The sequence below is a fragment of the Gavia stellata genome, chromosome 2 (assembly GCF_030936135.1).
Source record: "Gavia stellata isolate bGavSte3 chromosome 2, bGavSte3.hap2, whole genome shotgun sequence".
Classification (NCBI taxonomy): domain Eukaryota; kingdom Metazoa; phylum Chordata; class Aves; order Gaviiformes; family Gaviidae; genus Gavia; species Gavia stellata.
In genome coordinates, this window is record NC_082595.1 from 867,433 (window position 1) to 1,153,430 (window position 285,998).

Here is a 285,998-nt window from a genome sequence, read left to right on the forward strand (position 1 = left end):
GCATATGCATGAGGAGGAGGATGAAGCCAAGCCACTCATCACCTGATATGTTACTCCCACACAATTTCACAGAATCACTAAGGTTGGAAAAGACCTGTAAGATCATCAAGTCCAACCATCAACCCAACACTACCATGCCCATTAAACCATGTCCTGCAGTGCCACGTCCACACGCTTTTTGAATACTTCCAGTGACGGTGGCTCCACCACCTCCCTGGACAGCCTGTTCCAATACTTCACCACTCTCTCAGTAAAGAAGTTTTTCCTAATATCCAATCTAAACCTCCCCTGGCACAACTTGAGGCCATTTCCTCTCATTCTACCGCAGTTACATGGGAGAAGAGACCAACACCCACCTCACCACAACCCCCTTTCAGGTAATTGTAGAGAGCGATAAGGTCTGGCACTCAGACACCATAGTAAGTACAACCCAAAGACCATTGTGAAACAGAAGAGAAGATACCTATTTCTTTATGCAACAGTGACTTTCTTATTTACTCACTGGAGCATCTTTTTTATACTAGTACTAACCATCTAAATGTTCATTCCGGATTCAAGGAACTGACATGAACATAAGCCTTAAAGATTTTAAGTGCTACTGCAGCAAACAGGCAGGGGACAATAAACCCAGCTCTGCAGACCTCCAGAAGGAGCTGGGTCAGTCTTCTACAACAGTGTTTACAAGTGGCAGCAATATGATGTCTGAAAGGAGGGAAGTCTCTTTTGTTTAGTGATTCCAGACCTAAGCACAGCAGGTAGGATGATCTCTCCAAAATTTCCTACCAAATCTAGATTTTCTAAACTACAAGTCAATACCATTTCCTTATATCAGCCACTGTTCATTAAAATAAACTGCAGAAAGTTCCCTATCTGACCAAGTCCATTAAGTGACATTTTCACATTTTGCATAAACCTTCAGGATCCAAGAGCCATATGTGCTTTACTGAAAGACATGCTGTAGGTAGGCAGAGGGACCAATTTATGCTAAAAAAAAGGGCATTGGGCTGCAGGTCTAAACTGGCATCACCCAAGCAGAGGTCAGAGGAACAATCAGAGAAGCAGACTGCAAGTACGTGGCAGGAGGAGACACAGTTTACAAAAGCCGAAGCAGCAGCTTTGCAAATGACTGAAAGGAGGAATACAAGAGAGATCTTGGAATATGAAAAGACTCTGGTCAGGTGAGTACCAGCACTCTCGAAGCACAGCCCGGCTACATATTTTAAAAGGATTCATTACAAGGCCATAAGGCTAATGGACACGGTTTACAGTTGGGGAGCAAGTTTATTTACACGTTGTGTAAATAACTGCAATTGCCTCAGAGCTCAGTATGCCACCATGAAAAGGGATCACTTCAGTAAATCCTGTTTCTACAAAGTAGGTCTCAGCACTAGAGCATTTTAAGCCACAACTGTTTTTAACAGTATGACTAAAATGGACCGGGTCCATTTTGCATGTTGCAACCATGCTGCCATACCTTCACACGTAAACCTGCTCACAGGCAGTTCTTTTTGTCTGGAGGGATTCTCTGCTGAAATCGGGTTTCTTTTACAACATTCCCTGCTTCTGCTTGTCCCCATCAAGCTGGAGCCAGGTTACAGGGAAGGTTCCCCAAGGATCCTGAATTCTGGGGAATACCAGAGGCACTGCACAATAAAGCAGCCATCAGGCTACTGTAATGTATCCAAGAAGACAGTCACATAAGCACAGCCTAGGGACGGTAAAGGTTATCAATAAGCAGTATAGATAGCTTGCTCACTACCTTATCCATGCCAAGCAGCTTACTAACTTTTAAGACTATGGTACTTTCTTCACTGGACCATCTTACACATCCAGCCTCTCCTAAGCACCCTAGACATAGCTGCAAGAAACAACCTGGTACCCCAACTCATACTACAGTGCAGAGAGAGAGACATAGCCTCAATACATGGGGAACAACGTTGACATGGTTATTTGGATTGACATCAACAGAGTAAAACACCTGTTTCAAATGGCCGGAGGAGATCTTTGTCCTGCTGCCATCTTCTCCGATGAAGAGACACTGCTGAGTTCTCCGTCACAGGATCTGACAGGAAGGTAATATTTCTAACAGAATTGTTAAGGGGCAACGTCTGATGTATAAGATTGATGGACTAGCTTAGAAATAACCCCTCTGCATAAGATGTGTGGATGCCAGTGCTGTTCTGCTGTCCCCTCAGAGGACATCCTAACAACTATGCTGAGGTGAGCTGGATTTGAAGGCCTTTTCCGAATTTGCTCTAATAGTTACTTCACTGTAAAAACAAGTTAATGCGGGAGTATTCATGTACAAGCTCAAGAAGCCACCCCATCCCTTTCTGTCTCCACCCCAGGCATGCTGAGTCAAGGCATGTTTATGGCAGGAAGGTGCAATAACAGCATTAGTGATTATGGCAAAATCACGAGCATCAAATGAGTCTCCTCTCAGTCTCATCTGTTTCTTTACCCTCATTCTTTTCACTCGTTGCTCTGTATTTCCTTTCCTTTAGGTTAGTCTTCTTCACTCCTTGCTTTGAAAAGTAGCTCCTATTCCTTCCCTCTTCTCCCCATGCCCTCCGTTCCCCAAGCAACATTGCCTCAACCTGCCAGCTCTGCTTCAGCAGCACTCCCTCGGCACAGCCCACCATGCTTTGACACACAGGAAGAAGTTATCATGTTGAACACTCCTACAAATCATATTCTACACATCTGTAAATGGCACAAATATCCCTTCTCATGCCTGCCAGGCAGGCAGTAACTATACCAATCCCCGTCTTACTGATTCCCGTCAGGTGTAAACTGGTATAGCTCAACTGACTGCAGTGTTGCTACCCCACTACCAGCAAGTGGAGGTAATTATTCAAAGCCTGCAAGAGGGAAGCAGGTTGGCTTCCACGTGGCCACCCATAAAGATGGGATTTGAGTGACAGCATTTTGTTCCCCGAGTCCCATGCACACGTCCCTCAATAACCTCACCCGGCTTTGTTTTATGTCAGCTGGGACGCCATCTCCAAGGTTTGCTTTTGTGCTGGATAACAGTCATAAGAATCCACTTGACTTTCATTATGTGGTATTTCATACGTCCAGCACGCTGAGGCCATACGTACTTGCGAGTGTTTACAGTCTTCTCAAAAAGACCCACTTCTGCACACGGTATCTTTGGGCCTCTGATTTTGTGCTGCACAGCAGCAGCTCCCCGCTTTCCCAGCTCTTCAGCACGCCACTGTTTTGCTTCCACTGCCTGTGGGATATTAATGCTAGCTGCCAGCTTGCTGGCGCAGACCGGAGTGGTTCGAGTTCAGCTCGACAGCTGTTGACTCAATACGTGAAGTATCAATCCCAGGTCTAGAAAAGCAAAATGCTCTCGTGAAAGGGCTTTTCATAAGAACAGAGAACGCCACTTCAAGGAGCTGCACCAGACCCCTGACAGCAGCCTTATGGCCCCGTTGGGTTGCACATCATCAGATCTAAGGACACTAATTGTTTCTCCAAACTTAGAAACTGTGTTATAAGAGGTGCTTAGGTCAGGCAGTTGTAGTCCCTGAGTTATATCACAGCTAATGCTAGTCTACAATATGCCAACAGTTTCATTCAGTGATAGTATGAACAAGTTCCACTTGAAACTCTAGATCAGCCCCAAGACATAAACTGAAGTCTTACAACCTCTCTGTCAGCTTCAGCATAGAGGGGTTAAGTAACTAATGGAGCATCACAAAACACATCAGAAACACATCCAGAAATTAAACCTAAAGGTGAAGACACCCTATCTTGTTATCAGCCACTAACTCACGCCAGCCCACCGTGTATCAGAACTGGTGTCTCATGCCAAGCGGCAACACATGGAGTACCCGCATCAGCTCCTTGCTGGCCACAACAACGTGCTGTGCTGTCTGCACTAGCGTGGGGCTGATTTCAAGGAGACTGTCATGATCTGACAGCTCATAGAATCACAGAATCACAGAATCATAAACATGTCTCCTTCTGCCTACGCACTACCAAACAAATTGCTCTTATTTGGATTTTGCCTTTGTCTTCTATGGTTTCACATACTCTCAGAAAACATCACTTTGGCTGAAACTACCTATCCCAAGAGGGCAAATGCACCAGCAATTGTTATCCACCCATGTCCCACATGGCCATGCTTAGTCCACCCTAACACATAAAAGAGTTTGTTCCCATTGGCTGTCAATAAAGGTGCCATCTGGACGGTGAGTTTTGTGTCACGGCCTCTGGCAGCCTGACAGCTAAACTGTTGCAAGGCAATGTGAGCAACACACTGCAGGACTCCAACTTCCCAGTTCTGTCCTGGAGCAAAGCGTCTGCTCTTCTCTGCTAGCGCACACGGGACTGAAGATGGCCTTAGCTTTTCTTGCAACATTCTTCTGGCGTACCCATAAGCTGAGTCCCTCTCACCGCCCCCTAAAGCCGTGAGCAGTAAATCAGACAGACCTCTGGCCCACGTTCGGCAGGATTTTAACCAACAACCTATAGCTATTTCATTACCAAATGCAGACTTTCAGGTCCCAAAAGACATTGCACTTTACAGGGAGATGATATGGCTGAGAAAATCATCCATGGTTTTCCACTCGCTCATTAAGGGAGCAATAAAACATCTGTATTCATTTACTTGAACTGTTAAACCAGTGAGACGGGAGGAAGCGACTTATACCCATATTTAGAAACATGCAGTCTGCTCAACAGATCAATTAGGGAGACGAATTTACGGGAGACAATATCATACAACAGTGGTTATGTAGCTCCTATTAACAACTGAGAAGAGCTGTTGCATCAAAGCGCAAGGCAGAGCTTTCTTTCCAACTTCTCCCCTGACATGCTAATTCAGCAAACCAGTTCAACTCTTTGCGAACTCCTCCAGCTGTTTGACACAAGCATGATCCCCCTCACTAGGGGTGACTCTGCCAAGTTATACTGCAGTAGGAATCAGGCTTTTGGAATTGCCCTTCCCTCTTGCGGGGAAACGAGGAAGTCTTTGGGCAAAAGCAAACCGGTTAGCCGTATGCTTAAACCGGTGGTAAATAGCTTCCATTAAACACAAGATTTCAAAAGAGAGAGGCATTATAATAAAAAGGCCTATGCCAGAAAATGTCAAAGATCAGAAATCTTTCCACAGTGCTTTATTGATTACTTAGAACTAGTCTGATATATTTAACTAAAAATCAATGGGAAAAATAAAGAACTGCCTATTTGACTCAGAGGAAGAATTTCATTCATGGGATAAAAGAGCCTAATGAAGCAATTCATTATGCAAAGAGAGCTATTAGCAATGAAGGAATGAAGCAGTTTTGTAACAAAATGATGAGCACTGAGTGCAGATGGAGGAAATGGTGTTTTGTAAATTCAGAATCCGGGGTGTGGGTTTTTTTTAAATCTTTAAATACTTCATTGATATGCTCTCTGCAATATTTAACATGATTTAGGGTCTCATTTGTGGCCATTTTTTCCCAGATGGGGCACCTGCAAAAATACGCTTGAAGCTAGTGGAAGCACTTGCACACAATTAGAGATCACTTATTCATATGGGCATGCCCAGAACATCCTCTCATAAAAGCCAACTTTTTTGAGACTTTAGTGCTTCCCCCAACAAAATAAACAACTAAAAGAGGCCATGGATTGACACAGCTATTATTTGTAGCTCCATCTGGACAGAGACTGATTTCAAGAAATGCTGCACGATGGTCATGTTTTTAGCCTGAGAGTGTGGATCGGGATAGGGACTGAGCAAGGCAGAAGTCTGTCCTTCCAGCAAGCCCAGACAGGTGAGGAGGGGATGACATGAGGATGGGCATTTCACATGGCTCTACTCAGTAACCTCAACCCAGCACCAGGCAAAGATCCTTTAGACATTCTCCTCTTGGTTCTCAGAAATACCTGTTGGTGTTCAGGCAGCATCAAATTGTTTGGGTGAAAAAACATTACAGGTATTCCCTGAACACCCACATCATTGTCACTTCGTTGGTTTTTTTAAATGCATCAACTTGCTCTGCTAGAAAACTGACCTGATCCATTAACAGCGACTCATTACCTGTTTGCTGAATAAGTGTTCAGGCAATAAATAACAAACCGATCCTCTAAGCAGAGATGCTTACAACTACAACATAGCTCAGCAAACAGTGGGGATATGCACTGAAAAAACACAAAGCCTTTCATAAAAAATTATTGGCTGGCCTTTTGGGGGTCCTAAACCTGAGAAGATCTGCCTGTAAATGTGCTAAATAGCAAAGTGGTCCTTGCACCAAGAACCTGGCGCAACCAAGCTACTTAAACAATAAAGCCGTTTTGTGGCTATCACACCAGGAACCATCCTCTTCAGCAAAATCAGCGTAAAAAGCTCCTCCTGTCCCCGCTCAGCCCTCAACACCAGGCTGCTCCTCCCCGCCACCACTGCACTTCGCTCCCCCACGCTGCTGTGACGCGCCTCTCTGGGGGTGACGCTGTCACCTGCGTTACTGAAGTGGTGGGGTTAAGAAGGGTCCCCCACCAGCATGAAAGAAACCGGTTGCTAGACCAGGTAGAGAAGAGAGGGTGTAGCTGGGGGACAGGCTGCTGGAAGAGAAGGAAAGCAATGGGGAAATACCCGCCCTGTGCAATACAAGAGGCAGCATGATTTTTGCTTCTCAGTGGGGATTTAAGTTTTAGGATCAGACTTCAGCATTTCCCTTTTCTGATCCTGAGAGATCAGAAGCAGAGAGATAGTTTTGTGAAATTTAAAAACCAACAAGACCCACAAAACAAACCCCACGCACTTTTCTACTTTACGGCTGGGTATTGGTGCCCCTTTACAGACGACTGGCAGTTCACTCTGTGGCCCAGTGGATGCCTTGTCTGGACCACTGGATGACATATTACATTCTGGGATAAGCATATACAGGCTGTGTGGATTTAAATTATTCTGTCGGGCAGACATTGATTACAACTGCTATGCGACTGCATTTATTGTTTGGGCATAGCTTGGCTCTGCTTGGAGTTTTTTGATCTGCAGAAATTTTACTTCTGGTGATGATTTACTTTGATTTTTCTCCTTTTAATCATATCTATGCAAACGTTGCATGGCTATGGAGTAAGGAAGAAGTCCTTTCAAGGAAAAATAACTGGTTAAAAGACAAAAAACAAAGGGTAAGCTTTCATAGTGGAGAGAGATCATCAGCTGATTTCCTCAGGGAACTGTGCTGATATTCAATATGCTTAAATAACTGGCAAGAGGTGAGAAAGTCTGCTGCTGATAAAAAATTATTCAAGACAGTAAGAATGAGGGCAGACTAGGAAGAATTGCTAAGAGGCCATACAAGATTTGGTGACTGAGCAATGGAATGGCAGATGAATGACAATTTAGGTAACAATGTACATGGAGAAAAAAAAAAATTGTAACTTCACATAGGAAATGATGGACTCAAACTTGACAATTTACAGCCAGGAACGACATTTTGGCATTAGGATATTTCCATAAAAACGCCAACTCAGTAGGAGTCAAAACAGCAAAATTAAAATAGAATAAAATAAAAGAATGCATATTATCAAGAAGAAATGAACAACACATAAAACCTAATTATGTGACTGTAGGAACCTATCTATGGCTCTTCCTCATCTTCAACACAGTGTGCGGTTCTTGTTCCCTCAACTGAAAAAGGCTGTATCAGAATGAAAAGCGTTCAGAGAAAGGCAACTACAATGACCAAAGCTACAGAACAACTTCCATACAAGAAACAATTTCCATACGGTCCTTTCAGTATGGAAAGGGGTCATTTTAGTGTAGGTATGATACTGATCTATAAGTCAAGAGTGGCCAGGACCAGATAGGCAGGCATTAATTTTGCATTGTGTCTTCCAACACAAAAATTAAAGCCATAAAGCGAAGCTAGAAGGAGCCAACCTCAAGGTAAAGGAGATGGTTCTTCATGCAACAGGTAGTCAGCCTGTGGAGTGTCTTGCCAAAGGATGTTATTGATACAAACAGTTTAGAGGGGTACACGACAAGATCAGACACTTACTTGGAAGACAGATCTACTAAGGAGAAAAAGAATCTGAAGAAAAAAAGTTGGTGGAAAGTCTCGCATATACCTATCCTCCAAGTATCTGCCAGTGTCTGCCATTGGCGGAGGATTCTGGGGCAGGTGACCTTCGTTCTGAACCAGTGCTGCTGTGCTCCCTTGTATCTCCGCCCTTTTGTCCTGTACTTTTGCTGGGTGACACAGTGTACTCTGGCTGTTTGCTTTTGGATGGATCAAATGTCCTATTTTTATACATGCTAATGAATAAAAATTGAAATTATTTCAAAAGCTCATCTTCCCCACTGTGAGGACCGCAGCACAGGCCCAGGAGGGACTTGACTTCATGCTTGGAACGTCTGGCAAACCATTTTGTACAGAGCTGATGATAATGAACTCAGCAGTTCATTTTCCTGAGAAACAGGAGCTTGCCATTCCTTTGTCCGGTAGGAAATTCACAGATAAAATGTTCAGCCTTGCAAGAGAAAGTGAGAGGATCGAACTTTGAAATGAAAGGATTCCTACTTAGATATAAAAGCCATCTGAGTCGATAAGCATGAAGTCTTTTAACTCTTCCACTGTGTGTACCTACGAAGAGGCTTTAGCTAACCCTCAAGAAGAACTTTCTTGGTGCAGGAATCACCATGTTGCTTTCTCATGAATATGATTAAAGTCTTTACCTGCTGAGGTAACTGGACATACACAGATATGCCGCACAGATACTCAAGGGTAAATAACGTGAATATGATGGATAGAGCAGCATCAATGCCAGTTTTCCAACTTTACCTCTGAGGGTGAAAGGGCTGCTATTGGAAAGAAATTAATGACTGAACAGCAGCAGACAACTGCCGGCAGGGTTCTGCAATGCAAAACTAAAGTGAAAATGTTGGCAGAACTTCACTTGGATAGCACCATATCAGGATATATCAAAGAAAAGATGCCTTACCTTCCCCTTCAAGCTCTGACTGTGCCTGACCTGACAGGGAATTAGTGAGACATTTCTATCTGCTGACTTATTTATTACTGAAACACTCTTGTTATAGTCTTTGAAATGTTGTTCACAGTTTTAGCCATTTTCTGACTTAAATTCAGTGACAGTCCTGCAAAAACATTCAGAACCAAATGGCCATAATATGTTCTGCAGACAGACGAAATGCCCTGAGGAAGGAGTTAATGGGAATGAACATAATAAGGTTTTTTGAGGAGAGTGAGATGTGGTATATATTTTATTTTAGCAGATTTTAACTAAATCCCTGAAGGTTCTTTATGTGGGAAAAGTTTTTTCTGTTTAAGTTCAATTCTAGTTGAATTTGAAAGGACATTCTAATTTTGTTATCTTCCTCCAAGAAGAGTGTTGATGGATTTGTTCTATGCTATTTTGGTTTGGGGGTTTTGGATTTTTTTTTTATTTGATAGGGGTTCTCTAAACACTAGATAATCTTCAGTAGCGGAGACTAACGCAGAAAAGAGGGACCAGAGTATTTAGATTTCGAGCAAAGATTAAGACGGCCTTCCTTTCACGTCTCTGTTTCTGTTTCCACAACTTCTCTCACTTGTATAGTTAGGCATCGCTGAGGACCTGACACAACTCCCAGTGAAACGAGTGGAAGGTATCTCCAAATCAAGGATCTTGGGAAAGGCAGAAATGCCGAAAGGCAGTATCGCATCTACCCACAATATGAGTCCAACCCAGTCTTCCCTTCCAACCCAAGGGAGACGCTAGGAACACACAATACCATTTCGTAAAGACCAAGACCACCCTTTTCAGGGGCAGTACGTTCTCCGACTACCTTAGATCAGTGCTGAAACAACACCTTCTTTCCAAAGCTTAGCAAGTCTTTAACTCTACCACTGAAATCCTCTGAGACATTAAAAACGCAGCCTCACAACACTCCTCTTTTCTCCCTTTTTATAGGGGACAATAGCATGTCCACAGGTGCGAGAATGCCACAGGGATCCAAAGCACCAAGGGTAAGTTAACGTGGCCACACAGGAGTCATACTGTGCAGAGTCACTGGGTAGTTTTGCTTAAGACAACTTGGATGTCTCTTTTCAAGCTCGTTTCTATCATGTACCACAGACAGCTTCACTATCTATCTTGTATTTTTGATCAATTGTTTCACAGATGTACCAACAGCCTGATTTACAAATTAAAGCAGGAGAAATGCAGGACTCTCAGGGGTGTTGCCAGTGTGTTCTGCCTACTCCTCCATTTGCAGTGCATCATATGAGCTCTACTGTTCACGGCCATCATCAGTCAAGTGGCAAGTTAAGGTAGCTACGCTGTTTTAGGGTGCGTGGTTTTAGGTTCATGCCTCAAATACTTTTTGAACCACCACACTTTGGGAAATGCTGACAAGAAACAAGAAGCTGCAAGTTTCAGTTCTGAACGTGTGATCTGCCCAGTGGATTTCACCGGCTTTTTTTCAGGCATTTAACTTACACGTTAAAAAAGTATAGATTTTTTTAGTTCAGCCAATGGTTTCAACTTCCTGACCCCTGGTGGTTTCAAGAGTGAAAATACTGAGGTTCTAAAAATAAGTATCTGGCTTAGAAACGCACTCCCCGGTTCTGAGCAGGCGGCAAGGTGAACACTCGGTGCTGCCTACACACCCATCGTCCTGCGTCAGCATCTCCTGCATGCACTATAAAACAAGACCTGCTTCACCTTGGGCTGACTGGCCTCTTTTCCACTAGCTGCACCTCTCTAGTTAGGGACCTGAAGAAAGTAACCTCTGCATGTTAACATGCCGATTCCAAATGCCTTTGTCTAGGTAGGTATCACTCATCTCTGAGGTGAGACCATGATTACAAAGCACCAAGACTGCCCCCGTGCACAAACGTAATGAGTGCCAGTAAGACCAGTACATCTCATCACTGCGAGAATGGCAAGAGGAGCTTACCTCTAAGAACCACAGGGCAATGCTTCTCTAAGAACCAGGACACCCCCAGGGTTTCCCAGGTCTTCAAGGGGTGTATAATGTAGCACCCAGCTGCCAGTTTCTTAGCCTGTATCTAAACACCTTCCTCTACAATTCCCCACCATTTCCATCATGCCTGCTGTTTCCATTGAGGCTGCGTTGAGTCTCAGCGTGAAGGGGGCAAAGCTCACAGGACAAGAAAGGAGACTGACCTTCTTGAAGACCGGAGTGAAAACAGTGAGGAAATCCATTCTCTGAACTGGCCTACGTACTCTGGGGTCTGACCGAACCCAAGCAAATCCCTCCTTTGACCAGTGGATCGCTTTGACATTATGAGAGAGGTGATATTACATTCCAAGTCTTATATTCCATAGGGCAGCCTCCTTTCTACTCTCTATGTACATGTTTCACAATGTAAGGCAATCCCTGCTGTTAAATAAACCTCAACACGCAAAGCTTACCAACTGTACCGAGATCTATTCTCAGCATGTTCTTGTCCCTGCCAAACTAGCTGGCACGCAGAAACTTACAGATACAAAAAGGGTGGGAGGACGGAAGAAATTTTTATAGTATTCTTTCCAGTTATATACTAAAGAGAATACATGCAAGCTTTAGTTTTGTGCAATAACTACATCTTAGCAGGAGTAGCACCCTGAGCCCTGCAGCAAGTGTGTTTCATCCAGCTCCAATTAAAATGGTGGGAGTTTATCACCCACTGAACTCACAGTGCTTCAGGCAAAACCTCTCACGAGGCTGCAAAATAAATCCAACACCTGAATGATATATTGCAAAACTCCTTTATGGATCTTCTTACTGTCACAGCTACTCATGCCTTGCCACCGTGAAAAGCTTCTGCGTTTCTTCTGTGAGCAGCTGTCAGTCAGGTGGATGAAAGATGAAACTTCATCAGGACCAACATTTTAATATATGTTATTTCTCAAATTTTGCAGAGGGTTGTGAAGAAATTGAACCTACTCACACATCTATTCTGGACCACTTGAAAAACTGGATGATGGGATGACTTCTCCTCCTCCTCCTGTGACTGCAGGAGTACAACAGGATTGCTTTGTTCCAAATTCCTCTGTAACAGCACAACACTGCAGTGCTTGTTCTTTTAGTTTAGCCCACAACACTGGACAAAGGGTCAAAACCAAAGCTGCAGCACGCCCAAAACCATGGGCCCTCTTTGGAAACTTGCACATGGATTTCAAGCAGATGCCCTGTTGTTATAACTACAAATACATTCTTGTAATTGTAAGCCTGCTCTTGGAGATGTGTACCCTTCAAAAAATCACGCTGCAATGCAAACGTCTTTTTCTTACACTCAGTCGTAACTTTGAGTATGAAGCACACAGCCATTCTTGGAGATTTCACAAGATGTTTTCAGGAGGTCTTCCACTGCCTCTGACTAAATCCTCTGCCCTGTTGTGGCATGAACTATTGAGGTTCTAACAGGAAAATCCGACCCCTTAAAAGACCAAGTGCTACATTTCCTACCTTTTGTGTTCCAGGCCTCTCAGACAGTTTCACTGCTCAATGTGATAGACAGATTAAGAGCTCATTTTTTGGAAATCATTTATAAAGGTCATTTTTATATTAGGAGTAAACCCTCAGAATTTAATGTTAGATTTATAGTTTCAACTGGTAACTTTTTATAGCACTTCCCAGTAATTTTGGTATTTTCCATACAATTTTTATCATTTCCAGAGCATAATTATTACACCTCATAATCATAAACTGATGATTAATTGTACAGAGGGCCAAACACCATCAGCTGTCAGTAGCTAAGCACAGGGAAGGGAAGAAAGCTCTTACTTGATGCCTAGCAGTAAGCATATACTTATCTTTACTCTATCTGAAAATTGAGCTCTAATGCCAACGACATTCCCCAATTAATCCCATTCCTGAAACTGCACTGTGACTCTAGGAGCTACATGTCTCAGATAATACCACCTCAGGAACTTGCTAGTAAGAGAAACTGGACCATATTAAAAAAACACCGCAAGATACGTTTCCTTAACTTAGGTTTTACAACAAGTGTTGAACGTGTTTCTAGCTCTGTCCTTCTGCAGTATGGCACAGGTGGGATTCACCTGGTTCAAACAGTGCCCTTTTGCACAGGGACTTTCCCTTTCAGCCCAGGCTAAGGGCTGCACACCTGCAAGTCCCAGCAAGTGCAGTGTAATCAAGGAAAGTGGGCAACCACCGGAAAGTTTGTTCATCCTTTCTTACTAGTTAAAGGAGGATACCGAAGTGACAGATGCAGTGCTACAGAATTTAGAAAAAAAACCCATCAGCACTGAAGATGACAAAGTTAATATGAATGAAGCAAATTATCCTTCCTCAGACATGCTATTTCCTTCACTGACCACAAGCTTTTAGCTTAAAAGCCCTTCTTCAGTTGTCTGATAACAAAACACTAGACCTCAGGTACTGCAGCTTGACTTGCTATGATTAAGCTGGAGGTCTTGACAAGCAGTTTGGTGTGTTAAAAGAAGAGCCCAACTCCACCTGCGGAAACAACGCAACTGCCTGGCCATGCACTGCAGCTGCAAGCAGAGAATTTACACCAACGGTTCAGCTCATGAGTAAGTTAGAAGCAGTGCTTGCTCCTGTTGTTGTTTTATGGCCACTTTGACCAATTAATTTAACGGTCATATAGACGGCTCCTCTGTCAGCCTCTCAACCCTATCTATTTCACTCTTCCCGACCAAGTATTTTACTATTTTGGCAGCTGTTGAAAACTACAAGGTGCTGACTGAGAGATGCCAGACCCACACTAACTACGCCATCTGCTTCCTGCAAGCAAGGCAAATGAGAAGCACCTACTACATTTTCAGGCATGGAATATTTATCACTTGATCAGCGCTATCGCAAAGGCAGCCTGAAAGCTTTCCTGCATTTCAAGGTGCAGTATAATCATCCCCAGAGTACAGAGGCAGGTGTTGAATGCCAAAGAAGGGCAAGACTGGGCCCCACACTTGCATCTCAAGGTATCTGCTACCTTCATAAAGTGCAGACAAAGCTCTTCAGGCTTCATTTTGCACTGATAGATCGGCATTTCTCCCTTCTTATTGTAAGGATTCGCAAGAGTTGAGTTTCTCCTCACATGGGCTGGGGTGCTATGAAGGGAGGAATTACACTGGTTCTTTTAATAAAGTCCATAAAAAAAAGGCAAGTCAAATTCTGAGTCCTTGATGAACAGATTAAACTGTGCTCTAAATCTTGCATAGCTGTTTGCGAACCCAAATCTGTCATTCACACCCACAAAGACCTCCCTGACTTTCCACTTCATTTGAACAGCTGACATGGGAGCTCTGGTCTTAGAGAAGAAGGGGAAGGCAAGCTTTGGAATATAAAATTAAAGGACTTACTGGTTTCCCAAACAGCTTAGTCAAGCTCTTTACTGCACATTCACAGTTCCAAATGAAGGCCTGTACAAAAGCAAATGATGAACGTTTTTGAGAAGCTGGCCATCCGATTAGTTAGTAAACTCTGTACAGAATAAAGAAGGATTCCACTGCAAAATTCAACTCTATGTCCATGTGCGGTCTTTTCTAGAGTTCAGCAATACCCAGTTTCTGGACCAGGCAGTTGCTGTCTCTCCCCACCAAAAGAGTTATCAGTCCCATCCTTTAAATTACAAACGGAGTCTGGAACCCAAGTGTAAGGATTCTCAGATCTGGTGTTTTGATTTGGGCATAACTGTAGCTCTGAGGAAAAACAACAGCATTTTTCCCTTAGCAAAACTATTCCAGATCTGTTTTAAAGAGAGGAAAGAAAGAAATTATTTTAGTTAATATCTAATGACTTCTGCAGGATACAGGGACTGCTAAAGTAATTGCATTTTATTTTATTGCAGAGGCAAAGGAGGAGTAATGCAAGTAGGAAGGGTCTGTAAATATCCATCTTTAGCAAACATGTTCGGCATATGCAAGTGCTGCGTTAGATTGCATTAATGAGAGTGTAATATGTGAATCAATTGAGATCATTCTGTGGTGTTTGGGCCTCGTTTGCAGTGTTAGATCTATTTTAGAAGGACACCACATTTCATTTTGACAGCAAAAAAGTAACCTCGAGAGAAACAAAACATCGTGGAAGGGTGGTTTCATTATGGCTTATACGTTGCCTGCCACATTAGGAACTCCCTGGCCAAACACTTTATGTACACCCAAACACACGGGACACCTTACCCTTTTCAGGGCAGATATCTTCAGGATTGCTCTGCAAGAAGGGGAAAAATAACTAGGGAATAATACAACAAAGGAACGAGACACAGAAGGTAGATGCCATGAGCGGCCTGAGAGCCTTTAAGGGAGGCAGGACCACCTAAATCGTTGGAGAGTATCCATCTGTAGGCTGGGGATTCTGGCACTGCCCTAATATCAGGACCAAGCTGCCCTGTTCAGAGCAAAGTCCCTTCCCATGGTGCAGGCAGTCAACCAAGAGTAAAACTGAAGAGAAACATGGGAGTGCCCTGCAGATGTGGGTGGCAGTGTTCAAAGGGAAGCCCAATATTCTTATTAGACAAGAAGGACACTGTGAGAATGAAGGGATCTGCTGTTGTTTAATATTGGTGCTTTACAGCAAGTTTCCCACGGCCAACAGTTTCAGTTACAGACCAGACCGGCAGCTAAAAATCTATCAAAAAATTACCTGTAAAAATAATCTGGCAAGTAGACTAAGCTGTCACCAGAGATAACTATTTTCTTTGGACTTTCTGCCCCTTTAGGAAGGGACTAACCTATGTACAAGAAACAGTCTCCATTCATGTATCACACCTGACAGTGCATGTTGCAAGTTGCTGTCTTGTACCGGTATCATGGAATTTGAGCCCCTTGCAGATGATAATGAATTCAAATGCAATACCAAAACCCTCTCACAGAATAAGGGATCATTAAGATCTCCACTTTGAAGATGAGACAAATGAGAAAAACAAAGGTGAAGTCACTTATCCACACGCGTACAAGGAGACTGCAGCTGAAACGGGAACCGAGTTCACATGTCACGAGCGCCAGGCCCATTGTTACCCCAAAGCCCTCCTTTTTCCCTCCAAACAGGAATATAGTAAAGCTGTTATACCTAATTCAGTACCCTATAAAATTTTTCAGTGAACAGTTTCGCCACAAGCCATGAAAATTATCAGAACAGGGGAAATTTCACAGTGGCCCTGTAAATTTCTGCAGAGATCACAAGTTTGACACTTGGGTCCAAAACGCTTCTGAAGAACGAGCTCACAGGTAGCAGTGCACTGAGCACTTGCACAAGGCACAAAAGATTCATCTCTATTCATTTCCCAGAGCACAGAAGGCGGAATCAGAAATTACCCCAGAATATTTTTCAGGCAACCTTATTTGAAAAGGAGTAGTCAAGTATTATGCAAGTTGTGCTAAACACAAAGCCACTCTAATACACTCTCCATTGCTTTTATTTTACTGAAGTCTCACAGAATTTAGCAATAATCAAATTATTTAAAATTGATCAGTGAGCAAAGTTTCCAAACCATTTTAATTACAAAACACTCGCCTGCAATTTGTCAAGGAGACTTGACGAAAATGGCAACTAAAAGCAGCATTACTGTGGATCCCATAATTCTGCAATTGTCCCATCCATCAAGCCATAAAATAAGACACAGAGCAGGAGAGAGGGACACTTACATACATCCATTCACAGCACAGTCCAAAGCATGAGAGAAGAATGTCAGCACTTGTCGAGTTAGATACAACAGAGATGAGAAACTGGCCACAGCTAAAAAGAGAAGTGGACAACTGAATTAATATTAACACGGGAAAAGTGTCCAGTGCCTTTAACCTTGCTGTTCTTCATGATGGTATAAAAACAGAAGGAAAGCTTACACTGGAAACTGGCATGGCTCTGACAGCCGGCTATGGGTACATTTGTTTTAGACCAGGACAAAGGCCAAGCGAGCTGGAGAGTGCCTTCAGGTCTGTGCGACCTCCAGCGCACAGCGGACGCAGGGCGCAATCCCAGTAGCAGGAGGATACTTCCCATCCCCTTCGAGGGGCTCAGGGCTCGCACTCTAGAACATCTGGCACAGGCATAAAGATACCAAATGCAACAGAAATGGTTGTTTTCCTTCTGATTTAGTGAAGTAGTCCAGGAAACTTGTCTGTACAGCTTCCCCTCTTCTTTAGCAAGTTTCTTTTTGTTAATGATTTAACCTTTAGATGACAGTCAAAAGCTTCATACGCTCACATTAGGCAGGCAGCCAGTCCTTCTCCACCCATCAAATGCTAGAGACTGATACAGTCGTGGTTCTCTCTCTGTCATGAGTCTGAGCGATTGTCATTAGTAAGATCCAACAAACCTCCTGAAATCTGTGAAGCACACAACCTCCAACTCCACGGTTTCAGTCTGTCCAGAGCTGTCATATACTGATAGCTTATATTTTTAGGCTTGTAACGGAAACCTGGAGATCAGGTGCCTTGCATTCATGCTCTGTTACACCAGTGCAAATCAGAATAAATCAAATCAAGCCCCAGCTGCACAAGTAGCAACACTGCTTCCTCCCTACCCCACCTAATGAAGTTGGTTACCACCTGTGAAGCATTAAACATGCACATGTTTATCAGGTTGCTCTAGTAAGGAAGAGGAGGAAGATAGAAGAATCAGTATCTGGATTTTCTGTGATTTATCTGGATCTCTTTCAAAGTCTCCCCGCCTCCTTTTTAGGTTTTCACAGTGCTAATTCCTGATGTCCCAGCCTGTTTTCTAGCTTAACATGCCAGATGACAGGATGTCAATTTTGCCTTGGTTACCCTTTGAAAATCATATTACACCTCTGTTTCCCATACTGCATTGATTGCTTATAACCTAGCGTTTGGCACAGAGGCTGGTATCAGCAGCGGGATGCTTTCCTGACTGAAGCAAGGATTTTGTCCATAACGTGGGAAGGAATAAAAACAGTTCTTGTAGGGAACAGCAGGAACCCTTTGTTCATCCACAGAAATGCTTGTAAGAAGATACTCAGCACTGAATAAAGAAATGAAAATAAAAGATAATATGTGGGGTTTGGTGGTTGTTTTTTAAAATCAATATATCGATATCTGAATTACAAAATGTGTTAAGGGAGTGTAAATAGGATCCAGAGACACAGATGCTAATCCATACACCATACAGGATACATAGTGAAGTCTTCTGCATTTCTAGGTGGGAAATTTAGGTGTTTAATAGCAGATGCCAGTCAAGAAATGACGTCTGCAAGTTCATTTTAGGTGAAGAATTTTGCCAGAGACTGCTCTCACATGAAGGCAGCAAGCAGGCACTATGTGCTTGGCCTCTGAATTCAAAGTGATAAGACAGTTAAACGAGTTCCTTCATCTTTATGAAATGGCTCGAATTAATTAGTGTTTCAACTTGCTTCTAATGCATGATAAGATGCATGCAGTGAGGAGTGAATTAAATGAGAAAAATGCGAAGGACTAATTATGTTTACAACGCTGCGCTGAAGAATGGCAAGAGAAGAGATTATCTAAGCACCAGAATCATCTAAGAGACCTATATTTTATGAGAGACATTTTTTCTCTCTTATTAACAGAAAACCCAAACAGTGTGATTTGTCAAGTGGTATGAACCAGCTACACAATTCTTCTCAGGTAGCCTCTTGGCCATTAAAAATGGATAGTCGAAACCTAAGAGAATTCAAGTTTGTCGGGAAAGAACTTACTTATCGCTAGTACAGCATATCCTAAATACTAATGTTTAACCTGCTCCAGAAAAAGCTGAAGTGATGTTGGTATTCCCGTAAGCAAGATAGGGCACACACACCAAAAAAAAGCACTTGGCTCAGCAAATCGTTTATCACAGCTAGTAAACCCAAAGTCCTGCACCTCCAAGTCCGGCACTCCTTTGCAAGGGAGCTTAATTGCTTTCCATTCATTACTAAATTAAGAAAAAAAAGAAAAAAAAGGTGGTGGGGGGAAGAAAACATATACAAAAAAAAGGAAAAATAAAAAAAAAACGAAGAGTTTTTTGTTGTTAGAAAGATACAGCGTCTATACTTGCAGCTTCCTTGAGTTTCTCTGCTGGAAACACCCCCCAGCAGCTCCCACCACTTGCGCTGTGCTGAAACAGCTCATAGAAGTCACTCACCCCCTGTCTCAAAGCTCACGACTAGCAGCTCATTTTCACCTTCCTGGAGCTGCCCACCTCCCAACACACTGCTAGCCACACTCCTCCCCTTGAAATCTTATTTTCTCTTGGTTTCCATGACTGTTTTCTCTGGATTTACCTGTTATACCCTTAAACACCTCCCTAGGCACCTCTGATGCAGCCATCAGCTCCATCACACTCCTATTGCTTTCCACAGGATCGGGCCCTTTGCCCTGAAAGCTGAAAAACGTGTGTGAAGCATGACCAGACTGCTGAGCTGTTCAGATTTCTTTGCAATTTTTGGCAACTGTCTGCACTCCCCAGTGTATCGGACAAGAAAGCTACATGTTCTGCCTGTTTCTCCCCTCTACGGCTATCATGACATCAGTTCCCTTTAATCCATTAGAAGCTTGTCAACAGTGTGGTGCAGGTGCAATTAGACAGTTATAGCCAATGTACCAGTATGAAACAGAAATTAAAATTTATCAGCCTTTCCACTAGCAGCACCTCACTAAGAAATAAAATTTTACAATGCCAGTTGTAAGAGCATCACTAAAAGCACCTCTTCCGTGACCTTGAGGTTTTATCGCAAGAGAGCAAAACAAATCTTTGAGAAAATCTCCTGGGAAAAAGTTATGAATAAATAACATGTATTTCTGGGGAGGGGGTCTACATGAATAACACACATAAAACACAGATACCCCCCCTCCACTAATACCAGCTTAATCTTTAATGAATTCTTTGGTTGCAGCAGAACCCCTTTTTATTATTAATAAAGGTTTATTTTTATTGCAACATATTCTTCAGCCTGCAGACCCCATCCAGGACACTATAAGAACACATAAGAGTACCCTTGACAAACATGCTCTGAGACGGTCCCTGTCTGCCCTGAGGCATGACTAAGCTAAATAGGTAGTGTGGAAGGACAGCATTACTTTCACATCCACTCTGAGCAATGAGGGTCTGGATTCTCCTACTTATTTCTATGGAAATTATATATGAAATTATTCATTCGTTGTCACGTAGAAATCCAGTAACAGAAGCGGAAATAGAACCCAGAATTAATTCCCAGCTTGTTTTTCTAATCTCCCCTCCCTTCACACTTATCTTTTAAGATTCAAATTATATCTGTCAAAAACATGTGACAAGAACATGCCAAAATAATATGCATCTTTCCCTTCATTAAAGGGAAGGGAAACGAGACACTGAACAGATTCAGCAACTTGCAAAACTTCACAAATGCAAGATTTCCTTAGCTCTTCCCAACAGACTTCCCTGGAGCCCTGTGGATGCTCTCCACAGAGGTCTCTGTGGGAGGTGGTCTGTGGAGCACTGCTGGTTCTCCATCCTGTATGGTGGCCACCGTACTTGGTCACACCTCACCAGCCCACGGTCACTGTTTATCAGTGCTGCTAGGGCTACACAGCACCGGAAGATATCCTGGTGCTTAGTGCTACCTTGCCTGGGGCGTTCTCCTGGCATTTGAAACAGAACAGTATCATTTCCCACACCTCTCACACTGCTGCCCACAGTTTGGATATTTTTCTGCCTACCCTTTGTGCTGTTTTCATCTTGAATGACAAGATCAGGACCCCGCCATTCCCACTTGCCTCCTAGATTAGTTTCACTCACACTTGAACATTTGGTATTGTGTATGTGGTTGTTTTAGCCTTTCTTGGGGTACTCCAGCCACCTTGCTCTCTAGAGAGACTTCCTTAGGGTTGCCTTTTTCTCTCCTTAACACCACTCTAGTATACCAAAATTGCAAACCCATCATTGGCAGTCCCAGAGCTCGCAGCTCTCTGGGGAAGTTAGCTGTCCCCTTCATCCGGTAAGTCAAAAACGCAGAAACCCTACCTTAAATGCACACGGTCTTGTTTTGTTCAGGGTCATAAAAATCATAAACTTTCAACAGCCACTCCACTGTCCAGGCATTGATCCCACACAGGATTACCTCTCAACCACCTTCTCAGGAAGAGAGTAAGAAAGACTTCATGTTGAGTTCTTCATCTTGGTTTGTATGGCCAGCTCAGGACACAGACCCAGCCATTGCTTCCTCTGCCACCTTGCTTAGGCAAAGGTCTCTGTCAGGAGCTACATCTCTACCAGCATCATGGAGGTGTTGGTTTTCTGCAGCAGGTGACAGCGTGGAGACACCTTCCACGGCACAGTGCTCCCAGCCTGACACAGGCTGTCTCCAGGTCTGCTGGCATCCACTGCTTGTTTCAGAAAGCTACCTGTCCTATCGACGTATTTCCTAGTGAACAACAGCCTGTAAAGCTCTTCAATTTTGAAACTAAATTTCTGCACAGGACCCTCTTGGTGCTGCTTCCACCCTCTGATTTCTAGTGTGTGGCTCTCCTCCCTCTGGGTTCTTATAGGTTGCAATATGAATAGCACCATTTAAATAAATGCACCCTAAAACTGTAAGAACCATGTTTCAGTCTTAAATAATGCACTTGTCTAAGCAATAAAGCATATAATATATGCTGACAATTCTCAATGCAAACTATGGGCCTAGCTCCACCAAGACATCTTCTTCCCTTTATATGCTTTAGAGCGTAAAAATACTTTCTCTTAATATCATCTTATGGCACTAATCCCAAACTGGTCATGAGAAGAAAAATCATCAAGTAGCTGACCATTTTTATTATTTTGCTGAGTAAAACACACAAACAACTCACCAAAATCAAAATGAGGAGAGTTCAAGCCATCAAGTCTTGCTGAATATTTGCATGAGTAAAGCAATTTGAAATCTGCAATGACTAGCTAAACCTCTGGCAGTAAAGATAAAAATAATTTTCTCCAATTCTAAGTGCATTGGGTCACATCTGGAAAAACTGAGACTGGAATGTCCTTGAAGCAAAATGTCACAGACTCGTCATTCCAATTCCAAAAGCAGTTCCTATTTCAGAGGAAAATCACAGAGTTACCTCCTAAATATAGATAATTATTCTCAGGAATAACTGAAAAAGTGCACCATATGGACTGCAAGTCAAAACAAGGAATACTATTTCAAATTTAAGGGAGACAAGCTCATAAGACTCATTAAGAGTTTATATAGTGTTAGCTTCATGATTCTGATTCAAAGATTTTTGTTGTTTGAGACAATAAACTCTAACAGTTATAGTCCATATAGTAACAACATTATGAAATGCAACAGCATTTCGTATGGTGTTCTTTACCATTTTGCATGGCAGAGACTCATAGGTACCAAGAACAGAAGAAAGGGATGGTCTTGATCTCAGGACTTCTTAAAACCTGTTCCCAGCATACAACCGAGCATCCCTATAGTTTGTTTTCCTATCTCCTCAGAGCAGACTTCCTCTTAGCTCTTAAGCTGAAACAGGTTTTGCCTATCAGCCCCTTACCATCCCAATGAGTGACACACTGCACTTCACTGACACATGGCTTAAGAAAATGCACCATATTGCCCACGATGAGCAGTACGGTGTATTTTTCTATCTGTGCATTTTCTATATTATCTTGAAATACAGGAAACATCTAGATTTGGAAAAGATAGCAACCTAATTCAGCTACTGCCCAAGAAAAACATCATACATTACCCATCATCTTTTACTTTCAGTAGCCTCAAAATGCTCCCTGACCACAATTCTCAAAGGATACCGCTATAGATAAATTTCCAGAATGCACACTGGAGACAAGAAAAGCACACTGTGAAAACACATGTGTTATTTTTATTACCAAAATTAACAAAATCTCACTGCTAGTTTTATAATAGCCTGTTAAAGCCATAAAAACCAGAATGATGGGGGACAGCTGTGTGTCAGTGCTTTGGTGTCAAGTTCACAGTATGGAATATACAAGTGAGCGTGCTACTACTCTGGTCTCAAAGCTCACTGCAGAATAACATCCTACAGAGTTATCTGTCAAGCTGCAAATACTTCTTTTACAGCTACCCTGAAGAAACACTTTTTCTCATTCCAGTATATCGAACTTGTTCACGGGCTTGCCCAGAATAACATTGGCTAATGGCTTCTTCTAGCACCTTCTTTTAAGCAAATGCTAGTAAGTTTGGGCAAACAGACTCTTTACCAGGCACAACATTGTCTTTGTAAAGACATGTGAGTCTGCTCCTCAATTTTCAATGTGCTTCATAGATTAAGGACAGAAAATGCCATCTGCTAATCTGCTTCTGCCGCACACAAAGAGCCGCTGCATATTGCTGTTTCTTATGGTTTAAGGTTATGGCCTTTCTCCGCTGCTCGGGAAAAATATGCAATGCATGTCATAAAGTCAGTTATATTGGGTTCTTTGTAGTTTATCCCACAGTGCCACTGTCTGCCAGGGGGTTTCCTGCTCACCGACAGCCAGCGAAATGGTTCTCCAGTTACATATGGCATGGTAACCTAACCAGCTGTAATGTTTTCACCAGACACTGGTATTTAGCAACGCCTGCCAACTGCACGGCTACCTGCTGTGCTGCCAGAAGCAAGTGCTTATCCAGTTCACCTTCTTCTGGGCTTCAGCTCGTCCTTTCGGTCTGGAACGCGAACGGGTGAGAAGGTACAAAGCCTCAGCACTGGCAATGCTGTCCGTGGACAGTCACCTATTGGTGAGAAAGCACTCAGACATACACCCTGTACGGGAAGAATAACACAAGCCTTGACCAACCTGCACATGGCTTGAGAGGCCCTGATCTTCTGCAGGAGAAGTCACATCAAGTGTACGTAGCAGTGGATGAATACATCTAATAACACAGACAGCACTGCCTTAGGACAGTCAGCCAGACGTGGCGAATAGCAGCAGCAGGGACATGAGAGTGAACTCCATCTCTTTTTTCTATACAAAAAGGTCAAATACTACTCCAGGCCACATTCTGATCTTAGGCCTTTTATTTCTTCACAAGAAATAAATCAAACAACCCATCTTGAGCTTCTGGTCATCATCAAAAGATAGGAGAGGAAGAGAAAATAGAATGCAGATATGAATATTTCAGAAACTTAACTAGAGCAGGTGCATCTGGAAATGGGATGGGAAGAGAGAGAGAGGATTATTATTTTTCTGATAGGCGACTGCCTATCTCCAGTGACCACCTGAAAATCAGGCCTCTCCGAACTGTCTCACGGTGAGCATTGCAAATCACTACTTCGAAAATCTTGACCTAAAAAGCAAATGTGTATTTTTAAATAATTAATAGCATTCTCTAAATGGAATTTTCCAGCCCCAAATGAGATGTACAGCTGAGTTCCCCTGAGAAGAGGTATTTATAATGGAAACACTGACACAACTGAAATGATAATGCTCTGAGTAGCAATAAAGCTTAGCACATGCTTAGTCATTTCATCCTTCTTATCAAATTGGACCTGGTCCCACAAAACCATCATGGCACTTTGCTTGTTTGCTTGATCTCAGTTTAAACACCTCTACAGCTTACAAAAAAACATCGCCAGTTGAAATGCTTTCCAAGTCTAACATTAATAAAAAACACAACTCGATGTGTACACAAAGAGCAAGGCTTGCACCCAGCAAAAAGGGCAGTACTCTGGTTGCCTCTGCTGTAACTTCGGTACAGGTATCTGGGAATTTTTCCTCCAGAGCTATCACGCCCTAATGACTTCAGAAGCAAGGCAAGACCCCGCTCAGCCTGGCCACCGGCTGCTCTGCTTTGTCCCACATACATTGGCTCAAGTGTGCATTTTCAAAAGAAGTAACACCACCCTTTTGTTAAATGACCTTTACATATTTAGTGCCAAAACGTGCCTTTTGCCATATATAGATATACACACACATATATATTTACAGTATCAAAAGCAGCACAAAGCACCTTTCGGAAGACTGTAAGTGGTCAGACCCAAACCTGGACAGCATCATCACATTCTCTCCAGCCCTATAAATGTCTCAGTAGGATCTGTCCTCCCCACTTGTTGGAAGATGGGTAACCTGGACCTTTACTAATTGAGGTTGCTTTTGAAACTGGATCTCCTACCTAAATCTTATGCTATCTGGGTCAAAGCTGGACTAGAAAGTCCCTGCAAAGACACAAGACATGCTATAAAATGTATAAACCTACTTTTATGACTGATCAAATGGGAGACAATGACAAGGAACCAGGGAAAGATCCAGGGACAAGCAAACTACAGGCACTAGTTGACCAAAGCGTGTGATTACTTGGGGTAGGATACAGGGATAGGTACGAGTGAAACATCTGCATCCTTGCAGGCAGCAGGATGTTTTCATTGATTTCCATGAGATCAGGAGCCCATTCTCTGCATTTTGTCATGACTTAGACACACATGAAGAGAAGCCAAGTGGAGATGGTGATAAAATTTGGAGAGCAGGAGAGAGAAAATTTCCACAGAAAATGTCAATTTTTCAGCCAAAGATCAAACTGCTCTAACCCAAACTATTAACAGTATGTATATACTTCCTGCATTCAGGAACCAGAGGAGATTCCACCTTACATTAGCCATACTCCCTTGTTAAAACATGCCTCAACTATCTACCAGATTTATAATCCTCCTCTCAACTATGGGCTAGGCTTTTGGGTCAGACTACCTTTACCATGATGAACCACGGTTTCTTTTAGGTGACGAGAACAAGCACATCCTGAGAAACACATTGATTCATTCGTCACATCTGAGAGAAAATGGTTTCAAAAGAGACATAAATGACATACTTCCCCTCAGAAACGTAATAGTCTTCCATGGACATAAAACTAGGTGGCTGCAAAAGTCTATTTAGTCATCTGTCGTCCTACCCATTCTCCTCCTATTAGGCTATATGCAAAAATTTCGTATTAGCTGAAATGGGAAGAGGAGGAAGGCACTTCAATATCTGAAGTATACTTTTGTTTCTTTCAGGAAACCACTCTCCTTTTGAATGATAGTATTCAGCATTTCAAAGCCTAAAAGCACAGACTGACCCACTCTGATAGAGACCATGAGTGAAGTTATTGACTAAAAAAATATCACAGGATTACAACAACACATTTGTATAATCTAATACATGGTAACAGTAATTCTTTAATGTATATCACACTGGCTGCAAGCAAGAAATTCCTTGAGTGTCAGAGAAACGGTGAAAGATGAGTCAGGAAATGTCTATGTCATCATCTTGAATAATAAAATACATGTTGCAATATTTCCCAGCAGTACTCTGATGGCCAGTCAGTAAGGGGGGGGGAAAAAAACCCCACATTTTTAACTTCATAACAACAGCCTTTAACATAACATTTAAATTATATTAGTGCCGCATGCTACAGATAAATAAATAAATAAACAGATGATTAAAAAAGCACAGCCAGGCAGGTTTTCTCGTGACGTAGGGCCGTCACGATTTATTCATCCGACAAGAAGAGAGAGCAGCTGCAGCTACCCAGGGAGAGCTGTTACAGACACATGGGGAAGGGGAGGACAGGACACAGCCCAGTGAAGCTGTTAAGCAGCAGGGATGCAGGTGGGGGAGTGGAAGGGGAAATAAGATTTTCCCCCTAGGTGTTCAGGTGGCTTCACTGGATATTTATTAATCAGGGCAAGAGCTATTTATCCCAGACAGGATAAGAGACAGCTGCTCTGCCAAATGCAAAATAAGGGACACTCAGGACCGTGCAGGCTGCTGTTTCTGCCCAGTGGCAGGGGTGGGGTGTCCCTAAGTTATGCTGTTACTCAGACCAACGGGGACTGACTGGACAGCACTGGGGCCAGCTGCCTTTCAGCCTTGTTGGAATCTTTGCTTTCTGAGATGCTTCTCCAGTTCCTTGACCGTGGCAGGGTGGAGGGGGATCCAAGCATAGCATTGATGCCTGTGATGGATCCTGACAGTGGCACATCTTCGCTACAATGGTCTCAAAGGCTGTGGACTAAGAGAGCTGGATTTACCCTACCTGCACAAGCTGTACAGCACTCCTCAGAAAACTGCTGCTACAGGGGAGGGCATGCATGCTTTCCCATGCCATTTATTTTTACAGGGCCATTCGCCCTTTCTTTCTCCAGAATACAGAGGTATCTTTCAAATTGAGGGAAATTTGAGACGCGTTTCTCAGGCTTGTAACATCTGCCTGAACAGATGCGAGACCAGCACCCTACAACCAGGCCACTGAAGCAATGAATGGTGTTTGCTACCCCATGAGATGCAGGTTTGTGGGTAACTGCTACCTACATTCCCTACAGGAAAAATACTGTTTAATAAACAGAGCATGCTGCAGTGACAGAAGGCATCATCCCTTCTGTAGAGTAACATCATTTCAGAAAGGACGGGGAGCAAAACTTCTGAGAGGCAGGCCACGCTGCTAAAGCAGTCGTGAACCTTTGGAGATTCAAACATCCCAAGTCATAAGCTGAAAAATGCAGATGATAATGATAAAAAAAAGAAATAAGCAAGAAAATCTTTGCTGTGAAGTACTGGTAATAGAACACAACAAGGAGCTCACTGCTGATTACAGCATCAACTAATCTCCCTTGTGAACCAGAGGCAATAATATCCGTAAGATGCAGAAAAGATAACTCTGCCTCCGTTGACCTTATGTTCCAGCTCACTGATCCTCCATTTTGTGTATGCTAGCCACACACAGGTATAATTGCTTGTGGGGACTTATCAGCACAATTTAAAACAAAAAAGGAAAAGAACTGGCAGGGGGAAAAAAGCAAATGGTCGTGTTGCCTCCAGACATCTCTACAATTCATATTCATGACCTCCCTGTCCGAGCAGCCAAAGAACAAGTTACAACAGTAGAAGGCTATGCAGTTTTACAGGAGTTCGGCAAAAACATGAACTCTACTCCAACTGCCACAGCACCTAAGCCAGACTTCAGGGTTTCCTATGGCACCTCAGAACCAGAGAAGAAAGAAATCACGTCACCTACTTCATCCAGGGCTGGCAGATTCTGGCTTCACGTATGGCCAGCAGGGAAAGGCAGCTTATCCACATGCCCCAGAGGTACCGATGTTGTGTACCCACCTCTCCCCTCTTCCAGGCTGAAAAGACACAGTTCTGAGTCACTCCTTGCACAGAAGTTATTCCATATCTATGGTAACACTTTCATCCTTGCTGCCTTTCTCTGAACCTTTTCCAGCTTTAATATATCCTTTAGAAATGAGGGGAACAGCACATGGTAATCAAGGTGTGTGTGAATCATAGATCTATACAGTGGCATAGTGACATTTTCAATTTTGCTCTCTATTCCTTTCCCAATCATTGCAAACATTTGATTTGCCTCTTCAACTGCTGCTGAGATACAGGTATCCCCAAATGAGTGCTGTGAAAAGTTTTATTCTATGCCACTCTTAATAGAGTTCACCATGGGCAATGCTGCAGAAGAATGTTATTATTTCAAAAAAGGAATGTTTCCAAGCAGATATTCTCCTACCTTTCTTTGGTTTTGAGTATAAAGAGACAATAAACATACTAATGAAAGCATTCAAAATGCAACAAGGAAAAATACCAGATGACCCTCTGCTCTCTAGCCCTGGCATAAGCTAAAACTTTTGAGGACAGAGGGGTGATGTGAAGGGGCAGCTTTAACTTGTATCACTAATGGAAGTCAAAGCAAAAAAATTAAGTTTGGTGGGGCTTCATTCTGTGCACTCCTCTACACTGGTTTGCCCTGTCCTCTGCCCTTCTCCATAGCCACAGGGCCCAGTGCCTTACTCTGGAGAGCAGAGCTGTGACACAGGACGCTCACACCCCAGGCAGGGCAGACCAGAAATGTGGCACAGAGGCAGCGTGGTGACGGAGGCACTCCCCAGCCAGGATAAGCTCGCTCTGACCTGTGACGCTTCAGTTCTGGCATTCAGCTTCTTGCAAGCAAATAATAAAAATGCCCACATTAATATTCCCAAACCCCCTGACCATGCTCTCCTGTATGAAGCACTGCAGAGCATGCTATGATCTATCAGCAGCATCAGAGAGAAGACTCCACACGGGTGCATGGTTGACTATAAAAGTTTTTACACCATTTATATTGCTGTCATTCCCCAAGAGTCATAGTCACCAAGGTATGTGACAATTTCCAGACAACCCAATGCTATACGGATGCATTTCATTTACAACCTTCCTGTCTCAGTACAGTGTGGATTTAGTTCCCTGCAGCTGAGGGATATGATAGAGCAATGATCAGTCAGTGCTAAAATTTGGCAACGTAGAGACAATCTAATAAGGGAGATAAAGAAGCAACTGACAGAAAAAACAGTTATCGGCTGAAGCATTTCCCCTTAGTGCATGTAGGAGCCAAAAGCAAGAGACACAGATACAGAGAAGCAGCACTCTCGGGTGACTAAGTCCAGCAAGTGAGTGCCGAGAGCAGCATCAATAGGACAATTCGAGAAACTCATTTTGTCAGATTTCAGCAAATTAATGAATCTTTTGCAGAAATGGATCTGTTTTGCCAAAGCAGCCATAGCTGACAGGCAATCTTCCTTCAAAAGCCTGGTTTCCTAGCATTACGCCTTCCCGAATTTCTGACAGCCCCTATACTCCCCGCTGCTTGGGAGGGTCAGGCTTCTGGAGCCTGACATTCCCAGAGTAAACAGCCACGCAGACTGTCCCCCGTTCCCGGGACACCAGAGGCTGCAGTACCAGGGCAAGAGGCAGGCAAATGGATTGTCCTGTGGCTTTCCACAACTCTGTCCTCTGGTCGTCCCATCATGAACTCTAGTCAGATTTACTTCCCTTTATAGGGTATTCAGGAGAAAAAAAAAAAAAAAAAATCTGCTTTCTGCCAAAAAACCCCTGCTTTCTGCTCATGCACCTTAGTCCTGAATGGCGTTAAATCTTTTCACTTGGTTCTGGTGACAGGACCCAGGTTCGGCTCCACGCTGCAGGCAAATCACCTATTCCCTCTGTGTGCTGTGTTCCCCATCTGCAAGGCAGGCAAGATGCATCACAGAGAGATTACAAATTTAAGGACTGGTGTTCATAGTAGTGGAAAGACCAATGAGATACTATTAATACTCTTTAGAGATCCTTTGTCCACCTAGCAGCTGAACACGACCAGATTCACAATGACCTCATCTTCATTTATATTGGGGTCCCTCACACAATGCAGAAGTACAGATGGACCATAAAGTAGGAATAGATTCTATTACTTGCAGTTCAGAGTCCCTTTAAACCAGCCTGAGTGGCATAAAGGGGCTTTTCTGTAAAGGAGAATCTGGTCCATCAGTCTTTTTAATGCCCATAAGCAGGTGATAACAACCTGCAGTGCACTTTACAGATGGCTGACAGCACGTAATACAGAGTAACACACTGTAAATAGAGCCGCTACGTTGTGAAGTCATCACATGCTGTAAATTGTCAGAGGAATAATGCTTTTAGCAGTGAACTTTAACATGGGGTTTAGGTTATGTACCAGCTCTGGGCTTTCGCATAGGAAATTGTTCCTAACAAATGCAAGATTGTCACTTGGCCTTAACTGAATAGTCAGATCAGATGGCAAATATAAGGAAAATGTGTTATTTACGCTGCTCTTTTATAATTAAATACAGTAATCATTTTGCTATAGCTAGCCCTTCAGCTTTTAACCTGCTCTGGGCATGAATGCGATCACCATAAAGAAACATTATTCAGCACCAGAGAACCCCAATATTGTTTTCTCTGCCTCTGTATCCCAGCTCTTGGTGGGTTGTGTCTGGGATCTGATCCACATGAGGCCATCAGATCATCCAGTGTCTTCTCCTTTTTCTCATACCTTTCAAGCTAGGATTGCATTCCTGTAAACAGTCAAACTATGCAAAGAGAAGTCTGAACAAAGTACCTGAAGAAAACCTCTGTACATAAAACCCATGCACGCATACAAAGAGGTACCAACAAAGCCCTGATGCTTCAGTGAACAGCTCTCTCCCTTTCATTCAATCCATCCCAACCTGACAGGACAAAGCACTGCGGTTTCAGATTGTCCATGTATTTCACTCAGAATAGTAAAGACAATATATCTACTTGCTCTAGAAATACTTAACTTCTTCAGGTTAACTGGTTATTTCAGGCTTATTTTGAGCAATAGCTCAACTTCAGCAGAAAAAGCCAAGCATAAACATACCCAGAGAGGTAAACCAGTTAGATAAAATGGGGAAGAAGGGCCCATCTTGCATGTTCTCTGAAGGGAATGCTGGTACCTTCAGTAAATCCCAGTACAGCTTCTTTTTGCCTCTGTGTATTCTTTACATTGGTTCAGTGACGATCCTTCCTTTCACAAGGCTTCTCTGTTGCCATAGCAGAAAGTGACCTTCAAAAATCAACCATGACAAGTTTTTACAGTAACAGGACCTCTGTTTTATGAGCTTAAATTAATCAGCTAATCTTATCTACTGTATAGACATGTTCATGCTCCAAAGCTGTTATTGCCTGCAGTGAGGTTTGTTAAAGCTCCAGGATTTGGGTTCAAAGCTCATGAAAAGGGCATCCTCAATTTGAAAAGTTCCTTACTGATTAATCCCACTATAAATAACAAAGGGAGTATTTTATATTTTTTGCTTATTGGAAGCCTTCTTCCCATGAGTTTCCACCATATCATAGAGTCAGCTTCAGTAACACTTGCTCAGCAAATCTTCTCCGTGTGTGTGCACTTAAAAGACCCTCCTCCTATAACCTGTGTGTTTCATTTGGCACTCTCTGGTGCATGAAGACACAAAGAAAGCTCTTCCTTCACAAATAGCCACAAAATCTCAGCCTCAACTGCAACTGGACTTGCATGATGTAATGAGAAGTGGTCTGGCAGCTGGTCCGTAAAGCCATAATGAACATTATGGTTTACATTTGATTACAACAGTAATGATAAAGGTGATTCCTGGGAAGCTTCTGATGGTTGACAGAGGTCCATTGGTCTGAAAAAAAAGGTGATCTGACAAAATACATGGCCAAACTGGGCTTTCTTACTTTGACTAAAATAAGACTTCACTGAAAATAAAAAGCAAATTTTGACTGTATGTTCATATTTCATCCTCATGTGTGAAACCTAGCAACAGATGAGGGCCGGTACAACTAGTTCTCCAAGAAAAGAAAAATTCTGATCTTCTTAGTGTGAAACCAAGTCCACAAATAAGACATAGCTTCCTGAATACATGAAGTACCAATGTATAATTTTCAGAAGGTACTTTGCCATTTGAAATTCTAAATCCTGTTGACTTTCAGTGAGAATTATCATCAAATTTTCATAAGCACTTAGGAGTTTATGTACAATTTTCATGAGTCAAATTATTATGAGCTTAAAATGATGTGCAATGATGTAAGTCCATAAAACTGAGTTCCTTTACCACTGCTGAGAATGGAGCTAAAGGATCCTAAGCCATCCCAATAGCTGTGGAAAAATTTACACAAGAACCTATCATGCTAATTAACTCAACCACTTGAAATATTTTGTTCTCCTAATTGCCCTGTATAAATCTGACCACACTGGCCAGGTCTTCACAAAGAAATTAACTTAGAAATCAGAATGTAGTAAGACAGATGTTCTTAAAAATCCAACCCTCTCTTTTTCCAGCTCCACCTCATCATGCTGATCTATTAGCTCCATACATCATCCTGGCATTGCTCTCCTAGTGATGGCTTACAAAGTATTTGGCAGCAGCAGAAAGAACCCCCAGGGAACCTATTTACTTGTGATATTATTTTTCAATGTTATAAATGAAGTATTTAATTAGAACAGAAGAAAACAGCTTGGAGAACCATGAGAGAAGGACATGTATTAAATCTTGGTCCATACTCTAGGTGGCTCACAGAACTGAGATGCCTCAAGCTGATGATGAAAAATGAAGATAATGAAGTAGTAGGTCACATTATGAAATGTTTTCCCAGATTTCACCATGGACAAAATCTAATATGTGCCAGGTATTTGCAGTTCCCATTTAGGCTACCTGTCCACTCTATAGCCGTTGGGGCAGACCTGAGGTCTACAACTGAACAAACCGTGCAAGTTGTGCACACAACTGAAAGCACCACGGGTAGCAGCATCTCCCTTAGCCACAGCCAAGTGCAAACTGAACTTTTCTGAGACACTGGAGTACATCAGCGCCCAGACTGATTTTCTGGTGATCAGTTTATAAAGTTATAAATATCTTAAGCCATATTTCCCGATTAAACTGTGCTCTTGCCTTACACTAGGCCTTCAGCTGTTCTGATAAGATAGCAAATTGGGTCGAAGCATAAGTACGCAATAATGAAACAGAAGTCGTTGATAATAAGAGTACTTTAGTTTTCAGCCCTAGAAAACTGTGTTTCTAGTTCACATGCTGGAAAAAAATAATTTTGTGAGGCAGGTGCAGCTGTAACATACTTATCTTGTTTAAATCTGGGAATTAAAAGCTTTTTGGTTATCAGTACAGTAAACAGCAGTGCTTCTCAAGCCCTTAATCTTACTGCAGATCTGTTTTCTATCACTACATTTCCCTACATCGTGATTTTGCCCAATCTGATTTGGCAAGGAAACTGATCTTATCATGAGATCAAAACAACACCGTGAAAAGGTGCCCATGCTGAAAAAAAACCATATTTCAGAGCATACTTGGGAGAAAGAACACACGTACTTAAACAGACAGCTCTCCGGGGACAGGGAGGAGAAATACGCTCTGAACCAACTTGCCACATAGATGATAAAATAGGATTTCATTGGATTAGTCATTTCAAGCCTAGCTGGAGTTAAATCCATTTAATCAATAGTACACACATTTTACCACCAAGAAATTAGAAAATGTAGTTAAAACCTGCGTGCATTGCTATTCATTATAGCTCAGTTTTAAGAGATCTAGACTTAAAATCTAGAGCCCTCTTAAAAGCACTGGTCACTCTTGGCTCTACTTGACAGTTTCTGTCCTTCTTTTACCTATTTTCTTGAGCCTTCCTTAACCTCAAGCTCCACTCTTTTTCTTTTTAAAATTAGCCTTTCTCAATTTTCTTAAATTTTGGCTGTTTATTTTCATAAATGTGTGCCCAACTGTAGACTCTCAAATTCCTAGCTAGATGCCTAAACAAGGACAGATTTTTAAAGGGCAAACCACTCAGCAGTTACAATTGCTGTCAACACCACTTTTTAAATCTTAACCTGTGGCTAGATTTCACAGAGGAGCTCATAACATGCCACTAAGCTTGTGATATAACTCAGCTTTAACTAGCCGTCTCCTTGTCACCTCTTAAAGTAATTTGTCTGTAATCCATGTAAATCCATTTAATTACAGAATCAGTCAAATAAATGTAACCACATACTGACAGTGTGAAATTTTAAATAGCTCTATTTCTAATCATAAATCTATACAAACCTCACTAATCAACCTGGAAGACGCAAGTACGGACATGCTATAAATTCCTGCGTGTTTGGAGGACTACAACATGCTGGCCTAAGTGGCAGCAAAAGAGAGAGATTGTAATCACAACATCCTTTATTGTTTGGTCCCAGAATAACAGAAATTGGGGATATAAGAAACCTCACAAGCCACAGATTTGCTACAAAGCCTCAGTCTTTTTTGGACATTTTAGTTACAGCTTGGATTAGTGCCTTCACTAATCTCTCTGTGAAACAGCAATCCATTATGTCCCAAGGACTCAAAAGCATCACTGTAGCCCCTTTTTTAATTTCAATTATCCATCCAAGAGTAGGCTACTGTAATTCTTCATTAATGTAGGATCAACAGGGTCACCACCATTTCAAACAGTGTCAGAGGCTGAGCCTGTTAAAAATATGTTCACACATTTTATCAAGAGCTTTTTTCTTTAAACGAGAGAAGAGTGAGCAGAGAGTCCCTCTATGTTAGCTAATCCTCCAGGCTCTCATTTAAATAACTTCATTAACCTTATCTAGAAATTAGACTGGGTAATACCAAGTCGTAACACTGGCTCCAAACAAACATGAGACACTAAAAAAATATATACATTATCAGTTATTACCTTCCTGAATTGGATTGGATCAGGCACGTATCTAGATAATCTCATCTGATTTATCCAATGCCTCTCCTTGATAAATCATGCATGACAACTTCAAGCTAACCAAGCTAGAGTCTCAAAGTAAAGTAATACATAAAGAAGTTAATAACCCATAAAGAAAAATGCACTATTTCCAGACTAATATTAACTCCTTATTTGAAACAGACTTTAATTATTTGAGGGAGAGTACAGATGATTTATGGACAGAGACTAAGCTACTATCAGCCTTGTAATTAGAAATCTTCTTTCTTAGGCTACCTGATATATCTAACGAAGAAAGTGTCTTGCTGGGCAGAGAACACAAGCATGTCCCTACCTCCTGTAGTTAAAACTGATGTTTTCAGGACCACTCTCTTCCCCATTACCTTTAGTCTCTGGTGCTGAAAGAGCTTGGTCTTGGACTGATTACTTAATCCAGCATGAGCTGTGATACTGTGAACAAACCATCTTAGATGAGGAGTGAGAGAGAACTAGATCTCTGCAAATCAACATGCCTGAGAAGTAGCGGTACGACAGAGGAAGTGTTCTGCATGTGCCAGTATTGTGGAAAGTCAGTGTACTACACACCACCTTAAGTATTACGTGTGCAGTACGCATCTCAAAGACATTTTCTAGTCACAAGATTCAGGAAAGAAGTATTTCCATCCTTCTGGGTATCAGAATAGGAGACATTCGCACCAGAATTCAAACCAGAATGCTTACATTAAAATAACTGCATCTGATGGATGTTCACATTCAGGATCTTGCATAGGGCCAGGTAACAGAACGATCTAAGCATGTGGATCCAAATTTAATGCTCTCCTCCAAACTTTCTTAATGTCCTGGAGTGGGAACTACCTCGTGTTCCCATTCAGGCCTATTTGAAGCAATGGCATTTAAGTGACTGCAGATTTCATGCAAACTACTTTGTTGACTACCTGGACTGTATTTGTATTGCCTTAGCACACAGCAAGGTTTTGACTAAGGATGCTCTCTTAGCGTTCCCTCTCACTTATTCACTCTTTGGTTGCACCCTATCAAAGGAGCCAGCCCTATTCTTTCTTCCCCAACCAGCTTCAAAGGAAGAAAACACTGCACCTATTTGCAGTGTTTATTCAACAAGGTTAATGTGATAACTTAAGGATAATAGATTGAGAGAATAATTTTTACCTGCAGTGCAGAAAGCTTCTGAGGGCAGACAGGGGTGGGCAATGCTTTTTCCCTCCACCTATTACTGTTCACTTTTGCCCCTTTTCTTTCAGATAGCACTAACTTCTTGCTGTTTAGTTGGATGGTAAAGGATAAACACTGATCTCATTCACTGGGAAATTATTTTCCACGTCATCTTTCCAGATAGCTCCAAAAACTCACTCAGTTGGACGAGTTCTTGAGTGGATTTCAGACACTGATTATTTTCATCATTTATCCTCCAAACTATCTTTGCACTCGGGGGCCTCAGATGAGGAAGGCTCCCACTGTGCTCCACCCCAAAATCCTCACCCTGAGACTTAGTCCCTACACTGAGGAGCATAAAGTCAAAATGAAGGATGAAATGCATGAGCAAGTTAGGAAGCCATTTGCCAAAGTTGACACAGCCAGTGTGCAGCAGAGCCAGGACCCAGACCCAGCTCTCCAGAGCTCCAGCCCCAGCTTCTAACCACTTCCTCATTTAAGCCATTCATTTTGGAACAGACCCCACCACATTTTTTTTCACCTCCCAACTTAAATTTCAAATCCTTTGCTGCATTTCATTTGAAATAGTCCAGTTTCGTTATCACTTCCAAGCCGCACTTGAACACGTATGCAATTAGCAGCTCTAGCCTCTCACTGTGATAGCATAGGCTGCATTTTAAATACAAAAGAAGACCCATGACAAGATACAGAAAGATAGGCAGTTCTGCTTCTCACTCGCGGAGACACAGCAGTTCCTGCTCACAGTATGTAATAAAGACAGCTCTGTGTTTCCTGACACTGGGCCATTTGTGTCATACAGACATACAAAACGGCACGGAAAATCATGGGTGCGTACAGGCATAACTGAGAGCAAACTATAAATGACAGTTTGGGGGTTCATAAAATGCAGTGCCTTTTTTTTTTTCCTATCTCCATGTTGCCCTTTCCCCAGCACTTCTGTGCCTCTCGTATCCTGGCCGTAAGTAGCACACCAATAAAGTCAGCGGTACAACTTACGTTGACTTACCACGCCAGAAGCCAATTTCCTGAAAAACTGTAAGAAAAGCTTCTCTTACAGTATATCCTCCTTGACCAGAGAAATACTAATAAGCTACAAAATTTGTTGTAGTGGGAACCAAATACAAAATCTCTCCTTGTCTTCCTGATTTTCATACACTTACATGTATAAGTACTCTGTTTCCATACTATTTTCTCACCATCATCAAAAACGATGTAGTTCCTTAGACTGATGGACTAGTATCGGAAGAAGAGTGGTTTGATTACACGTAAAATGGCTATTTGGCAATATTTTCAGCACTGAGGTAATGTTTGTTCAAAACTTGTGTGATAGTTTTAAAAAAAAAAAACCCAAAAAATTAATTTCTTTCCTTTACACTGCAAAAGGTTTGTTTTCTGTTAGCAAGCCAGTGTGGAATACAAAAGACTAATCCAAGATGATGGCCCCATCTGAAGAAACACGGAGAGTCTTTTTTTTTTTAAGGGGAAATCATTCTCCATTTACCAGAACATCTATTTGAGACACCCACTACCATTTTTCTTCCCCCCAGGGCACAGGACACAGGATATAGAAAAAGCGAGGCAGCATGATGTTACACCATAGAGGAAGAAAAACAGCTTCTGTAGGTTCAACATGTTGTTTTTCTATGGCATTTTTAATCCAAGGTTCTCAGACTATGACAATTATTGAATATACTCAACTTCCAGTTAGTTATAAATATACCACTTCTACTGTTTGTACCCCACTTTTCCAAAAAAGACAAATGCCTTTCCAAGGCACACATAATAACAAGCTACTTGGTAGGGTCCAGCAATACACAGGGCTGGCACTCCCAACTATTTTCTCTCCTACTAGATACAATTCTCTCCACACAGAAACAGAGTACAACATATCATCTGTAAAAAGGTATAGTCACACTGGAATGTGTCATTATAATCAGTTAGAATACTATTTACTTTTGTCAGTGCTTTGCAATTGTTAGCATCTTGCTTACAAGGATCATAAGGAACTATTTGATTAGAATCTAATTTTGATTCCTGTAATTACAATCAAGGTGATATCTATTGCATAACTATAGAACATTTCATATTTTCCAAAATAATACTGAATTTAGGTCTTTTGGGGATCTTCTGTCATTTCAAGCAGAAGATTCTACCTTTCCAGGATCTAGAAATCCGCAGAGGCTTGTTTTGACCTGACGTTTCACATAATGCATGTTGGGCTCTTGCTTTTGTCTTGCTTTGTCACATTGGGCTCTTGCTTTTGGCTTGTTTTGTCACACGCCATGCACAGTGCCCTGCAGAACTTTTGAGCTGACCCTGCAAAGCAGCACCTGGATTTAAGATTCTCATTTTAAAAAAATCAACCATGACTACATCACCGAAGAGACTGGCAGAATCACTTGGCTCTTGCACAGGCCAACTATCAGCAGGAGAAAGTCCCATGCTCTCCTTTTCCTCACCACCCCTTTACTACAATAAGTTCTGCAGGAAGATGGAACACCTCCTACCAGCTTAGGGACAAGCAGGTGCTTCTCCTTTTCAGGTCACTACTGCTTTTTTAACCAGAACAAAGCATGAGAACTGGGTGCTTTTGTGTGCCTATGGTGCCCAGACAGGTGTCTATGGGTCTTTCATAGGACACCTATAGAAAACAAGTTTAGAAACCTATAGAAAACAAGTTTAGAAACCATAAAGGGCAGTCTTACTCATTCTCCATCCCATTCCAATAGCAATACTACCTACTAATTTTTTCTCAGAAATTTGTTTACCCTGTTCTTAAAAAACCCGTGTGCCAGGAGTTTATGTGGCCCTGCTGTTAGAAAGCCTTTCCCACTGCCTAATACAGATTTCCTCCAGTGGAGGAAATCCTACTACTACTTCTTGTGCTATCTTGTGCTCTCTGTACCACACAAGGAGCATACCGCCTTCTCTGAGGCAGCCATTTAATTTTATTTTATTTTATGAACTCTCACAGCTCTGCAGTTACCTTGTCTCTAGATTAAACAGATTAATTCTTCCAGCCTTTCCTCCCTGCCTGTGTTCTCCAGATCTCTGATCTCCACTCACTCCAAGTCTCCGTGTGGGGCCTGGAACAAGACAAAATGCTCCAGCTGCGGTCGCACCAGTGCCAAACACAGCACAATGGCTGTTTCCAGTGTTTAGCATGGTGTGGTCCTGTTTATGCATCCTTGCATCACTACGATAGCCTCAACTAGTGTTCAGTTTGTTATCCACTATAACCCCACATCCTTTCTTGAGAGACTGCCAGCTAGCCGTTCATTCCTCATCTTTTAATCTCGCAAATGATTTATACCTCCTCATAGGACTCTGTACCTGTCCTTGAACTGAATCCCACTTAATTCAAATGAGTTCTTCTAATTGTCGAGATTCTTTTGAACATTAATCCTTTCATCCAAATGCTTGCAGCCTTTCCAGCTGAGCATGGCCTAGAAACGCAATACGCATATTTTCTAGTTCCGCGCACAAATTACTGCTCTAAGTACCGACATGGACTGGACCCACTACACCCTCCCAAGGAATCCTACGCATTGCATCTTCCCCATTTGACAGAAACTCACAAATAGCTACTCTTCAAGACTCTCCCCACTAGACTACTCTCACTTCGTGTCACTCTGTGTGTCTTTATCTTGTTTATGAGAATGTCATTCAAAATAGTATCAAAAGCTCTCCTGCAGTGAAGATACAAGTTGCCTCTTCCTTATTGACACGGTCTGCTATCCTAATGTGGAAGGAAATTTAGATTGTTGTCATGATTTAACACCATTGGCTGTTTATTAATACCTCATCATATTCAAGATGGTTTGTTTTAAACTTTTCGTCCCACTGTTCTTCCAAAAACTGAAGATGTCTGTTTCTCCCCCCACCCTGCTGCCTCCATTTTCAAAGCTGTTTCAAAGTTGCCCCTCTCTGGAACCTCACCCAACCTTCACCAGCTCCGATAAGCAATTCCTGATGGCTCTGAAGTGAGTCAGCCATTCCCCTTTGAACTCTTTAACTCCTCCAACTTGTTATTTCCCTATTTTAACCTGAGCTGTTATTCGTTCTCACCGAGGCTAGCTGTAGCACCTGCCGGATCATTGCTAAGATTTTTCTTAAAATGAAGCCTAGGGAGAAAAAACAAAAACCAAACCATTAAAGGGTTTGCCCTGATACCAGCTTGTTGTTCAGACAGAAGCTTTATTCTTATTCACCAGCCACCTCTAGACAATACAACATCACCTTTCTTCTTTACACTGAAACTTTCTGCTGGCCCAGCTCCCACCACGCTGTAGCTCTGTGAACAACCCCACAGGCTCTCTAATCCACCTCCTCCACCCGTGCGCTGCTTCCTCTTGTAGCATCATTCAGCCACGTGATTTATCTCACTCCATGTGCCGCATCTACACGTTTTTTGAACACCTCCAGTGATGGTGACTCCAGCACCTCCCTGGGCAGCCTGTTCCAGTGCTTCACCACTCTCTCAGGAAAGACATTTCTCCTAATATCCAGCTGAAACCTCCCCTGGCACAACTTGAGGCCATTTCCTCTTGTCCTGTCACTCATCACTTGGGAGAAGAGACCAACACCCACCTCACCACAACCCCCTTTCAGGTAGTTGTAGAGAGCGATGAGGTCTCCCCTCAGCCTCCTCTTCTCCAGACTGAACAACCCCAGCTCCCTCAGCCGCTCCTCATCAGACTTGTGCTCCAGACCCCTCACCAGCTTCGTCGCCCTTTTCAAGTTAAGTGGGTGCTACCTTTGCCCTCCTTTCCCACAATTATTTAATCTCATTTTAAATTAACTCCTTACATGCGTTCACACTTGGGTGTCAGCCTTTAGGAGCACTCACCCAGAAGAGTACACAAGGACTGCCACAGTTCGTTACAAACCCTTGGGTATAAAGCGTTAGTAGGAGGTTCATTTTAAAAGAAAAAGGTGGTCGGGGGGGGGGGGGGGGGTAGCCTTTAGCTCCCATGGTGTCCCATCAACAGGGCAACCAGTGAGGTTGTCACCTCAGAGGAGCCACAGCACACCTCAAGGGACAAAGGTCTCTGTAAACTACCTTTTCAAATGTAGTTTCAAAGGTACCTTCTCAGCATCCTCCCACAGGGCTCAGTGCCACCAACATCCTTGACACAGCACCTCTCCTCTGCTGTACTAAGTGAACTCCCGTGCCTCCTCCCTCAGCAAATTTTACTGCTAATAACAGCGTTAACAGGAAAGAAAACGCAAAAACTGAAACGCTGCTGGACTAAAGCGTAGCAAGGCGAACACCGGAACTGAACGGAGAGCCTGCGTGTCCCTGCAGCCCCTCCTGGGAGAGCACTGCCTGGCGGTCCTTGCCCCGGCGCAGGCAGCTGCAGCGGGGGGCACAAACTGGAGCTGCTGGCAATAAATCCTTGCATTAACTGTGCTGCAGGATCCTAGGAGGTTAGGAGATCCTGGAGCACTCACTAGTGCCTGGCAAGCCTGGACAAATTTTTTTAGCTCCATCTGGTGGGCAAACAAGCTGCTTTTGGGCCACGACCACCCACTCCCTTTTGACAACGATTACTACTTTTATGAGAAGAAGAGATTGTTAGGTGAGACTGTCTTCACTAACAGCAATTTTTGCTTCTCCTGTGAAGAACTCAATTTATAAAGAGTAAAATACATCACGGCTGGTTAGGATTATTTCCTGCACATCTCTTTCTATTTCCATATATTTGAGTTATAGAGCAGTGTTTACCTTCACAGGTCCCAGACGATTAGAAAATACAGTCCTAAGAAACAGTATATATTTACAATCACCACTCTGGGGACTCAAAGTACACTGGTGACAGCAATCCCCAGCAATTCACGAACAAGTCCTACGCAGAAATGGAGCAAACACACAATTCCTACAAGTTGACTGTCTGCTGTTACTACTGTGCATACCCACAGTGGAGTCCCTGGGCTCAGTTTCCTCAGTCATTACCCAGGGATTTGATTCTGCTTGGAAGAGTGGAAGGCATTATAAATTGCACTCCCATTGCGCACATTTCCTCAATAGAGGCCGTACCTAGCTCTTCCCCAGCAAGATGGATGAGAAGTAAATGAACTATAATGGGAGCTCATGACAAAGAATTCAGCAACTCCTTGAATTTGTCCTTGTTCTCACATTTCAAAAATATATAAACATTACACAGGAAAAAGATTCATGGTCCAATGAAAGGCAGGAGGTTATAATACATGGCTCCATCTAAATTCATGATAGATTTCATTTGCTCATCCCACTGACAGGCTTTGGAATAATTTTTCACCCTGTGTTGTCAGATTTTTATACGCAAGAAACAATAGAGGTCTATTAATTGAACTACGGAACAAGATAGTCCCAGCCATTTTGTCTATGCGCCCCAGCTAATGACAGAAGCAAAAAGAAAATGTTTAGTTAAGTATCTTTGTCTGCAAGCTGGATACAAACCAATGGCATTAATAGCTCTCTTTAAGACAAACATATGGACTAAAGCCCAAGATTATATCTCTGTAATTGTGATTACAATAGGTTTCTAGTCACTGAAATATGTGTCCCAGTTTAACAAGGTCCCTACTGTCACTATTTTTTTGCTGAAGTTAGAGCAATAAATAGTTCTGCACTCTCAATTTCTGATTTGAAAAGAAACAATCAGAGTTCCCTTCTGGCTTTATCCTTTTATTAATTTATTACAAGACAAAAATATTTCTCCAACTCACAACCATCCACTTGCAATAGCAATTGTATTTAATTAATTCCAGTATCAACTTATTTCATTCAGGGCTGAGTAAAAATGGTTTCCTATCAAGGAAATCTCCTCCTTCTTAGGCTACATTTAGTCATTATCATGGCCAAAATGCACTTTGATTTTTTTTAATTCCTGAAGATGCAGACTTAGCTCATCTTAGACTTGTCATGGCAAAACATTTTATAAAGGAAGATATTATCCCTATTGTACAGGTGACGGGGTAGCTGAGGCACAAAAAGATGAAGTATTTCACCTCTGGAGGTGAAAACAGGAATTGAACCCAGCTCTGCGGACTTCTGATGCAGTACTATACCCCACGATGTGATGTAGATCCTTAATGTACTATATTGCTAAAGCTGCTTGCTATACCCATGGAAAAGCTTCCCAGTTTGCAAAGGTTTCTACTGGTAGCTCTGAAAAAACAGATTCTGTTTCAATTCTGCTACAATTTCTGCTTCAGCTCACATGGTGGACACCCTCCTAGAAAAAAGGAGGGTGTCCTTTACTTGTGTCTTTTACTTGCTCATTAAATAACATGCATCTGTTTATTATCCATCATATCTATGTTTCTCACAGAGGACAGACTGCCTAAATATGCAGATACGTACTCACATGTGAACAGCACTGATAAGTCACATCATGAAATTTTACTTGTCTAACCTAATTGAAACTATCCCAGACAGTAATAACACTACAGAAAAAAGGGAATTTCACAGCCTCTGTTGCCTTTTCCTTTTTCATAAAAAGCTCAGCTCTGAGCGCAATACACCAGGGCAATATTTGAACGCTACAGTGAACAGATGCAGTCACACAGAAAATTAGAACTGCTCCACATGAAAAAAAAAAAGCTATAGTACATAGCTGCATCAGTACCAGCTCAACAGTGGAAAAGTACTTCATCTGTTTAGCCCCCTTTCTTTCTACTCTGTTGGTGACGTCAGTCAGGCACTAATGAAAGCCCAATTAGCATATCACCTTGTGTGTTTGAATGTACAAGTACAGCAGCTGATGAGTCTCTTCTGGGATTTTAAATAACCACCGAAGCTAAGCCAGAGCTGCTGCTTGGTAGGAAAGATTTAGCTTCATAACGTACTCAGTTCCCTATGCAACACAAACAAATAAACGTGCCAACGGAGGCAAAAAAAACCCCAACCCAGAACAGATGCGTTTCTCTGAGGAAAGCAACATAAATCAGCTTCATTTTTGAACAGCACTCATTTGACCCTTATTCCAGAATAAAGGTTTTAATTCCTAATTGAGTTTGAAAACTACATTGACTATTTGCTCACCAAAATCAGGGTACAGACCTTGGCGTGCTTTAGGAAAGCCAGCACCCTTGCTAATGCCCTGCCAATTTTTCAGGTGACAGTGACTGAAAAGCAAACAGCCATAGGATAGAAAGTGCATCCTTCTGCTGTAAAAGAGCACACTGCTATCACCCAACATAGAAAAGAAAGGGAATCTGCAGACTGTTTAACTTCAGACTGGAGTCTTTAATAGGGACTTAGCTCCGGGATCTATGACCCCCCATAGTCCCCATTTAGCCAGCAGCGTCCACGAGAGGACAGCAGTGTCTGGTTCTCACCCCATCCTTCTTACCTGAAGACCCGCACCCAGCTATTTGTGCCTGAAGCACAGATGTGAGTGCTGCCATCCGGGGAGCCACAAGTCATTTTCAGTATAGCAATGCATCAATAATTGGCACTAGATTTCAGTCCTGATCAAAGTGAATAATGGGGAAGGAGGTGAGATGTGAGGTCAAAGAAGCACCGACTGAGGCAATGTAATATTGACAGAAAAGAGTGAAAAAATGAAAGGCCTAAGTCTGTAGCAAGGAGTTCTCCATTAAACTCCCTGTACACGGACTGAAAGCAGGACTAGAGGCTGCTGCCAGACCTTACCAAAATCCTAAAGGGCACCACTGTTTTGCAGCATTTTGGGGGCTAGAAACAGGAAAATCTGTCTTTGTCAATCCAACAGCAATGACAGGAAAGCGCAAGCATTGTGCAATGCTCTGAGCAAGAACTTCAGCCCTGACCTAGATAACAACTACCTAAAAAAACCCAGGAATTCAAGCCCACCTGGACTTCCTTGGAGTCTCTGTTGAAGTCACAAGGCTACTTACAAGGTCCAACTGGTTTTGTAAAGTGCTAGTGTTGATCGTTCTGCCTAAACGGACCGCCTCTAAGAAAATCAAACTCTGAACAGAGCAAAATACACCAAGGGCAACCCTTCAATTCCCATACACCCCCAAAGAGCTTCTGCCCACTCCCTAGTCCCTTCAGGTACCGAGTCTTCCTATCTGGCTGTGGCAGCCTTAGGACACAAAACAATCTGTAACCATCAGTGAATGCTTCACAAGCAGGCAGAACTACAACAGTTTGAAAAAGGTTATGTTAAATGAGCTCATGTCATTGACTGATTTTCAGCCTCAGTCCACGCTCTTACTCGTAGTCGATCACATCAACAGGTGCCAGGTTTTGCAGAAAAAAGGCAAAATGATAGCAAGTGAAATAGGAAGATGATACTGCATTTAGACCTTTATTAGACACGTCTACAGTGTGCACAGATGTAATTAAAGCTTGGGCTCTGATTCGGCAAGCAGCCTCTATAAATAGTCTTTCTGTTACACTGTTCTTTCTCCTCAGTGCTTCATCAAAAATAAGAGATGTCCTTCAGCTCCTCCCCCACCCTTGGGATGATCAAATGTTTTATAGCTCTGCAAACCCTAAAACAGCCAAACACTACAGCAGTAATATTTAAGTAACTCATTCTGGGAAGAAAGGGAATTATCGTCACTGTGTTCTCCTCTCTCAGCAGTGTCTTCCATGCTCTTGCCTGGGGTGGGGAGACTTACCAGGTAGCCAGAACAGAAAAGCAGGGCCCCATTCCAGAGTGCAGAATAAGAACATAGACTCGGTATTGTGGCTCCTTCCAGGTGGTGACCCATCTTCTAAGTGACCTATGGGAAAAGGAGACAATATTGAAAAACTTTAACACTGGAGCTAGCTAATTCTTGCCAGCTGATATATTTCATCTCATCATTTCTCATAAGAGATATTATTTTGCTAATTATGTCTAATGATTTTTCATGGTAGAAATTTTCCAGAAGACTTTACATTCATTCTCACAGCCCTGAAGAGAACCTGTCATGTTGATCTAAGCCCATACTTAAGCTTTCTAGCAAATATAGAGGGCACAAATAGGTTTTTAAAAAAATCCATAGATCAACAGAAATATGTTTTATTTTCAGTTCTGCAAAAACCAAATCTTTGTTTTCTTTTGAAAACTTCCTTCCACTACACCATAAAGCAAAGCAGACCAGAAATACAAGTTGAGCTGATCCCTTTTAGCACTCAATAAACTCAGTAGACAACAAAAAAAATCAGGAAAAGGAATACCAGCTGCATAAACAACAAAAAGTAAAGTTGATATCTAATGCTATTTATTTTAATACTCAAAATAGCATCCAAGATCAGCATTTTTAAACAATCACTCTGTGAATTAGAATACATAACTGTCTCCTTATAGTATTCTAACACTAGAGAAGATAAAAACCCCATAAATATTCTTTATGAATAGACCAGTTGGCAAATCAGTTCTGGCAAAAAGGTATTTGAATGGAGCAGCAACCCCAACTGGATCTGATCTTTGGAACAGTTTTCTTCCCAAACAGCCTTACAGTCTCAAAATCCCCCAGAAATACCTAGACAAGAGCAAAAGCAACAGCAATAACACAACTGAGAGAAACATCATGAGATCTTCTCCCCAGAGCGATTTAGAGACTTAGGGTAGAAGAGATTTACAAGTGCTCTTGTCCATTTTCAAGTCATTAACACCAGCACAGAGTGGGAGTGAACTGCTACCAAATCCAAAGGCAATGGTTTGTATTGACTTTCCTTATGCATCAGCGGCTCCAACTAAACTTCCAAAATGTCTCAAGTTTGCCTGTTCCTGATATGCCCTGCAAGAACACATAACCAGCTATACCCTCCCTTATTCTAGGGGAAGTAACATTTATTTCCAATACAGTCAGCAGTTTCATCCAAGTAAAATGAAAGGAGAATTGAACTTCTCCTTTCAAAATTGACAATGTGATTTGCAAGCTGTAACGGAGAATTTCTGCTTCCCCTTCCTGGGGGCTGGATAATGCATCTGTGCACAGAGTATCTGGGAACGTAGTAGTACTCACTTCTCAAAGACGACTACTTAAAGTGACTAATCTGAATCAACAATAAGGACACTATTGATTCTTCATTTGCTTCCAGTGGCTGCCCTTGTCAACTAACAGTGTACTACATTTCTAAAAATCATAGGGTTCTTTGCTTCCAGAGAAAGCACTTATTTCAGATAATCTTGCATCCACAAAGTTATTTTTCAATTTTCTTCAGTCACTGCTATGCCTGCAGGAATGTCTGATTATCCATAAAATGCCTTCTGACAGCTCAGATTCATTACTAAATTACCACATTTAAATTTTTCATGTGCACAGGGCAATTACTTTTATGAATGACTGCCAGCAATATTTCACTAAATCTGAATGAATTTTTAAAGGATTCTAATTGCCACTTAGATGCCCCTATGACTCGTTTTAAAGGTTTTAATTTCTTTTAGTCATAGAGTTACCTGCGCTCAACACAAATGTGTTCCCTCTCACGTATTATATCACTGAAAATTATTTACATCAGAAACAAAGAAATATGAAACCAGCAGTGCTACATAAACACTTAGACTGCACAGTAGAAAGGATTCATAGCCAAAGTCTTGAGTATGAATAATTATCTGTAACCCTCATTTGGAGCTTCTGTGTCAAGTTACTTTATTCATTTGGGTTTTGGCAGAGGAAATTAATGAATACCAACTTGACAGACACCTTAAAAAAATTCTAAATTTTCAAGTAGTTGGGCCAAACCAAATCTTTAATATGTCCAATGAATGAAAAAGGGGAGGTGCGCAAGGAATGCTTTTTTTACCACTGAAATTAAAAAAAGCACAGACACAAATGATGTATCTGTACAAATGTTCAGAGAGGACAGGTGAGCTTTTAATTACAGCACTAAGATGGGTTGGCGTTCTGACTTATCTCCCAGTGGAGCGTCATCAGGAAATTTCATTAACACAGTCTATTTTTTATGCCAAGGTTGCTAATGAAAGTGATAAACAAGATCAGAAATAAACTAATCATTGATGAACTGTCCCAATAAACTCCAGCTAGACTGATGTTTCTCTTTGAAGTGCCATATTTTGCATCATGTTCTTCATCCAACTGCTTGCCCACTTCAGAGATTTCTCTATTTCTCTTTCCACTATCCCCATTCCCTATCAGTTTGTAGAGAGGCATCAAATCAAATGTTCCCTTGAAAGCCAGCTGGATTAATGCTCCTTTATTTCTTTTGTCTTGAAAGTCAAGGATCAGGTTAACAGGAAGGAAACAAAAATATACGTCTACAATGAAATATATGTCTTCTGAAAGCTGTCATGAGTTTGGTCTTGAACGCAAACGTACCTACTACATGAACAGCAAATGTGAACTGAGAGCTCCAAGCAGAGCCGGTTAGAGCTGGCAGGTTAGGACACCACTGAGAACGCTTGTTCAGGTCATCTACACTGTGCATGGCAGCCACTTGGGCAGAAAATAGAGGGTATCCCAGGCCAGACACGGGGCATAGACATAGAATTATCAATGACAGAATTACAGCACTGAGATTCAAGCACAGACATAACTGAGCCAGTTGCAGATCCTAAAATGACTCAGAGATAAGCAGTAATTGAAGAAGACATGAGGTCTAAGACAGATGTTTGAAGAAGGCCCCATCAAAAGGGAGATGTTGAAAAATAGCCTATAAAAAACAGCTTCAATTTTTTAAATTATATGTGAAGCAAATGACCCACCACAATCCAAAACTCTTGGATTACCTTGCTGGTTTTGCCACTGGCTGACTGCAGAAATGTGGGCAATCCAGTGAACTTCTCCATCTCCCTGCTTTCATTTTTAGCAGGAAGGGAGCGGGGGAAAACATGTGTCGTACCCACTTCTGTAAAGATTTTGAAATCTGCAGATGAATGTGCTGCAAGTAATTTTTAAGCAATATTAATCTTCTGCAACAGCAAGCTATTTCACTGCGACCTTCAACAAAGGCCAAAACCTCTGAGGGATGGTTGCCAGCAGTAAGTTACACTTCAGTATTCAACCTTGCGCAGGATCCAAGAGGGGTTTTCATCTGCATCTAAACTCTAATTAGCAGCTCTCATAAAGCTGCATTTGATAACATTATTCCAACATTAAATATCAGCCCTTAATACTTCTCCCTGTGTGTTACTGTCCAAAATACACAGCTGTGGGTGAAGAATTGCTTGAAAAAGGTGATTCCAGCAAAACCCACCACCTGTGAGAAACACTCTATTGTAACACAGAGGCAACGACAGGTCAAACTCGGTTGAAGCTAAGCCAAAGGAGAAGCAAACTGCCAACGCTATTCCCTGCATCCCAGTGGTCCCACTGATCTTGTGTACAGTAACTTAATGAATCCTGGTCTTCCAATCAGTTCCACTACAGATCAGCTGGGCTCTGGCTTCAGCCTTACTGGCATGCTTAGATACAGACAAATGGTATGTAAGTGTATTTCCACTCAGCAGGCAGAGTGGGTTGTGTTTTGCACTTTTTATGGATTGATTTAAAAGAATTCAAGGTTGCTATGAAAACTGCATATGTACAGGAAGAGTTAGGCTTTTTTCATGCATTAGGGTATAACCTAGCATTTCCAAAGATCCTCAACATTTTGCAAATCAGAGTCCTACCTAAAAAACTGAAAGAGTTTGAAGAAGCTACCTCAATACATTCTCTTGCTTCCCCTCTTCTCCAGCTTCCCACTTTAAATTCCTCCCACATGAGCAATACTGAATGGCTCTCCAAAAGCTTTGACAGTCCTGTGTCTTGTCTCATTCTGAGAAGAAAGGTCTACATCACAAGGAACACTGCTGGTGCCGGTTAACACCTTGTTAACAGTCCTAACAGAAAGTAAACTCCACAAAGTTTGCTAGGCTTTCACTGAGACATAATTACAGCTATTTGAAAAACCAAGGCTGTTCCCCTTCAGACTGTCAATCATGTTGCCCAGACATTAAAATAAACTGCATTCATTTACTTCTTTAAAACAACGCAATGACAAGAAAAGATGCCACGCCTGAATGGCACCTGTCCTTACTTCTCATTCCGTGAGAGAGGACCACTTCTTTCCCACTACAGATGTAGTGTAGCAGACTGTCTCAGGCAAAACAGAGTAAACCACAACAAGCAGTGAAAGTGGATACTGGGGTTTATTTAAGAACTAAAGAGATTAGAGCTTTTACCCTGCCTGATCATCTCACATCCATTCACTTGCTCTCCTCCAAGCTTTATGCATTGACTAAGTGTTTGCTGCCGCCTCCCCAGAGGAAGATCATTGCTAGCCTGAGAAAGCTAGGCAGAAAGTTCATGTAGTTCTTGCTGTGCAGCTTCTTGCTTCGCAGTCACCAGCCTCAGGCACGACTGGCCAAGGTCCCTGCACATCCCCAAGCATTTCCCTCCATGCAGCTCTCTAATCTCCAGTATCCGCCCCCACTTCCAGGATCTGTACTCCAGTCAGGATCTTCGCCACCTTCTTTCCAGGTCCTCTGCTTTTCAAGACGACAACTTCTTTTTGGGAAGCCACCTTTTTGGCCTTCTCTTCTTTCCAGCACCCCAAGCCTCTGGTTTTCCCAATTTAACCAGAACAACATATGACCAGCCTCCTCATTGTTGGTTCTTTCTCAGGCCTGTTTATTAATTGGAGGATCTGGAACATTAATTGGAGGATTTGGGATGTGCCACTACTTTTTAGTCCACGTTATCCGAAGTTACAACTGGCTTCTACGGATCACAGCTAGCAAGTAGCAGGCTTCTGCTTGAGAGTTCAAAAGTTCAGTTTCAGACATCCACACACACACGACCAATTATCTGCCAGCTGTGTGCGCTCACAGTTTAAGCTATTTTTTCACCTAAGACAGAGACAGATATGTTAGCCATGTTGAGACAAACTGAAATCTGCAGATCATTTCCACATAAGAGCCATCTCTCCCAAGAGACCAACATGGTAACCGGATTAGGTAATGTGTCATCCTCTAGTCTCAGTTAACTCCCCACACGTGCTCTGGAATCAGTTCAAAAGAAAGCAAATTGCCTTCATCCAAAATCCACTGAAGTCTGTGGATAGATTTCTCTATTGAGAACAACTGGATCAGGCCCCAGTCTCAGGCTGTCATACTGCTTGTGCTTTTGTCTAGCCTGCTCGACGTGCAGCCGCAGTGAAGCATTGGCAAGGCAGCACAAAACCAGGAGCCCCGATTCATTTTGATTTTTCATATCTCAGTAGGGAAGAAGCAATTAAAAATATCACAAGACTATTCCTGACTGGATTTTAAAAAGTTTTGAGGCTGGTTAAACATTTTTTTCAAAGCTGACAATGGTTATTCTTAATAGCTCAGGGTAGGAAGATTTAATGGCTTATGTAAGGCCAAATGACATAGTCAGAAAAAACATAAAAGCTTTAGGCCTTCTACAGGATCTATTTTGTTCTAGCTCGATCAGTGGACTTAATAAAACTTTATCTGCCTCGTATCCTTAGGCTATTAAAGCTACAAGAACACTATATTCTTAGTAACTTAGCATCCTACCAACACTGAGAATCCGACTTCATGAACACACTTCCTTTTTAGAAAGGAGACATAAACAGAGAGAACCATGCTCTGGAAGACTTAACATGCCATTTATATTTCAGGAAAGGGGTTTTCTTTCCATGGGAACTCAGAGCTATCCAACAGTATTAGGATTATGAGATAAGCGTAATTTTAAAGTTCCCAAATATTACAATAGATAATATAGCTGGTTTAACTGCTTTTTCCCCAATAGATTGAAAGGGTCAATCTGTTGAGTTTATCAGTGGCAGAAACTTTCACTAACGTACAAATAACTGCATATTATACATACACTCAGTGAAGAGGCCACTTTACCCAGCAGGTTCCATCTGCCAAGCTACAGTACCAGTACCGCAATACCCAAGCAGCTCAGAAATCTCTCTGAATATGACGCAACTCCTTGAGATTTGGGATATACCATCATCCCTAGTTTGCAGGTAAGGCATTTCGGGAGAGAGAGATTGAGAGATGACTGATGAACCTAAAGACACCTGAAGTCTACAGAACTGCTGTAATTTGAACTTCATTCACCTGTGCCCCAAGCTGATGGTCCTCAGTACTGAACAGTCCCTCCTGGGGGATGGTCATTGCCCTCCACGGTTCACTTTGGCAGGCACTGTTACTACATTACTGGCAGAACTATCATCCATCACATTATTTGTCCTCTGTTCAACAGGAACTGAAGAAGCGTCTTCAGAGCTAAAAGATCCCCCAAACATAGCTATATACATCATGAACAGTCATAGCTAATGGCCTTGACACTAGGACAAACAAGACAGTATTAACAACACTGAAAAAAAAAAAAGATTATCCTCAGTCCAGCAATGCACCGCTGTCTCCTCTGTCTTTTTTTAAATAGCACATCTCTGCCTCTTTAATTACAGCAGGCAGGATGTGAACAGATGCTTACTGCACCCAGCAGCCCAATGATTCAAGCAAACTTTTAGCCATTAGCAAATCCTTTAGGTAGCTGACTCAGGCAAACAAGATGTGCAGATTCCCCCCAGCTGATTAACCACTGGGTTTGCACAAGCTTGGTTCATTGACCACAGCTGTTGGAGACACAAATATCCTCAGCTGACAGCCCTGTTCTCAGTTTCATCATCGTTTTGGGTTGAAAACAAAAATGTCAGCATTCACTGACTTCTTGTCTGGAGTTGGGACAAAATACCCCAGATCTGTAGGTGAGGAATTCCTGCATGAAATTAATCACAGGTTGAAGTTATTCAAATCATGAAAAAGAAAAGCAGAGAACAAGATACAGGCTACAGTGATATTCAGCCTGCAGTTCTCTAGATAAATCCTAAGGATTTATGCAGTGTTACAGACATCTCAGTTATGAGGTCTGGCTCTGTATCTACCTCCCAAGGAAACAATATCCACACAGATTTTCAATGATATACAAACAGTGTGTGAATTCAATTTCTTTAATAATCAATCCTAAGTCCCCAGCAGTTCCTGCTGTCGTGTCCATTTCTAGCTTCTACCGGCACTTCATCAGTCTTTACTTCCAGAACTAATGTCACACAACACATCCACTAGTTACTGCTGCTAAAACATCTCCAGTTTCACACCTTGTAGAAAGAAGATCCTCCAAAAGTCCCGTGCTACAACATGCAGGTGCCTCTTGAAAGCCTCTCCAGCACTAAGCAGGCACAGTTCTAGAAAAACAGAACTGATCTTACAATCCTCCATCTCTCATCACATCTGTCTGTGTCTGTTCCTGCCACATCGTTTACCCTGCCTTCTCCCTCTACAGCCTTTCTCTTATCCATAGAAACAACTCTCTCTTTGGTAATTATGAGGCTTTCATAATCCACTTGCTGACAACGAAAAACAGAAATGGAAGTAAGCACACATGCCTTTTTCCTTGTTTACTTCTAGGATGCCACAGAACTTATCTTCAGCTCTGACTGGATGCATCTGAACACTGGAAGGATGTTTCGTGCAGAGATGCTGGAAGAATGAAGTCACATTAACTGTCAAAGCTCAGATTCCCCCGAGTTTTACAGTTCTTTGAAGTATCACAGCTAATTATAGCCGAGTCCCAGACTTTCACTAGACAAACATAAAAATGTATAAAGGATGTCACAATTTAACTATATTGGTTCTTAAAGTTTAACTGACTCTCAACTTCATGGGTTCAAACCATAAGTGTAGATTCCCCACCAACAAGAACCTACCTGCTGTTCATTAGGAGTCTGCAAGGTAGAAAGCACCTCTGCAAACTTCAATCATCTCTGAACAATGAGTAAAAGAGATGCTGAACCCACCTGGCAGGATCAGGCCCTGGGAATGGTAGCACAATGTAGAGTGCCAGACTGAAAGATCATCCAAGACAAGAAGCCTCTTCCGACAGGCAGAGTAAATAGGCTTTAGATCAGATCCGGGGCCAAGGAGTGTAGAAACCCCTTCCCTCAAAATATATACTTGCCATCCAACATTGTTCCTATGAAGCAAAAAGTAACATGGCCTTAAAGGCATCTGTGAGTCACTTAAGCTAAAGACTCCATGTAGTCCATTTGCTTGGAGGACAAACATTTGCTCTTGTTGGTGAAAAAGGAGGAAAGGGCAAGATGGGAAAGTGGGACAATCAGTTCTATGGGACAATCAATCACTCTGGATTAGTGATAGGAGTAAAAGAGAAAACTGCATTGCTAGTCATCCTCTCTCTGGAAAAAAAAAAAAAAAAATCTATATTCTCATCTTGCATATGCAAATGCAGAGCCTGGCAGTGACTTTTCAGATTAGCACATTGTAGCATCACTATACCCACTTATCAATTAGCCTCCAAATGATTTCCCAGGTCACAAAGAACTGGAGCACAGACTTAGCATCAGTGCCCAGCACTAATACAGCATTTCAGCACTCTGAATATTTAACAGGAGAAATGACATAAATAACTATAATAAGAACTCTACAGATTCTTAGCCTTGCTAAAATAAACAGTACTATAGGCTATCCAATTATAATACAAAGACTTTGAATTTCATATTTTATTCTGGTGCCATTTTCCCTCCTTCTGAATGATCGTGAGGTCAGGTTGGAAGGGGGGAAAAGAATCATGTAAGATGCTAAATCTACAGGAGCTGAGGGTGCTTAGCACTCCATGGAGTGCAGACAAATGACAATAAAACAAAATAGACTCAAGGAAGAAACTGAAGTTACTATTCAGTCCTTACCCAGACAATCTTACTGGTATCTATTGGATTTTCACCACAGAAAGGCTGAGCAAAGGCATAAAAGGATTTGCTCCTAAAAAGTCCCAGAATTTACAGTGTAATAACCAAAACTATTCTCTGACAGTTCTACTACCACCGTGCCTACGAACCTCAGTCACAGACAAACCCCACTGTGCTAAGCCCTATACAAGTACAGAACAAATAGCTCCATCTTAAAAAAGAATTAAACTGGACACACCAAATGAATATGAACTAAAGAGAGGAAAGAAAGATCATACTGTCTATATTGGCAGGCTGTCACAAGATACCAGTGGCCTGCCTTGACCACTGTAGACACCAGTGAACAAAGAAAGCTTTAAGGAACATTATGAAGGGAGGCAACAAGTGTTTATGGAGAGCTCCTCCCAAACATTAGAGTTAGCATGAGTCTGAACACCAAGATGGGCACACGGAGATAAGTCCAGCCTAAGTGGACAGCAATCCTGACATCTCAGTAACGAACGAGAGAGGAAAGATGACTGGTAGCAGGCTAGGATGGGCCTTCAAAGTGAAGGTGAGCCATTTAATGTTTAACCAAATGGACCAGGGAGAAACACAAAGAGAGAAGTGACACAGCCAAAGGGACAGACTAGGAAACTTTGCTTGACAGTAAAACTTAAATGGAAAAAATGGGAAAAAATGAGCCAAAGAATGTTGGTAATGGAGAAATAAGGAGCTGTGTGGTTGGGTAACACTGCACTGGAAATTGTACGCAGACAGAACCAAGGCTTAGACACAGACCTCTCTTGTTTGGTGACACCCAGACTGAGCAGAAGTCATTCTGCTTACAAATCTAGCTGACAGATAGAAGGGCAGCATCCTGCACAGGGATCAAACCCAAAGTAGGACACGGGCTGAAGAGCTTGCAGCGGAAGATGAAAAGCTCCAGATAAAAAAGGTTCAGCTTTAGCAAGTGATGACTTGTATCCCTGACAGGGAGACCAAAACTGCAGTTTAGATAGAAGAAGATGAGTGCAGAGGTAGGCCTGTGAAAGCAGAAAACTCACTGTTTATGGAAGATACTACTTTTTGGCAAAGTACAGAAATAAAAGAGAAAGAGGGAGAGAGAACAGACAACTATGGGACTTCCTCGGAAATGCAGAGTGTGTGGGGCTGAAGAATAATCCACTCATACTGTCCTGTAACTAAAGAACAACAAAGATCTTTAGTGAAGATGGAGATGTGTCCAAGAAAGAGCGGTTCTGCAGAACCAAAAAACACTAACCCAGAAGCAAACCGGGTTTGAAACACTTTTGTTTCCTCTATGATTCACCAGTGCACTCCAGACATTATGTGTAACAGTCTGAAGATTACTCTTAAAACTTACTAGCTTTGACCACAGCATCATTCCTGAGAAAGAGATCAGTAGATTAAGAATCTGAACGTAGCCACCTCTTCCCTGGTTAAGTTCCTAGCTAGCAGCAGAGAGAAGATGGTCACACAGAGTCTATCACAAAAGCTCTGCACCATTCGCTGCAGAAGGCAATTCTCTCTACCAGGAAATCCCCGCAGCAGTAGGATGCTTTGTCTGCTGTGCGTCACCCGCATCCTGAGAGTCCAGACTAACCTTTGCACGGTAGAGAAAGTGAAAAGCGTTAAATGAAACAGAGAAATGAAAAATGAAGTTTGAATCGCTCCTATAACCGATGTGAATGCTATTAGAGGGAGTTATGGGTTGGTCTTTGGTATTTATGTGGACTGTTCTATTTGATCATTGTTCTATAAATGGTTTCCATCAGTACGTATGACTCGCTGATTACAGGGTATGCTATTTCACTGTATCATAACACATATAGCTATAAAATGATTTCTTGTTAGATTTAAGAGTTTTTCCCCATTCCCCTTGTTTTACAGAAATGAAGTTTTGAAAGTGTATCATCAACTTGTGACACTCCTAAAGACACACCTACACAGGTATTCTTAAGCTAACTAAGAGTTAAAAAAAAATAAAAATCAGACAGTTATGAGAAAGAGCAGCATTCGCAGTTATCCGAAAGGGCATATGCTAATCACCAGCTGGAATCAACAAAGAGCTTTGTCACACACATATTTTCAACACATTGCAACACCAAGTACCTAGAAAGCTGTTCCTCCAAGGCTGCATGATTCCTCAGCTTCCACTGGAGTAAGTGATAGCTATAACCTTTCACTCAGACATGGTCCTTAGCCACATACGCTCATAATATTTTAGTAATTTAAGTGTAATCAAATATTTTCACCATGTCAAACTCAGTAAGAATTAATTACTTATTCAGCTTCTTACTCAGTATTTCTGAATTTCTTAAGGAGTTTGGAATCCTGAATCAGCAACCGTTCACCAAATGCTCCCAATCATTTCAAAGAATAAACATTTAAGATCTTTTTCCACGTATATGTACATATTACAGACTGTAAAACATACCAAAACCAACCTTGTGCTCAGCAGAAAAGAACTGCTTGTCTAACAATACCAAGGAAAAAAACCTACAATGCACAGGCAAACTGCATATGAAAATAAATTTATTCTAAATGGGTAGATTGACTGCTCTCAGGGTTATACACAAGACCCAGCTTAAAGTGCACAAACAGTATGTTACTCAAAATAACCTTCTCAGCTAACTCTACTCACCACTCAAGCAGTGAATAGTAAGTTTTCTACAAATCTGTCTTTATCTTCTCATCTAATATCCTGCAGGAGAAATGAGCTTTTTCTTTTCTTCAGTGTAAGGCCATAGTGAAGAGATTTCAAGATACATCTCATGAAAGCATCTCATGGAGACATGAGAGCCTTGAAGCCATGTACATTTATGCATCAACACTTTATTTCATTAAATGCCAAGACTTTTCTTTTTTTCTCCATGGCAGATGGGCCCAAAACACCGGAATGCAGGTTCAGATATGGATTCACTGCTTGAATTTAGTCTTCTTATTTAGTTTCTTCTACTGTTCCAAAGAATTGGAAGGATGACGTCTTGACTATTTTTGGTGACAACAGTATGCAATTCTCTCATTTTCCGGTTCTTATACTGTACTCACACATCTAATGTCCAAGTACCATAGAGTACCGCACTGAGTGCTGGCACGATGGTTATTAACGTGCGCTGGTTTTTCCCTCCTTCACTTCCTAGGGGAAATGGCCATGCAGAGTAGAGTGCACTGCTTGGGAGAGCAGTTTTCAAAGTGGAGGAGGGAGACAGCGATGTTTGCAAATCAGCTGATGCAGGCTAATAAGCATTTATTTTATAGCAGGTTCCTACACTAGTAACAGAATCACAAAAAAAATGCAGCTGGGAGCAACCTCAAGAGATCATATAATCCACGTTCTGCCCCAAGGAAGAATCAGCTGTACCTTTGTTCTTTCTGACAAATGTTTGTCTAGTAAGTCTTCATTGTCTTCCAACGGCCCCCACTGCCTCTTCATGCAATATCTCTGATTGCTCCATTTTCTTGGTTATCTAGTACCTGTCCTAAATCTTTCTTATTGCAGATTAAGCCCACTGATTTAGAGAAGAGATTATTCCCTTCTTTTAAGAGTGTGTCGTAGTTTAAGCCCAGCTGGCAACTAAGCACCACACAGCCGCACACTCACTCCCCCCTGCCCCAGTGGGATGGGGGACAGAGTTGGAAAAGTAAAAGTGAGAAAGCTCGTGGATTGAGATAAGAACAGTTTAATAAGTGAAATTAAATAAAATAAATTAATAATGATAATAAAAATTGTAATGAAAAAGAAAATAACAACACAACAAACAACAAGAAAGGCCAGTGATGCAAATGAAAACAATTGCTCACCACCCTCTGACCGATGCCCAGCCCAAGCAGCGGTCCCCCGGCCAGCTTCCCCCCTAATTTATATACTGAGCATGACATCTTATGGTATGGAATATCCCTTTGGTCAGTGGGGGTCAGCTGTCCCGGCTGTGTCCCCTCCCAACTCCTTGTGCCCCCCAGCCTGCTCGCTGGCAGGGTGGGTGAGGAGCAGAAAAGGCCCTGACGCTGTGTAAGCACTGCTCAGCAGTGACTAAAACATCCCTGTGTATCAACAGTGTTTTCAGCACAAATCCAAAACACGGCCCCATACTAGCTACTATGAAGAACATTAACTCTATCGCAGCCAAAACCAGCACAGAGTGTTACTATTTCCTCATTACATGGATGGCTCATACTCTCCTTTCATCCCCTTCTCAACAGATGTCTGCACAACTCTGAATCCCTCAAATTCCCTTACCACCAACCCTGTCCTTCAGAAGATTCTCCTCATTGTTAAAAAAGCAAAACAAAACAAAAAAACAAACCACACAAAACTCCATTTATCTGATCTTCCTGGTGCGGTAAACTGGAGTAGGTCCTCATCACAAAGTTGTCCGTGTTCTTCCCTCTTTCCATACCCATGAGTGTAACTATTCATATTTTGGATTTCAAAGCAAGTATACATACTGTTGTTAAAAGGGGAAAACCCTCCTCTTCTGTCAAATCTCACTTCTCTGAGCAAGTGGTGTTCCCTTTTATCCCAATTCACATATAATTCTCCAAAAGGTCTCAGACAGGCAGGTAAGTCATACTGTTTATGACATATCAAAACTTCCAGTTCCTTTTATTTATTCCCTCACTTCATTATAGCCTTCATCTAAGAGACCATTTGTTCTAGGCATTATTCCTAGCATGTGTCATACTGATAGAAATTTTCCCTTAGGATCTTCAAAATTCCATCTTTTAAAGAGCTTTAATTTTATGTGCCTGGGGTCAGAGAACGACAAAGGTTTAAAAGTTCTGCCTTGGTAAAACACGCTCACCTCCAGTCCATCCTACATAAGCATTAAGTTATAAAAAGCCTAATTTACACACAGCATTTTTGTCTGCCTGTTCAATGTCATTATAACATTAACGCTGCTGTTGAAAGACGGGTGTTGCCAGCAATGGGCTAAGTGGAAACATTAATGTGACAGTTTATTAATCAATTCTGTCTCACAAACCCTAATGTAACAAAGAGAAGCATAAATAAATGCCTGATCTGTTAAAGTAATATATGGCCTTCACACTGAGACATAGGCCCACTTTACATTTCTTGGCAGTTTTAGTTCAGGCTGCTAACACTTTGGAGGATAATATACCAGCTAAATGCCTTAATGGTTTAAGTTTGGTTTCTGTTTGCATTTAATTTTCAGAGACGTTCAGTACTGTTGAAAGGTGCTGGGTCAATACTGCTGGTTTTGAGCGTATTTATCTTAAACTTTCCCCTGTGGTCTTATTGGCTCTCAGAAGTGAAACAGGGTTCAGCTTAGCTGGTACTTAGTTAGCACTTGCTGGTTTCTCAGCTTCTGAGGACCAATCCTAATGATAATGTGGAAGATAATAGGTGTGAGATAGGTGCCTTCCAGAGAGGAATTCAGCCAGCTAAAATCTGCTCGCTCACTCCGTGTTGACTATAGAGAAAGCTCAAAAGCAATCTTCGAGCTCTAAGCTGGCAATATTTACAGCTCTGTGCCCCCCCGCCCCAGCTACCCATCCTCACTCCAGCGCTGCCCCTTCCCCAGTGCTGACAGAAGAGGCTGTGCAGGGAACCAGAGGGAGAACTGGGTTAAAGAACCCTGTCCATCACACCTGCACTGCCGCAAGGCAGGGGGCTGTATGGGCAGGAATGACAGGGAGGGGTCCAGCTGTTTACTTCAGTAGCTGTGCTGGCTTCCTCCCTGGTTAAAGCACTTCTGTCCATTTACTGCCCAAAATCAGACAGGATGAATGCAGATCTCACTCATTTTTTCTCTCTTGTATATACACAGACTGAAACGGAACCGTACTGTTCAGCTTGGACAACATTTCGCACAGGGTGAGAGAGAACTGAATGAGATAAAGCCTGTCACATTCCTTGTCATAATCGTGCACAGATGTTCCATATTAAAAACTAATATTTACTGAAATACTTTCAAAGTTGCATCAGAACTCCTCAGAGTGTGTTAAAAATAAGCACATGCAAAATATTACATTTAGCTGGGAGCCAGATTCCTTCACCAAGACTACAAACAACTATACAACTGTTTCTCTGCTAGTATGATGAGCCAAATCAATCCCCTTCATCTGAACACCTCTGAACTCTGGGACTGGTTTTATCTGAAACTGTATTTGGCCAAATGATTGTTACCCTCCAGTGAGTACATGACCACATACAAAAAGTTCACTGCATGATCAGTTTATTACATGAAGAAATGTAATAAACTGTGATTTAAATTTAATAGCCTCGGACAAATTTGCCTGTTTGTTCAACAGGAGTGAACTCTCAACCTCCGGTCATTTACAGAGACCCAAGATTCCTCCACTACACACAGCAATCCAAATTGCCTCAGCAATTTGTTAAGAAATATTTGTTTCCCCTAATAATGATAAGTAACAATAATAATAATAAAACAGCACATGTGGTTCTGATAAGAATGAGCTAAATAGGATGGCCTCAAATTCCTATCTGATTAAGAGACCATCATACCACAAATCCGGCAGAATCAAGTATCTGCCTGAAAACCAGGGAAAGTGCTTGATTTACAGCACTAAGTGGATGTCTGCCATGATTTTTGCACACTTTGCTATCTTGGCTGACCTCTCCCAGACTTATTTTCTGCACACCAACAGATTTCACATGTTTTTAAATATGGTGACAACCGGGAATTCATAAATAATATATCTCCACTAAAATATAACTGCCATGTCTGAGCAGTTCCGGCTCCAGGCTTCATCTGCAGCAAAAGCCAGACAGCTTAAGTTTATAGCAGCTCTCCCCATTCTGCAGCTACACTATTAAAATTACTCCACTTGTACTCAGCTGCCCAGATGTAGACGGCTCAAGCTAAAGGTACCTAAATACAAGTATGAAATATTGCCTCTTGTCAGGAAAAGTTACAGTCATGCATGACAAATTTACGTAGGTGAAACTGCAGAAAAAAGCACATCAGACAAAGTGTCTATGTGAACACCTTGTTTCAAAAAACAAATACGAACTTGTCGAATTTGTGTTTGTTGTGTCAATAGACGTCTTAGCGTCATTCATGCCCATCACATAGGAATGTCAAACAGCATTCATGGACTCGAATAGCACTGCATTGCTGCATCCCAGGCCATGTCCCCTGCACCCACACACAAAGCGCTTTAAGGAAGGCAAAGCACAGAGGTATCACTTTCAAAGGGACTACTTATTTTCTGTTTGGGTGCTAAATATAAGAAGTCTGGCTTGCTGGCAATCCTTCTGTTCTTTCTTGCCTCTCAAATTGTCTGAACTGCTATCCTGGATCAGAAATCCTAGGAAAAACAGGATTCACTCTAGATCCCAAATTTGCGATTCTAGCCTTCAGTATGAAAAAGGAGAAGTAAGAAATAATGAACATATAGAGGAATTTTCACAGAGGTAAGTACACATTAATAGATATTTTGGTCTTCTCTCCATCTCCCCTAATCAATTTTCATTTTTCTTCTAAAGTTTTTTTTTTTTTTTAATGTTTCCTTAGCATCTACACTAAAGACACTGGATGCTGCTTGGGACACCTCAAAAGGTCTATCCTGATCTGAATCACCAGTCACAGACTGACTGATGCTATAAACCTCTTCCTCTGCCCTTCCCGCCCCAAAAATCATCAGAAGCCACCATGTTCTGCCTGATTACAACCATAAGGCACCATCTGAGACAATAACTGAGACCAGACCCCCTTGTTACTCATCCCACATTCAACAAATCTGCAAATATAAACAAGTTCCATCTCTCTCCCCTGTAAAACACACGCCATAGCTTATGCAAGGAAAGCTGCTCAAAATGCTAAATCATCGCCCTTCAAACAGCCATGTGAGGTAAGACTTCTCAGTATACATGAAAATCTTATCATCTTTAGTATCTCAGGTGCTCAGAGCAATTCTAAACTTATTTTGAATATTCCATGTAGTCACCCACACACAAGTGGTTTACAACTGTCCTGAAAGTTCTAAAAATACTTAGAAAAAAGTTAAAAGCAGCCACCAAGGTACCTTCACATGCAAGAGCCTGCTATTCTGTGGGTGTGAGAACCACAGAAAACAGCCAAGACCTTTTGGCACGGAGAAAGGGAGTCCTGTTACTCTCTTCACTCAAACGTACAGTCTTTGAAATGAGAGATGGGAAAGTCCAAGTCCATCTCCCAGTCTAACGAGAAGGATCATTCCCCTGGGCTTATCCACCCATCAGTTTCCAATTACTCAAGCGATGGATTCTTCCACCTCATGTCCTGGGAAAGTATCTGTTGGTGTAATGAATCTCACAGCTACACAAATTTCCTACTTGCTCAGCTGAAGTTTTCCTTTCCTTTGTCTCACAGAATCACAGAATCAGTACGGTTGGAAAAGACCTGTAAGATCATCGAGTCCAACCCAACACCACACAGCACCATGTCCATCAAGCTACATCCCACAATGCCACATCCACACGCTCCTTGAATACCTCCAGGGAGGGTGACTCTACCACCTCCCTGGGCAGCCTATTCCAGTGTTTCACCACTCTCTCAGTGAAGAACTTTTTCCTAATGTCTAGCCTGAACCTCCCCTGTCGCAACTTGAGGCCATTTCCTCTAGTCCTGTCACTGGTCACTTGGGAGAAGAGACCAACACCCACCTCTCTGCAACCCCCTTTCAGGTAGTTGTAGAGAGCGATAAGGTCTCCCCTCAGCCTCCTCTTCTCCAGGCTAAACAACCCCAGCTCGCTCAGCCGCTCCTCATAAGACTTGTGTTCCAGACCCCTCACCAGCTTCGTCGCCCTTCTCTGGACACGCTCCAGCACCTCAATGTCCTTCTTGTAGTGAGGGGCCCAAAACTGAACACAGGATTCGAGGTGCGGCCTCACCAGAGCCGAGTACAGAGGCATGATCACCTCCCTGCTCCTGCTGGCCACACCATTTCTGATGCAAGCCAGGATGCCGTTGGCCTTCTTGGCCACCTGGGCACACTGCTGGCTCATATTCAGCCGGGTGTCGATCAACACCCCCAGGTCCTTTTCTGCAGGGGAACTTTCCAGCCACTCATCCCCAAGCCTGTAGTTTTGCCTGGGGTTGTTGTGGCCGAAGTGTAGAACCCGGCACTTGGCCTTATTGAACTTCATCCGGTTGGCCTCAGCCCATCGATCCAGCCTGTCCAGATCCCTCTGCAGAGCCTTCCTACCCTCAAGCAGATCAACACTCCCTCCCAACTTGGTGTCGTCTGCAAACTTGCTGAGGGAGCACTCTATCCCCTCATCCAGATCATCAATGAAGATATTAAACAAGACCGGTCCCAAAACCGAGCCCTGGGGGACTCCGCTTGTGACCGGCCGCCAAGTGGATTTCACCCCATTCACCACAACCCTCTGGGCTCGGCCATCCAGCCAGTTTTTTACCCAGCGAAGAGTGTACCTGTCTAAACCACAGGCCGCCAGCTTCTCTAGGAGAATACTGTGGGGAACAGTGTCAAAGGCTTTGCTGAAGTCCAGGTAGACAACATCAACAGCCTTCCCCTCATCCACTAGGCGGGTCTCATTCCATTACTCCTAAACACCACTCTCAAAATGTCTTCTCCTTCTATGAGGAGTTGTTGGCTCCCCTTCTATACCTTATAAACATTATATTTGCATTTCGAATGCATCACATGGCTCTTTTCTAGTGTTAATGTTGTACTTTGCCATTTTAATCTTTCATTGCTATTACCAATAATGTGATCTCCAAATCCAGCTAGGGCAGAACTAGGGCGGAGAAAACTTTGTAAGAAAAAGTAGAAAGACATTCCCCAGGTTGCAGGTCCGCAGACAGTGTGAATTATTCTGCCTTCTGAGAACTTTGTAATGAAAGTACAGTCTTCTAAGCCCGGAAAATTCCTAGATACCAGACACTGAGGGACACAATCAGCAACCATGTCACAAATGCCTCCCCTCAAGGGTCTTCCCTCCCGCCTGCCCCATGCTCATGTTCTAGATGAAGAAAAAGCTGCTCTCAGCACCAGCTCTCAGCCTCTTGAGACCTTCCCAAAGCACCAGTGGACTGGCCTAAGAGTTCCCGAGAAGACTGTACCTGTGCAATTCAAGGTATCTTTTCCCCAGGTTCACTGAGACATTTGGTCTACAGCAATCTTAGCGTACTGGCTCCACAACAGCCTTTACACTGGCTTAACTACACCAGCACGGCCCGTGGTAGTATTTGGGTACAGAAGGACAAGGTCACAGAAGTGGTATTACACTACACTCATTGCTGTAGCATCTAAGCCCTTTCTCACTAGTGACAACTTCTCCCTCCTGTGTTTTGTCCTTCCATCCTGTTGCAGAAAGAACCCCAAATACAGGAGGGAGCTTTGTTTTGGTAAGGCTAATGGTCTTGTTTCTTTTAAAGCGCCCCTTGCCATGCACATGTATTGGTCAAGGAAATGCATGTTGGAGTAGGGAGCAAGCTGGTTTGTTAAAGTTATGCAGAAGATCAGGGACATCATCAGACGGATAGTTAGAGTAGACCTGTGAAATCCAGGGCAAGGCCAGACAAAGGGAATGAGTTGCAAAACACGCACTCTCCTACACTCACAGGCTAGCAAAGTTCACTCTGAGCAATGCCTTTCCTGTGGAAAACTGGAACAACTCATGATGATATATGAATGCCCAAGCACTAGTGCAGACACATCCACCTACTCCACTGAGTTAAGGACAGCTCAGATGGTGCAGCCATGTGACTGGCTGAGTGCAGTTAAGTGCTTGCTAATACCCTATGCATGCACTGGGAACTGTAATGGCCCTTTGTGAGATGTTTTCCAGATACTGCCCAACTCTTCCACAGAGTAGGCAGTTCTTATTAACATTTTAATAAATTGGGTCAATAATTGCAGCAAAAGCCCCAATGCTCTGATATAGTGCTAAGCTGAAAAAGTACAGGGAAAGGCACTTGTCTGGAGCGCATCCCAATGTTACACGGGGACACCTCTGCACTCAGCTGATTGAGCACTTGTAAATCTGGTCAAACTCAGCCTGAAGGTCATATTCATCCTCTTGACAAATCCCATGACAGAGGGAGCTGCAGTTCATTGGGGACAGGCATGTTTAATGGTTTGATCCTAGCAAATAGTCAGTGAGTAAACTGCTCTAGAGAAAGGGCTGCAGTCGGGCAAAGGCAGGCAGAAGTCCCAGGAGCCCAGCAGGCATGTACACCCGGTCAGCACGGCTACACAACAGGCAGCTCTCAAGAAGGTCCAATAAACAAACATGCAGGTAGGCACAAGGATCTGCAAGGGCAAGGTCATGCTCTTCTCTGATCCACAGCATGCCTTGTTCCTTGCCTGTGACAGGTCCCCAGACAGACAGACCCCAAATCCCACAGTTTCTGCAATACATGTTCCTCCCTATTGGGGAAAATGCTAGGACCATTTTTTTGGATTTAACTCCTTTTCAACTCAGAGCCTCTATCCCAGTCTCATCGAGCAGGCACACACCTTAGGATGCCTGGTACTTTCCTTGACGTGGCAACAACACAACACATATCATGCAAGCTACCTGCTGCTGGACAGTAACCTTTACATTGTGAGACAAACCACTCAAAGTAATTTAATACGATAAAGTATCTTTCCAACATTGTAAAACTTTTCTTCTGTAGGAGGTAGACAAAACATACATTTTGAAACAAAAAAAGTTCTTGCTGCTCTTCGAAATCAAAGCTTTCCTCCTCCTCTACACAGTGTCTTTCAGAAGAGTCCCGGTGCAGGTGGAAAGGCCAGGTACTTCTACAATACAAATAACAGCACCAAAATTGGCTGTGAAGCTACTGGTAACTATTTGCTCTATGCTACGCTTCTTCCAACAGCTGTATTTTGCCTTGTTGGCCTGGTAAATTACCATGTACAGTCTCCTCTCTGTTCCTGTGGGGCTTCTTCCCTTAACTGCTGCTGAAAAGGGATCCTGAGGAATAGAGAAGCTTTGAGTGTCCAGCCCATATGAATGATTGTATTAGCTAACACCTCTTCAACAGAGACACTCTTCTTTGCTTGAGGGGATAACAGAAATATGTGCAATCAAATCTGATGTTATTATGACTAGCTAATTAAGGAAATTATATAAGCTTTTATACACTACTGCATTCCATAGAAGAACATTTTTCTTCTTTTTTAATATAGGTAGACACGTAAACTTTTTTTTAATCTAGTCTTCATATGCAAATCTCTGTCACTAGTTTGTTTCTTCTGCTTTCTCTTGTTTTCAGGTTTAAATCATTCTGTAAGGAAAATAACCGTTCGTGGTGGGTTTTTTAAGATAGAGTAGTCCAATTTTATGGAAGGCTATTCTAGAAGTGTACAAAGGAGGAGCTAACCACTTAAAGGTGTTAAAAGCTGAGATTTAGACTTGTACCTTCAAAGCCTTCTATCAAACTACAAAACAGTTTATCCTATTGCTCAGACTATCAAACATCTCTGACTAGTTCAGGTTACAGAAGGGGTCAGAGTCATCCTCTGCTGTAAATTTGCAAGATTTCCATTTCTGTCTCACTGTAAATGGGAGCAGAGTTCAAACTCTTTGAAGCAACAACTAAAAAACCTCACAAAGAACATCCCTCTGACCAAAAATGTCACTTTTCTAAGTGTACATAGTGACAACTACTTCAGAAAGAGTAGCAGTAAACATGACATCTAATAAGGAAACTCCTCCTGTCAGATAAACAGTTTAAAAAAAATCATGTTCAACATGTTGAATATCTTCCTTGCCAGAGGAAAATCTCACTCCTTTAAAGCATCTGATGATGCCTGCTCTCCATTCCTCATCTGACACCTGCTCTGATATGCCAGTACCTTGGACTTTGTAAGTGTGTGACAAAATTAGTTTTTGACAAAAGCATCCTTTAAAGAAATTCACTTCTTCCACCAGGAATAAAACCTAGCATTCACTGGTGTGTCTATAGTGGATTTTCACCATCACAGACTAAGAAAAGTACCCTTAAATGGAATTCTGACTTGGAGATTTGAGTTTAAAAAGCAGGCTTGTCTCTTTGCAACAAAAAAATTGACATTCACAAATGCATGCAATTTACAGAATCAACGTACAACAATGCTTGTTGCATTTTACGTTCATATATGCTACTTACTACTAGGGTAATATAGGTTGAAGCCCCCTGAAAACATCAACGACAAGGATAAATAACAGCTCAGCTGATGGTGACAAAAAGGTCATTTAAAAAAATCAGAACAAACTAAACCAAATGTTTTCATTGGAGCAATACTGTCATTTTCTTTTTTCTTGACAGCTTACCAGAAATGGGTCCAAACAGCAATTCAAAGTATGTTTTTATCTGAGTGCTTTTTAATGATAAGGAGCAACTAAAACAAAGTAATATAAAGGATGTTCATATTCATTCATGTTGGGTCACAGCCAAACTCGGCTCCAGATTTGGACTTCAAGCCTGCCAAAGTTTAGACATACTCAATGTTGTTTTTTCTCTTCATTCTAATTTCAATAAAATTATTTCTAATTTCTATTCCACTTCTGGCTTCTGCTGGGAACTGGAAGAAGAAATCCTGAAATAGGCATATGTTGTACCATCCATTTATACACGTAAACAGGAAGGGAAAATACTAAACCCTGCAATGTGCAACAGGACTGTGAGTCAGAACTGCAACTGGAACCTGAATTTTGTACTTCTGGACCTTTAGCTATTTTAAACATGTAGTTTTAACACTTAGTTGGCATGAGATTTTGCATTTCTAATATAAAACAAGTACTCAGTACTCAAATACAACTCTATTTTCAGGAGCTGTGTAAGGAAGCAAAAGATTTCCTGTAGCCTTGCTACCGCTACGTGCCCATATTTGTTTTGTGGGCAGCTAAGTAAGAGAAGTCTGACCAGGGGAGTATCCATGCATTGCAAAATGGAGAAAACAGGTGAGAGGGTAAGGAAATTAGGCTTCAGGCTTTTCTTCTAATTTAATAAATACTTCACGAAAGTCAGTCTGTCTCTCTCTCTCCTTTCCTTTTCCCATCCCCCCCACCTTTTCTTTGCTTTTGGACGGAGAACCAAAAGGCCCTCTTTTCCCCAGGAGATCTGTATTAGCCTCATCACGAAGTAAAAACCATCTTTTGCATAGGAGCCCCTTTTAAGCTAGGGCTTTCGCCCTTGGCCCTGTCAGAACTAAGCTGCAGCAGCATCCCAGCCATGCCCATGCCTGGCCATGTACCCCACTGATCTAGTCCCTGATACTACCCTGCAGACTTGATTTCCCAGGTTGACCTTGAACATGCCTTGCCACTACAGACTTGCCTGGCAACCACTGCACTGTGTCTGACCCCAGTTACTGTCCTGACCTGATCCTGGCCCTGACTCGCTGGTTGACTCCTCTGCTTGACCCGCAGACCTGCCTCATCGCTGTGCTCACCCACCAGACTGGGCTCTTGCCCGACTTCAGCTGCCATCACTGGGCCTCTCAGCTTGCATCGCCCCGACGTTGCAGGGCTGCACCCTTGCTGGGAAGGATTTTTGTATCTACCAGCCTTGTTGTCATGCCTGCCCTGCCCCTGCTGCTCCTCCGTGCTACTCGTGGGCTTGCACAGCAGCCCCACAGCTTTCCACCAGAGCTCTGACCCCCAGCTAATCCCATACAGCATGCAAGCTCTAACAGGATCTCAGCGTAACAGTAATGGGGCTCAGGAGTCATCTTTTCATCCATTACTGTCTTCCCAGGGATTCACTTTCTTTATACATAATGAGAAAGGAAGAAGAATGCAGCTGTTGCAAACAAGGCTGTCCAATCCTGTATTCACCTAAATTACCACTGCACTGAGATCTAGAGCTGAAAATCTCTTCATTGCTGTCTAGAATAGTACATCTTAACATCTCTTCTCTTCTGCTATCGCTTAATAGGTTCCCTTAATGAGCAAGTACCTCAGAGAGCAAACTAACTATAAGCACGGATGATAAAAACACGTCTGGCAAGAACATCTCATACCACTTCCCTCTCCCTGTTGGCATTAAGACAACAGTATGCTCTGTGTTTTAAGGACTGGGGGGTGGGGTGGGGGGTATTCAGAAAATCCCAAGCACATTATTTTCACATCTCATTTGCATAAGAGATGAATAGTTTTTAAACAAGATCACACCAGTAGCCCATTACCATCCATTTTAATACACTGGGAGGACACACTCTACAAAACAAAAGAGGAAAAACTCTTGCTTTTCAAAGATATGTCTCTCACTAGGTTCCTACCTACACTAGACTAGGGTAAAAGAGGCATGAACAAAGAGTTAGGAGGCCAAAGCAACCAAGCATCTCATGACATGCAGCAGACACTCATCTCTGTTCGCTGAGATCCTTTACATCCACCAGAATGGTGTCTAGCTGACAAGAGGCAAGAATGATCTGACAACTAGGATTGGTGCAGAACACAAGACTTGGTATCTAGGACCTGCCTTCTCAGATACCTTTTGGCATACCGAAACATGGCTTATTTGTACGGAGCTGGCATTGTTCATGGTGCTACAGAAGCTGTTGGAAAATATAAACAAACTGATACGAGTCAGCATAAAAGCTCTGCTGACTCACATTGGCTGAAAAGTAGCCCCAAAAATTTGGTTACCTAGACGACCAGAAGGAAGTTAATTCTTCTAGTACCATAGGAATTGGCAAGATTGAGCTGTTTTCAAAGTCTATTCTTGATCAACATAATAGGCTGAATTATATCTGCCTTAACCATTATTTCTTTTCTGACAAATTCTCCAGGCTTGCTAAGCAAAATAAGACATTTGGTGCTCTAAGAAGGTACAAGCAACCCCATGGCTAAAGTGCTATTAGCATTGGTCTGTATCAGACTTCTCAGTATTTTTTTCAGACAGACATAGCTGGCAAGATGCCTGTTTAAACCCAGTTTGCAGTTGGAACGTGTGGCCCTAGAGCTCTGAAGTGCTCTGACATCACGGTGACAACCCAGGCTGCCCCTGGGACAGGGGTTTCCGCTCGTTGGTTCTGCTGCAATGGAGAAAGAGGTAGCTGGTTTCCTCTAACTGGCTATACTTACAGCTATCGACACCAATACTGCCCCTCAAGTACATCTCTCAGGGATGCCTACCCCATGGAATAGGCTGTCAGGACTAAAAGATGGGTCTGTGACTATTCTTTCTCCCTTCTCTAACACTGACCAATACAGGAACCGATTCTCAGCGTACAACAGCACTAAAATTCAGCCAGGTAAACGGCATACTCTTCAATTTCTGCATTGCATGAGAGAGGAGCAAAAGACAGAAAGAGACAGGACAAGCCAAACCTTGGCTTCATAAAATATACACAGGATTCTTAAAGTTCATAGCACACCTCACCTTGAAAGACTCATCACTTATTCTTCCACAAAGTAAATCGTGCGACTGACTCTCAGGGAGTTACGCTTCAGAAACTAGAATGGCCCTCCCTGAACTTCCATGAGTTCACAGAAAACACGCATCTCCAGACAGCAATAGAAAAGACTGGGCTGGTTCATCCCTAACCATTACCTGACCTAAATGCATGCCTTTGTAAGGCACTGCCACTGGCTTCGACAGGACCTGGACAGAACAGCAAAGAATCCAGCAAGGGGTCCAAAACTTACATCATCCTTAGGATGGGCACAGGCCAGCTAAGAGTCCCATGGGATCTGCATGAGAGTTTTGGAAGGAAATTCCCCATTTCAGCTAGAAGGGACATACTCCCACTACCCTGGACAAAGAATGGGGAAAAAATATTTCTAAGTAAGTCCCTTCTCAGTCCCTTGCATGCTCATTTCTGTGGGAGAAAGCAATTAGACCCTTGATAGTTAGGTCAGCAAGCCATTTCCTCCCTCTTTCACTTGAGACAATGCATTATAAGTATTACAGCAATCTCTTCACAAGGTTAAGGAAAATACTACAAAATTCAGTACTCAGAACAAAGATATAGGAAAAGACTAGAAATAAAATTGTTTGTGGGTCTAAGCAGAAAATGAGAAGTTTTTATCCTTCCAGTCCAGCAATATATCTACCTGCTTATTGTATTTATACAAACAAAATTATAAAAAGAAAATGGAGACGTTATCAGAGTAGCACAGTAGCTGCTGGAAAACTGTTTCAAGCAGTGCATAATCTTTGCTATAGTGTTTACACCTTGGAAAAGCAGCTTCCCTGTGGAGAAGGGCATGAACGGTATGCTTGCCAGCCTCAGGAGAGGCCTTGGTCCTTAGCCTGCTGGGGAAGGTCTGTGCTAATTATGTGGGGCAAAGGGAGGCACAGCTATCTTAATCTTCATCAGGAAGGGGAAATCACTGTCTGGGTATGGCCAATACATGCCTCACTGAAGCAATGAGGCTATTAAAACAAAAAGTTGTCTGGAGCACCAGCTCATCTTGCAGGCTGCTCTTGTAATCCACCAGGAAACCTACAGCAACTTTGAGGTGCCTTTACATGATACCCCTCAGCAGTGGGATTGCAACAGATTAGTTTCCACTCCCTTACGTCTGTGACATGCAGCATCAACTAGATCTATATAATGAGAGGGGTTCAATGTACGTCTTAACCAGGTTAGTGCTGATACTTCATGTTCAGACAGGATGTTTTACTCAGAGACCCACACCACACTGCATGAATATTAAGTGCAAAACCCTGTTACATGCCTCTGTAATGGAAAATTCCTTTTATTGTGCAAAACTATACAGGCTTGAGTGAAGGAAAGCCCAGTTATAAGTAATTCACCCAAATAATGAAGCAATCTTGAGACCTGGGTGGAATGCTTCATGTGCAGTTCTCTTCATGAATAATGGCCTCTTTTTTCTTTTCTTCGCCACTCAGAGAGACTTTTTTCTTTTTTAAAAAGCAACGCCATATTTTCTGTCAAAATACCCCCAGAAAATTATTGACAGCCAAGTTCTTTTCTTAACCAACCAAAATGCTAGATTTTTTTTAAGGAATTGGTCCATATAAACACAATCTTCGGCTGACTTCCTGAAAACCTTTGAAGAACCTGTTTACTCTCCAGCTCATCCACTTGAGGAATAGGTGGGCAGCTCAGCAATGTAGCCATTGCTTCCTCCCTCTAGCTTCCCACCACTGGTACTGCCGTGCTGGGACACACCGCAAGGCCTTAGTTATATGCTGAGCTGGACAAACTCACGGAAGATTCAGGTGTAGCTGGAATGCCTCCACCCTGCTTTTTGCCACCACTGGACAGACAAACTTGGCCTCAATGTATTAAAATTTGGGTTCTGTAATACCGCAGTTCATAGACTCCAACCCTTGCAACACCCCAAAGAAATAGTATAAGCATTTTACAGAACTGAGACCCCTTTCAGCCTTCACACACCGCTCCAGCAATACAGCAGCAGCTACAGAGCAGCACAGGGCTGGCATATATTTGTACAGTGCCACCATCTCTGACCTTGGCACAGGGGCAATGTCAGGGATGGGGGTGTGATTGAGGCATTCAGTGCTCCAGAAACAGAAGCAGCTGGGTAAAGTGTCTGCAAAAGCACCCACGGGGGCTGCTCTAATTTAAATTGGCCCCTGAGCAGCTGAGAAGCTGAAGAATAGAAGCAGAGATGGCCTCAAGCCACTGTTGTACTCTCTTCCTGAAACTGCACCTTCTGAAGCACAGGAGAAAATAACAGCAGATAGTAAGAGAGCCAGGAATGAAGCTGGGCAGAACAAAGTGTCTTCACCCAACAAAGCCTCTTTTACCCAGGCACCAAAAACACCCCGAAATTGCAGCTCTGCTGCAAGCTCGCATTTCTTGCTGCATCACCTAAATAAGAACGAGGAAGAGGGAAATGGCTGACCTTCTGATCATGTTTATCCCACCTCTAGTACTGAATAATGTCATTTCACTTCCATAGCATTGCTCTTGAATTACCCCTAGGAAACCAGGGACAGTCAGCCCCTCTTAGCACACAGAACTTATCAAAATCTGAGTTTTGATCTTGGGATCATCCCAGACAGTCAGAGCAATCACTTTGGGACTTTTCCTAATCGGAGGAAGAGGGTTAAAGTGGTAAAAAGCAAAGGACTCCACTGTGTCTTACAAGTAATGAATCTTACTCAAGCAAAGTGCACTGACAGCAGGACTGCCCAAGTCTGATAGATTAGTTTGGTTGCGTAAATGAAACTGCTCTTCCCCAATAATATATGCTCTCAATGGGAAGAGTTTGGAAAGGGGTAAGAGAGGGAGAGAGAGGTACAAAAGAGGAAGAAAAAAAGCAATTCAACATTTGTCCCACAACATGGTGAACATACAGAAGCTGAAGCAGAAGCTGGAAAGTCTCCCATGTCCCACACAAGCTGTAAGACAGTCTCCTGGATGCTCAGCCCTGACGGTGAAAGACTTTGGCAAACCCTGAGGGGAGAAAAGCATTCCCTTCTGCCACTGCTGTACATCTGACAGCGGGGCACAAGTTCTAGCTTAGCAGAGTTAATTTCTCATTTGGACTCGCTTACTTCGTATCTTAGAATTGGGAGGAATGGGATGGCCTCCAGATACGTCTCCAGATACAATTCAGGTTCAATGACATGGACAGCTCAGGACTTTATTTCAAACCAAATCAAAGTTAGGCTTCTCCTGTAAACTTAAAAGTGATTCTATGGAGATTCAAGCATCTAGAGCCTTCTGTGATCCACGGCATTTCTGGGCCATGTCATGTATTCTTGGGCCTAATTACTGACAGATTCGAGCACACAAATAGCTCTCTAGTCTCCAAATAATTTTAAATAGAAATGCTTGGTTTATTGGCCAAAATCATCTCGAAAACTGAGTCTGCAGTGGCTGCACTATGCAATTGAAAGCATTTCTCTAATTGCCTCTCTTCCCTTTCAGTATCGGCCACCCTGCCTCCCCTTGCCAGCACTGAATACAGATCATTACAAAAGAGAACGAAAACCTAGTGCTGAGCTTTCTTATATGGAAAGCCAGCATCCTCAAAGCCCCGGAGCTGGCCAGCACGAGGCACACCGACCACATGATAAGAGGGCATTAATAAGCTCCCCACAGAAAGAGGAGCTTTCCTGAGCCCACCACACACCATGTGTGCACCCTTGGCCTGGGAACAAGACGGGCCTCATGGCACTCAATCTCCCCCTGGGAATCTCTTAGCAAGATATTTACAGAGTTTCTCTGCCTCAGGGAAAGAGAGTGAGCGCACAGGAACGAGCAGGCGTGAAACCAGCACTGAAGTGGCTTTCATGCAGCTGGTGTCGTCCTCAGTGAAAGTCACCTTCTCCTACATGACCTTATTTCTCTGTACATCTTCCAGTTGCTTCTGTGAGGGTAACCATATTCCCTACCTCACATGGGTGTTGCAAAAAGTGCATCAAAGCTTTTAAGTGCCGTGGTAATCAAGTAAACAAGTCTTAACTACCTTAAAAGACATCAAGAACTTGTTTTGAAAGCAGAGTGGGCTTTGTAGATTTGTAACAACAACTACAAAGCAACCAAAAGAACAATGACAATTTTTATGGTTTGGACTGGGGGGGTGGGGTGGGGTGGGTAACTATTCCTTTTGCAAAGGCAAGAAAGATGTGGTTTTAGCCTGATTAATCAAAACTAATGAGCCCCTAAAACCTTATGTTTCTCTCAATCAGCATACTATCAGCAGTGACACTATACTAGCCTTTCTCCATCAAAGAGCAGCCCAGGGGCCATCTAATGACACTCCAGTGTGAGTGACTCAGAGTTTCTCCATAAAGTAAAGCTTGCCTAAATTTCCAGACCAGATGGTTGAACTGTGAGACAATCCGTCAGATGGCTCTGAAGTGTTTAATACAATTAAGGCTATGCAATCTGGAAATGCCCTGGGCTCAGATAATTTGTCCGCAGATTTCTGTAGAGCTTTCAGAAACAAATCTGCACAGTCTCCTTCTGAACAAGCTTAATGATTTCTTAGCCAACAGCAAGGGAATCAGCCATTAAGGGAAGCAAACAGAACCCCTTGCTACTGCCTAAAGAAGCAGCTCCCAAACCCCTAACAGGAAGACAGCTTCCCTTTGACACCAGGAGAAACAGAGGACTCTCACTGGAGGGGACAAGCTCACACTTCTCACTTCAAAACAGCAGAGCTGAGTGGAGAGTGACTGTGAACAGAACCACACCAATAAATGGTCCTAACTACCCTTTGTCAATCATCACACCAACAAGAGTATCTCGGTACCAGGAACAGGAGTACCCAGTAGCAACCATCCTACATGTGACACCCCTCACACATATGTTGTCTACTGTGGAGTGAAGGGAGAGACTTACTGCCTAAAACATACGCCCACAGAGACAGGAGAAGGAAAAGAATGGATGGAGGAGAGTCAAACTGAGAGGCTGAGCTGCTGTAGCACAAAGCTAAAAACTAGTACCCAAGTGTACTAGTGAGTTCAAGATCTCCTGCTTCCAGGTATGCTTTGTGATCTGTTAAAGGGCAGCAGGGAGATGACCACAACACCATAGTGGGGCAAGTCAATTCCACTCCAGGCAGGGATCCGTCCTCTTTGATCCCCAAATAGAAATACACGAAGGGCTTGAGAGTGCTAACCAATAACTTACACTGTACATAAAGCATATTACATGTGTTTCCAAAACAAGCAGTGAAAATCCAGGATATTCAATTTAAAGAAATCTGTGTTAGAGCTAGAAAAAAAAAAAACAGGTAATAATTGCATGGCTACCACTAAAACCTGTGAGTGCCTAGAGTCATGAACTGTGGTTCCATGACTACTTTAAGCCAACATAACCACCAGCTGCTGCCAAAAACCAACTCTCCCGCTTCCCACTCCTGTCACTCCTTCCCATTCACACCAGCAGCTGGGAGCTGCATCGAGCTGTATTAGTTTATGAATGCTTGTGCCAGCACTGCTAGCAGGATCACAGAAGCAGAGGTGAAGCAGAGGTGGGAGTGAAAGGCTGCAAGCAATTGTGGCATTGTCATCCCAAATTAAATTCATCTGCCTTTAAAAGATACATGTGACTTCTTTTCCTACCCCTCTCTGACCTTGTGGCCCACAGGTCTGACTCTTCTTCCCAAAATGGTGCATGCCACACTTCTTCTGCCAAGCCCCACGGCCTCCTCTCGAGGCTGAGCTTCACAGTGCATAACATTTCCTTTTGACCCTGCAGCTCATGAAAGAGGCTGTTGTGCGGCCACACAAGTACCATACTTACCACTGCTCAATAACCAGAGGGGGAAAAAACATGTGACTGCGCAGCTGAGAATTGTATTGAGAACTGTATCTGTTGCACATGCCTAGATGGACAAATGAAGGCCTTACAGATTAGCTTCAGCTCCTGCACCACCAAACACCTGGGTGTTTCTTTTCTGCTTCAGGTTTTCCTTTGTGATATAACCATGCGTACATGGAATATCCTCTTCCATTGTGCAAGATTCCTGACGTAGCTATTCCTGGTTAAATGGCTGTGCACTACACTTGACAGCATACCTAAAAGCAAGTGAAAACCTCCTACTACATATTTTATTATGTATAATAAATGGAAATTGTGCCTGTAAGAATACAGGGGGGAATCTGATGTTAGAGTACAATCGAAGAGCAAACAGGCTGTAGAAGGTATTTCAGGGTGGAAGACCCCATCTGCTTAATGTTCCAGAAGGTCAGAACTCAGTTCGGTAAGTATATCTTTAACAAAATAGGATCGCTGAGCCTGAAAATGCTAGTCAAGGGTACCTTACAGAGTTTAAAACTGGGGTTTGTGGCAGATCAAAACTAAAAAGATCACATGCCTTAAATACTGTGTATTATATCTCTCTCAGAACGCTGGGAGGATATGACACAGCTTTGAGTGTTTGGGGCGTTAAGCTGCTGCTGAATGCAAGGCAAGTGCCCAGGTATGTAACAGGAGCACTTACGGGGAGACTGCATGCCTCCTTCCTTGCATTACACTGCACATCAGCCCACACAAATCAGTCACTAGTTGGAATCCTCACCCACTCAAAACGAGTTACAAGCTGTCTCATTCAAAGACTGGGTATAGTATGAGCTCCCTTCCAGTTCCTACACCACAAATTCACCATCACACTCGCTCAGTTGGCAGATGCAGCAACAGACACAAGAACTGCAGGAGCCATACCGATTGAAGTGTCACTGTTCCCACCAGAAGACATTCCCATGCTTCTCCTTGAACCATTGTTCTACTAGGCTGGCAGGTTTAAGGGTGTGAGAGGTGACCTGCTATGACCTTATACATGAGCAAGTGACTCCATTCTTTAGAGCTGTCAAGCAGTGTTAAATTTATAGTTTTCATGCAGATTATGTGCAAATGAATTCAAGAGATAACGGAACCTTCTTTAGTGTTACATAGGCAGTTGTACAAAGCTTGGCAGAGCTAGAGATAAATTCTCCAATTACTCTAATACATACTTGTAATCTTCTCACATGACTTTTCTCACACATTGCTCACAAGCTCCCTGTGCTCCACATTCTCACCTCCCAAGATCTCATCCTAGCATGTAACGTCTGCCAAAAAAACATACACACAGCTCCAGGTCCACTCTCAACCTGCTATACCCCCTCTCTCCTCAAGCTCATGAAAAACATCTTCCCTAGGCAGCTGCTTCAAAGAAATTCTTGTCTACAGATGCTTTGATAAACAGCCTGTATTACCAGAAGGATGTATCTATTAGGTAGCACAACTGGTAATTCTGAGATGCGGGTCCCCTGGTACTCTTCCATCACGTTTTCTTACTGCTGTTATTCAGCAGAACTACTGATGAAAGTCAGTGGGGTGATGAAGATAAATAGTAAAAGGCAAATAAAGTTTTCATGCATTGTGCCACAGTCTTTCTTTCAAAGACAGACAGCAACCTACAAAATGCTAAGCTTCATGCTGTATGGTGTCACAAATCCACTAGGTCACATACATTATCAGCTGCCCAGGCTGGAGGGTCAGAGAAAGGCAGGTGGGATTATATAGGGAAAAGACTTATTTGGCCCCTGTGAGTAGCATAGAGGTTGGCAAATCACTTCATCCTACTCTAAATCTGCAAGGTGTGACAACTGGGCTGACAAAGACTTCTCCCATATTTTCTTTTTGATAGCAACTTTGGACAAATTATCGTATGTGCAGTTTTATATATTCCAACTCTGACAGTTTCAGATGATGTCCTTTCCTGCACAACAAGGACATTTTCAACCTCAGTGTGTAATTCAAACCTCATAATTTCATTGGACAATTGCAGATTAGAGCTCTGAAAAGGTCTCACTTTCTTCCCCCTGCTTCTGAGGTGAAAATGAAAACCAGAGGGGAGCACTTGATGAAGATTGTGCTGATGTGATCGCCTACAGTTTCCTCTATTGGTACTGGTCACAGCTTATAAATTCAGACATAAAGAATTATTTTTATTAAATAGCATCCCACAAGCCAAAGGACTTTTCCATCTGGGAGCAGCTATGAGATACAGAAAGGATGTTAAACATAAGCAGTCTAGTTTGAAATGTAAGCACCTCAAAAGAATGTCCGGATCCTGAATTACATTGCTCAAATTGTCATTTAAAATCATAGGCTTAGATTGTCATCTAGCATAGGTTAGAACAGCATAGTACAACACAGGATCTGGGCTTCACAGTGTAAACACAGTACAGTACTTAGTCTGATTTGCTCCTAGAAGAAAGAAACTCTGTGTCCTTCACTTCTTTTCTGACCTGCTATGCAACTTATGTAAATTGCTTATCCTCCACAAAGTATATTAATTGGAGGTACCATAGCTCTGTCTTTAATACAGGGACTAGTTGAACTCGTGATCAGCTGGAAGCGTTTTGAAAAGCTCAACCCGTCATGTTAATTGAGTAATAGATTCCACATTTACAATGTAGTGTAATTCATACTGCCAAGAGTACAAAGTGCCTTCACCTGCGCCTGTCACAGGAGCACCCAGAATCTAGGGCACACCCACAGGGACCTGCAAGGCAGTCACTGTCAGATAAAGTGATCATCTAAAGTCTGACAGCTACATCCAAGCATAAGGAACACTTAAGGAAGAAGCTTCCTCAAGGACGAAGTGTTGTGGCCTTCCACTGATGAGGACGGATACCACAAATCTGGGACGCCTTGCACCAGGCACTGCCCACCAGCACGAGTAAAACTGTCGATGGGGCATTTAAAACAGATGGGAGGACATACACTCTTGCAAATGCTGTTCCAGCCTCTGAGGCTGTATTTCGGTACTATGTACCAGAACAACATTTACACGTCAATCCAGCCTGGGCCACAACACACTGACCCACAGAAAAAATGTCAGTCTCATTGATGTTCCTTTCGCAAGCAACGCTTAAAGAGAACATGAGCGTCAAGCTTCCTTCTACTGCAGCACAAGAACGACGCTAAAATGGGAACTGGGAGAATGAGAGTGGAGAAGGCATTTAAGGGAATAACCCTAGGTCAGAGGGATGAGATAAAGATTTTCAGGCTCTGCCAATTCATCTAAACAACGCTGTGGTCAGGGCCCAAGGGCTTTGGGATTTTCATCTACATAATCTTCAAATTTATTAGACTGGCAAGCTTTCAGGTTTTTTTTCTCTTGGCAAAGGTGTACTTGTAAAAGGAGGAGTATTCCAGCTGAGGTGGAAAAGCGGTCCCTACCTGCTTCCCCCAAACTCCCACAGAGGACACTAAATGCACACTGCAGCACCCAATAGCTGGTGTTAGCAGTATTTTCTAACCTGTTCCCCAGCAGGTCAGGTGGAAAGGGTCACTCTGGGGTTTCTTCAGCTGAAGGTTGATTGATCAGCCCTTGCTGAACTAAATTGTTTCTGTAAGTGCTTCTGTAAACAAACTAATTAACAAACCCCTACTAGACTATATTTATGCATTTAGCAGTGGCATCTGCACTAGCTAACTCAGACTGGAGCAAGCACACCTACCTCTGACACAGCATTTAGTGAAGAAAGCATATTAGATTACTTTTGTTCACAGTTTTTTTCTTCTTTCCCTCAAACCCAGTGACCCTCTGTGACAAAGATTTATAGAACTAGCAATCTAAAGAGGGTCACTGCAGAGCAAGCAAGCGTAAAATGAAAATGGAGATTAGCTTAAACCCAGATTCATGTCATACAATTATCACTGTAAATTCAGGAGTTCGGAGGACACAGCAATGTGCTATTACTTCTCACTAAGCATGTCAGAGTGATTTAGAACAAGTCACTATCAGTTCAGCTAGAAACAACAACTTAGTCTTAAAATTACCTTGACTTGCTACTTGCTGCTTTAAACATGAGCTCTGATGATGCACCTTCTAGTCTGCAGTTCTGAATTCTCATGAGGAAAGACAGCAGATCTGAGATTTTCAGCAAGACATTTGTAAAAACATCCCTTTGCTGGGACTGCTGAGGAACATTCACTGGGGAAAAAAAAAGGAGAAATGAACACCAAAGAACAGAGAGTCTCTTTGGATTGATTTATTCTCCAGTTCACATTCTTAGGCACTGAATTATCCATCTTCCATAAAAAAATGATGTATTTATTACTATCTATTTTCCAGACATCCCACAATATATACCAAGAATTCTGCTTATAGAGAACTCTCAGCCCAAGGACACATCTAAGGGGATGGGTACAAGCAAACCCATGCTTCTTTGCCTTTCTTTCTCAGCTTAGTGCACTAAGAACAATGTGGGTCTCTCTACTCTTGCTTCATAGACCTGTTCAAGGACTTCAAATGTTAAACATGTACGTGCAGCATAAGAATGGTTCAGGACTGACCATGTGCACTCCGCATTAACGCAAAAATATCTGGTGGACTGGAGATTAAACTAGTGCTTCTGCATTACTGCTGCTTTGTTTTCTATTCTCCAGAGGACTTTAAAAGTGTGTATATTTATTCTGGGAAGAATCCAAACAAGTTTCATTCACTTGTCCTATAAAACCACAACAGCTGAGTCACTCTTTAAAAGCATTTCTCTTTTTAGTGCTGTTTCCTTCATATAGTACTTATTTATTTACCATAAACAGGAATGGATCAATTTTTATCTACTTGAAGATGTGACCATTTTTTTTTTCCAGAACTGTTTGAAAGAGAAATTTCCCTATCATAATCTCTCGTACCATATTAATGGTCACTAGTGCCTTCAACCTTGAAGCAATTCTGTGTCAACTGTAGAACTAAATGAAAAGTTAATTTTTTTTTTTTATTATTTTATTTATTTATTTTTTTACAGGAGAACAATCCACCACTGGCCAGATTTATCCCACTGCCAGAATTGCTTCCACCAGAAGAACAGCCAATTAAGCAGAAGGTAAGAGTAATTTTCAGTAAGTTTTTGCCTAGGGTTGCACTGGTGGAGAGGTCAGCAGAGCTGGATCCTCTGTAGGCAAGACACATCTCATCCTTTCTTTTATGCAATTTTTCTGGAACACTGACACAAACTTTTCCACTGTGCAGAGGAAATGCTAGCAGGAAAACAAGAATGCCTCATAAACACACCCACAACACAATCCCACAATCCACTAATGTTCTTAGTCTTCCAGTTAAGACATTTCATAGATAAGCTGCTAAATTATTCCCTGCTTTGTAAGGTAAGATGTGTTTGATAGCCCAGAAAGTATAAAGCCACTGTAAGACCTAACAAATACCAGGCAAAAGGTATTCCATGTAACCTATAGTTGAATTGCCCTGCTGATAAGGAATGTGGTCTTAACACACTGGGTTTCATGCTCTGGGTCACAGCGGATGACCCAGCTCTGTTTCACAGCCTGTATTTCAGTGAATGGAGTGACTCCCTGTTCCTCTCCTCATTGTCAGTGGCAATGACTACGGAGATTAAAAAAAGAAAAACAACCAGTAAAACAACAAACAAGGCTTCCAGAAGAACAGCAAGACACTACACCTCTCAAATGAAGACATACTAGGAGGCACAGAAAAGGGCTATGGACTTGGTACAAGCCAGACATTTCAGCACACTTTTGAATACCATTGACAGTGACACCACTTAAGTATTTTGCCAATTGAGACCTAAACAGGCTCAGTCTCATATATACAAACTCTTCATCACCTCCTTTCAATCCCACCGGACTTTTAAGTCCTGTATTTACCAATATCACTTGTAGACTGATTTAATTATCATTTATTTGGCAGAAGTGCCTCTGCACCCTGACCCTGATCACCTCCTACCTCTGACTACACAGAAATACTGACCCAGTCTTTCCACAGGGGCTGAACCAGTTCCACTCCACATTGCAGAAATCGTGGGCTTGATAAATCCACTGCCCTTCAACCAGTCCTGGCTGGAGGTTACAAATGAGTCACCCCTAAATTTACTCACATAATAGCAAAGTAAATTGGGACGAGCATTTCCTAACACACTAAAAGCATTAATACCTCAGTTAGTTACTTAGTTAATTAAGATGCTTAAGGTATCTTCTCTATCCTATGTCAGGTTGAGGCATCCTTCAAATAGTAAGTTTTGGTCAGGAGAAGAATTAATAGGCATGTATAAGCTTTGAAAGAGATCTGTCATGTATGAAGAGCAGCTGCTGATATTTATGCCCCACAGAGAGGCTCACTTGGAGTTTGATTACAATAGTCTAATGTTCTGATTTGTGAATTACACTCAAGAACAATTTATCCCCTCATGCAGATGCGATCTAACCTCATCAGTCCCGTTTGACATTCTCAGTGGTGCCTTTAAAGCTTTTTGAACATGCTATCATGGAGTCGGCTTGACAATTCCACTTGAGGGGATTTGTCAAAGCCATTAGAGTGCCGATTAGATGCCAGTGTCTGCAGGATGTAGTATCACCTGCGTTAGCCTTCATTAGCTACCTGGGACCTCAGTGGTAGCTATATCTGCACTATTATATAGCGAGCTAATTTAAAAGAGACAAGCCTCAAACCAGAAGCTTTACACAAAGCTTAATCCAAATCCTCAAGATTCAAAACATTTTCATTCATTCTCCTCCCATTCATTTTCAGCTCTGCATGATGCGTTACGTTTGGGAAAGCCAAAGAAAACAGACAGTACCCTGAGGAAGGCTGTACTCTCAGTATTTCCAACCCAATCAAAAGCAGGAAAAATAGCAAAGGAGACACAAATCCAATCGCAAAGCTGAACTGGGGGTCCAAGCTTACTCAAAAGAAGAGAGGTTCAAGGGTCTGCAGACAGTTTGGTCCTTCAGAAGCAAAGGAAGGACTTGGAAACAGCCAATTTCTCACCAGTTTGAAAACCTGACAATACTTTGTCAGCAAAAGCATACTCTGAAACAGCAGCACCTGCCTAAGAACTGAGGAGGTGAGATTTTCCACACTGAGTGGGCAGGCTTCTGGAAACAGTGTCAGAAGAGGAGATGATCACTCAAAAGCTGGCCTTCAAATCTTTCCCAAATGTGGTTCAGGAAAGCTTTGCAGCAGCAACTTTGGGAGGAAGGGCTTCTACCAATTACTAGCATAAGGCTAGCAGAATCGCAGCCTCCCAGCAATCGGGATCAGTCACTTCTCAGATTCTTTTCTGGCTCATTTCTAACGGAAACCGGATCCGAGGACAGGATACTCGGCTGGTTTACTATCCTAAACCAAAGCTGTTGTTAGATTCTACACAGTGAGGCTGCAGCATACCTATGTACTATTTGCTATTTTTGTTCACCTCAAGCTGTAGGTATTCATAACTTGGTCAGAGTGTACATAGGACCCTCAGCAGTTTGGCAGCTGAAGACAACACCAGAGTACACAGAACTGCAGCTGCCTGCACAATCCACATGCAAAACCTCAACCAGCAATGGGAACCAAGGGACTGGATTGCAGAAGAGGGCTTCAATATGACACAAAAATTCACGAGTGGGAAAGTATACAGAAGCCTTCCATCCAATGTTTTTTCATTTCCGTTTGTTCTGTGGCATACGTTGGTCCAGTCCAATAACCGGGAAGATGAATGTACTCCCTGGGAGAGAAGAGCAGAGCTGCTGAGCAACACGTTTCATCCACAGAACAACTGATAGGCCTGTATGTAGATAGGACCATGCAAGTCGATCCAGCCTAACCCTAAAAACAGAGAAGGGAATCTATAAATTCCCATTCTCATTTGGTGTCTGGGGGCCACCAACCCTGCCTGGGGGCTGAAACAACTGGTGCCAGTCACTCCTCCAGAGCACGTTTCTGCTTCAACAGAAACATCCTGGGCTGCCCATCCCGGGGCGGTGAGGACAGGTATCCAAGCGCCTGGAGCTCGGAGCACGACTCTCCCCAGGCACATGAGGAAATGGGGGCAGGATATTCTGAACTAACTGCACAGAAGAGTAACACACGGCCACTTTTGTGACTCTAACCCACAAACTGTTGTCTCTAGCAGCAAACATATGGCAAAATCAGAAACAGAGCTGGGAACAAAAACATATTTTCAGTTCATTTACTTTTCCTGGGGTGGGGGGAATACAAATCACCTAGCTCCAGTTATCACGTCCAGCATGTAAGCAACAGTTGGCTTTTCACAGTTTATGGATTATTTATTATATATGCATCTTTCCCTCATCTACCTTAAGAGAGCTCTAGAACAAAGAACAATTTATTCTTGATCAGCATACAGACTGCCTGCCTTTGGGACTCAGATGTGTTTCACAGGAAAGGGAATGTGAGCACTTGAGGAAGGTGCCCGATAGTTGTGACAGGCCTTTTATTTTGCCTTTCCCAGTAACTGAAACCCAGAGCAGTCCCACACATTTGTGTCTCGCCTGGGTAGCTGCATCCTCAGTTGAGCCAAATGTTTAAACCCTTGCAAGCAGGCCACGGTTGAGACAACAGTCTCCAGTCTACTGCAGTGCTGGCCACACTGGGACACGTTCCCATTTCCCTACCTCCCACCGAGCTTCAAAAGGAACTCGGTAGCTATAGTTTTACTGCTCCTTGGAAGAAACCATCACAAAAAGTTTATTTAAAACAAGGATCCTGATGCCTATTAAGAAGCTTTGTTCCCTGTGTCTAAAAACAGCAACAGAAAAATGAACCTGTTCATATTTTTTTTTTTCAGAGGCAGGGAGTTTTGGGCCATCCTATTGCTACATTTTTACTCCATTATGGCCCACTTGAAATCTTCTATTTTTACACTGATAATAATAAGACTTTGCATTTATAGAGCATGCTACAAACGCACGCATCTGCCATCCCTTTGGGAGGCTGGGAGGGAAGTGCTGGACAGCTATGGAAACAGGGCACAAGGTTAAGTAGCAGAGTCCATATCCGAGCAAGGATGAGGACTCTGGATCTCCTGGTTCCTCTGCCTCACACTCATTCCCGAATTGTCAGTTTTCTGAATGATTTTAAAAGCTTTCTTGGAAAGTGTGATCAGTACATTTTTAACTTGGTTTTCCTTGGAAAAAGGTTCGTATAATCACAGTGGTTGCCAAACTCACTCCCAAGTAACTTTCAAATCTGCTAACTGGTTTCAGCCAAATTTGAGAGGATTAACAGCCTTGAAGATAGCCCTACATTCCCACACTTTTTGAAAACCAACAACTGAGCAGAGGCCTTCAGGTTAGTGTCTCCAGAGAGGGAGAACACAAGTCCCCTACACTCTGCTTGGCAGCACAAGCATACATACATGTGTATATACATAAACATACATGATGGTGACAGACTGACCAGCACATGCACAGCCATGGGCCAGCTATTCCCTGCCTTGTGGACTTCTACAGGGGACATGCGAGGACGAGGAGCTGCGTGGTGGCAGCACACAGCTTTCAGTGTGCTGTCTCTTTTGGGCAACTGGCATAGCTGACACATGGGCCAGGGCTGCGGGGCACCATGCAGCTGTGCTTCATCTGCAGGGAGCTCGGGGTAGGTTCAACACAGTTCAGGGGGGTGACAAGCACACCGGCCAGAGGACAGTGCACGCAGCTTCACTCGTCAGAGCACGGTGAGGCATGTGGATGTTACAGCTTTCTTCACCCACCCGCTGGAAGACAGCAAATCCCTCCGGCGGCTCCAGGAGGGGAAGCCCTCATGTTGTCCCAGAGAGGTGAAGCGCTGGGTGATGTCTCTCTCTCCCTCCCCAGCTGGGCTCCAGGAGTGTCTCTGTCTTCAAGGCAAAGGCCAGGCATGGTCAACTCCTTTTCTGCACTTTGAAGAACACTATGTCCTTCGGCTAAGACGCAGGCCTCCTAAATGTTTTCGACAAGGAGGAGATCTTTTTGATAGTAACATAAATAGACACAACTTCTTTTTAATCCAGGGCAGGAAAGAAGAAATATTCTAGCTCTTTCTCAAACTACATAACTGTCACAAAAACATCTTTCACTTGCAGTCAGTTCATCTTGGAGCAGGTCATACCCTGATTTTTCAAAGATCCTGAGGATGACCAGCTACCTTGTTATCACAATCAGAAACACTGAAGGGGGCCTACAAGAAAGCTGCAGAGGGACTTTTTACAAGGGCATGTACTGATAGGACAAGGGGTAATGGCTTTAAGCTGAAAGAGGGTAGATTTAGATTAGATATTAGGAAGAAATGCTTCACCATGAGGGTGGTGAGGCACTGGAACAGGTTGCCCAGAGAAGCTGTGGATGCCCCAACCCTGGAAGTGTTCAAGGTGCCAGGCTGGATGGGGCTTTGAGCAATCTGGGCTAGTGGAAGGTGTCCCTGCCCATGGCAGGGGGGTTGGAACTACATGACCTTTAACGTCCCTTCCAACCCAAACCATTCTATGATGATGATAAGAAATAGCTTCAAATCTGATCTGGATCAGAGAAATATCTCTGAAGCAAACAAAATTAGATTATTCCTTTCTTATTTCAGGAAGATCAAATCATAAAGCATCTGAAGACAACATCTCTCCTGCTTGGATCCCCCACATTAAGAAAAGTGCATAAGAAAAAAAAAAAACAAACTGTATCATGTTCCACAACAGGAGAGCACAATGAGGCAGAGACAGAACCATTACTCTGGAGTATGACTTGAGAGAAGTGATGGTTTCTCCACAGAAAAGTACCGATGCTCAAATATGAGCGATGAGCACCACAACACCCATTACATGAGCTGGCCGACGAGCAAATACAGATGTATGGAATATGACTGTCTTTACATTTCCTTTGTGTGCTATGTCACCTTTCTGAAGAAAAAAAAAAAAAAACAACTGAATTTTCATAGACACATCAGTCCCTAGCTCCTCTTCAGAGCTGCACAAAATGTTAAAAAGGCAAGACTTTTTTTTTTTCCATGTGATAATGGATGTTTGTCCAAAAGAAGCGTATTGAGACCACCAAAGTAATTTTGAAAGGTCACCGTATCTGTTGCATATTTGAACTTCTTTCCTATGGAAAGCAAAGTATCAGAGAAGGGGAAGGGTGCACACCAGTATCTCATGCTAGGATGGAGTAGGGATGCAAGCAGTGCACAAGCTCAAACCTGGAAACAGCCTTCACAGCACCTTATCTAGCCTCTGTTACACAAGGCAGCTGTTAGTAGAAAAATCATAGGAGGTTCATTTTGCTGATTTTTATCTAGTTCTAGCTTGTGTTTTGTAACCAAGGACAAGTTCTAGCTCGTGTTTTGTATCCTGTTTCAAGGACAAGTGGATCATTCCTGTGTAATTTGAAGAACAATATTTTTTAAAAGGATTGATTGGGTCAAAACTGCAGAACAACAGGACGTTTCCTCAGGCATATCTCAATCAAACAGGATTTAAAGCTTCACATGCAGAAGAGAACACAGGCCTCAACCACATGTTGAGATCCTTCAATGACTAAAATAGCCCAAGGACCAGCTCCAAAAGCCGCCCAAACTCGGCAGGAAGCGTTCCCCTGATTTTAGTAACATTTTACTCAAAAAAAAACCCTTCCATTTGTGCAAGACAAAGTAATCCATCAGCACTTGCCAATTAAAATGAATACATTAAACTCGGACACCTTTAGGTTACTACAGAGTTTCTTTAAGAAACAAAACCAACAGTACTGAACCTGTCAAACAATTAAAAGCCCAGAACATCCCATTTCATGAAAAGACTGGAGTTGTGCTGCAAGTCCTTTCTCACAGAGGTTGACAAGGAAATGCAAGCATGCCAGTTTTGCTGATCTGTACTTCTGCTGAGATAATCCCAGGTGCACTAGGCTACCCCCAGGACACAGAAAATCAGATGCGAAGAGGAGAACGGTAGGCAAGCCACAACAACCTATTAGGAGACACACCACATCTGCAGAGAAAACTGTCGCTGCTATTTATTCCATACTGCTGCAGCCCAAAGCTGGTAGCTGGTTTGTGCAACAAAGAACTGAATCCTGCAAAACACCTGTAAAACCCGAGTTCAGCATGGAACTGGATAGCAAGCCAGGGAAAGGAGTTTAGAAAAAGAGAATACTACAGTATAAGAGAATTTCTAGGGATAATTCATGAACCAGCTGTCTGAAGAGTAATTCTTCCTTTGGTTGACTTCTCCTGTTAGCATTTGAATGCAAGATATGGCAATAAGATCATATAGAATATGCATGAGATTAGCTCACTGCTCTTAACAACAAGACGGACGTAAATTCACAGCAACACAGTTGACATCTGCGGACTGACACCAGCTTTACACACAGTTAAGCAGATATTTGTTTAGTGGGGGTGTTAAGGACAGGCAGGGAGCTAATCAGGAACAACTAAGCCATTTTTTAACAGCCTTGGTGCGGACTGAGGGCAAAACTACATCTATTCTTACACTAGCCACTCTATTTTCTAGCTTGATGCCTGTCCTTGGTGTAGAGAAGGTCTAGGATATATCTTTCAAATCCTGCTCCTTAACAGCTTTCCTCAGGAAGGGGAAACTTTTCTGCATGCTGCTCCCAATAACCTTCAGCATTCCTCCTTACCTTGGGAGTGTCTGACTTACTTACAAAACTCTTCTACATGAAAGAAAAAGCCAAATGTGTTACACCATCAAGGCAGTTTGCAAAGGGCCTGCCTGCTTGCTTTCACAGGGCCTTCACTAAACACTGCTATTAGCCCTCCACTTTTATCAGCATTAATTCACTGAACCAAATGAAAAGAAAGCAGGCTTGGGAAAGCCCTGATTTAGCAAGGGGGACACACAAGTTTAATCTTACTGCAATCCAGCAAAAATTTTACAGAGCATATATAAACGTGGATCTTTACATGTTTGGCACATCTTTAAAGGTAAATTGTCCTACAGATCTTTTTAAAATCCTGTGTGGCACAAATTCACTCTTTTTAGCCTTTGAAGTCTGTTAAAAGATTTTCCTCGTCCTTTCATGCAGTACTTAGGTTCCACCTAGAGGCTTTCAACAGGAATAAGCAGAAGACTAGACAGGCATTTCATTGCCTAAATGCTTAATTTTCAGAATCTGTGTGTCTAGTTGAAGAATCATAGAGTCTTCTTCAGACATACAATTTATTTTGCCATCTCCCTAAAAATTCTCTGTGTCCTCTGACGAGAATTTTCCAGCTACAGCTATTCTAGTTTAAACATACAAAGCAAAAGGGTATTAAATTAAACTAACGCTTATTTGTGTGTGCAAATGAGACTGAGAGGATGGGCTGGCTAAGAGCATCAGCAGCTTGCAGACAGGAGTGATGTAGCGCTGCTGTGCCTGATAAATAAAGCAGCTGCTGTGTCCCTCCCCAGCCAGGTCTCAGCAGGCTATCTGCTCCCCAGAACTTAGCTGGTACAAACCCGTCACGCCCCACAATGTGTTTCTCGCTTAACTGCTGACATTTTCAGCATTGACTCCTTTCACAGTCGACTCAGAAACAAGCACTTCTAGACCATGAGTCAGATGACTTATTTTAGAGGTTTACCTTCAGGTAAGATGAATTGCATCCTAGAAGTGTCTCATTTCCTCATTTCCATTAAAAAGAGAAGCTAGAGGGCTTGCTGATAGCACGGTACCTCCATCACACATCTTGAATCCCACCCAGGGTGTCTAAGACTGTCTGCTACACAGCATTTGAAGTGTAGCCCACCTCACAGTGAGCTCTAAGCAGGCAGCAAAAGGAATCTGAAGGCAGGACAACCACGGTGGTTACAGACTTTGCACCTAAGTTAACAAGCAATAATGACAGGTAGCCATACTATCAAAGAAAACTTGATTTCAGCACTGTTCTGGTCTCAGAAGACATCTCACCCTGCTGCTCAGCTCTGATAAGACTGATGAAGGTAGGTTTGTCTTAGAGCAGGAAAAGTGCAAGACAATTCTGCTCCTACCTACTTTAAGGTTATAAAACAAGGTATGAGTATGTTTCACTTCCCTGAAGCATTAGCATAACACTCCCCACAAACATTTTAGCCCTCTTTGAAAGAGCTTTACCAGCTCTAAAGAGTCACTATCTTCAAAGGGAAGGGAAAAAAAAAAAAAATCAACCATCAAAGAAAAGTGAAACTTAACGAATTTATCAGCATCCGCATTAGAGGTCAAAAGCGGATCTTTTAAAGTAATTTTAGTGTCTTACATAAACAACAAGACAGACTTCACCAGAGCTGGTCTAGTTTGTCCACAGAGATCATATCCATTTAAAGAGAAGGTGAAATAAAATAAAAAAACCCCCACAAAGGAAGTTGGCCTAGTTCATGATTTGTGGAGTGCAGGATGGATGAAAGGTCTTTAACTCCTTAATGCAGCTTTTTCTGTCTATTCTCATTTCAAGGAGCTTTACTCTTGGTCACATGCAGTTTGAGGCTTGCACCCAGCAAATCATGTCTGCTTTTCCAGAACATGACTCCACTGTGCAGCAGAACTGCTCAGATTTATTACCCCACAGCAGTGTCTCTCAGTTTCCTCTCCACAGCTTACCTTTTCACCTTCACCTAAACTTTCATGGAGGAGGGCTGCATGTGACAGACTAGCTCTCTTATGCAAAGAAAAGGAGAAAATCTTCAATGGTTTCAAACTTCCTTGCTCTATAAAAATGAAAAGAGAAACTGAGGCTACACAATGCCTATCTTGCTGTTGGGTTCATATGCTAGTCAACCTAGAGTTGTGGTTTATTTACAAGATAATTAAACCTCTCTTTTTGTGTAACGGTTATTTCATAAAACCTGAGAAGATTTGCAGCACCAAGATGATTATAATCTCTCTGTTTAAACTGACCTTTTTATTTCCCCCACACACACACACACACTTTGCACAAAACCGTACATTGTACAGCCTCACCTCCCAAAATCTTCTATCGGCTCCCACCACGGGGAGCAGCCGCTCCCTCCTTCACAGCATGGAGGACACTGCTAGAACGCTGTAGTGATCCTTGAAGCCATCCTCTTGCGAGCCTCAATCTGCCCCTGAAATACTTCTCCCTGAAGGCACTTTTATTCTGAATCTGCAGCAGGTGCGCCTGTCCCTTGATAAAGGAGGGAAGGCCCCTCAGGTAATGCCGTACAGGTGAGCTGCCATGCCAGGTGGGCTGGGATTTGCATTCACACACACCTCCGCCATGGAGGAAACGGGCCTGAGGGAAATTTCAGGGCCCCGGCGCGGCAAGCCACCCCCCGACAGCCCCGAGGGGCTGCTGCCCCTGGCCCACACAGCCCCCCGCTGCACCGTGGTGAGGAACCCCGGCGGAGGCCTCCGGCTTCGCCTCGGCCTGCGCCAGCGTGGAAAAACGCCCGGGCAGAGGGAGAGGGGAGGCCGGGGCGAGGCAGGCCCCAGCGCCTGCGGCAGGCGGGGCACGGGCCGAGCGGCGGGCGGCTGCTGCCAGCCCGGGCGGTGCCGTCCGCCGGGTTATCTCCACCGCCGAGGCCTGAGGCACAGCCCGAAGCCTAACGGGCGGCAGGCAAAGCCGCGGCTGCCGCGCAGCGCCCGCCGGGGGCCGCCCGCCGCCGTGAAGACGCCCTCCCCGCCGCCTCACGCCCGTACAGCCGGAAGGGTGCCGAAGCCTGCGGCCGGAGGCGGCGCGCGCCGCGCTCCCCAGGTCCCGCCGGAGCCGTCCGGCTGCGCCGCGCGGGGAGGCCGCCCGCGGAGAGGGACAAGGGCCGTCGGTAGGGGTGGCCTTGATAGGTGGCTCCATAGCTCAGTGGTTAGAGCACTGGTCTTGTAAACCAGGGGTCGCGAGTTCGATCCTCGCTGGGGCCTGTTGAGCTTTTTCCCTCACTTCTTCTTTTCCCGCCCCTGACCGAGCGGGGAGTTTGGCTCCGCGGCCGCGGAGCCGCCTCCGCGGGGGCTGAGGGGGGGGACGGCGGGCAGCAGCCGCGCCGGGTGGGTCGTTCCCCGCCGGGTAAAAGCCAGAGCGGCGGCGACCGGGTGCTGCTTTTTGCATCCCGCAACGGCGCGTCCAGAGGGGGGCGGTAGGAGACAAACGTCACGTTGGAACCGCAAAATGATGTCATTGCCGTTGGCTGCCGCCGAGGCCAAGGGCAGGAGCCGGAGCCGGAGCCGGAGCCAGGCCGGGGCTCCGCTACGCAAATAAACCGCTTCTCTGGAAAAGAACATCTGCGGGTTGTTCCTGCCTCGCGCCCACCCACGGCCCTCGCCCCGCCAGCTCTCCCGGCAGCACCCATCGCAGACTAAGGCGGCAGCGCTCGGGGGGCGAAGGGGCTCCGCGGCTGGCGGGGCCCAGCTGCAAACCCGCGCTGCTCCCAGGGAAGAGAAAAGGCTGGGAGCAGGGAGCGGGAGCGGGAGCAGGGAGCCCCGCTCCCGGCCCTGACCTGCTGGCCAGGAGGGGCTCTCCCGCCGGACAGAATCCAACCTCTGGCCAGGTAGAAGCCAGCTGATGGCTCGATCCAATGGCTCAGCTGCCGCTTTGACTTGGTTGTATTTGTTTGTAAGGTTTGCTGAACATGCCCAGCCCTTACTGAATCCTCTGGAACCTGCAGGTGGTCCATACCTTGACAAAAATATTGCTTAAAAAAAAAAAACCTTTAAGAGCAGTTGTCTTTCAAACAATTAAAATGTACTTTTCACTGCATTTCAGTTAAAGGACAAAAAAAAAAAAAAAGAGAAAGGTGAGGTCATTGACATGTCTGTTTCATATTCTTGGATAAAAGATACAAGTCCTGAAAGTTGGAGGCACTTGGATTTATTAGACAGTCATACACAGCCAAACCTTACCGGCAAACGTCCGTCGGAGACTCTGGTAACTACTTATATCAGAAAAGGACACCACAGCAGGGTTAGCAAAGAAAGTTAGTACTAGTTAAGGTTTAAGAGAACACGTATAGCGACTGCTATCACTGACATGAATGGAGGCACACCTGGGAGCACTGGCGTAACAAGTCAGCTAATCCTCTTTTCTTTGGTCACTATTCAAGCCATTTGTTTTACCATCTTATAAGTGACTTGCTTTTTCTGGGACATCACTGAGCTTCAAAAGCTGGTTCTTAATCGACTCTTCTTCCTCCTCTTCTCCGGTTTTTCCTTAGCTAGCGCTGCTTTCTTTGGAAGAAGCTTCTTGGTTCTGGTTAGGTGGGAGCTCTTCTTTTTTGGCAGAGGTGGTGCTGGTGTAGTTCTGGAAATGTGTCCAACCTCTTCCTGCTTTGGCTTGCGAGGTTTAGCCTCAGCTTTGATCTTCTGTCTCTTTTTACCAGATGGAGCTGCTTTCACTGTTGATGCTTTTATTTTGGTGGATGGGGTCTTTTTAGCTTTCTTAGAAGAAACTGTTGGGATGGCTGCAGTGGCAGTAGAAGGCCTTTTCGGAGGCTTGGTTGTTGAAGGTTCATTAAGCAGCTCAAGGACAGTCTCTGAGGAACGTAATTAACATGGTTCAGCATCCCTGCTTTAAGTCAAAAGGCTAATTCAGAGATATGACTGATATAAAACCCTATTAGAGCTACAGTTAAGAAAAAATAGCTGACATTCTGAAAGAAGAAATACACACTGTATAAACCTCATTTTTCTTCCATCAAAAGAGCTCTGGATTTCTTGGAAATAAAATTAGTTTTATTTTAGAAATAATGAATATATATTTAAGGAAAATAAGTCCAGAGAGAATATGGTGAAGCCTTGCACACTTCTTTGGCAGACTTAACAATATGAATTTTTTATGTTACACTAATTTCTGGAAATCCCAGACAAGATAACCTCAACTTGCTAAACACTGTTTCAACTCAATAATGAGATGTAACCCCCTGCCCTAGTTGCATGGGACATAGGACAGGAAGAGGCCAGGAGAAAGGAAGATTGACTCCCCTAGATTTACAGAGAGGGGGTTATTTGACTCAAGGAGCTTGCCACAGAGCTCAAAACTTCCCAGACCAAATCTAATGCCTGAATCAAAGCCATCAGTTCCCTTGTGATACTTGTTTACACTATTACTTGGCAACACTTGGGGGGGGGGGAAATCAGACTGGAATTAAGACATGGCATCTAGCAGACGACAGAAGGACACGTTAAATGTGATAACCTAACTTCAAGATTGCTCCTGCTCAGTGCTTTAGTTTTTAAGACTGCTGAAGATTTCAATCACATGCCTGTACAACGGGTTTATGTTTTGCTTCTCAGTAAAATTAAAGTCTAACAACTTACTTGCACGTGGAACAAATGGTATCCATTTACTCTTTGTTTTCACTGGAACAGGCTTGTATTTACACTTCCCTGGTGGAGCTCTCCTTGAAAAACAGAAAGCCATATGCAGATATCTGAGAGATTGTTAAGGAAGTTTATTTATTCCAGAGGCACACATCAATCCCCTGTTGTCATTTGCCTCTGCTGGAAGAGGCATGAAAGCACTTTAGGCACCGGGAGTGCAACGTAGGTGGAATTTAAGAGCCTAACTCAGGGCTGCAAGCCATAAAATCCCTGTCTGAATAGCAATAGCAGCTGGAAGGCTGCAGCTTCTCTTCTACCACCCTTCTGGTCAACTTTCTGCCATCAGGCAGCCTGGACTGTCTTTATCGAACATCGATAGCTGGTTTGTTTGTGTGAGGGATGCTGGCTTGCCTGCATGAACTTGTAGCCCACTGCTGAATTCAAGGGTGCTGGTGAAGTGTGTTCAGCTGTATGTCCTGCTGCTGGAGGCACAGCACAACGCTGTTCCTAGAAGCCTGGTGCATGCATCGGTTGCACTTCAGGCTATCAGTCACTTTGGGTTGTTCTCACCAATACTTGCTCATGCATTCCACCTTGAAGTAGAGGACTCTCATTCATGCACATAAGGCTTGTCAGTGACAGTGTTTTCCACTCACTCACGGTGCAGCATAAGGATCTCTGTACATGCAGCAGAATATTCCCCACGCAGCCCCACAGAAGTTCGTGTGACCTTCAAAGGGTGCTGCTTCGGACACAACATAGTGCTGCAGCAAGAAGGGTGAGAAAGGAAAGGAATAGGCAAGGAGGGAAGAAGCAACAACTGCAAAGAAAGTGTATCCACTTTCCTCTCCTGCCTTTCCCTGATAACTTCCCACAGTACAAAAGCACACAAAAAAAGCACATACTCCCTGAGGTAAAGCTGTCACATGTTAAATGACAGAAAGGGAGGTACAAAGAAGAGCAACAGACCTGTGTTTTCCGTTACCCACCAAGGGAACTGCTGTAGGACAAATAAGAACAGGCTCTTCCAACTTGCCATAGTTCACAGCAGAGCAAAGCAAAGCATGACCTAAGGCATCACATTTTCTTGTGATTAGCATTCTCCTTCAGACAGGGGCAACAGCCAACTGCTTCTTCCAGACCATTTCAATTAAAAAGAAAAAAGGTTACTAAAGCAGGGTTGTTGGTATTGCTTGTGGGGTTTTTGGGGGGTGTTGGTGTAGGCTTTTTTCCCCCCTCTCTCCTCTCTAACTTTTAAAGCACCTTCTAACACCTCTTCCCTCCGCTCCTGACTGAGAGGATTTGGTACCAATCCAGGCAGAGGCACACCAGCCACTCTGCTGTCTCCGGGAGCACTGCTGGAGAGGCAAGCTGAAGCACGGACACAGGGCACTGCTGCCATCAGTTTTTTCTGGGAGGTTCCTAGGGAAGTTTGAGTGGCCATCAGGTAGATGGCAATGGCCCTGCCAGTGTTTTGAAGCAGGCGTTTGCGTGGCTTGCTGCCCTTGCCAGCGTGCTTGCTGAAGTGCGGGCAGAAAGCAGGGAGTGTCTGGGCTGGACAGACTGGGACTGCACCCAGAGGCGTCAGAGGAGCCAGTTATCCCAGCCACCACTCGCAGTGGGATGGAAAAACGGAAGAATCCTATAAACAGCATTAAATTGCAAAGGAGAATGGAAAAATCTCTGCTCGTGATACAATCAGGAGGCGGCCAGAGCACAGCCCAAAAGGTGTTAGAACTCTGCTCCAGGGCCAAGCAAGCTCAGCCTCCAGAGGAGCAGTCGATGCTTTGCACACCCTGGACAAGCTTGTAAAGTGCTTAAGCAAACAGACAAGGGCAAAGCTAAGCAGAGCAGCATCTGGGCTAAGGTAAACAAGCGGAACCAGAAAACACAAGAATAAATTCCAAAGAGAAAAGGGAATAAGTGCCTGGTCCTGCTCTAGAAGCGATGGATATGAAGCGCCACAGAAGCACAGGGAGGAGCTGGCTTCTTTCCAGAAACCCCTTCTGAGCAGTGAAACCATTGCACTCCTGGCAGGGGCTTGCTGGCCCCCCTGGAGTCATCATAACATGGTGCATTACTGCTCACCACTGCTCGGGCAGGCAGCCTCCTGGAAAGGCTCCCGCAGGCTGCTTGTGAAACAGAAAGCTGCATTTCTCCCTTTACAGTGGGAAAGTGGAGAGGATTTATCATCCTGATAGTCTTCGTGGTGCATTAAGCAGTGACGTAGGGACTGCAGGGCTTTTTTTTTTATGAAATAGAGCATGCTCAAGCTCTCGAGATTTATGCTAGCTCACAAATTTTTTATTTTTTTTTAGTTGAAAATGTTGCATTTTGAAACTGCTGCCACAGTTAATGCAGTTCAAAGGCTTCCTGGCAGACAATAAGCTGTTAAAGGCAGGAGTCTCCTCAAGTAGTTACAGCAAGTAAAAGACTCAAGTTCTTATTCCCATCACCGTGGTACAGAGCTTGAGTTAACTATCTAGCTTTGGATTTAACTTCCCAAGAACACATATCTTGTTTTCTTCATTTTGTTAGTGTCTGAGATCTCGGCAACAGCACAGACACATTAGTACTCTATCTACTTCACAGGGTGATTTGAAACTCATTTAATGCTTTTTAGCAAGATCCAAAAGCTTGGGAAGGGAAAAAAATTACATAAGCATGCTTATTATTGTAAAAACAGACTTTAGCAGGGATAACTGCTTAATGGCGAAAAAACATTTTGCTTGGAAAAACTCAGGTTCAGACTCCAATTATTATTTGAACACTGCATGAACCACCAGGTTTCACTCTTCTTTGTTAAGAAAACTAAACTGTGGACTGCAATTTATTTATTTATATGAAAGGGCATCACAGGTATTTGATGTCATGACCACAAAGGATATGGACTGTCATTTTTAAAACACCACTGTGCTATATACTTCAGATATGCAACCAAGAAGAAACTATTTCGATCCTGACTGTCCCAGACCTTTAAGGTATCCGAACTATGTCTATTTCTGGGTACACAGATATGGTGAGTGAGGAGTAAGTTCACTAAAACTGATTAAAGTTGCACCAGATGTACAGTGGGTGAACAAAAGCCGAAGACTGGATGTGGAGGTCAGTGAGGCTATGTATCAGTAGTACTTAGCATTCTTTCCACTGTGATAGCTGGAGAATGTATGGTGATTATAGAAGAATCCGGCATGGAAAAACATCTTTAATTACTAACCTTGCAGGATCAATAAACTTGTAGAGCGATCCATGTGGTGCATAGGCACTGGGATAAGAAGTAGACATGAAATACAGCTCACCTAAATAGAAGTGAAAAAAGAAAACCAGTCTCAGTAAGTGCCCAAGCTGAATGCCAGTTCTTACTTTCCCTCTCTTTCCTGGCTCTTCACTAATTCACATGGTCAGAAAAGTCAGTCACTCCCTCAGTCATGTCTTACTTCCAAGAAGTGGGCTTTGGTCTCACCCTTGCCTGTGCAGGTGGACTCACAGAGACACCAAGTGATCTCGGTTGCAGCAGGGTTCCACGCAGAACCAGCAGCACTCGATCGAGCACAGTGCCCGAGCAGAACCTTCATAACCTCATGTCAGTGGCCTTCCAAAAGATTACTTTCCTCTGCATAAATATGTATTTTTTAAACTTGTTTGTACCAAAGAAGCATCCAGAAGCTACAAATAAAGGGGAAGACCACACAACAAATATTTAGCCATCTCATAGTCATACCAAAAAAATCCAACAGGAGCTAAATTGGCTAATCCATGAAAGACAGAAGCTTCTTATTCCTGTATGGTTGCTGAGGAGAGCAACTACTCCTCATGCCTTTCCTTCAGCACCGACTAGAACAATATCCAGGCAAATTACAGTAGCTTGCAAAAGAAGGAAAACTGTTGTTGTCTTTCAAATTACATGAAGACACCATAGTGGTTTCTAGAAGAACAACGTGTAGAAGGGACATTTAATATCCACTCACTCCGCATGTTGTTAGAACAGTTAAAAATCGCACATATTTCACAACAAAGCCTGCATCTCCCTGCATCTTTGACAGAATATGCTAGCTAGATGATCTAGGATCTTTTCATTACAAGCAAATCTCTTTTCTGCTGAATGGTGAAGCATCAGAGCTCGCTAAAAGCACATCTAGGTTCTCAAGAAGTTTGCAATCACTTCTTGTATTACATAGCTCTTTGTCAGGAGACTGTACAAAAGTGGACAAAGTATGCATTGGTACTTTCACCTTGGTGAGAGATCTGGTCATCATGACCATAGCAATAATCCTACACACTGAGACATTTCCACTCAACTTTCAAATTAGTGGCTTTCCTCATCCCCAAACAAAGCCTTAGTGTATAATTCACAGCGTGAAATGCTGCTGTTGTGAATAAGACTGAGGAATTTATACTAATGAGAAGGGGGAAATTCAGATAAGCTGTAAGAACTCGAGAATGAGCTGTTACAGTGAAAGAACAAACTGCATTGATACAGTCTTTTCATTAATGAAACAGCATAACCAAACAACAAAAAGACAGGGAAAGGCTGAAACAAACAGGAGTTCAAACTCCTTAGTGAACCTGGCACGTTCAGACTGCAAGTTCATATGAGGATCTGTCTCCTGACCTCTCCATCAAGCTGATCTGCAATAGCCTCACAGGGCAGGAGACCCCTCTGAACCCCATACCAACCCTACCTGCCATGCCAAGATAGCCACAAACCTGTTTTGCTGGTAGTAGCGTGTGAACAGCAACGTAGTTTTACACATTTGCCCTACAACACAGAACTGACAGTACAGTTTCCAATAAACATATGGCTAGCACGATACCTACCTGCTTCATCCTCAGCAAATGAGATGATGAACTTGCTATAAGAACTGATCATTCCAGGGAAAGCACAAGCTTTTGTGCTACCAATGCAGATATCTTGCTTCTTCCACTTATTTGTCTTCTCATCTTCCTGTAAAGCCATAAGTCGACTACATGAAAAATAAAACCCTGTGTTTTATGTTTCCGTTACCAAGATTAGTTCCTGTCAAAATCATGCATTACTGGAAAAAGATGTCAGGGAGGACCCTGACTGTTGACTGGCTTTAATGTTTGCCTTTTGGAAAAACAGACCTGAACAAAAGCAAACCTATCCTAAGGACTCTAAATTGGAGGAAGTTTAGATTCCAACCAAAATGTTGTTATAATAGTCAGAGCCCTTAATCTAATACGCAGACATCTGGGATTCTCATTTATTTCAGCTGAAAATGAGTTTTGGGATGCTCTGATATGCTTATTTGCCCAGATAAGGCAAATGTGAGTACAGAATGGGAGTTGCAGAGAAAACAGTTAGTCTCACCCGTTCATAAAATCACCAAAAATATAGAGGCCGTTCAAGTTGGGCGATTCACATCCTCTGTATACATAACCTCCAGTGACCGACTTCCCCACATTGTGGCCATATGCAAATATTGGAAGAATGTCATCTGTTAAACACAGAAGAATAAAAAGCAAGAAAATTTACATCCAGAGAGCATCAAAAAGTGATTGCTCAATGACACCGATGGGCACAAAAATTATTAGAAGGACCAGTCCAGTTGAACAAACAGCATAGTTAAATTTCAGTGGGAATTCAGTAATTTACTCCAGGACAGAACAGACCCAGGGGCTTTAAGGCGCTCTTGTGTGCAGTTGCTTATCAAGGCTTCGTCGTGACGAACTTCCATAACACATAGGACCAAGATTCTCTGCATCAAGCAAGCAATGCAGAAAGGTATCAGCCTGCAGCAAGTATCATCTTTCAGGTTTGTGATTGCATCAATCATTTTAGCAAGGATTGTCTTTACAAATTCCAGCATTTTTACAGAAGGGGATATGATCAAACAATTGCAAGTTAACATCTTCACAGGTTTGCTGACATTCTCAGCACAGAACATGCATGAGAGTGCTACCTCCATTTTATGTCGTGAGACTTATAAAAATAAAGGCTTTGCCTCTAGCAATCTTAAAATTTAATTCAGCCCTTTCTTGGGTTGAATATCAGATCCCACAAAATTTTAGTCCTGTCCTCACTTTTACCCTGGATCAAGTAACTTGTCTTTGATCTTTAATGATAAGGATAAAGATAACAAATGTAATTAATTAAAAACTGTAGATTAACTCTGAGTACCAGCATAGCAGAGGAGAAATGTTGGTAACACAACAGTAACAATATCTATTCTGTTTTAAAGGAAGTCAAGCAAAGGCAGAAAGTGAGTTTGTCCATCACACCTGCAGTCAGACCCTGAGCAAAGCTTTTATAAAGTTCTACTGCAGCACCCTACTTGTTAGGACACACTGCCTCTTGCACAGGATTTGCTTCAGGGTCTCAGCATCAGCCTGGTCCACTCGCCTTAGCCATGGCCGTAGCTCAGAGCTCATGAAGAAAGCAGAATATTGCTTTTCTACTTAAACCCAAATCCATTGCCTTCCTGACTTCACTGGGAAAACTCTGCAAAAGACACAGGATTTGGCCCTAAACACCTTGTCCAGTGCAGTATATGGCAGGGAATTCCCTGAATAAGCAGGGCATCATTTCATACCAACACTGCAGAGCTGGGGAGAAGGGATTTCTGCTCTTAACAGGTAAACAATCTCCATTTAACCCACAGCACTGGATTATTTAGCTTCACTGGAAAAATGGAGCTATAGTCCACTAAATACATACATATAATAAAAGCAAGCTTCTGTAAGAAACTGCTTCCTCACCCAAAGAGGAATTGTGGCAAAGCTTTGTGTCGTAGCATTCAAATCCCTCCTTCGCTCTCCAGCCATAGTTCCCTCCTTTAACAATGATGTCGATTTCTTCAAATCTGTTCTGCCCGACATCCCCGCAGAATATCCTCCCATTTCCCTTTTTCGTGACAGGGTCCCCTCTGTCAACCGCACAGCGCCACATATTCCTGACCCCATAAGCATAAACCTCAGGGCGGGCCTTGGGATCAGACACAAATGGATTATCAGGAGGTATGCGGTAAGGCTTTCCATCAGGGCTTTTTCCATCCACGTCAATCCTCAAGACTTTCCCCAGCAACGCACTCCTAAAGAGAGTGACAGAAAAAGACAAGTCCCAGCATGAGAGTCAACTGAAAATGAACAATTCTCTCCCTCTTTCCCCTTTCCAAAGGAAAGCTTATCTGTCCAAAAGAGATAAAATGGTACGTCTTGCAACCTGTTCAAGTCACAGAAGACTTTTCCCCCTCTCAACAAATTGGATTCCCTCAGCTTTCAAAATGTAAAATTTAAATTTTTGAAATACTGCATTGGACAGACTTGCAGACGCGCAAGCACTTTTGGGAAGTACTCTTACTTTATTCTTCCCCATTGTCTTATTTCCAAACCCTGTGTCTTGGTGGACAAGCTCAAGGCTTTCAACTGCCCTCCTACTTACTTGTTCTGAGCATTCCCAAATTTTCCAAAAGGGTCTCCAGCTTTCCCTCCGTCCCCTGTGAATAGATACATATAGCCATCCACACCGAAGAGCAGCTGCCCACCGTTATGATTTGCAGCTGGTTCTTCAAGCTCCAAAAGATTCCTAAAAAAAGAGAAACAACTCCAGATGTAGCTACTGGAAAGGACTGAGCATTCAAGTAGGCTGCAGAAATATTGCATCACTTTTTCTACAGAAGAAAGCAAGATTTCCCAGCTGTACAGACCTGTCAACTTTGTCAAATATGGTGCTGAGTTGCATCCCATTTCCTGTGAGCCTGCAGCATAAGGCTGCCTGCCTGCTTTCAGTACGGCATCCCTTGAGGAAACATGTTTCCCATGAGCCACGCAGCACTACGGCTGCGCCATGCACTACAGCTTTGGCCTGCACTGCATTAACACTTCACATGCTACAGAGCTCACCCACCACCATGAGCACAGGAGTATCACAGCTCATCTGATAACACAACTGCAAGTACATGTGTTCGTCTGCAGGGAACACTTGTTGCCCTTTAAACTTTGATTGCAGCAGGTGGGTTCTGCTTTCTTGTATGAGAAGCAATTGGTGAATTTGAGGGCTTCAGGAGCATCTTATGGCAATTGTGCAACTCTAGAGAAAATAAGTCCACTATTGACAAATTCTTCTCCATAACTGAGAAACAGCTTTTTTTTCTTAGCAGGGGGATGGGGCAGAGGCACGTGTGTCAGATCAAATGAATGTATAGTACTGTAGTGAAGCATCCCTGTTCTCCTACAGTACAAAACACTTTTAGGGTGGATGTTAATTCCACAATAGGCTTAAGGCTATTGCTGCTCTTTAGAAGACAAGAGTACAAGACGCAGAGAGAAGACAACCTGGAAGCCTAGGTCTTGGGTCCTCTTATCAGTTTTGTTCCTAGTTTCCTGTGTGACCTTGAGCCAACCTGTCTCTGGTAGCTTCACAGCAGGCCAGTCACACACCTGAACCAGGGTGACTGGGAATGTGCAGGTTCTGCGAGGGGGAAGGACAGGGACAGAGAAAAATAATTTCTCATTGTGGCATACAGTAGCATTCAACATGAACTTTACCTTTCTGAGCGTGGATCAGCTTTGTTGGCATCAGATGCCAAAACCTTCAGTTCACTGATCCTGATCTTTTCCACTTTGTTCTTATCCATATAAGAGTAGTATATATAAAACTTCCCATTGTACTTGTACTTGGGGTGGAAAGCCATCCCCAGAAAGCCTCTCTCATCCCCTATCCACGGCGTAGCCAGCACTATACTTTTAATATCCAGAAAGGGCTCCTCCAGCCGCCTGCCATCAGGTAGGTAGACCCAGATCATGCCCACCTGCTCAGCTACAAACATGCGGTGGGTATGGTCATTCGCGTGCACCATGAGCACTGGGTTCCTCAAGCCATTGGCAACCTCGGTCAGACAGAGCTGGAGGCAGCCTTTGCGGTCCTCCACCACCGAGCCCAGGTTGCGGTTGAGGGCTGTATTCTTAAGCACATTGGGGAAGCAGTAATCCTCATCGTGTAGGTGAAGGAGGTTACAAAAGCGCGTCTTGTTTGTCTCGCAACATTCTTGGATGTGCTTATCGCTCGTCAGCAGGCTGATGGCAGAGCGGCAGTTGAAGTGAAACTCGGAGCAGTAGTCAAAACAAAGTCCTGGGAGGTTTCTTAGAGGTGTCCGAGGGTTTTCTGCATCATAGAGATGTGCAGCATATGGAGAACATTCCTAGAAAGTAAAACAAACTAAGTATGTGGCTGTGTACACACACCCAGGAAAAGCCAAGATGCCTTCATGGAAGCAAACTAGTTAATAAAATGAAAAATTAGTAAGGCAGAGAACATAATGAGTCCTCTTTGAAGTGGAGTAGTAGAAAGTCACTCAAGAGTATGGCCAAAGGGGATTTAGAGGTCAGTAGTAGTTTCCTTTACCAAAGCACAATCAGCTGCACCTAAATTCTTCCTAACAGAAGTACATCTATGGAGACTGTGGATTCTCCACTACGAGAGGGTTTTAAGGAAGTGACAGGCAATTTCTTCTTGCAATATAGTCTTAACCTTTGCTTTTAGAAATTCCCCTTAGTTTCCCCTGCTAGATTTTAAACTAGGTGCTTTGTAACCTGTTCTTAACAGATTGAGAGAAGAATTTGTTAACTTCCTCACTGCAGCAATCCTTTGCCTTATGGAGAACAGTAGCCTTTGTACTTCAGACCTCTCCAGACCAGCAGTCCCAAATCCAGACATATATTTCACATTAGCCAGCATTACTGCCTTTTCCAGATGTATTTAAGATTTTACTTTGTTAAGCCACTTAAGCCCATACCTAGGTCTAATCAAGTGTTAGGAAAGAAAGAAAGAAAACAGGTACAGGTTCACCCACACCTTCAACACTGTGCACAACTCTGGTCCCCCTTCCCAAAAGCAATGTAGGAGAACAAATCCACAAGGACAGTCAAAGATACAGAACAGCTAATTAAGATGGGACTGAGCAGTTTTGCAGAGATGCAATCAGAGTAGGGTAACAGCCTGACAGAGGTCTGTAAATATCACAAGTGACATTGAGAAGATGCAATGGGGATCACTTGTTCACCCTTTCTCCCAGAAGAAAAATGAGGGAGCATTAGATAAAGCTAGCAGGAACCAGGTTAAAAAAGGAGGTGAAACTCTGCCAGAAGAAATTGTAGGTGCTAAAGATGTACATTGGTTAAATGTGCAGGCTAAGTTAATCTTTGGTCTGACGCTGTACAACTTTGATTACGTTCTTGCATGCATAGTATCACTGAAGCAGACTGTAGTTGAGACTTCAAACTGTTTCAAATAAGTAGGTATCATCTTATGCAATTCATGTAGCTACCATTGACTCTATATGTGATCTTCAGGAAAAAAAAATACTGCAGGCAACATTTTCAAGCATTATGTATCTAAAATTATGTCCCTTCAAATATCATTAAGTTTTTATCTGTGCAAAACATAGGTTAAATACTGAAAATCAGGCATTGTGTTTGAATTTCTACTTATATTTAAACTTCTCATCTTGCAAAAATTCTGGGCTAGAACTTATATAAAATATTTCCATTAAAATCCCACCTCTATTTTAATCAGCACAAAATTGCAGAAGTTAAAACAGAAGGACCTAAATTTTGCAGAAAGATTATTTTACTGTTTTTCATGCCAGCAGCCTGAAACAGTCTATCCAGAGCTTTTATTGGTGCACATATGTAGGAAAGTAAGTACATAGACAGTCGAAGAATGAACTACTACTACATTAGTATTTTTTCTGCCTCATTAAGCAAATTTGCTTCATTAAACAAAATTCATTAAATAAATCTGGGGCAGTTACACAAGCACTGACTTTTTTTTTGTGCAAGTAGCAGCCTTTCCAGTATATTTAACATGAAGATTACAGACCCTCACTCCAAACTTAGCATAGCAAACTGTTTCCTTTGCTCACAGAAGAACCCGAGGGCTTTTGGCCATACTAAGAACAGATACAACTTGTAAGTAGTAAAGCCCTTTCAACTCTTGGATGGTGTAGTAAGTTTCTCTCTTCTCATTGCTGCCATTTGGTTATCAAGCTGCACAGAATAAGCTGATTTCTGTTGTTTCTGCATCGTATCTGTAAGGAACTTCTCTTCTGCAGAAGTCCCCAGCTTGAAATGGGGAGGCAAGTCCCCCAGGCCTGTCCCTGCAGCCTGACCCCAGCCCTGGATGGCAGAACCACACCATTTTTCCCATGTTTAAGGTCTTCCCAAGAATGAGGAAGGGCACCATCAGGCCCCGAGTGCCATCCCCAAAAGCCAAAGCTTCAGATAAAAGTCCTTCTGTTCTCACGTACTTGAAGGAGAGCGGCTTTGGTGCAGGCATTCAACAACACTTGGCTGGCATGTTCTTCCCCTGATGCTTACCGAGTCCATTACCATTGCTCACCCTCTCCGCTTTCACAGTATACCCTTGCACACCCCTGAATATGTTGAGTTTTAGTTATATCACAGTTTTCACAAAATAGGGTGCTGATCTCAAGTGACTAGGAGACGAGGAGAGGCGACAGCCTGATAAGGTGTCACCAAGGAAAGGTGGGGGAGAGCAGACAGAGCCTAACCTGTGCTGCATTTTGAGTCCTGGGAAGCTCCCACATTCCTACTAACATGTGGCTACAGCTGGCTCACCACTCCTGTGCACAAGTCACTTGCAGTCTAAAGCTCCTCTCAATTCTCTTCTGAAGTGATTACTTTATTAACATCTTTGAAAACATTTTTAATTTCTCTCAGTAAGTGGGAACAGAGTCCAGCTCCCAGACCAGCAATCTGAGAAGAGAAAGAAGAGAAAACCAGCTTCCTCTGAAACAAGGCATATTCCCACCACCTCCGAGCTCCATCAGCTTTGTTCCGCCAACAGTCTGCAGCAGAACGGTCTCTTACAGTTCATCCTCCTAAATAAGCGCAGCCCCTAAGCAGCTGCCGTGCTTTTCCAGCCATGGGGCTTCCCACACAGTGTTTGCCTGGCAAACAACGCCTGCAGCACAGAGCCCCAGCAAGATGCACGAGATGGAGGTCATTACTCAGGATCTACGTAAACTCCCAGAATTACATGGCCTTACAGTCACTGTTGTTTGTCTGCTTTCACTTCACTCAAGCGTGCATGAAACAATACAATTAATCCCACTACATTATAGAGAGGAAGAAGTAGAAACTGCTAAGATCAAGTGATTCTTCTTTGCTGTTTTGTAATAGTTTCTCTGCAAAAAGAGTGTGCATTCAGCAACCGTCAGGCCTCAGATTAAAGCCGGCTTAAAAAGCATGTTGCTTTCCCTGCACTAGCTCCTATCCCATGTTAATATCATGGCTTTCAATCAGCTTGAACAAGGCTTAATTGGCCTTTTTGGGTTTTAAGCCTCTCCTGTAGCAGTTTTCTGGACAGAGAAACATCCTCTCAGCCATCAGCCAAACAGCTCTTCTCACACATGTAGCAAGGTTTGCATCCCGGGAATTTTTATAGCCATACAACTTGCACAACACCTCCTTAAGAACATTGCAGGCAGTTTTCAGAGTTTCATACTCAGTTTTTAAGCTGAATCCTAGAACAGCTCAGCTGAGGGTCAGACTCTAAACCTACAAATGCTTAGAACAAGTCTATCTAGCAAAAATAGACCCAGATCTTGCCAGCAGCTCTACCAGCAGAGCCAGATTGCTTTAGACGCCTCTTCTAGCCTGTTAGTTTTCAAGAGAAACATATCTGGTTTAGAGTGACAGCAGGAAATCCATGATCCAGAACACACCCCCATCTAATAGTCTTCTATCTGTTAAGAAACACACAGCTCCACTGCCAAGTTAAGGTGCCTCTGCGGGACCAGAGGGACTGCTGCAGTTGCCCAAACCAGCTTCCTGTGTGTAACGCTCAGCACACCACTCATTACCACACCTGGAAGGCTGCGGGGGAAAAAAAAAGTTGTCTGGTTTTTGCTGTCTGCTGGTTTTGGCGCTGAAGGAACACCTGACTGAATGAGCTGCTTTGTTACAATGCATCGCTACTACTCTGATCTCCCCCAAAGACGTGAAATAATGCTGTTTTCGCTAAATTAGAGCGGCTACTAATAATTCAGGTTTATCAATAAGCACCTACACTTCCGTCTTGAAATTTGTTTTGTTCAAAAGACAAAAGTTAATATTATTTTGTCTACCATTGTTTCTGAGACTAATCTTTATGTCCCAAATGCCATATGAATAATATCAATAAAAGCACTTGTTACCAGCAGCAGCTTATCTGCCATACACAGCAGAAATAAGCACTTGGCACAATTGCATCCTGATCACATATATGCATCTGTCTTTTTGTATTTGATGTGACACTAAGTACATGTCAACATTTCATGGGTAGCGACTACAAAAATATCATAATATATATACAAAACTAATTACATCCTGATCACATATATGCATCTGTCTTTTTGTATTTGATGTGGCACTAAGTACATGTCAACATTTCATGGGTAGTGACTACAAAAATATCATAATATATATACAAAACTAAGACTGTGGAGGTGGTAGAACACAGATGTTGTCATTTTCCATCGCTTCCACATGAGATCATCAGTAGCAATTTGATCTGGCAAAGCAACATCACTAAAGCAAAGCCATTTGGTAGATCTTTGCTCCTCCACATTCAACAGCCAAATAATATTTGCCAGAACACCCAACCTCATTTCCATGGTTGTCACCAACTTGAACAGGAAGAGCAACACATAACACAATCACAAGCTCCTCCCCAAAGATTTAACAGCAATCTTACTCTAAAAGATATGAAAAGAGTAGTACCTTATTACTTTGAAAATATATAAGAAAATAAGGGAGGTTTGGGGTTTTTGCTACAAAGTACACTTACAACAACTCCAAAATTAAATTAAGCCCTGCAGAATAAGCAATCAAGGAAGCAATAGTAGTTTTTATAGTGTTTTTTCTACCTGCAATATGTAGAGAAATCTTCATAACACCAACACTGGTGGTTTTGCTAGGACCTGTAACACATCTTTTTCTGGTTTACCAGTTATAAAATGACAAACAACCCTGATGCTACTTTTTTCAGCCCTGGTGCTGAAAAGGTGTCCCCCCCAACCCCAAGGAGATGCTAGAATCTTGCCAGCATCCAAGAAGAGTGGAAACATTTTGGTACACAGATAATATTTTAGGGCTAAGGAAATATTAACTAGAAGAGTTTTACATGTTCATAGTAAGATTAAGTGTGTCATTTGGCTGCTTTGTGTTTTGGCACGCAGTAAGTCCAGCTTTGCATGACTAACAGTTGTTAAAAAGGCAGGTCAGTTCTGCCATCTAATTGCAGGGAGGCAGGGGAGCTTAGGAAGAACAGTGCCTTTGGTCTTTTCTCACTGCACAGTGCCTGTTTCCATGAGCCAGGTGGACAGTGGGAAACAATGTAGTGACTGAAGCCTCAGGACCTTGTCCTTGTAGCAGCTGTGGGAAACCACTGCCTATTAAATTTTGTTCTACTTTAACAACCACACCATTTGGAGCATCCTCAGCAGGAACACAATCAAAACACATCCTTCATGCAGGCCAGGGATCCAAACACTTTGCCTGATATAATTTCCCATATCATTTGATCTTGTAGAATTTGTAATCCAGCACCCAGTAGCTGCAAGCAGAAAATAAATATTGATCTGTAACTCGCCCTTTCGTTACGAGAAAATTAGCAGAGCAGCAGGATTACCATCATCATCCGAGTTGGGCAATGCTTTCATAAATCATTATTGCTAGCAAATGTCACTATATATTGCCAGATACCACAAAGTGATGCACCTTACACAAGGTAATTTGCCAAATGCATGCTGAGGATTAGGTACTATTACTCCGTCAGCCCACTTTTCCCCTGCTCCCGCACCTCTATTCACAGCTGCACAGCTAGCTATAAGAGACTATCAGAACCACAACTGACCCCCAAGTCAGCCCAAAGCGTAGGATACAGATACTATTCTTCTGCCCTACCTGACACAGGATATCTTTGATATACGTTCCACACAGCTTATGCCCCCGGGGATCAATATAATCCATGATGTCCCAGTATTTTGCTGCAATGCTGTTGTCTCTCTCCTGGTCACAGCAGCCAAAATTTTCATAGGCAGAGCAGAACTCCAAGTGAAAAGGGGGCTGGAAAGGCGGCCCATAATCCAGACACTGAGGATGCCCCAGCAGAGTGCCTATCAGGCACAAGAAGGAGAGGCACAGAAAGACATGTGGGCAAGAAAAGGAAACTCCAGAGCTGCTGCTGCTCCTTCCAATGCATGGCCAAAGATTCACTTCCTTCAGCGTAGGTTCCTTGAGGTCAGATGTATAGAAATCCTGGACTGCTTCATAGTATGGTTCATTCATCCTCTCTGCTTTATTAATTACCAGCCATAGAGCTCAGCATTCACTCAGGTTTGCTTACATTCTCTCTCCCTTTTTCCCCTCTGAAGTTTACTACTTGGCAGGAGAGAAACCCTCCAGGCTGCCTCTTCGGTATTTCACACGTCACATAGCTGAACCCTCCCCTCGATGTTTCTCATGCCCCTAGAAGCACTCACAAATCTAATCCCTACATCTTAGTTTAAATTGACTGAGAAATCCTTCACCAAGAAATACAAGTAACAAAAATATGAAATATGATACCTATATACAGAACCTGATAATCTCTCCCTACTTAAAAAATACGAGTGAATAATTTTCAATTGCTAACTACCATTTTACTCAGCTTTTAAAACGCACCAAACTTGGGTCTGGTTTCAAAAAGACTGAACAGAGGTGATAAAATACAACCAAATTAAGGCAGCAGTTAACCATAGGTACAAGTAATTTCAGGACAAAGTTTTACAGAGGTATTGCTGTTACCCACAAATCCAGGTATATGTTCAGGGTTAAAATGAGAAGAAATTCAGAAAGAGTGAAGGAGAACACACACACATTTAAGGCACCAGCACAACCTGAAGTTGCCTGAAATATTCTGTGGTAACCCTGTACTTAAGCTAACTGATTTTAGTGGTTTTGATCCCAGCTGACATTAAACAGATTGAAAGATGCATGAGATTTCTGCCCACCTGCCCCACTGGTGAAAAATGTGTGAGCACTCCCTCCAGTTAGTGAAATACAGCATCAGCTGTGTACGCAGGTGTACTGTGTTTGTACACATTGTACTCCGCCTGCATTTCTGAGAATGACACTTCCCTAACTCCGCTCTTCCATAAGCGGACCAAGAGCACTTTGATCACAGCCAAGCTCCTTTATCACTTCACCAAAAGAAACATTTTCCTTTCACATACACATCGCTACTCAAAAAGGCAATAAACCCACATGCACTCAGAGCACATATCACCTCTGTGCATCACAAGGCATGAGTTCAAGGTCAGCAGCACACCAAGAGCCTAAGTGATCCAACAAAGAGGATTAAGTCACACTTTACCTTGCAGCTGCAGGAGTGATCTGCCAGTCTGATGCTGTTAGGAAGAGGCTTTAGCATGCACCCGCTCACTAGACATTTCCATACCACAGAGCTTAGAGAGCAAGGCTTTGTGATCTGTTTCATTGCTTCTGAAACATGGAACCAAGCAATTAAAAAAAGCAATTAGATACCTCTCCTCCCCACAAATCCTAGGAGAAGCCATTACGGCCAATGACAGATATCCTTTGTGCTGTTTCTAGCAGCTTCTTACTGCTTTATCTCCATAGGACACAGGCAGAGAGTGAGGAAAAGGAAGCTGCAGGGAGAATCTCATGTACAAGGACACCTCCACTCATCCAAAACTCTTTCCCCTCTCCTCACACAACACCATTTACACCCAGGATCTATCTGTATGTGGCTCAGGGGGAAGTCAAAACTCCCAGTCCCAGCATATCAATACAACAACCAGTGTAATGTGACAGCTGAGAATACTCTGTGATTATGGATCTCCTCAGAGTCTTTATTGGGAAATTGTTGTTTTAAAAAACCTCTGGGTTTTGAACCTTCACCCGTTTAGCTGTGGCTCTAACTTGTGGCACCTTACTTGTCCAGCAGCCTGCCAATAATCCTATCTGCTTAGACTCCAATGAACTGGAAACATGCCAGTCAAGATTCAGCACTGTCATGAGATAAAGCATTTTAAATCCAAGTATTTATAATCCGCTAAAGTATCAGCTTATCTCAGTTATTGCTCTCATACATTGCAGACAATCACTGAAATTAAGGCATTACCTTGGTGTCCCCTGGCAACTGTCTTATTCTGAAACCATAACAAACAGCAAGGATAAGTGAGGATATTTGCGTACTCTTCATTTGTAACTACAGCCTACAAGTTCCCTATGCTTTTAATTCCTTTAGCATTAGTGAGCTCTTTGGGGTAACTAACATTATCCACCATTAAGAGAACTTAAGCACCTCTCTCCCTTTCCTAGGCGTATGCCACTTGCAGACAAAAACTCAGAATATTTACCTGTGTGTGGAACTGCACTTCCTATTTACTGGATACTTCAGACCAGGAGGCAAGAGGACTCCTTGCTACTCCCTGATGAGGGCAGAAAAGCTAGAATAGCTTTACTCACGTTTGGGCAAGGAGAAAACGCATAACCTCCCAGCAAGACTCCTGCTCATGTTACCCAAGGACTCCTTGCAATGGACAGTCTTTTTTCTTCAGCCAACATACCACCTCCAGCCATTCTTTAAATGCAAGAAGACAAGACTGAGCAGAACTTTCCATTTACCATCACAGGTAAGGACAGCAATTACAGAAAGCCCTGAAGAACTGTAAATTCAAACCAGTACAAAGCGCATCAATCCTCTGATTCTGCAGGGACTACTCCAAGAGTAAGGTACACACCTGTTTACTGCTGACAATATGCTTACACTGCTCTGAAAGCTAAGGCAAGTCCTGCCAAGGTTTCCAGAATGAGACAGCTGCTCAGAATACAGAGAGCCTGGTGGGCAAAAGGAAAGGGGGTAAGAAAATACAGGGTTGACATGCTTTAAAAAGCAGCTGACATTTCATTAGCTTGCTTTTCTTGAACTTTAGTAAAAGACATTCTTAAAACAGGAAAGCACAAACAGTACCATCAAAAACATAAATGCAACAACAGGGAAAGCAGAGGGTAGAGCTGAAGTGAATTGTAATTTTGTATTATCATTATTTCAGGTTTTCATATTAAAAAGACAGAACAAGAGGTGGAATAACAGGGGGAGAACAGACACCGAGTCTGTGCCAGAAGATGCGGATGCCCCGAACAAGTTCCTTGCCTCTGCATAAAGGAAATCAGTGAAGACAAGCTGTGCTATTTGTTTCACGGAAGGAAAAAACCTCACAGAAGTTTTGCACACAGGATGAAGATGTCAAGTCATAAGAAAACCAAACCCAGACCACATAATTCAGAGCCAAATCAGAATATTCCAATCCACTAGGAGTTAACCACATTCAAAATAAAACACACAAGCTTGAAAACACAGCGTGCAACAAGTAACTTACACAGGAAATTCCACTCAGGACTTGCGACCTACAGGTTTGTCTCAGGTGTAAGTACTATAGTGTCAGGAAACAGCAAGTTTCTTGCAGGACATGAAAGATCAATGCTTGAGATAGTTATGTGACAGCTGGGACTGTGTGGCTCTTCCACTTGCTGACTGCAGCACTGTAGTTCTAGCACCAGGAGAGAACATGATCCCTGGCAGCAACCCTGCTTCCAGAGGTCATAGGAGAAAGCTGTGAGCACAATGGATTAACAGATTTTTTCAAAGACATCAAGCTCCTCTTTGTCCTCTTATTCTCCTTACCAAAATCTTCTCACCTCCATCCCAACCTCTGCTGCTTTGTTTCACATTTCTTCCTCAATAAAGAGATGGTTTCTCGGCTGCTGCAAGGCATACACATCTCTCTCAGGCAGCTAAGGGGACAGAAGGAAAATTATATGGGAGCTCTCAACAAGCAGCAGGGGCTCTAGCATTCAGTTTTTGTACTGTTCTGTGTTAGGTAATATGATAAAAGCTCCTCTGCATGCCCACAAAGTAGCAGAGAGACAAAGGAAGGGGGAAGGCCAAATAATACCCTGCTGGGATGCTCCCAGGCCCATCACAGGAGAGTGGCCAGCGCATCAAAGACCCATTTTTGCCAGTCCAGAGGAGCAGAGAGGCACAATGGCAGGCAGGAAGCCCAATTAAGGACTCCAGGGAAGGGACACCCTGCCTGATTGCCTCCCAGGGCTGTCCCAGTACAGCTTTAGCCCCATCATCCGGGCATGAAACTCATCAAGATGAGTTATTTGGAGCAACAATCTGGATCATCTCTTGGACTAAGGGGGGCTGCTTCCCAGGGATGCGGGACACCTTACAGGATGCAGGGGAAGAGCATTTTGAAACTTCATAATCTGAATTAAAACAGTCAAAACTCAGTTGAAGACCTCCAAGAAAAAAAACTAGTCTATTACAGAATAAGGCAGCAGCATTCTTAGGGAGCCAGAGCTAAACTAGCACATAGGTCTGGAATGACAGATAATTGCTTCTTTTTTTTTGAAAAAACATACAGTTATGGCAAGTAGCTCACTTAATGTTTAAGACACATTGTCTTAAGACACATTTCACAAGACCCATATTAACCCAGACCAAAATCCCAGATAAACACTCAGCTTTTAAAAGCACAGCTGTACTTATCCATATACTACTATGCTATTAAAGACATCTTTATTTCATTCCCAGAGGTAGCAGTTCATCCACCAGAGTTCTGCAGACCTGTCATTAAAATAGAAGTAGTATTTGGAAACCAATTTGTTGTTGTTTTCAAGCAAACCGGAATGCTAGTTTGTGACAACACGTTAACTTTCCAAACACAGCAACAGTGCATATTTTAACTCATAGGTAAGACTGCAAAAATATTCTAGAAAGTCTCTTCCACCAGGCAGAGAAGTTTTCAGTAGTTCTGTGCCTGTGCTTTTCCAAAGCACTGCAACACTAGCTTCCCTCTGCAGCCAGGCAGCCACAGCAACTTTTCTCTCTTTCCTACCAATGATGTGAAAACAATCCCTGAACCAAACACACAACCTGTAAGCATGACATGTAGGAGAACTGCCTTTGGATTATGTTGAAGTGCATCATCTATTTGAACAAGCTGCAGTAGATCTTCACAACCTGTAATTCTTCTCAATACACAATGCAAAAAGATGTGATACATGCCTCGCCATTTTCCGTATATTTCAGGAAACAATCAGTTATAAGCAGCAAGCTATGTAACCTTTACAGGTTGAGACCACATTTTCACTATGCATCATGTACTGTTCCTAGGTTAAGGCACTACACCTACTATGAATGCCACTGCTAGACCTGAATGGATTTTGAACTACATTCTAGCAGTCATTTAAATCACCATCTGTGCACCTAAACATAAGGAGGATCAACCCTACAATACTATAGATACAGAAATTCCACACCACAATACTAAATATTTTTCAAGTTGTATTTGAAATCAATGCTGTTTGCATTTCATACAGAAATATGGAACTAATATTAAAGAATTTCCTCAACCTTATCAGTTGATTTACATTAATTTTATTATAAAACAAACACAAACCAAAGCATTTTTACAGAAATATATAAAAAAGTCTAGTACTGAGTCGATAGGGTCTGCCTAGAAATTTTAGAATAGCATCAATACAGAAGTGCATTTCACAGAGAGGAAAAAAATACAGCAAGAACCTTAAGGACGCCTTCTAATCAAGGTTGGACAGAGGAATCTGAAAGACCAGATATTCTCAGGTAGACAGGATTGTGCTTATTCACAAATTTCTTCAGCATCCGAAACCTTTTCACCTGAGCTTTGCAGCCTTGGTGTGATACATATTTAAAGTATTTGCAATCTAAGGAAAAAAAAAAGCAATGTAAGTTATACTGTGATACAAGCAAATACAAAATGCTTTCACTGTTTAAATAATATGCAAACATCTAAGAAAGTTTTCAGTAATGAAAGGTAATAAAATAATCCAAGACATGCACATTACAGACATAACTGCAGCATTAAATAATCTATCCTCATTTGACCCAGAAAACATTCCACATATAACCGTATGCTGTCTTGCAAAATATTTTTTCTCTTTTGTTTTTACTCTTCAAATAGATTAGAAAGTAAAATATCAAGAGTGTAAAGAAGCATTGATTTTATACATTAACTTATTGTGTTGGATAAGGAAAATAGAAGCTCATATTGACACCAATAAGCACAGAAACTTCATTAAAGAAAATTAGACCTGGAACAATTTTAATAGCCATCTGGTAATAAAAGCTGGGAGATATTTGGTAACATATTATTGAAAGCAAAAAAAAGACTTTCAACATGAGAAATTGTTGTATGAAGTCCAGAAGATAAAATTATAGAAAAGCTGACAATGAACAAGTTACCTATCAACCAAAAGTCCAAACTCCTATACAAGCGATGGTGTCCACACCATATTCTCGTTCTCAATTTAGCAGCTGCTGCTTGGCCTGATACTACACTTGGTTTTGGCAGCATTTCAAAGAATGCTACTAAAGAGGTCATATTCTTCGCCTTCTTACCAAACTGCGAAGAACCAAGAATCCCCCCACCCCCCTCTTCCCTGCATTACAACACCCCCATGGTCCTTAAGGACCAGCTGCTGTCCAGTATTTGCGAGACACTGCCTAGACAGGCATCCAGCGAGCAAACTCTCTGCAGTCCTCGCAACATTCACTCAGGAGGGCGTTGTGCATTTTTTGAAATTGTGGTTTGAAGGTTAAACAACAAGGTAAACAGTATTGTGACTGCTCAACAAGGCCAGATAAAACAGAATTCTAAACCAGGATAAAACAAGTTATGCAAAATATGTCTCACTGTCAAATATCAAACCAATTCAAACATTTTTCTCATGTTCAGCTTCAAACACAACAATCTTTCCTAGAAGAAAGAAACTGCATTTCTTCCAGGGAGTAGGTCAGCTGCATCCCATCTCATTACGGCTACAACTAGACATTATTTCTGTTCTATGTAGTGAAAAGGAAAGAACATTTAGTATTACCCTTTCCCAGTAAGATTCCAGCCACCAGAGCTTTTTCATATGAAAGGCTTTCATTTTCCTGCCAATTCCTTTTTGCCAAGTAACGGCTAAAATGGAAGGCTGGCCACCAGTCCTTTCGGGAGTTCCACTCTTGCTTGATCCAGTCAAGATGCTTCTCGGAGCTGGAAAAAGGTAAAATGAGTTACAGAAAAGCTTCAATTGGGATAAAAAGACAATTAGGAAGCACTGAATTTTATAATCAACTTGCTACAAGTCTCATAAATTGTAGCATAGACACACTGGCCTTACACTGCAGACTGAAACACTAATCTAAACAGAAATAACCTTTTTTTTAATCCCTGGCAACACCAGTGAGGCAGGAGGTGAACTCTAGCAGTCTTATTTAGACTTGGCAATAACACAGATCATGGGGTGAAATGAAGCAGGCCTTTGACTTGTGTGCCCATTTGTCAATAGTAATAAGAAAGTTTCTTCAAGTTTATGAACAAATTAGTAGTATGAAGGAGTTTGTTTTTAGAGAAGGTTTGTGTTATTCTATGCATACTCAAAGACTAACTTATCCCAAATACTTATCCCAATAACTGTTATGCAATAAAGACCTTAAACCAAGCATTTCAGAAATAGAAGCCACCTACAACAGGGAAGTGATAGTCCCATAAAATGACCAAGATGCCCAGTATTTTTCAAGATACTCTGAAGCTGTGTCTTCAAATGCAAAAATGCAGGCAAAGTTAGGGTATCATACCATTTTTACTAACTCTATGCAACAACACTCCTAGCTTTAATCCTCTAGCTTCTGGAACTTCACAGCAGATGCTGGGTAGGTGGAGGTGGCAATAAAACAGCAAAACAGGTCAAATTAAGTACTGAATTAATTTATTGTAAATATATAGGGCTTAAAAAACACAACACCCTGTTTGTTGGGTAAAATAAAGTCTAGACCTTAGAGGCCTTCCGGGCACAGATTGTCTGAGACGGCTCCTTCCAAAATCAGAGGTCATGTCTGTCAGTGCTAGCGAGGACACGTCAATCCCCAGGCATATTGGCTCAGCTTTTAAGAATACACTGGCTGCATTCTGTTAACAGCTACCACCATCACACCAGTCTGTACAGTATCAGCCACGCCCCTATTGCAGCCCAACAATTCTCAAACCAGCTTCAAATAATGCACGAGTAGTAACAGAGCAGAAGGCCCAACAACTCATTTTTTTCCCCCCTTGAAAAAGGGAGAATAGTGACAAGCAGCAAATGCTACCCAAAAATCTGAACAACTCTTTCTGCATAAGGACATAACCTGGTAAAAAAACCCAACTTTTTTCAAGTGATGACAATACTGGAAATTTGGGAATTCCCCTCAGTAATAATTTCTTTACTCCCAATGAAAGCACACTGCAGCCAAGCACTGCCACAGAACTGAGGGTAGGCCAGATGACACTTCCATTCACCGGCAGGGAAGACAAAGGCTACAAAGGGTCACTTTGTCAGTTGCCCAAAGGTGAGGACTTCACACACATTTGGTTTTAGCACACCGTATCAGAGATACCATACTTACATTACAATTTGTTTCACCTGTCTTGCCAAACAGCTCCATGCTTTTACATTTTCCTTCCAGCCAGCATAATCCAAGGCTGCAAAAATAACTTCTAGCCCCAATCGACGTTTTTTTCTTTTCTCTGGAAAATATTAGGCTGATTAATGAATTAATTAGATTGGGCTGAACTCATTATTAAGCAACAAGTGTAATATAGTTCTCCATCCTGCCTCCCCAAATACTGCTACTTTCCCTATTACTGAGGGTTCTCCCCACCACCTTCTGCCTCTTCCAAGAGATAAAGTTAAGGAATACTTCCCGGCTCTAAAGCACAACTCATACCGGAGACGCTCCCTCCCTACTCCCATCCTGCTCAAAAACTGCTGTCTTAAGAGGCACACATAGGACCGCTCACTTATCCCCCACTGCCTTGCTTACAATAGTTGCCGTTTCCAAAGCTCTCTTATCAGTGCTTCCAATGGGCACCACTGTTCAACATGTTCTTCCCATGGGAAGGGAACACAGGGCCTCTAAAACACTTCAAATCCTGAGATGCCACCAAAACACCCCAAATCAAATCTGGGACTGATAGGAATAAATCAGACATTTCACATCAGCAGTTCTGTAGCAGCACAGTTCTTAAAACAACACTTGACCTATCACAGCAGGTAAACGTGGAAAAAGTTATGTTTATCAGTATAAATTTCTTAAAAAAATCACATTGTCCTCAATAACTACAAAAAGTTAGCAGATGTGTCTTGCATGAACAGAAAAGGGTAGGTTTCAGCGAGGAGGTTTTTTTTTCCCCTCCCAAAGAGGAAAAGCAGAAGAAGTGAGAACAATCTTGATTCAAGGACATTTGACCAATGTGCTGACTTGCTGGAACATACCAGGTCATGAGACAACAGACAGTTTGGAATGCAATTGATCAGCATGGAAAAACAGTCTCTAAACTGGAAGACTTTCTTACAAGCTTGAAGATAAAACTCCCTTGAAGAGGAGGAAGATTTTGTTCTTTAATCAATAACAATGAGCTAAGGCATAGATCCATCTTAATTCCTCCAGAAAAGAAAGAAAGAAAAAAAAAAATCAGAAACATCAAAAATGGAGTAGAGACCCTAGCATTCAGAGTAGAGTACCTCAAAAAAAAAAAAATGTGAGAGTTATTTTTGAGATCCTGGCTGTGCCTTACAACAGTTTGCTTTGATCAGCTTTTAAAATGAGAAAGGCATTTGTTTACAGAAGTTTGTAAATGCCTGCTCACACATCCAACTTAAAGGTTCCTGTGATTGGAAAGTTGGGTTTGGGGTTTTTTTGGTCTTAACAAACATAACTACTTCGAAAAGCAGAAAGAAGGCTGCAGAGTAATTTCAGAGTGTTATTCTAGATTAACATAAAGGAAAACAGCAAAGATATTTAAAGACTTACTTGATTTTTGAAGCATTGTATTAAAATCTATCATTAGTTCATGAGAAGGAACAATATCATGCAAGATCTGGGAAAAAAAACCAAAACAAACAGATACATTATTTTAATCTGAAAACTTTTGAAGACTTCCACCTGATCAAGAAAAGCACAGGCTTCAGAGTTTTGGGTGCGTTAGTTAGGAAAATTAAGCAATTTGGTACCTTAGCACCTTGATATAAAGAATGAATATCTAGGTCCATTTTGCACATCTGTGACACAATGTATGGAATACCTTGATGGCTGCTGAAAAACACTGCATGTGACAGATACAACATTCTCAAGGAGCAGCCCAAATCCATATCCAGTGTCCTTTTTTAGAAGGCAACATAATTCCCTTCCTAGGCAAGTTCTAGCTCCCCTGTCTACTGCTCTTGTGCATTGGACCATGGTTTCTGAACCTATCAGACCAGTTCTTTGATTTGTCACTATCTTGTGAGAGACTACTGTATAGAGCCACTGCTAAAAAGCACCGAGAAAATGGAATTTTATACATATATGCTAGAGTTTAAAAGTCTAAGCTTTATGAAGCGGTTATAAAACATCTGCCCTAATAAAAGCACGATAGTGCCATCAAGTGGCAAAACAGATTGCAATGTTTGCAAGAAGCTACGGGCAAAGAAAGCAGGAATTTAAAAGCAACTATACAAAAGCTTAATATAGCAAGGCCTTGTCTGCCAACAGCCAGCAGAAATTAACTTCTATTTTAGCTTAAATGCATGGCTTATTGAAAACAAGCAGGGAAACTAATTGCTAGACAAGATCAATATATGAAAGAGCAAGCATCTAATCATTTCTTCAATACTGTAAAGATCAAACTGTAACAGAAATCAATGCATGTTATGTACAAGACTGCTGATACAGACTTCTGGAACCATGTAAAGGCGTTCTCTGAGCTTGTTTACTGACTTAAAGAAGTTATATGATGTATCATTTAAAGGCAAAACAAAGACTTGAATTCAAAGACAGTAAAGGATACTGTTTGTTCCACCCATTAGCATCCCTCCCACCAACTTTCCTCTAACCCTCTGCTTTCCACAAAGAATACAACAGGGTAAATAATGTAACAGGAGTTCAACTGAACCAAACTGGCAGACCACCATGCAACATGAATGACCACAGACTGTATCTACTATACAATATATACCTTCAGTGCAGATATGAGTGATTTCTTTGATTCACCATGTCTCTTGAGGAACTGATAAAGGTAAACGTGAGCATTGGGATTAGCAGGAAACTTTGAGTTGTACGCATATTCATTTAATACTTGGCGGGCTTCATTATGGTCTCCATAGAACTCCAACAACTAAGAGAAGTCAAGACTGTCATTAGTTCGCCATATATTAGCAATCATACTCTTAATAACTAATTTTGGGCTGACACAGAACTATCCAACAGCGCAATCTGTATCTAAGAGTGCAGCATATAAGACTAACACCAGCACGTTTTCATTTTACTGGCTACTCTGTTATCACAGACAAAAATTCACACATAGAAGCTGCTACAGGAGAAAATTCCTTCAACAGTTATTTATTTGTAAAAGAATTACCAGCACTTGCACACTGGAAAGAGGCACTGAAGCAGTTTGCCTTGTCTTTAAAGAGAGAAGTCAATGAGAGAACTTGGCAGCTGTCAGCACCAAGCAAAATTCCATAAGATGTGCTTAGAGAAGTCAGAACTTACGGGCATTTACAAAAGGTAAATAATTCCAAAGAGATTAAGAGTAACATTATTCCTTAATTACAAATTCTAAGCAAGTATTTAAAAAAAACAAAAAAACACAGAGGGACTGCATGTTTGGTGTCTTTAACATTTAGTGTATCCAGAAAAACACTGTCCTGCTAAAAAGAGAGAACTTACTTTCAGGAATTTAAACAAAGCAGCTCTGCTCCAATGTCTGTACTAGCATCATTAAAACAAAATATGCAAGCTGTTTGTCTATTTCTTTTTCTTGGTAATGCACAGGTAAAGTCCTTTTTGTACTCTGTGCAGGGTCTGGAGTTCTACCAGAAGTAAACTGTGCTCTAAATCAATGCCAGTAGGATACACATACAGATGTGTTGCTTTTAAAATACTTTGTTGTCACCCACACGTATATAAAAAGCTGCAGACAGACATCTTAATGAATATTAGACAGGGAAACACAAAAGGAAAATATCTGTGAAACATGCCCTTACATCCACATAGCATTTCACAAAGAGATCCCAGACTCCAGGTATTTTAATAACCTCCTTTAAGTTCACTGCTGCCTTCCGAAAGCAACTGTGCATTTCTCGTTCAACAGACAAGTCTTCAAATCCATCTTGACCTACCAAAACATGAAAGAATGCCACAAAGTTAGCTTTGCTAATCAAAATAGGTCTTGAAGTGGTGCACCTAAGAGATGATGACATTTTTCTAAGCCAGAGAGCTTTTAGAAAAGAGGCCTCAATTTCCTCAGTATTAAAACAAGAAATATTCACTGCTCTTCATCCAAATTTCTTAACAACCAATTTCAACTCATGACAGGCAGTATCCCAAGACAAGACACTACCAGCACAAGGTCTGCAAACCAAATTAAATACTTAGTTTACATAGAAACAAGTAGAGATCCAATGTAACTGATAACGCACAGCCAGTTGGTATATGCAGAATTAGATGCCATACACAAGTAGCAACTTATGTACATTTAAAGAAACTGAAATTCAAACACAAGTTTTGGGGGCTTTTGCTCATGCTCAGAAGTCTAGCAGCAGTCAAGCACTTATGCACCTATGAAGAAGCTGCTGCTATAGCTGAATATCTTCCTTTGACCATTGTTTTAGGTGATGCTGCCTGGATATAAAAAAATGTGATTTGAGAGGAAAAAGCTTCAGAATAGCGTTTCAGGACACTTCAGAAAAGTGCAGGCCACTGTGCCTTTTTGGTACCACGGTCATTGCTGATATGGAATTATGTGCCATCCATAACATCACATTCTGAAGTCTAATGTTTCCCTCTGGTGCCTTCATATGCAGATAAAGGCAGAAGAGCAGCCTGCATTGAAAAGGTGTCATTGCAAACCATGGTGTCTGCAAGAACAAGCAAGTTGAAGTTTACAGCTCAATATAAAAACGACACTAGGACTTACCACGCTCTAACAGGATGTTCTTCTGCTTAGACCAGCTGTAGTAGTCCAACAGTCCTCTGTAAGCCTGAATCAGTTTCATTTCTTTATCCTGAACAGCTGTTTGTTCTCCAAACCTCCAGCTTTCTGCCAGGGACAAGTTTTGGTAAGCTTCATCTACTAGTCCATTACAAAGGAGGCGAAAGGCATGCTCTAAACAAACCTGCAATTCAAATAGTTCATACCACAGTGTTTCGCATAATACATGGAGAGAATCTCAGCAATACAGCAAAGTTCTACACAGATGTGCAGGGAAAGAAGAGATTCATTACTGACATGCATATAAAATACTGCAAACACGGTTAGTAAAGTATTTTAATTAGAAGAGCATTTTACACACATTCTTTTATCCAAACAGTATCTTTACAAAGAATTTTGGAGAAAAATGCAGGAATGGGAGAATACAAGTGTCACTGGGGGCAGGGAGATGAGCCAAGAACCTAAATAATTTTTTCTGTCTGAAGATACTGGGGAGACATTAGTAATCAAAAGCATATCTAATATACAAAGATGTATCACTGGGAAGGGAAAGGGTTGAAGCTCTTGAAATCTCTGGGGCAGGAAGTCACCCACCAGGTGGCAGGCACTCAGTGGCACTTATCAAGGCAGCAGAAAGCAGTTGTCTCAAAAACCTGCTTGTCATTAACAAGTGCTGTACCTGTTAAAGAAGGTCCAGAAATGATCTGAGGAAATCTACTCGAGTTATACTTCCTGATTTTTCACTTGGCTACCCAACTGCAGAACACCCGAAAGAGGTATGCCCTACCACCCTATCATGCTGATTAAGCACTGGATAAAAGTCTAAACCTTGAGTTAGCTCTAGTAAATTCTTGTCTAGAACTTCTGTTGAAGGTCTTGAACAAATACAACAGAGTGAGACAGAAGCATCATCACAAGTGAGAAACAGTCAAGGAAACCAAAACCATATAGGTTTGAATGAGCCACCACAGGAAAAAAAAAAAGCTACAGCTGGGTGACACAGGGGTCCACAGTAGAAGGGTATGTTTTATACATTGATTAGCTACTTGACAAGCGAGCTGATAACAACCACAAAATTTAAGTACAACTGTTCAGCCAGGAGCACAGTGGACAAATTAAGGACCGGAAACAAAACTTGGCAGGAGTTAATATGTAATTAGATGTTACTGGGGCACGCATGAAAGAATTTAACTGTTTCAAATTAGAAGGTTAATTAAAGGATATAGGCACTTTAAGGACTGACAATACACATCTGCGATAAAAATATATAGACTAAGTAAAGTACAGTTAAGTATAGAATAACCCTTAAATTATCATGCAATTGGTAACTCAGATGTACTACTTTTTTTGACACTATTGTCAATAATACACTTCAAGAGAAAGAGATTCAGAAACTAATACTCAAGTGTTCAGGTAAACGTGGAAAATCATCAAGACTGCATTAAGTATGCTCACCTTCAAATACCTTTTTACTCCTAAAGTTTTCATCTGTTCTATAAAAGAGTTGAACTCCTTCATGCTGCTATGGGAATGATGGCACAGAATTTCGGTTCCTATTCTCCAAATTATCTATTAATGGGGAGAAAGACATTAAAAAACAACTTTAGTATAAAAAATGGGAACAGTCACCATATATACGGTCTTACCAAACTTGCAGTTATTACAACATAAAATACGCATTTGAATTGCAAATATAAAATTAATATTAAGTGTTGTCTACTGCTATAGTCATCTAGATATTCATCTAGCAGTACTTTTACAACCATTCAGTGGGTGCTTCACAACTGCTCATTACAAATGCAGCACTCCAACAAAGCTTACGAAAACTGCATTTGTCAGAAGGTTCCTCCCCTCCTGTTACTGAAAACGGGGTGTTTCAATGTTACTGAAAACTTCTGTTTTCCTTTGATATGTTTCCACTGAGATGCAAGGTATACATAACTCTTTGAACTTAGCAGTAAAGATTATTTCCAACGAGATGTAGCTTCCCATCTACATGCACCTGTTTTCAACGTTTGCCTACAGAACGTAACAAAATACTCCAGCAGGCTAGGCACAGTCAAGTACTCCATTTAACAACTCTGATCCCTTTCCTCTTGCTTCTATCTCAGTACTTGCTAGGAGTTTTGTGACTACTGCAGGAGCTGGTAAAGACCTAAATAAGCCACTAACTTCCAAACAGATTCTGACTGATGGCATGCTAGTGGCAAACATGTTTACTGCTTTTCCATTTCAGGAGACTACTTTCATAGATACGCTCCTGATGGAATTAACTTACACCAAGCCAAGTTTTCATCTGTTGTGTCAAGGGCATATGTAAAAAAAACCCAACAAAACAAAACCGCACAAAAACAGCCTACAAGCCCAGAGAACTTTTCAGGAGCACTGAGCACTCTGTCAGGAAAAACATCAGACAGCACTGCAGATTCCCAGCACCCTTGGAAATGAGCAGAATTCAAGCTCCAGCAAGATTAGTTAAACCCACAGCAGAGGCGTGCCTGTGCAGAGGCAGACTTCTGGTGAGTATTGGACAGCATGCTGCCTTGAGCACTACCAATGATGAGCTCTGGTGTACTTTCTGCAGCCTGCCATCAAGAGTTTCTACATCAGCATCTGAATAGTTGCTGGAAGTTGTTTTTGGAAGCTTCAATGTCTTTTTTTTTTTCTTTTAAGAAACTAGTTTAGTTTATGAAAGTTGCCTAACTTTTCAGGTCTTACCTCTGATACCTTTGTTTTTATTTCACTTAAAAAAATCAAGCCTGTGATTAGTTAACTAAGACAAATGTTGGTCCTGAAGATGCTTCTTGCAAGTATTTTTTCAACTGCAAAAGAACTCTGATAAGGGACATCGGCTTACCTCTGATGGACCCATGTATTCTGTAGAAAAGTCTTTCTCTAGTGACTCAACATAGAAAGTCAGAAACTCTGCAGCCCTTTTCCACTGCTTTTGTAGCATGGCATCCTGAACGTAATTTAAACACACCTCCTTGCTCTTCTTGAAGTTTAATCTGTGTTCACGGGAAGATGCTAAACAAACAAAAAAAAAATCAACCAAGCCCACAACTGTCACAGCCCTTATTCAGATAACAATGTGCCTACCGTTTCAGTATCTCTCTCATACGATCTTTCTCAGACACTACAGAAAATGATCTTAAGCTACGTGGTTTTGAAGTTAAATACACGTATTAGTCTGCAGGGAAGCAAGACTATGGCAAAAGCTGCAAATGTAGTATGAAATGGCATTTTCCACATGCAGCACACAGCTGCAGACACTTGAAACAGCGGAGACCCAGTTACAACACATTACTGTCCTATCCGAATTAGAAGACCATGGTGCTTTGATAACTTCACAGGATGTTTTTTTATATTTTGGGGACCATTCTCTTCCCTTGCTAATCATCACCTGAGTCTGTGACCCCGCTGTGCTGAAGATTTGCATACACACATACAAACAGGCCATTCCAGTACCAAAGGCTAAGCAATTCCCACTAAAACCAAAGATAAATGTAGAGAATTATTCTCCTTTGAGTACAAGACTGGAAAGAGGCCACTTACCCTTTTTACACGGATACTGGCTCAACTCCTGTTACAGCACAAAACTGAAACCTCATTTCCACATCTGTTTAAAGCTCACAGCTGTATGCCATGCTCTAACGTGCCCCTACAACAATGCTCACGTCTTAAGAGCCTTCTGCAAAGGACATGCCGAGCTCAACAAACCACCTCCTACCTGGACGCTGTAGGCAAAGGAGTAACTCAAACACTGGCTTGAAGCAGTTTTACTACAGTGCATTCTATAAAATTACCTCTACCCAACCTACCTATAGGTCTAATCTTGATGCATATTTCTAACCTCAAAGGTTCCAAGTACTAAGAAAATAAAACCCCCAGTGAACACCACGAGATTAAATACACCAAGGACCACAGCTACTGTAGATAAGTACTACTATTCAAGCTGCTAAGAAGTCATCTGACATGAACAGCATTAGAATCACAGAATCCTTTAGGTTGGAAAAGACCTTTAGATCGTCAAGTCCAACCGTTAACCTAACACTGCCAAGTCCACTGAGTCGCTAGGCTTTCTGTGGTGGAGAGGCTCCTTTTTCCCTGTAATAAACCACACCCGTATGATGTAAAGTGTTTCGCTACAAAGCTGTTTTGCAACAAAAACTTCTCCAGAGGTTTTGCTGTCACCTGCATCCACAGTGCTTTTGTTATCAGTCACTTCATCAGCTTTTACTTTACGAGTAGCGTACACGCCGCTTTCAAGCACCTCGCAGGCTGCCGGGCAGGCGGGCCGCCCCCACGCCGCAGCGAAGGGGGACCGGGAGCAGCACTGAGGGCACCGGGAACCCCAACCGCCTCCTCAGCGGGAGAGCGACGGCGACCCGCGGACGGAGGGGGCAGGCCGGCCTCACCAGCGCCGGGCACAGCGGGGGCAGAGGGCGGCCTTCCTCCGGGCCCAGCGGGGGCAGAGGGCGGCCTTCCTCCCTCAGGGCCGGAGGGGGGGAAGGGGGACGGCGGAGCACGGGGAGCCGCGGCGGCAGAGCGGGAACGAGCGGGAGCCGTGGGGGCCGCGCCCGCCGCCGGGCAGCTCCGCCCTTACCCGGTTGGCAGAGGTGGGGCGGCAAGAAGGGCAGGTGCAGGGCCGGCAGCAGGGCGGTCCTCGCCTGCGCGGCAGGGCTCTTCGCTACCGCCGCCGCCTCCTCCTCCTCCAGGAAGCTGTCCATGGCGCCGAGGGCAGGCCGTCACCCCGCACCGCGAGCCGCCCGCGCCTCTCCGCCCGGCTGCAGCGGCCACCCTTGACCCTGGGGGGCGGCCTCACGATCCTCCGGCCGCCCCACGCTAAGGCAGCCAAGCCCAGCTCCGGCACCCAGCCCCTCCGGGAAAGGGGCAGCCGGGCGGGCTGAGCCTCAGCTCGGCCTAACCAGCGACCGCCCCCTCACGCTAGCCAGGGCTCACAGCGCGCATGCGCCACCGGCGCGGCGCCCCAGCGAGGCGCATGCGTCCTGAGAAACATGGGGCGACTCTGCCGCCATGATGGAAGGTAGGCAATCGCCCTTGCGCATGCGCGCTGAGGAAGCCGGGCAACGCTCTCGCCATGATGGAAGAGGCACTTTGTTCCGCGGGGTCACGTGAGCGGGAGCGCCCGGTGGCTGTGGCGGCCCGGGTCAGGCCCGGCCGGTCCCGTGGGCTCTGGGGACGGAGGGGGCCGCTGCCGCGGTGCCGCCGCCTCTTCGCGCTTGGCTTCGGCCTTGAAAAAGATGTCGTTCGCCCTCGGTGCTCAGCACCCCTTGGCTGCGGGCTCCGGGGACTGGGCTGGGCAGGAAGCGGTACAGGCCGCGGGGGGGCCCTGGCGCCAGCCGGTGTGCGCCCAGGCTGACTGACTGGGTGGGTGCTGCCAGGTTAGGCCGTGAACCGAGTGGCTGACAAAGCTGGGCTCGCTTCCATCCGAAATAAATCCGAAATGAATGGAGAATATGGATCTATCCCAGAATCACTAGGGTTGGAAAAGACCTGTAAGATCATCCAAGTCCAACCATCACCCCAACCCCACCATGCCCACTAAACCATGTCCCGCAGTGCCACGTCCACACGTTCCTTGAACACCTCCAGGGAGGGTGACTCCACCACCTCCCTGGGCAGCCTGTTCCAGTGCTTCACCACTCTCTCTGTAAAGAAGTTTTTCCCAATATCGAGCCTAAACCTCCCCTGGTGCAACTTGAAGCCATTTCCTCTTGTCCTGTCACTAGTCACTTGGGAGAAGAGACCAACACCCACCTCACCACAACCCCCTTTCAGGTAGTTGTAGAGAGCGATGATGTCTCCCCTCAGCCTCCTCTTCTCCAGACTGAACAACCCCAGTTCCCTCAGCCGTTCCTCATCAGACTTGTGCTCTAGACCCCTCACCAGCTTCGTCGCCCTTCTCTGGACACGCTCCAGCACCTCAATGTCCTTCTTGTAGTGAGGGGACCAAAACTGAACACAGTATTCCAGGTGCGGCCTCACCAGCGCTGAGTACAGGGGCACGATCACCTCCCTACTCCCGCTGGCCACACTATTTCTGATACAGGCCAGGATGCCGTTGGCCTTCTTGGCCACCTGGGCACACTGCTGGCTCATATTCAGCCAGTTGTCAACCAACACCCCCAGGTCCTTATCTGTGGGACAGCTTTCCAGCCACTCGTCCCCAAGCCTGTGGCATTGCATGGGGTTGTTGTCACCCAAGTGCAGGACCCGGCACTTGGCCTTGCTGAACCTCATACAATTGGCCTGGGCCCATCCATCCAGCCTGTCCAGATCCCTCTGCAGAGCCTTCCGACCCTCCAGCAGATCAACACTCCCACCCAACTTGGTGTTGGCTGGAGCAGGGCACATGGCAGCAGGATGTAAGGATTATGTAAACTCTGGAGGTAGAATTGTCACAACGCTGCCTGTGCAGTGGGCAGCAGAGGGGCTGGAGGCTTCCTGAGCCCCTGCCGAGGAGGTGCAGCAGGCTGCCTGGGAGCCAGCTCCTGAGCCTGTGCAGCTGGTGTGGGCGAGGCGGGCTGGCTTTCCCCTGCATGTGGAAGTGGGGAAATGAGAAATGCTAGCAAAGGGTGAAGGAGGAGCATGGGGGACTAGCTGGGTGCATTCAGTAATGTGGCAGAGAGGTGTTTAATTCTACATGTAGCACCACCAAGAGCATTACTAGAACTGTGACTGATGCAATGGTTACTCTAAAAGTGATAGTTCCTGTTGTCACTTTTTCCATTAGCTGTATTGGTACTATTCTTTTAGTTTGTAATTTAGAACATCATGTTCTACAGAAGAAAAGGATTCCGAATCAAAATCTTGTGCATTGCAGAGCAATAATATTGCCTGTGCTCCCACAGAATACCTGGATGCTGGAAATCTGTCTGCTTCAACCACAGAATCTGGTTTGTACAAATTTGTGCTGGAACTTGTTTCTTTAAATCACTTTCGGCAACTGACTTTGCCATGGAGTGTTTTGGTATGTATAAAGTCCAGTTTTCCAAGTAAGAATTTACAGGTTTTTTTCAGAACAGCTCTGCCATGTGAGGGTGAGTAAATAATAAACTGGCTCAGATTAAACGTTCATGTAATCCAGTGTCCAGGTTCAACTGTGATCAATAATGAGTGTCAAGGGAATAGTACAAGGCAGAACAGTTGTTTGTAGCGTCTGAACATTTAACCTCAGTATCGTACCTTAACATGACATTTAATAAATCTATGTGGGGTAACAGAACTCTCCCTTTACTTTTTTTGTTTTAATCCTGTGTTCTTCCAATATATGACCAGCATTTCAGTTCATAAGTATTCTATATTATTAATTTATATTTAACTTACTTGACTAAGTTGATGATAAACTGTTATATAGCACCACTTTTTAACAGTGCCATCTTCTTTCTCTGTCCTTTATAATTTGTACCTCGTGTGTCTTACTGATCACTGGTGTTTCCCAAGAATAGTGTCACTTCCTACAACATTTCTGATCTTTTGTGAGGTCAGTACCCTAATTTCACTATTCAGTTTACCCCACTTTATTTCTTAAAGTTCTCGTGTTTGCTTAGAAGCACATTTACATTTGGCTTGTTATTTTTATCTTCCCGTGTCACACTTGAGTGAGAGTCTTTGCTGATTCTTATGTAAACTGAGCCATCTGATCTTGTTAATGGGTATTAGTTATTAATTTGGTAGATAGTTTAGTGCAGCAGAGATGGAGACCTGCTTTGTAACTGTAGACACATACAAAATGCTAGATTCCTCATGTGCAGTGGGACTGCTCTCATAGTTGAACACATCTGTTTCTGAGATTGGGGTTGAGGACTGAAGGAAATTTTGTCAGAAATATCTAAATTGAACTAAGTGAAATATTTGTCTTTTATGTCACACATTGAGGGAAGCTGTGGGTACATTATTACTACAAAATACTTGAAATTGTAGGGAATACTGGATGGTTGCAGTGGTAAACTCGTGTATGCGTATCGACTGCAAGCTACGTGTTATTGCACAATAAAAGCAATGACTTATGCAAGAAGTTTGTGATCTTGTTTCTCTTCACATCTCCCTTTCTTGCCCTTGTCTTTATGACCACAGACACCGTTACCTTTTATCTTGGTCTTTTAATAAAGATAAGCTTGGTAACCTCGTACTGACAGGAAATGGCCAAACAGCTCTGTCTTCACAAGCAGGTGGGCCTAAAGATCAGGCTGGGAATTAAGCCACAAGAAATGTTAATGTCAAAGGAAAAACTACTTGTCTTTCATTCGTACAGTCATCATAAAACATGACTTGAGTATATTTACTTCCTTATTGTAAATTGTGATAAAATCCACCTCTACATTTTATGAGTTGGGCTTTTTATCAGCCAATATCAGCAATGGCAAATAGGTATCGCCTCATTTTACAGGATGTAAAATACAAAAATGTCAACAAAATTCCCAGGGGGCTGTCAGCAATACTGTGTGCTACAACCAGCGATACTGTGTGAGGCCTGGAGAACGTGTGGGCACTGGGTGAATGAATCGTTGCATTCCTGTAGCATGTGGATGTTTCCTTAATCTTGGGATGGATTGGGCTGCGAGACATAGCAGGATGTCCAAGGTGCATTTGGCAAAGAGGTACCAAAGCTATTAATTGCAGCACTGAGGAAGATACCTGTTTCTGCCTTGATGCTTTTCCATAATGTGATTAAAATAATAAACTGCTCTAGATGGGGGCTGAAAATGAAATGCCTACGTATTTTTCAGAGATTATGTAGCAGTAACTAAGCTTGGATCTCGGGCCCTGTCCAACGGGGCTGTGGAAATGAGAGTATGTAAAGCAAAAATCAATAATCATGAGGATATGATAACACGAGCAGTGCCTCTAATGCAATTAGCAGTGGTGATTGCTAATTCTTGTGATATATCATTTAAAAGGGCTCAGCTGTCCGGAGTTGTCCTTTGACATGCAGAAAAAAGCAGAATCCTTTACCTTGACTACCAGTTCTGCCAAGTGCCTGTTCATTTTGGGAGTAGCTTCACAATTTGCCCTTTGGAAAGGGGGGGGGGGGGGGGAAGTTTTGGCCATTTGATAAACCAGCAAGAAGACTCTCTTATGTTACCTACCCCGTCTTGGCTGCGTCTTTTATTCTCTTCGTCCAGTCAGGGGCTGGGCTGACCAAATAACACAGGTCTGAAAAAGAGGAGAGAGAAGAAGAGTTGTTCATTTTTCTCCTGTATGTGACCATTGTGACTTCTGCTGTTATTCTACCATTTTAGATTTCTAAAGCGATGTAAATGTGGCGGATGGAAAGAAGAGCTAATAAAAAAGTGGAGGCACGGGTGTAAGCAGCCCATCTTTTGGTTTGTAGGCACTCGTAGTTAAAATGTAGCAGCAAGTGGAAGCGGAAGGTGCGGAAGGGCAAGAACAGGCCTGTTGGGGATGCCGTGTTTTCAGCAGTTAGGCGTGCAACCCTTCATTTGCCTGCGCTTTCCTCAGCGGGACTACGGGTGGGTGAGTTCACAGGCCCGTGTTGCCGCAGGTTTAACCGCAAAACTCTCGGGAGGTCCCCGGGGGAGATGACACGCTTGCTTGGTGAGCGTGGCTCCTCTCAAGCGGAGATGGGAACTTCTCGGTGGGGCAGGAGGGCGAGCAGCGAGGTGGGTGTTTGGGTCTGTGGCACCCTTACCCTCGGGGGGGTTGCACGGGGGGAATGACACCTTTTCTGCAGCGCGGTCAGGCCGCGGGGCCATTCCTGTTACTTCAGCCATCCTCTGCTGGAGGAAACCGCCATTAATAAGCACAAATAAGCGGCAGGACCTTCCCCCTCACCCCCCAGGGCGGGGAGAGCCCCTCTGCTCGGAGGGAGCCTGAAAAAGAGCCCGGCTCTTGCCCGGCGCCGGCGGCCGGGGGTCCCGTTTCCCCCTCCGCGGGGGCGGGACCGGGACCGGGGTTGGGATGGGGCTCGGGATGCCGCCGGGAGAGAGGGAGGGTCCGGGCGCTGCCCTCCTCCCGCCGAGGCGGCGGGGCCGGGCCGGTCCCTCCCCCGCCACATCGCCCTCCCGCCGGCGCTGCTGACGTGTCTGCTCCCTCCCCGCCGCCGGCGCCCGCCAACATGGCCGCAGCCCCGCCGCCGCCGGACCCCCGGCTGCTCGTCGCCCTGCTGCTGCTCCTGCCCCCGCCGCCCTCCCTCCTCTGCGCCGCCGCCGGGCCCGACCTGGGCCGCCGTTTCGCCGAGCGCAAGCGCTGCGCCGACCCCGAGTGCAGCAGTAAGTGGGGGCGGCGGCTGGGGGGGGGGGGGGGGGCGAGGGACCCCGGCCCGGGGGCGCCCGCCGGGGAGCGGACGGGCCCTGCCCGGCCCCCGGCGCTCGGCACGGCCGGGAGGGCTCCCGCCGCCCGCGGGAAGTTGTTACGGGAAAAGATGCAAACGTCGCATGCCGGGGGGGGGGGGGGGGGGGGGGGGGGCGGGGGCGTTTCCCAAAGCCCCCCCCGCTTTGGCACGGAAACTGGGGGGAATCGGGAAGATGGACACGCGGCGCCGACCCGCGCCTTTTCACCAAGTTTTCTGGTCCCCCCCAGCTCCCTGGGTTGTGGGTGGGTTTTTTCCCTGCAAACCCCTCTTCTGTAATGAACCCGCTCTCTGGGTGGTGGTTAGGCGTTGGGTAACTTCAGGGCTGATTCGCGAGGACAAGGATGTCATCTTTCAGCCCATCGAATATTGATAATTATAGTGCGCTTCTGAAATGTAACTCAAACTCGTCTTGTTTAGTGAGCTTACTTTTTATTTTTAATATCTCCTATTTTACTTACACTTTCAGTTAAGTTCTTATCTCTCGACCCAGCCTGGAAAACAAGACCTCCCCGCACACACTGGTTTCTTATTTTCTGCCAGTTAGCAAAGACACCTTTCGTGGAACTGTTTTATTATTATTTTTAAAGTAATACCCTGCTTTTTGTTTTCTTCGGACAGTGTTAATGTGCCGAGGGAAGGCAACGCAGGATTTTAAAGGTCCGGACTGTCGCTTTGTAAATTTTAAGAAGGGAGAAGCGGTGTACGTGTATTACAAACTAATAGGAAAATCAACTGAGCTCTGGGCTGGAAGTGTAAGTATTGTAAAGCATTTGTTCTGTTTGCTTGTCTCGGTGCTTTCTGTTGGTAATCTTTTTTCCTTCCTTTTGCCTCGTAGGAGAACGCTTAGGGTTTTGAACGTAGCTAAATAACATAATGAATGCCATTTTGTCATGAGACCAGGGTGAAATGGGATGTGGTTTGATCAAACCTAAGTCATTAAGTGCTGTGAAAAATGGGCAATGCTAATGTGGGCTAAAAACTGTTAGAAAACTGCCTTTGTCTTGAAAACCTCCCGTTGCAGCAGTGGAAGTGGCGGCCCGTCAGCCCGCCTGGAAGCTGGGCCTCCCTTCCCGTCTTGGGAGGCTTAAGCCTGTGCTTGTGTCTCATGGTCTGACATGGTCTCATCCTGCACTCTGTGTCATCCTGCTAAAAGTCGTTCCACTTACATGTTTTAATCGTGTTTCTCTTCCTAATATTCAGCTGCAGTCTCCCCCTTGTTATCTAAGCTGCATGCAGAATTGGAGGAAAAAAAGTAGTAAAACTAAAAAGAATTAAGGTAAATTAAGGTCTTTCAGCTTGAAATTTCAGCTGCTTTAGCAGCTTGCAGAGTAGTGGCCTTGTCTGAGCCGTCATCTTCTTTAGGCAATCAAGAGAGGGTTAGTGGGAAAGAAGGGTCCCCATACTTGCAGTTATTTCATAGAAAACTCCTCTCAGCTTTCATGATAAACAGCTTATTTGCCTGACAAAAGCAGAACTGAGATACCCTGGAGGAAGAGCAATTTTTGTGGACTTCCCTTGAAAATGCAAGCAGTCTGGAGGTTCCTTAGACCTAGTAGTCCCTGTTACCCCCTCCCCATGCTTCCCCTACATGCCTTGCTGAGTTTGAATAATTTACTTCAACCTCCTTTCTTACTCTGGTCTTCTACAAGGGATAGACAATTGCCTGTGACAGTGGTCTAGGCCACTGGAAGCCACACCTGGGTGTTGACTGTGGGACTAGTGGTTTAGTGAAAAGCAGGATGTATCGCTTTCTCTAACCTGTTCAGGCTGGGTGTGGACAGCCAAGCTCTCAGCAGGAGCTGAATCCAATTAGAATGATACAGAAGAGAGCAGAAAACTGCAGCACGTGGTTAAAGAAGAGTTTATAATTGTATCATGCTGGTAATTCCCTTCTGACATGTACTGTACCATAAATAATCTGGATAATTAGCCGGTACAGGTTTCCAGGGCTGCCAGCTCTTGAGACGTGGAGTAGCAACGTGGGGCCAATCTTGTGTCTTCCAACAAGGTGTAGTGCAGGCTGCAAGATCAGACGAAGGTTTAAGGTAATTGCTGAGTTAATATTCAGTTTAACTATTCACTGATAGGAAGCTCATGCAACAGTTAGGCGTGTCTCCAAGTTAAAAGGATATTTGCTTTGAGTTTAACAAGTAAAAGCTGAAGTTGGCAGGTCTAAAGGAATCACAAAGCTCCATTTTATTTGTTGTGACTTTTGAATTGTGTTACGCTATTTTCTATGTCCCTTCTAGGGCAGTGATGAGACTAATTCCTTTCAGTTGGTGGCTATAATCTTTATTTCTTTTTGCCACGGCTTGATACACCAACAACCAGTTTGCAAACGCTGCAGCAGGGTCAGAGGTGCCTACCTTTGGATGTGGAGTAGGGCACTGGCATGCCTGGCCCCGTCCCTGACTTGCAGATAGCGCTGGGGTCTCTCTCGCGCAGCGTGACTTCCTGTGCCGGATTTGGCTGGGCAACTTGATTTACGCAGACCAGCCGTGCCTGCTGTGAGCAGTCGTGGAGCTAGGGGGAGGCCGTTGCTGGCTAATTAAGAACAGGCTACCCCCGAGGTCTGTGATCAAACAAATTCCAATGGAAGGCATGTTACCTTCTGCCGCAGCCCTTTTGGCATCTCATTGCATGACTTTATGTGTGCTCGTGTATATCATCTGATCCTGTGCATCTACCCTCCTGCCTTTTTCCATTTCCCAAAGTTTTGGGGGTAAGTATTTGTTATAGGTCATGATGGAAACTACGAAATCAAGGGATAACTGGTGTTCTGATCTGTTGGGGGCAGAGGTTAGAGGAATGTGTGTATGAGAAGCTTCAGCTACTGCAACCTGGGGCTTATTTCAAACAAGTTGTAAATACAGGCTCTAATCCTGAAATCGATTTTGAGGAGCCATGAGAAATACGATAGTATTTCTGACCTGAAGGGACATGATCTGATAAGAAAGGAGCCTTTCACCGAGAGTGAAAAATCCATAGCAGTTGGGTCTGGGCTTTATTTGCCTTTGCTTTTCTAATTCACTCTGCCCTTTTCAAGCCATTGTTGATTTTTGTTTGTTTGGTTGGTTTTTGCCCTGTGCCAGTAAACATGCGGTATTTTAGCAAAATAGATGCTTTATTTTGTGATCCCAGTCTTGTATACTTTGTTGCTTGCAGAACTTCCATTGAGCTCAGGGAGTATTTTGCATGTGAAAAAATTCTGGAACACAGCTATAATTTATATTCTATACATTATATGGCATGCAGTTTTTAGCAGAGCTGTCTAAATCTCATTAATGAAGCAAAGCCAAATTCTTGTACGATACTCTATAACCATTATTTAATAGTGATTTTATGTTACAAATTTCACAAATACATCAGTTCCGGAAAAATACTTGATTTTTTTCCCAAAGCCGAAAGGAGGAGCACATCTGCTGCTCTCATTGTCCAGTGGGCTGTGTCCTGCTCTAAAACCAGTCCCCTCTTCAGCATCCACCTCACATTACTTACACCATCAAGTTGTGTTATGTAGACTTTCCTCCTGTGGATTTCTCCTGCACTCTGCCCTCATCTTTAGCAGGGTCCAGAACTCCAAAACTACTTCAGATAATTCCAAGTAAAAACTGCTGCTTTTTAACAAAACATTTCAGCAAAAACGCTTTAAGTTATTGCTGCAGAAGTTTGTTACTTTATCTTGTGGCAAAGGGCTGAACTTTATTCCTTTGATTCAAGGTTGAGAAAACTATTTCTAGCATCACATTACAAGAAATGGACTTGGCTCCAGATTGTGGCTTATTTGGGTGGTTGTTTTGGGGGGTTGGGATTTTTTTTTTGTTTTCAAATCTTACACATAGGGTAATAAAGTCAGGAGGGGTAAATTTAAGGTAAGACAGAGTATGTCTGGAGGACCCAGAGGATCAGGGTGTTTTTTCCTCTTGTTCGTGTGTTTTCTGAATAATGCCAGTGTTCAGCAAGGGCAGATCAAACCAATTCTTCCTTGACCAATGTTCTGCAGTTTTAGGTACCTGTGATGCCTCCGCTTTAGGGATGTGGGCTTTAAGATTAAAAGCATTTGAACATCTTCTTTCCCAGCTGTCTGTTCTCTGTTACTGAGGTAGGTGGTGTGAGGGTCTGGCTTCTCGGTCAGTGGTGGTTGGTGAATCTGCCACAGCTGGCTGTCACACCTGGGCACTGCTGGGGACAGATGCTGTATGCACAGCTATGTGTTTCGTCCACCCATGGCATTTTAGCTGGGAAGGGAGTGGAAACGAAGGATGCACTTTTTTCTCCCTTATTTACTTGGCATTCATAATGCCTTTCCTCTATCATGTCTGTAGAGAATGAAGAATGTTTCCTTTATTTGCACAATGAGGCATTTTTTCCCTTACAAGAGAGGACTTGTAGGGAGAGGAGGAGATGAAATTTTGGGCATGCGGGTCCCATATGGCTCATAAACCACGTAAGTGGCAAACTGGGTCACTGCAGAGGACTTGTATGGTCAGCAGCTTGGATTGCACTAAATGACTTTCAAATTGTGATGCCTAATTATAATGGTTGTCACGGAGATTAGTCTGTAAGGAGGCTACTTTGAAGCTCTGGCTTTTGTTTTCAGAAAGATTATTTAAAACTGGAATACAAGTTTGTAGAGAGAAACAGGCCAATTTAGAATAAAACTGTAGTATACAGCACAAGGACAAGCTTTTGGTTTGACTTGTCTAGTTTAATTTCCCATTCCTAGTAATTCTCAATAATAAACCTGCATACATTATCTCTTTTCCATAAGAGAATATCTCTATGTGTTTACAAAAGACAGGGAGGTAATAGATTTTTTTTTTTTAATACGTGTGACTAACTTCAGAGATACCAACTATGGAAGGTCAGATTTGAATGAGAAATAGTTAAAGAAGGAGGCCGTGTAATGTATCAGTGCTTATTTCACTTGCATAACAAAAAAAAAGGCATTAGTACATATTATTTACTGGATACTATTCCCCCCCCCCCCCTTTTTTTAATGCCATTGCAAATCCAGAAAACTTCAGCCCAAGTTAACCTATTTCTGTGATATCAGTGTAATAATACATATATCTATATATCCCTAATTGCTTTGACATAACTGGTTTCCTTTTCAATTTGATCTTTAACTGAGTGCTCTTCCCAAACAAACAAACTCTTCAAGAAAATTGGAGATTGTCATCTTCCTCCTATAACGAAACATTGAGGAAATGACCAACGCTTTTTTCTCCCCTGGATATTTTGGTCATCTAGGAAGTCTGTACCTTTCTAGGTGTGTCCACCAGGCTCTAATTGCCTGGATTATCTAATCTGCGTAGCGATAGCATGCTATTAATATTGGCTTCTTGACAGCCGTTGTCAGAACTCTCAAGTGAGAGCATTACTGCGTAGATCTTATCCAGTGAGTGATAAGAGAGATTCTTGTCTTCTACTGTTTGCCTTGGCTTAGCACATTGACTTGCTTGAAAATGGCCATCTGCAACTGATTTTTGCTTGTGTAAGTCACTGAAGAGCAACCATGCATTTGCAGTGGGCTACATTTTCCACACAGGTTTTAAAATAGATTGTTACCTCAGGTACAATTTTGCCTTTTCCTAAAATCGGCTTTAAGAATTTCTTTTTTTTTCCTTAAGCTACAAAGTGAGCGTATTTCAGGCTGTAATATTGTGCATGAATGTAAATCTTATTAGTCAAAGATCCTCTTCTGTTTACTACTTGAGAAAATACTTGAGGCATATGTGGTGCCAGTGAGAGTGCACAATAGCAGTTAAAGGACATGAGCCAGAATGCCTGGGCTTCACTCCCAACTCTCCTAATAGTTAGTTATAAGTCAGGCTTTAAAACACGAACAGTAAAACTTGCCAACTTCACAAGGGCGTTGTGAAAGGTAAGTATAAAACCTCAGTGAAAACGCTTGCATAAACGAGGAATCACTAATCTTTTTCTCTTATTCACTGTGTTAAACTTTATTTAGAAATACTTGAGAGTAAGTTTGTGTTTGTTACTAGTGTCTGTAATTAGGATTTTAACATAGTCACATGATTTCGAAAGCTTCTTTACTGCTTTTTGTTTGCTTGTGTTTGTTTTCTGGCAGGTTGGAAGTGATTTTGGATATTTTCCAAAGGATTTACTTGAAATAAATCATAATTATTCCAATGAGGAACTAGAATTACCAACAGATGTAAGTTGTATTTGTTATTTTTTAATTTGGCTTCTTACTGCTTCTTACCTCAGCATTCAATAAAATCTCTGAGGAGGAGAGTGGGAATATCAGTGATCCTTAGTTATCTTTTGTTAGCAAGCAGCTACATATGTGCAGAGATGCACGTTAAGTGTCGGGGGGTGGAATGTTTGTGCAGCTGTGTATGTGGATGGGTGTGTAAGCATCAGCCCAAAATGTGGGCATTGATCTTTCTTTTCTTGAATATTCTGGTTTTCTTCTAACAAAATCCGTTTGGATTGAGCTCTAGAAATGCTGCTAGCTGGCTCGCACATAGGCTGTTTGGTATGTGTTCAGAATTCTTTCTTTTCCCAAACTTTAGAAGTTTAAAGTATTATCAGAAACAAACAAAATCTGAGACACTGTTAGCCCTTTGATTCTAGAATTGGTCGTTCAACCCTTACGCACACAAATGGCTTTCATGCACTAATAGCTAGTAACTCCAGTTGCGTGAGTAAGGCCTGTTTGTGGATGCAGCTTCAGACCCTTGTGAAATCGTATTCAGTGGCGTGCACTGCTCTTTAATTTATTTTTCAGAAATTGTGTGAGAAGCAGCTCCTGCTTGGAGGACTTGGTCATCTGAGGAGAGACCAGCTAAAAGAGACTGGGACAAACAAGCTTAGTGACTCTTGTTTTCTTCTCCTCACTGGCATTCAGCAATAGACTTGTTCTTGATTCAGGATGTATGTGATGAGTAAATTACAATACTGTCAACTCCATTGCTGACTTCCAGTTTGTTCCTCACTAGGAGGTCTTTGACGGGGCTAACCCATGAGCTTTTGATTTAGGTTTTTAACAGTCCTTGGGCAAAACTTCCACTGATTTGAAAGAGAGTTTTGGTTAAGGACTCAAGGAGTTAATTCTGCATGATTAGTATCATTTGCTTTGCTGCTGCATCTCTCTCTAACCAACCAAATGGATTCAGTCTCATCACTGTGATAAAGAAAATAATATTTGTGACTATGTATTGTTTTTCATTTCAGGAAACAGACTTTGTTTGCTTTGATGGCGGAAGGGATGATTTTGATAATTATAATGTGGATGAGCTTTTGAAGTCATTGCAAGAGACAGTAGCAAATGAAGGGGAAACTGAATCAGGTGATCCAGGGACAAAACCAGCTGAAGGAATTGAAAGGGATGAGGAGATTGAACAGGTCGATACAGTGAAATCCGTTGATGCTTTGGAGACAGACAATCTTGAGCTAAGCACAGAAGAAGACAAGGAAGCCCTCGCCGTGACAGAGGAAGTAGACAGTTCCCTTACAGAAGGAACTGAGAATACTGAGGGAGACTCCAGTGTCAATATTCACAAAGAAAACTCTCAGGGAGATCAAATTGCACATGAGCACTTGAAAGGAATGCTGCATGGGAAACTAAAAGGGCTAGAAAGTGAAAATACCAAAAACACTAGTATTCCTCAGGGTGAAACCAGTCAACTTGACAAAGAGAATGAAGAAGTCAATGCCTATACACTTTTAAACAGAGAGCTCTCTCTGAACTTGAAAACAAAATTTGGCTCAACTGCTGATGCTGTCGTATCAGACGATGAAGTGACTCGCCTTGTTACATCACTGGAAGACGATTTTAGTGAAGATTTGAGCATTAATGCTCATGATGCAGAGGAGGAGCCAGACTTTGCAGATCAGTCTGAAGAAATCCCTTTGCTGTCTTTTATGGCAGAGGAAGAAATTGCATCCCCAGCAGATTTAGAAGATGATGAAAACGATGACGTTGAGTCACAAAATCATGAACCTGATGAAGATGCAAAGGGTGCTACAGAGCTAAATAACCAAAGAGACAATGAGGAAGAACCTGATGCAGATGCATTAATCCTTAAGGATGCCTTCAGTAAGAGCAAGAAGTCGGGTGACAGTATAAGTGTGGATAGGTCTGAATCTAAACAAACAAAAGAGAAACAGGATGAGGTGATGCTAATTAGTAAAAGAGAAGCACCACCGACAACTCAGCCTGAAGATCTCTCCGAAGAACTCCTTAGAAAGGAACCTGTAGGTACAGGTGATCTGGGTTCAAAAGAAAAAACAAACAGAACTGAACAGTTTGAAGAGCAGCTCGTGGTTGATGGAACTGAGTCACATACTGAAGAGCTGAAGAGAACAGCTGTGCCTGATCCTCATGTTTTGCCTAGTCCAGGAGAGGATCTGGAGTCCAAATCATTTGTTAAAAGCAAGCAAGATGCTTTAAAACCACCTGTTGGTGATATCAACAAAAGTCCAGAAAGAGTGCTGCTTGCTCAAATAGAGAAAGATGAGAAAAAGTTTGAGGATGACAGCTTGGAAGAGGTCTTGGCAAGTGATTTAAAGCACAAAAAGTTATGGGAGAAAACAAAGGAGAAAGGAAGAGCTGAGAACAAGCCTTCTGTTGATGTTCCAGCCAAACCAGTGGAAGAGGTGAAAAATGCATCTCAAAGTGACTTCGGAGATACTGACCTCGTGAAGGAGAAAACGGAGCATGGAATGCCCGCTGTGGAGAATGAACTTCTAAGACATGAAGAAGATTTGAAAGAAACGGGGGAGACTGATCATGAAAATCAAAAACCCACCTCTCTTAACAAAGAACCTGAAATAAAAAGGAGAAACATGAAAGAAACCCCTGCAGGGGAGGGAGACCCAAGCCATAGAGGAGCTGTCGAGCAACCTAGGCCATGGGAAAATGAGACTGAGTATTCAGAGGCAGATGTGAAAGAAGAGCTTTCAAGAAATCTTGGCAAGATGACAGTACTTGAAGAAAGCATTGAGAAAAGTTCCCCTGAAGAAAAGTCAAAAAGCACTACCCAGAATACTAATACAGAGAATCTTACTCAGCAGGGAACTGCTCGTACTGAGGATGCAGGTTCAGACAGAAATCTTGGCACACATCTAGCTAAAGAAAGAACACCAAGACCAGAATTGCAATCTGAAGAGCCAGATGCTGAAGACGCCCCTGACCTGAAACAAGCAGAGGAAGAGCTACTGGAAGATGAGAATGCTGCAAGTGCAAAGCTGTCGCAAGCAAGAGCTGTTCAGGGTGATACACTAAATGTTAAAAGTACGAACCCTGAATTAGAAGCACTAAGTGAAGCTGTTTCGGAAACTGCAAATCCTACTTACGAAACAGGAGAGGAAACAAACTCATTTTCTAAGGAGGCTAAAAAACTGATCAGTATGCAAGATCCAAGTGAGACTTGGAACAAAGAGGTTGACATACCAATGAGTGAAGATGCTAAATTGGATGAGATGGAACGTGTCATGGAAGATGATGATGAGTCTTCTGAAGCTGAGGAGCCATCATCCGTGGAAGAACATTATTTCCAATCTCTTGACACAGAAGACAATAATGACTTTAACCAAAGGAAAGATCATCTCCCAGAGGGCATTTCACAGAAAGACTCAAAAGAGGTGCAAAATTTAGAGCATACAAGAAACGACCACCAGCAGTCTGCACATTTCCCCAGCCCTGCTGACAGCTCAGCAGCCACAAATGACACTGTAACAGACTTCAGTGAGTCTGTGAAGCGGCTCACAATAATGAGAGATTTTCTTGATGAAAAGCGTGTAATACGTCTACAAAAGTACCTTGGGCTTCAACATGTGGTTAGGATAGAAGCCATGTTTCACGACATGAAGGTAGAGATGGAGCTTGCTCGGAAGGCAAGCCATAATAATGAAGATATAGAAAAAGCTTTGGACCAGATACTTGAGTTTTCAGAATCGAGCATTATGGATGTTGTAGGAAAAGTTCTGGATTCTAGAGTGGCGGAAAATAAAGAGGAGGTGGTGAAAGAGATGGATTTGTATGATGAGGAGAGCGCACTGATGGATGATATTCAAGAATTAATATATTCTTTAAGGAGTAAATATTCATCTGCTAGTGAGAGTGTCCCACTTGCATCTATTCCAGAAGAGGAAGATGATCAGCTGCACCTTCAAGGTAGGATGTTAAACCACCAGTTAACAAATAGATTAAATGGAAGTAAAGCCCTCCCCCAGACAACACTGTGTAAGCCAGAGAAGCTTTAAGAGGAGGGTGAGGGAGCAGAACTGAAAGAGGCCCTGTGGAATCTGCTGGGATTTTGCATATTTTTAATGCATATTTTTGGCATTGTGATGGGTGGCCCAGGGGCAAATCCTGAGAGAAAATGTTGATCTCAGCATGTCTGTTCTTATGGGCCAGGTTCTGTGTAAGATAACTGGGATTCGTGCATGGATATGGCTAGAAGGAGCCATTCAGGTCATGTCTATACCTCCTCCTCTCAAGAAACAGGGATTCACGTATACTAATGTGCTGAATTTTCTGGAGGGTTTAGAGCAGTCTTTTTTTTTTTTCTGAACTAGCTAGCACCTAATTATGAGAGATCCAGTGATTAATGTGAAGTTCAGACACTAAATCCATGCACCTAAAATCTCAGGTGTCCCTATCATCATATTTTTGCCCACATTCATAAAAGAGTGTGTAAGTAGAAATACTGAACAAACAGATCTTTTGACAGGGGAAGAACCAGCAGTAGAGTCTGCTGCAAACTTGCTGTTTTTTCTTAATAATGTGCAAGGTGGTAAGATATGCTTTTAGCAAGGCTCCTTTTACAGTAGTACATGTTAAGTATGTGATTTCTGATGAAGTCACGAACGATGAAAATATTTCCCCTTGCAATATTTCATTGCAAGGTCAGTGGTTGATACCTTGCATAAATTCCATATCAACATTTAATTAGATGTTACTGAAAGTTGATTGAGAACATATTGGAAGCAATACACAAGCTGAAGTGTTTAAAAAGTTTCAAGAAAACTTTGTCAAATCCAGTATTTCACTGGAGGCAGCTATGGGTAAGAAATACACATTAGCTCAGTGCTTAATTCACATCTCCCTGTCTGTCACAGATGGTGCAAAAGAGGCTGAATATGACAGAGTTTCCATCAGAAACCCAAATGCTCTTGATGAGAGCAATCAGGAATTTCAGCAGCTTGAAGATAAGAGGCCAGAACAGCCTACTGAGGAGAAGGACAGGGCTGTTAATGTTCCACCTGAGCATGAAGAGGCCAACTTCTTGGATGATAGAGAAGCGAAAGAAGGGTATGATGGTGAAACAGGATCGCTGCTGGAAGATACTTCCTTTGGGTCAATTGATTCTGGACAGAGTGCCAGGGAAGATATTGCTGCAGGTAACCTTTTGGAATTAGGTTATTTTGCTCTTAAAGAGGAGCATGGTTGAATGGTTTTTAGGCAAATACCAAGGTTTTTCACTATTACTTTCACTGTATGTTGCTGTAATCCTAACAGCTTTCACTCACCCGGGACAGTCCCTCTAGTGGCAGTATTGTCTTGCTACCACTCATCTCAGCGGAGCGGTTTTTCTACTACCTTTTTGCACCATGGAAATAAGAGAAGTTCTCCTCTAAGTGTCACAGTCAGAGCTCTGTGCTCGGTCTGGTGGACTGTGCCTCAGGATGGTAGTGGATAAAGGGCAGAAATCACCGGAAGCATGCCATCAGCCCACGTTTCCTTCACTTTGCAGTCTAACTGTTAGGCTATAGAATCATGCGCTCTCCCTTCTTGCTCTTTTTAACCTGTGACTCTGGGCTATATTACTTTCCAGGAAAGGTGGAGTGTAGCTTCCCTCAAGCAGTTCAGTAATTCTGGCTAAGGTGTTTGTCAGAGTAGGAGAAATGTTTGACTCTGTTCCGCTGAGGCCTTCTCCCTCTGGAGCAAGTGTGCTGACCTGTGCTGATTCATCATTATATCGAGGAGGGATCCTGTTACTGTCATCTTCCCTGTCTCTGTTTTGGCATGAAACTACCTTTGACTCCATTTTTGGTGCTAAGCTCTGCTTTGCTGTTCTGCGTTCACTTCTGATTATGCTTAATGAATCAGTCTTCACTGAGCATTTAGGAAAAATGCAGGCACATCTTGCTTAGCTTTTGTACTCTACTGACATACTGTACCATCCCCACAGGCAAGCACTTTTGAGCAGCTTCTAAGTTCTGAGGGAAATGCTAGGTTGAATGCAAAGATACCCAATTATTTTTAAATGGCTGGTGGATTACTTATGTGGTTAAGCAGTTGAATGTTCAGTTGTATTTTAGACCATCTTCCGTTCCTTCTTTAACAGTGGTTAAATGCTGTTTGCCAGGAATTCCTATGAGGACTGCTAGAAGCGCTGAGGAGAAACAGGGCAGATGCTTGTAGAACTGCTGGTCACAGCAGCTGTTCCACAGTGTAACAACAGGCTGGGCAGGTGGTTATTTGGATCTGCTAACCAGAATTGATGGCAACAGTAGCAGTGAGAGGAGGAGGCAGGCTTCAGGTCAGGGTAGAAGGAAAGGTGGTTTAAAGCTTGTGCTGTACTAACAGTGCTGTAAACTTAGAAGATTTAAGTTTACCGGTTCAGAATTGAAGAGTGTGTACTTTTTCTTTTGTTGTTGACTCACTGTTGAAGGAGTTTACCAAGCCCTGCCTCAGACAGTATGACTTGGTATCCACGTTCCTCTCTGCAGTACCTTTTCTAAAGCAGCCTGTGGAGTATCACTATCCTTTCTAAGGACTTTTGCCTCTTTCTTCAATGCCCTAGAGAACCGGCGACCTTATCTGAAATCTCGCATAAGATGCCGCAGAAACCGCGGGGGGGGGAGCGGGAGCAGAAGCGGGTTCCCCGTTGCGGCCCTCCCCTGTCAGCACAGAAGCGGGTTCCCCGTTGCGGCCCTCCCCTGTCAGCACAGAAGCGGGTTCCCCGTTGCGGCCCTCCCCTGTCAGCACAGAAGCGGGTTCCCCGTTGCGGCCCTCCCCTGTCAGCACAGAAGCGGGTTCCCCGTTGCGGCCCTCCCCTGTCAGCACAGAAGCGGGTTCCCCGTTGCGGCCCTCCCCTGTCAGCAGGCCCTGCTGGCGACGGCTGAGGCGGGCGCGGCCGTTCCGTGAGGTAACACCTCTCTCCCTCCAGACCCCGACGATGGCGCCGGGAGGCCCGCAGAACGCGGGGCGGAGGCAGACGCCGCCTCACGGGGAGCCCTCGGGGAAGGGGCGCCCACGGCCCGGGAGCTCCTGCGGCGGGTGAGTGGCGGAGATGGCGGCTGCGCATGCGGGCGGCGGCGCGCGGCGATGACGCGCGCGCGGGGGGGTGGGGGTCACTCTGGGCTGACGTGTGCCTGGAAGTTGGCTCGCGCCGCCATGGACCCCGCGGGCGGCGGCGCGCGCCTCGTGGAGCCCCCGGCGCGGCGGCTGCTGCAGGTGCGCGAGGGGAGGGGCGGGGGTTGTCGCGCGCGCCGGGCGGGTCCGACCCCCGCGGCGCCGCCCGGTGGGAGCCGTGACAAGCGGTGGAGGGGCTCCGCCGGTCCACAGCGAGGGCTCGGCGCCCCGAGGGACACCCCCCGCGCCCCGAGGGAGGCGGGCCGAGGCGGGTGTTGCCCTGCGTCCCTGAGGGGGCTCACCCTGCCCTGCACCCGCCCCGCGCCCTTCCTGAGGGGGCTGCTGCTCCTCGCCCCCGCCCCGCCATGCCGGGCAGTCCCGCGGGAGCCGAGCCGCCTGCTGCCGCCAGCGCGGGCCGGGGTCGCTGCCTGGCCCCTCGCCGCTCCCCGGCGCTCGGCGGGGGAGGCGGTCTGCGAAGGCGGCCGCTCGCCCCGAGGCTGGGCTCGGCGGGGGGCAGCGTCTGCCCGCCTCTTCGCCTCAGGCTTCTGCCCGCCGCGGCCCGGGGGGAGGCAGGCGTTTCTGTCTGGCCTCTGCGGTTTATCTTCCGAGCGCCATTTCTGTACGGCCCTGTGAGCTGTACCAGGTATCGCACCTTTTTCAGGCAGTCGGTGCTCTCTGGCCCTCAGGGGCGAACGACGAGACGCACAGCGTATGACCCTGGGACCGGGGTGTCAGCCGGGAAGGCGGCTGAGCTGTTTTTCCCGGGTTGTTACGGACGTCCAGATGTAAAGCTGGTTTTTTTCATATTTTTCCATCCTTATATCTTTATTTGGAAACAGAACAAATAACTGCTAGTGCTGTGTGACGCAAAATGTGTGTATCGGCTTATTTCGGTGTAGCTGTTCTTTGCCAGCAGGTTGTTACTGTCAGGTGTCTTCCAGCTACTCAGACTTTTGAGTTGAAATGCAAGCATCCAGCTGCTTTGTGGTTTTCTTCATTTCTCGGTTTTCAGTTTACAGAAAAACCGCAAGAAAGCTCTAGATGGTTCTCTGGTTTTGTGAGAGGAATAAAAGTATTTGGCAGATGGCTTATTTGCCTGAGCATTTAATAAAAACGTATTCATAGTTGTCAATGTTGTTGGTTTTCAGTTGGTTGCTACCCTGCCTGAGGAAATTCGTCCTGGGCCTGATTTCCATGGACTTCCATGGGAGCCTATTATTATCACTGCCTTAGTGGGAATTGCCACGCTTGCTATAATTTTCTGGAGAACGTGCCTTTCAGTGAGTATACTTTATGCTTGCAAGCCTGCTGATACTTCACTTACTGTGTGGTCTTTTATATAGTTAAACCATTTCAGCATTACTGGGGTCAAAGCAGTACGTAGTCTTTCACGTTTTTACTTTTTCCGTTTAGAGCATTAATGTGAACTAAATGCTGGGCTTAATAGCTAAAGTAAGTTGTAATTTTCTTCAAGCTAAGAAGCATTTCCTTTGAGCTGTTAATTGAAGATTTCTTAGTAAGAGGCAGTTTTAAAAGCAAACTAGGGGAGTATGATGTAAATAAAGAAGGCCTAGGAAAGGGTCAGTGTATCTTTGAAATGAGAAGCCTTCCATGTACTTGAGCCTGTTGCTGACTCTCTTCAAAACAAGCAGTTAATCCTCCCGCCTTCATATTGTGCAGCTGCTTGTAGGTCCTGCATTTAGGACCCTAAACACCTGATATTAATTCTCACTGGAGAGCCCCTTCCCTGCTCTGGTCCTCACCCTGCATTTGTACTCATCTTTCCTGCACGGATAATTTTCCGTGCAAGAAAAATACCATCACCAGCTGTCAAAGTGTACCAGTGCATCTCCTTGGGAACTGATAGATGAAAATCAAATAGGAGAGTTTTATTTAACAGCTGTCCAGTTCAGTGATGATATGCTCTGGAAGCATGTGGAATACTTTATCTTTACTTGACAAAAATAAATAAAACCTAAATATTATCTGTAACAACACTGGTAGTTTTTTCCTTGCTTAGTTTTGATATTGAATATACTAGGTCAGTTTCAAGTGCAAAACAGTGTTAGTATAACAGCATAAAAAGAAAGCTGCTGAAATTCTTCATCAACGGTGTTAATTTCAAAATGAGTGACTGTCATCTAAACATACATTGCTTTAGAAGGATCAGAACTGGGGTGCAAGTGTTTTTTGTGTTTGCAAGTTCATGACTTGTTTGATGCAAAATGGCTTCATTTTCGTTGTTGCAAATTGGATGTGGGCAGTTACTGCTATCCTTTTAGTGACTGAGTAAACAGGTGTTTACTGAGGCTCTAGGACAGGGCATTAACCTAGAAGCTTTTATTAGAAAACAGCTTAAGCTTGTTTGTGGTGTTATTCAACACTCTTGTTGGCAGTGATAGGTGTGTTTTCCATATGCTTCTTTAACACGCATATAAGTGGTGACTTTTTTCTACAGGAAAAATTAATAAAATTTTTCACTTATCACTTTCATGGCTAATTTTTTTTTTTCTTCTGTAGGTAAAGAGTAGAATATATCAAGGTAAGTTTCTTTGTGCTTTTCAGTGTACTTGATGCTTAGGCATGTAAAAGTTTTGAAGATTGCTTCAGAGGTCCAAGTATTCATCTTCACTCCCTGTCAAGGAGAATGCTAAGTCTGGGGTTGTGGTGTAAGCTAGGCCAGTAGTTGATACTTACTTGAATCTTAGGATTTCAATTTTGCTTTCGATAATGCTTTGATTAGGAGAAACAATTCAGGTCACACTTGCAGATTCAAGAAAAGGGCAAGCAAAGGCTCTGCCTTGTTCAACATAAACGTGATACATTGGTTTACTGGTATGATGGTAGTGGGGCACAGTTTGTTTTGGTTTTCTGACTAGCAGTGAATCTGCTTTTGCTTGTTGCTTCTCACAAAAAGTGGTATCTAATTCCTCCTGCCATTTTGGACTGAGAGAAGCCTGAAACTGACTGCTGTGCAGTTGCAAATAGACCTTCTAAATGGAGACCTAAATATGCAGATATCCTTGTGGCTAGCACACCGCTTTTTACAAGAGCATTTCTCCAGCTTCAAGTATGTAAAATTGAAGTGTACTGAAGGGAAAGGAAATAGAATTCAAAGTGGGGCAATTACTGAAATTCGTAATTGAATAAAAAAAAAAAGAAAGAATTGTCTTCACGTGAACTCTCTGCCTGTTTCCTCTTCATAAATGGTGCTACTTCTCTGTCGTTCCTCTCTAGTTTTCTGATAGTTATACTGCAGTTTCCTTCTATGTAATTAATGCAGAACTGTTGAGATGAAAAAATCCATCTTGGATCTGTAAGGAGACTTCTGTGCTGTAAAATAAATATTATTGGAGGGGGAAAAACATTGGTATCAGTGTTGTAGAAATTACTTAGCAGCCCCCTACAAAAAAAAAAGGAGGAACATAGATCTAATCCCCTTTTTGGTTTTTTCCTCCCAAATATTCTTCTGTATAATACTGTGTAGAAACTACTAAAGCTAAGAGCAAATAAGTACTCTTCAAGCATGACAAAGTTCATGTTTTTATTAAAATCTTTATCTAAAATGGACGACTATTAACAGAGACAAAAATGCATTAAGAAATAGATTGCCTTTGGAATCCCAAAGATAAAATCTGTTATCTAGTCTTCATCACAGTAGTAAAATTGGGAGACCAGGCTAATGCAGGGATTCCTGCCTCCCCTTAAACTGCTGAGAACTATCTTGTACCTCAGCAGTCAGGTGTCGGCTCTCCTTTCCCCAGAGCAGGAAGGGCTGGGGACCCTCTGGCCCAGGAGCCCTCACGTAGGAGGGGCAGGAGGAGTAGCGGTTGCCATTGCAGCCTGCGGGATGCAGTTGGAACAACCAGTGCTTCCTGTTTGTGCTGCAGGATTTGCTGTGAGGCAAATGGAGCTTGGGGTGTTCAAATACGGGGGTGGTTTAGGACTTGAAAAAGAATTGCAATTGGACATTTCTTTAAATTAATTTGCAATAAAATAATTTAAGTATGTTAATGATCTTTGTTGAATCCTGAGGGTTGGTTGGCAGCTTGTTTAGGTTGAGAAGCAAATGCATGCCTAAAGAACTGCTGCTCAGTCACAGCCCTTCTGAGGTCTGTGAGCAATAGTGTCTGTTAAAGCCATGCAGTTCCTCGAGGCTTACTGATGCTGTCTGCTAGCTGACAGTCTCTTTTCTGTTCCTACTAGATCTTTCAGAGCTTTCATCCTATTATCTTTGCTGACCAAACACTCAGTTTCAATACAGCAGGAAGAGGTGGTTGTTAGGGAAGGTGTTGCATCTCACTGTGTGTCACAGCAGCAGTCTGAGACTGCTCTGACATCCTCACTGCCAATCCTTCCCTTGAACGTACCTCATCTGTGTATAGCCAGCACCTTACCCTGCTCTGCTGCGTGTTCTCTGACCAGCTTCTGTGAAGTGAATGCAAGAGCTGTATGCTTTGTGTCAGTGTTCAATGCTTTACTGTCTTGTTTTCAATCCTAAGTTCAAATGAAAGCTGGAGATGCCTAGGCTCCTGCAGAAAGGGCTGATGGCCAGGGAACTGGCATTATCCTAATTTGTGCTTTAGTCCTTACTTGAAAATGTTCCCTAAAGTGGTAGTAATGATAGCTCTGATATTTTTTTTATCCCAGGGTATGAAGTACAGTTACTGTAAGCTTTCTTTTTCTTCCTAGTGACTGAAAAGCAACTTGCTGAAAAAATTAAAAACCTTCTGCAAGAAAAAACAGAAATCTTAGAAAAGATGTCAGAATATGATCAAAAGGTATTGTTCTAGGTTCTTGTCCTTTGCTTCCTAATTTTCTGTTACTGTGGTTTAATGACACAGTCAGTGCAATAGCTAGTATCTTTTGATTTTTCTATTCTTACTGAATATTACGCTGACAATTTCCTCAGTTCTCTTTGGTTGTTTCTGTGCTTAGATAAAGGAAGCAAAGGAATCTGTGAAAGTGGCCCAAGAACAGAAAGACATTCTGTCCGATGAAACTGCAGAGCTTAAGGTAAGAAACAGTTAACAGTCTCTGTACTGAAAGCAAAAACATCAGTAAAATAGTTTGCTTTAGATGGTATTTTTCTTTTTTTTTTTAGGACACTGTCAAAGGACTGGAAGAAGCAAATCGTCAGCTAGATGACAAAGTAAAAAATCTGCACACAATGCTTGAAACAGAGAGAAAAAAGAATGAGAAGAAACAGAACAAGGTAAGAGCAATCATGCTTATGTCTTATATTGTCCTTAACGTGTCCTAAAAGCTGGTCATGACCTAATGGGTGAACAGAGAGAGGCAGAGCAAACAAAATGAACCATATCAAAAAAAGAGAACTGAAATGAAATTTCAGATTCATGCCAAGCTCAAGGGGGAGAATCTATTGATTGTATTTTTCTTTAATTTTTTTTTTTTAATAAGATCTTGATGAACTTGTGTGATTATGTGCTTTCACACATGAATGGATGTATTCAAGTCATGGGCTAGTCTAATACTTCCTAGCCAGAGCCAGGAAGTTCCTTAACACTGAGGGCCGAAGGTTTCAGGTTGGTAAGAGTCATTCCCTTGTACTTAGAGGAGGCATCTAGTTCTATAGTAAGTGTGAAGATCTTTAAGCTGCCCCTTGTTCTTGTTGTCCAGAGGTTTGGTTTTGTGTGGTGTTTTTTTTTTTTAGTGTATTTTCTCCTTTTTTTTTTTTTTTCTTCTTAAGCCTGACTTTCTGTAATAATCTCTGACAAGTTCTTCGGTCTTGTTTTGATCAAAGGTTGTTGCTAATGACAGCAGCACGTGGTACTTTCACTCTAGACTGTGCAAGGTGTACAGGGAACTTTCTGAGCCATGGGCAGGCAGAGTCACAGGGGAAGTTGATTCTAATGTGTTGTGTCTTTCTATTCCTTGCCTTGCTGATAAGGCAGCACTGTGTTGCTGCTAATCTAATGGCTGCTCTAAATGGAAATTTGTTGGTGTTTTGACTTTCCTTTCATGCTTCCAAAATATACAGGTAAAGTAATTACAAACTTGGGCTAAGGCATGTACCGGACTAATGAAAAGTCACTGCTCATCTTTTTCTTATATAGATCTCTGAAACCCAGAAGTCCGTGGAGAAACTTCAAGAGGCTATCAGTGTGCATTCTGCTGAGCTTTCAGAGGTAAAGTATTATCTACACCCTCTCAACAGTCACAGGTGCAGGTTCTTGTACCAGGTAACTTCGTATCTAGGATGTAATCAAAAATGCTAGTTTGGCAGATTCCAGGTTGTTTGTGCATATATACCTTTTTCTTTTCCCTTACCAGGTAATAACGTAGCTCTTGCTCCTTTACAGTTTGACATTGTGTCTTTTTGTTCCTTTTTGTTTCATATGTAGGTGCAGATAGCCCTTAATGAAGCTAAACTAAGTGAAGAAAAGGTGAAATCTGAGCTTCATCATGTGCAGGAAGAGAATGCTAGGCTGAAAAAAAGCAAGGAGCAAGTAAGTTATGCCCAGGCCAGGCAACTTGGTTTTTCTTTTGAGTGAAATCTCAGGGCTTTATTCCTAGTTTTCTTGAGTTTAACTTCAGTGTGTCTCCGTTTTCTTAATGTGTTAGAATTCCGCATTTTGTATTATCAAGATAAAATTTAAACCCCTTGCGCCTGCCTGCGCAGGCTTTTTGTGCAGGTGAGCCACGTGCCTTCAGTATGAAGGCTTTGGCAGTTCCAGTGATTCGGTTTTTGTTAGCAACTTCACAGAAAGTCTGTGCTGATGTGGTGGTCACTGTATGATTGGGAGATTGCTGCTTGGGATCAGGACTGAAGGAAGTAATGGTAAAAAATTGCCAAAAAGCAATTCTGAAGCTAAGCAAAATGGGGAGAGCGTTTAGCCCTGCAATGTCATGACAGTTCTTTCACAGGTAATTGTAAATATCTGTCTGTTTTCTTTCTCCATATATGAAGTAGATGGCCTTTTAAGGAATGTGATTTGATTACCTCTGGATTGCATTAATTCTTCATACTTTGAAGTGTGTGAGCAGTTTGGTTCCAATGTTGGGATATTAGTTGAGATAATGCAAAATTTGTAAAATCACCTGATAATATAAATCGCAGAAAGATTGCCAGCATCCAGTTCTACCAGTGGGCTAGTGATGAGTGTGATAACCGTGAAGTTTACCCTTTAGCTATGACCTGTGGTGACCAGTTATCACCAGAGCTGGTGGTAAAATAGACTTTAATTACATGTACCCTGTACTAAAAATAAAACAAGAAATCATCTTGCCTTGGTGCTTCATACAGCTGCTAAAAGAAGCTGAAGGTTGGAGTGAGAGGCATACTGAGCTCAGTGAGCAGATCAAGCTGTATCAGAAGTCTCAGAAGGACATAGAAGAAGCACTCGCCTACAAGGAAAATGAAATTGAAGTAGGTTCAATATAACAATCTTGCTTTAAATATTACGCATTATAAACTACTTTGGAATACTTTACAAAATGCAGAGTGATTCTCCTTCAGTGAAACTTTGATTTCATTACTAGGTTTTAACTAACTGCATTATGCAGCTGAAGCAGCTTGACATGGATTCAGCATCTGAGGCCAAGAAGGATGATGAAGGGCGTGAATGGAGCACGGGAGACGATCTGGCCAACGGAGAGTTGCCAGGTACAGTAATCCTACCTGCTGGCTGATATGCCCAGTGCCTAAGCTTATGTAGTGGTATGTTCGTGTCATGTCATGTGGGGAACAAGGGGAGTCCATGCATGTAGCTGCCTGTGGGTTAAGAGACTGCCAGCTTTAATCCTCAGACAACACAAAATAGCTCCTAATTGAAGGGAGAGGCCATTAAAAAGGCCTATAATTGCTTTTGGGTTACTGCTTAGGTATATCGTAAATGTAATGACACAGTTTTAAAGATTGCATATAAAGGTTAGCAATTAAGAACGTTCCAAAAGCTGAAAATCTCAGCTTTGTTGTTGTGCTACATTTATTTTTATTTTGAATTTTTAATTAGTATTGTGCTTACCTCCAGTTAGATAACTAATGTACGTAATCACATCTTTTAAATCTGAAAGGCTGAAATAAACATTTTCAAAACTACTCAGGAAGTTCATCATTCCTGATGTTGCACACGTATTTGCTATGTCTCTTGTTTTGAAGTCCTTTTTAATTTTCCTTTTTTCTAACTACAGTATATATGGGCTGGAAATTCCCACTTTTTGATTTTCAGATAGTATTTCCGATAACAGATACTGCATTGTATTAATATTAGTGTGGTGGCTAGAAGGAGTGACAAGAAGGAATCTTCTGAATGCCTTTTGGAATAAATCTAACAGTTCTGTTGTGCTGGTCATGGAATTGCTATTGTGTTTAGTTCCCCACCTCCTGTCTTCTTTTTGACCATGTAAGGAGGCCTATGCCAGATTAAAATGTAGGGAGTGTTACTTCTAATAGCTGTAGAGTCCAGGGAATTGGGGTTAAGAAACAGGGAAGACAAATATATTTTTCTCTTCTAGATAATGAGAGTGAGAAGATGAAGACTCAGATTAAGCAGATGATGGATGTCTCCAGGGTATGCTGCACAAGATATCTAATAAATGCAGCCACATTACTGCTGTGCCTAAGATCATAAACTTTCTGCTCCTCTTTTCAGGTAAAAACTATGCTATCCATAGTTGAAGAAGACAGAAATCTTCTGCAATCCAAACTGAGTGATGAAGTAACAGCAAGACATGAGCTGGAAGGTAGGCTTAGCAAAAGAATTGCTCAGGGTGAAATGATGCTTGTTGTTTAAAAAGAAGCAGAGTGTTTAAGTGGCGTAACAGTTCTCATTGCAACTTTCAACTTCCTCACCTACCTTTGCTTCTCCAACAGAGCAAATAAAAAAATTAGAACATGACTCCTGTTCACTCCAGTCAGCCAAAGCTCAGCTGGAAAATGAATGCAAAACACTACAGCAGAAAGTGGAGATTCTTGGTGAACTTTACCAGCAGAAGGAGATGGCACTCCAGAAGTAAGCCTTTCATTACTCTTCCACAACATAGCATATTATATCATATGCACTATTCAAACGCTCTTTGCTCGGTGGGATCAAATGACTTGAAGTTGTATTTGGAGTGAAAAGTGATGACTACCATTTCAGTATGGTTGAAGCCCTTTTTTACTTTTTCTACCATTCCAGAGATTCTAAAAAGTCTTGTCACTTTGCATGCACAATATTGCCTTCTACCATTAAAAAAAAAACAAACAAAACCAACCAATCAAACAAAAAACCCACCATAACTTCTGGAGAGGGGAATTGGATGGCTTGGTCTGCAAATTCTGTGGTTGCTATGTCACATTGTCCAGAAACATCAAGGAGAATGTAGTGGCCATTGAGATTTGTTTCAGTTATTCAGATCTTAGTTCAATGAGTCTAATTCTCATAATGTAGAATCACAGTGTTTTAGCCTTGTGAGCCTTTTGCATTCTCAAAGGGCTAAATTAAGGTTGAGTTCATGGTGGTAGATGAGATGAATGACTTGCTAGCAGTGAAGAACTAGTTGTGTATCTGTGTTCATTCCTCATTTATTTATTAATTTATTTACTTACTGAAATGTCTGTAATACCATCTCAATTTTGTGGGGAAAATTTGAGATAGGATTCAGGGACATTTTCAGCTAAATTCTGTAGGAAAGCTGGTATTGGGATGGAGAAGCAATTGAAACTTCTAAGGTTCAAGCGTCTAGGCTGGCAAAAAGCACAGGGTTGGTACAAGCTAAGGAATTGAGGCTATACAGCACCTCAGTAGTGAAACTGCCTGACCTCATAACTTTAGGATCCCAGTGTAGTAAACACGTAACGGAGAGGTGAAGGATAGCCTACCTTTCAAGAAAAACTTCCACTTGACCTCTCTGAAGGATTTCTGTTCCTTCCAAAACTTTTAGGAAGGTACACTGCCTGTTACCACTTCTTGATTCAAATGAAGGACGACTTGCAACTTTTTTCCAAAAAAGTGTTTCTACATGTAGCCCATGAAATGGATTATGTTGAACTGGCTATTAGCAATAGCTAACTTAGTACTAGTTTAATGGTTCCAGTTTTGTGGGATAGCTCTTGTAAGTTAGGAATACATTATGGACCTCTTAAATACTTCCAGAAAAATGTCAAAAATGAAAAAATTAGTGAACCATGATGTTACAAAAAGACACTGAAAATTGGTCATGTAATAAATTGGTATGGAGAATACTTGGAGGAGAAAAAGCTTCCTTCTACATGGTTGATAACTATTCAGTGTGTTTATCATCTGGGCCCTAAATTTCCCCCTTTTTCACTACACATTCGTTTCTTAATTTCCCTTGGTTTGATGTCAGTTCTGCATATTTCCTTGTTTGTACCTGTGTAAATCTGGCTTACCATCTGTAGAATTGGTAAGTAAACTACAGGATTTGAAGAGATGAACTGTCTGCAATTGTTAGATTCTGACAAATCTTTAGATGCTGACAGAATTTTCCAGTCAACTCTGCGTCGTGAATTTTCAGGTTTTATATAGAAGGGGTTTGTCTGTTGGTTTCAAAAGACAGTATTTATATATATTTAAAAAAAAATAATCTCTCTTTATTCTCTCTCTGTATTCTCATGCTTTATTATAGATTGTGATATCATTGTTAGCAGGGGACTACCTTGATTTTTCGGTTGTAGTAGATGTATGATCATGGAATATACGGTGTGCTTTTTTTTTTTTTTCCCTTCTCCCTATGCAGAAAACTAACCCAGGAAGAGTATGAGCGTCAGGAGAAGGAGCAGAAATTGTCTGCTGCAGATGAAAAAGCTGTGCTGGCCATTGAGGAAGTGAAAGTTTACAAGTAAGTTCAGTTTCTGAAGACTGTTGTTTTCCTTTATTTCAGCTATTGAAGAAAATTCATTTAAACTGCTCTCTTTCCCCTCCTTTTCCTTTTGTACAGGCAAAGGATCCAAGATATGGAAGAAGAATTGCAAAAAACAGAGAGATCTTACAAAAACCAGGTAAATGTCCTGCTTGCTCGTTCTTGTGTCACCTTTTACTGCCTACTAGTAGTTGGACAAAATAAGCTAAAACGCATCTTTTTTTCTCAGATTGCTGCTCATGAGAAAAAGGCACACGACAATTGGGTAAGAATGTTCTTCCGTTTCTGATGCAAACAGTTTGTATTTGACTTCAGGTTGGTGCAGTTAATGCAGTTGGCAAATTTTTCCCTAATAGCTTATTGCCCGCTCTGCTGAGAGAGCTCTGGCTGAAGAAAAAAGAGAAGCAGCCAACCTGAGGCAAAAGTAAGTACTGCACAGACCATTTTTATTGCTTTTTGAACAGGCGCCGTGTTGCTTGGGAGAGAAGGAGCTCAAACAATGCAAGGTGCTCAGTTAGCCTGCTTGCTCAGAATGTACAGTGCATGTTTGAGTTACTAATCTTAAACTACTATTACTCTGTGGAAGGGGACCTGGGAGTCCTGGTGGACAACAGGATGGCCATGAGCCAGGAATGTGCCCTTGGGGCCAAGAAGGCCACTGGCATCCTGGGGTGCATCAAGAAGAGTGTGGCAAGCAGGGCGAGGGAGGTTATCCTCCCCCTCTACTCTGCCCTGGTGAGGCCACATCTGGAGTGCTGTGTCCAGTTCTGGGCTCCCTGATTCAAGAAGGACAGGGAACTGCTGGAGAGGGTACAGCAAAGGGCTATGAAGATGATCAGGGTACTGGGACATCTTTCTTACGAGGAAAGGCTGAGGGACTTGGGTCTTTTTAGTCTGGAGAAGAGAAGACTGAGGGGGAGATCTTATCAATGCTTTCAAATACTTAAGGGGTGGGTGCCAGGAGGATGGGGACAGTCTTTTTTCAGTGGTGCCCAGTGACAGGACAAGAGGTAATGGGCACAAACTTGATCATAGGACATTCCATCTAAACATGAGGAGGAACTTCTTTACTTTGAGGGTGGCAGAGCACTGGAACAGGCTGCCCAGAGAGGTTGTGGAGTCTCCTTCTCCGGAGATATTCAGAACTCGCCTGGGTGCATTCCTGTGCGATCTGCTCTAGCTGAACCTGCTCTGGTGGGGGGGTTGGACTAGATGGTCTCCAGAGGTCCCTTCCAACCCCTGTCATTCTGTGATTAAACTGTTTTGGTGGTCAAAATAAAAAAACTTCTTGGTGAAAGCTGTAACATTTCACAATACAGTTTGCCTTGTTACATTATAACAAATATAATTCACACGCATTTGAATTAAAAAAAACTTTTATTTTTTAAAATTAGATTAATAGAAGTAAACCAAAAAATCGCCATGCTTCAAAGACCATTAATTGTAAAGCCAACTCCAGGCAGACCCGATCGCCAAGTCCCACCGCGACGAGGTAAATACTGCTGTTTCTCCCAAAACTTTGGTCTTTGAGTCAGTGTATCCTAAAAAAAAAATAAGGCTATGATAAATTGTAGAAAAGAAAATCAAGTGGTTTTTTTCTTTGATATAGGGCCCTTAAGCAGAGATGGCTCTTTTGGCCCATCTCCTGTGAGTGGAGGAAATCCATCACCCACACAGATGATAGAAGTTCCTGCTCGGCCTCTTTCTGCTCCTCGAAGGGAAGGCTCAAGAGGTGAATTTGGTAAGCAATAAAGCTTCTCTTCTGTGGTAACTGTCTTTTATGCTACAAACCCAAGAACGCTAAGGTCTGATCTTGGTTCTAGGGATAGTGTTAAGTATTGATACCTGCTTTATTAATACACAGATGGATTATTTTTTTTATATATAGAAGTAGCTCAGACAGATGTTGATTGGGATCTCTGGGGTTCTTGTTTCCCTTAAGGGGCAGTGGTAGATGGCCCCCCTGCTCCACGAAGGCCACCAGAGTTACCTGGAAGGATGTCTGTTCCTGGTAAGTTATGTGGCCTGCAACCAGCTGCAACTTAATCAGTTATTCTTTCACTTCAGAAATGTAATTTAAAAACCATGTTCCTTACCGCAAGCATGGCAAGACATGTATTCGTGGCTCTCTCTACAGATCTTGGGCCTGCTGTAGCATCCCTGGTCAGTGGCGGGCCAAGAACCTCTTCCCCTTCCACAGCAACGGATGGAGTGGTAAGCTGAAAAACCCCCAACCTTCAGGAAGCGTTTCTAATACATGATTCACTGTACTTCCTGCTGCTTCTTTAACTGTATCATGTTCTGTCTTGTCTATATCCTGTCACTATCCTTATTTGCTGGCCAAAAAAAAAAAAAGCAACCCTCTCCCAAAGAGTCTGAAGCCCCCTGTGTAACTACTGATTCACCTTCATCTATTGAACCAGCTACAGTGAGTATTCAGAGGCTGAATATGGTGTTACTCTGCTTTGATGGAGAGGAATAACAAGCTCGGTGTTCTGAACTGCTAAATAACAAAATGCTCTGCGAAACTAACGAAGGGCTTATACCTCTGTCTCAAAAGGTTTCTCTAATGATGAACAGTTGCTGTCTGGGTTTTATGGAATTGAGGAAATGAGATCTTTCTTGTTAAGGACTGCAGGCAAACACTTTGGAGTGACTACAACAATAATCCCAAGAAGCTGACTTACCTGTGGTATTTAAGCACAATTCCATATGTAATTCAGGGGGCCAGGCCCTTTACCAGAGGGGTGTCCACTGAGAACACTTCAAAAGGGGTTGAACTTTGCTTTAGTACAGCTTTCAGCTAAAGAAAACTTGTAATCTCAGAAGGTACACTAAGCATTCACTCCTAGGTAGTGCAAGCAGTGTTCTGGGTGAAGGGACAGTGATGGTGCAGTAACTTTCCCTGTTTCCCTGCTTGGTTAATGTGTTTTGGGGTGTGTGGCATTTTTTCCTCTCTTTCTTCTTTTTTCCCTCTCTTCCACCTCTTGGCCTTTGGGCGAGCGGTTGTGGTGTTCAGCACTGTCAACACTTCTCTGATGCAGTGAGTAACACCCTGAAGTCTAACCTAATCTTGCGCAGGCTAATGCTAGTCCCAAAGGCCCACCTTCTTTCCCTGGGACACCTATCATGACCTCCCCAGTGATGGGACCGCCGCCTCCACCGCCTGTTCGCTATGGACCGCCGCCAGCTCCTCTCCGTGGGCACTTCGGGCCTCGACCTCTTCCCGTGCCCCTAGGTACAGTTGCGTTGCCGTGTGCTGAAGCTTAGCTTTTCCCACTCTGCTTCTTGGAAGCCGGGTGCAGAACTGAGAGCTGCCATCCGTAGCACACAGCTTCCCCATGCTTCGTGGGGCCTGGCTGTCTCGCTCAGTAAGCTTGGGCAGGTGGGTTTTCCTCAAACCTCCTTAGTGCCAAGGTATTAAGGAGGAATTTTTCCTTGTTTAGTCTAAAATGGAAACCAGCAGCCAAAAGTCACTAGAATGTAAGTCATGGCCTGTGAAGTCTGCATGTGACAGTGACCCACCCCAGAGCTGCTCCAAAAAATGAAGAAAGGAGGAACGAGCCAGGAGCTTCACAGTTCAGGTTAAAGCAAGACTTAATTTAACTCCGTTTTTTCCTTTCCTTCTAGGTCGTGGTGCTCCCTTGCCACCTCCAGCTGCAAGAGATTTCTTACCTGGCCCACCCTTAGGAATGAGAGATCTGCCTCCTGGCCCACTACCGCCTCCTCCAGATCCAAGAGGCTATGGCCGTGGGCATCCTCCTTTCCGACCCCTAGGTCCTCCTGGCCCCAGAGATTATCCTCCAGGCCCACGGCTACCCCCACCCGCTTCAAGAGACTATACGCCTTCTCCTAACAGAGACTTGCCTCCATCGGGACCTAGAGACTACCCCCCAGGCCCTCCGCCACCACCGGCTGGCCCAAAGGACTACACACAGCCTCCAGCACAGAAACCCTAACTGCAGCGTCTGGTCAGCAGCTCAACGGAATGGACTCTAGCGCACTCCCGGCGGTCAGGATTTTAGCAAGTGGCTCTCTATTTGAAGCCATTTGTCTCATTTCAGTATATTTCAGCTTTTGCGGGATTAATTTTTATCCAATTGCTACAGACATCTTATGTGCATTTATGATCACCTTAAACTCATCCATCCTCTTGGGCTGCAAGAACTTTTTGTGATGGACTTGAACCTACTCTAAACGTGCAATAGAAAGGAAGTACCTGTGTGGCTAGTTTTTAATTAAATGTAGCCTCTGTAACCAGTTGGTGAATGAACTAATTTCGTGAAAAATGTAAATCAGATCATTTCCTGTGGAAATAATTTTTAAGTAAAATGCTATCCTACCTGCCTTCTCCATCACATCATTAAGCTGCAGTTACTGTAGGCCAGGGGTTTACATCAGGACTGTGAGGTGTTTGGTTTTCTTCTTTTTTTTAAAAAGATGTCTGGTCAGAGATCAGAAGCACAAATGACACTGTATTCAAAGGAAAGTTATAATAAAAAGCAAAATTCCTTTTGCTAAACCCTGAAGGCTTTGTTTCAGTGCCATTTTTTGTTCAGAAAGGACATTGCTACAGGCATGACAAAGTTCAGGAGTTGAATCGAGGCTGAGTAACTGCTGCTGCTGCAAGATTAATGACTGTGTTACTCTCATGCTGAACTAGTCTGGCATGTTATGGACTTGCTTCATGTAATGAGGCCAATGCAGGATACAGCCCTCAGCTGAAGGGCAGTACGGAGCTGGACACCTTCATAGAGTTGTGTGGTTAGCTTGGAAATACAGGTGAGGGCTGCAGGATTCATAATCGCTTTCTGCTTTCAAAAAATCACTAGGGTTTTTCGAGACCGCAGCATTAGGCAAGGTTTGAGAGCTGAGTTTTCATCTTACTCAGTATTTAAGACTGATTCAGCTTCCTTAGCAGTAAGGTTGTAGTTTTACAGCCTTTTTCACTTACTTTAAAAAAGAAAGAGGTAGCTTTCCATAAAGCAGACAGGGTGAATGTAAACCATATTAACCTGTATTGCTTTAAACAGTTTGCATACAGAGAACACGGGATAGCTTTGAACAGCGGTAGGTGTTCAAGGAAGTCCCTAAATGTATGTGTTAGTACAAGGATGAGTACATAGTATTTGGCACAGCAGAGTGCTTACTTATCTAGACAGTAAGGTTTTTCAAAAGTGCTCTGTACAAAAGTAAGCCTTAGGGAGGAAAAAAAAAAAAAAGGAAAACAACTAGGATAATAAAAAACCCCCTCTGAAAGGCCATTACAGCTTTACTGCCAGAGTACAAGCAGCCATTAAACTTGCCATCCAGGTGTTACATTCTTACAGTACAAGTATTAAGCTGAGATTTAAGATGAAAGTCATGCTAGAACATCACTAAAGCATAGAACAATACAAGAGCATGTGTTGGGGGGAGTAGTAGTCCTTTCAGTGAAAGACAGTTCACAGGAAAAACACAAAGGATAGAAGCAACTTTAAAAATGGTATGTCACACTCTACAGACATTAATTCACAATTAGTTAAATACAAAGCTCTACTTCTGTATTCAACAAAAATACTTCAAAGCTGACATTTCATATGAGTTAATACAGATATCTACAAGCTGGGGAAGAGTCAGGGTAAGCAGCTGAAACAACAGGTTTGTAATTCAAGTGAAAGTGTTTAATTTGCGTAGTGGCTAATGAATATTTTGTGTTTGAAAGTTGGGTTCTCCAAGTTCCGGATCTTTCCTTCCCCCACACCAAGCTGTGTGATGCGTCCTGTCTCTTCCCTTGCCCACCCCAGCCCTGTTCGCTTTAACAACTTAAAGCTGGGTGGAATCTCCCTCTGGCAAGGGTGCTGCTAGTCACAGGGGCCCCAGGCCCTGAGCAACACCAGCAGACAGAGGAGGATGGCAGAGCCGGGACAGAGCTGCCCCTTGCCGAGCCAGACAGGCCATATGCCTTGCAGGGATGCTTGGTGCTACAGCGTCTTACAAGGTCAGGCAGAGACCTGAGCCAGCCAGGGACCACCAGCAGGTAACGCAGCTACCGACCCAGCTCAGATTCATCTGCAGCCACGGACTACTGCTTTGCTCCATGCTTTTGCAGAGTTCAAAGGATGATTTTTATTTATTAAGAATACATGTATCCTCCTTTTGTCTGGTATCCAGAATGCTGCAGTCAGAGGTATTTTTGTAACTCCCAGGGATATCTTTTCAGGGCTTGATACTCAATATATCAGATGTAATACCATTGGGGTATTGTAAAGACCTGTAAACAGGAAAATTAATTGCACTTTTTTTTCCCCCCCTCTGACAAGTGGTGGAATTTGGGGAAGTCTTGCTGACTTTTGTCATAACGCCTAAATAATGTCATCCCTAGTTATACAAGAACAGAGGGAAGGCAAGAAGATTAGGACATTCAAAAATAGCTTTTTATCCCAATCAATATGATAAAGCCAAAAATGCTGAACCCCTGGCTGTAGACAAATACCATCAGGAAAAATAACATCCCTTCCATTAAATGTAACATCGGGGGGGTTACATGACAGAACAGAGGAATTGGTGACACATCTGCACCCAGACTTGTTTAAAATAAACCTAGTATTTGACACGATTTTGGGAGCTGGGTCTTTTGTTAGCATAGCAGAGTATTTAGGCACTAGTTAGATATGCAAGAAGTATATCAAACCTTAAAGTATTGTATTAAATATCCACACAAATATATGAAAGATTTGACTGGGTTCTACTTCTGTCCCTTTATTAGGTCAAAAGGTGAATGCAAGTGTGTCATAATAAGCCAATGTCCTGCAGCTTATTACACACCAAATCAAAAATATAGAAAATAAATGATAAGCCTATCTACTTACATAAAAAGGTAATTTTTAGAGTAAGTTTCCAGACTTGCACAAAATACGCAGAAAACTGCATACAATCAGTTTCCATAGAACAGCAGTTTCATGTAAAAGGTGGGTCAACCTGCTAACCAGATCTACTTTACCAAACACTCTGGAAAATGGACGCTTGAACACTGAGGCGCCTGTCCTGCTGTCACCAAAATGGTGAAACACCCACTGCCACGAGGATAAAGCCCCGGAGAACGCCTCTCTCCATCCCCCACCCACCTTTGCAAATCACTCTGTGACAAGATACAGAAAAATTAGCTCTCTTAGGGAGAAACAGTGATGTAAAGGATTGTAACGTGTTGTATCCACACCTCAGTACATGTGGATCAGGCAAGGCTGTTAAAATCGTAGTTCGCTGTTCTCATCTGCAGTTGTCCTCCTCCTGGCCCGACCAAAGCAGAACAGCTGACTGAGGAGCTCTTCTGCCGCCACCCCACTTGACCCAGCATCCTCCTCTCTCTCACTTTCAATCACTTGCGGTACCTCAAGCTCCCTCCTGCCCCACCTCGTCTTTCTCCCGGTCTTCTGCCACCCAGCCCGCTACAGAGGACTCCGAAATGCAGATGAGAGGAACTACAATAGCACAGCAAGTGTAAACAGGTTAGTAGGCCTGCCACGTCTTTATTGCTACAGGTTTGGCAAAGGGGCAGTCTCCATCCTTGGCTGGAGTTTGAGGCAAAAGGATAACAACGGTTAAGATAAAAAGTGATGAACAGCAAAATTAGGAAAAGCAGTCAACGTATTTCAGGGCTCTCAGAAAAACCTGTATCTGGGAAGTACTGAAAGAGACTTGCAGCTGAATGGTAGGCTTGCCTCTGACCCTGAAGTAGTGCTGTGCAGTGTGTGATGGTCCCGTCTGACCTACTGGCATGAATACAGTCGTTTTCCTGCCCCTCCAAGGCTAAGGCTACTACACACAGCTACCATGACTTGTGGTTCAGTTCACAGAAGTCTCACAACCAGGGTCATTCCTTGTGCAATGTTTGATGGAGGTGAAGGTAAAGTGGTTTCTTGGTCAACAGTTGCAATTTCTTCCTTTTAAAGTCAGTGGGTTTTTTGTATCTGTAACCACAAGAAAGTAAGTTAATGCAAGTGCAAATGGCTGCATAGGAAGATGAAAGCATACTAGAGAGCTTGTCCTGTACAGATCTTGTTACCGTAACCTTTTAAATACATCTGACAAGACTTACTGGAAGCAATGATAATGAATAGATTCACAGGAAGAAACTCAAACCACTATTTTTTCTGGATTATTATTTTCACAAAACAAAGAAAGATTTCCATTTTTAAAGGGATGTGAGCTTTTTGTAAGGAGAATTCATGATATAATATTCTGGACTGTAGGAAATGCACTAATCTCCTACTTCAGTACTCAGTATCTCAGTACTTGAGAAGCACTCTAGCTAGCGCAGACCAAGCACTCTTCCTAGAGATGCCCGGAATTGCAAGGTTTACCCTCTTCCTGGAAAAAAAAATGCTTAAAAACCTCACTCAGACCGTCAGCCACACAGTAAGGGTAGGATGCACACCATAACCACTGCAGCATAACTGGCTAATCGACTTGTCTACTTAGAGCAGGGAAAAAAACCCAACCACCCAGCAATGCTTTGAAATGTTCGTAAAATTCAATTGCAAATCAGTATCCCATATCTCCAATCAGTTTTCCTTTACAGAAGTTCTGCACCAGAAGATTGTGGGAGTTGAAATATTTTTTTAATTTTTTTTTAAATATAGCTGATCTCACACTCAAGCTAAGGTCAAAATTAAAATCTCCCAATTTTGTAACTAAATTTTTTATGAAGTTAACAACACCAGCATTTTATTTGGAAGTAATCTAGTTTTTGAGAAAAGTCTCTAGCCATTTTATTTGCCTGAAAGCATTTTATCTTCCCTTATTTATTAAAAATGGAATATTCCTTATGGAATTCAATCTAATGAGTCCAAGAAACCTTCCTTGATGCAACAAGCCACACACTGTAACTGAAGTCTAGTTCATTTTCTCTGCCATTGGCATCTGTAATTGCAAGTCACTTACAGTTCTATAACAATTGCCCCAGGTTTAATTTCATCCATCTCCATGAAAGCAAAGCACTTGGTGCTAGTAAACCTTTTCTTAGGCTTGTAGTGTTTGAATTCAAAGAAAATAGCTGCACCTAGAGTGGAAAATGGTTTAACAGAAAAGTTAGCAATTATGGCCAACAGTTACCTGAAAACTTATCTGCCATTAAGATGCTCTGCATACGTTGGAGGGAATTACCTCCAACACTTCTGTTAATGACTCATCAAAAGCTACACCATGTTCTTACAACACTCATCACACTCACAAGAGCTTGTACTTCACTCAATTATTCATATCCAGGTAACAGTTTGTCCAACAACTGAGAAGGCGATAGAGCCGCTCCATACCTGTGTAGCAGAGCAGACTGCTGCATTTTTATCACTTTTCATTCCTCCCTTGTCTGCAAGTCATCACAATGACCGATTTGAAAGAGAAAGGATGCAAACATCTATTTTTATCCTTGTCTGGACCTTGAGCCCCGCAGCAGCAGCTCAGGCACGGTCTGTTTATTACATCAGGAGCAGCCTAGTGTCTACACTTTCAAAGCTCCTGGGCCCTCTTTCAGGTCTCTGATACTACGTACCTTTTGTTAGTTTTTCAACGTGTTTCTGAATCTCAATATCCACATTAAAATGGACGTATGTGTCCTCCTTCCTCAAAGCCACAGGAGTATCTTGCACAGGAGTCAGATCTATCCCATTCAAATCTGCAGGAAAGAAACAGCACGAGAATGGCAGAAACTTCTTGGACTTTAAAGGTCTACTTTAACAGATTTATGAATCACTCCTAATACTTCCACACGAAGTTAATGCACACCTGGATTTTTTTCCCCTAGACTTAAAAAAGGGGCAATCATGCCCCTTCACAGTCAGTGAATTTTCTTTTCGATTGCAACATGAAAGCAGGTAAAGTTCTGACAATATTTAAGATGAAAATTTGGAATTATCTCTCTTTTTAGGAGCACATTTCTTTCTGCTGCCAGCAAAGGATTCCATTCCCTCTGCAAGCAGGACTCCAGCAGGGCTTCAGAACTGCCAGCTGAACCAGCAGAAAGGCACCAAAGACTCCCCTCCACACAGGGTCTGCGAGGCACAGCTTATTCAAGCTGTGTATGCCCTACTTTGCTGCCTAGACTCAACGTGCGTTACTCCTCTTGGTTCTTCCACAGGCAAAGGCACGGTGGGGCCACGGGCTGGACTCCAGCTGTCAGCACCAGCCACTGGTTGTGCTGCTCAGGCACAAGCCACCACAGACAACGTTGTTTCTCACTAAGCCTCTGCTGTTTACATGGGCACATTTGTCCTCTTGCTCTTTCTTCTCTCATTAGTGACCCCCTTCCCTCAGGTGGAGCAAAGTTGCTAACGACGTGGCCAAATTTACAAGTACCTAGCGTGCACACTGTGCCAGGGGACAGGCTGAGGCTGGGGCACCACTGATGCACTTCAGCCAGGGAGCAGGCTGGGACCACCAATGTTGCATCAGGAACAAACCTCTCTCCAAACCTGCAGAAGAGCAGCCTGGTATAGAACCAAGGAAAACAACTACTAAGCGTCTTGGGATTCCTAATAGGGACTTTTCAGAGTTATTTTTCCTCACCAAAAATCTTGAGAAACGAAGTATAAAAAGTCACCATTAGCAGACTAGGCGATAGCCCGCCCATACACACACATACTTTATGATCCTATTTTCCACACCATTACTTGGCAGCCACCATTTATAGGAGCTTGCAAATAGAGCACCACATGTCAACAGAAAGACTTGTTGGGAAAGCAAGCCTAGCAATATACAGTCTCCCTTAGCTCCAGAAAGGAAATGAGAGCTAGGTTTGAAGGCAAGCAACAGTTTTAACAATATGTAATAAGTTAGGAAAGACAAACACTTCAGTGGAAAGGAATAACGAATGTTTGCTTTACAAGTTCTGGTAAGTTCCAGGATCCAATGTTAGAACCCCGTTAGGGCTGGTATTTTCCTATTGGCCAAGAGAAACTCAGCATGAAAGAATTAAATTTGATTAAACCCACATCCATCCAGCTAGCCCCACCACTGAAGTCACCCGTCCCTCAGCTTTCTGGCATACCAGAGGCAAAAAAACGATCCACAAGTGACTAGAGACATGGAGCCCGAAGAATAGTTACACAATCTAAAAATAATGCTGCAAACCTAAGGCAACACCATAAACAAAGAAATACTGCACGTTTCCAAGACCGAAAGCACAAAAAGGCAGTTGTATCAGCTGGGGAAGGCAAGAGTTGTGCTCCAGCTTCCACCCCAACCAGGTGAACTCCTCAAAGGTCCACAGAGAAGTGGAAAATTTCACCGTTGAAAAATCATCACAGGAAGCGGGATTAGATAAAGCTTTCTATCGATACACTTTGGCAGGTAACATTTGAGAACATCACTGGGATTCAAGTGACATTCAATACTGTGACCCTTACTTCTGCCAAAGAACTTGTTCAGTGGAGGAAGCACCTGCTCACACATCTAACACGTGTTTTATCCCTACATTTGGTATCCAATAGCACATCTAAAGATGACACATACAAGGTCACTGTCGCAACTGAAAATAACTGGAGGCTGTTGGCTCAGCTACAAATTTTTATATGATAAACAAAAAAATCATACACCTTGAAAGATTGCAAAGATAAGCAGAAGTCAAGCAGGGCAGGTTAAGGGTAAGCAATTTTAACTACAGGGGCTTCCCGCTAAGAAATGCAAAATGGGGAAGAGACAGATGCTCCCACTAGAAAAGAGTCTGAATACCAAAAATCCCAGCCTCAAGCAAAAGCCATCAACCATGCTGTCATCTGAAACAGTGAGACATCCTAATGTTGCCTATCCTGGACTGACAGAGAGGGAGGTTCTTCCAGATTCACGGAACCTCTCAGAGTGGCAGGGGCTGTTAGCCCACAGAGCTTTGGCCAAAATATTTCACTGCCAAGGCTAAAACCTATTTTATATTTCATTTCACTTGCAAGCTTTGCTTCCCAGCTTCATACCCATTCCTCTAAACCTTAAGCTTCGGTAAGATGATCTTTGTTTTACTAAAAAATTAGTTTAATGACAGGGGAAGAATGGAGCCAGCGGGCTGTGGTTCACCATCTCCAGAAAGCCCAGAGACCAATCTGTGTTGGGGAATACAAGCAGTCCAAACAGATCTGTACGTAAGAGTCTGCTGAAGAAGCTGGAATAGAGAAGTACAGTCTGCCAAGTCACTGATACTCAGCTCCCAAGCATGGGGAAGGCACCCCGGAGTGCACAGATAAGCGTGTCTCCTGCAGTGATTCACCTCCCAGTATCTCTCAAATACAGAGTTTTTCCACCCTTGATTAAAGCAGAAGCCTTAAGTCCACAACAGAAAATGCAAGTACCAACACATATTTTTCCCAGCAGGTTGAAAAATCAATACAGCTTTCAGGAAACACACTCTCTCCAAACTAGAAATGAAAAGCCAGGAACAGAAATCATTACCCTTTACACTGACTGTGATGTAAGGATCAATGCACTGCCCAGCATCTTTCAGACCAATTTTCTCTATGTTGATGGTGAGTAATGTCATCCCGGGTTCAGATGGCAATCTGGGTAATAAAGTACCTGGAAAGAGTAAAGCATATTATTAACCCTTTGTGTCATCTTACAGCAGAGGCCTTGCTTATCCCATCATGCCTCATGGAAGATGCTGTTCTCCACAGGGGGTTCAAAGCCCAAAGGTTCGTAGCCCAATAGTACACAGCACTATGGGAAATTCTGTGTGCACAGACACACATCATCGTTTGACAGATTTCAAAGCCCACACCAAAAAACCCCAGGACTCCTTCAATTCAAATGAATTCATAAAAAACTAATGTCATAAGAACAGAGAGGAGTTTTGTTTAAAGTGTTCTTTCTTGCTCTCATGCAGAATAAGTCATGCATGGAAGTGAATTTATATCATTTTAAGGATTAAATTTGGGAGGCTGGATTCAATCTGCAGTTGAAGGAAGTTCAGACACTTAATCAGGAGTCCCACCCCATTGAACATGACTTGGCTTCATGCTGAACATTTAGGCTGGGAAAATAAAGAGGAAAATGACATTGTTACAAATCCCACTGGACATAAGGGAACCAGAAGAGACATTCTTAATTATCTAAGTTCTACTGGCCTCTACTTAAAGGAAGGAGATTAAAAAAAAAAAAAAAATAGTGTTTCCATCTCCCATGTTCCCTTCTGCCTTAAGGAAGGAGTTCCCAGCTCTGCATCAGGAACATTTAGCATCAAAACTTTGTGTTCAGTGTAGGTGAATCCTCGCAGTGCTGAGGAAGGCAGTGCAGCTGGCAAGAAATCCAAATCATTCAAACTCACTAAAAGCCATGAGATTCTGTCATCAACAATGCAGTAGGTTTCTTCACGCTGATTTTAGCAAAAACTGGCAGGCTTCAAGCCTCTCCAGTATTAGATGAATAAGCACCAAGACAGAAAATGTTTAGACTCATGAGCAAGTTTGATTTAAAGTTATGGTTTTCTAATTAAAAAAAAATGTTATCCCAAGGATTGAGATCTAAACGAAGTAATAGTTTCCTTTGGCAAGTCCAATACAGGTTTTCCTTGATACTTTTTTTCCTCTCGATCTGCTTGAGGAGCTGGAGAACTAAGGAGTTTTTGTCCTATCAGAGAGACTGGCTTTGCAAGGGGGACCGTGTCTTCTGCTCTTAGAACTAGGGAGCCACAACTTCAGCAACATTTCATGAGCACTCCCACACCCAGTCTCTCTTTCAGGATCATCAGCAAGACTTCAATTCACACCTATGATGCAGTACATTTCTGTATTTCCTGTCTTGGCTGCTAGCAGACTCATGACCTCCAAGGTACTGCATCCGTGGGCACTTCACAACATACTACAGCAGAATTCGACCCACCATTCTGAAGCAATGGGACAGGCTTCTGACCATAGCATGAGAAATGTTAAAAAGCAAACTTATCAGAGAGCACCTATTTCTGCAAAGCAGCATACATCTTGCTGTCTCTCTTGAACAGATGTTCAAAGATCAAGTTCTTATTTCAATCTAAATGAAGGTAGAAGTAAGCCCGTTTTCTCTTTGGCACAAAACTTTGCTCTGTCATCTTTCAGTTGTCTACTAAAAGCAGCATGCCCCCAAGAACCAAGAACAACTGTAACTTTCAGCTTTCCTATCCATCAGTCAAAGGGATTAAGTGATGGGATACTTGACACAAAAATCACCTGAAAGATGCATCAGACTGGCATTTATTATAAAAATAGTGGCTTAAGAAAAATTACTCTGTTCTTGAAAAACGCTTTCCAGAACGCGTGAAATTGCAGAGTTGCAATGAACAGAAAAGTCAAGCTCACTTCCAGCAGGTAAGAGAACAGTAGCACAGATGGTCTCCAAGGAACACTGTTTCCTTTCTGCCTCAGCCCGAGGAACAGCCAAGCCGGCGATGGACTAAAGCAGCTGACTGTAACCTGGCTCATGCGAGCCGCAGCCACCCAAGCAGGTCTTTCACTGAAGCCTCTGTAGTCATTTCACATAGGAGCCCTTTGCTGACAGTAACCTCTCTATAGTATAACTTTACTAGGGCTGGGCATCGCACTGCCAGTCTGCCACCGTGGCGTGGGCCCATTAGCCTTCAGCAGGCTCACACTGGGGCTTTTCATGAGAAAACTGCCAGCCATTTCAGACACAACCACAGGGCATCATTGTCAGAGGGGGAAGGGAGCATCTACAAATGAAGTTAAGTGTCCTTCTACATGTGCGTTTCAGATATACAAAGGTGAGGCAACCCAACAGCTCACTGGCACCAAGACACAGGCGTTCGTCTCTCCATTCCCAAACCCCAATTCAGAGAAAGGGGAAAAAAGTGACAAGTCTCTTGCTGGGTTCACAAATGGAAATGGTTCACAGAAGAATCCATTGCCAGCATAGCACTAGAATAAAGAAGTATATAACAGGAGAAAGGCAGGAAACCTTTGCTGTTAGAGGCAGCAAGCCATTGGTCAGTTCAGCTCCACACAGCACAGAAGTGTAACTACATAAGCACTCTTTGTGAAAGATTTCCCTTCAAATGTGTATTCCACTAAAGAAAATCTAGCTACACCTACTCCTGGCTATACTGCAAGTTAGAATGTCTTTATTAGCACAGTAGGACTTCTAGAAAGCTACGTAAGGTGCGTCACCAAACACGACCTTCTCCTTTTCTGGTACTAAAGGCAAATGAAGATCAACACATGGATGCCTAGTACTATGATTGTTACCAAAGATCGTATTATGAGGGTTGAAACTAAGAACTGAATGAAGAACACCACAACTACATGAACATGATCAAAGAAATAACTGTATATACTGAAAGATTATCATACCTTCATTGGCTCCTGGGTTAGATGAATGGTGCAATGTGATAACGATGAAGCCATGCATGTAGAAGACAAGACCATGGTCAGTTAGACAATAGTTACGCACTATGGATTAAAGGCATATAGAAGCAAAGAGTGCAACACAGTTCTATCAATTCAATATGGAAAGTCGACTTTACTTATAAGGTTCACCCCAGAAGGCTGCAAACTGCTTTTGTTCAAGCCTCATCACCCAGAGAAAGAGCAACAGACCAACCTCCAATCAGGTGAGAAGCACCACACTAGTTTACATTCAATGGGGAAACAAGATCTGTGTTCAAGTAGTACAAAACTCCCTCAGGGGTTTCGATTGTAGCTATGGGGAAGTTTACCTTAATGCAAAAAAATTCAGAAAGGCAGATAAGCAGTTTATGGAGTAGATGACAATGTAAAACATCAGTAAGTTCAGGAGTTGCTCTTACCTCCTCTTAAAAGCATGGTCTTACTGAGGAATAATTCTGTAAGAAAATATATGCCCCAAACCTCTCCTCTTTCCAATCTGGCTACCCTACTACTTTGAAAATAATTTAACCTGTAAACTCAATCTGTCTATCATCAACTTAGAAGCTGTGTATGTGCTTAAGAAGGAATCTATGTCCACCATATGCATACAGCTCTAATGGGTTTCACAGAGGTAACGGCACTATGGTAATGGTTACAGCCTTATTGACTGATCACCATACCAAGAGCTACTCAAGGTCTCTCTGCTGTACTTTGGACAGACAGAATGCATCTTCATAAATGGGTTTATCACGGTGAATAACAAGGATCAAGATAGTAAATGTCAGCAATAAAATATCACAATATATTGTGAAGCCTATTTGCGAGCTTAGCGTAAACAACTGTAGACTGTGCATATCCACATCAGTATAGCCTGCCAGGATCATATCCAGTAGCATGCATTAGCTCAAATCTAAGGACAGAGATGTGCTTTCTCCAAGCATAAGTAACGCAACACCCCAGCTCTTTCGACCATCATTCCAGTACTAGTTCCCCTACTTGTTATCTCCTTCCTGAAATAGGAAGTTTGCCAACCTGCTCTGAAACTAGAAACTTGTTTCTTCTGCAAAGAAACTACACCAGGAACCAAAAGAACCTCTGTTGGAACATCCTACTCCTTTACACAGTAAATTGTCAAAAGCTGAAGTTACAGGAAGACCTTCTCTAGAATCTGTAGGTATATCCATTTCTACAAGTGCTTTCACATGGACAAGGACATAAGCTATCAAAACGAAAGCTATCCCTTCTTTATTCTCTCAGATCTTTGTCTCACCAGATGATGCAGCACAAAAATAACCAGCAACAACTCAACACGTCTCTAGCAGGATGTGATGCTCCTTGCTAGAAAAAAATTGCCACAATTTACATTTGAATGTGTTTGAAACACTTCACATAGTACAGTTAAGAAAGTGCACAGAATGACAATACTGAGTTTGAACAAGGAATAAAGGCTAATTATTTGAGGTAGATGGTACCACCCTCACAGGCTATCCATACAACTGTTTTGCAATAAGATATTGTTTGCTGAGGAAAAAAAAAATCCACTGGCCACCTTTGTGGTTCTCCAATACAGCATTAGAGTTTACATTAGCCTGTTGCTCCTCACTCAAACTTCTACATAGGCTGGCATGGCAAGGCCAGTGCCCCTACCTGGAACTCTAGCAGGAAAAGAGTCTGGAGACCCTGCTCCAGCTCCTCCTTCCTCATCATCCTCCTCAAATTCCAAGTGTTCCTCTTCTCCAGGTGCCAAAATCTTCCTGTAAAACACAAGAAAGAAGAATGACAGCAAATATTCATCATCTGACTTTCAACTCACAAGTCAGCATCTGAGAAAAGCATGTTGCCCCCGCTCTATAATGTCATTTCATACTTATTAACTCCCTGTACCTATAGACTGACAGAGTTTACAGGAGCTCAGCCCACATAAAAAGCACAGTCTAAAACCAAGAGACAATACAGAGAGGTGATTTTGCCAAAAGCATGGGCTCAATTTTTAGTGGTACCTAGAAAATCAGAATTCAAAATGTTTTTTTTAAGCAGTTTACCCAAAGCAATGCAGCAAGTAGGTGGCTCTAGAAATCCTCGTGTCTCAGATATACACCAGTTCCCAGGCTATACTCCCTTTCAGATACGTATCTGTACACGAAATGACCTAGTTCTCTCTTACCTGAGTGGGACAGGCTGAACATCAAAGGGGAACTCCTTATTGTAAGTGAGGATATTCTTTAAGACTGCAGATAGAAAAGCAAAAAAAGAATCCATATCCATAAACAAACATTAATTCCACTACTTTGCACAGCTGTGTCCATTCTCACAACATCTTCACACACAAACAGTAATATAAAAAAAAAAAAAATCAGATCATGGCAAAAAAATTTCCTCTCGTATTTTAAATACCAGTACAGTCCTGACCAGAGCTGTATCACCATAGCATTCAGACAGGCTAACTGCAATTCCAGGACATAATCACCACGACATTTACTCACGGAGGGAAGATAAACATGGCAATAACCAAAAGCATCATGAGAAACAGCTACAGACCCCCAGGGTAATAGTAGCAATCTTCGGTGGTTATTTGGAAGGAGTGTGGTGCTTTTACTGGCATCAGCTCCAAACAGATTGAAGTCTCCAGAACAGACACACTTCAGCACACATGTAGGCTGCACATTCAGACAGCCTCTGTGGGAGTCCAAGCGTGCTGGTAACACATAACTTAGTTGAGATTTCCTACTTCTTCATGCATCTGGTTTGGGGTTTTTTTGTTGATGGTGGTGGGGTTTTTTGTTTGTTTGTTTTTTCTTTTTTTTCTGCCCTCAGACATTTGGGCAGATTGTCAAAATTCAGAAGAGATACAGTGCAACACCTGAGCATCAAGCCCCAGACACACCGATTATACTCTCCAGCATTCGGCAGAGAATGGCTTTGCCATTTGTATTGGAAACTTGAACTCAAGTTTCAGTAATCACAATTTTAGCTGTTATTTCCAAAAGCACTTACGAGTAAAAGCAAAATTTCCAAAAGCATGTGAAAGAAATAAGCACTTCATGATGGCTAAAGGGCCTAAAAATTTACAAGAGAATGCCTGCAGGGAGAGGCACTCTCCTACCAGACAATGAGTATCCCAGACTAGGTAGAGGGAAGGTAGAAAAACTGAGTCCTCTCACTGATTCTCACTTTGCAACAAGCCCTCTCAGAGCATGTTTTGGAAATCTCCCCTTAGGACTACTGAATGAGAACAAGACTGTTTTAAAATGGTGTTAAGATTACACAAATACCCAGAGGTACTTAAATACCAGTTATGTTTAAGGAACCACTGCCAGGCCCTTCTGCCTCTGCACACTACAATTCAGCCGGTGTAGAAAAGCTTCCTTGTCTGTCTTCATACTCACATCACTCAGCACGGGCTCCATCACTAATTTACCAGACACCATCTGAACGCTACAGTGAATCAAAAAAATCCCTCAGAGATTTTTTTAAAGAAAATTAAAATCTTTCCAGTCTTTGCTTATTCTGATTTTTTTTCTGACTTCCGTACCATCACCTGAGAAGTTAGGGTACTGCCTGATTCCAGCTGGACACAATACATAAATACATACAAAGCTTTTAGTTGTCTGTCACATCTTTGCCTGAAAGCAAAACTGATGCCAAGTCTCTCTCTCTCCAAAGACTTCTGCTCTGAGGGATCAGCAACACAGATCTCAACATGGTGGTGGGAAAAAAAAAAAAAAACAAAACAAAAAATCACAGCCACTTCCCAAAAGAAAAGCAGCTGATTAACAGCAGACAGCCACCTTCCAGCACAGCTGAGGTTCAGGAAAAGAAGGGGATTTTTATCACTCTCAGAATTCCCCAGCTCTTGGATAGATAGCTACATCATACCAGAGACAGAAAGTGAAACTGCCCCAGGCAGAAAAACCTCAGTAAAGCGAGATCTCTTACAGATCACGGGCACGTTACACAGAAGCAGTAGAAATTACAGTAGTTCTCCTCCCACCTTCCAAAGGTTGATAAGCACCAGATTCCTCTCCTCGCAATGACCAGTTTCTCTCGCTACATGAATGAACATCCCCTGAAAAAAACGTTCTAGTAATTCAGCCATCACTAGAGGGCACAAAATACTCCACTGATACGAGCACAGGAAAAAGGCAAACAGTTTTACAGTGCCTAAAATGTTGATGCTGTATGCAGGCAGAGCTGAATGCACCCTCCTGCCACAGAGCTGCAGCCTAGCACACAGGCCTTGGGACGGGACCTGCCCACCGCAGCACGCTGCGGTGTTGGTAACGGAGGCGATGCTGAATGTTTAGCTCAGAAACACTTCTGGAAACACCATCCAGAGCCTCTTGCCTTTGGCCAGCAGAAAGCTGTGGATCAGGTTTTTAAAAGGCCTTCAACTCTGTCTCATCACCAATGGCAAATAATTTTGCCAAGTTGTAATACAGTGATTTACTAAAGTGCTCCTTTAAAAATCATCAGGATAAGAACTGGATCTGCAGCACTCAGCCTGGTGAAATACTTACTCAAAGTCATTAAGGGAAAGCAAACCAATGAAACAGCAATGCAACAATCATCCTTTGAGGAAAAGGCAAGTCCTCTTTACACCTATCACGAGCGCCAGTTGCAGTTGATTTAAATGAAAATAACCAGATCACAGAAAAAAACATTAGGTTACAATGAAAAGGAATCTCCCTTGCAATACTGCATAAGACACTCAAGCTTTAAGAGGCTGGTTTGTGCTTTTTTGGTTTTTGTTTTGTTTTTAAAAACCCACATTGCCTCTGGGAGAAAGAGCACTTCCCCTTTGTAATGCTGCTGCTGAGAACAGGATTCACAGAAAGTTCTCCATGTGTGTAACTAATGAGCAGATCCCAGCACTGTGGCCTACATTTATGTCACTTTTCAAGAGAAATCTTTTTAAAATACTGTTCTGCAGGCTCTTGTGCAGAAGCTGCCTTTTCTTTTGTGACATTGGACAGAATCACATTGATTTTATCAGCAGTTGGCTCTTTCTTGAAAGATTTCAAAAGAAATTACCAACATGAGCAGTAAGACCAGTACACACTAACTTGGTGAAGACCACTGTCCATTTAGATTTTTAGTGACAGCCTATGATACCTGTACTGATCTTTTTTTTTTTAAAACAGACAACAGAAAATAATTGAGTTATCAGGCTCCCCAGTACAACCCAGTATCTACTTCTCTTATAATACACACACGCTGACTTTGAAACAAGTCGCTTAGCGGCTAGAATTATCACACACAGGATGTGCCAGCCTATCCATTCATAACATGTATTATAACACTGATATAGGCTTTCACAAGAAAAGGATTTGTGAGATCCAATGTGCTAGCAATAATTTCACAAGACTGTAGAACTATTTGTACGTATGGACCCTTCTGCAGCATTATTCTAGCACAAAAGATTCAGTGACAAATCCTATAAACAAAACTAGCCAACTGCTTCACTTTCCAAGCTGCGTGAAATGCACACTTAAGTAGGAAAAGTTAGAACTTGAGAACACAAGGGGGAAAAAAAAAAAGCTTAAATCTAAGGGCCTTGGTTGTTATAACAACACCCAAACCAAATTTCTCAGCCATTTTGACAGCTTCAGGCACAAAAGTAATTAAAACAAGCCAAATTGTGTGAATAGCTGTTTTCGTTCCACCCTAATAGAATGGCTTGACCTAACAAAGGAATTGCTTATTTGCTTGCCAGCCCAGATTTTTTTAGCTTTTTCTGGTAGAACGCAAGAGAAAAATTGACAACATGCAAATTAAAACACTTCATGGTGTATTTTATGAAATGGCTGGTGTTGGCCTGATTAAGATTTACTCTATTCAAGACATACTTACAAAACACAAAACAAAGGCACAATTCAGAGAGAAAGAGGCCAGAACAATCCAAGTCAGACAGCAGCATTAAGAACATCAATGTTCAATTGTTGTCGTAGACGCACCCGTTCTCCTCCAAGGAAAATAACTCAGTGTCTTTGAAAACTGATGGCCACACACTCTTCTTCAGTTTTAATACAGTTGCTTGTTGTATGAAGCATGGGCTGAATCCACTTCACACTGCTGAACAGTTTTTTGACAGCTAAAAATCAGTTCTCTGAGGGAGGGCAAGATAAGCAACAGGACTGTTGTACAGTAACTGAAATTTTGGCTTTTAAGAGAAGGAGGCATTCAAGGGAAGCTTTATGTCTGTTGGCAGAATGTAAATTCTGACTAAACCTTTCAATATTCACTTCCTTTGATTTGTAGAACAGTTTGATCAATTAAAACATGATTCCTCTCCCTCTTCCATCATTCAGTCACTCACAGGGAGGGCATTTGCACAACAGAGTCTAAAATCCACAGTCATTAAATTATTACAACATTTTAAATATTTTGTAAAGAGAGAACAGGAGTACCTATACAAAATAATCCCAAATCTGAGGATGCAAAAGCCAGACACGCAATATGCAGATTGAGAAAGACCTAATACTTCCAACACATAGTTAAACCCTTTCCGGGGTTATGGTCTCCACAGACCTAGCAGTCTTGTAAGGTACCTTCACTTTCCATTTTCAGGCAACAGTTTAAAATCATTTGGACTCTGTTCTGGTAGTGACATTAGGAACCTCAATTCAATGCCCTGCTTCTTGACAAGCTTCCCTGTGGGATCCTGTGCTGGTTACGTAGAGAATGGGAGTGCAGAGAAGCTCAGCTTATACATGAAGTGGAAACACTTGTCTGCCCATCATGTTTATCCCCAAAATCACCCTTAATGATACAATTGTGACAGAAGCAAAATAAAACGAGCTTTTGCCAGCATGAAAAAAGCTCTTCCACATCTCCTGTTCCCCAAGAATAGCAGAAATGTTAGCATTCAGGATAATATTGCTTAGATGTGGAAGCTCTGATCATAAGGATGCTTTGAGAACAAAGCAGCCAGTGTTACGGGAAGGAAAACGTAGCAGATAAATAGATACTTCCTACATGAAAAAGTTATTTCTGGATTGACACACCAAGAACTGACCCAGGATCAGTTGGGAAAAAACAACATCACACAAAACCCTTCAAAGACTGACTCACATCCTCACTTTGACTCTTAACTTCATTAGTCTGGTAGCATTATGGTGGTAAGTGACAGGTGATTGGCTACCATGAGCACAAGTTAAATATTTTCAGAAGAAAAAATAAATTTTATGCTGCAATGAGGAAGACCACAAAGTGTTGAAATTCAGCTCAAATAAGAAATGTGCAGGTAAATTTTCCAGCTGATTGTATACTGTACTACTGATAGCTTAAAGTACTATTTTGTGCAAAAATTAGCAGCACCCAAAGAATTACTTACCTGAGAATAAAGATGAATACATTATCTGACACATTAGGACTACCATACTTTGAAGTTCCTTACATTACATTCCTTAATACACATCAGGCTTTGCCTACATGGTAACAGACATTTGGAAGAACCACCTATAACCAGCATTACTGTCAAACCACATTGTGGTCAGTCAGCATTCATGCTGCTGCTGTCGTATTTTCCACTGTAATGACAGATGTCACTCACTTATAATACAAAGATACTACTTACTTGGTTCCAACTTCTTCAGATCCTCAAGCTTAAATTCATCCTGTGACTGGGTGGACTAGGACATTACAAAGAAAGAGTTAGAACTTAGCATGCACCTTCCCCTCAGACAGAGCTACCAAATCTTAGAATAAGCATGCAAGGTGCTTCCTTTATTCAAGCATACCAAGTTACTTCAAAGCTACATCCTAAAAACATCCAAACAAAATCTCCCCAACAGAGGCTAGGTTCACAGGTGAGGCAGAAAGTACATCACTTCTCATTTATTGAGAACAAACTTATCCCATGTTCCAAGCTCTAATGCAAGATAAATATTCTTAAAGCAACTAGTTGGTCTTGCATACTTATTACACACAGGAACATTAAGACAGAGGGACTTGTTTTAATTCTTCCCCAATCAAGTTGTTCTGAAGCAAGATCAGCTGTAAGACTGCACTGCTCCAACAGGAGCATTCACAGTTCAAGACACACGTCCAACATTGTAACACTGGCAGAAATTACAGTATACAGGAAAAGCCTGACAAAACACTCGGCTAAGAGCTCACTGCAACTGGAAGAGGGATTCCCATCTCTCCTTTCTTTCAACTCTGATGATGCAGTTTCCTCATCTGCCTGCAGCACATGTCTGTTTCTTAGTAAGCCTGTTTGACTTAAGAACTCAACAGAGAGGTTTTTAAATTTTTATTCTGAGGCTGTTCACTGCCAGTTTGGCAAGCTGAACTAGCCTGTTCTGAGATGACAAGTGGCAGAGCTGGCATAAGAAAAGCAGTGCGAATAAGAGGATTGACACTAGACATCCTCTTTTAGGCAGAGGATCAGGTCTTACCTATTGTGCCATTGCACCCTTGGCATCTCTTAAGATTACCCATTGTTTCCAACATTTCTTTAAGGCCCAATGGGTTTTGTTTTGTTTTTTTCTCGATTTTGCCCAAGTGTCAACAGGGACCTTCTGCAAGACTACAGAAGGGCAGTAAAGCAGCTACATCCATACTGTTAGAAGAATGGGAAAAGATGACCACACTCACTAACTGCTTTAGTCTCTGCTAAGAAATCATAACAGAACTGCAGCAAGTAAAACACTCCCCAAAGTGAAGTGAATGAGAAGTTCTAGTACCCTCAACACAGGTTATAAAATCCTTGAGTTATTGCTGAGGAACCAACAGCAAGGCAGGCTGTTCTTGCAAGACATCATCTCTTCAGTTTGGCAGGTTATGACATTGCTGCATCTTCTGCTGTTGCTCTGAGATGTGACCTGACCCACGAAGCTGTCCCAGAATGGAACACACCTGCCCTTGTCACAAAACCAGAGACTCAGAGCAAATGCAACGCTGTTCAAACACCCTAGATTAGACCAAAATAGAAAGACAGGTAGAGCTAACCAAAAAATTCTTCAAACGCTGTACAGCCTTGAGACTGGTCAGCCCCCACCTCATTAGTCCAGTTCCAGCATGCTGCCTAAATTGTCACTGTACCCTAACCTCTCAGACAATTGAAGGCAGCACAATGGAGCTGCTGTACCTTGTACAGCAATGTGAAGTACTCAGGAGCGCTGCTGTGAGTAACTTGATACAAAATCTGCCTGTCACCACTCTTTGTTGGTAAAGAGGTGATCCAGTAACCCAGACTTTGCTTCAGTTGATTCATCCCTCCCACATCCACGCTCTTTTGGAAATTTCTCTCACTCCCCTTCTGTTTTGGGGATAATATTGTGCCGAGAGAAAAAGAAATTCACTTCCATGACATCTACCTTCAGTCCAGCAAAAGCCCAAGGAGCAGATTCGAAATCATTATTTTCACCCACTTGCCTACAGCACTGCCAGTTTTCATGACTGTTACAAAGTCATTTTTATTCTACACAGGCGTTCTTCCTTGTGCTCTATTATGATTTATGAAGCGGCTGAATTAGTGCAAGGGTCACTCCGGGGATCTTTCTACCCTTGCACACAGGTTAGGAAGACAAACTAATCAGTTCTGAAGGAGGAAAATGAGGCAAAGAACCAAAGACACAAGACCTGCAGTTAAATTCCTGTACAAACCCTAATATATGCTCATATATGCACTTAAAGGTTTTTAAGGCAGCCACTTGGGGCATCATGTTAATAACCTGGAAAGTCCAAGTGTTCAAGGGTTTGTTCACTCTGTTTTCAGAAGTTTTGGCTATGTCTGAAGACACTAAACTAGCTTTAAAAAGCTCTACAGTTACGTATCACTAAAGCATGAAGTCACGTAGGAAAAAGAGCTATACCTGTAAAGCTGCACTTCTCAGTTCCAAGCATGTTGCAATTTTAGCTATGGTTTTCTGAAAGAAAAAACAAACACACCCCAAACTTAATTTAGCACTGAGACTGTATTCTTTCATATTCACGTTAAGATACAAATACGAACAATCGCTTTTTATTGCAAAGATTTCAGATCTATTATTCAGTACCAGATCATTCAACATCAAAAGCTTTTTTATACACAAACAAGATTTTCTGAAAGCCCAATAGATGAAACAGACCTCTGCCACTTAAATCCCCTCCCACAGCTCATCAACACAGATGGGGGTCATTCACTCAGCAGAAACTGTAATAATGCCTACCACATCATAAATTGTTCATAAACTCAACTGCTCTGAAGTGATAGGGGAGAGAAAGAAAAAAACCAAATCCAAACCAACCAGTATATTACCTTCTGAGAACTTGAGTGGTTTGTTCTAATTTGCCCTTTTAGGAGTCATGTCTACAGTTCCTCTATCGGGCTTACAATCTTAGCAGACCAGGTCAGCCCTCCTTGGAAGTTACAGAAGCCCAGTATCTCAGCACTGAAAAAACATGGTCTGCTTTTGTGGGTTGTGGTGGGAGAGGAAGTATAAAGGCGGATTATTTTTCTAACTTTCTATTTTCGTAATTTTAAGACATTTAAACTCCTAGTGAAGCATGAAATAGATGCTTTGATTCAAACTTGTCAGCTATCTAAAACATCCCTGAGCAGAACTGTGATGCAATATCTCATTTTTATTTTAAAATGTAGAAGAGAGGGAAGGGCTTCAAAATAGCCCATTACTAGCAGTCTTACTTTGAAGACAGTGCTACTTAAGCCTTTATGTCTCACAAAGTAAGAAGCTCCAGCAAGTCACATTTGTTTGTACTGCTACCAGCTGAAAAAAAAACAAGAGGAATTCAGACTTCCATAACTGACATCAAGTGGACACCACTGCACAGTGTATTTTACCTTGCTTGACCATCACAAATTTTTTCATTAACTAAAAGGTTTTAGTGAAGGAAAACTAGGTTTATCTGCAGAGATAAGGGCCAAATATAATGCAAAATGCTCTGTGGAACATTTATAGGGCAAGAAAAATAGCAACAATGAAGCTATAAAGAAAAGCAGGTTATTTTCAAAGTAAGATTTCCCCTCAGAAGGAAGATAAAAGTTGAAATATGCACCTGTAACTCATTTTCTCCTCTTAAACCACACAGTATAGAAACAGCTCCCCTCGAGCTGTATGCAAGGGGAGGAAAAGATTTCCTCAAGCACAACTATAGCAAAGAGCTTCAAGAGTACGGGCATCTGGCAAGTTCCGCTGTATCAAGTCAAAAGCCAAAACTTCCCTTTAAAGGAGGTTTACATTTTAGGGCTCCAAGAAGTTTGTAGCAGCAGATAAGAACTGGGCGTGCATTCACAGCTACCTTCTGCAGTCATCTGCCTTGACTCTCCTGCAGTCAGAACTGCTTCTCAGTCAGCTCCTGGGCCACCGCTAGTTTCAACAGACTGGACTAAAAGCTAAGTGGCTCCAGTTTCAGTTCACCTTACGCCACACTGAAAGTTGAAAGAGTTCAGGAGCGGAATCAAAAGCAGATCAGACATCAATACCTCAAGGGCAGAGCCAACAGCTGGAGTGTGTAAAAGCCTCAGATAACCTGATTTTCATCTGCCACCACAAGCTCATCAAAGCTTTCAAAGCCATTTCTCCCCAAACTGGTATCTCCTCTCATCTTAAACACTCTGTTAAAACATGGCATTAGCCCAGACTTTACATCCTCGTAGTTTATATTGCTGTCTGTTGTACGGAGGTCTTATAAAAAATTCAGTTCTTTTGAGCACCTTCCAGGAAAGCAGCAAGTGATGTGTATTAGCATAGGACACATCGTTTTCTCTTCTGCCTAGGATGCAGCATGTGCAGTGGTGTGCTGTTTGGGAATTTTAATACAGAGCAACATGAGCGTATGCTTGCATGCAACATGGCACAGTAAAAATATTATAGCTCCATTTCTGTTGAGGTTCATTTTGTAGTCTAGGTTCAGTCAACAAACTTTATGTCCCTGAAATAAATTCTGCTACATAACAGAGATCCATAGCTGGATCTCCAGCATAGGTTAGAAAAACACAGATTTTTGAAGAAGAAATTAGTATATACAGTCCTGGGTTCATTTTGACACTTTCAGACCCACACTCCACACATGGGTGTTGTGGATTTACCTGTATCTTCAGGCTGGATGGGAGGACACAAGGTAGTACTGCAGAAGCAGATTCTTAGTCCCTAGGGTGAGAATGCCCTACATCCATCTAATCAGCTTGCAGTATAACAAAAGGAATTCCTTTCTATATTTTAAAACATCTGGAAAGATACATTTGCAAAGGTAGAATCTTAAAGAGGAAGGTGTGAAAGTAATGGGTAAAAGAAAGGAATCCAGAGGTTCCCTAGGGAAGGGAGGGGAAATCTCTGAGGTTTGACTACAGCTCTAACACTTGCAAAAACCCAGCTGTTCCGATGGTTTGGGTGTTGACGGCTGAGCAAAGAGCATACCCATTCCGTGTTAGATCAAAACCCCTCTGACTGCACCACAGAAAGAGGGCTACGAGTTCGCAGGGCGCCAGCACACAGTATTCGTGCCTCACCATGGAATCAGAACATGTAAACAAATTTTCACATGGCTCTTCCCCTCCCTGTCACTCATGCAGAGTGTTAAGCCCACCCCGTAAATGAGGTCTCAAGAAGCACTGCTCAACCTGTATCTCCTTTGTCAATTCACTGATAAACTCAGCAACACCCCTGTTTCCAATCCTGCAGATTTGTAACTCCGTATTCTTAGAACTGCCTGAACTAGGTACCTCCTAACACGACAAGCAGCAATACAAAATGTGTGTCCTCTGGCTCCCGGGGGCTGAAGGGCAATAATGGCTCTAGAAACAGATTAACTGAAGAGAGTTTGGGAGTCTTAAAATAGTAAAGAATAGGTTTTATATGGAATCTATTGAAACATGGCAAGCTCCCAGCAGGCATTATTCATAACTATTTTTTTAAGGGACCACACCCAACCCAAAAGTTAAAAATGCAGCTAAACACTGCTATCATTTTCAGCTGCAACTATCCCATGCAAAGGCTCATTTTTGCAGCAGGGAAAACATTCTGCATCTCATTAGAAAGACCGAAGCCATAATTAACTTTGCCAGTTTAAAATAGCTAAGATTCAGTTTTATGTAAACTCATGATTAGAAAGGGAAAAAGTCAGTTGATCCCGTAGTCAAGGTTTCTTCAGTGCAGTTGTGTGAGTAATGACTGTGCTAACTGTAATGCAGTCAAAGATGTTTGCATAAATACAGAGCCAGAGCAGAGTTTGGCTTTAAAGAGAGGTCTAGGCTGTTAGGAGACCAGTAGTTTAATGAATCATGCTAAGACTGTTCAACAGTGCTCTTATTTCAGCAAGTTACCTTTGCATAAAAAAAGCGTGATTTTCCAATACTGCCGAAAACTCAGCCTAGCACAAAAACAGTTACACGAGAAGCAACAACTGCTGTTAGAAGAGGGCTTTAAAGGTCAAATTTATTGCATACAGAACTGGGTGAGAGTAACTGTAGCTGGAGGCAAGCTGACAACCATGGCCAAACCTAACTGGAACAATTCATGTAGCAAAACACAGTGGTTGACCATGAATGAAGATGGGATTTTTAGAGAACGAAGGTAAAATAAAGAACAGCAGGATGCAGATGTTAAGATTGAGGTAAACCCACCAGTATCTGTATCTGTTAATATTCCATACACACAGCTTCCAGGTGATGAAATTGTTGCACAGCCTCCTTAAAGCTGTTGCAGGGTGACTAGATTTAAAACACAATTATTTGTTGTTTACAATATTTATCTGCAGAGAAATTCTTCAACAAAATTCACAATCGTTAATGAAGATTCCAGCATTGTCAATTATCCAAGTCAAGACAGAGCCTTCCCTAATAACTAAAACTCCAGAATTATGTCCAGCAGTAGATATAAGATGACAACCCCCAAAAAGCTGAAAATCCAGGAATGAACGGCAAATTCTGGAGACTAGTCTGCTCTATCAAGGGAAGTAGCATATAGTGTTTCAAAACAGACCCTTGAGATCAATAGCAAAAAGACAAGAGATGAATATTTAAAAGTCTGAATTCTTACCATAAACAATACATTTATTGTAAGATAAATGATAACTGGCTCACAGTACGCCTAGGAAAGAAATTGATGGTATCTGTCAAGTGCTGTTAGATTAACAGATTGTATGATTACATTAGCAAGTAACACACCATCAACTATGCTGTGGTCATATCTGCACTGTAACACCACCTGCAATGCATGAAATAAACCCAAACATGGTCAAAGTTTATACAGACAGATGGGGCTGAGGATTTGAACCTAGCCTTGTCCTTTCCCTGTAGCTGTAAAGCTAGTAGTTTTCCCTTGGTACAGAGAAATCACTGCTGAAATAGATCTTCCCCACAGAGTACGTCAGGTAAGAAACAGTGGCAGCCTCATAGTAATTCTCAGCACTATTTATGAACCTTTGGAAAAAAGCTAACTGTAAATCTACACAAACACTGTAGTGAGGGTAGATCAAGCAACTGGAAATCATAATTAGCTTCATAGCCTTGCCTTCTTCAATCTATGAAATTCTGTGCACAGCCTTGGCCAGTAATATCAGATAAGCAAACCCTGAAGTTTACACACTGTTCTACATTCAGAAAAATAAAGAGGTGGTTCTTAGATGACATGCAGAACCTCAGAAAGACAAGATATTAGTGAAAGAGACTTTCTGGAACCAGGAGGAAATAGCATGCTGGTGGATGCATTGGCAGGAACTTAGTTGAGCAAAAGCAGTTTTTTGGTATGTAGATTTTTTGAAGGGTGGTGAGAGAGAAGATACACTTCTATTTAACCAAACTGCTTGAAAACCTAGAATTGTGCTAAACTCTACTCCTACATGCCGAGTAAGTGATACTAGTGATGATAGTAATTGGTCATGATCACTAGATTATACTGGCCGAGCTCCTGCAGAAATAGGGAAGGCCAAAACAGCAAGGAGCTTAACATCAGACTAAAAGATTTTGCTGTACAGGGTTTTAAGTGCTTCTTTCAAAGCAATAGCAGGACTCTTATTTTTGTTGTGACTAGCATTCCTCGTGGTAGAGGAGGAAAAGAGAACGTTCTCTCAACAAAATATTGGGGAATTCAGTTGTGTATGTGATTAATGAAACGGGCACCACCATTTGATAACCAGACTCAAAGTTTCAGTGCATCAGCTCCTTACTGATCCACAAAAAAAACGAAGTGATATAAACATCAACCTCTCTCGTAAGTTACATCAGCTTTAGTAACAGGTATCACTCTGCAAGGATTCAAAACAGCCACTCCTTGAGACTTGATCGCAGTTGCGCATCTAACATCTGAGGTCAGTTATCTCCACTTCCTGAGCCCCCCCAGGCCTTCCCTCATGGCTGACCTCACTCACTTCCACAATCTGGTCCAAGGTCCTTTCCACAAGATTTAGGGAACATCTGGAAGCAAAGCCCTGTGTGGTTTTGGTTCCCATACTCACAGGAGATGATGCCTCCAGAAGGGATATTAACAGCTTTGCCTTCATGAAGTAACCATATTTTCAAAAGTATCCACGGAGGGGAAGCACGCGGTAAAGATGACTATAGCAGAGAATGATGGAGAAAGCTCACAGCAAGGGATAGAGAGCAGAAGCAATCAAAGAGTAAACAGCTGTCCAACATTAACAAGGTGCCCAAGCCTTCAGGTCAGAAAAAGGTTGACCAAATCCTTCAAGATTATCACTCAGTTTAAGATGATCAGGAGCCTCCCTACCATCTTCTTTGCAGAAAGTAAACAGAGCATGGAAGACCAGCTCTTTGCTTTTTTTATTGGTCCATGTCGAGGAAACAGTTACAAACCACTGTCAGACTCTATGTAAAGATGTATTTCTTTGTAATGAGTTTCTTTAAACACATCAAGTTCACCTCCAATTTCTGTAGTCAAGACTTATTTTCAGGACCAACATTTCCAAACACAGATCCCATTACTCTAGCACACTATTACCATAGGTGGGATTCTGGGCTAGCAAATGTCAACCTTGAGGCAATGCCATTGCCCAGACAAGTGATCTTATGACTTGGAAATCTGGAAATACAGGGGTTCTCTAATTTAGTGTTCCTTAAAAACCATGCCTTTGTACAAGACACGAAAATTTAGCAAGGCCTCATATCAAAAGATTTTACTTTGCTGAAAACGCTTCAGCGTATGAGACCTCAGCTAGCAATTTCCTCTTAAATCCTGTCACAGACTTGCATTACTATGATGCTGAGACAAGAAACAGCCTTTTCAGCTGAGGGGGGGGAGGAAGGAGTATAGTAATTTCAGTATTTTGAAAGATTATAAATAAATAACATTCTAAGAGACTAGTAGGGAGTATTCTGCCAGGACGCTTCCCAGTCAGGTGTTACATGTTAAGCTAACATCCTCCTCACACACCCTGATGTCTGCAGTTCAAGACATTTTATATTCAGACTTCACAACATGAATTGTGCTAAATTTGTATAAGCAAGTTATCAAAAGGTCACCCAAAAAAAGAAACACCCAGGTTATAAAGGACTCTGGCCAGCATACATGACATTCAATATTACACAGCACAGCATCTGTCACATCCAATGACAGCAACTGTTTTAGCCATGCTGGGCTCTGTTTCTGTTTGTGTATATCGAGGGAGGAAAAAACGTCTCATAAGGCTCTGGTCTGCGAGATACAAAGAACCATAGTACACATCAACATCTATGAGTCAAGCTCCCTGACCGAGCAAACAGCAATACTCACCTTTTGATCTTCCGTGAATTCCGAATTGTTGTGCTGAGACTGCGCCTCCTTTTGTAGATGCCTTGCTAGTCTGGATGGGGAGGAAAGACAATTGTAGAGCAGGAACACAACACAGAAACGCACACCCGCCCCCAGCCTCCAGAAAACATGTCAGCCAAAAGGTCCACAGACTGCTGCTCCAAATAGTTTTTGGGTTTTGTTTTTTTTTAACAAAGATTTCTGTAACCATGGTAGGCCATACTTAAAAAAACCCAGAAGACGGACAAGTACACAACTGCATTAGGCAGGAAAGACTACATATATAACGTAACATGAAGAGAGAACAGGTAGGAAGGTCCTTATAGCCAACAGCCCCTTTTATAAGCACTGACTCTTTTCCTCTCCCCATCCCCTTGTTTTATAATAACAAACTATACTCCCTGTGAAGACCCACTGTGGTACAAGCCCACATGCATTTCACAGGGAGAGTTTGAGGCAAGTTGGATTGCCAGGAGGTGCGGGTGCGGGCACCCTAGGCGATGGTGGCATGCTCTCCCAGTGCTGGAAGCCAGGCGCAGGGCAGCTTGGCCCTGGCTGACGGGGTGTATCAGCTCACATTTGCGCCTGTCAGCATCAGATGTGGAGCAGAGACCCCACCCCTTGTCACCACGGAGACAGGAGTACCAAGGGGTTTGGAAAGAAGCAGTAAGCAAACTGCTCGAGAAAGCGAAAGGAAGCTAGAGAGGGAAGCTATGGGAAGAGTTACAGTTTCCGTCCGGGGAGGAAGGAGAACATTAAACAAGCAAAACCTCTGGGCAATTGTTGCCATTCCCTGTAAATAATTTTGTTTTTAAAAGTAGAGGGTGAGGGGAGACAGGGGGTTGAGGGGAAACCCAGGGACAGCAGCAGTACTTGGGGCTTCGCCATACACTTCCGTCTGGAACCTCAGAAGTTTGCATTGTTGAAGGGATTCAACTTCTCGCCACCACTGCAGTGGGAATTAGCCTGTTTTTTTGGGGGTTTAAAATACATACACCAAGATGCATAATGAAAACAGACTACTGTCAAAGCCTGTGCCAGAAACAAAAATCAGAACTCAATTATTTCTTTGCTTTTCCTAAAAATATTATTCCTAAAATACTTCCTATTAAAAAGACACAAGGATTGAAGCCACTGTAGTTTTTAACTAGTACCAGTGAAAACACAACCAAACAGGGCAAGGTAACTGCACAACTTGGTGGTGTTGGCCCCCTTTATAAAGGGGGCAAAGATGGTGGCTGAGAAAAGACAAAGCACAAACATGCTTGAACCCAAATATACACTCCTTCCCTACCGCCCTGCTGATATGACATAAGGGACATATAGAAAGGGCATTTAAGAGTAACAATTTAAGAAAACATATCACCATAGCAGCAATATGCTACCCACAACAAGCAGCATCACAGTATTAGTATTTCTGCAAGCATCAGTAACACAACCCTCTTTCCATTTGTCACTAATACAAAAAAACCACCCTAATCCAAATAAATGCATCTGGCATCGCACTTGAGGCTTGTTCAAAGTTGGATCAGACCAAGTTCCACAGATGGGGACATTCAACAGGGACGGCATTGCCGACAGCTTGGAGGGCTCTTGAGCAAGCAAGCATCTGAATGAACAAGGGCCAATCCTTGCACCAAGCTCCCTGCACTTCCAGGAGTAACATAAAGACCTGAGCAGATGTAGGTCCCTTGGACATGGGAGGTGAATAATTATGTTTTACGTCAGCAGCCATTCAATCTATGGAACAAATGAGCTTAGATTTGGGAAGATCTTTCTCAGCGACAGCAAACTCACCCTAACAAGCTTCTCCCCAGCCTCCCTGTGTTGGTCAGTACAGACCTTGCCAACGTTAGCAGCACCTGGCCAACTGCAGCAACACACTTGTTCATCCCATCCCAGGCTGCCACTTGAGAAAGCAACAGCATAAGGCCATGCTGTTATGTCTCTCCAGAGCTATAGGCAGGTATCTTGCCCTGTGCTTCTTATTTGCAGCTTCTACCCTATAGATTGAAATTGTTATTTACCTGCTGTATCTACAAGAAGTAGATATGCACACTGAAAAAGTTCTGCTCCTTCCCAGGAAATCTCCCTGTAATCTTTTGATCTTCTCTCCCCTTTCTTCTCCCTCCTGGCACCACAGAGTTCATCTACTGACAACTACTCCATTCAGCGGAAACCTCACTGATAAGGCTTGCAAGAGCAGCTCACAATACTACTACCCAAGAGGAGCTTTCTTACAAAGATCTTACACTGCTCCAAAGTCAGAATAAAGCAAGGACACACCTCAGTTCTCATCAGACACAAGTGATGCTAGAAGGAAGGAAGCAAAAGTTATACTTTGACTCTCAAACTGGACTGGCTGCAAACATTTAGTGACCTTACTTCTCAATGAAGCAAGCTCAGAAGGAGAAGCCTGAAGACTTCATTCTGAAGAAACGTCATTAAACGAAACTGACTGTTGAGACTGCCAAGACTGTTTGAAGCATTAGGATCCTACTAGGCTCCTCGTAGATGTCCACATAAGGGCAGTTATTAAAAATATCTTCTTTTACTTTCCAATGATTGTTTTTTTCTTCTGAGATACAGATCTGGAAGAGTACTTCTTTTCACCCCTGTGCCGAGGTTTGTAGTAACAGCTTGCCCTGCTCTAAAGACCATCAGCAAACTGCAAATAACTGAACTTGCATCATCCTGTCTGGTGAGTGAATGAAATGAGATTATGGCATCTCATGACTATGCTGTACCCAGCCAGCGGTCCAGTTACTCTGAATGGCAACTGAACTGGTAGCCAGTGTGATTACAGCCCATAACTTGAATAGTCCTGAAAAGTGCTAGAAGATAATCTCGGAGAACATCTCTTTGGCTGACTTTCTCTTGGGGAACAAGTACAAACCCTCTGGACTTCTTCCAGAAAATTCACCATAAGAAACTTAGCCTGCAATGTGATACATTACGAGGAAATAGCTTTCATCTTCATGGTGAACAGAGCAATAGAGGAGAGTATTTGACTAAAACTACCAGGTGTGCTTCTAAGGACACCATCAACAGCGCCAATACTTGTTTGATACCAAGGGATTCATGGGCAGTGCGGTCTCACCCAGTGCAAGCCAGTCTAACCGGGGTTGCTCCAGTCGCTGCCCTCCCACCTCCCGCTCTCCCACCCCGGTTTCATCAGGGGTGAAGCACACAGTGCAATGGACCAGTTTCCCCCCGAAGGGTTGTTTGGGGTTTGCTTTGGGTAAAGCTGATGCTTCAGCAGCCCCTTTGCCTCAGCCGGGCCCCCCCTGCCCCACAAGCACGGTGCCCCGGGGGACAGGGTGACGGGCTGGGGTTACCCCGGGGCCCCCCCCAGCCAACCGCCCCGACGGCCCCACGCCCGGGGGGCCCTACACCTCCACGCCAGCCGGCTCCCGGCCCAGCACCCGCCACCCACCGGCGCTCTCGGCGGGGCGGCTGCCGGTGGGTTCGGGCGACCCCCCCGCCCCGCCTCGCCTCGCCTGAGGGGACGCCCCGACCCACGGCCCCGCGCGTTATGTAACGGCAGGGGACCCGTCGGCGGGGCCTGAGGGGTGAGGGGGGCCGCGGCCTAGGCCCGGCGGGCCCCCCCCCCCGCCCCGCCCCACCCGGGGGCCGCTCCCCTCCCCGGGCCCCTCGGGCCGTGCCGGGGACCGGTGGGGCAGCGGCGGGAGCCGCCCGCCTCCGCACTCACATCTGGTACTCGTCGATCGCCTCCACCAGCTGCCCCCAGGAGTCGAAGTCGGTGCCCTTCCTGAAGCTGGCGCCCCAGCGCTGCAGGAGGCTCCGGGCCGCCTCCGACATAGCCCCAGCACTAGGGCACCATGCTCACCCCGGGCCGGGGCACCGCGCCGGGCAGCCGCTCCCGCCAGCCCCGCGCCCGCCGCCGCTGCCGGCCCGGCCCAGCCCAGCCCAGCCCAGCCCAGCCGCCGCGACAACCAAACGCGGCGACCGCCTCCCGCCAGCGCCGCCCAGCGAGGTAGGCTGCGCCGGCCGCGCCCGCCCGCGCCATCGCTACCGAGGCGGCGGCACCCACCCTGCGGCTGGGGGGGTGTGTGTGGGGGGGAAAGCTGCGACTTCCGCCTCGGTATGTGTCATGGCGGCGGTCACGTGACTCCTGAGGGAGCCCGCCCTCCCAGCTGGGTCTCGGCGGCGGCTCCCGGGCAGGGACCGTTCCGCTCCTCCCCTCCGCTCCCGGCCGTGCCGCCGCAGCAGGCTCCCCCCAGGTAGGCAGCGGCGCCCCTGTGCAGCGTCGCAGGCGGGTCACCCGTCCCGGGGGGACGGTGCCGTTGCTGGGCCGCGGGCGGCCGTCCCCTTCCGCTCTCGCCCCTGTTTGCGGCGTTGAGGGGTCCCTACCGGGGGAGGGCTGCGGGCCCTGGCCGTGCCTCCGTTGGCTGTCTCGGGGGCAGACCCTAGCCGCGGGGCTGGTGGCGGGACTGGCGCCAGCGGCCTGGGGGCACCCGGCGGGGCGGGGCGGATAACCGGCGGGATCGATGCGGTCGGCCCGCCGTACCGCGCGGGACGATATCATCGGCTCTCCGCTGGCGCTGCCTGCCGCAGCGGGTGCGTGACGCACCGCCGGGAGCTGGGCGGAAGTGGCGGCGGGCCGTTACCGGGAGGCTCCCGGCGCCTGTGAGGGCCGCCCGTGCCCGACTCGCTGGTGTCGGCGCGGCTCGGGGAGCCGGGCGGAGAAAGGGGCCGCAGGCCGGGGCGGCCCTCGGTCGCCGTGTGCCGCTGACCCCCCGGCTTTGGCGCGGGCCTGAGGCGGTCGGCCCCGGCCCCGGCCCCGGCCTCGGGTGCGAGCGAGCCGTCTGCCAGCGCCTCTCCTCTGTGCAGCCCGCTGCGCAGGTGGGCGGCGGTGTCGTGATAGGGGCTGAGGCGATGGGGGGGCGACGGTCGGGAAGAGCTGGGGGGGGGCAGGGGGTCGCTGCTTGGCAGAGCTCTTGTCTTCTTTTCAGGAAAGCTGCGAAGTGTTTTATGATAACGAACTTACAGATGCAAAAAGGGTCATCAGGTGCTGAGGTTGGAAGAGGCCTGATAGGCCTGCTCGGAGCGGGGCCGGCAGTGAGCCCAGACCGGGTGGCTCAGGGCTCTTGAAAGCCTTTGGGGATGGAGAGCGCACCAGCTGTTTGGGCAGCTTGTTCCTCGGTTTGACTGTCCTTACGCTGAAGAAGTTTCTCCTCTTACCCAGTGCAGACCTCCCCTCTTTCAACTTGTGCCCATTATGTTTCATCTGCCCACCGTGCACCGCTGTTGAAAGCTTGTAAAAACATCTCCTTGGAATGCTTATGCTATATGTGTTCTCTGAAATTGAGGTAGAAGAAAAATGATGGTCTCTTTTAGCTGTACTCTACCAAATTTCCAGGTCTGTTGCACGAATGTAAATATATCCATGTTGTCAGCACAGGTTGCTGTGTAATCGCAGTTTCACCTCTATCAGTGGTGCCTCAATAAAAGCTATTAATAGATTGACCTGATACAATGGTCTTGATGATCTTACAGGTCTTTTCCAACCTTAGTGATTCTGTGATAATATAACAACCTCAATGAATTGAGATATACCTGTAAATGATATGGGAAATATTCAGCCTTATGCAGGAGGTAACAATTGCAGTTTTTCAAATAAGAAAGTATACAGTAATATAGAACAAAGAAGGTTATGGCTTTTTGCCCAACTTAAAATAGTTGCCTCAGAAAACATGTATTTCAACAGAATGAAATTCTCAAACTCAGCACATGGACGATGAAGACAAGGCCTATGAAAACTTAATGTTTCAAATGGGAAAAAATAATTTCTTCTCTGTAATTATATATACAACTTTGCAAATTAATTTCTTCCCTAATTGTTTACATTTGGAAAATAGTTTTGTGAGCATCACATATATAGTACCACAGCTGTACCTGTTCCTGCAGCTATTAATTTCTTTCCACACCTTAGATTTGGAGTAAACAACACTACAGAAAGAAGATGACCCACTGGTTTCATCGCAACCCTTTGAAGGCTACAGCTCCCGTTTCATTCAATTTTTATGGGGTAGCTACCACTCCAGCTGCAACAAAGGTTTGCAAGTAAGTGTACTTGTGATCAAATTTGCTCTGTCTCTCACAGTTTGGAGGACATCCATTACAAAAGTAATGGTTACTCTTCAGTTTTTGTTCTGAAGATGACTAGAAATGTGTAGGCTGGGAGACAATAAGACACTGATAACACTGAACATTTAGTTACAAAGAATGGATTATCCAGTTTTCAAGTCTCTGAGTGTATAGCAAGGCCTTTTATAATAATGCAGAGGCAAAAGACTAAACATTTCATTGTCTTTCTGATGACTGTGCATTCTTCTGCAAAAGATTACTTCAAGTAATTTCCATAAGTGAAGAAGGCATGAATGTTCTATTGTAGATAGGAATATAATGAAAAGAGTTCTTGGCTTATTTTGCAGATCTATTCTTATCTCTTCATATGCTCATCCCATTCTAATGCTGAAGAATGTTACTGCTTGCTACTTCTCTTCCTTCCCCCTGTACCCAACCTCTCGGTAGATAAAGGCATAGTTATTTTAGTTTGTGTTAGAACGATAGATTGATAATGAGTACTGATTATCCATTGCTGTCTGTCAAAAATGGGTTGTGCTTTAAACTAAAGAGTCAATTGTATGTATGCAGAAGAGAAAGAAAGATTTTTCTGTATTTATTGGCATCTTCCTCATAAAGTACCTTTCCTTGCCTTCAGATAGCTTAGCTTTGCTTTCTTAGCCAAAAGAGTCGTGGTGTACTTGGGCGGGTACTTTGTTAATAGTACATTTTTGGGCAGAATTTCTTAGGTTTATTTTTTCTTTTTTTTCCCCTTCCATACAGTGATTTAAGGTTATCTCGAACACGACTGTTGGAGATGTTTACAGACGTGAGTTGTAATCCAGAAATGATGAAGAATGCAACTGACTTGTACTTTTCCCTCTTGCAAGGTAGGAACATTATTAGCAATACTACTAACACATCAAGAGGTATCTAATTTGAGTGTAAATGACACTTCTCAGAATGTGTATTGTGGTAATCTTCTGTAAAGAAGCTTTGCACTTCTTAGGAAGGAGAGTATCTTCATGGGTTCTATGCTTGATACCAGTCATGGGTACTCACCAGGCCCTTTCTACAAGTTTCAGTGTTCTTTGTGACCCTGCCAGTACTAAGTGTTGGCAGTCCTGTTCTCTTGCTTTTAACCTCATTCTGCTTCCTGCTGGAGGAGAAAATGTTTATTTGTCTCTTAGATTGTGGTGAATTGCTCCTAAAGTATAAATTGAGTCTATTAATTAGTTGATAGTCGCTCTTCGGTGTAAACTTCTTGACTGTCTAATGCTAGATAATAGACTTGTTGCAAGTTTACACTTCTGCTGCTGCTTGTCTTAGGTGTATATATAGGTGCTCATTAGCATAGTATCTGCATTTTCAGTAGGTGGTCACCTGTGATGATGCATTCCCTTGAAAGCTTCCTCCTGCCAATATTTTGGTAACTCTCTTTTAGCAGTCAGGTGCTCAGATGAGTTTCTTAGGACTGAGTTTTCAGGAATCAGCTGATTCATGGAAACGGTGATCTTTCAGTCTGTGAGAAGTGACTCAAGTTGGTTTAGTTCCCTCAGTCCCTGGGAGCATGTAAGCTAATGCGACATTCTAGATAAAGGTAAGATAACAGTCCATGTTGCTGCAAACAAGATTTGGAGAGTTTCTTCAGGAAAGCATCATGCTTGGTCACTAAAATCTTTTGCATGTGAAAGGAACGAGTATTTTCTGTCTTTATAAACGTGTGACAGCATCTTAGAGCTATAGCCCCAATAGCTGCTGTTGCAAGTCTTGAGTCCTTGAAGTCTGTGAGACCTGATCAGACCAAGGCCCATCTTACTCCTCCCTGAAAAATTCCTTGGGCCTGCATATGCTAGCATTTGAACATCCCATAGCATGAGCTTTGTCTCACTGACTGTTGCTTTCTGGGCTGCTGAACATAAAGAAACAATTTCCGGTAGCCCTGGAGACAAAAGAGATGATGACTAGGTGAGTCCATGCTTTACAAGCCCTTTTCCCTCTCCCTGTTGACCAGGCAGCTTTTCCTGGAATTTCCCAACTGCCAAGATGGTGGCAGGGACAGTCAGTCACTCACCTTGAACAGCCTCAGGCATCCTGTACCTGCGTCAGTCCAACTCCCAACTAGTCACTATATGGTACATGCAGACATCTGCAAGGTTTTCGTTGAGCAATCAAGACTCAAGGGTTGAGTTGGTAACCTCCTGGACAAGGAGTTTCTTGTAGTAGCCAGTTTGGTTTCTTGCACGTCTTGTTCTCAAGATATTGATGAATAAAAACCTCAGGAAGGAACACAGGGTTTTGAGTGGTACAGCAAGAAAGATTCCTTTATCTATACCCATATTCTTACTGATCCCCATTCCTTCATTACTTCTTTTCTGTTTCTTACTTTGAGATTGCCTATCAGTACACTTTCTTATTCTGTAGGTTTTATCCTTTTACTGGATGACTCCTCCCAAGAATGCAAGTTGCGATACATTCAGAATTTCAAGTGGACAGACACATTACAAGGACAAGTTCCAAGGTATGTATGCTTTTATGATTACAGGGTATGCAGCTGTTTTCTTCTGGCCTGTTACGTATATACATGTGTGTCAGCACAGGTGTGAAGGAGAACTTAAAAGTGTAGCAAAATATCAGACACAAAGTAGTTTCCAAAACCTTGTTGCTTTGCATTTTTGGTAATTTCTGTACTGTATTAGGTGTTCTGAAGCGTGTGTTGCCTTTATGTAAAGGCACGATAATGCATGATCGTGGTAGAAGGATCCATTGTGTCGTAGTTGATCTACAAACTATTTCTTACGATTGGCCAGGGCAGTACAAAGAAAAATATTGAGAGTATTGGTGAATTGAATATGATAATGTAGATTACTACAGTTTAAAACTTCCATTTGGCCCTATTGCCTGACCAGTATCTTCTGACTTACTTGAAGTACAAATGTTGCTGAAGATCTGATTTTGTTCTTGTCCTCTGAAGCTCCTAGTACATGTACTCCCGGTAGAAACAAACAAAGCTGCTGTTTTAAGTAGGAATATAGATCTGTAACCTTCTGGATTACTCAGTTGTCTCTTGCTGTTGTAGGTAATTGTGTTGTATAACCACGCTTACGAATTTGTCAAGCTCTATGTAGAAGTGCCTGACTTCCTCAAAGATTTTATTCCCCTTGGAAGACAATCTGTTGATTAGGACTCTCTTCTAATTTTCTCATGGTCATACATGCTTGTTCTTGTGCCAACATTATTCTTCCCACTCCCACACCTTTCTTTTTAAAGGTTACTACTTCCTAAGCTATACAGAGCTTGTGATTGCAAGTTCATTCTTTTCAAAGACCATGTTCTTAGCTTCTGAAATTTCCTGCTATTTGCACGTGCCATTTGACTGCAGTTACATAAATACTTGCAATAACATTCATTTGAGGGAGATGTAATAGACTTATTAACTTAACTTAGACATTCCAGAGCAAGGCTTTCCACAAAATGTGCAATTTTTAAAAAAATAAAAAAATAAAAAAAAAAGGAAAAATGTCAGCCACACTCAAAGCTAGACTACTCTCAAGTTACTGTTTTAAAATAAAAGTTCCCAAATGGGAAGGGTAGGCATCTGAATGTGGGAAAATATAATTATGAGCTCTTAAAGGGGATAAGTAAAAATTGAAGTCTCTTTTAGGCAGTTCAGCAAGTAGGAGGTTCTGAATTGGAAATTGTTGACTTCTTAAATGAAGAATATTTTATGGAGAGAAATGTCAACTTATGCTATATATGTGAACTATCAGCAGAGAGAGATTGTCAAAGCAAAATGGAAAGCATTAAATTGTTTGGGGGGGTTTTGTCTGTCTGTCTTTAGTGCCCAGCAGGATGCAGTGTTTGAACTGGTTTCCATGGGATTCAATGTAGCTCTGTGGTACACAAAATATGCATCAAGACTCGCTGGAAAAGAAGAGTAAGTGTTTTTCTTTTCTTAGTAATTTCATTGCAGCAATATTCCACCCAAAAAATGTAGCAGGTTCTGAGTTTTGTCTGCTGTAGTGCACATCCAGCTGAGACAGTAGGAGTTCAAGGAGGCGGTTGGCCTTCATTCATGTGCTGGAACGTCCAAGTGCACTTCAATCCCTTCTTGCATCTGTGAACGAAGTGTACTAGTACCATGTGACTGGTACAGAGAAAGTGTCAGTTGTGAGTAAACCCTTCATCAGTCCTGCTCTAAATGTTCAGGTACAAAATTGAGATTCTCAAAATCACAACTCGTCTGACTTTTAGCTCTACAGATTTCTAAAGCTTTGGCTTTTAACACTGAGGCTACCTTTTACTTGAAAGTCATTACAAGGTCTTACGTTTCCTTTTTCAAGTGAGATATATTTATTTAATGATTAGACACTGTAGGAAACTTCTTTACCATGAGGGTAGCACAGCAGTGGGACAGGTTACTTAGAGAGTTAGTGGACTCTCCATTCTTGAGGGATTCAAGATTCATCTAGACAAAGCCGTAACTGACTTGATCTACTGTTGGCGTTAGTCCTGCTCCAAAGCAGGAGGTGGGACTAAATGACACCTAGAGGTCCTTTCTAACTAAAATTTCTTTGATTCATTCTGTATTCTTAGTATAACAGAAGATGAAGCAAAAGATGTTCACAGAAGCCTGAAGATAGCAGCTGGGATTTTTAAACACTTGAAGGTAGAAAAACTGTCTTTGCTGTCCATTCTTTAAATTGTCTCCAAGTACTTGACTTTTTGTCTTAGAAAAGTCTTTGCTTTTCTGATGAGGTTACAGAATAAACAAATACCTCAGACTGTCTGAACAAAAGAAGGCCAACTGCATCCTGGCTTGTATCAGAAATGGTGTGGCCAGCAGGAGCAGGGAGGTGATCGTGCCCCTGTACTCGGCTCTGGTGAGGCCGCACCTCGAATACTGTGTTCAGTTTTGGGCCCCTCACTACAAGAAGGACACTGAGGTGCTGGAGCGTGTCCAGAGAAGGGTGACGAAGCTGGTGAGGGGTCTGGAGCACAACTCTGATGAGGAGCGGCTGAAGGAGCTGGGGTTGTTCAGTCTGGAGAAGAGGAGGCTGAGGGGAGACCTCATCGCTCTCTACAACTACCTGAAAGGGGGTTGTGGTGAGGTGGGTGTTGGTCTCTTCTCCCAAGTGACTAGCAACAGGACAAGAGGAAATGGCCTCAAGTTGCGCCAGGGGAGGTTCAGGCTGGATATTAGGAAAAAGTTCTTTACTGAGAGAGTAGTGAAACATTGGAATAGGCTGCCCAGGGAGGTGGTAGAGTCACCCTCCCTGGAGGTATTCAAGGAGCGTGTGGATGTGGCATTGTGGGATGTGGCTTGATAGGCATTGGGTGGGTTGGTTTTTGGTGTGTTGTGGTTTGTTTTTTGTGGGTTTTTTTTTTGTTTGTTTGTTTGTTTGGTTTTTTTTAAGGTTGGACTTGATGATCTTACAGGTCTTTTCCAACCTTAGTGATTCTGTGATTCTGTAATACAGGAAAAAGAAGGGTATTAATATGTTGTGCTACCACTCTATCCCTGCTACTCTTTCCCAGTGGCAGTGGAAGAGTAATCAGTCTGTCTGCCCAGTAGCATGTGCAACAGTGCAGCAGGCCATCTTGGGACCTTCACTCAGTGTCCCATCCATTTAGGAATACAGGACTTGCTTTGCATTGGCAGCAGTGGTATTAAGCCTAAACTAACTTTGAGACTTGCTTTGTACTTAGGAAAGTCATATTCCAAAGTTGATTACACCTGTAGAAAAGGGAAGAGATTTAGAAGCTCGACTTATAGACTCTTACATCATACAGTGCCAAGCTGAAGCTCAAGAAGGTATCTTCAAATATACATGTTTGTTGGGGATGGGAAATGACAGTCTTTGTGGGTTACTTTGATGTCTTGTGAAGTCTGCTTGGCAGCAATGCCATTTTTTTCCTTCTCCTGAAGTACTGTGGCTTAGTGGGGCATGTTGCTTTTAAAGAAACTTAAGTTACAATTATAGGAGGAAAATGCCAAAAATCAGTCTGATATTACAAATGTAACCACTCTGGAAGAACTTGTGTGTGACATTCCTCCCCTCTTCTTTTTTCCTTTCATGCAGTCTCTTCATCACCATGCTTGCCTAACATAAATTCCCAGTTCCTTTACTTTAAAATATTTGCAGCTTCTGTTTACTAGCTAGCCTTCAGACTAACCTTCTTTCAGCTTTTCTATTTATTTGGAGTCATTCTATGCAAGGAACAATCTGAATTTATTCTGCAGTTGGCTTGGCCACACAATACTTGTTTTCTGCTCATGCAGGGGTTTTGAAGTGCTAAATGCCTCTGCTGATTTGATGTGACATTTTCAATTAAACTTTAATACTGTGGTGTGGAATTTTTTTTCAGTGACAATTGCTCGGGCTATTGAGCTGAAACACAATCCAGGACTAATAGCGGCTCTTGCTTATGAAACAGCTAACTTCTACCAAAAAGCTGGTAAATATCTTGTTTTGTATCCTTAGTGACCTGGTGTATGCATTCTTGCCAGCAGGCATACTTCACCCGCCTGTCAATTGCAATATCAACACTGTTTCTCAGTGGACATGCTTTGTATATTTAGCTTCTATTTAGCGCATTTAAGGCTTCAGTTATCACTGTAACAGATACATCTTGATAAGACCTTTTTGTGGGAATATTTTTCTGTAGCTAATGGTAGGAAATGTTAGTGAGGGGAGACAGAAGACAGAGTAATGTCTTGAGAATATGTAATAGTAGCATTGGCTTGATGTAAGTGGAGTGTGTTTCAACTGTCTTTGGGCAGCAGATTATGATGCAGACTGTAAAGTGTGTAGCGGGTTAATTATGTGCATCCTTCCAGATGAGTAAGTTGATCTGTGGGCTTGCTGAGGCAAGTGGGAAAAGTGCAAAAATACGGGAGTCAGTATAGGAGATGGAATATCATAACATACATAGCCTTTTATAGGTCACCACTTGAAATTAAACTAGCAACAAGCTTTGAAATGCCGCCTAAAAATACTTCAGAAAATTAGCCTTCCAAACTTAGTGCACTTAGTTTCAGGGATTCTAGGGACAACTGCATGATAGCTCAATAAACTGCATATTTTTGTTTTTTCTCATAGTTTCTCTGCCTTTGCAGGAGTAATTTATGTCACTTGTTTCTGGCTACTTTATAGATAAGATCTTTTGCTAAGTTTAAGAATTCTCGTCTTTCAGTGTGTGTGGAATTTTTCTTTTTGGAAATGTCTTAAAGAATAACTTTACATATGTGTTCATAGATCAAACATTATCCAGTTTGGATCCAACCTATGCAGGTAAATGGAGGAAGTACCTAAACTTGAAGACCTGTTTCTATATGGCCTATGTAAGTACTTCGGCTAACATCAGTCACAGTTTTTAATGTTGTCTAAGGGCTGGAGAGGGAATTGGGGCTAAGTATTGCCTTGACTTTCTTTCCATGCTGTGAAGAAAGACTGTGCAGTGTCAGTGGCATTTGAAGTGTTTTTGTTGAGGCAAGTGAAATTACTGCAGTGTGGAATTTATTGTGGTCATGTGTCATTAAGTGAAGCAATTCAGGTTGAGCATAATACTTGTCTTCCATTATCTGCATCACAGTCTCATTCTAGGCATAATTCAGAGCTGATCATCTTTTTGAAGTCCCTGAATGAAACTGCATCAAGTAATGTTAGGTACCATTCCACGTGCTGTCCCTTTTTGTGTCATTGATCTCTTAGCAAGTGCAGTGGCACTCTTGGGATCACCAGCTTCTGAATTTGCTGTTTATTTCTTGTAGCCTGCCACAGCCTGTAATCTGGCTCTTTTTGTACTGTAAAAAAGGCCCAAACTAATTAGTTAAAACAATTGTCTTTCTCTTACTTTAAACCTGTAGCTAAAAGTTGTTTGCCATTTTAGCAAGTTTGGGAGGTGAGGGAGGGTCAGAGCTGGGGTACTTTTCTTTTTTTTTAATTTGTGCAATATGGGCAATGGTAGATGTGGGTAACAGTTGCTATACTGTGAGAACAAACATTAAAGGAAGGTATGCAAGGAAGGCATTAGTTCACAGGATTGTTCCTTTACCTATAGTATTTAAACTCAGCAACTCCTGATAATAGAAAAGAGGCCATTCAGTTCTCACTGGAATACAGTACTGTCTTCAAACACAAGTGTGAAGGAATGGGACTTTTTGGGGTGGAAAAGTTATTCGGACTCTGGCAAAATATCTCAAGCAGCAGAACGCCTCGTCTCCTCTGGATTCAGTGATGTTTGTTGCAGATTTGGTTTTTGAGTGTTCAGGTAGTTTTAGTTTTAGAGTCTTTGCTTTGTAAACTTGACTGGGGTTCGTCCTCATTCTGTGACGGGGCTTAATGCTGCACATTGAGACAGTGAGAGACAGAGGTTTGAACTAGACTATATACTACTGCTTTTGGTAAAACAGCCTTCATGAAGCTCAAAGTTACTCTTGGCTAGACTTGACACAGCTTGCTTCATACGTGGTGTTTGTGTTGAACTGCATTGTTCAGTGAACACTGCTTTGACTTGCATTCCCAAATTGTCAGCTGTCTGCAGGGAATGGCAGCTTCAAAGAGATGTAACTCTGATGTAAGAAAGAGCAGAAGTGATTTGGTGCAGGAAGTGCCCAGTGACGTTGGTAATGTTTTGTCCTCTCCCATTAGGCATACTGTTACCATGGTCAGACTTTACTGGCGAGTGATAAATGTGGGGAAGCAATCAGATCTCTGCAGGAATCAGAAAAATGTAAGTGTGATTGAGACTGGATTACAGGGTCTGATAATGACATGCCTGTTTTATTTTGCTGTATCGTGCTTATTTGGTCTCCCATAAACTTAAGATTTTATCTGCCACCTGATGAAAATCCACCATGCTTTTGAATAGAGACGGTATATTCTTTTTTTGTCTTACCAAAGACTGTCTTTCATAACAGTGCTGCAGAAAATTTCATCTTCACTTCTCAGCCTGTTAAAGACTGGCTTGGAACTGCCTGCAAAAATCAATTGTCTGGTCATCACATTTTCTGGTCTGGATGTTAAGTTGCTGAAGCCTTTTCTGCTTTGGAGGTTGCTCTGTCTTACATTACATAGTAAAGCTAGACCATGTTTGTTTGTTTGTTTTTAAACAGGTTTGAGTAACTTACTTCCTTTCTATTCATTTGAAAGGTAGATTAAGGGAAGTTTGCAGTAGTTCAGGGTCTTTTGGCCATCCTTCTCTCTTCAAAGCTATTGCTACCCCAATGGCCTGCACTGCATAACTTTACCACAATGTATTAAAAATGTACAAATCATCAAACTGGAAACTTTCAATATTAACTTTAAAAATAAATTATGAGAATTTATTAAGAACAAACTAAGTTGGATTACTTGCAGTAAAACAAATTCTGTGGTTTTTATTGTGCCTGCTGTTTAGAGAAGAGTGCTTCTTTTCCCACTCCATGTTAAGTGGTGTTTATTTTGGGCATCAACTGTGCATGGACACCTTCATACCCTCCTTTTTCCCTACCATGTGGCACAGTTCTTAGGCTTATTGTTGCATTTTCCCCCATATGTAAGAATGCTTTCCTGCATCTTCCTACCCAAAAAGCTATCTTGTTTTTTCTGTTCTTGGTCACTTTTTGGATGTTGTAAATCTTGGCTGAAGGTGCTGCCTTTGAGCTAGTTTATCTTTGTTTCTAAGAAGCAAGAAGCCTGAATGGATTCTGGTATCTCCTAAAACTGAAGCACTGTAAATCAGAACTGTGATTTAATAGAGTCATGTAATTTATTTTTATTATGTTTCTTTCTTGCAAAGTTTTTGCCAAGGCTGAAGCACTGTGCAAAGAATATGGAGAAACCAAAGGGCCTGGGACTACTGCCAAACCTTCTGGACATCTCTTCTTTAGGAAATTAGGAAGTTTGATTAAGAACACACTAGAAAAATGCCAGAGAGAGAATGGATTCATGTAAGTAATTCGTGGTTGGTACAGTACTCTATATGGTTATTACCTCATTTGCCTTTATTTCAAGATGGGATGGTAAATTTTACTCTTCAGTTCTTATATTCCTTTAGGGCATGGCATGTAACTTCAAGATAAATTTGCAAATCTGTAATTTTCTCTTAGCAGATTTGCTATGGGTCTGTGCTATCACCGTCTCCGTGTTCTGTGCCAGTTCAGCAGCGTAAGTTGGACTGATGTGCTGGAGAGGTTAAGCAGTTTTCTTCCTTCATTTCTCAGCCACTTTGTTTCTTTTCTTTCTGCACAAGAGAAAGTCCTGCAGAGGTTGCTGTGTTGCTCTAATGTCCTCTTTGCAGCTGCTGGGATCTAGTAGATAAAAGAGGACAGAGGGGAAATGGAGAAGACTGTAGCTGATTCTGCTTTGCTAGCAGGGAAGTCAAAACGCAGTCATGCCTTCAGCGAAGAATATGCTTAGGGTGCTAGGAGCTTTACCAGTCTAAGTATAATTAATATTGTGAATAGGTCTTTCTGTTAATTAATGTCCCTTCCACAAAGAGTTTGGAAACAGTTTAAAATAGCAAGATTAGTTTGGCTTTAGAATTCTTTTGCTCATTTCTTTCTCCCCTCCCCTCCTCTTATGATTTAGTGTTCCATAATAGGTTTGTTTTTTCACTTCTTATGATATTTAAAGAGCTGCGTAATAGGGGAATTGACTAAACGAAAAGGTTCGTCAAGTACATCAAGCTGAACTGCAAATAGGAAAAGAAATTCTCTACTCTGCTTTGGTTCCAATAACTGTTGTCATAGCTTACAACAACAGCATGCAGGAGATTTCAACAAATCCATGTCCCTCTAGAAAAAAACTTTGAAAGAGAAACCAGATAACCAGTGACTATTCTGGGAGATGTGCCTGCCACAGAGCTCTGCTGCAGCACAGGAAGTAAGGTAGCGTGTGTCAGTATTTGTCAGTTTTCAGCTCTTTTTGGGTTGCCAAGTGCAGATTTATACCCTCGTTCAGGCTTTGTGTTGTAGCAAGTCTTTGTGGGTATTGCAGTGCTATATGTACTGTGGCACATTAAGAGTGATTTAGGAAAAGAACTGTCCTCTTCATCTTTCTGTGGAAGTATTTTAAATCCTCGTTTGGATTTTGAAGGTCCTTTTGGACAAAAGGTGCTCTTCTCATTGAAGCGCTGGAAATAATGGTTATCAAGTAGGAAAAAACCCACCTAGCTATTAGGGGATGAATACCAAGCAGGAATTGCTTTTGTTCTTGTGAGTCTTGCTGACAGGATGCATGTGGGACAGTGCCTTAATGAAATGAGAGAGAGCAGCAATGATTGCTGCTGTGAAAACCGAGATTGTTTTTCTTTAGAATTACAAACAAGACTTACAGACATAGCGCGTTGTATTTTAAATGTATTGCTGTATTCTATTACAGCTATTTCCAGAAGGTGCCAGCAGAGGCTCCCCAGCTGGAACTGAAAGCAAACTATGGCTTAGTAGAGCCTATTCCTTTTGAATTTCCTGCCTTGAACGCACACTGGACTCCTGAAACGCTGGCAGCATTTGATCTCACCAAGAGGCCAAAGGATGACACTGTAAGATAATCTTTTGTACTGTTTTTTCCTCTTAGCTTTATTCCGTGTATAATACAGAGTTACTGTTTTGCTCTTCTGTAGTGCTCCCCAGCTCAGTGCTGGATGTAGACACAAGGCTACCACCTGAGTTCCCATTGCCACTGTGCAAGAAGGCAAGTCAGTTAACCTCTCTGCCACACTGTCAGCATCTGGAAATTAGGAGTCATTTTCTCCTGAGTCCTGAATAGGAGGAAATTCTTTAATGTGTATAAGATGCTGAAATGTTACAGGAGTGAATGCTATAGAAAGATTCTTTTTCAGAAAAGAATTCATTTAAGGATGCTGAAATAGAGAATATTTGGCTTTCCCCCCTTGCCTGAGGCTCGATCAAAGCCTTCAGTCTTGAAAAGAGAGGGGACTGTTAGATTAGAATATGTAAAGTTAGCCATGCCTAAATACTGTGCAGACATAGTGGTTTGTACTTGTGGTATTTGATTTTTTTTCTTCTTGTTTGCAGGCTAAACCAAAACCAGATGAAGAAGTAAAACCTCTGAAGGAACCAGATATAAAGCCTCAAAAAGACAGTGGATGCCAGATTTCTTAAGTGCCCCAAGTGCTTTGAATTCACTTTAAAACTGTATTAATTGGGGCTTTAGTTCTGATCTCCTTTTTTCTGATTCTTCTTTTTTAATTTAGAAGACTAATTTAATTTCCTTTTGTTAATATGTATCTATCTTGCTCGAGAATGTGGTGGATTTCTAGGAGTTTATTTATATCTGACTTATTTTTGGTTTTAGTGGGATATCATAGAATGAGTGGGCTTGAATGTTCCTATTGTGCCTCTAGAGAGATTCTTATTGTGGGTTTAGTTTCTACCCACAAATAGCAAAGGAAGTATCATGATTGTAACACTTGAGGATTTTTCCATTAAATTATATGCTATATAACGTCAAATTCTGCAAACAAAAGTTTGCATGAATGGTTATATTTATTCAGGTATTGTCATTCAGGCTTAACACCTTGTCATGTTCCGATTCACTTAATTGTAGTGAGTGAAGAAAATCGGGATTTGGTTTGTAACACTCCTATGGTATTTTACAGGACTTTCATAGAACTTGGAAAACCTTAAGTTCTGCATAGCTGGAGCACAGTTTATATTCTTCTGAAATAATTAGCCACTGATTTTTCCTTTATAGATTAGGGTTCTTGTATCAGGATTTGTAGTAAGGTACTTTAGCTTGTCTGTCCTTAAATTAAAATCTTTCATATCAAAGTGTATGTGGAAGTGATGCAGCAAGTAATATGAAAGTGCTTAAAAGTAATGCATCACGGTGTCATTCACTCCAAGTTCTTGAATCTTGAAAGATTTGGTAAGTTTGAAAGCTGCAGGCAGTTAAAATCTTCTGGCACTAGAAAAGCTCCATTTGAATTCATGAAGTTGTCATGCATAAGGTAATAGAATTGTAACTAAGATGCTGTGTTTCCATCTGGGAAGTGTCTATAAGAAGCTGTTAGGAGAACAGATAGGAAAGATGAGCTGGAGAGCTGATGGCACAAATGGGAAACCAAGCTCTAGATTTCCTTTATGCCATCTGTAAACAGTGCTATTTCTCAGTTTTTGCAGTACTGCACTGAAATCAGCTCCTTATGGAGAGAACTTGGCAAAAACCAAGCCCAGTCAAGACTGAGAAAGAAAGTATTTTGTAGAACTAGCTTCTTCCATTTTTGCCTACTGTGGAAAATGTGGTAACATTCTTTAGTGCTGAGCACTCCAAAACACCGGTGTCAACAAAAACATAGCTCTCTGATTTGCTGCAAATGCAAAAGAATATGATGCCTGTGTTGAAGTGATGGCCTTGCAATCTCTGGGTACCAGTTGCTGCACTTCACTTTACCTGAGAAAGAAACGGAACAGCCTGAAAATGTTCCCGTTTCAACAAAACATGATGGCGTATGCGCTTATCTTGATGTATACTGTAAACACATTCCTCGCTTTGTACCGTTTGGATCGGTTCATCTTCCAATGTGGTGTAATTCAGTGCTTCTGTTTGAAATCTTTCATGGGACTTAGAGTAACTTAGCTTAGAAGGCAGGTTTGTAGCTCCTTGAAGGTCTGTGGAATAAAAGCTGTTGAGGAGATTAATAGGAAACTCGAGACACTTCCTGAGATACTGGACCAAACTACAGAATTCATTGCTGTAAAAGACAAAGAGGATCTTAATGTTGGCTGTCGTGGGTGAATCAGATGCAGAACTTATTGCGTGCAGTGATGGATTTTTCTTTCAGCCAGTTCTCCACACAAAAATAAGTGTAAAATCAGCTGAATTGCTTTGGAAGAAGTTTCTGTTCTGCAAGGGTGTAGGTAGGTAGAGGATAATAAGTATCAAGAAGAATTTGTATCTAAACCAGGTCCGTTTCTTCTGATGCTGCGCAGGGTCCTGGGGTATGTTTTATGAAGAGTTACTCAGATCTGTTCATAACTCGATCAGCTGACTATTTAGACTTCTTGCATTAAAAGACCAACTTAGGTTTTGCCAGAATGGAGTGTGGAGCTACTTTGCCTATGCAGATTTTAATTCTCCTAAAAACTTATTACAGCTGTAGTCATCTACATTTGCTTAGCCTACCCCCTTTAAGGATCAAGATGCAGTTAACTCAGTTTCATAATCATGATTTTTTAGTTACTCATTGTTTTTCAGATGCCTGTGTGTGTTAATACGTACATGTCTCAACCTAATTAATTTTCTTTCTGTGCAGACTAGATTCCATTTCCCTCCTCCCCTCGTTTTTCCCTTCCATCTGCTGCAGATTGTGGCACAGACTTAACCCTTGTTTGCTAATGCATGTGTAGGTGCCGGGACTCATTTCCAATGAGGCTTTTGCCCATGGGTGTATTTCAGTATATGAATATCTTAAAATAAAATGAACAGATCATGACTAAATCATTCCCAAACAACTTCTTAGGAAAGATTATTTTATGGACTTGCAATTCTTAATTCTTTGGATACTTTCTTCAAACCAAGCGGTTTGTTTGAATCAAGTTCACTGTAAATAGTTTGGGGCATAACCAAGTGGATTGTGTCAGATTATGGCATTACTTAAGCCTAGCTGTGTAACCTCTTATGCCATAGCTGTTTCAGTAAATATGATGTAGTAGTTTAAAAATAGACTAATGGAACAAACTAATTCACTTAACATGTGTTGCTTTTCAAGACAAACTTTGTTTACTCGTAGTTAAAATCCTATGGCAAACATTGGATAGCTTTGCCCCAAAGTAAGAAACTGGAGACTGTTTAGTTTGCAAAGTATAGAGAGCTGTGAGTCAACGAGCAGTTTTCTCTTTGGTTTTGTTGGGTAGTAGCAAGAATTATTGTAAATAATATGTAGATTAACTGTCCAATAAGCATAAGAATATGGGTGAATTGACTGGGAGTTTCAGTTAATCTGGAAACCTAGCAGCCATGTTCCTTCTATTATGATTTCCTTTAGTAATTTTTTAGAATGAAGTATTTTGAATGGTGACTTTTTAATACTCTAATGCTGCAAGAGCCTGTTTTTGTGGCCTCTCTCTGGTTTTAGAGGCTCTCATGGCTAAACCTGCAAATCTTGTTTGTGTAAATAGTCTGTAAAAATTTGTGCCCAGTCTAAACTAGGACAAAACTGCAGCTAAATAAAATACAGAGTGCTGGGCCCTCTATTTTGTGCTTTTAAAAATGCAGTGATTGTCTTTAATCTACTCTAAAACAAACCATTAAGCTCTTTGTAAGATTTCTATTTAAATACCTTCCTCCATGTACTTAAATACACTTCTTCCATGTTTCGTGTTCCTGGGTTTACAGTAGTTAATCCCCATCCAGCATGCGACACTCCTAGAACAGAGGGACTCCATTTGGCCCTTGGATGCTGATGTCTGCCTCCCACTGGATTCGGTAGAGGAGTTTTGGCTGTCAGCAAGTGACATTTGGTCACTAAATGTTCAGCATGAATATGTGGTGCGTCTGTAATGATGGTATTGGTTCATAGTATAAGCAAGAAACCAGATCCCTTTTTCTGTGTAGAATATAGCCAACTTTGCACTTTAGAAATTTCTGATCTTGCCATTTTGTTACAATACAATATGGTTGTAAATACTCCTTCTGGTCATTTTAATTTTGTTGCACTGATTTCGGTACTGTGCTATTGGTAAGATTTTTATGGGAAACATTACTAAAATGTATTTTTAATTGTCTGTGTATAAAATGAACTCATGAAGCATATCTCTACCTTTAGTATTGGGGGGACATGAGAGGAGGCAGTAATTCATCTGCTTTCCATGTCAATTCAGAGAAATGAAAAGTTTCTGTCTGTTGGCTGTTTCATCCCATCCCTGCACTCTGTATCTAAACTGAAGTTTCAGCATTAACATAAATCCTAGGTTGGTTTTTTCCCCCCCCCCAACTGGCCCAGTTGAATGAGAAATAAAGCACAGCAAGTATAACTGGCATGGAAAAGCCCCTGTAGTGGGCACCTGTCTCCAGATTCTGAGTGCAGCATAATGGCCTTTCCACAACAACCATTGGATTCGCTCGGATCTTTCCCCGCTGGTGACGCGTTCAAATTCAACAAATATCGCATGGTAACTGAGGAGGCCCTTGATCAGCTTTTTACGTAGGAAGCCCTACCTCCTTTGGTGTTGGTGCCTTCTTGGATTACAACCTTCTTGAAGCCATCCTGTACTCTGAATAATCAAACTTCACTGGAGTCAACTCTGATGAGATTGACCGAGCAGCCTTATTTTTTGAAGACAGTCACCACGCCATCTTAAGCTTCATAGTTTGAAAATTTGTATATAACCACAAGTTTCAGAGTATCATTTAAAATAAACGATGTTAATGTATCAGGTTTTGTTTCATCATTTAAAATTGTAAGTATAGTAGCAAGAAAAAGAGTCTATCTTGAATGTTACTTTCTCCAATTTAAAGCAAATGTAATAATTATAGACAATACCTTATCGTTGCAGTGTGCTCAGAGGATGACTTAAGTGAGCAAGATAGTTACATGAATTGGGTGCATATGGAAGTAGTGGCTGCGATGAAGCGCTTCAAGTCATGGGGCAGGAAGAGAGCAGGTGGAATTTCCAAATTTATGTTAAAAAAAAAAAAAAGTAAGTAGGTATGATTTTGTATGCCTATACAAAATCCTAGTGTTTGCAAAAGCCTGTGAGACTGCAGGATATTCCATATACTACATAAAGGGGTTATTTGGCAAACGCAGGTTGCTGGCCGCTTCTCGACATTGCCAGCAGGTGGCAAGTAGATTTGTAGGAAATGTGGCTTTTCATTTTCAGATGCATGGTTGGCTCTTTCAATTTTTAGTGTAAATACACACTAATGCCTTTTAGCCTCTCAGGCTTTAGTACAGTTTCTAGAAGAAAAAAATAGTCTCTGTTGAACTCTCATGTCTGTTTCCTTTTGAAATAAATCTTTTTTCCCTCAACAAGGTACTTTGAAAAAACCTACAGAAAAGGTGTTTTCATTCATGCATGTTGTGACTTCAGTAAAAGTATCTATAACTGATGCTACAATATTTTTCCTCCTTCCTAGTGATTTAAAGGATTTCAATTTCTATTTAGTCCTTAGAGAATAAGAATTGTTTGGCTGTCTAAAACTATCTTCTGCTTAATTTTGATAATATCAAATAATGCTATAGGAATGTGAAGATTACACTGTTTTGACTCTAGGATTGGGAATTTAACAGTGTCCTGGATATCAACTTTAAGACAAACCTTCCTCCCCAATTTAGAAACTAAGATTTTTCTACTCTACAGGGCTCTTTTTGTCTGACAGCAGATTCATCCATTCAACCAGGGAGCCAACCAAACAGGTCATTACATTTGGGAGTGTTCGTAATTTTAGTGTGTAGCTGCTGCTCTGGATTTTTGTTTTCCTTTCCTCCATAAAGAAAGTAATCTTTTCAGCAGCAGTCTCTGCTGAACCGGATTAGCTGTGAATCGGATTTCCAAGTCACAGAAAATTACTGGTTTGTGTTGGGAATTCCTGAAGACCCACAGTTTCCCTCATGTTGGTTTGAAAAGAGCTGATGAGTTACTTGGAATACTTTTTCTTCAGATTTCAGAAAGCTGAGCAGCTCCTTGCATGTGAAAGACCTATCTTACTGTGTGCTTTTCCTAGTGCCTTGCAGGCTGCTTTTCATGAGTACTTCAAAGTGACAGGGAAAAAATCCCTAGATTTCTGTGCTTTATTGCTTTCCTTATTTTCTTGCACACTTGAGTGAGAAGTGAAATAACCATCAGTGATGCTTACAGCTAACGTTATTGGGATAAAGTGGCTAAGTGGACAGTTCAAACCATAAAACTGCCTTTTCAGATTATATATAGATGTCTACACGTTTCTTGTTTCTGTTTACATTTGGAAATTTTCTGTTGAAGCCAAAACAAATAGAGAGTTGGCTTTATGAAAATGAAAACTGAGATTCTGGTGGGCATCTGAGTGGCAAGTCCTATGCTCATTTGTTTTCAATAGCTTTGGAAAATGCAAGGCTGAACGTTGTTGTCTTGGGCTGGATGTTGTAGGAAAAGTCCGCGGGATTTTTCTCTAACCTGTGATTTCAGATCAGATCAAAGCTGATGGGAAGCCTAAATAAATCATTCATCTCATGCTTTTGTGACTAGTGAATTCATGTCATCTAGGCTGATGATTTTGGTCACATTTCTAACTCGATCACAAATCTTACACCACAGTGCTTTTTCCAGAGATTGATGCAAGTTGGCATTCTTGCATTTTTTCTTGTGTGCGTGGTGTGGGAACACCTCTGACAGCACAGGCTTGCTTTCTTAAATTACTTGCCTTTTTAAAACATAGCAAATCTTACAGTTTTCCCTTATTTGTCACGGGCAGCTGGTGTATAATTTTAAAGCAAAAAAGAGATTCTCTCTTGTGCAGCTCCACTTTCCACTACATCAGACATGCCTAGCAGTTTGCGTTTTAGTGAAGTCAGATTAAGCACAGTTCATAGAGGTCACTGTTTTCTGTCAGTGAAGAAATAGCTTGAAGAAGCAGAAGGATATCGCACGTGATAATAAGCAGGCAATGTAGAGGCCCAGTTGTGAAGCACATGGTAGCTCTAAGGTTCACGTGAAGGCAAGCGGTGGGATGGCTTTTCGTTACTGCTGCAACACGCAGGGTCTTAAGGCAACTGAATTCCAGTTAGGGCAGAGCTACTGGTGTACTGGCAGAGGCCAAAGCAATTCAGTGGGATTGAGTGGCAGAGTTCCACTGCTGCTGCTGGGGTGACCTAAGGAGTGTTGGGAGCTTGCGCAATGTGCCTGTGCTTTTGAGAGCTACGGAAACAGTGTCTTTGTAGTGGAGTCAGCCTGGAAAGATCAGCTCCGCTTGTTGTCTTCTGCGATTGGGAACATCTGTTCACTGTTGGTTGCCTTATATCGAGAGCATGAACCATTTGGGTAAGAAGCTATCATTCTGGTCTGTGTTTCTGCAGCCATTTGTCACCATCTGACTGCAGTCTGGTCTGTCTGGGAGATCTCGTGCAGCGAATTTCTTGCACAGAAGTTCATTTTGGGTAGGTAGTGAGTTACTTATTACACCTTTTTGGTGTCGATAGGTAAGTGGGCGCAGGACATCAGTTCCCAGAATAGTTGTTGCTGACTCCTGTTTTCCTGGAAAGTTGGTTCATGATCACAGTTTCTTCATCCTGCATCTGTTAGGGTTTCTTCTGTCCGGCCAACTACTCCCCATCGCAGAGGTTTCTGCTGAGCTTATCATGGATGTCTCAGGACTCCAGCTAAGGAGGTATCCTTCTTTTCCAGTATGTTTACCGGGACACCTTTGTGGTGGCTCCCATCAATCTTTAAGTTTCTTTCATAAAATAGGGTTTCAGTTCCCCTGATCACCTTGAGTCCTTGTGTGCATATTCAGATTCCTGTTTCCTGATCCTTGAAAGCCAGGCTTGTGTCTAATATTCTAGTTAAAGCCTCACTAGCACAGTGTGTTAAGTCTTCCCTATCTGAACCAGACATGCATCTCCTGGTATCTCCAAGAATCACATCTGCCTGTCAGAGCCACGTGGTGGTCTCTAATCATTTTGCTTTGTGCCTCCAATCTTTCTGTCTGTCTTTCTCAAAGAATGACTCACCTTCAGTTTACAGTGTCAATTTTGATACCCCGTAGATATAAAATTGCATTTGCTCTGTTGAATTGCTGTAAAAACTTAAGGTCAGGTACCTTCTCCTCTGTGATACCCAGATCCTCTTGTCTGCTGACAGCACTTCCCTCATTTTTGCCCTCAGTAAGTTAGTCAATACCTTCCCCCCTGCAAAATACAACGCAGTGCGTAACAGCACCAGAACAACAGCACTCTTGAATTTATAAAAAAATCCCCACAGTACTGTAGTGGAGTTATGGCCACTAAGGGTCAGTGAAGTTTATATTTTCCTGCAGTTTTGTGGTTTCTGGTCAACAGCATGAAGTCAGTACAGGCAGCAGGCCCTCTAGATGGCTGCATAACACAAATGGAATGCACCCAGGAGCACTATTGCAGCTTTAAAATGGGAAGAGGTATAACAAGTTGCATCTTTTACATAAGGTTACACAGAAAAGGACATCTTTGTAATTACTTGTGTGGTGACATCCAGGAGCCCATGCATGCTCTGTGACCAGGTGAGCAGCCACCCTCCCATAAAGGTCACTGCCAAAGCCATGGAGCAGGAGCACTGACAAACTGACAATCTCTTGCCCCGTGTCCCAGCAGCTGCCCCGTCCCAGGGCCTGGCAGCCTCTTCAAGGTGTCTGCCCCTTAGGAAGAAAGTGGTGTGATGCTGTGTACGCCTGTGCAGGGTTTCTCTGAGGTCCTGTACTGGGTTTATGCGGCCAGGATTTGGTAGTGGGGTGCCTTCTGTGAGAAGACGCCAGAAGCTGCGCCCGTGTCAGACAGAGCCTGTTCCAGCCCGCCCCAGGATGGACCCACCACTGGCCAAAGCTGCACCCATCAGCTGGCCTCCTCGTGGCCACGGGCAAGGGGCAGGGTGGGGGGGTAAAAGGCCGTGAGGTGGGCAAAGGAGGCGTTCTGCAGCTGGAAAAGTAAACCAAGGCTGTTTCTGCTCCTCGCACTGCCCTGCCAGCAAGCAGGCTGGGGGTGCACAAAAAACTGGGAGGGGACACAACGAGGACATCCGACCCCAGCTGACCAAAGGGATATCCCACACTGTGCGACGCCGTGCTCAGCAATACAGCTGGGGAGGAGGGAGGTTGGTGGGGGCTGCCATTGCTGAAGGACTGGCTGGGCATCGGTCGGTTGGTGGTGAGCAGCTGGGGTTTTTTGTATCACTTCTTTTTCTTGGTGTGGGGATTTTTTTCCTCTTCATTGTTTACTTTTTTTTTTTTTTGTGTAATTAAATTATCTTTATCTCAACCCACAAGTTTTTGTGCTTTTAGCTTTCCAATTCTCTCCCCCATTCCACGGGGTTGGGGAGTGAGGGACAGGCTGTGTGGTGCTTAGCTGCCAACCGGGGTTAAACCACCACAGTCCTCTGTAAATCAGAAGAGTAATGCCCCATGCATGCAACATCCGAATGCTGGGACCCAATCAGCCTCCACTGAGCGTCTGCAGATGAGAAGTGCAGCAGTATACAGGGGGATTAGCTGTGGATGTTTAGAAGAAATCACGAGTATGACAAGAAATTTCCACACAGCAAAACATCAGTATTAAAAACGGAGAAAGTCAGAAATACAACAAGTGTGGTATTTACAAAGACAGCCAAGTGAGTCTTCCAATAGCCACGTTCAACATGACATAACTGAGGTTAATGTGAACCCTCCATCCGGAGACCTCAGACACAGAGTTATAAATTCTCAGGAAAAAATGTGCAAGTTTGCCCATTTGTCTTGTTTGGTTTGAGAAGCTGGCAAACAGGATACAGGCGATGTATCTCCAAGACTTGTATCTTTCCAAATTCAGATCCCTGCATAGCTGTTGCATATGTTGACTATCCTAGCTGGTCATTGTAGGGTTATTTAAAGCAAATAATACATTAGCTGAATCTGGCCAGCGTGAGGAGATCAATTAAAATAGGCCATATGTTTTCTTCTTTGCAAACTGGCAGATCACTTCATGTTGCAAGCTGAATGGTAAAGGACTGTGTTTAGTGCAACTTTATGGATAAGCTTGTCTTTATGTTCAAAATTAAAGCTTTCTGCTTGTTTCTGCTCTGTAGTCTACACTCTCCTGGAAGCTGTATCTCCAGTTTTGGGCAGTTCGAATTGCAACCACTTCATTTCTTGGTAACTTAAGGTTTCTTCTTTTTTTTATATTGGCTTATTTTAAGGATGGATTAACTGGAATGCAATCATTATTGAAGCAACAAAGCTGGTACTGTGCTGTTTTTTCTCCTTTTAATACTTGCTGGCATTGTCTCAAGGGATTGTCACCAGGATTTAAAGCACCTGATGGTTTTTTAAATTAGGTATTTTCTTTTGGTCAGATGATATAAACACTATCAACAATGACACAATTCCGAATACACCGCTTGGTATCAGCCTATCAGTCTTTTCTAAAGGATGCATTTTAGAATACCCAGAAAGGCGGTCTCTTTGGTTTTGGATACCTAGAGGCAGCCTTAGTGCGAGCAAAAGAGCAATTTGAAAACAATAGAAAAACCACGAAGGTAGGTAACAACCAGGGTGCAGTGCTTTAGGTATGTTATGAATTTTATGCAACCTTCACAGTTAGACCAGCGTGGCAGAAAGCACTTGCAGAAGAATCAGAATAGGATGATTCTAATGAAGGATGGGCCATTTTGTCTGGCTTCCTGCCCTAAGAGAGATCAAGTAATTCTTGACAGGCTTGTCAAATTTATTCTTGAAGACTTCTAGTAAGGGTTACTGCATCAGCTCACCAGGTAATCAGTTGCAGTGGTTTTGAATCCTTTCACTAGTAAAGTTTTCTTTATTTCATGTAGATCATGCTGTCTGCATTTCAAGTTCCTCTCTTGTCCTATCAACAAACTATCCTTTTGTCTTTCATCATCTTTTCCTGTATTTGACCGTTACCATGCCTCCCCTTAGCTTTTCCATCTGTAGACTAAACACCACCACCCCTTTGCAACTTTCTGCCTTAGTCTTAGTGCCCGAGATATTTACTCATTCTTATTGCTGTCCTCTGGACTTTCTCTGATTTGTCCACATGCTTGTCAAATGTTGTCATGTCCAAAACAGAACAGAAGCCTCCAGCTGGGGCTCACCAAGAGAGAGTAGTGCGTATCTGCTACCTAAGCAGCTGTTTCCCATCTTGTCTAAGTGCAGAAAACCCTGAAATTATTTCCTTATATCCTTGGGTTTTTTCAGAATATTTCTTTTACAGAGATTCTTCTGAATTGTATTCCTATTTCCTATGTTACTCTTAGTTGTTTGCAAAAACATATAGATATATCTATTGCATCAACCCATCCACTAAAGAAAATACTACGTATCAATGTCCAAGGCAGAGCCCTGCTCTGTATATCCCTCTGTGCTGACAGTGAAATATTGGTAACTAATCCCTATATACTCTTTCTCAGGAAAGCAATTTTTCTAAGAAAAATCAGACCCGTGGCTGACCTTTTTTGTTTGAAGCAACATGAAGCTACTTGCTGCCATTCCATCCTCTCACATTACATGCGCTTTTTGCTGCCAGCGATTTTTTTAAATAAACATCACATCTCCATATATAGCATTATGGCAGATGCTTAGATTAATTTTTGTTTATTACCGTGTGATGTATTAATTATAAATAAAAATTATTGCATTGCAGTTAAACATCAAAAAGCTACTTAAGATGGCATAATTGGTTAAGCAAAAAGTATGAATAGCTAGATGAAATCTCAGTACAGTCCTCTGTCCTTATGCAGCATGATAGGCTTTAACTACAAGAGCATGCATCACTTTGTAAGAGGACTTTATGCACAGAATAGTTACTCATTCAAGACAGCATGGTCTATTTTCAGTGGATTTCATATATCTGTGCAGTCCGTCCTCTTTTATTTGCTGTGCAACATCAAAACGTAGTACAGAATGGGGACTTGTTCATCTCCTCCTGGGTTCTTGAGGAGTGGTGTCAGATCAGTATCTGAATGCTCTGCAAATATAATTTTTTGCAATACAAAGACGAGAGTCAAGATTGTCAGCAGCCAGCTGACTTAGAGTATCCAGCTAGAAATGTCACAGGACATTCAGCATGTTACACTGTGGATAGCGTTCCTATTGTGCACATCTGTAGCGACTACGAACGGTCAATACTCCTGTCAAAGGATGGCAAGTGTTTTGAATCGGAGCCCAGCAAACACACATCATGCAGCTATGAACGGCCAAAATTCACACGGGGATCATATGGAAGCTGTAGGGCAGAGGCTGCCATAGTGTCTAGCTCTCTGTTTCACCTTTCAGCTGCCTTTGTTATAAAACCATCTTTTCTTCCTTCTCACTCCTCAGTCTTCTGTTTCATTCACATCTTCCAGGCTCTCCATGACTGAGTCCCCCCCTCTCCAAGTGATAAAGCGGCACGAGTCATAGGGGGAAAATGATATATGGTCACAGCATATACCATCACTTTTCCATTCTTAAACATAAGTAGGGGATGTAATGAAAAAATGTAATGAAAAAAACCTCCAAAGCATGTGTTCTAACTTTGAACTCCTGGCTCTGCTGCTCAGCTTTCTTTTAGCTAAGTTCACTTTAAAGTAGTCTTTTCAAAAAGTCTAAGCATGCTGGGGGGAAAAAAAAGAAAAGGTAATTCTGTGGCTTGCCTTATGTCCCTTCCACACACGAATCCTCTCTCCAGCTTGCATATTTGGATCCTGGGCAAATGTTCAGAGGGATAGGAAAAGCTGAACCAGTGACGATCTCTGTCAAATCTCAAGACTCTGAAACACTCTAGTTCCTCTGTGATTTAAAACAGTGGAGCAAACAAAGAATTGTCTTAATGTGGACTAGAGAAAAAATATTATTTTACTCCTGCCCATGTTTTCAAACATTTGGAAGTCCGTTTCTTCCCCACATGGGACAAAATACTTCAGTGCTAACAACAGATTATCAGCAGCTGAAAATAAAGTTTCTGATAAGTGTCAGAGACCTTTATTACTGTATTGCAATCAGCGTGACCTACAATACAGCATATTAATTAGTCGGCAGCAATTAGGTTGGTTTTGAGCTAAATCTATTGCAGTTTTTTGAAAAGCAGTTGAGCATCTGAGAAGGCATAACTAAAGGGAGAGCATAGTGCAAATGTAGAGAGGTTGTAAGGATCCATGAAGCAGGAGAAACTGGCCCACAGGCAGGAACTGAGACCATAAAGAAAAAGAAGAAGAATCACACAGATAACTGCTGCCAAGACCATTGTCTCAGAAAGCTGACAATAGGACTGGGTTGGCCAAGGTTTGCTCCAGGCGATGTCTGTCAGTTTGCTGTAGGTAGGGCAGTGCTGTGTCTCAAAAGGTGGGGCCTGAAAGTAGTTGCAATGAGTTAATTTTCTTCAGCAACTGCCTAAAACAAAAGATGTCAGTTCCATTTCTTATTCCCCATACAGAGCAAGGTAGACATACATAAGGAGATAGAAGCGGTATTTGTTCTGAGGTCATAATGAGGTTGTATAACGAATTAAGCCAAGGTGAATTTGTTTAATTGAAACAGAGTGTGGAAAAAACTTTTTAGACGGGGAATGGAGTAAGTGAGGTATGGCTATCCCAGAAATGCTGGCCAGACCTTCAGAAAAAATTTTAAAATCTGGATTATGAAGGAGGTTTCTCAAGCAAGGAGAAGATTTTCTTTAAATAAATGAATTGTGCCCTGTGTAATCTTGTCTGCTGATCCTTTATGTTCATATGTATGATCGCTCCGTATAATTTTCTGCCACCGTGTAAAATGCCTGTTGCAAAAAGCCCTTTAGTAGAAGGAGGATGTTCCAGTTATTACTTGCCTTTTGTGTGTTTTCAGCTTGTGAATCCCTTGGAAAGAAACTCGCCATGCTGTTTGGGCTCAACGAACTCAGATGCAAATACACAGTAGAGGAATAGAGAGGACACAGAGAACAGAGAGGACACAGAACCAGGTAAATAAGATCTCTATCTTGCTTAGGAGAATGGAGAGGGTGTGCCTCATTAGGCTTTATTTAACTCTACTATCATGCTTTATGCCACAAAGTATGTTAAAAGCTGATTTCAGCCCTGAAAGATCTACTGTCAGAGCGAATTTGGCTCTGTAATACTTTTTTCACTGTTTTACTTACAGCTATTTGAAAGCTTTAGTAGAGCTTTGAGTGCGATTATTAGTTTATGTGTCCTATTTACATGCACCAGTCCTCCTGTACTGTACGTTCTGAAGTTACTGCCTTCAAGCTGGGTTTTGATCGTAAATGATATTTGAAAGTAAACAAACAAGAAGTCAAGACAACCTTAGAATTTTTATTCCCCAAACGGATGAGGTGGAGGTGCATGGCAAAGGTGGTGTAGATGTGTGGCCAGATTGTTCGCTTCAGTATCACTTCTGGTAGCAGAATCAGAAATCAGTGTTGGTCTAGGCTTTGGGGACAAATATTGGCCCCAGTTTTGGGGCCAAAATCAGGGTATTGTGTTAGTAGTACCTCCTGAGGAAAAAATCTCAAGAAATAGAGGAGCACCTTAGAAAACCTTGTCTAACCACAAAAGACTCTTGGGAATGTGGGTGATACAAAACCCTTCCCAAAAAACAATTTCTGTCACCAGCTCACTGAAAGTCTCTAGAAGTGCATAGCTCTGTTGCAACACTGCTGTTTTTATTAGTGTTGTTGGCTGTTGGGTAATCCAGCTGAATAATGTAAGGTAGCTCCAATTATCCTTTACTAATTCCTGCCAGGAAGAAAATAAGCTGCCCTGCCTTGTTACGCTGAGAGACTGGTTATTGACGGCTGCGACAATGGTTATTGTACTGGATGTTTAGCTGGTCAAAGGCATGTCCCAGTGCTTCTTGAGGAAACACTGCACAGATGATCAACAGGTCAAATGTTGTAACTCAGGATGGATGAAAATTGTGGTGAAGTTGAGGTTTTCTAGCAATAAAATTCTATAGAAAAGACAGGGTTGTTTAAACATGTGGGGATAGAAGCTTGTGAACTTTGTAATTTTAAGCTCACTTTGCATTGCTGAGGACTGAAGGGGCCCCAAAAGTTTTTGAAACTGTATGAGTCTGTATTTCAAGTTCTAGTTTGACAGTTTTATGCAGAATTTCAATTTTAGAGATGAATCAGCCATGAGCTCTTGCAATTTAGGTGCGACACAACTTCCCCGAAGGCCAGAAGTGCCAGCTTGTGCCAGTTTGTTCTTTAAAGTGAATGCCTACTTTGAAAAAGGGGATCTGTAAAAGTGGTAGTGTGGGTTTCCAAATTTTAGGGAGTGTTATAAGTGAATTTTAAAAGGGGACCTCAGCCTTGCTAGCATATTCTAAGATCTTCAACTTGAGTTTGATTCTCATTCATCAAATGCTATTCTTATTTCTCTGTAACTGTCTTAAATTTGAACCTTTGATACACAAACTTATTTAATTGCATTTTATCAGGCTTGAGTAGGGGAGGAAGTAACTTGAGAGTAAAAGGGTAGCAGAGGAGGTTTTGCAGTTGGGACCCTGCTTGAAACATGAGCCAGAGGCGAATGCAGCTCACCCAGCCTGCTCTAACACTGACTTCTTGCAGCTTTTCGCTGCTGAAGCAAAACTAGTCCATTTCTAAAACACAACAGCAGATTTGTGGCTGGTGTTTCCACATTGTTGCTTTTCAAGATTTATTTTAAATATGTTTTGTGGCATCTGGTATTGCAAATGTTTTGTTATTATTTCACCATATATGGTACAGCCATAAATCAGACATATGTGATGGAGCTTCTATGCTCAAGGTAAATAGAAGCAGTGGACAACTATCATTTTTATGTGCTCCTAACAGAAGATAGCAAAATTTTAGTTACCTTTTATCTAATGAATGTTTTACTGTTTTGTCTTCAGGAACACGGAGATGGTGGAGAGAGCTCTGAGAGAAATGACGGGGACTCTTTGAGTGAAAAAAGGCACCTTGGGGTACAGGGTGTTGAAGACGGGTCAGTTAAGGATACATTGGGTTTCTCCCAAAGTGCTTTTGCAAGTATTAAGTTTCAGAACGTGACCCAAAAAGTGTCGCAACTGCTAAATACTGAATGTTGCCATTCCAATACCTCTCTGATTAAAGTAATTTATAGGCTATGAATGAATCATTAGTAGGCTACAGCATTAAACATCTCCTCCCTTTGCCCAGTGCAACACCATTTTAATGTTCAGTAGAAAAATAAAGTCCTTGAAGAGAAAAAGGAGTTTTGTGAGGAAGAACATGGCCTCTGTGGCATCTACTGCTTCATTTAAGCTAAGGAGATAGCTGGAACTTCTGTCATCTGGTTCCCATTTACCTGAAACTCTTATTTTCTGATGCATGGATCTTGAATCTGTTGTTAACTGATCACTTCTGAATATGGAAAACTTAGTGCCTGGGACAGCACAGTGCAATTCAATATCCTGGTACACCTGAATCAGCCCTCTTTTGCCCTGGGCAGCTGCAGATTTTTTTCTCATTCATCAGAGTAGCAGGATGGGAAAAAAAAAAAAAAGTTTAGCTGACTAAACCATGTAAAATTTACCTTCTAAAATATTCAGCAAAGCAAGTGGATGAACACTAATAATCACGATTTCGTTAATTCTTGCTCTCCAGACCCCCTGGTTTTTTTGCTTTTTTTTTTTGTTATATTAAACTAAAATTTCGGTCAGTATTCATAAGAAGGTAAATTGGCTTTATAGATCAACCAAGCTAATAAAAGAAGAATACACTTATCCTAGCTGATGTGCTGCTTCAGTAATCTCCTTGTGAGATACTGAGTATTGTCCTTAGCTACTGTTTGTTGCACTTTTTCGATTACTTGCATGCATAAAGAAAGTGAGAAGAACATCTGGAAGACTGGATTATGGAAAGTGCTATGAAAGACGAGTTTGCTGGACAATACTTTTGAAGAGATGTCTAAATTATGCTTTTCCCTGAGAGTTTCATGGTAGTTGAGAAAAAGCATGTCCAAAATTTGGTTTTGCATGGGCCTGTGTGGTTTCTGACTGACTGAATGGAATAAACAAAATTCTCCAGTCGCTGGGTTGTCAGTTGAAAATGTGAATCAGTGCTGCCCTGTTATGTGTGCTAACCTTTCTTCCTTTTAAAAGAAAAAGGTTAGACTGATTGCAATGGTTTAGAGTATGAGGATTTTTTACAAGAGTAATATTCCTCCCAAAAAGCTGTTTTCTTTCTCAACTAGTGAAACCCAAGTTTCAGAAATACAATCACTGAAAGCAGACGTTTCATTCATCTACATGCAAATCGACGCTATAAACCATGCTTGACTCTCACAGGGAAGATTGGAAGTGACACAACCTCCAAGCAAAACTGGGAGCTCAGCCTATTTCTGCATGGCAAGTGCTGTAAGTGATTGAAAGCCGTGAATTTTCCATCACTTTCTCACAGGCTGTCAAGTGTCTCATTTTCTTGGCATTTCTGTTTCTTCCTGATTTCAGAATTGGAGAGTTGAATTCTTCACCTTTCAACTCCTGCGGAATAAACCAGTGGTCAGCATCTATAAACGTTCCAGCTAAGATGGCACACTCCACAGGCCTGTCTGCACTGCTGGATGAAATAATTTATGTTTCAATATTTCCATTACACAGAACTGTTGTCTTACGATAATTCTGCTGCATATTAAGTCCTGGGATTTGATAATGTAATGTTGTGGTCAAAGCAGTGGAATTTATTCCCACTAGTCTTTCTCTCATCTGTTTTCTTTGTTTTGTTTTGATTTGTTTTTTAAATTTGACTTCTCTTCAGAATGGTATGCCCACTGGAGAGACAACTTACAGCTCTGCTGTTCCTTGTTCACATTCTGAATTACTTCTTCAAGTGAGGGCTCTGATTTTTTTCTTTCAGCTGGTGCCAATGCCAATAACACTGTCTAGGGGAGACTACTGTTCTGCAGGTAGCACGATAAACCTTTGGGAAGGAACAACCGTTTCCATCATCAGTTTTGATGTTTCACTGCAAGGCAGAAAATGTCCTTTGCTTGCAGAGCTGCTCTTACTGGCTTTCTCCTGATTTCATAAGTAAGTGAAGCTCCACAGAGGAGGCTTGCGATCAGCCATTTCTGTCTGGTAAAATACACAGGAGGCTCCATTTCTGCCCTACTCAGGTTTTGGCAGGTTGCCGCTCTTTTCTGCTTCTGGTTTGTACCTGATGATATCAGTGTTGGTGAGTTGGGGGTAAAGGTGAGATCTGGAGGGACTCTTCTGGTGAAGGACGCCTGCTGTGAACCTGCTCCATCAGCTCAGTTCCATTTGTTGAAAAATCAAATGGAGTTGTTTGCTTTACCTCTTTTTGGAAAGCAACTGAAAGGAGCTTCTTCTCTTTCTGTGGCATCGTTTTTCTCATATTTTGTCATCCAAGAGCAATCATGACTACATGCAAACTACCATTGATAATTGAAGAATAAGCCCTTGGGGCCCCAGCCTAACTGCTTCTCTTTGTCACCCCAGGGCTTGAGGTTGCAGCGTAGGCAGCAGATTCCCATTGCTGACATCTCTGGTGTCTAGAGTGATGTAGCCCGAGTTCTATATGTGCCTCCAAAAGAGGCAGCTGAGCTATGATCCATCCACCTGATTCCTGTGCTCGAGCAGCTCTAATCTGGGATCAAGTCCTGTTTTGACAGGTGCTGCACAAATACGAAATAAAAGACGGTCTTTACCAGCAAGAACCTACTTTTAGTTCACAAGAGACGATAGCAGGTTGTGTGCTGCGAGTGAAAGGCCAGCACTCACGCCTCTGTGTGAGCTGGCAAGGACACAGCAGCTGTGAAACAGAGCACTGAGTCTTTGGTACAGGACGGCCTCCCAAAAGTTCAAACCCCTCGTGACCTAACTGGCTTTGGACTCAGGCAGTCTTCTGCAGCTTAAGGGATGACAGGTCATTTCTGCCACTTTTCCCCCCTGCTGAAAGACAGGTATTTTCTAGCTGTTGACAAAAAAGAAAGAAAAAGAAATTCTGGATCGCAATCTACATCCTTGTTAAGTGTATCAAATGTCTCTTCCGGAGAACAGCTAGCTGCTCTTCCATCAAACCTGCGAAGAGGGGTTCTGCCATGACAATATAAGAAGTCTGCACTAAATGCTTTGACAAAAACCATGCATGCTCCGAAATGAAATCTTATTTACTGTGGTGTTATTAAAGTGCTAAATAAACAGACAAACTCAGAAGGGCTGGTAGGATGTGGGCGGGTGAATAAATGAGCTTTGATGCTAATGTCAGTCAATGCTAATTCCTATCCTTTGAAGAAAGTGTGATAAACACAGCTGCCAGAAGTGTGATCTGAAATTGCTCTAATTAAATTAGATTTTCACTGGAATGAAAGCAGCTGAGCACCTTGCTTTGTTTCCTTTTTAGCTGTACTAATTCAGAGAATGATTTTCCAATTCTTTCATGACCAGGTAGGGAGGGTAAGGTTTGTTAAATACGTATAAGGATCTGAGTATGCACAAAACTATTGTATGACATTCTGTATTCATATTCCTTTTATTATGTTTGCTACTCAGGATTTGTATCTTAATTTAGAATCTGAGATCTTCAAAGGGGAATTATCTGTACTGGCTGCTAAACACTTTCTTCACAGAAATATGGGGAGATTTTATAAGTCCTGCATGTTTGTCTCTTAAGTACGTGTATGTGTTAATAGCAAAAGACAGACAAGGGTGTTTCAATGGTTATGAATTATTTAACTGCTGATCATGCACTGGGGATGAGAATAAGAACTAGAAGTCACTGTAAAGACAGTTATCAAGGGAGAAATATAAGAAACTGAAGACAGATGATCTCTGGATAAACCCTCATTTTTTGTTTCTTCCTTGTTTCAAAAACCACCTCACTCCTTTTTGTAGATGGATTGAAAGATCTGTCACTCCAGGCTTTGCAAGTTTACTTTGCAAGCGTTGTTTTGATTGGACTCTGATCTGGATAGCTATTTGTTTCCGGGAGAGCTGATAATGAAGCAGGGTGATAGATTATTTCAGTACTTTTTTTTTTAATTATTTTTTTTTTGGTGACCACTATTTTGTGAAGCAGTCTAATTAGTTATAGAGAACAGCATAGACAGAAGTAAATAACTGATAAATATATATATTTGATTTGTGAGTGCTATTGATTTTAATGTAAGAGATCTATGTCAGAATTTAATTCCATAAAATAAAAATATGAATTTATATAACTCTAGATTTTATATATAGAAATATTTTATTAATTTATATAATAAAATACTTTTTATTAATTAATATACCTTCTAACAGTGCCATCTATCAATTTCCAAACTATGTTAATTATGGCAAATCGATGTGATGAGGAGAAATTCCACTAGTTACAGCATTTCTCCCACGCGTGAGCACTAGATGGCACTGAAAGACAGCAGCTGTGGCCTGGAATCACCGGTATTTTAAATCTGAGCTTAGAGTACCTCAGTGGAAGATCACTGAAGCACTGATGATACCCTGTAGCTATATTTTGTGAAAAAAGAGAAGGTTTCACAGCATTACAGAAGCTGTACTACATAACTCAGTAGTTGCTTGAGCCTGCAGAAGAAATCAGCACAATTAGAGATGAAGTGGCAAAATATGATATTAAGTGATCAAGCCTGGCGGCAAAGTCCATCTGCAGCTTGGATGGGTTGGAGCTTTTCCTTTTCCACTTGCTCACGCTGCTTCGCAGAAAAGAAATCTCGTCTAAAATTCATATGCTCTCTCCCATTCACAGTTGTGCTCCTTGAGTGCAGCTCTAGTGCACGGCTTGACAGAGTTAAAAACATCAACTTCCACAGCCTTTCATGCTCTGATCCTACCCCTGCCTAACCAACCAGAAACTCTTGGGCTGATACAGGAGACACGCCACTGGCATTTAGGATGAGGTCTGAGTCAGAAGTCAAGATTGTAACGAGCCTTTAATAAAAACCATGTCGAGTGAACTCCTGAGGAAGACTGAAGACGGAGGGACGGAGTCGGTGCCTCTGACTCAGGCTGCAAACTCTGACTCTCAAACCATCAACTGCCTGACCAGAGGTGTTTCACGTGCTTCAGAGCGACTTTTAAAGAACCAATTACCCTTGCGATGGGATGAAAGGGTAACAGCCTGTCATGTGCGAGGGATCACTGCAGATTATCCAACGTTCTATTCTGGTTTCAAAAATCACGAAGATGTACTTTTATTCCAGCTGCAAAAGCAAGCGCTCATAGGTTAGGAAACTTCGCGTCTCTGAGTAACAATGCAACGGTGTTTCAGCCCGTTCTGTGCACTAAATGAAGCAGAGGTCCTTTGGGACAAAATGGCACGCAATCATGTAATTAAAAACTAAAGCATGGGCACAGGACGGGATAATTACAGCTGTGGCAAGCTTTTCCTAGCATTCCAGCACTGGATTTACCCATCTAGATCAGATTGTTTTCCATATGTAATTTATAGTCAATATTAACAATTTTTAAGAGATCAAGCATGGTCCATTGCGTGCAGGGGGATGCTGCGGGTCGCGCTGCAGGGGCCAGAGAAGGGATGTGTGTTACAGCCTGGGACGAAACTGTCCGGGGGCCACTGCGGCCCACGCTGTGCAGCGGGTGGGTCTGGCTGCCGGAGCCGTGGGTGAGGCTGAGGAGCTGGCCTGGGCCCCTCACCGCGCTCCTCTCCTCCCTGCTGTTCCCGGCCTTTCCGCCACGCTCCCTGTCTCGCCGTGGTGCCGGAGACCCTCTGCGATCACCTCAAGTTACAGGGCGGCTGCTGGGAGAGCCAGGTTTAGTTTCTTTACTTAATTGCTCCAGAAAAAAAAACCAACGGATTTTCTGCTGGTAGCATTATGCTCGTTTTCTTTTCCTTATTGTTATTTTTTACACTGAAGAGAGTAATTTCAACCCTTGATACAATTTTCCCTCAGCTTAGGTCTCTTTCTAAAACTGTGTGTATCAGTCTGTTTTAGAAAACCTCCATTAATAGCTGTTTTAGGAAACCTCCATTCGTAGCACCTCCTGGAGCGTGTCCAGAGAAGGGCGACGAAGCTGGTGAGAGGTCTGGAGCACAAGTCTGATGAGGAGCGGCTGAGGGAACTGGGGTTGTTCAGTCTGGAGAAGAGGAGGCTGAGGGGAGACCTCATCGCTCTCTACAACTACCTGAAAGGGGGTTGTGGTGAGGTGGGTGTTGGTCTCTTCTCCCAAGTGACTAGCAACAGGACAAGAGGAAATGGCCTCAAGTTGCCCCAGGGGAGGTTTAGGCTGGATATTAGGAAAAATGCCTTTACTGAGAGAGTGGTGAGACACTGGAATAAGCTGCCCAGGGAGGTGGTGGAGTCACCATCCCTGGAGGTATTCAAGGAACGTGTGGACGAGGCACTGTAGGACATGGTTTAGTGGGCATGGTGGGGTTGGTTGATGGCTGGACTTGGATGATCTTACGGGTCTTTGCCAACCTTAATGATTCTGTGGTTCCCCCACATAATCTCTGCCGGCTCACGGCGCTTGGGCCCAGGGGCCCACCCCACGGGGAGGATGGGAACTGGGACAGGCCCTCGGTCGAGCTCTCCGCCCGCGCCGCCCTCTGGCCGCGCCACGCTCAAGATGGCGGAAGGCAGGCGCTGGGCCGGGTGCCGCGCTCAAGATGGCGCCTCTCCCCGCCCCCTTCCCCGCCCTCCCGGCGGTGACTTCCGGAGGGAGAGGGCGTCCGTCCCATGGTAACTGCGCCACGGTGGAGACGCCGCCGCTGCGGGGGCTGCTCGCTTCCTGCCGCCACCCGGGCTACAACAACGGGCAGCCGCCGCCGGGGCCCCGCCGCCGGCAGCCGCTAGGTACGCGCTGCCGGGCGGGCCAGGGGCTCTCCTTGCCCACCCCCGGTCGTGAGGTGAGAGGAGCCCGCCGGGGCGGGCGGGCCCCGCGGGGCGGTCTCTCCGCGCCGCTGAGGTGTGCGGCCCCCGCGGCGGGAGGGCGGTACCGGCCGCGTCAGCCGCAGCCGGCTCCGGCGGGCACCGGGCGCGGGCGGCGGCGGGGCCCCTCAGCGCGGGGCGGCGGGCAGCCCTCCCGCCTCTCGTCCGCCGGGCTTGTCGCCGGGACGGCTCTCCCCCGCCTCCAGCCCCTCAGGGATGGCGGGTGCGCCCCGGGCCCCCCGCCCCGTCCCCGGGCGGGAGGCGGCTCCACCCGCCTGCGCTTTCCAGTAGGTCGGGCCGGCGGCTTGGGGGAGGCGGCGGTGGCCCGGTGCTCCGCGGGCGGCTGTAGCGGGGAGAGTAACCCTCTCGCCTGGGGGTAGCGCTCCCGAGGGTGGGCCCGCCGCCGGGGGGGCGCGCCCCGGGGCCCCGTCCCCGCGGGATACCGGCGTCTCCTCAGCGGGGGAGGGAGAGCTCTCGTTGGGGTGGAGGTGTGCAGGCGGTCATGGTTGCCCTCTCAGCCGATGGGTAGCCGGCGATGCCCTTGTGCCTTCTGAGCCTTGTTTTAAAACATTATGTAAAAATGATTTTTTTTTTCACGTTCACTTCTGAATTTTCGTGTTTATTTTAGTGCGAGCTGGGGCCTTTTTTAAAAAAAAGTGTTCAGGCACCTAACTTTTTTCCTTCATTATGGACTGAAATATGATCAGCCTTTCATATGCTTTTGGTCTTTGTTGGGACATACACTGCTTGTAGTTGCTTAGTTTATTTGTTAGGAGCAAAGACTCTGTGAGAGCGTAAGGTCTACAGGCAGTGGTTTCTAAAGGGTACTCATGGCACGCTTTGCCTTGGGAAGTGAAGGTACAGTGACTCCTGACTTCTGTCTGCACAACCAGTATTCTGATAAGCTGCTTAAGTGTTGCTTCCAGTGGTGGTGGCAAATGCTGGAGATGTGTTGGAGATACCATTAAGGCAGAGGTCTGTCCAGAGATGTGTACATTAGCAGTAGTGCACAAGCCTCTTCAGTTTCTGGATCCAGTGCAGGTAACCAGTTACCATGTTATCAGTGATGCCATCTGCCACCATTGCAACTAGTTATCACTGTACTCTGCTTACAGAATGGGTTAGCTCCCATGTGAAGGACAGCTCACCTGGTGGTTTCTTCCCAGCTTTCTCCTAGTGGAGGAGGAGAGGATATTAGAAGTTTAATTGAAAACACTTCTGTGGGGAAGGCGATAGGACACTCCATCTGTTTTTTTCAGCCTGTGGATAAGATTGAAAAATACGATTTTGCAGAATGGTTGATGGTTCAATTCATATGTCAGCAAATGAGAGCCAGCTCTTTTCAGGAGGGGGGTGAAGAGTTGTAGTTACTCAAAGTGTGTCCGTAGCGTGTGTGTATTTTAAATGAACAAAAACTGTCTGATCAGAATTGCAAGTAAAGAGCAAACAGCCTGCGGTGATGGAGGTGGAAGAGACTTAGTGTGAAGCAGCCAAGGGGGGGGTAACAGTCTTTGGAGTGGGGAAATGTGTATTAGGAAAATATAAATACTTAAAACATCAGCATTTATAAACTCTTGTGGCTAATATTTTGAGTTTGTAATCACTAAATTGTTGACTCTAAAAAGTAATAATGCTTATAAACATTCACAAGTTGTATTTATTTTACTTACATTTTACTCTGAATGTAAAATAAAGATGACTTGTGCTGCTTTAGTTTTTCAGTAGCTCCCAGAAACTGCAACTAGTATTGGGATGCTGCTGTGCTGATTACTGAATGTGCAAGTGAACTGAGACACAAATTAAAGAGGCAAACAAACATCTAGAGGCTTTTTTTGCTTAAGTAATTATCTTTAAATGTTAAGCTTAAAGTAACAAAACAGCCTTTGACACTAGTATTCTCTTTGGGAATAGAATGGTTGAACTACCCCATGATTGTAGTATAAGATATTTTGGAAGTCATTAAATAGAAAGGAAAATCACATTCTGCAGAAAGATTTATTTCCTCCTTTACAGCAAAGTGAGTAATATCCTGTAGTAATATAATAGCCTAGTTTGAGGACACAGTTACTTTGAGATTAGAAGCTTAAATGTGTACGTCAGTTAAAAGCAGGTGGATGTTGAAATTGGGACCTGATGCTGCAGTGGTGCAAAATATGGAAGACTGCATTAGGATTTGAGACTTTGTATCATAACTTGGGAGAGTTGTTTCCCCTTTGGGGGGCATTGTCTGTATGTAGGGAATAAAATGCAAAGATTGGATTTTCCTTTTTTTAAGCTGCTTTTGAACTCATTGTAGGGGAGTTAAGGTTGTTTGCGGATTGTATAATGTGATAAATAAGGCTGCAGTGGTGACTGCCTTCATGGAACCTGGGAGAGAGCAGTTTTGGTGGCTGGGCTTTCCTATATAGAGAGCAGTACCTTTGCTACAGTTTGATTGCTTTCTCTTGCTCAGATGCATGAGAGGCATGACTTCAGGATGAAGCATGTTCTTTATTTTTCAGCAGACGGGCTTACAACATTGCTAAGTAGGGGTTTTCCCTTCAAATGATATTTTTTTTTCTTACTCCTTCTTTCCAAATCTGCTACCATTGCAGATTTCAGACTCTGTTGGAGAATGTCATGTGAAGCTATTTTTGACTGATCAGAGAATTGCTGTAGCAGGAACAAAAGACATTGATGGGGGAGAGCAGTTCCAAGGGGTCTTGAGAAGAAAGAGGTGGAATTCAGACTAGTAGCTTCCAAAAAAATCTTGCCATAGAAGAGGTGAAAAATAAGACTATAAAAGAACAAAGGTAAAAAGAACATATGAAAACACTTAGTTCTCATAACGTTACCCTTTCCCATGAGGAAGCTTTTTGAGGGGCTTTCATAGTAATGTTTCTCATATGTTGACCATAGATTTGAGCAGTAAGCTTTACTTTTCCTCTAAGCCTTTAACAGAGATGATTGATTTATTAGCTTTGATAGAAGTATAGAATTACTTTCAAACTTTGAAATACATAATAAGCACCTCAGATAATTAGCAAGCCTACAACTATCTCTCTTTAAAGTGATCAATGGCATTAATTTGTTTTGGTAACCATGTCTGTTTTCTTGTTCAGCAACCATATGGTATTTCTGAGTTTAGTGTGACTTCCTGTGAGCAGTTTTTACAAAGTCAGCTGGGCTTTGGTGTGAAGTGCAGCAAGAATTAAACACTATGGGAAGGTGTGAAAATGTTCTTATATGAAAAAAAAGAAGAAAAACAGGTTGCTTTTCTGCCCTAAGAAAGCAGGTTGCTTTCACTTTGGTATAGGAGTGGATTGTAGCCTCTAAATCATACATTCAGTGAGACTGTAATGCTAAAATAGTCAAAACTTGTAACTGCTGCTTGTTTGACACTGAAGCTTTTAATACAAATAACTATTAACAGATCAATGTTTTGTTGTAAACAAAATACTTTCTAGCTTTACTGTAAAAATGAGACCCCTGTTATGCTAACTTACCCTTTTAAGGGGATCTCTTCTTGAGGTGTGATACACTAATGCTGTTGCATGTGTCTTCACATTAATAGAGCAGCCACATGAAATTTCCATCTGAATTTTAATTTTTGAGGCTTGCAGTGGTCAAAGTGTGAATTTTATCTGTCACATAATTTTTGGAACACCAAATCCAAAAAGTCAAGAGCTTTTGAGAAATGTTCTGGGCATGAAAAAGCATATTCCAGCTGAGCTGGTGAAAGCTAGAATAACAGAGAGGATTCCTTGGTTGGCAAGCCCTGAGCTGTGTGTGAAACAATTTTATAAAGGCGAAAGGTGTGTTGGTTTTTTTTAGCTGACCTTTACTCTCCGCTTATTAATAGTATTTAAATTGCTCCACAGGAGATTCTCCAGCATGCAATATTAACAGAAATAAATCTGGCTGGGAGAGTTGTGGGGAAGGAGAACCGGTGTCAGACGGTGAACCAGGAAACAAAAGATCTAAAAGTGGAAGCAATCAGGTCAGGTGAGTGGGGCAGAGAAAAGCAGGGGAGAAGGTGTTGGGAAGTAGAGTGGGGCAAAGCCAAGGGTCATGGGAGACTAAAGGTTGCTAGTGGTGATGTAGGGTAGCATAGACCTCGCAAGAATCAAGTTTTCTGGGGAGGGAAGGTGGCATTGAGGAGAGACAGAGGGAGGAAGTGGTTGCTATATAGGCAGGGAAGAGCCACTTGAAATTAAGTAGAAATACATCTGAAAGGAGTGACAGGCACCAGAAGAAGAACTAGTGACTATAAGGTGCATGGTCTCAGAGCGTGTGGATGGAGACGATAACAGGGGCATGTGGAGCCTGTCCCTGTGAGGGGAAACCTGAGTGCTGAGGTGGGGAACTGAGGGACTTGTGGTATGGAGACAGCTTAAGGCATGTGGCCCAAAATGAGAGGAGCTGTACAGGTACCCTCAAGAGGGACTTGGCAGGGTGCTATGCTGGGTGTCCTCAGTGGTGCAGAGCCCAGAGTGGTGGTCACAGTGTGCTCATCTTACAGAAGCTGGGAATGAAATGCTCTTTCTACCCTTCCTGTTCTTATTCCTCCTCCCATCTTTATCCTCTATGGTAGAGGTAAAAAACTTGCTTTCAGGTAAGTTGGTATAGTCAACCTATGACTGAAAATAATGTTGGCTTTCTGTATTCAAGTCTCTGAAGAAGGGTCTTGCTGTGTATCTTCATCTGTAGCATTGTTGTTTTTGTAGAAACAGGCCAAGACAGCATGATAAAACCATTCTTGTGCTGTCTATAGTAGAACGTAACTCTTGTGCTACGTAGCATAAATTAATAAAAAATGACTAAATTAAGCCATAACTACTAGCAGATGGATACTGTGTTTTAGTCTTGTATAGTCTCTACTTCTTAATGAGCTTGACATGCAGTTAAAATGGAAAGGAGATAGCTCTGGCTTTAATGGGAGGAAGTGTTTCCCTTGTCATCTGAAAACACGTTCCCAGGTGAAGCGTGGATGCTCAGCAATAGTTCCTTCTTGTGCAGAGCCATAGCATTTAGAAATTAAACTATTGCTATACCTAGATTGTCAAGAATCTCTGCCTTCCCTAGAGCTTTAACTCTTTATCTTCTGTCTTTATGTACCCAAGGTTGGTCAAGGGCTGTAAACAGCCTTGTTTTAGACTTCCTGGTATTTCTCTATGCTATTGCCATCCTTGTGTGTGATAAGACATGCCTTTTGGAGTTGTACTCACACTAAATCTCAAAGGCAGTAAGGTTTATTGCCACAGCTAATACTATGCTTGTGGCTTGCTTTTGAAAGGTATCACATTTTCTTCTTTTCCTGAGTGTTTGAGTATCGATGAGCACAGTTTGATTTGAATGTTTAAGTACAGCAGCATCATCTTCCTGTGACTTGTACTTGTCTGATCAATGAATATGCTTTAAAAATACTTCAGACATAAAATGACTAACTTAAGAAATTGGTTCTTTCAATGCATATCTCTTTAAGGCTTTTTTACCAATGTCGTATTTAATCGATGTGTAATGTAAGAATTTTTCTACGTTTTAGCTTAGGGAAGATGCGTTTGCCACTAATATGTGTTCAAGCTGCCTTTTGTGAAGTGCTTGTCTGTGATTAAATATTTATACACAGGATGGAGCATCAGTAGTGAGATTTGAGAAAACACATTTTGTAAACACAAAATCCATTCTACCTGGAATGTGAGTGGAATGATACAGCTCAGATTACATTTGTGCTTTGGGGTAGTGCTGGAATTAAAGCTGGGGTTTTTGGGGTTTGGTTTTTCTTTTTGCAAGGCCTCATTTGTGGTCTTTTTGCACTTTCCTATTAATTGTAAGCCATGGTGGGTACTTGGTACCTATAGACTGGGACTGAAGATGCTTCTAGACTTGATGTGAACTTAAAAGACTTTCTTAGGAACTTTCTCCCCTTTCTGTTTGCTGAAAGTAGTTGCTATGCTCAGCAAGGCAGCTGATAGGATGCATTTCTAAAGATAAAAATATTTAATATTGAAACACCCTTCTTGGGCAGCAGCTCTTGAAGTTGCATAAAAACTAGATCATGTAGAGTTATCTTTGGGTGGGAGGAAGGAAGAGGGGGATTTTGAGAACTAAGTAATTAAAGATTGCTGCAGTTATGATGTTTTGGGCTTAGAAAATTACAGAGTACTATGCCACATAATTTCAATATGTAAGTGCAAATATTTTCTTTAATGTGTATGCTGTTCTAAATCATTATATAAAGCTGAAGGGAATTTTTGCCTCTTGGAATAAACTTTACCCTAGTCTTAAACATATGTTCTCACTTATTGTTGATAGCTTCTTTAATACCATAAAAAACTACAGCAGGTATTGCAAGAATTCAGTAACTTAATCTTAACCCTTTGAAGTTAAATAATTTGAAATGTATGCCATGCTGATACCTTTATAAAAAGATAATAGAATTAAACCCCAAATCATTATTAAAACTAAAAACAAGATCATTAATATAGCTTAGACTTTACTGTCACAGAAGGGAGTTCTAAGATCTTGAATAGTCCTAGAAATTCTGTGGGCCTGAATTAGTCATCAAGTATTTTCCTTGCTGGTGAAACTTTACGAGATGGAAAAAGCAAGATTTGTATCAAGGTTTTTGGAGTATAGTATTTGTAAATGTATTGCTGTGTAATAATGTTTATACATCAAGACAGCTGAGGAAAGTAGTGTTATGGTTGACTGTGAACTGTAACTGGCTTTTTTATGCCTTTTCAACGGCTTAACTGTTGTATTAGTAAAGTGTTTTTATCTGCTTAATCTGCTGTCAAGCAAAGTCAGTGTAAGATCCGCTGCAAACTCAGTACTTTGGCAACTTGTTCTCTGTTAAAAAATGGTAGAGATGGCATTAGTGGGAAAACAATTACTTGCTTTGTAAGTAGTGCTGTTGAGTTATGACTAAGTATATTGATTTGCCTGGCCAACACAAACTCCAGACGGATTTTTTTATGGCCTTTCCATGAGAGGGTCTCATGGTTGTTTGTTATTGCCTTGGATATGGTTGAGTTCTACAAACCAAACTGCGTTCTGGGGAAACTGAGAGGGTTTTATGATTTATTTTTTTTGCAAATAGATTTTGATGACTGATGTGTGACAGTGGATGGATGGGGGGGGGGCTTGTCCCTCTCTTAGCTTTTAAAAATCTGTTACTTTGCAAAGCTCTTCAATTTCTTTGTCACGGCTTTACCAATAACATATGAAGAAGCTACTGACTTTCAGAAATATATTAATTTCTAATCTTTTTTTTACTATCTAGGCAGGAGAAACTAACATCTGTTCACTTGTGCCAAACATGTTTTTGTTTTTTCTTAAATTGGCATCTTTTCCTCTAACCCCCAAAGGCGATTTGAATATACTGTTCAGAGTTCCTTGCTGCATTTAGAACTTAGGCTGCTAAATCTGTAAAACCCACAAACTGAAGCTGCAATAATGAGATTGAGACACTGAGGCTTCTTCGTACTTTTGAGGTCCAACAGTAATTAACAGAGCACCCTCATGTCTACCCTACCTTTCAGTATTGGCCTCTCCATTTCAGGGAAGGGTTCAGTGGTCACTGCCTTAGTGTCAGGCGTTCCAAGTTAAAATCTGGTAAACTAGTAACAGCGGGACTGAATGATAGCCCAAAATGATTATACTGCTTTGCTCTTCAAGGCTTAATGCTAGCTCTCTTGTCAACCCTGTTAAGAGGATGTTCTGTGGTATCTTGTTTGCCTTTACTGGAAACTTGTATTCGTATTTTTGTTATGGATTTTATCCATTGTATTACAGTTCTAAGCAGAATGACTGGGGCAGAGTAGAAAACAGAAATATAGTAAATGAAAAGATTGAACAATGTCAGTATTTTGGTATTTCTTAAGATGTAGTTATCTCTTACGTGTGAGCTGCTTCTGGGTAGTCTTCCATGTTTTACTGTTTAATGTAATAAAACATGGGCAAAAGCAAGCACTCGTGGTTATTGCATAGAGAAGGGCAGGTGGGGGTGGTGGGAACTGATGCAGCAATTCTGTTCTACTGCTTCAATTTTTCTTTCTCACAGTTACCTTCTTTCGGTGAATTCAGACTCTCAGGAAGCTAGTCTATACAAGTCTATCTATAATGAACAATATCAAGTAGTTTTAGTTATAGATGTGGCTGCCGTGTGCAGCAGCTGTGCTGTTACTGTGGGTAATATTCTAGGTTGGGATGACAGCACTTGTTGGGAAATAGGAATCAGAACTTCCTACTACAGCGTGCAAGCCCAGTAACGTGGTCTTGTTTTCTGCTTATATGTTCGTGGCATACGACTATACAATTTGCTAAGCCAGCAGAAAACTACTTGCTTAGGTTAGCTTTCTGGTTAGCAAGTTGAATGAGCTCTACACATGGTCAGATGTACTCCAGCGTGATTGGTACAGCTTAACCAGAACAGGAGGCAAAAGACCTCATTTAGAACTAATGAGGTATTTGGTGATCAGTTGATCATTTCCATCTGTAACACAAGACTTAGTTTTCCCAGTTTACCACAATGGATTATTGATAACTTGAATGTGAGATGCTGCTGGGTGTTTACTAAATTAGGGTGCAGGCAACTAATAAGAGACCTGAGTGGTGAAAATACTCTAAGAAATCAATTGTTGCAACCTTTTTGGAAAAGGTTTGGATGAACCTTTTTTCAGAAAAATATTTAAAATTTCTAGTTTCGTATTTTAGTGAAAGTATGGATTTCTTCCTATAAATTTGGTTAAGAGCACATATTGACTGAGAGTTCTGACACTGAGACAAAGTTATGTTAAAAAATTTTAGAATTAAGGTTAAAAGGTAAATATGGTTAAATAAGAAATGCATGATACAAAGGCATTCTACTGTGCAACATCTATAAGCAAGCTCTTTACAGTCGTGTTTTTCTGTCTCTAGAGAGGTTTTTCTACAAGGCCAGCTCTTCCTCTGTATCTGTTCAGGCATGTTTGATACTAAGGGCATCCTCTTGTGCTTACTATAATTAAGATAGTGTACTTCTAGAATAGTTTATATGGAGATAAGAATAAGGGGTTGGCCTGCTACTGAGTAAAGAAATGTAACATGATGCTGAGAAAACTGTATGTTTAGTGCACTTGTTGCTTCAGATTTATCTTTATTGCAGGATAAGCTGCAATTACACCTGACCCCAGAAACAGAAGTGTAGGAACTTTCCTTAGATAAGGAAAATAATGAAGAACACTTAAAAGTGCTAATTCGAAAAGCAGGTGAAATTCAAACAAGGTTATTTTGCTTTGCCTGGTTCCTGGTCTCAGAACCATTATCAGTTTCTGTGTATAGACAGATAAAGTTCTTTAAAGAGGGGGAGAAGCCAAGGCAGTACATGTATCTAAGAGGGGCGGATGGAAAAGAACCACTAGAGAACTGGAGACCACTTGCAAAAACATTGCAACGAATATGAACTATTTGGTAAGCTCTTGAAGGAAAAAGTACGAAGGTGTTAAATAGAAATGTGGATTTTTTCCAAACAAAATTCACAAGCGGTCATATCTCCTTTCGTGACATGTTATCCGGTCTTGTTTGGGAGGAACAAATATGGTCTTAGTTTAATGAGCTATTCTAATGATTTTGTCTCTATGAATAGCAAGGAAGTGTTTCTCTAAATACCGTAAAGTTAGTGAAAAACCTTAAATAGTTTCGTGGATCACTGTCAGACCAGAGGATGTCTAGACTCAATGGTCTCTGCAGGGTTCTGTCACTAATTTTGACTTAAGTGAAACATTAAGGCTCTGCAATATTAGCAGCAGATGGTACCAAGCTAAGAATTGCTGCAAGTGCGTTGGAAAACGTGGTTAGGGTTCACAATGATTTGAAGGAAGTTGAGAAGCAGTATGGGGAAGAATATGCCTTTTGTTACGGACAAGACTCAAGATCCTCCTTTTATTGATCATCTCTGTACAAGTAGACAATGGGGGATTAGAATTAATTTTGTGCAGAGGATCTGGGGATGTTGCAGTTAACAAACTGGATGTGATTTTGTTAACACAGATGTTGTAAACAAGTCAGATATACTGTGATATGTAAGAAGGATAACTTTCCATAAATCACATCACAGTCCTTCATTCTAGGCTTAGGCATTCCACCTTACGAAAAGCTAGAGTACTTCGAGAGAGTATACAGGAAAGTGAAGAGAACTAAGTCCTGAAAAGGTAATTATTTTATTCACGGAAAGATTTAGAACTCTTCCCCTTAAAGAACAGAAGGGAGAAGGAAGAGTTGTCTTCAGGCGAGATATAAGCAAGAAGAGAGGAGAGCATTTTTCACTGTAGCTGCTCCGATGACAGAACTGCTGGTAATGTGCTTAAACTGCAACAAAGATGGTGTAAATGGACAGTAGGAAAAAAATTGCGAACCGCTGGAACAGATTGCTTGGGCAGACTGGGGTATTTCCATTTTTAGAGTGCGTTGTAAGGCATAGATTAACTATGTCTAGACCGTGCTTTTCTCCTCCAGTCCTGAGAGGGTGTATTAGCTGATTTATTGAGTTCCTTTCCAACCATTATTTTATAGTATTAGAAAATCCTAGAAGGGTTTCTAGAAAGCAGGGGCATACAAATTAGGAAGGTATCAAAGTGGTTAACAGCATTGGGCCCATGTTAATGACTTTCTCATTTTGTGCTATCTTGGGTCTTGCTATCAAAATCGCACATCTGTACTTCTCATTTCCACTCCCTGCTCTTCAAAGAAAAGTAATTTTGCATTGGGGGAGAGGGGGGAAATACTTTTATAAATCTTCTGGCTCCCTTCCATTTCATGACTAAATATCTTCCAATTGATACACTACGTGTATACTGGTGGCTACAAACTTCCAGAATCATCTTTCTTCCCCAGCTTCATATAAAATTGCTTTGGGGACAAGGGAGAAATTAGGCTCTTCAAACCCCATGGTAAGTTTGATATCAGATTCTGATATTTCAGACTGCTTTGCTCATTACTTTGAGTTAGAATTAAGATATAAAATAAAACATTCCCTTATTAGCAGATACCAGTCTTCATCTTGCATCTTAATTGCTAGCTTTAGGAAAAAGGGCATGCATGAATAAGGCAGTGTAGTCTGGTAGCAGGAACTTGGGCCTGGGAGACAGAACTGTCAGCATCTTAATCTTAGATACGTTGAGTTATGATTTGCTGAAGGGCATGTTTAGTTCCTGGCCCTGTTTTCCACACAGAGAACATAATGGTGTAAGGATTAATTCTTGTCTGTAGGTACAGAGGTGAAAACTCTCACACATGTATCTCTTTCTGCATTAAAAGTTAGTATATAAGTCCAAGGTTTTAATTCATGGATTCTTGGGTTGTGTTTGACTTCTGCTACAGTATCTTCAGGTTAAAGAACAACCATTTAAAATTTTGGTAGGTTAAAAATACTTATCACAGTAGAATTTATTGTGGTATTTTCTGTAGCTTTTGTATATGGAAAATGCAGCCCCTTGTTTTCTTCCTTTGCTTTTTTTTTCTTTCCCACTACTGTTGAAGATAGCTCCTTTCTCAAAGACTTCAGACATATTGTACAGTTGTTTGGCTCCATTCATGATTTATAAGGGTATAGAAAGCTTGCAGAATTTAAATTTTATTGGAATCCCAGTTCTGTTTACCACCTAGCTTTTCTAAGTAAGTAGGCTGCATCAGTATAAACTGATTTGGCTTTTAGCATTGTTACAGCAATACAGCTATCTGATGGATTTCTTTAAGTTCCTTAAGAGTCTGGGGGCCATGCTGGTATGACTTCATTCTGGTTCAACAAACCAGCAGTGTTGAAGAGTGAGAGGGCGTGTGGGGTGTTTAGGGCAATGAAATACCTTTTTTTAAAACTGGTAGCATCAGACTGAAATCCCTGCAGGCTTCTTTCTGCAGGTGCAGGTTTTAAGCTAGGCCTCCACTGATGTTTAGATTTAAATTTATTATTACAGTGTCACCCTACAGGGTTTATAGTTCCTTCAGTGAATTCTTTGTGAAAGACCTGGCATCATTTTTTAAAAGGTTATATTGAATTCTGGTTTCCACAGCACAAGTTGCCATGGATATGTCAGGTTCTTAATGTTTGTTTACAGAGGAATGAGGTGGAGAAGGTTAATGCTAGCTATTTTCACATGAATGTTCTGCATCCAAATGATGCTGTTCTTATTGGGATTTAACTGGCCAGTGAACGTAAATTCTACTGTCTGCTTTGAAAATGGATTAAGTTCACTTTGGAATGAGTTAATGCAGAGATGTTCATGGGTATGTTTTTACTTTGTAATAGCTTGTCAGTTGTTCAGGTTTTTTCCCCTCTGCAGTAAAATGAGCCTGCTGACTGTGTGCCCTGCAGTACTTTGGAGTCCTGTCAATCATCATTTAAATAGGAAGACAATGTATATGCATTATTGCAGTGTCCGGGAACTGAGGAATGCAGCATTGCCGCTGCAAAACCTGCTGTATTTGTGCATCTTCATGAAACAAGGAAAGGTCCCAGACTTCCTGTGATCTGGGAAAAGGGGATGGTGAATTTTGTCTGGCTAAAACCTGGCGCAATAAGGAAATTAAACCATAACTCATGCATGCCTAGATCAAATGTCCAGGAGAGACTACTTACATAATACAACACTTGAAGTATTTTTGTGTTCAGTTCTCTGCCTTCTAAACCATCTGCTTTGCTCCTTCCTAACTACCCATTTACTTTTCTCCTCTTCCGGAACAAGATTCACAAAGATGTATGTGTTTTTGTAACTTCTCAAATCTTGATTCAGAAATACAGACTGCTGACTTTTAAGCCCATGCAAACTACCTGCACAGCACACTAGACTGCTGTTAAGTAACTACTAGAAAAAGTATACAATTAAAACACAAGTCAAACATTAATTTGCTGCTTTCCCAGGTCACACTGGAAGAGGCATGGGCAGGCATGTTTGAAAGCTGAAGAAAATGAACCCTGTCTTTGTTGTAGTGAAGATACAAGTAAACTCATCCTGCTCGTGTCTCATTCTAAACTGTGCAGTCCTTAAGGACAAGGCAAACAACTGCTGCAGGACACACTATGAGCTTTTTTTGTCAAATAAGTCAAAAGAGAAGCCAAAAGTCAAGAGGCAACATAGTGGAAAAGACTGAAAAGGTGAATGTCCTTATGTGGAAAGTGACAGAGGAGTAAGGAAGAAAAACACCTATTAAAGAAGCAGCTCTCTAAAAGATAGATGACTACTTTTAATGGGGCAAAAGAAACAATTAGCAGCAGTTTTCTTAGTAAAATTGAGCCTTGTGTACATGTTGAGATAAACTTAATTCTGGAACTCCACAGCCACAATGGCTCTGTCCTTTTCCACTTCATAATCAAAGGCAGGCTTCTTGAGTGGGGGAGAAGCCTGGGCGTCATCTTTGTCTGAGGATCATCTTATCTGTGTAGCACAGTGCTGTGCACCTATCACTTCCCATACTAGCTCTACTGTCAAGCTTGTTTTAAAGTTCTCTCACATATAAAGCTTATTAAAGGTATTTTGATAGAAGTGTGATAGTCCTTTACCTTGTGTGTTCCACAGATGTGAAATGCTTCTACAAAGGAGTGTCTTGTGTATTTTAAAATGTGTAAATAAAATACCCTCAGTGTGCTAATTTTAGTGCAGTACCATCTGAGCTGAGTTTCCAAACAGAGGTAACAAGATGTTCTGTCATTTTGGTATCCATAGCAATAACCAGAGAGGTGTCTTTGTGAAGTGATAGGTACAGAGATAGATGTGTTTTAAACTATGTTGTTAATAGAAGAGCTTTTGCTTTTATAGATGTAGTCCAAAATGAAATATCTCAAATGATTCATGCAAGATAAATACCGCTTAGCAGCCACCGCCATTAAACATCTTCCTTTTCCATTCAGAATCTGAAACACATATTCTGTACTTTCTGCACCTGTTTGGAAGACATAATTTAGTTGGGTCCTTCCTTGTAGCCAAACATCCAGTCACGAGTGTGTGTCAGGGAAGGAACCTCTCTCACAGTACAGCAAGGCAAGCTGTACTCTAGTTTTCTTCAATACAAGTTCAACTTCTTTGGGAAGAAAGCGGGCGTGGATTTGAAGAGTCTAGTATCACATGTCTAGGGTTAAATGAAGTTGTGAGAATCGTCACTGGAATTGCTGAGAAACACAGATTTCTAGCTTTGGGTTTTGAGGCCTGATATGGTATGGCTCCCCTTGCTGGCTCTAATATTACCAAATGTGCAAATTCAACAGGATGTTATAAAATGACAGTCCTTGGGGATGAATGCCTTTTGCAGTCTATGCTTATTTCATTATATTAGGTGTTGTCTAAACAATACCAAACTGTCTCTTTGCTGGTAATCACTAGTGACCAAAAGCTCTTGGGTTAGTGTGCTCTTATGGCAGTTCAAGCCTACTTTCCAAGTAGATTTCTAGGTAAAAGCTACCTTGTATTTTTTTCTAATCATCCCATATGTCTATTTTCCATACTTGGAAATTGTGCTGTAGGCAGAAAAGCCACTTGGGCTAGTGACAGGGAAAGAAAATCCAAAGTGCTATATACATCTGCTGGATTACTTCATTTTCCATCAACCCTCTTGGCCCAACCCAACAGCTAGCTTCCAAAGCTGACGCTACAAGCCATCAAGATCCTTAATAGTCACAGAGCAATCTCTATTAAATGTTTTCAGATCAACCTTTAATGCACAGTGAGAAAATGCCTCAGATGCAGAGTGTCAGGGGAAAAGGAGATGAGATACTAACTCAGAATGTTCTCTTATTCCAAAAGGGGTGACTATTCCTGTGAGTGTGTTGATATGAAGGAAGCTGAGCAGCTACCATGTTCTTAAGCTATACTTGCCTTCATATCACTGTTATGGGACAGCTTATGTGATATGAGGTGCATTTTGAACTAAATAACCAAGTAGATGAGGCATTAAAGTGAGAATGCTCCATCTATGGAAAGTGTTAGGTTCTGTTTCACTGGGGAAGTCTTTATCAGTTTTTCCCTCATAGTGTGTTCACATAAAAGATTCCCTATCTCATGTGAAAAATTTATGGCTCAGAGAACAAGCTTCAAAATCAGTCTTGATATTCTGAATTTATGAGACTTAATTTTTCAGTATTGCTGTTTCTCCATAATCTGCTTTTGTTGTGATTTTTTTTCTTTTCCTGTGAGAGAAGAATGAATGTGTACTACTGTTTAGTAGATCCACTTTTGAGAAGTTTGTCCCAAGCCATAGATTAGGTTTAAAACTTAAGTCCCCTTGTATGCAGATGGGATGTGGGAGTCCTCTGAGAGCTTGTGATTTGTACTTCTATGCTGCTTTGTGCAAACAGTACTTGATAGCAGGAACTTCTCTCCAACCGTGTTGTTGCAGAGATTTGTTATTCTTGATCTCTGGGGGTATTGCTTGTTTGATCCACATGCTCTTTATTAATCTTCTGTGATGAATGCCTGAGATAAATTAAGATAGGTAGGTATGCTCAGTTTAATAAATAAAGGCATTATTGTATCTAGTTGAAATTTCAAAAGAGGACCTCTTTGCTGGCTAGAGCTATGTATGTGACTGTTCTGTTAAGACTGCCAGGTTTTGAGAAAATTCATACTGACAAATGGTATTTTTATAGTTAGTTTCTTGAAGGGTGTGGTTGAATTCATACTGCTAAGTCTTTTCTCTTTTATATAGATATTTCTCTTATGTGGATAAACATTATGTCTTGATTCTCTCTTAAAGTGGTGAAGAGCAGGTGTGTGGATTTACAAAAGAAAGAGGAATAAGAAATTATTCTTGCTGTCCTTTTTCATTCACATTTAAATAGCTGAACTATTTAATCATGCTGGCTGTTGCTTTTAGAGATCATTTAGCTGAAACTTCGAGAAAGAATTCTTTGCTTCTGGTGCTCTTGATGTGATGTCCATCATCTGTAAACCTCAAAGTCATGACCAAGGCAGAGACCTAAGGCCTTGGATACCTTTTATGTTGTGGGGGTTTTTTGTGAAACGTAAGTGTAGTAGTCTAAAGTATCCCTTTTCTCCTGTATTATTCCTTTCTCCTTCCGTTGTGATTAACAGAAAAACATTTATTAGCTATTTAGTAGTAGAAGTCTATCTTCTAATTTCTGTAAAAGGAACATCTTAAATACGTGAAATTAATTGGATAACTAAGTATTTGTGAAACTCTGAAATAAGCATATAAAAAGTTACTCTTTTCAACGTTGATATGCTAGAAAGAAGGATTTCTACACAGGGAGAGTTGTACATACTTTTGAAAGCATGGAAAGAATGTCAGTGTTGATAAGTAAACTTTGCACTTTCAAATAAAGTAGCAATGTGGTAAGAACTGATGTTATAAAGCCTACTTCCTGGGTGATCAGTGATCTATAACCTTTAATTTCTTGCTATGTATCAGTGTCTACATATTTTAGGGAATAAACAATTTATTTATTTTTTAAAATGACTGAATCTCAACTTTTCTTTTTGGGTTGGAATTTGTGCGCTTGGTATCGCCTTTCGAGCAGGACATTTGCTCTGTTTTATACGTTCCTGGCTAAATAGCACGGATGTGCATGTTAGGGATGAGTACTAGAAAGTCTCTGTTAGGGATTTCTTAAGTATGTACAACTCTGGAAGTGCACAGATGGCTTGCTTGCTCTCCTGTCGTGGGAATAGTTGTTATACACAGACTCTGTCATTCTTGCAGACAGAAACTGTTAACTTTTGAGTTATAATCTTGAAGAGAATGCTCTGAAATGCGAATATACGTTACTAGAGTATTGTATGTATTATAATGACTCATACTTAGAAAAAGCCTCTGGCTTGCCTCAATCCTACATAGCTGTTGTTAAACTTTTATTTCTTTTCCCTGATATTTTAGACTTTTTAGCAGCTGTCATTAATTGTGTGGTTGACCAGTTTGAATGCTAGTTGGAAACAGGTGGTGCATGTTCTAAATATCTTGAGATACAGACAACAGTTAACAATGTTGTCATTGAAAATGTAGATACTTGTGTCAGCTTATGTTGATTTTTGTTTTAGCAGAACTTTGATAGTCTTTGCTGTGGAGAAGTATGTACAAAGCATTCTAAAACAAATTTAGGGGTAAAATGTTGCTGAAACATTAGTTCATTATAGATTGCTAAACCTGTACAAAACCGGCATAGAATTGTAGGCTTAATTGTAGAGGGTATGGATTAAACCAGCAGTGGAATGTCATGACTCTTAGCTGAAAGACAGCTTTGTATGAAGCATTTCATTTAATATTCTATGATTCCCACCCAGAATATTCCTATGTTCGCTGAACGTGGTATGCGTATTAACTTAGAGATACACTTGCATAACACAGTGAAATCTTGTACAAACAGACACTTTGGGAAGGCTGAAACTTCAGACAGGATCTGTTGTTGTGTACCTTATTTCGATAGTAAGAACATCCAGTGTGCAGTAGCTTATCCTGTAGCGTAGCGTTAGTTTTGGGTCTTAAATCTGTTTGCAAATTGAACTTTGTAAACTTGCAGCTAAAAGTGCATAGTTCTGGGTGCACTGTAACTGAAGACTTTAGAGAAAAAGAATCAAATTGAGGCAATTAATTGGCCTCCTTAATTAAATCTGTGGCTGAAATACTCTTATAATTAAATCTTTTTAAAGTATTATCCATATCTCTGTACAATATTGTACTGACTAATCTATTCAGTTGGGTAAATGAGGGTTGATTCAGACCTTTCTCTTAAGCACAGTCCCTAGACCATTAAGCTAGCTAAAATAAATTTAGACATTTGGTTTTCATTAGTGTTGTAACTGAAACAAAAACATTTTAATGACTGATCCCAGAGTATTTTGAAGTTTGTGCAACTTTGCTGGGAAGGTATTTAAATTGTAGTATCAGTTGCACGTTGGCCATTGGCCAGTTTTTCAAAGCTGTTTCAAAGTGAGATGTTGGGTTTCCAGAGTGTTAAAAAACAGGAAAACTTGGAGAGGGGAGAAGCAGTGGAAGGTAGTTACAGTAAAATTTGAACTGGTGAAATGGAGGAGACAGTGATAATATTCATGCTGCACTATAGTTTGCTGCTTTGTTAGAGAGCTGTTTCAGTTATTTGAGAAGAGATACAATTTTGAGCTTTAACACTTGTATTAATAAAGACTCATCTACCCAAGGAATCAGTGTGGTTTTTAGATGGGTTTTTGGTACCTTGAACTGGCACTAAATAGGATCCTGCTTCTAAGGGAAAGAACGTACGTGTTGCTTACAAGATGTAATTTAAAAAAATACTTTTGGGGAAAAATATTTGAGTTGGTCTTGGGAGAGGATGGCAATAAAATCTGATAAAAATTAGCATGACAAATAAAATATTAATCTGTAGCTTTACATTAATGGGAGAAGCTGGAGACTGTTAAAGTGCTGTAAGATGAAGGCCGCTTATTCTGTATCATGTTGTAGTCACAGTAACGTCTCATGGAAAACTTGCTGAAGTTGTTGAAATGTTCTGGGTGATCAGGGGTCAGGAGGGGATCCAGGGACTGGATAGCCAGGGCTTCGTCGTGTCCAAACTGAATTCTTGTGCTTGCTGCTTGGCCCGAGTATGCAGAGTACCAATAGTGGTGTTTACCAAAGTAATCTTAGGGTTTGGTGTTTTTTTTTTTTTTTTCTTGTAGGTGATTTGAGGTTAAATGGCAATTAGAAAAAGACCAGATTACTTCATTTAGGCTATTAAAAATTTATAGTGATTTGAGTGATATATTAAAAATTTATAGTGATTTGAGCTAGCACTTCGAGGGGAAAAAAAAACACTGCTCAGATGGAATTACGAAATTGTCTGTCTGAACAGGTACAGATTTTGATGGGTTCATCTACACAGTATAACCTTAGTTATACAGTGATTTAGCTGTAATTGACTGATGGAAGCAAAGTGTTCCTACAGAAATCCACCTGTCATAAGCAAGAAGCAGTGATCTGAGAGTGGCTGAAAGTCTGGGTAGCTTCTGAGAGTTTGATCTTGATTTTCCAATTGATATGCTTATACTTGATTTTATGTATTGACCTTTTAGGAATAATGTTCTTATGTAGGATGTGTATAGCCAAGCTGAACTTAAGTAAATTATGGTTGTATCTTTTGCAACTGTTACGCTGTTGCGTGTCTGTTCTATTATTTCAATTTACAGTATCTCATGTACAAGATATACTTTTTTCACCGGCTTTCTAAGGATTCTGTAACTTCCTTTAGTAAGTTCTGAAAAGAAATATAGCATTTTACAGCATAAATTTTTACCCAAAGTAGTAAAGTGGTCCTCTGTCTTTTTAGGAGACTGGGTTCTGTGCATGTCGAGGAAGTTTTATTTGAATGCCTGAATCAAAGGTTTTTACAAATGTGAAATAACGTAAAGTTACTGCTCTTCTGGGAAGAGTCTGAAAGGCAGTATGCCTTTCCTTTTCTCCCATATTCTGTCTCTGGGATGTTTCTTCAGTGGTTTCACTGTTGGGATGTTCTAGCTGAATTGTCCGGTCTATTAAAGCTTATAGGGAGTAGCTGCAATTCTGAGACTGAATTACAGGAATGGCACATTTCTCATGTGTGTACAGCGCTGAAAGTGTTGTGTACTTACACCTTCATGTTCTGTGAATGGAAATAATGGAACAGATGCAAATGCATGTTTACTTTGGTACCTTTAGCTACAAGTGAGAAATCCAATACCGTATTCACATTTATTTAAGTTCTTTTTGCTAGGCCATGTAATAATTATCTGAGCACAAGATCATAATAGAGATAAAGATTTTTACTATCTCCTGTGGTTAAACTGAAGATACCTTGCCTGAGCTGAAGATTTTTGGTAGTACTAGTTGTGTGTTGTTCAACATATGAGAAGAATACTGAAGGACTGCATAGTTTGTCATAATTCAGTGTAGGGAAGATAACTTCATTTTGTGAGCATGAAATGCTAGAAACTCATATATAATTGATACTGTGCTTTGAAACTGCTTCAGCCAGATGTAATTTTTTTATGTTCCCCCATTCTAATAGTCATTAGATGTTTTTTAAAAAAATATTATTTGTAAAAGATTAATTTTAGAACTTAATTTCTTGAGAGTATTTACTTGAGACTTATTACTGTTTGGTAGCACCATAATCTTTATGCTGAAAGTAAATGTTATCTTGGTGTTGGTACTAACATGAAAAGAAACATCAGATCTACCCTAGGGCATGAAAAGGCTTATTAATAAGGGGAGAGCTGTCCAGAATCCCTTTGCTATACCAATTTATTCACTACTTTGTTTTAATATTCTGGTAGTTTGAGTAGAGATGAGATAGAGATGGTAGAGGAGTGAGTATTAATAGTAGTGAGCAGGCTGAAAGAAGTGATGTCCTGATTTGAACAAGGCCTGTCAGAATGCCGGGTATGTATAGGAGGAATGATGATGCTCTTGTGAGTGTAGAGGAACGGAATAAACAGGAAGAAAGAGGGTGCACCATTAAAAAGCTGGAGTAAAAGCAAATTGAGGACAAATGAAGAAAGTATATGGGGTGTCTGGGGAGAAGTAGCAACGAAAAATAAGATCTGTCCTCGATAGAGAGAGGCATTTAAAGAATGCAGAAATGGCTGTGTTGAATTTGACTTGTAATCTGGCTGCTTACTGTGTCATCTCTGGTGTCAGCTGCTGCCAGAAGCTTCAGGGTCTGCAGAAAGTATTGTGGTAGGCAGTTGGGGAATCTGTTTGGTGGGGCAGCCTTGGCTTAATGGTTTAGGAGAGAGCTCATCCTAGATAAGTTTAGCTGTTTAAACGGTTAAGGACCTAGTCAGTGCTAGTCATCCAGGCTCCCTTTAGAAGAAATGAAGAGAGACTCTCACTTTAAATGTCATTTTCAAAGACAGCATTAAGACACATGTTTCAGCAAGCAGTTAAATGCTTCCTGTTCTGGAGGTGAAGTTGCACACTGCAGCTAAGCCAGTGTGATAGCCTTGTCTCTGCACTAGCTCTGGTATGCGTCAGGTCCACCTTTGAGTCAGCTTGGCTTGCCAACCAGGGAGAAATATAACCTAGTATGAGGGGGTCCAGGGGAGAATGGTTTTCTGTGATCTTTGCCAGTAGAAGCAGCTCAGTTCAGGGGCTGAAGAGCACCGGGGCTGGTGGGGTAGGGACGTGGCTGGAATCTTACCGTAAGGAATCTTATCACCTTAGAGAGGGTGAAGTTACTTGTTATGGTTTGAGCCCTAGAAGTGAAAAGCTTAACATTTTAAACATCAGATTTTTATCTCTCTTCTAATAGTCTTTCTGTTGGCATTAATAGTATGAGCAGCTAAATGTTCTTGTCAACCATAAAAATTTGCAGTGCACTAGATCTTGCTGTATTCCATGTTTAGCATCATGTGGCAGTGAATTCTAAAGGCTGATTGGTTTCAAAGATATCAAGGTGCCCAATTTAGATTTTTATTGAATGTTCTCTTGTCATGAGCGTTCAACTTGCTTTACTTCTGTTGTACTTCTCTGCACTGTTAGGCTGCAACTGGGAACAATATTCTTTCTAATGAGACCCTGAATGTGGAGCTCCAGTAAGAGCAGCAACATCTGGCTGTAATAAGGTTTTGCTCTCTTTCTCCTGCTTTGGATTTCTATGTGCCAAATGCTTGGTGGCTTCATCCAGCTGCATTTTGCTCATAGGACATGAGGTGTGGGGAAGAATATGAAGGTGCTGTATGCAAACGCATGAGATGCAGGCAGCTGAAGGGAAAACAATATAAGGTGGGAATATAACACGCAAGTCTCATGAATGTGTGAGATTACTTAACTCTTTGAGACAATGAGGACAGAAACTCCCAATTCTGGCTAAGTTCTTTGTGCAGTTATTCTCCATATAGTTTTTAGTATGGTGCACTCCTTTTCTTTGCAAGGTAAATGATTTCTTTAACTTCAGTGTCCTTTGATATAGATGCATTTTTTTTTCCCTTCGCCTTCTGGGGAAGTATTATAGTCAGAATGGCAAGAGTGTTGTTTTACTAGGGAGAGTTAGGTTGGAAGTTAGATGGAAATTCTGTGATTGGGAATCAGTTTCTTGATGCTGGCAGAGAAGAATAAAAGCAGGGGCTTAGAGAAAGATGCTGCAACACTGACAAGAACTTTCCTTTGAGAGAAGGACCTGAGGAATCAATTGAGAACAACGATGAAGTGGTCTCAGGTGGCAGTTGCATTAAAGATGCATTCTGCCAGTACAGTAATTGGCTCTCTAAACAAGAGCTGATCAGATGAGCCATTAGTATCTCTAAAGAACTGGAAGCAGAAAAGTTGAATGAATTAGATTTAAAAGGCAATTAAGTAAATGAGGATTCTTTTTACTGAATCTCTTCATTATTTTCATTATTTTTCTTTTAATGATTGTCATATTTGGTTAGTTAACGACTCTGTTACAAAGCGGGTAGGACAACTGAATGAGTTAAAATATACTGCAAATAGAAGTGCATCCTACTGCAGAGGTGAAAACTTAATTAATGTCCTTGTACCTTGGTGGGTGAGATGAAAGTTCAGTAGAAGCTGTGGAGGATGAGGTCCTGCGGTAGGGGAGGGTGCGCCTTTAAGATTGTACCAATGCCTAACTTAAACATTGATCACGTCCTTGGAAGCAAAATAATTTCCGTGTGATTCATGGATTTGTTGAGTTGGGTTTTTTCCTTCTTCTGTTTGCTTTGTTGCTTGGATAAGTGATGGAGTGAAGTCTGGAGGTGCATGTAGGAACACTTACTTGAAATGCAGAAGTAAACCTTTTTGCATTTGACGAAAGGAAAAATACAGCTGTCTGGGTGAAGATACTGGCACGATTTCTCTATAGAAATGGAAAACGTATGGGTTTTTTAGGTGACAGAAGATGGAGTAAAACTCGCAAATAAAACTTGCATGTATGTGCTTTCCTGCTTCCCATGTTCACATTAACCCAGTTAAGATCTTTAAAGGGACAGTGACTGAATACCAGGCTAGAAATAATTACCTTCTGCATTTCCAAGCAAAACAATACAATAGTACCTACAGATTAGAAATCTTTTCTCTCGCTGGTCTGACAGCTTTTTGTGCTTGACAGCTCTTTCTGAGTAGCAGTTTTCATTTGTGTCTCTCTGGCTGTTTGCATCCTAGTCCAGTGAAAGGATGAGAGGCAATGGGCACCAATTAAAGTACAAGAAACTTCATGTAAATATAAGAAAAAAACCCCTTCTTTTACTATGAGGATGACCAAACAGTGGAACAGGTTGCCCATAGAGCCTGACTGTCTGTACCCAGCTGTGTTGATATACTGTGTGTTCTTTGTGTAAGCCATGGAAGTTTTAATCATTTAATTGCGAAGCAGTACTATGATAGGGAAAACAGTGTCCAACGCTAACTACTTCTACAAATTTACTCTATAGTAATACAAAATTGCAGCTCTTGGAAGTATGAGATGGATTATAAGAGACATAATTTGTTTGGAAATCAGAAAATTTAGCTATATGGTTGCAGAATTGATGTTGTAGGGATAGGGCCTCTGCTATATCTGAAACTTATCTTAAAAATGTATCAGGGACTCCAAATGTGAAACTTTACTCAAACAGTAAAAAAACTTCCATAGTTATGAACTTACGGCTCAGATAACTTCTAGGGGAAATGTTCCCCATAGAGTTGTCCATCTTGTGGCAGTCATATACTTTTCTCTGAAGAATCAGCTGTTGTGTCGTTTTTGAAGATTGAGAAGTCTGTTTTCTTGTGGATTCATTCAGCACAATCATTACTATATTTCAATCACAGAAATACCTAGTTGTATATACAGCAGTGTATAATATTGTAGCTAGTTTCTACAAGAGAAATTACTTCATGAGCTACAGAAGGCAGTAATGCCTTTTCTAATCCATAAATAAGCATGCTTCAGTACCATTGCTAATGGTTTCTCATAACTTGACAAATGTTGGAGAGAAGTGTGTAATTTCTGTACTGATTTACATGAAATTTCTCTTACTGTAGGTGTACACCTGTCTAAAAACATGCAAACCAAACTAACCTGTCTCTGAAATCCTCAAGAAAAAGGACTTCTGGCTCATCTTCTGGAGCAAGGGGATTCTTAGTTTTCTTTTTCTTATTGAACATTCACTTTCAGTTGTCCGCTACTGCTATTGATGACATTAAAGATTCCAGAAACTAAATTTTAACGTGATTAACCTGAGACATTAAGCAGAGATTAAGTTAAAATGTCTTAAGCATTCTTGGTTCATGGAAAGTAGAGCAAATCAGCAGATTGTGAAATCGCAATCGGTCTGTCTCAAAGTTTTAAGCTAGGAGTGGGAGTGCTGGAATGCCGAATTTCTGCCTCCACCCCAACTTTTCTCTTACTTTTCGAGAATTTGTACTGCACTTTTTCAAAGAAAGGTCGTGAGTAGGAATATAGTCCTCTGCTGTTCCTGAGTGTTCAGAGTCCTCTACAAGGGGAGAGTGAGTCGAGTGAGAAACTGCTTTCCCTCTTTCCTTTACATCATCCTTCCACCTCCTTGTTTTTTCAGTATGAGCTGGTGTTGCAGACACTACTTTTTTTGCCTACTCTTGTAGTGACTTGATGGGTAAATTGCATGTTTTGAGGGTTTAGTGCAAGAAGCCTAGTTTTTGTTTGTGCTGTGCTGTAAAATGAAAGTGCGCAGTTCCAATGTTGCCGCTTATCTTAACAATTACAGGAGAAAGTGATATGTGTATTAGTCCTCTATTTTTGCTACAGTCTTTAGTCTTTTTATTATTGTAGTAGTCTTTTAATTTCTCAAAGCTGTATGAGTGTCTTTTCATAGCTTGTTACAGGGCGGGGGGAATGACAAATCACCTCCCTAGCCTTTACTTTCTGCCCTATCCAGCTTTGCTGCAGTCCATAAGAGCATGTCCTTCCTGGGGAAGGGAGCAGAGTTTTTCAAATGCGTTTCAGCTCTGAGATAACTTGGTGGCAACAGCTGCTTCCATCTCTGTACATGTGCAGGAAGAGATGTTCAGCTGAACAGGCGGCATTCTCTTTTTATTGTGGTATGCATAATGCTAGCATATGTTCTCAGTTTGCAAATCTGCAGAATATGATGTATTTTTTCTGAAGCTCATTGAGCAAAACATGACTGAAAAAGAGCGTATATATATATTTGTATTTTAAAAACAAACAAACAAAACCAAAAAAACCCCTGAATCTTGTTGCGGTAATTTGAAGACATGACTTACTTGGTCATCTGTCAAAATTACTTTCTGTTGTAAAAGACAGGTATGTTATTTTCCGTTCTGTGTATTCCATCCTACAAGTGAAATATTGCCTTCTGTCTGGGTCTCCAGAGAAGGAGCCAGGGCTTTTGGCTTGTACTTCCAGTTCTGACAGTGCACCTAGAATCTATTTGCAACTGGCTGACATCATCTCAGGCAAAGTTTCAATTCACTGAGCCCATGCATCTCAGTCCACAAAATGTGTTTTTAATGCAAATCTATCTGTTTAGGCATTGGGATATAGTCATTACAAATTCAGAATTGCGGATTTTTTTATTTAAAAAAGCTGAAAACAACAAACTGAAAAGTAGGAATTCTCTTTTAGGATAAAGACAAATGAATTTCCCCTTCTCCTTCTAAAAAATCTGGATCTTATATACTAGCTGCAACTCCTTTATGCCAAAATAGTGGCCAGTGGCCCTACTGCTTGTGTTAGCTCATGTTGCAAAACAGTAGCTAACTTGAACCCCAGCAGCCAATTCTTTTATTTGACACTGTGGTTTAAACACTTGTTTCACTTGTGCTTACAGACTGAAGGGAAGGAATGGTGTAAGTTCCACTTCTGCACCAGACAAATTGGATAAAATTAATATATTGACAACTTAGCTTTTGTGGAGAGGAGTTTTGACTTGGAATCTTTAGAGTGAGACAGTGAGCATGAAGGAAGAGTTTATTAGAAATAATCAATGTTCAGGGTAATCCAGGCAATGTAACATACGTATGGCACAGAGCAGTGTTTTCTTGATTGTCTGCAAAAGCTTGGAGTTTGAAAGTAGAAAATTAACAGACAGAAGAAAGAAGCTGAGATATTTGCACACATGATATATCAACAAAAGTAGTATCATGTATGACATGAGCTGGAGGAGAGACATTAGGCACACACTTCTGAATTTGACCAGGACTAGTTCAGGTGCAGTACTACCTAAGGTCAGCTAGAGAGAAGACAAACTGGATTTGCAGTACCCTGCAGTCTGCACAGAAAGATTAGGAACCATGGCATAACTAATGTTTAAAACCATTCTAATTATGTTTAAGGTATTTGGAGCCAACAGCTAAGTTCTGCTGCTTGCAAAGAAATATTTGTATATGGGCATAAAGAATGTTAACTGAAAAAAATGAAAAGCAGACCTGCTCAAATATTCTGTCAGTCTGTTGTTAAGTTTCTTGTAGAGTACAGATCTTTTTATAAAAATCCATATTTTATTCAAATGCTGTTTGAAGTACTGACTTTCCCCTTTTGCAATACTGTATGTTCCAATGATCAGTATAGACACGTCCCACTTTGAAGTGGTCTATGCTTAATTACCTTGTTGAAATTCCAAGCAGAGCTTCCCTTTAGAAATTTACACTGAGATTCCTTCCTGCCCTCGTGAGGCTAATTAGTTCAGACACTGTTTATTATCAATCCAGGTACAACTACTGCTTTTTAACTCTCTTCCAAACTTCAAGAAAAATTGGATTTCATAGAAAAAAGTAATTTAGAAAGTTTTAAGTGGCATGATATTCGGATAATGAGAAACTTTGTTCTAATCTCTCTCTTTCAGGTATCCTTTGCAGAGATGTGATCTTGGCAAATGAGCACAGATAGTTTGTACTAGTTAATTTTCCACCTCAAGTAAAGAACATGTAAACATGAGATCATATTCCTGACATAAATCAGGGTTTAAGAGTATTAGAAATCTGCCATCAGCTTGCATAGGTATTTAAGTTTTGATTATTTAAATTATACAGATTTGATTACGTTTTGGGTACTGAGTAAGGTAATTTATATTCATGTAGTGGGCAAGATCAGCATGACGCTTACAGTTCCTCAGACTGCTAATTAATGTAGCTTTTCACCCAGTGCAAAATGTGTGGTAGAGGCCTTGATTGGAATATGCTTGGGAGTTCTCTGACCTGGTGGTAATCTTCAGGGTATGCTGAAATAACTTCAGGGCATTCTTGAAAGCAAGTCTGCTCCCTTCTCATCACTCCTGAGACTTATACTGAGTAAAAGCTTTTTACTGTGGAGAAATGAGATTTCTATTTAAAAAAAAATTAGAATCTTGATGGTTAAGTGCAATGGAAACAGGCTCCTGTGTGCCCAGAAATTCTTGACTCTTCGAGACCGTCAGTTCTGAAATTAAGCCACCCATTCAATTTACATGAGCAGTGAAAAAGTTGCCTGATAACTTTTTTTTTAGCGGATACTGCCTGAAGCTGGTTATCAACTAGCATGTTAGAAAACTTCATTTCTCACTCCTAATCTCTAAGCTATATCGCTATTTTCTGAAACCATTCTGCATGCAGTATACTTAGTGTTTTGGTATCTCATAATTTCTCAATCCTTGCTTTCATGTTAAAAAGCCATTTAAAATTTTCATTATTTCTAATACTCAGAATTATGGGCTAGTAGTAGTTGGACTCCCTGGATAACAGTAGAGTGAAGTTATTTGTAGCTCTACGGTTCGCTCAAAAATAGCAAAAGAATATGGGACTTTTCTGTTGAAACAGCATCGATATGACCGGTTCGGGTGAATTATCAACGAAGTATGTGAAGAGAATGACTACAAGCCTAAACTCTCCTCTGTTCAGAGAAAAGCTATGCCATTTCTGTGGCCCCAGGTAGTCACTGCTCAAAAACAATTCAAGTCTACAAAAATTCTGTGAGAAAGCTAATGGATGCCTCCAGATGCTACCAGCCATAAGGCTTTCAGGAAAGGAAAATGTCCATTTCTACCTTACATTTCTGTGATGCCAGTTCCAGTAGCTCCAGGATAGACATCGGCTTTTCGTAGTCAAAGAACTTTTTGTCTGCTTGTCAAGATTGACAGATGAGGAAATTGATGTGACTGTCACTTCCAGGTAATTGAAATTATCCTTGCATCTGACCACTTTAGGTGACTTCTCCAAGACAGTGGTTTTCTTTCATAACCTACACAATATGTAACCAACTGCTAAGGCAGTAGGGATGTCTGTTCCATCCCTACTGCAATGGGTATCACCAGCCAGTGTACATCTGTCCCATTAGTTAGGTGATCCAGCTGATACTTTTTTCTGTTCAAACTCATAAAGCAATATCCAGATATAAGAATGTCTGTACTGAACAGTTGTCATAAGTTGAAGGTAGCTGAAGGCAGCAGTGTTCTGCAGGGGGGCAAACTGCTGTTGCCAGCCTATTCAGATGGCAAATTCAGTTCATGTTACCAATGATAGAATGTGTTACACATTGAAGAATGGAGCCAAGAGCTGCTGTTAGGAGCGGACTGAAATCAGTGAGTCGATTCCAAGGCAGGACGTGCAGCTCTCCTAGCCGGGTGGTGTAGCAGTACAGGGGAAGCAACAGATACCCTTTGTTCTTGCATTTTTTTGGGACAAAATGTGTAGATAACTGGTAATTTGACTTATCAAAATTATATGCACCCATGTTTCTCTATTCTGAGAGTTTATGAAAAGCTTTGTTTCTCTCAACTTCCCCCCCCCACCCCCCCCAAGTACAGTGGGTTGTATGAGCAGGAAGGGGTGGGAGAATCTGCCCTGACAAAGGAATTTCTAAAACTCATCTTGAGCTTTTCCTGTGCAAAAAGCATAATCAGTCAAGAGTGGGCAAAAGTTCATGCTAACGCAAACAAGATGGTGAACTTGGATGGAGATGGAGAATGTTGCATGTGACAGCAGCCTTTTCAACACATGCATGCAAACAGTGAATCAGCAGTGCCTAGATAGCAGACAACAGCAGTGTCATGGGATTTCTTAAAACTGTGTGTCATACAATAGATTTATGACTTACAATGTCTCAGTGCTTTAAGGCTTTTTCTAATGTGCAAAAAACATGCACAGGTTTGCATGTTGAAATGGTCAATGTGTTTGTCATGTTAACCCTTCTCAGGACAGTGAACTTTCATGTACAGCAGTTGAGACACACAACCTCACTCCATATTCAGACTTAACTTTCCGTTTTGGAAACTAAGTGTATGTGTATTCGCATATATCTCTGTGCTACCTCTGTCTCTTGATGTGCTGGATTTGTTCTGCTTATAACTTTTCAAGTAAACCAGACATAACTGGCTAAAGACCCTTAATTTCTCTGCTTGCATGGAATCCATTTTGCACTGCCTGGGATGTAGGATGCGAAGTCAAATATTGCAAAACATTCTTCCAAGCTGTGATAATGAATGCCTGATAATCTTAAGTCTCCAGTGATTCTACTGATCAAACAAGCAAAATCCTTCCACAAATATTGTGATTTCTCTCAAATTGATAACAAAGTTAAGTCAACTTCTTGCTTGTGACCGGCTGCTTTGGGAATTTTTGCTTCTTTTTGGTTTTTCCTTTTAAGGAGGGAAGTAAGTTTTGGGGTTTTTATTGTTATTATTTCCAGCCCATATCTTGGCCAGATCCTTGGGTTCCAGCCTGATGATGATGTTCAGTCTCTCTGCTCTCCTGTAATGTTACTCTGGTTCCTAGGCTGATTCACCCTAGCCAAGTACTTTCATTTTCTTCTCAGAACACTTTTCCAAAAGGCCAAAAGAAAGGATTTACTTTCAAATGCGTAACACTTTCAAATGCGCGTTTCCAGCGATGCTGGGTGTTTGACTGAGCCCTTCCCATTAAGGGCAAGTTGAGGTCCTGCTTTGCCATGTGTATTTTTGTTTTTATTTGTCTGATCTCTACCTGGTTCCGACTTACAGCTTATTCTTGTGGCATTACTGAGAGGCTATCCTGTAGTTGGCATACCAGTTCTGTTTGCTTCCTGCTGACCTCCCATCACAAATTCACAGAGGCTGTCTGAGCTTCTAGCTGGCAAGCCACGTTTTGGATGCTGAAAGGTGGTATCCAACTTGGTGTCTGTTTTGTTCTGCATAGGTAGTAATGTGGGGAACTTCATTGAACCAGGTGCTCAAGAATATGCACAAATAGTGGCAGTGGTTGGGCTAAAACCATCTAAGTGCCTAAACATAGTGTAGTGAAGACATGCCTGTAACTAAAATCCTGTGATTCCTTCCTTGACAAGAACCTGTTTGGAGCATAGCCTCCATTCAGTTCTGTTGATATTTAGGATTTTTTGTGTGTCAAATCAGCAGTGCTCAATTCTTCTACGGAACTCTCATTGTTTGGATTGTTTCTACCTGCCTGAGACTATTGCTTTAAAAATATTTTCAAAAGGAACACTTTCTATGGCACTTTAAGTCAATGTTCTGTTTGATTATATCATGAATAATTAAGATCATTTGCTTATTATCAGTAATAATATTGGTATATAAGTTTTTGTATTTATTTCTTCAGTGGTGAATGCACTTTTGTAAAGATAGTTTAGAACCGTGTACTGAAAAATCACTAAAGACTTATCTGCTTCATTTTTTCCTAACTTTGCTATTGAAAACGCAAAATAAGTAGATACCCAAATTGCATTCCAGTATGACCTACTAGCAGGCAAGAGGATTTCCGCTTCACTGCTGCGGTTCATTAAAGAGTTGTAAACAGAAATGCTGCAAAAGTGTACTGTGGGCATGTGACGAGAGATTTCTGATAACCTGAAGGCCAGCTCCCAAATGATCTTATTAATTCTGTGAGTAATCCGGGGAAAGTCAGTAGGGTTTCTTTGACTTTTGCCCTCCGAGGTTGCAGTTTTTACAGCTTGGAGCAGCTATTAGTAACCATAGCTCTTGAAGTGTAATTTAAAAAACCCCAGGAAATGTTCCTGTTTTTCTTTCTGATGCAGTTACAACTGACAATTCCTCTTCCTTTAGCCCCTAATTCACTGTGCCGCTGTTCCTGGAAGCCTGTTTGGAATGTTATAATGAAGTTTTTCACTTGCCTGAAGTCCATCAAATGTAACACATGAGCCTGTTTTCCAGTGGAGAGACTTCATTCTGGGTGCAGTCAGCTGTTTCTCATGACTCACACCCTTGGCTGGCTAAGGAAGGAAAGGTCTGCTTTGTGCAGGCTCTGGGAAATTCATGATTTTAATTCTTCTGCATTGGGAAGGCTTCTGTTACAGTTGTCAGCTCATTTGTGTTCAAGGTAACTAATCCAGGACCAGAAATGGACATCTTTTCTAGCTGCTAGTGACAATTAAAGCATCGATTAAAATTTAGATTGTAGGAAATCTGGACATAAAGTGTCATGTTTTGTGTGAGGGATGGAAGAAAAGTGCAATAAGTATTTGCATCTTTTCTTGTAAACATGTTCTCTTTTTTTATCTAGCTTGAAGTTTATTTTTTCTTCAGTTTCCCTTTGAGAATTATTTTCAGTATCATTAAAGTCTTATCTTGAAGAGTAACACAAAGAGCTACTTCAAATTGCTTTTCTGCTTATGCAGCGCCTTTCAGAGTGGCATCATCCTGCCTAGAACTGTGCTACCTCTTTCCAGGTGCCTTTTCTCCTCCTGTTCCATTTTGCCTCTGCTCTCCAGGGTTGACATCATACAGTGCATTGGAGAGGGCAAGATTCCTGAGAATATCAGACATTAACTGTTTTGAAAGGCTTGTATCTGTGGCCTAGTGTCTGGATGTTACTTATAATATATACAGAACTGTTAAATATATATATAAACATTTCCCATTGAAGACTGTTCCTTACTATGCAAATTAACCTTGGCTGTTCTTTAAAACTGCTGCTCTTTAAAACTGCTTTTCAGCTCAAGGTAGGCATGCTTACCTTGCTATTCAGTGTTAGCAACATATTTCTTTGATGCATATCCACATAACTTTGACACTATTATAGTTTTCCAGTTTAGCTAGCTGCCTTACCTCTCTGCTTTTAAGTCAGATTTGGTTAAAGTATACCCTTTTAAACCAGATAGATGGGAAAGCACATAATTTGATACAACAAAGTTTTAAAAAGTTTGATCCAGTCTTCAGTAGTATTTAACCTTTGGTTACTGCAGTTAGGAGATTATGAAAGGTTCAGATTTTTTCCAGCTTTTTGAAATTTTCTGATAGTTACTAGTTTTGAAACCAGCAGCTGTGTTACTCGATGCGTCAAACAAGTAGATAATATTACTGTGATTAAACTTATCTTTGGAAATATTTTCCATTGTTTGGTATCTGTTAAGCCTAATAATACCAAAGTCACCCTGAAAAGTCGTCATATTCATTATAGGTGGCTAGTATTATTTTTGTTAGCAGCTTAGAAAAATCACAAAATCCGGTAACGCTATTAGGAAGCATGGTTTTTTTCTCCAGATAGTTTTGATAAGAAAAGCTACCTTCTATAGCTTGCTCATGAACTAATAGATTGAGAATTCATATTTGATTGTTTTCCTACTAATTCGCTTTCACTTATCTGTCATTGTTCTTCAGAGACTGAAAGATAACAATGTCTTCATTTCGGATTTCAGCCAAAGGTAAATACAAGTTAACCAATGCATTGTGTTTACATCCCAGGACCAGGCCATAGGAAACGTATCACTCACTCTATTACATATACTGTATCTAGGATGGCCATTGATGGTGTTTAGGCTTATTCTCCTTTGTGCTTGTCTCTTTTTCTAGTTAAAAGAATATAAGGTCAATCTTATAGTTTCTTAAATAGTGTTAGAAATACGTTAAAGTATGTAAGAAGTATTTCCAAATTATAGTTAGTGACATACAACACACCTTGGCTTACCTGCTTTGTAAACCAGACTCGTGATACTTGCAGGGTTTAGATAATCAAAGGAGATATAGCATTTAAAGTGTTTCACAATTGTCAATCGTTTTGAATTCTGGTACTCTTGACTGATCACAGATCCCATTACAGATAGGTTTGTGTGATGTGCCTTTATGCCTTCAGTAAGCATATAGGGCAGGCTTCTAGCTGTTCAGCTCCGAGTTTTAAAAGGTAGAGGTGAAGAGTTGTTCTTTTTTCTTTCCTTCTTATGATTTCTAAAGCAGCTTTTATACGTATGAAAAAAAGTTTAAGAAAAATAAGTACCTACAATTTGCCAGTATCGACTGTTATTTTTAAAGTTCCGTTTTCAAGGGTTTAAAGTTCTAGCACTGGTTTTTAATATTTTCTTTTAGAAAGGTAGGGGCTTTGATGATAAATTGCTAGTGTTTGTTCAGTGGTCTTTTGATAGTTTAAAGTAGTTGACTGGCCTGATCTGAAATTGGTGAAATGTAACTGTATTGTAACTTACCAGTTGAGCAAGAATCATTTAGAAAGGTTTTTCTGAAATACTTTCTTGGTGAAGTCAGTCTGTAAAAACAAAATAATTTTAATGATGACTTTGAATATTACAGTTTCTCACGAATCTCATGAACAAAACTTCTGATTTCCTCTTACAACCATTTCCCTTAGGAGGATAAATAGCTTTGAAAAAATCTTAGCCTATGTTGGAAAACTCAGCACATGCCTCATCAATGAGCTTTACGGTGCCTGACACTTCAGTGTTGTGGAAGGTGCAAATGCAGTGCAGGTCACTGCAATGATTAAAAGGTGAAACTAGTTAATGAAGTCTGTAGAACCTGTGTGCCCACAGAAACTTCTTGGTTTTATGTTAAAACTGTCTTGCACATCTAAACTTCTTGCAGTGATAAATAGTGTTTATGCAGATCGGTATTCTACACAGTAAGATTGCCTACAGGACAGATGCAGAGATTTCTTCTTTCTTATTTAGACTGCTGCTTCTAGAAATTAATCTTCTGAGTTTCTGGTTTTGCTGATTCAGAAGATTTTGTAATTAGGAAAATTCAGAAACAGGGAGATAAATATAAAAATAGAAGCAGGAGATGAGAAAGAAGCAAAAGTCTATATAAAAGAAAGAAAAATGGTGCCATACCTGGAGCATCAGGAGAGACAGTTATTGGTAGACTGGCAGAGCTGTGCGAAATGGGTTTGGTAGTAACACCCATACCTCTGAAATATTATTTTTCTGGTTTTATAGAAATTATGACTTGTTCATAATTATTTTGCTGCCTTAGATGGAAAAGCAGATTTTGGCAGCCCCTGCTTTCTTTCCTCTTTTCTGATTTGCCTGTGTGGTGTTCTGAGTTGGATATTGAGGAACTGTAGCTCCCCACTGTGCAGAAGACTGTTTTTATTTTAAGTTTCATTATATTCCTGTGTCAATTACTACATACACTTGTACAGATTCTTAAGGAATTCTGGAATATATGGGGACGATGATCTCATTTAGATTCTTATCCCCCAAGTTTTCAGCAGCCATAAGGGGGGGAAATCCAACTTTATCAAAAGAATATGCACACAAAGAAATGTTTGCTTTATAACAAAAGAGGCTCAGTGCTGAAAAAGATTTTCTGGAAGGATTTCCTTCTAGTTAGAGTGCATAATTTGACAACTTTAAAATGAAGAATACTATAATATATTGATACTTTTATTCACAGCTTCAGCTAAGATGGCATGATCAATGGTTTTAGCAGGTTTTAATTAGCCTTCTGTCTGTTCTGTTGCAACAGGAGGAATAAACACCTTAGCAACAGATTTCTGTTAAGTAGGAGAACTTAACTCAGTCTCTGCTTACAAAAAGAAGAAAAGAAAAACTGCTTTTGTCTCAGATTACTCCATAGTATCTTCTATGTTTATATCTCCTTTTAGATTTACTGTAGCTTAACTTGTTAGACTATGGGTTGATTTAATAAATAAATAGGATACGGAGCGTTTCTCTTGTAGATCACTTTGCTGAATGCGTGTGATGCCAGTACAGACCAAACTGGCTTCTCCCTTTGGCAGCAGTGGCTAAGCTGTCCTTGTGTAGACTCCAAAACATTCACTAGCCATAAAACTGGCACTTGTTTTCCTTTTTCATGTTCTTTAATGCTTGCATTTTGTTTGTCTTTCCTTAAGTTTTTTGATTAAGCTTTTACTTCTACTGAATCCTTATCTATAATGACAGTTTAATTTTTTGGAAGATAAATTGAAGTGGCGTATACAGTAAAATAACTTTTCAACAGCTTAGTGCTAAATGTTTCCAGATATAGATGCAATTTAATCACATTTACACTTTATGAAAAATGGAAATCTGCAGTTCTCTAAGGAATATTTATTAATATCGTTAATGTTTGTCATTGTACATGAGGAAAGTATACATAATCCCTCTGTGTTAGAAAGACCCTTCAATTTAAATTTATTAGAGATTACTTTACCCTGTCATGAACAAAGTGTCCCCTAAATCCAGTTCCCTCCCACGAAAGCGTGAGAATTTCTCCACTACTTGGGGTCTGTGCAAATCATCTGCACTACAAAAGAACCCTGGCTCCTTCCATTTTAGGAATCTGGGAAGGGTAAATATTTAGAAGTGCTGGCATAACAATAGCAGAAGTAGAAGGAAATTAAAGTTTGGGATCCAGTGCTGAGACACGTTTGGCTTAAACTGTGGGTGGAAAAAAGAAAAGCTTTTTAGTAAATTGGTGCAAGGTGGTGATTTTCATTTTTGAATAAGGTATAAGTGGAACTCTTCTATGTAGAAGATACTAGCCAGTTTCACAGACAAGAGGTCTCACTTTTGAAAAGGTAGCCTTTTTAGTTCTTGGTTAGGTTTTTTTGCTTTTTCTGTCAGACTGGAGTATGTTGTTGTTCAGTTACTCTGACAGGTCACAGGAACTAATATTTCACTGAGCAAAGACTAGCGCTGTTAAGTGAACAAGTCTTTTTATGGAAGACCACTGCTGGTATGAGAACTTCTTGAATGTAAATCTTAGAGGCAGTAGGTTGAATGAATATATGAAGTAGACTGAAATTAAGACCATGGCATAGGAATTGATTTCATTATAGAAACCCTGGTGTTTAGGTTGCAAAATATTTTGCTCTATAAAAGATTTTCTGTAGAATCTCTTAAAAAATTTCCAGCATCTTTTGTTTGCAACAGCTGTTAGATATTGAGCAGAAAGATTCGTCTGTCCTCAGAATAGCAAAAAAAAAAAGTATTCTTTATCTTGATAAATTCGGTTCAGGTTGAGTAACTCTTCGGATATTAAAACCAGTTTTCCTGGTGTATTTCACTTATCTTTGGGAGATTTTTGGCACTGTGTTCAAATACCTAAACATGTATGTTCCAAAGACTGAAGTCTGTTTCTGCCAAAATTTGCCATGTGACTTACGAGCCTATATAAAGACCATTCTAGTAACTTAAGCAGATACTTGGCTTGTGTTTCTGCAAGACAACTCCAAATAATCCTTTAACTTAATTTTGGACAGTGCTACTTTTTTCAGAAAGAGACCATATAGAGTTAGCTAGAGAAAGGAACTGTACTGTTGCGAAGAATTTCAGTGTTTTGAAATCTGATTTTTTTTTTTTATCCAATTTAAAAGTTAAACCAAAACATTCTGGATTTCTTTGTAGAAGAAAATAGAGTTTATCTCCAGGGTGTTTACCTCCAGAGGTAGGAGACCCTGCTGGGTAGCTTCATCTGATGCCTCTGGGCTCTGAGCTGTCACTCAGCTTGCTCTAAGTTGTATGGGTCATCAGAAAAGGCAGGTTTCCAGTTAGTTCTGTTGGAAGGTTATGAAACTTCACCATCACATTTTTATAGTATTTTTTGTTACCTTTCATATAATTTTGATTTTTATGGTTTCCACATGGTAGATAATTCAGTGCAGCCCCTGACAGAGTTTGTTGAATTTCAGATCACCTAGTGTCTTGAAGGCTAGCAGAAGCTGCTCTTCAGATTTAGGTGCCAGTTGCTGCAAGGGGAGCTAGACCCATGGAACTTTGGAAATAGTGAAATATAGTGTATTAGTGAAATATAGTGTAATAGATAGAGTAATTTAGACCACTCCAGGACTTCAATGCCCGAGTTTTCTTAAAAAATTCTCAATATTTTGGTTATCTACTTATATGGATATTTATTATCTTGAAGTTTCATGCAGGATGATGAAATATTTCAGTATTTAAGTGCCTGTCCCCTCTTGGCTGAATCTTACTGAGTGCTCTGCAGATTCTGCAAAGTGGAGCAATTAAAAAAAAATCTTATTTTAGTGAGGTCATTTGTTCAACCTAGACATCTGAAGAGCTAAACCCAGTGCCAGGGGGTAATTGAACAATGCGATCTTCCTTTCTACCACAATGGTAGAGAAACCGGCACAGCAGAGAAGAGGTTGCTTTGCCTGCTTTGTTCAGAAGCAGATGTGCCCTGCACAAAAGCTGATACTGCATCTCACAGTTGATTAATTAAGTATTTTTCCAGCCTTTTGCATCATTGTCTGTTACTAGGTATCTCTAGTTACTCCATGAGTTGTATTAGTTGTTAAAACTCCTTAAAATATTAAGCAGAAAAAAGAAATTACAAAAGGAACTGTACTTATAATAAACTGAAATTAGACCATGAAATCTGCAATCTGTGGTAGTTTAGTCTCTTAATGGCAAGTTAATATTAGTCTACTTCAGATTCAGAGTCTATATGACAGCTGTTGAATTTTGGTCATAGTTCTACGGAACTCGTGATGAGGGTCAGTGGGATACAGATACCTTTGCATAACAGCTTTCTACTGGTAAAACAAATCATAGCAGAGTATGTTTTTAATCTATTTAAGGCTTGTGGAACTATGAGAACTTTCATAAGTTCCTGTTCAATACTAATGAATGTGGCTTAGTTGTGACAGTGAGATGACAACTCATTTTAGTGTGAGATTTACCATGATGGTTTTGTGGGGTGTTGTATTTCTTCCCCGGTAATTCAGCTATAGCACCATTCTACCCATCAGTTCCTTATGAACCAGCAAAATTAAAGATGTTTATTTTACCCTGTTAAAAAATGGGGATTTCAAAACGCTTTTAGCTAGGATAGTGTCATTACTTCTAGAAGTTCTTCTGACAAAGTGTATCAGAACTTAGGAGGGACAACAGGGATGAAGGCCCTCATTGCATGGGGGAGGAGTCGAGAGCTTGGCATTAACAAATGCAACACTCCAGACCCATTGCAGTCCAAGCATCAAGGTGTACTGATGTGTTGGAGAGCAGAGGCTGTGCTCGGTGTTCTTTCTACCGAAGCTCCAGTGTCTAAGTTCCACTGTGACAGCAATAAACAAGTGCTTCTGAATGCCTTGCAATACTTCGATATAATTGCTGGGCAACTGTCTGACAACTCCAAGAAAAAGATGTGGATTTTATACTGAACTCCATCTGAAGGATTTCAAGCTCAGGTTTCTCACCAAGTAGCGGAGACTTAACTAACTACTCAGCTGGTTACTAGATTGGGATCAAGGGCATCCTTTGTACAACTAGGAATGCAAAATTTACAGGACCAGAGTGAGGGAGAGCACAAGCAAGAGAAACAGGACTTTGTAATCCAATGAAGAGGTCACTTACCTGGGAGGGGGGAAACAGGCTGTACTTCAAGGACTGTACATGTATTTTACATGAAGCCGTACACAGAGTTTATTAGCAGTCTTGGAAGCTTAAACAGAACTAAGTATGGCCTATAAAGTAGTGGATTGAACAATTTCTGTCTAAGGTCCTTTGTAAATAATTGAGTGAAGCTTTAAAATGGCAGTAATAAATACAGAATGAAAGTAAGATTTTTGTGCATGTGGTTTCTTGTTTTTTTCCAGATTCTTGATATTTGCAAAATTGATTCATTTCATAGCAGCATTTTGCATGGTGAAAGCCTCTGCTTAATCCTATTTTAAGCCTCTGTTTAATCTTATTTTAAATGTGCTGATCAAGCTATGGTTTATGTACTTGCCAGAGAAATTATTCTTGATTTGTGTTACAGTTTTAAGAGAAATGAGCATATTGAAAATCAATAGAAATTCTACATCCACATCTGTGGATATAAAATGTTGATGTAATAGTGGGGCATGCCAGCACTCATGTGTTTCTCAGTTTATAACTTCGAAGTGAAGAAAATGCAAATGTATTGTACTTCAGTGCGTGACTAAATTAGGGTATTAAAACAGGTTCTTTATTATGTTTACCTCTAATTTTGATGGTTTAAAAAATTCACTTTTTGTTAGTTAAATTTACAATGGCAGTTTTAGGTTTCTAGGAAGCTCTAGTGACCTCTGTAAAGAGGTAATTCAGTGAACCTGTCACTAATAATTTCATTCTGCAGCTAATAGTAATGGGTTTAATCCAGAAATTATGAGCTGGGCCCCCCTTCCCTGAGGGAAGTATTTCTTTCCATCTTTAAATGTAAGGCGGGTGAGTGTAATAAATTTAACAGGACCTGGCTGTTCTTTTATTTTTGAAGTCTATGAGGCTTTTGCTAAGTACTATACAGAATTCAGTAATACGCAGCACAATTTTTCTTGAACTACCTCCATCTGGAAGAAGACACATGTGTTTCACCCATGCCATTTTAATGGAATACAGCTTTGTTTGCTGTCAGTCACGTGTTTACCTGCAGCCTTGCAAACTAGCTCATGATGGCTGCTATCTCTTAGATGTGTTCTGTGCACAAGAAGCGTGACCATTTCAGTCATGCTCTGACTGATAATCCAAAAAGTATGGATGCTTCTGCTCAGTGTTTACAGTGGCCATGCAAGTAGATTTGTAATGCAGCAGTTGTGAAGAAAGTCATAGAAGATAATCATGTTGTTGAACTGTTGACTTGTTTAGCTCTGAAAGAAAAAGTGCAGTCATTGAACAAGAAAGCAAGAAACCTGGGAAAAAGCCTTGAATGGCTTTACTAATTGTTGTACCCGACTATGTTTTAGTATTGAATTAGAATGCTAATCACTGAGTTCTTCTCCATCTTACCCCAATGAAAGAAATTCCTGTATGTAGGGGACTGGAATTTCAGTTTGTAAGCGTTTCAGACACAGCCCTTTGTTTCTGCTTTGTTATTTTGTGAGAATTCGAAACTAGTTGAGCAATAACTTGTTTTATAGAAAACTTGCAACCAGAGATTATGCATCATGCTTATCCCTTTGATTTGCGGTTCTGCCTTTTAGTTATATACAGTGTACTACATGCTTTTTCTTAAGCAAAATTTTTTTAGAAGTTTCTATTTAGTGCTGAGTATCAACTCTAAAACCTATTGCTTTTACAGTATGTACTATAATATACACATTATATGCATACATTCTCCTAAGTGGACCTAAATCTTCACTGCCACTGAAAGAAGCGCATCTTCCCACTCCTCCTGGTTATTCTCGCCATCCTTACGCCAGCAAACAAGATTGTGCAGGTATGTGGTGAGTTGAATTTAGAACATTTATTGGGATTAAAACTAGTCTATGTGGAGGAAGTGTGTGGGTAAGCATCTTAGCACATGTTTGCGTGATAGGCACTTGCCTCTTAAAATTATCACCTAGCTTTGAAATTCCTTGTCCTCTGACCTCAGGCTGAGCATTCCAGGTTCCTTTTTCTCCCTTCTTCCCTGCCCCCTTCTCCTTGAAAGGCGCAGCTTGCTCTCACCCCTGGCTTATAATATGCCAGTAACCACGGAGCTCAGAGTCACCTGTTTCCATTTGCCATGCACAAATACTGCTGGTCTTGCCTGACGTCTTGCACTTGGTTGTACTGGAAAGGCAGGAAGAACACTGGCGGATATTACAGTCTTTTCTAATGCCTAGCAATAACTTTGTATGCATTTGGCTTTGAGTACTATGACCAGATCCATGTGATACCTTTTTGTTCACTGTGAGGAAAAAAAATGTAGTGGATATGTCATGCAAGCATGAAGAACAAGTCATCCAAAATTGATTGGGATGCTTTCCTCAAGGTTAGATTATTTTTTTTATCTCTGTCTCTAAAGCAAACTCTTTGGGAAAGATTTTTTTTGCTGGCAGAGTATACGAGGGTTGTTTTGGAATGGGTATATGCAGACGTGAGTATCTTCTGACAAATGGAGCAATCTTTCTGTGGCTGCTCTTTTGCTTTCAATAGCTGATCGGGCTGTGAGTTCTTGCTGGGAAGGTCAGTATCTTATGCGTGCATTGCTCATAGTAAAAGAGTATCTGGCTGACTGTTAAATACTGTAGACTAAACAAGGCTGTTCTGTTAAATAAGATTTAAAATGGTAAAAAGAATATTCACGTTTTAATATCTGAACCACTGCTATAAAGGTTCAATGGCTTGGTAGTAAACCGATTTCTTAGCTTTATTAAAATTAGCAGTGCCCGTGCCCTGGAACAGGTACACGGCCCAATTAAGTGAGCTGAAAGGGAGGGAGTTGCAAAGGGACCAAACTTTTCTCCTAGCCACGGAACGGCTGTGCAACCACTGCTGCCGCAGGGCTGCCAGAAGTTTTCGGCAGCTGCTGTATGCCTGTCTCCGTGTCTGATATGGAGGTGGTTTACTGGTGCTGACTTTGTACAGCTGTGGTACTGCTGGCATACACCCAGTCACTCTTCTTTGCCAGGATATAAAAATATATCTCCACAGTTGTACTCTGTGATGACCAAGAGTGACTAGTGTTCTCTCAATTCCCATACCCTGGTTTCCTGTGCAGAAGACTGGTATCAGTCCCGATGCGTCAGCATCTCGGAGTGCTTCATGATCCTCGGTTCCTGGGTACGGAAAGAAACTATCCTAAATACATTTCAGCACCCGATCCTTTTCAGATTCCTTAATTCTTATGCGAAGAGACTTAATCTGATACTACAATTCATGTAACCAGTAGAGAACCAAATCCTGTTCTGATGAATCTCCTAGAAACATGTACAGTACATAAAAAATGGGTAGTCTGTAGTAATTGGAAAAAGCAATATTGTCTAACTGAATTGGCTACGTACATCATAGAGGCTGGAGCAGAAGTAATCTAATTGAAGTCTGATCTTGAATTCGATCTTTAAATAGCTATCCAACTGTACTTATTGAATGTAAATCTCAAGAGGTATCATCAGGTTTGAAAAGCCTTCAAGTACATCGTCTTAGACATTTGGTCAATACTAGACATATTAAATATAAAAATTCGCTTTGTTAAATGGACCTCATGCAGAAAAATGATATGTTTGGGTTTGTAATACAACTGTAATGCAATTTCTGTATACCCTGTGCTTTTCCAAAGGATTTTTTGATTTGCGAATTGATCAGGAAGGCATACAGCTGCAGTTTTGTACTGACGAGAATACAGCTCAGAACTGTGTGTCTCCAGGGAACCTGTGTGCACTGCAGAAAATGCCAAATCAGGCTTTTGAGAAGATACACTTCAGTATCCCTTCATTTCAGTATCATAATATGAAAGGAATAGAGATAGCATTTAAAAAAACACCAAAAAACAACAAACATGTAGAGGAATGTTACATAAATGTTTCATAGTTTAGACTTGTTTCAAGGTTTTTGACTTAGAGTAGCAGTTAAAACAGACATGTATCAAACTAACTTTGGCTTTGGAAATGATGTGACTTATGTATGACGGGCAGTAACTGTAGTTTAGTCTAAACAGTGTGAAATCAGAGGGTCCCAGAGAAATCTGACATCTCCTTCTAAAGCTATGGAGGTTGGTGTTCTGAGAGGTCTAGTTCTTGATTTATCTGAATGCATGAGAAATTCCCAGGCTCACATCTGTTTGCAAAGAGACAGCTAAAAAAGATTGACTTCCCATTGCAGGAGTTGTGTTTGGGTAAGCCTCTGGCAGGCAAGCAGCCTAGTGAGCAAACATTGAGTTTGTGCTCAAATAGCATTTTCTCTTGCCTTGTCTGTCAGGCCCTCGTTAGCGTGTCAGTAAGGCTCACATCACATAAAAGCTCCTCTGTGGGCTCTAGCAATGCTTGCTTACTCCAAACATTTAGATCTTTTTTTTTTTTCCTGAAGAAAAGATCATCAACTTTGGTGCTTATTTCACTTTCCTAATGAGGAAAGGTGAAGGTGTGATTGTGAGTTGTGCACAAAAGGTGGGGAGCTCTTTCATGCATTATTTGAAGGTTTAGGCAGTTAATTTTGAAAATCCTTTAGAAAAATGAATAATTAAGAAGCTGGTATGGCTTTTCTCTCCTGTTACTTTTACTAAGCCAAGGGAACAGCACACTAGGTTGGTGGTTGAACTTGCAATAGGTGGAAGAAATGTTTCAGAGCTACAGTTGTCACCTAATTTGCTCTTAAATGAAAAGTGAGAACCTTCTACTTTCTTTAGCTGTGAAATGAATGAAATGAACAACAGAATGAATAATTTTCTGATATCTGCAACATAAACGTTTATTTTGCACCTAAGTGTTTATATTGCACACATATTATATGGCAATACTTATGCAGTTGCAATAAATATTGATGTTACTTTTTTACTTTCCTGGAAATTAAGTGCAAAACAATGGTCTCTATCTTAAAGTAATTGATACCTTAGTGTTCTAAAATAATCTCTTACATTTCAAGACTTTGCTATTCCCTGAACTAAGAATATGAATCTGAAAAAGTGACTTTTCCTTTGCTTCGCTAGCTGAAATAGAAATAGTGGTGGTAGTGTTTTCTGGACTGTTGCTGTATGAATGCCTCCAAATTATGGGAGAAATGCAGTTTCTTTGTTATTTCTTTGATTACAGACAAGTTAATATGGTAATTACTGTAACAGGATTGGTAAAGTGCATTTCTCCTGTCACTTGGAAAAAAATTATACTGCAATAGTCGCTTTCACTGTAACGTCAGGATGGTGGTTGTAATTTAAATACTGGTGTCGTGCAAGTAGTGGAATTACTGCATTTTATGTCACTTGTTTATTTTACTTTCAGATAAAGCATTCTGTTAGTTTTTCCCTCTGGTCAGTCTGGACTATTTTACAAGTGACATTATACCTGTGTGCACTTACATAAGATACACTTAAGTGTAGTTAGTTCATAGTGGAAAAGGTACACCTGTGAGAAAGGAATGTGAATGTGAAAATGTAACTGTGTGTAAACATGTTTATGCAGCTGCATTTTAATGTAATTTGTTATTGGAGTGCTCTGTTTAGAGAATAAAACTTACAACTGAAGACAAGCTATTAAAAATTCCTTCAAAACATTGTGAACTGTAGATAAATCAAAAGTATAGATCTTCAATTCTGCTTCCAGATTTATTCGTACTTTTAACAAGATTTCTTCATATTAATATCTGAAAACTATTGGAGATGCTAATAAAACTGTCTTACAAACTTTCCATGTTAAAGCATTTTTACAGAATATTAAATCTGATTTTTTTTGTTTCATGATTAATACACAACTTTTTATTTTAGTAATGTAAACAATTGCTTCCAATTCGAGGAATTTTTTAAACTTGCTAGCTTTTCAAGATTTTTGTGTGATGTGGGACTTGTGTTACTGTGGAACCTCAGATATGCATTTCAATTCAGAGTACATGCAAAATAAAAGATTTATCTCTATTAGATCTTCACTGAAAAAAATCATTAAATTGATGTTAGTATGTCTGTTCTATAAGTAGATAAAACAAGACAGTCTTACATTTCATAACACCCAACCTTCGTATGACCTAGTTTAAAACCTCAGGATCTCAATGAAAAAAGTTAGAGAAATACTTGCTAGAGTGTCTTGTTTCAGTTGGCGGGCAAAAAGACTGGAAAATGTCACTATGTTACTTTGAGAGCTTTTTAAAATCAATACACGAAATAATTTAGAATACTGCTTTGTTTGTTTGCAATATCATACTGAACTGACTCTTAAATTACACTAGGGACTTGAGAGCATATTGTTCTAGGCACTTCATGGACAATGAAAGACCCTCTTTGCCCCCAGAAATTTATTTCTATGCTTTGACTTGCAGTGTTATTTAAGATGATGTGACCTTAAACGTCCAGTTTCCAGAATATTAAAAGAATGTGTTGGTGTCTGTTTTATTGAATGTAGTGTGTAGGGTTTAAATTTCCCAATTACAAGCAGAAGTCCTTTGTTTATCTAAAAAAAAAACAATAGTAGAGCGTGATCAGCAATAAAGTCTAACATTTTCCCTGTCACTAGTGCCGGAGAAGATTGCTTTGCCAGGCTTAAAGATTTTTTTTTATCTTCTACACTCACTTCATCCTCAGTCTTTCTCGAAGATATCAGTTGTGAAAGATTTTGTGATGAAGTCTGAGTCGGAACTGGAGAAGGACAGCCAATTTACTTCACGTCATCCTCATGAAGTAAAAGCTCAATACTTAAGGCTTCAGCCATAGATATATGATGGTACTGAATCAGTTTTTCTTATATTACAACCTATATTTATAAGAAGGTTTGTTTCCTCCACCCCCTGGGGAGGAAAAAACCCCAAAAGACTGTACAGAAGAATGCCAATGTAAGAGGATGTGAGTTTTTGTGTTTAATACCTTGTATTTCATTCACTTCCTTTTCTTCATCCTGTATCTCAAAGAATTAAACCCACAGATCTAAGTACAGGGTTTTCTCATTGCTGTGTGCTTTTGTTTTTATCTTTTACAATATTCTCTTTCAACTCTGGATGGGTAACACAGTTTGCAAATTAACTTCGCTGTCTGTTCAGAGGCTCCCAAATGCCAGTTTTGAGAGTTTCCATCTCAGGGATGATGCCTGATGAACACAGCCGTTCTGTTTTTAGGCTCAGTTTAGGTCTAGGAGGAGACAACTCACATTTGTGTGGCTGCAGTCTCAGATAAGTCAGTTTGTGTCTTTGCCTTGTATTTCTGGACCCAAGAGCACTTGGGAACACCGTGTAGGTACTTGGGTATCGCTGCAAAATTGTCAGGTGTGACACAATCAGTGGCAGTCTAGACCTAGTAATCTCTGATTAATCAAGCTGACTCAGTCCAATTAACTTTCTCAATACTGTGCTCCTGGCATGTCCCATGTACTGCTATAATCTACAAGATCCCAATATGTGCCCTGTGTGCCTCTGAATAATTAAAGTAGCTACTGCCATCTCAGCATTACCTCGTGTTGCACGAAAATATCCTTTAGTATGAAAAGTAGTAAATAAATGGTTGGTTCCCTACCATATTTCTCCCACCAAATTGTTTGTTTTAAGTGGCATTTGGTAAATTGCCTACTGCAAGTACTGTGCCATAGCATCTAAGAGGCAATAGAGAATATTGTGTCCAAGAAAAAAACACCAGTCAGGAAATTCTGTAGGTGGATAGGAATTGTAATAAAAATTCAGTGTAGCTAAAATAAAATACTTGCAGTGTACGTGTGCCACGTACAGAACTCATTCTGTCATTTTAATTGTTAATTAGCTCTTTACTTCTATTCCATATTCCCTTACTCTCCCCAGTTCATTAGCAATGCAGCAGAATCCGGTGCCCTCTGTCTGGCCTTCAAGGTTTTCAAAAGTCTCTGTGCTTTTCCCCTGAGCGCTCGCATAGTCCTTCAGCATCACTTTGTCCCCAGAGCACCCAAAAAGGCTACCACCTCTCCAGTTAACATCCAACACTGTCAAAGTCCTTCAGCTTCTTCTGAATCTCTCCCTCTCTTTAAAAGACACTGCTGTGACAAGAAGAATATGTGATTAATGTCATATTAAGCTCAGAGAGGCATGTGAAGGCATCCAGCTGAGAAAAGGTACAGAGAAGAGCTGCAGCTACAGTGCTGGAAGGGTTGGTAGCTTGGTAGCAGCTCTTGATCATGGACAGACAAAGCTAGCAGAAATAGCTGGTGCTTGATGGCGTTGCCTCGTGTCTTCTGTTTAGGAAAGGCTATGACAGGATTGTGGCCAAGAATTGCAACTTTTTATATCTTGTTTGAAGAGAGAGAATGGTCAAACTTCACACATTATAACACAGTATGTCAGCTGTACTTTGTAAATACAAATATAAGCTTGATTTTTTTTAGGCTTATCTTATATATTATACAAACTATAATTCATTTGAATCTCTAATATGGTTATAATCATAACAGTATTTACATACAGTCCTTAGGAAAAAAAAAAAGAATTCTGGGAACTGCATTAGTATTTTTACTACTACGTGATTTTGTTCGTTAAGCGTACTATGAAAAATGTTATTTTAAAATTTCAATTAAAAAAAGCCACTTGTCATGATAAGTTATGGTAAGAGATGGTTTGCCCATTTTTCTAAGTTTAAAAGATTTTTTTCTTTGATCAGGACAGGCAAAGTACTTTTGTTTGCCCAGAGCAGCATGTCTGTCTTCAAGGGCTTGAAGTTCAAATCACAAATTTTTAAGTAATCCATGAAATATAATAATTAATCTTCAAGATGGCATAATAATCGAATTTTATTCTGCTCATTTTCTCTTCAATGCATAGTGAAGCTTTGAGAGTTCATTTTATTTATGATAGAAATTCTGTTGCTTGTAAAAATGTATTCATAGATCCATAGGCAGGTGGAACTTCCTGGTGGATCGAGCATTGTATTGACTTAAACCAAGGCTGAATTAGTAGAGCAGATGTCCTGCTAATTCTCTGCATATATGCATTTCCAGGCGGTGGATAGGGCAGTGTTACTCATTTATCTTCTTGAGGCTTCCACAGATCAAATTTGACATCCCTGATCCCCCTTGAATCAGTCTAAATTCTTCCATGCTTTTCCACCTTCCCCCAATTTTCCTGTACCTGCACTCCATACGCTGAAGAGCTCAGTTGTCTTTCCGAATCACTTACAAATGAAGAAGTCAGCATTTGTCTGATACCGCTGGAGATGAGCAGTGGGATAAGTAGCAACTTTAACAGTTGGATGTAATGCGGAAGGGGATGTTAGAGGGTGTATGATGGAGACGTCAAAACCAGGAGTGTGCGGGGGGGACATTGGACAATTATGGCTCTGCGGGGATAGAGCGTGGCATGGGGGAAAGGTTTCTCAGCACTCAGTGCTGAGTTTGCTTTTCAGATACTGTAAAGGCAATAATTGACTACAAGTCTGTAATTCAAATATATGATACAGTATTTAAATCCAATTTGTACAGGAATCATTTTATTAAACATAACCTATGAACATACATTATACATTCATTTTACTACCGTCCTTGGGAGCAAAGTGTCTGCAGTAAGTTGATGTGCTAAGATATAGTAACACTATTTTGTGCAGTACATATACTCTTAAGAGCTTTAATAGATTGTAATCCTGTAGATGTTTATAGTACTTTTCCTCCTAGATATCAAAGCAGCGAGCAAATATTATGTGCCTTTTGTCACTTCTTTGAGATGGTTAGCAAATTCAGGTGATACAGTATCTGCAGTGAACTGATACGCAGTAGTACTTAGATATTAAGAAATACTTTTATTAGTAGGTTTTTCAAAAATACGTAGAGTTTTGGGACTTTGGAAAAGTAGCTTTGAGATTATTCTTGTGACACTTCTGGCCATATATTACGCGTTTCAGATATTCAGAACGTGAATACCATATTGTAGTCCTACTTCCATTTTGAATTAGGGTTTAAAGTTATCTGGTTTGTAGTATTGCTGTTTTGCTCAATAAATATATCTGATCTTCTGTAAGAACTGTCCTGGATCATTAGCACTGAATGGCTCTACATTGGTTGGAAAGCAAGTTTTCTGTTAGAGGATCCATTAATGTTAAAAAAAAATTGTGTTTTACATAGGATGCTGATGGTGTGTGGGAGGTGGAGACAGGGCAGCTGATGCCAGTGAAATTTTCCAGTTGAAGCTAAGTGAGAAAGGCAAGGAACACTGCTTTTTTTTAAAAAAAAAAAAAGGGTCCCCTTAGAAGTGGGGAAGCAGCACAGTCTCTCACCACCTGTTAAAGATGAGATCTAATGACAGAAGGAGTTGCCTTGCGTAAAAACTCGGACCAGAGTTGGGATGCGTAATTCTAAGGTCACACCAAGGGAAACTAAGCCCCAGTGTTTCCTTTGGTAAGATTTTTTTTGCTTTACAAAGAGTAAAGATGCTTGTGGATGTGAATTTCCTTTTGCTGCAACCAGCTCAACTTGACCCTGAAATCTGAGGTCCTGTATTTCAGCGGAGGGGAAAGAGAGCTCTCCCAAGAAGCCCGTCCCGGGTGGATTGATGTGCTTTGGAGTGGCAGGGGACTGGGTTCTAAGATCTGCCCCAGGAGGATGTGCCAGTTCTGAGGTTTGCGTCTGAGATACCCAGAGCTGAGGAAAAACCAGGAGTTATCTCCTAAAACATGAGGCTTGTGAGTGTGTGAGGTTCAGTAGTTAGTTTGAGCATACCCTGGTAGAGCAGGTTGAGACCAGCTTGTGGCATTTCCCATAGTAGTATTTTAAAAAGTTCCTCAGCTCTGCAAATTGAGTGAGTACAGCATTCCCCACGTTAATACTGAGCTCTTTCTAAACGCGACCTGCTGCTTTAGCCTTGAGGGCCTAGAATTGAGGGTTTAAATACCCCCAGAATTTGGCAATCTCTGTTTTTTCGTTTTGACTTGTAAGTGACCAGGGTATCTTCTCTGCTCCTGGAGTTTTCAGCTTTTCGCATTAATAGTCTGGAATAATTCGGCTTGTATTTATGAAGTCTTTAAAAAAAAAAAAAAGTATCTGAGGAGTATGTGGAGATGTTCACTTTTGGACTACCAGGTCCTCAAGTGCTCAGGTGTGAAGGAAGCTCAAGAAAAGGCATTTTAGGTATAAGTACCTTAAAATCTGGTGGGGGGGAAAGCCCTGTTTTTCCAAGTCGGGTTTTTTGTTGTTGAAATGTCAGAGATTTGTAGCCACACAGAGATACTTTGTAAGAAATGCCTGACTACCAAAGGAAGAAGTTAGAGCTGGGGGACGAGACACACAGCCAGGAACTAACACGGGCTGAACGGAGTTTGAAAAACACTCCCAATGACACTCGGTCTCTTGTTTTCAGTGTCCCGCCTTCTCAGCTCTCTCCAGTTCAAAAACGCTGGTGGCAAAGCTCTCTCCCGTTCAAAAACGCTGGTGGCAAAGCTCTCTCCCGTTCAAAAACGCTGGTGGCAAAGCTCTCTCCCGTTCAAAAACGCTGGTGGCAAAGCTCTCTCCCGTTCAAAAACGCTGGTGGCAAAGCTCTCTCCCGTTCAAAAACGCTGGTGGCAAAGCTCTCTCCCGTTCAAAAACGCTGGTGGCAAAGCTCTCTCCCGTTCAAAAACGCTGGTGGCAAAGCTCTCTCCCGTTCAAAAACGCTGGTGGCAAGGTGACGCCGCTCGTACTCTCCACGCCCGCCCGCGTGTTGAGGCTGGGACAGGAGCAAGGCGCTCGCTCGCAGGTCCCGGGGCTCCAGCGGCCGCAGGCGGATGAAGCTGCAGAGCGCGGCTCTCACCTCCGGCTCAGCCTTAACCACAGCAGATCAAAGGGGGCTGGAACCAAGGGCGGGGAGCGGCCCCGGGGCTCCCGCAGCAGCAGGGAGGAGCCGGCGGATCGCTGCCAGCTCCCTGACCTGCTGCGGGGAGGGGCGGCCCCGGCCCCGGCCCCGTCTCCCCGCGGCCCCACAGCAGCGGCGGCTGGGCTGGGCTGGGCTGGGCTGGGCTGGGCTGGGCTGGGCTGGGCTGGGCGCTCCCCGCTCGGGGCCATTGTTGGGGCGAGCGGCGAAGCGGGCCCGGCTCCCGGCCGGCTGCGGGCGGAGCGGGCGCCCAGGCGGGGGGATACCTGGCTCAAGAGGGGGCTGCTTTCTCCTTGCTGCTGATCTTCTTCTCCGGCTCGGGTCTGGTAAGTGTTAAGAAGTGTGTTATGTTGGATGGCTGCAAGCCTGGCCGTGCGTTCCCGTAGTGTATCTTAGGTTACAGCTGAAACAACTCAGGCTTTCAGAAAGCGTTGGGATGTCGGTTTAACTAAGACTATTGTGTACCTTCCGTTTATTTGCACTAAAATGCTACTTTGTAATGCAAGTAGACTCCTGGGCTTGTAAAAGACTACAGCTGGGTGGAAATGCCGGAGAGCTTAGAACAGGACCCTGCTAGCGCTGAAGAGCTGGTGAGAAAGAAAAACATCACCCCCCCAGCCCCCCCCGACTCCACATCCAGCTATTTCAACAGATGTGCTATTGTAGAAGTGCTATATGCATCTTATCACTTGACCTTCATAGTGCGGCTCAGCAAATGGGAGACTTAAAACCAACATACGCTTGGGAAGGGAAGCGGAAAAAAAAAAAATCAGTTCTTGCATGTTTAGCTTTCAAAGAAAATTATTGTTGGACTGCTAGTGTAAAACCGCTTTGCTGTATCTTCTGTAGCTAAATGCGAAGAATGCTCCGTGTTTATCAAATAGGTGTGACTGCCGATGTGTACCTGCCTGATGTGCCCTGGCGTTCTCACCAAGTGCTTAGCTTCTTTAATATGCAGTAGTTGTAAAATTGTTAGTGCTTTTATTAAAATATGAGGGAAAATGGTACTATTAGTAACAGCTTCTTTAAAGATGTTCAAACATAGCTTTCAAATTTGGACAGAAAACAAAAAATCTGCTTCTAAACAGGTGGTCGAGAGGTTTCTTAACCTCTTACATAACGCTAATGTAGTCAGGATGATGGTAGGCATAGCTGGGGCTGTATCCTAAAGAGTATTGCTTTTGTGTCCCTTTACAGCTGTAATAATTTAAATGTTAATACCACAGCATGGTGAAGTAAAAACCTGTAGAACTTTCAATGCGAGTAACTCCTTTTACATCCAGAAAGAGACATATTTTGGTTCCCCTCCCCCGTGTAAGCAAGGATTACAGTTATTTTGGATCAGAATATTTGCAATTACAAAAACTTAAATGTCTTTCATATGGTAATGGAAAGTCAGTAAGTTATGTAAATAAGATTTACTGTGATGACAGTGTTGCAGTTGTTAGCAATGTTTGGGGGTTTTTTTTAACAGCTTTCCCTGCTCTTAAACTTTGCTGAGGTATACCTGCCTTCCAGAATTATGCACATATTTTCTTGAAGTACTGTGTTTTGTTCCAGTCATTTCTGTTTGTAGCTGTATCTCCTTCAAAAACACAGAGTATTTGAAGCTTTTTCGGATTTTCTTAATACTTTTTTTCCTATTTCCCCTGTGTGTATATGCTTAAGTTATTTTTATATAAAATTTTAGGATTATACAAAACTTCTGGAAGAGAATTTTCAGAGCTTCTTATTGTCGTTTATATCTATAGCTTAATTATCTTTATTGTGAATTCTGACTTTAAAAAGACTTTGTAGTTAAAGCACTGCAATTGATTTCTTTAGTCGAAGCCCTGCAAATGATTTCTGTAAATGGTCTGCTGTTGTTTTACTGTTTGTGCCATGAGAAGTAACTTGAGCTTAAAAGCAAAGCAAAACCTATTTCTGAAGTGCTGGAGAATACTCTTTTTCCCACCCTTTGCAGCCTTTCCCAGCTCGCTCATCCCACAGCTGTCGCTGCTGGGTCAGTTCATGTGCCAGCTTGGCAACACTGGTTTGCTGGTGCCCATCTGTAGCGTGAGCTGTGCTCCTGGCACGGTGACATCTGGAAACTCCCTGTCACAGGAACTGCGACTCCCGAGCCAGCCTGCGACGCAGGAAATGAACTCATGGCGTCTCAGGTTCAGGACGGGACAGCTTCTCAACCTCTCAGGCTGCGGAGCGGGATGGAAGGGCTAGGTGGCTTTTGAAACACTTGCTACAAAATGGAGGAGGGGAGATTTCCCTTCTGAAAAATCTCTTCTGCTTCATAATTGTCTTCTGACCGCTACTGCCTGGTAAAAGTACTTAGGTGGCTGAAAATCTGCTCATTAACAGGGAGATATTAGTTGAGAAAATGGGTGTTTATAGGCTGTGCTGAAAATAAACCGACTGTAATGGCATTTCTCAAAAAATAGGAGTTACATTGTATCAATCCTCAAAGTGAAGCAGTTGCATTAGTAAGTATATCACCTAAACTGGTGTGCTGATAAAATAAGAATGAGAGAATCTTCTTGAAGATGGGATATATACTTTAAAAATATACTTTAAATACTTTTAAAAGACGTTAAAAGGACAGAGAAGGCTTGTCGTAGTAAGCGTCTATGTTTTGTATAGTGAAAGCTTTTCAGGGAAGACATAGTGGTTAACAGCTGAAATGGAAATGCGAGAATCAAGGTATTGAGAGAAACCAAGCACCACATATGAACACATAGGAGTAAGAGCTAGAGAATTTGAAAAATCTCTAGCTGAGAGCCAAAATGGAGATCAACATCCATAAAACATTAAAAAGCTGCTTGACTTGCTAAAGACCGTTGCAATGATAGATAACTAGACGTCTCCCATAAAACCCAGTATCAAACACCAGGCACCACCTGTTACTCCTGCGAGCACGGAGAAAAAGCAAAGATGCAAAGAATTTTGGTGATGTGAAGGAGGAGGAGACCCTCTTTGGGAGTGACTGTGCACTGGCTGGCACAGCAAACAAAGTCTGGAGAGGATTTAACTGAGTTTACAGGTTGAGACCATGTAACCCATTTTCCACATTAAAAAACTTCAGCATCTTAAGGGACTGTAAGTCCATTATAATATTTCATCTGGAAGGAGACTTAATAGGTAGCACTGGGATTGTTAAATGTTGCTTATTTCAAGAATGCACTACTTTTAGAATCCAAATGTTTTAGATGAACTTTTGACATGAAAAGACATCTTTGTTACTTCAGACATCATGTTCTTCTCGGAACCACGATGCTTTGCAGCTGACAGGTCTGCAAGGTCCAGAAAACCTGGACTGATTCAGCTGGCTGAGTGGCGCGATGCTGACTACAGCTGAAAGGCTTTAGATAACTTTTAAATGAAATTCTAGTTTTGTCCTGCCTTAAATGAAAAATGTAAAGTCTTATAACCAGCTTATTTTCGTGCAAGGTACACATTTTAGGGATTTTTTTTTTCTTACATTGTTAAAACAACCTTCAACACTTAGCTGTTTTCTGTTGTCTTATAAAGAGCTATAAATTATCTATACTAATATACTAGGTTATACTAAATTTCCACTACATCATTCCCTCTTGAATTTGCACTTCTGTCATTCTCAACTGCAGGCATTATGAGTCCAGATGGGATTTGTTGAACCACTGTTTTTTTAAGTCTTTTTTTTTTTTTTTTTTAAAGAAACTTTAAAGCAAAGAAAAATTATTTCGGTTGCAGCCAAAGGAGCAGGTGAACTTAATCCAAGTCTAAAAAGAACATGCTAGTTAGGGAACACCAAATCCTACATAGTTTCAGTGTGGTACAGCATTACTTTATTTCCTGAAGGGCTTGCAATGCAGATGGCAGATGTCTGCTGGGTAAGCTGTGTTCATTGTTAGCTCCACAAATAATAGAGGGATTACTCCATAAAACTGTCACTAAGTAACATTGCCTCTACAGACCATGGTACTTTCCAGATATGACACTTTTCCAAGCTGTTGTTTTGAACTGCATGGCTAAAGTGCTTTCTTAGCCGTTACTGTTATCAAGCATACAGTAATTAAAGATAATTCCAGTTTTCTTTCCTTAGCAGTCCAGCTGGCATAACTTCTAAATAGATGTTAATGTTTAAAATACTGTGTCCAGCTAGAGTGGTTAACACTTCTTCTAATTGTATTTAATCTGCTGTTAAGTAAGGCTGTCTATATTAAAACCTGTATTATTTACAACCTCATTATTCAGAATACCTGTCCATTGCTTCAAAACCTTCAGATGTAAATTGGAATAAGTCTGAAAAACCCCACTCTGTTGGAGAATACCAAGTCCTAAAGCTTTCAGCATTGAAAGAATTCAGAAATCTCAAAGACTACATTTTGAAAAATTCTTGGTTTCAGATTTTTTTTCATGATGAACAGGTTCTTTGTTTTCCCAGGTTCATATGTTATTAAAATCTTACTGTGCTTTTACTTGTTGCATTTAACTTGCCTGTCTGTGCATCCTGTAAAGGAGAGATTCTCAGTTAACTGTTTCTTTGGGCCATTACGTCTCACAGTAAGTTCCCAGTCACTGCAGTTGTGGTAGGGGAGACAAAATACAGAGAGATAAGAATATATTCTAAGAACGTATTTTGGTGAAGTTTTGCTGTCAGTGGAGTTGCAGTCGCTTGTATAGAGCGTGACACAAATGAAGTACCATAGTACATAATTTTTCATACCCTCAAACATGAGTGAAACAAAACTTGGGTAACATTTGACTTATCAAGTGATGTCAACTATCTTACATTTCTTTAAAAAAAGAAAAGCTACCAAATCAAATGAAAAAATACAGCCCAACTCATATTCTAGAGAATTGGTTTGAGTCCCAGTTCTTCTTAACTGTGACTGAATAAAATACTTAATCAGATGGCTACCTTAAGCATGCAAAGTAGTCTTCCTTACTTTAATGTGGCATTGAAAGAGATTCAAGGTAAGCAGGTGCATCCATTGCCTTTCTCAAAGACTCCATGAAAACCAACAGAACTCAATAGTTTCTCAAGGCTTAGGAAGAAAGAAAGAATTAGCTTGATCTGTTAAAATTTTTATAGCTTGAGATAGTTCATGAATAGCCTGTTCAAAAGGAGAACAAAGGCAGAATTATATGTTTTGGTACTGATGATGATAATCGTTGGTTTTTCTGTGAATCTAAAGAGTCTTTCTGAAGATTGTGTTTAAGCTGAAATGCATGCAGGTAAATATTACATCTGTTGAGAATAAAGCATTATTTAAGCATCATATTAAATGGAGGCTGCTGGGCTGTCTGGAGCAAAAGTTATAATTCCTGTGTCAGTGTTCATGAGGGGCACAGACACACTGAAGATCCCAAGCCTGTGTGCTTGTGCTGGGATTGCCCAGCTTCCGCGGGTGCGAGTTAGCTTGCATCTCTGTCTGGCATATGTGTGCCTTGCACAGAAATGCGTGGTTTCCTTTATAAAGTGTTTTGAAACAGCTACTAAAAATTACATCGTGTTATCTCAATTGCTGCATGCTGCAGATGTCCTGGGTTTAAAGCAA

The 285,998-nt window shown here is 42.1% G+C and overlaps 5 protein-coding genes and 1 non-coding gene across 7 annotated transcripts; 3 read left to right on the forward strand and 3 right to left on the reverse strand.

Annotated features, from left to right (window-relative positions):
* The first annotated feature begins 92,587 nt into the window (after positions 1–92,587).
* TRNAT-UGU (transfer RNA threonine (anticodon UGU)) lies at positions 92,588–92,660 on the forward strand. Its single transcript has one exon. It is a non-coding gene; the product is annotated as a tRNA-Thr (tRNA).
* A 1,230-nt stretch (positions 92,661–93,890) lies between these two features.
* Positions 93,891–110,363, reverse strand: HHIPL2 (HHIP like 2). The gene is made up of 9 exons (XM_009815094.2): positions 109,980–110,363; positions 103,560–104,212; positions 102,454–102,597; positions 101,772–102,103; positions 100,384–100,510; positions 99,870–100,015; positions 98,269–98,350; positions 95,049–95,131; positions 93,891–94,264 (listed from the first exon to the last, which is right to left on the reverse strand). The coding sequence occupies exons 1-9, from the start codon at positions 110,361–110,363 to the stop codon at positions 93,891–93,893; spliced, it is 2,325 nt and encodes a 774-aa protein (XP_009813396.2).
* Positions 110,364–115,514: 5,151 nt separating this feature from the next.
* Positions 115,515–127,860, reverse strand: TAF1A (TATA-box binding protein associated factor, RNA polymerase I subunit A). Its single transcript, XM_059835879.1, has 10 exons — positions 127,737–127,860; positions 125,988–126,157; positions 124,586–124,699; positions 123,116–123,314; positions 122,184–122,314; positions 121,154–121,312; positions 119,971–120,037; positions 118,564–118,684; positions 117,012–117,172; positions 115,515–115,838 (listed from the first exon to the last, which is right to left on the reverse strand). Exons 1-10 carry the CDS (start codon positions 127,858–127,860, stop codon positions 115,696–115,698), a joined length of 1,389 nt encoding a protein of 462 aa, XP_059691862.1. The 3' UTR covers positions 115,515–115,695.
* Positions 127,861–133,232: 5,372 nt separating this feature from the next.
* MIA3 (MIA SH3 domain ER export factor 3) lies at positions 133,233–161,976 on the forward strand. Its single transcript, XM_059835883.1, has 29 exons — positions 133,233–133,386; positions 134,088–134,221; positions 139,564–139,650; positions 140,673–143,616; positions 144,564–144,845; positions 146,648–146,727; positions 147,951–148,082; positions 149,323–149,344; positions 151,495–151,583; positions 151,741–151,818; positions 151,907–152,017; positions 152,880–152,951; positions 153,168–153,272; positions 154,070–154,192; positions 154,306–154,429; positions 155,281–155,336; positions 155,418–155,508; positions 155,639–155,777; positions 157,507–157,608; positions 157,708–157,768; positions 157,859–157,894; positions 157,986–158,053; positions 159,024–159,121; positions 159,239–159,370; positions 159,572–159,640; positions 159,767–159,843; positions 159,986–160,057; positions 160,711–160,867; positions 161,260–161,976. Exons 1-29 carry the CDS (start codon positions 133,233–133,235, stop codon positions 161,586–161,588), a joined length of 6,024 nt encoding a protein of 2,007 aa, XP_059691866.1. The 3' UTR covers positions 161,589–161,976.
* A 1,684-nt stretch (positions 161,977–163,660) lies between these two features.
* Positions 163,661–193,517, reverse strand: AIDA (axin interactor, dorsalization associated). Of its 2 annotated transcripts, XM_059834231.1 has the most exons (11): positions 193,368–193,517; positions 189,638–189,707; positions 182,783–182,836; positions 180,541–180,595; positions 175,129–175,192; positions 174,612–174,718; positions 172,929–172,940; positions 170,044–170,166; positions 167,159–167,281; positions 166,552–166,669; positions 163,661–165,578 (listed from the first exon to the last, which is right to left on the reverse strand). In XM_059834231.1, exons 1-11 carry the CDS (start codon positions 193,475–193,477, stop codon positions 165,482–165,484), a joined length of 933 nt encoding a protein of 310 aa, XP_059690214.1. In that variant the 5' UTR covers positions 193,478–193,517; the 3' UTR covers positions 163,661–165,481. The 2 variants fall into 2 exon arrangements, with proteins under 2 accessions (XP_059690214.1, XP_059690222.1); XM_059834239.1 differs by lacking the exon at positions 172,929–172,940.
* A 369-nt stretch (positions 193,518–193,886) lies between these two features.
* BROX (BRO1 domain and CAAX motif containing) lies at positions 193,887–212,120 on the forward strand. The gene is made up of 13 exons (XM_059834659.1): positions 193,887–193,899; positions 195,612–195,742; positions 196,529–196,635; positions 198,170–198,266; positions 199,587–199,682; positions 200,342–200,414; positions 201,455–201,560; positions 202,115–202,204; positions 203,005–203,090; positions 204,400–204,481; positions 205,529–205,679; positions 207,112–207,271; positions 207,768–212,120. The coding sequence occupies exons 2-13, from the start codon at positions 195,642–195,644 to the stop codon at positions 207,852–207,854; spliced, it is 1,236 nt and encodes a 411-aa protein (XP_059690642.1). The 5' UTR covers positions 193,887–193,899; positions 195,612–195,641; the 3' UTR covers positions 207,855–212,120.
* The last annotated feature ends 73,878 nt before the right edge of the window (positions 212,121–285,998 follow it).

What these genes read in the sequence shown, in the direction of transcription:
- HHIPL2 (XM_009815094.2), bottom strand. Translation starts at nt 110,363, where the DNA reads ATGAATGAACCATACTATGAAGCAGTCCAGGATTTCTATACATCTGAC. An exon ending in TCAAAGATATCCTGTGTCAG is followed by an intron (nt 104,213 to 109,979) that starts GTAGGGCAGAAG and finishes TTTACTTTCTAG; the next exon opens with GAATGTTCTCCATATGCTGC. An exon ending in AAGTTTATTGATCCTGCAAG is followed by an intron (nt 95,132 to 98,268) that starts GTTAGTAATTAA and finishes CTGTTTTTCAAG; the next exon opens with GAGAGCTCCACCAGGGAAGT.
- TAF1A (XM_059835879.1), bottom strand. Translation starts at nt 127,860, where the DNA reads ATGGACAGCTTCCTGGAGGAGGAGGAGGCGGCGGCGGTAGCGAAGAGC. An exon ending in CAGGTGAAACAAATTGTAAT is followed by an intron (nt 117,173 to 118,563) that starts GTAAGTATGGTA and finishes ACCTTTTTCCAG; the next exon opens with CTCCGAGAAGCATCTTGACT. An exon ending in TGGAATCTTACTGGGAAAGG is followed by an intron (nt 115,839 to 117,011) that starts GTAATACTAAAT and finishes TTTTTTCCTTAG; the next exon opens with ATTGCAAATACTTTAAATAT.
- MIA3 (XM_059835883.1), top strand. Translation starts at nt 133,233, where the DNA reads ATGGCCGCAGCCCCGCCGCCGCCGGACCCCCGGCTGCTCGTCGCCCTG. An exon ending in CCCGGGAGCTCCTGCGGCGG is followed by an intron (nt 146,728 to 147,950) that starts GTGAGTGGCGGA and finishes GTTGGTTTTCAG; the next exon opens with TTGGTTGCTACCCTGCCTGA. An exon ending in AGGCTCAAGAGGTGAATTTG is followed by an intron (nt 159,371 to 159,571) that starts GTAAGCAATAAA and finishes GTTTCCCTTAAG; the next exon opens with GGGCAGTGGTAGATGGCCCC.
- AIDA (XM_059834231.1), bottom strand. Translation starts at nt 193,477, where the DNA reads ATGTCGGAGGCGGCCCGGAGCCTCCTGCAGCGCTGGGGCGCCAGCTTC. An exon ending in AATTCACGGAAGATCAAAAG is followed by an intron (nt 182,837 to 189,637) that starts GTGAGTATTGCT and finishes TTTTTCTTTCAG; the next exon opens with AAAACCATAGCTAAAATTGC. An exon ending in CGTTGAAAAACTAACAAAAG is followed by an intron (nt 166,670 to 167,158) that starts GTACGTAGTATC and finishes TTTCCACTCTAG; the next exon opens with GTGCAGCTATTTTCTTTGAA.
- BROX (XM_059834659.1), top strand. Translation starts at nt 195,642, where the DNA reads ATGACCCACTGGTTTCATCGCAACCCTTTGAAGGCTACAGCTCCCGTT. An exon ending in GCTGCAACAAAGGTTTGCAA is followed by an intron (nt 195,743 to 196,528) that starts GTAAGTGTACTT and finishes CCTTCCATACAG; the next exon opens with TGATTTAAGGTTATCTCGAA. An exon ending in CCTGTTTCTATATGGCCTAT is followed by an intron (nt 203,091 to 204,399) that starts GTAAGTACTTCG and finishes CTCTCCCATTAG; the next exon opens with GCATACTGTTACCATGGTCA.